This window comes from Adiantum capillus-veneris, chromosome 4 (genome assembly GCF_014529385.1).
Source record: "Adiantum capillus-veneris isolate H3 chromosome 4, ASM1452938v2, whole genome shotgun sequence".
NCBI lineage: Eukaryota > Viridiplantae > Streptophyta > Polypodiopsida > Polypodiales > Pteridaceae > Adiantum > Adiantum capillus-veneris.
The window spans coordinates 49,687,693-49,976,050 of NC_140934.1; the positions used below are offsets into that span (position 1 = coordinate 49,687,693).

At 42.2% G+C, this 288,358-nt stretch overlaps 2 protein-coding genes and 1 pseudogene across 5 annotated transcripts; 2 read left to right on the forward strand and 1 right to left on the reverse strand.

The window, feature by feature from the left end:
* The first annotated feature begins 53,874 nt into the window (after positions 1-53,874).
* On the forward strand, positions 53,875-160,913 carry ATMIN7 (HOPM interactor 7). Of its 3 annotated transcripts, XM_086510463.1 has the most exons (32): positions 53,876-54,180; positions 84,632-84,909; positions 85,017-85,138; positions 85,230-85,288; positions 89,197-89,254; positions 89,367-89,454; positions 90,200-90,403; positions 90,766-90,824; positions 90,906-90,975; positions 91,081-91,149; positions 91,233-91,355; positions 91,504-91,557; positions 91,651-91,739; positions 92,050-92,146; positions 92,234-92,332; positions 92,440-92,658; positions 92,848-92,958; positions 93,048-93,232; positions 93,340-93,966; positions 94,063-94,480; positions 94,559-94,798; positions 94,880-95,003; positions 95,405-95,553; positions 109,737-110,099; positions 110,250-110,416; positions 110,721-110,998; positions 111,083-111,219; positions 111,490-111,609; positions 140,263-140,399; positions 140,476-140,809; positions 141,070-141,165; positions 160,549-160,913. In XM_086510463.1, exons 1-32 carry the CDS (start codon positions 54,072-54,074, stop codon positions 160,627-160,629), a joined length of 5,364 nt encoding a protein of 1,787 aa, XP_086366589.1. In that variant the 5' UTR covers positions 53,876-54,071; the 3' UTR covers positions 160,630-160,913. The 3 variants fall into 3 exon arrangements, with proteins under 3 accessions (XP_086366590.1, XP_086366589.1, XP_086366588.1); XM_086510462.1 differs by having other exon boundaries at positions 91,504-91,739; XM_086510464.1 differs by lacking the exons at positions 141,070-141,165; positions 160,549-160,913 and having other exon boundaries at positions 53,875-54,180; positions 91,504-91,739; positions 140,333-140,399; positions 140,476-140,612.
* On the reverse strand, positions 54,196-58,357 carry LOC147459133 (uncharacterized; annotated as a pseudogene).
* Positions 160,914-238,020: 77,107 nt separating the features above from the next.
* On the forward strand, positions 238,021-252,310 carry LOC147459134 (transcription factor HHO2-like). 2 transcript variants are annotated; one of them, XM_086510465.1, is made up of 7 exons: positions 238,049-238,166; positions 247,442-247,632; positions 248,080-248,296; positions 248,496-248,746; positions 249,911-250,325; positions 250,726-250,802; positions 251,406-252,310. In XM_086510465.1, exons 2-7 carry the CDS (start codon positions 247,627-247,629, stop codon positions 251,676-251,678), a joined length of 1,239 nt encoding a protein of 412 aa, XP_086366591.1. In that variant the 5' UTR covers positions 238,049-238,166; positions 247,442-247,626; the 3' UTR covers positions 251,679-252,310. The 2 variants fall into 2 exon arrangements, with proteins under 2 accessions (XP_086366592.1, XP_086366591.1); XM_086510466.1 differs by lacking the exon at positions 247,442-247,632 and having other exon boundaries at positions 238,021-238,166.
* The last annotated feature ends 36,048 nt before the right edge of the window (positions 252,311-288,358 follow it).

Here is a 288,358-nt window from a genome sequence, read left to right on the forward strand (position 1 = left end):
TACTACTTCCCTCCAAGGCTCACTTTGGAGTTCCATTTGGTGGCCACAGATTCAAATACAATCTACCATAGTGAATGCCAACTTACTTGGACCAATGCAAAGCTACAATGGTGATGAGGAAGAGGATCGTGTGGATGCACAAGTGACAAATGAAATATCAATAGCAAGCTACAATGGCGATGAGGAAGAGGATAATGTGGATGCACAAGCTACAGATGCAATACCAATAACAAGCCCATAGTTTAAAACATCGATATGAGAATCTTGGAAAAAGCAGAGGGATATTTTAAAGGATGAAACAATGATGCACATTGTCAATGAGGGAACCATTTTATATGTATTTTCACATAAATATGTCAAATTCTAGGAACTTGGTCTTGATTGTGTGGGTGTGTCCATTGAAAGAGCAAATACAAGCAATGAGAATGTGGTTGAAGTGGGTAGCATTACGTTAGTGAAATGGCCTATCAAACAGACAACAATGCTGGATGGGAGCCCATTGCAACGCTTTGTTCCCATTGATGGAATGCATACTCGATGTGAAGATGTATTTGCCGATGAAGACAATGCTCAAATAAGTCATGAGGGTAATGCAATTCAATGTTCAAGGAAGAGACGATACACTTTCCCAATAGGATGCAAAAAGAAAAAGCATAACCAGCTTTTAGGCTCTATCTATCAATTGAATCAGTTCAAAGGGTTTCATGCATCGATTGTTGTGCAAAAAAATATTATCAGTATGCAGATCATGATATGGTGTTGAGGTTACGAAAAGAATTTTTGGGAGAATCTCAGAAGACACGAACAAACTATGTTTATGATGTTCTCTCCATATGCTACCAAAAAGATGAGAAGGTGCGGTACCAGTTCAAGAAAAAATATGACTATTGTTTGTTTTAGGGCATAGTATGAGCTATATGGAATACCAAAGACATCGTTTTATCGCTATAAGGAAAACTTTGAGAACGGTGTGCGTCAATATGTGCATGGAAACACATGTACATTGAGAAGAGGACTTCAACATAGTAGCTTAGCAAGAGCATTTCTCAATGAATTTGTGGATAACAACTGTGAGAAGATGCCACATAGAAGTAGAAAAATGTTGGATAGTTCAAGGGAGACTCAATTGGTAATTCCTTCAATATACAAACAAGTGGATATTTTATGTGAAATCAACACAACACTTGAACAAATGGGGTATGAGAAGAAGCTTTCCCAGTCTTCTTTTGGTAGAATTTGGAACAAAGAGTACCCACATGTCACCTTTACAAAGACAAGTGAGTTATCTAAGTGCAATATTTGTAGTTCAATCAAAGCAAGATTGGAAGCCAAACCTAACCTTGAAAAAAGAGCTCTCCTCTTGAGGGAGAGAGAAGTTCACATGGAACAACAGAAGAGTTGTAGAAGCCTATATTATGCATGGTGCACATTTTCAAAAACTCAACCAGATAAATATGTATGCATAATTCATGATAAGATGGATCAAAAGAAGATAGCAATTCCAAGACTATGCGTAGTTCCCACCCACAAGTGTGGGAAAATGTTGATGCAATTGTTTGGTCTTGGAGAGTCCACAAACAGCGGACATTTTCTAGAATTAAAATTCCTGAAAGGCATACTCTAAAAGCCAAACCAGGGCTAACCCATGCACATCAACCATCTTTGAATCAAAAGCTTAATATGGCATCAAATGATAGATGGGAGTTTATATTGACATTATACTACTCAATTTTATAAACAAGATTGGTGGTAGTATCTTTTTTCTTTAATTAATCCATGGTTTTCTTCTAGTTCCTTCCTATGTATTCTCTTAAGTTTTGGTGTTTATCAACACCACAATTTACAAGATTATCATCTATAGCTACCAACCATAGATGAATATACTTACCTCATTTTTTTCCCACTTTAAGTAAGAAATTCCCAAATTACATGAATATGCTTGATTTGAAGATTCCCATAATGCAAGATTTTTACTATAATACCTAGTATGGTCTTGAATGGTTTTGTTTATTCATAAATTGAGCTTTTGAGTAGCTCTACAACATTGCACCAATACATGTGGGATAATTCCACCTTTTTCCTCCTTGACTTGTACTCTAGTGCTCTAGGACAAAGCTCACACTTTACAGTCCTCCCTTGGAATTTGGACTAGGAAGAAATTGAAGAAACTGACATCTCTAGCACACTCCAATCTAGAAGCAAAAAACAAAAAGAACATCTCCAATCCAGGAGACAAACTATCTCCAATCCAAGAGATACTCAATACCTCCCCTTAAACAAACGTATAAAATTGAGACTGTGCTAGTCCAAGCTATCTCCAAACAAATACAATTGAAGGGGAAAGGCCAGAAGAAAAGCTAGAGAATGTCGTCGTAGACTAGAAGGCTACTGCCGCCTTCTTCTTCATCTTCATCTTTGTCTTCTTCTTCCAATAGACTTTGGCCTTGGATTTTTGTTGGTGCTGTCTCTGTCCTTTTTGAAACACTTGGAAGGAAGATGATCCTTCTTCCCGCAAATGCTGCAAGTTTTTGATGCTAGACATTCCTTTGCTATGTGCCCTTCTTTGCCACACTTGAAACAAGTTTTGTTACTAGAGCTAGCTACAAAAGCTCTCCCCCTAAAGTAGCATTCCTTCCTTTCTTCTTCTCCTCAGACATTAAAGAGTTGATTATATCTTGGACATCAGTTTTTGTTAGATCCTTCTCCTCAATAATGGTCATTATATGGTCAAAGCTAAGTGGTAAGGCTGCTATAAGAACTGCAATTTTGTCCTCCTCTGGTACTAAACTATTCACATAAGCTAGTTGTGTAGTCATGCTTTTGAGTCGATTGACCAAGCTTGCAATATCTTCATTATGTTCCATTTTTAACTTGTATAGATCCTTATTTAATCTCACTTTTCTCTTATTTTTCCTAGCTCCAAAGTTTTTTAGAGTAATTCCCATGTAGGTAACGAGGTTTCACAATCATCAGTAAAGTGTACATAATTGTCAGGTAGTGTAGTGATTATGATTCCTAATGTCTGCTCATCATTGGCTTGATTTTTTTACGCTCATAGCTCGTGTCTGTATGTATGCTCCATCAATGGATGACGGATCAGGGATCGTTGGCTTGACTACTCCCCACAACTGTTTTTTCATTAAGTAGCCTTTCAACTTGGTTTGCCAAGTATGAAAGCCCTCCCCGTTAAATTTCCTAAGCCCTTTCTCTTCCATTGCGCTAATAGAGGGGTCTTAGCTTAAGAGACTCTCCTATACAGTGTCTACCTCTTTACACAAGCACGATCAAAAAACATCCCCATAAATGTAGATTATGACATACGTTTGCAAAATGGTGCTTGGTTGCAAGAAATTTTAGAGTTAATTGAGATAGAGAGAGAGAGAGAGAGAGAGAGAGAGAGAGAGAGAGATCCTTTTATGAGGCACGTCCCCTTTTGCTTTGTATGCTTGTTGAAAAAGCTCAATCATTTTCCTTTGAATGACTTGGTGAAGAAGCCTTTGGAAGCTTTGAGGCTCGTGGGAATATCCTTGGAGCCTTTATAAATGCTTTGAAGATGCTTTTGATTTGACCTTTGTTCTATTGGCAAGTGAGACTAGGCCCCTAAATGGGTTGTAGTGTGCTTAATGAAGTGCCTTAGTGTTGCAAGATCAGGGGCTTTGAGAGTCGGGCAGCAGGGGCAACGGGCACCAAAGAGGGAAGAAAAAAAAATTCTTATCCGCGGGTGCTCCACCACTTGCAGACCCAACTAGGGAATTAGGTTTTGATTTTCCACGTGGTTGAAATCCACCCATGATTCCACAATGGGTGCTTGACCCCACAACCCTCAAGGGTCAAAGCTCTATAGTTGGTGAGCTAGCCAAGAGACCTTTGCAAGTACTCGAAAGAAAAATTGTCTTATGCTTACTTTTGTCAAGGAGAATTCATGCACACACCACTCCACAAACACCTTTGATAGGGGGGGGGGGGGGGGGGGGGGGGGGGGGGGGGGGGGGATAATTAGGTGCTAATGTCCTCCAAAATCAAGTGATCAATCATTCAATTAAGGGCTAAAAAATGGAGTACTTTGATTGCTTACTAGGATGGCCAAACGGGAGCTCTACAAAACGGCTTCAATGAGCACTTTGCACACACATAAATTGCACAAGCAATTGAATGATATGGCAAAAGTAACGTTAATGCAAAGTGAAAGATTGCACACAAGATCAATGCTAAATGTGAGTCCCCTTCATCGAATCACCAAAGGGTAGTGGAGCATGCTCTTGCCCAAGTGGTGATTAGGGATTGGGATTATTAATCTAATGCAAATAGAGTTAGGGAATCTAACACACAAAAGCGTAACAGCAAACCTAGCTAGCATAACCTAGAGCTCTGATACCACTTGTTGATAGGAATGGGATTATGCTAGCTAGGGTGGATGAAAGAGAAACATTGTGCACACTAAGGAGTGTGTGTAGGTTAGATTATCACTCAAGCGAATTAGGTTCCAAGATAGATTAACTTGGACTCATACACACAATCTTGAGTATTTTCTAACCCATCAAAATCTCACCATAAACAAGGGAGATGTAATGCAAACATGGAATGGTTTTGTTTATTCATGAAATGAGTTTTTAAGTAGCTCTATAGCCTTGCACGAATACATGTGTGATAATTCCACCTTTTCCCTCCTTGACTCATACTCTAGTACTCTAGGACAAAGCTCACACTTTACACTAAGTATTGAAATAAAACTAGAATGAAAAACAAACAAATGGTACAAAATAAAGTAAAAAAAAACGCTATAGTACTTTGAAAGTAACGATAAAATTAAATAATGAAATGATTTTGGCTATCTCACTCATAGCTCTCTTTACCTCTCGAGAATAGATATAGCAAGTCCCCAACTTTTAGACTTTATCAAGCACTAAACCTTGTGTCTAGCTACTTCACTGCTAAGGTGTAAATGGAATGGAAAGACATATCTTTGAAAAATAACACTCTAAATATGCACTAGATCACTCACTATCTAAGGATCATTCACTGCTAACAACGCCAATGTTAGCGAGTCTCCACACGACAGACCTATGTAGCATAGCTACCTAGCACTAACATAATTTCAATACTCATGGAAGTGACTTGGATGGGACACAAAGACTCTTTGAGGTTGTCAGTCCTCAATAAGTGAATTTAATAAGAAAACGCAACAACTCAACAAGAAAACCACCACTCAATGATCAAAAATTATGCATATGTCCTTTCTCACCACTCTAGGTCATCACACCATTTTGTCACTCAAACAAAGTCAAAATACAATGAAACTTTAGGAGGAGGTCTTGGACGTCTAGGGGCACTATCCTACCAAGTCTGGTTTCAATTCAAAAAGGTTTCAAAATCACAATCCATCATGAAAAAGGTCCAAAAAATTACAACATAACTATTCAAAAAGGTCGCCCTCCTATGGTTGAAACATCAAAAGATAGTGATTTAAGCACTCAAAACTGAAGATTAGGCTCACTAACACGTAATCACAAACCTCAAAAAAACTGACAATGTTTACACTTAATTGAAAGAGCAAAGAGAGAGGAACACAATGCTAGTTTCAAAATTGAAAACGGATTACCCAATCATTATTTGCGATGATTACAAGTTGGAGATTTGTGGTCACTTGAGCATACGTACAGTAGAAATTAATTCTTCTTCAAAAAAAATAAACCTCGTTTGCATTGAAGCTATTGAGTTTTATACCTAGGGCTTTATAAAGGGCTAGTGGCCGGCTCACATGGGCCTTATAACACATATCATGAAAGAATTACAACTCAAGAAATTCACCTGCTACTCTCGAATTAGGATTTACACACAATGTAGTTACAGTAGCTCAAAAAAACAATAGAGTACAAATGTGGTGTCTGGCTATGTGTCGGCCAGGTGGGTGCCCGTTTGTTCAATCTGCTAACATACTTCTTTAAGATCTTTGTAGGACCAAGAAAACACATCTCTATACTCTATAAGTTGTGCAATTAAGATTTTTTCTTCTTTATAAGTCTGGTCGATTGAGATGTATGCGAATCTAGGCCCTTCTCCTAGATCTATTAATCAATCATGTTGGCTTTTTCTAGCCCATCATATGAAGTCCCTAGTTCTTTGACCTGTTGTATGGATTTATGGATGACAATCCATTTATGGTGAATCGTGTACTTCTTGTAGTCAGATAGAACATTGATTTGACATTTCTGAGTGTCCTCATCACTTTCCATTTTTGCTGTCAAAACCACTTTTAGCATTTATTTTAGCTCTTGATATTTTGTTTTGCATTGTACCTTGGTCATTTTTTGATCAATTTTATTGGGTGGTTTTATTTTGGGTTGGTTTTCTTCGTCTTATTATTTTCAAGGTTCCCTTTTGCCAAGGAATTTTATATCACTTTGTGATCATTGTTTTTCACGTGGACCATTGTCCCTACAAGCATTAGGTGATGAGTTTTTCCTTTTACTCTTGGCATTGGTTTTTTCTTAGTTCTTTCTTTTTAGCTAGCTTGTTTTGCTTTGTATCATGCTTGGTGTTTGGGATTTTGGTTCAAAAAATCGTAGAATTTTCCTCATGTTCGCAAAACTATGCCTTTAGTCTCAAATACACTCGTGATCTCATCATTTGCATCTTCTTATAAAGGTGAATATTCACTTAGATTGTAGAAGGTCCCCTCTATTTTGGAGAGAACTCTTATGGATATTTCATCTCTTTTGCATAGGTAGTATGTTCCATTTTCTATTGGCTTACTCAAATTTTCTTGTACTATTTGAACCATTCATGAACGAAACTGTATCATACCCATCTTCATCACAAACCTTGGTAGAATGTTCCATTTCTATTGTCTTACTCAAAGTTTCTTGTACTATTTGAACCATTCATAAACAAAACTGTATGATACCCATCTTCATCAAAAACCTTGGTAGGAGTTACCTCGTTTACATATATGTCCAATGTGGCCAGTATCTAATCAAATCCAAAAAGTTCAAAGAGATGTTTGGGGAGGTTGAGACATACACTTTGTTCACAAGAAAGTAATGTTTAAACTTTTTGATGACATAGATCATCACTAGGCCTTCTCTTTCCATAGGGGTATAATTCTTCTCTGCATTGTTTAGCTACCTACTGGAGTAACAAATGAGAAAATCCATGTTTTTCTCTCTAGGTTGAGCTAATATGCATCCTATGGCATAGACTGATGCATCCACATGGACATGGAAGATCTTAATCCAATCAGGGGCTTGTAAAATTGGAGCGGAGATTAATCCTTGCTTCAATTTTTTAAAAGTATTCTTGCATTCTTTCATCCACTCAAACTTAGTGATAAGCGCATAAAGAAGTTAGCTATAATAGGATACATGTATATGAAACATATATAATACCCACAATGGCCCATAAATGCTTGTACCTCCTTTACTTTGGTTGGTCTTGGAAGTGCAGCAATCACCTGTATTTTCTCTTGATCAGTGGAAATCCCATTTTTGGACAGAATGTGTCCCAAGATTTTACATTGCCTTACTATGAATACACATTTCTTAGGGCTTAAGCAAATACGGTAAGATTTTCCTTTCTCAAAGACTTTCTCCAAGTATGTTAAGTGCTCATTTCACAATTGAGAATGTATGCACATATCATCCATGTATATTTCCAAAAATTGTCTGAGATGTTCCTTGAATGCATGACTCATTAGTCTCTAAAAGGTGGCACGGGCATTGATCAAGCCAAAAGGCATTACCCTATATACAAATATGCCCCGTTTTGTTGCAAAGGCCATCTTATGTTGATCCTCTGGTTTGATGGTCAGTTGGTTGTATCCTAAGAACCCATCCAAAAAACTATAAGCTCCTTTCCTTGCAACTCTCTTGATCACATGATCTACTATCGATAGGGGATAGTTGTCTTTGATGGTAGTAGCATTTACCTATTTGAGATCTACACAAACTTGTAATTTTCCATTTTTCTTGGGCACTACCACAATCAGAGACACCCAATCAGTGTGTTCAATCTCATAGATAAACTTCGCGTCCTTGAGTTTTTCTATCTCTTCCTTAATATTTCTGGCAAATGTCTCATTGTATGTATAGGCACGTTGTCTGCGAGGTTTGGAATCACTCTTAAGGGGTATCATTTGTTGAAAAATTTCTAGATCTATTCCATTAAGATCCTTGTATGACCATGCAAACACATCTCTATGTTGTCGGAGTGTTGCTATAAATAGATGTTCTTCTTCTTCCGTAAGGTTAGTTGCAATGTATGCCGGCTTTGGTTCCTCCCTTGGTTCCACAAGGTCTATTCACTTGGCTTTTTTTGGCCCATCGTATGAGGTGGTTCTTGGGGGTCTTGTTTTGGCTTTTGAACTATAATTTTTCTATCTTCTTGGATAGTGTATCTTTTGTAGTGGGAAGGTGCGTCAAACCTATCATTGTCAGATTCTTCCTCAGTGTCCAACTCCGTTGTCCAAACTTCTTCAAAGTTTGTTTCAATTCTTTGTATCTTTGTTTGTGCTCTATTTTTTATAGTTCCGTTCATTTTTCAGAAGTGTTCTTGAGTTTTAATTTTGGTTTGCTTCTCTTTTTTGGATTTCCTCTTTCTATTGAGATAGGTTTCATACACCTTCTTGAGATCTTGTCTTTAAGGCAATCAGTTGCTTCAACCAACCTTAAATACAACGTTTTGTTTTTTAAGAGAGGTATGGGTTTTTCTTTTCTTTGATCTCGTTTGTTCACACGTCTTTCCTGGTATCTACATTGTCTTTGTAGTTTTTGGTTGGGAAATTTGTAAAAAACAGCTTGTTGATCCTTGAGTTTGATGTCCTTATCGGAGCTACTAGAGCGCTCCTCCTCCGCATCGTCCTCTAAAGGTCTGTCCTAGGAGTCTTGGAATACTTCCTCATCATTTTTGCTAAGGTCTCTTATGGAGATCTCATCCACTATGCATTTGCAATCTGTAACTCCCTCCATGTCAGGGTCTTCTGATCGTGATTTTGAATTCAAGATAATTCTCGTCATCTTGAATGGAATTATATCATATCCGTTTCTCATCACAGAATTTGGTTAGTGTCACCTCATTTACACACATATCAAGGGTGGCTAGTATTTGTTGCCATCCAAATGGTTTGAACATCTCTTCCGAAAAAGGCTCTTGTACATACGCCTCATCCGATTACTGGTCATCTAGAATGCAATCTTCTTTTCTCAGACTTCCACACTCCAAAGCTCTGCACATCCAAATATGTGCTTTGCTTTGTAGCCATGCAGGTATCTCCCCTTCTTGTTTAGTTGTGGAGTTTAACTCTTCCCCAGGGGTTCACTCGACATCTCTATGACTATGATCTTTGACATTGATCTTCATAGTGACCTCCTTGTGTCTTAAGTAGATATAGTCATAGCCCCAGTCTTGTACCATTTTGAGCTGATGCATGCCCTGCAAGCTAAAGAACCAATGGGGAACAACAAACTGCACCACCAAAAATAGAGTTTGAAAGAGTAGACCTATCCCCCTTGGACATACAGAGCTTATTGACAGGGGGTGGGCTACATGATTTTGAAGAAGATGCGGAATAGATAGATGCAAGGGAGGAGCTAAAGAAATGGATTGAAGTTGTGCCAGATAACTCGCATAAAGAGTTTATGTTGTATGAGCTCAAGGTGTTGGATCTCGTAGCCCTCTTAATGATCAAACCAGATGAGGTGGTAGAGAATTTTGGCCACGATATGATCCCGTTACAAGTCATGAAGCAAGAAGCACTGTTGTGGAAAAAGAAGTTCTTGCCAGCATTAGAGCCAAATCAGAAGGGACACTATGATGATGTGCCAGTCACAGTAGATCAAGTGCTTCTAATACTAGAGAGCCAACCACTATGGAGAAAGAAGTGCATACAAAAGTGCTCCATAGCATCTCAAGATCGACCTGATATTTTGTCCAATTTCTTGACAACAATCCTGGGATAGCTACTACATCCGGAGAAGCCACAAACCCTCTGTCCTCAATTATTCAGTGCTTTCAAATCCCATGAACAATAACAAGCCAACAAAGTCTTACATGGTGCATACATTGACAACAGTGATCACTCAAATGCAAGATGTCGAAGATCTAACATTTCAAATCCTCAAAAAGATTGCAAAGATGATTATCACATGCATACATGCATTTGAGGACATTGAGGCTTCAAAACACCCATGGAAAGTGTCCTTAGAAGGCACCAAGGGAATAGCATGGAGGCTCAAAACAAGAGTCCCCAGCTACAATATTAGTATGGGAGTGTATGCCATGCTCATGTTTGTGCCCTTGCATTATATGCAAACATTTGAAGAGGCATTCATGACCGGATTCTTTGAAATGCATTCCACCATTTTCAACCTTCTCACCAAAGACCTACAAGCATGCCACATTGCCTATCAAAGTGCACTCCATTGATCATTGCTTGGGATGAAAAGTTAAAAAGAATCATGCAGACACTGAAAAAAAGACAATTCGACTACTGAAACCAAAGACAAAGCTTGCACGAGGGCATGAAACAATTAGGAATAGGGAAATGTTAGCAGAATTACCTACACGGCGCCCTCCTAGTTGGTGACACTACTACAAAGCCACGATTTTGATGTACTCCAATTATTTTTCCAAAAAAGCCTTGTATAAAAGAGGAGTCATAATTGTTGAGCCGCATTTTTGTACACTTTGAATTGTAATTCTTATGTCTTAAACTAAAAAGCTTTGTAATCTAACCAATGGCCAAATGAGAAGTCCTAGGTATAAGGTTCAAATTGTCTAGTTTGAACACAACATTGTATCATTACCTAATGTTTTTGAAGAGCTCTGTATGTATGACTAAGATCGGCTACTAAGTAGCATCTTGTAATCCATTTTTCTCAACTTGTGGTAATCAAAATTCAATTCCAAAAAGTGCATTGTACTCCTTGTCTCTTATTCTTTCATTTAAGTATAATCACTCAATTTTGATGTGGTTCACAACTACCTATCTATGAGCTTAATCTAAAGTTTTGAGTGCAAAAATGATTTTTTTTTTATGTTTTGACTTTAGGAGAGTGTTCCTATACCAAAGGACGATCTTTTTGGATAGTTTTGTTGCAATTTTCATGACCTAGACCATGATGGATTGGGATTTTGGTACCTTGTTGGATGACCTCTAGACTTTGTAGGATAGTGCCCCTAGGCCCATTATACCTCCTCCTAAAGCTTCGTTGCATTCTGAGTTTGATTGGTCGACAAAATGGCTTGACGACCTAGATCAATGAGACAAGACATAGGCAGATTTTCTAAACTAGAGAGTGATATATTTGCTAATCCTAATGATAGCTTAGTTTTGTAGGTTCACTTCTTGAGATTGACACCCTCAAAGAGTCTCCGTGCCACATCCAATTCGCTTCCCTGAGTATTGACATTATGTTAGTGCCAGATAGCTATGCTGTAGACGTTCAATTGTGGCGACCCGCTAACAAGATTCATCACTTTAAGAAAGGAATGGACTTATCTATGATTGCATTGACAAATCCAAAATCGTAAAGATAGATGGGGCAAGTGGCTCTAAAGAGAATGAGACCAGCACGAGTGCTAGAGGGGACAAAGGTAGGTACTAAGGGGTACTAGACGAGGCAGAGGCAGAGCTGACTTTGGTAGTTTAAATTGCTATACTTGCAAAAGATATGGCCATTTTGTAGCTTAATGCCCACATACTGCAGAATTAGAAGCGTTTGAATACAGAACACCTAAACTGGTGCTAGCTAGGGTAGTAACCAGAAGCAAAGGTGTAGTCAATGAGGAGATTTTAGAAGAACCTGAGACAAAGTAGGCTCTTGAGACAAGGAAATGGGAACAACAGAGAGCCACATGGAAGGAAAAAGGCAAAGGAGAAGTAGTTGATGAATGGTAGAAACAGCAAGAGCTAGAAACCAAGATTATAAAAAACTTGGCAAAGAAAATTCCAAAACAGCTAGAATGTTCAGATGTTAGGAGAATTTAGAAACTTCAACCTCATCCTTCAGGGACTCAAGAAGAGAAATAGCTCAAGGAATCAGGTGAAGAGAAAGAAACAATTGGACTGAATGAATCTATGATTACTACAATTGAGATCCTGGTCAAAGAGTTAAGGCAAGTCATATCAAACTTGACCCAGTTGTAACCTAGTGAAGGATCAATCAAATATTTTAGCACAGGATCAGCTAGCTACCAAACATAGGAAGTCAAGGATTGTTAAGACAACCAACTCGATGAAAGATCCTCCATTTAAGAGAATAGTTTTGGTAATGAATAGGATGAGATATATGTGAAGGTATATGAAATCTTTGGCCTTCTCCTTCTCCTTCTCCTTGATCAATTCACTATGTTGAAAATTGGGAAAAGGATAATCAAGCTAGATGTGCATGCACCAGAACAGTTAGATTAGAAGAAGTTTGATTTCATATCAACAGTAGAGCCCAGTCAAAATGAATGGGGAAAGTTCATGTCAAACTATTGATAGGCCACAAATGGAGCATGGACTTACAAGAGCTAGTTAGCTGATCCATTTGACAAATATGTGACAGGTATTCATATGAAAAGGAAGCAGAATCACTGGCCAAACAAAAAGGAGGAGGTCCAAGCTAGTTACTTCCAAATGATCAGGAGGTTGAAGAATGGAATCTCGGCACACATGAGAAACCCAAAATAGTGAACATTACCAAACATTTGAGGCCAAAAATCAAGGAGAAGGCCAAAGATTTCTTTGAAGAATACAAGGATGTATTTGCATGGAAATACATTGATTTGAAAGGAGTTCATCCAGAGGTAACATCCAAAACCATTGAAACCTCATGCCAGACTAGTGACACTGTAGAGGTATAGAATGAATCCCAACTATGCTAAGAAGGTCAACAAAAAGATCGATAATCTCTTGAATGCAAGGTTCATTACAGAGGTTGCAAGTAGTGACTCGCTATTCCCAATTGTCTTGGTTTTGAAGAAGAATGGGAAGTTAAGAGTTTGTGTAGATTATAGGAAGTTGAATGCTCAAACTGTCAAAGATCCCTCTCCACTCCCATTTAATGATATGCTACTAGACGAGATTGTCGGCCACAAGATGTATAGCTTTATTGATGCTTACAATGGTTACAATCAATTAAAGATCGCACCAAAAGACTATGCCAAAACGACGTATATCATTGAATGGGGAGCATTTATGTACCTTGGCATGCCATCTGAACTTTGTAATGCTCCATCCACTTTCCAAAGGTGTATGATGGAAATATTTAGTGAGTCCTTACACAAATTTTGGCAATATTTATGGATGATTTCATTGTCTTCTCTACTGAGGAAATGCATCTACTCTTTCTGGAGTTGGTTTTTGAGAGATGCAAGGAGAAGAGGATTTGCTTGAACCCATTTAAATCAGTATTCATGGTATGGAAAGGCCAGCTTCTGGGATATATTGTCTCTATGAATGGCATTGAGATGGCCAATGATAAGATTAAACGTGTTTAGCAAGCCCGAGTGCCAATAGATGTATCTAAATTGAGTTATGTCTTAATTATGTTAATTTCTATCATGAATCTATTCATATGTTTGCACCTAAGCCACTTCCTCTCTGTGAGTTGACTCAGAAGTGGAGAAGTTCATCTAGACCCAGGAATGTGAACAGAGTTTTTGGTGCTTAAAGGAGCCGATCAACAGGAAGCCACTTCTTTGCCAGCTAGACTGGGTTGTAATTTTCCATGTGCATGTGGATGCAGCTGGCATGGTGATGGGGGCTATATTGGTTTAGCCTATTGGGAAGATAGAGTATCTAGTCTACTTTGCCAGTCGTCATCATAGTTCAGTTGAAGAAGTGTATTCCACTACCATCATTGGGAATGATTTTCAGTGCCACAAAGTTCAGACACTACTTGTTGGGCAAACTATTTCACTTCTACATAGATCGCCAGGCACTCCTCTTTCTGATCAATAAAGTGATCATTCAGAGTAGATTGATCGGATGGATGATGTTTCTGATGAAATTTGAATTCAAGATCTTCCATAAGCCAGCAAAGATACATTGTGATACATATTTTCTTTCAAGAAGTAAAGAGGGCATCTTAGACATGTTATAGAGAGGGACTAATCAGTAGATGCTAAACTCTTTTAGAATGTAGCAATAGAAGGACCCGATCCAGAATGGCAAGATGTGTATGCCTTCCTTTAGTTTAAAGCATTCCAAGAAGATTGGTCCTAGGAAAACAAAAAGGCACTAATAATCAAGAGTTTGAAGTTCACGATCATTGGAGGAGCTCTATACAGACTAAGTGTTAATGAGCTACTTCAGAGACAAAAGCCTACGAAAGGGATAATGTAGGTTATCACAGAGGCTCGTAGTGGGGATGGAAGTGGGCACTTATCCATTGATATTACTTATAAGAAAATATTACAAGCAGTCCTCTGGTGGCAAAGGATGATGGCCAAAATCTTAACCCACCCTGGAATTGCTATCTGAAGAGACCAGCTCATTTCACATGCTCTGAGATTTAATAGGTGAACCTATCTTGAACCACATAAAAAGCTTGAAATTTTTGATATCAACCATTCCTTTGGCATGCACACCACGATACGATCCCATGCCATGATCAATACTCTACAACAAGCATCAACTTCACTATGGCATAACATTCTCCCAATAGCTCCAAATGACAATCCATAAAAACCAACTCGTAGAGCACATTAGAGGCTCCAAAAATACTAATAGGATTTTCACTTTATGTACTTAATAGATAGCTTTGAGGATGGCCATCCATTTTTAACAACCTCCTATATTGCTTCATCCAAGCAAAGAAGCACTGATGTATGTAAAACACATAAAGTATTTGTTCACCTCCATGCAGCTTCTGACATGCTACTTGCTACAAACATAGTATCATGTTGCATTCCATCATGTTCGATGCACATACCTGACCATCCCTCCCAACCATGTAGTGAGGAAGAGGGTTCTAAGTGAGAAGCCTCCTTAAGAAATACTAGTATCGATGCATAGCCCACTGCATGCTTCCTTTCAAAAGCATATCCAACAACCACAAATCATAGACTCTTCCACAAACATTAGTTTCTCACATGACTCTATATATGTAGCATCTTCGAGCATTGCATCTTCAAGACCTTCCATATACACTGAGTCACATGGATCAACCATCACATCTTGTAGGCCAACTTCATCTTTGTGGTCTTCAAGCACTTGTCCCATTGCCATTGCCTCTAATAAAGAAGAAAGAGTTTCATCCCATATAGTATTATCTAGAAGCATAGTATCTATAGCACATCCCTCCTTATAAAAGCATGTATACTCATTGTTCCCATCTGATTTACAATCCAACTCCACCAAGCATAAAGGTGGGTCCATTTCTCCACAACTACAAGGTAGACATATAACCACTGCTTCGCCTATCTTTTTTTCTTCTATAGTAGATGTGGACTTCTCCTCCTTGGAAAAGCTTTGCACCTGCTGCACAACCATAGTGCACTCCAATGCTACACTCACAAGCATAACCATCAACATGCTACAACATACCTCTTTTGCATTTGATATCATAAATAAACTCTACTTTTTTGAGCTTGTCTATCTCCTCTTTCATTTTTTTGTGAATGTTTCATTGTAAGTATAGGGACTTTGTCTATGGGGTTTGGCATCACTCTTGAGGGGTATTGTATGCTCGCAAATTCTAGGATCAAGTCCCTTAAGGTCCTTATAAGACCATGCAAACACATCTCTATACTGCTTGAGAGTAGCTATTAGAAGCTTCTCTTCCTCCTCAGTGAGGTATGTGGCTATATAAGCCGGCTTTGGTTCTTCCCCTGGTTTAGCTAAATCAATCCTTTTGGCATTCTCAAGTCCATCATAAGATGTTCTTGGCTCCTTGAGTTCTCTCATCGACTACAATTCATCTGTCTTATATGGTGTATTTCTTATAGTAAGAGGGTGCGTTGAATCTCTCTGTGTAGATTCCTTTCCACTTTCCATTCTTGTTGTCCAAACTTCTTTTAGGGTTTGTTTTAGCTTTTGATATTCACGTTTTCACCCAGTTTTGGACATTTTTGTTGATGTTTCAATTGTGTCTTTGGGTCTTTTTTTGCTTTGCTTCTTTGGATGCATGTTTTTAGAAGCTAGTTTCAATGGTTTCCTCGTAATCTTGTCCCTGATATATTCATCTACTCCAGTGAGCATAATACACTGTGTTTTGCTCAATAATCAAGGCATTGGTTTTTCTTATCTATTTTGTTGTTTTCTCAATCATTTTGTTCAAAATCGTTGTTGTCTTCTTGATTTCTGATTTGGGGAGTCATAGAAGAGTGCCTCATGATGTTTGGTTCTATCCTCACTTTAAGAGCTACTCGATAGCTCTTCTTCAACGTCATTCTCTAACTTGTCATCCCTTGAATCTTGAAATTCATCGTCACTTTTGTCGTTGATATCTCAAATGGAAACCTCTTCCACTATTCGTTTGCAATCAATCGTCTCTTGCATTCCTCATGATCTGAAATGGAATTATATCAAAACCTTCCTCATCACAAGATTTTGTGGGTGGAATGGCATTATATCAAAATCTTCCTTGTCACAAAATTTTGTGGGTGTTAGCTCTTTCATGCACACATCTAGAGTTGCCACTATTTAGTCCCATCCAAAGGGTTCAAAAAAGTCTTCAAGAAATGGCTCTCAAATATAGCTCTTAACCTCTATTGACTGCTCTAGGATGAAATCTTCCTTTCTCAAGCTTCCACATTCAAATGTTCCACACATCCAAACATATGTTTGGTTTGTCAACCATTGTTTGTTAGAATACGTAGTTACATCAAAGTCTTCCATCGGGGTTCAATTAACATCTCTGTAACTATGGTCTTTGATACTAACCCTCATTGTTATGCCCTTGTGTCTCAAGTAGAGGTGGTCATAGCCCCAATCTTGTACCATTTTGAGTTGATGCATAAATGATCACCCCAAAAAAACATCAAAGTTGTTGCTTTTACCAAAGTCCATTATGGCGAATGTATGCTCATATTCAATCCCACATGGGGATACAATTATATGCTCTAGCATACCCAAAGGCCTTTCTACAAATCCGTCTTCTAGTTGCAGTTTCATCCGTGTCTTCCTAAGGGCTAGTCTTCCTCACTTTTCCCAAATTTCTTTTGTAGCTACGGCTACTCCAACCCCGCTATCAAGTATGGCTATTGTTTTCACCCCCTTGTGCTCTAGTGGTATGGTGGTGTCTCAAGGAGTGTACCTTTAAGAAACTATTCATATAACGTGTCTTAAAAGGGTATTAAAAAAACCCCTTTACTTACATGCTTAAGTTAATAAAATGAATTCTTTTTCTTCAAAAACTTACGGGTTTTTCTCTAAAATAAATTTTAAAAACCCCTTCTCTTAATATAATCCTGTTAAAATTTTAAAATTTTGGCATTAAAAAAATCCATTCATTTGAACTCACGTGATAACTTACATATCTAAGAGGTGAACCCCCTGAGGGTGGTGTTCCCTTTCTCGCCTTCGTAGTAATCACCCACCGTATTCATTGGCACAAGTTTTGCTTTTGGTTTCTCCTGTTGAGTTTTATCCATGTTTTCATGCCAACAAATCTCTTGAGGAGAGATTTTTAGGCCCAGACTTTCCAAGTTTTTGTCCATTTAGCCCCATAAATGCGGTCTCATCTATAGGAGTTCTGAGAGAGTAATGGTACGTCTTATAGGAGATGACATCAATTCATGGAGGCTTATTGTATCCATAATCTGTGGAACTGGATTCCATTGAGATGGCACTACCTTAACCTCAAATTTTGTCTCATGTTCCCATATAAAAGAAGGTAAAGTCTTTAATGTTCCTGGTTTACTCTCTGCAGACACTTCTGTCCTTACATCCTTGTACAATGACCGTACGTCTCCAAGATAAATCCCATGATCCACTGACTTCTGGGATAGGTGTTGATTGTAAAGTAGCACTACCATCTTTGCAGTTTCTATGGTTTCCCACAAGGATTTTGGCCATGGTTCTTCCACTTTGAGAGTAGGCTGTATCTCTTGAGACTTGGCATCATCCGTTGTGTTTGCCACTACCCTTGTGTCCAATGGTGTTTCTTCTTCAAGTCTCACTAGTTCACTCAATTTGTTTTCTTTATGCTCACTTTTGTTCTCCTTTTGAGGTATCGGCACTTCTTGTTTGGGAATGTTTAGTGTTTCTGGTTGCATTAGAGCTTGAGCTAACTCTATGAGCCTTCTATACATTTCCAACCTTCTTGTCTCAATTTATGGGTACACATAAGTCAATGATGTGTGTTTGAGGGTCTAGTTATTCTTCAATCTATTTGAGGGTCTAGTTGTTCTTTAGTCACGCCTCATAAGCTTGCAATAGAGCATCTTATGGTTCCATTGCCTTTCTACCAATATTAATCCCCTAATAAGGTTTCTGACACTTTCACTCCCTCAACTTTTTTGTTGTTTTCTTATTCATGCTTGAGCTCATCCCTTGTTTTGTTGCAGCTCTATCTCCAAGACTATCTTTTCCCTTAGCCTTTTTGCTTTTATTTTGTCTCTTTTTGCTTTCCATTAAACTCTTTTTCTTGAGTCCTTACCGCCGTTAAACTCTCAAATTCAAAAGCTGTTCTGAAAGTTTTGGCTCATCCTCCACTGGCATTTTTCTTACAACTTCTTGAGCCCTTGCTCTAGTCACCACATTGACAGGAACTATTGTTTGGGTTGAGATCCACTCAAACAAGGCAAAACCCCAACACATTCACAGTTGCTTTTTTCTTGTTTTTTCAGTTCTTTGGTCAATGTGGTAACAAGTGATCTATTGCACAACCCTCACAAAGCCCAAAATATCATCATTCTCTCTCCCTTGTGTGGACAAACTCATGCCCAATGGTTACCTCCACATTCATAGCAAGGACCTTTTGGGTTAGCGGCTGGTGGCACCCCCATTGGGTGTCCCTGCAAACTCTCGTTGGAGTTGCTTGATATTTGGGAAATCTTTGTTATTCGATCGTTGAAACCAAGTCAATGTTGTTTCTTCCAAGGTCATCCCAAATCCCTCATATTGAGTGTGGAATCAGTGACTTGCTCATCTCTTAGTAATTGCTTAAAAGTGAAACATGTGAGTATAGAGCCCTTGACCCAGTGTACTTTTTAGCAGCACATTTTTCCACTTGAGATGGTCGCATCTGTCATATTTTATCCATTACTCTAGGCTCTCATCAAACAACACCTCTCACTTCATATCCACCATTAGGAACTCTGATGGGAGTCCTCTCAGTGGTTCTATCATTGGGTCGCAAATCCCTAGCTTTGGTCCAGGTATCTGGAACCCTCGTAATATGGATAGTGTTTTGAGCATCATTACCCCAACATGTGGTCATTGGAACCCTGGAATTCAAAGATTCCATTGATCTCGGTTTAGAATAGCATGGTCAACTGAATGAATCTTTCACAGTTCTAACAAGGCTCGCTCTTGCAGTTTCTGGTCTTGTTTCTAAAATAGTTGGTCTATAAGAGCTAGGAGTGACATAGTACTGATGAAGGGGTCCTCCAAAGTACGGTTATCTCTCAAGCTCCTTGCGATCTACAGCAAAGTACCTTCGTCCTCCATACTTATTAAGCATGCTCAATTGGGTATTTGTACCTTCTTCGTATGTAAAAACATACAAGCATTTCTACTCTAATAATTCTCCAATATTGAGCTCATCACATTTATACTAGACCATTTTCTCTCCATTGTCATACTTGTACAAACTCACATGTGTGTTATCTATGTTGATGTGAGTCGCCATATTCACTCGCCTAAGCTTTGCATTAGAGATGTCTAGCTTTGGCGGCTTGTCTTTAGGCTCGACATCAACCTTATCCTTGGTGCTTGCCTGTTAATCACCATTTGTCCACAAAATAGGGATTTCGCAAAACTTAATACATGGTACCCTCATCATCAAAGTATCGATTCCCATTGTAGTCCATAGGCACTATGTCCTTGAACTCGCTAGGTCTTTCTTCTAATTTTACACAGCAGCGATCTACACCATCTTTGTAAATTTTTGCACCTTTTTCATTTGCAAATTGATACTTTAAGTACAATAGTTTCATGGTTGGTGCGGGCTAGGATTGTCGTACCCCGATGGTTGCTCCGTCTTTGAAACTCACATTCTTGAACCTTCAGCCATGTAGGTGTAAGATCTCTCCAAAGAAGTATAGAAACGACTTTCTTTTAGAATGAGCTCTAAGGTCGACAAAGGTCCTTGATTAACACTCTCTTCACCATGTACACTTGCTCTCTTAGTATAGCTTAGTAATAGAATAGTAAAGATGGAGAAGAAGAAACTCTCATTGGCTTGGATTTGCATCCATAGGCAAGAGCTTGAGCATAGGGTCCATCCCTAGAGCTCCATGAGAGAGAGAGAGAGAGAGAGAGAGAGAGAGAGAGAAAGAGAGAGAGAGCTTGTTTTGCCAACCTTGGGCACTTGAGAGAGTGTGTGAGAGGAGCAAGAGCCTCAAAAATTCAACGAGCCCCCTCTTATATAGTTTATGCAATTGTGTATCTAGACTTGAACTAGAATGCTTCCGTCTTGACCAATGAGGTGGGAACACCTCCTAGTGCAACTCAAGCATGCCCAACACTTTTCCGGGACTTTTCCCCTCTTGCCTTGCATGCTAGAACTCCTCCTCACCCCCCCCCCCCCCCCCCCCCCCCCCCCCCCCCCTCTCCTCTTGGGACTCATCTTGGCAAGTGGAAACACCAAATACACTTGTTTAAGTTCACATAAAGCAAGCATGTGCTACGTTGGATGTGTGGCCTAGTCAAGCTTAGTAAGCAAAGACTAGACTCAACTTACTGAATGAGAAAGGTTGTTCTAACCTTAGTCTTTAGCTTTTCCCTTTCATTTAATAAAACCTATAAGCTTACCTTTTAATTAATTAGCTCAGGTGCAAGACCTGTGCACAAACCTTGGAGGCTTATGAATAAGCTGACCGGGGCTACAACCTACCTACTAATTTAGGACTTGCTTAATTAGGATAATATTTGGCAAAAATAAAACTCGCCCTTTAGACTTTAAAACTTTCACCTCCTGTGCAAAACCTTAGCACAATGCTTTGGAAGTGCCACCAAGCTGCTCCCAAAACCTGCTAAATTTAGATATTTTGTAGCAAGTTAGAATTTCAGCCTAAGGCTTTCCAAACTTCATACTTAGAGTCTAAAAAGTTATTATAATGACTTGAGCTTAACACGATCACTTTCTATTTTTAGACTCTTGTAATTGCTCTCGGTCATCTCCTTTGTCATGTACCTTTGATCAAGGCTGCCCGGGATACAATTATCCTTCCTTGACAAGTATCTATGACTGAGATAATTAATTAGCAATTACCCTTGCTCTTTTAAGGAATTTTCCATTTTGGTCCCAAGCCTTGACCGGTTGGTCCATTAGCACTTAATTAATATCACTTGTTCTCTTTTTATTTTCCAGGGACTTAAGTGGCCAATTTAAGTTGGAAAATACTTTTAGAAGGTTAAAAATTAATATTCATGACATTACCTCTCCCTTGAAATCATAGTCGTCCTTGACTATGAGGTAGGGAAAATAAATTCATAGCTAGTCCTGTTGCTTTGGGTAGAGGATCCCTTTTTACCCGTCGACATTCTTCTAGAGTGGTGACTAGCTCCACTTGGTACTTGGAAGGCTTAGTTGTCGCAAGAATGTCTTTACTTAGCCCTAAGCATCTTTCATAGTAGATTGGCAAGGTCTACTAGATGCTTGAGAGACAAAATTGCCTCAAGCTTGATTCATGGTATGCATACACTTAAAACTTATGAAGATTTAAAAGAAATCTTAGATTCAAAACAAGACAAAATTCTTTATAATATATACTTCATTCATACATGATTGTTACCTTTGATAACAGGAGTCATTCCCAAGGAGTTACCTCCCAAAAGGGGATAAGATAATCATTCTATATAACTTTTACCTAGTAGTTATTCTCCTAATAAGCCTCCTTATTGAGTCTCACGGGCTCAACAATATGAGGCAAGTGAATGAGCTTGTGGAAAAAGCAATGGTTAGGCCTAGTTCATATCCAATTTGTTCACCATTTCTACAAGTACAAAAGAAAGATGGTACTTATAGAACTATCGGATGCTTCATCGAATAACCATAAAGAATAGATTTCTTGTTCCCAGGATAGAAGACCTATTCCATAAGCTACAAATTTCTACTACTTTAGTAGAATAGATCTCAAAAGTGGATATCACTTGATAAGGATAGTACCTCAAGATATTCCTATGACAGCCTTTTGAACAACTTTTGTCCTATATGAATTCTTGGTACTCCCTTTTGGACTTACCAATGCACCGGCTACCTTTAATTAAATGATGGAAAGGCTCTTCAGCCCTCATCAAAGCTTCATGGGAGTGTTCTCCAATGACATTATCATGTACTTAAAGACTATCGAGGAAGATAAGCAGCATCTTCAGGTAATATTTCAAGTTTTGAGAGACAATAAGCTTTACATTAATCGAAAGAAAAGTAAGTTCTTCTTTGAAAGAGATTCAGTTTTTAGGTCATGTTATCTCTCAAGTAGGGATCCAAATTGACCTTGCAAAGTTGGAGGGATAAAATACTGGCCTATACAAATGAATCTACATGAAGTGAGAAGCTTTATAGGAATGTGTGCATACTATAGACGCTTCATAGAAAAATTAGCATTCATAGCAGGCCGATTGCAAAAGAGAATGAAGCTTTTAAAAATTTAAAGGCAAAGCTTATCTCTCAACCAGTGCTAATATTACCAGACCTTTCAAAACCTTTTGAGGTCCAAAGTGTGATGCTTGTGGATGATGCCTTGAAGCTATCTTGCTTCAATAAGGGTATGCCATAGCATACAAAAGTAGGAGATTGGATGACAGAATCTAGGTATATATATAAAAAAGAGCTTTTAGCTATCTTGCATGCCCTAGATGCTTGGAAGCATTATCTCCTATGCACTCCATTTTTTTTGCGCACAAACCATCAAAGTCTTAAATACTTTTTGATGCAAACTAAATTGAGTGATAAGTAAATGAGGTGGGAAAACACTCTCTCACAGTTTAATTTTCATATTGCTCACATACCTGGTAAGCACAACCAAGTGATCGATGCACTTTCACGAAGGCTAAGGGTGAATGTTGTATCAATAGCTACTCACAATGATCCATCCTCTATGATAGATGAGTATGCTACAAATCCAAAATTCAAAAAATGTAATGTCAGCTATTGCACTAGGGAAGAAAGAAGAACCATTCAATGTGCAAGATGGTTATCTTCTCTATGGCAATAGGCTATGATGCGTTACACATCATTAACGTGAAAAGATTATGTATGAATCTCATGTTCCACCTTATGCGGGACATAGAGGGATTCAAGGTACTATCAAAGGAGTAGAGATGTACTTCTATTGGCCAATAATGAAGGCAAACATACAGGACTATGTTGCCAAATGCGTTGTATGTCAAAAGAGAAAGTATGATAGAGGAAAACAGCCTGGCTTGCTTCAATCATTGCCTATACTTGATTCTTCATGGGAAAGTATATCCATGAATTTCATCTTTGGATTATCCAAGTCCACACATGGGAATATAGGAATATGGACAATAGTAGACCAATTTAGCAAGCAAGCGCATTTCATACCGGTCAAAAAGACTATTAAAGCACACCATATGGCAACCCTCTTTATCTCATAGGTACCATGGATTACCAACATCTATAGTATTTGCTAGAGATCCAAGAATGACCACAAGCGGATGACCAAAGTTGGGATAGCAAATTGTGACTATCTGGGTACCAATTTGAAATTTTCCTCTGTCTGTCACCACAAGCGGATGGCCAAAGTGATAGCGAATTGTGACTATCATTAATCTGCTTAAAGCCTATGTTACAAAAGTAGATCAAAGAGATCAATGGGAAAAGTATTTACCCTTAGCGGAGTATGCATACAATAACATTGTACATACTTCTACAGGAAAGGCACCCTTCAAAGTAATTGAAAGGACCCAAGCTCCCATTGATAGTGAAGACACTTGGAACATATTTGATGTGATCTTAAAGAATCTTTTTGAAAGATCAAAGAAGTTATATCCATCACACAACATAAGAAAAAGGCTGCTGTTGTTGAGATAAGCATAGACGATCCTTGACCGTCAAAGAAAATGAGTGGGTATTACTCAAGTTTCCAAAAGCATGCCCGAGTCACACTACATGCAAGGGAACACAAGGACGCCCAACGGGTCACTAGAAATATTATGCTAAGTTAGTGAAAAGATATTATGGCCCATTTCAAATTCTTAATGCTATCAAGTGAAACAGCTCACAAGTTAAGGCTACCAAATACTTGGCTCATTCATAATGTCTTTCATGTGAGCCTCTTGAAACCTTATAAGGGCGAGCCACCCAAAGAACTAGTAATTGAAAAACCACCTAAGTTTGAGGGTCAATAAAAGATCTTGCAGCCAGAGGGCATCCTATGCCATAAAGACAAGGTTTTAAGAATTGTAAGATTATCCAATGATATCTTGTGAAATTTAAAAATTATCCTTTTGAAGATGCAAGGTTAGGAACACATGTATCTTTCTTAGACTCTTTGACAAAAACCATGTAACAAGAAAGAGAGCTTTTCATTAGCTTGTCTAAAGTTTGAGTTTGTACAAAGAGATATAGTGTTGCCCGCACTATTAACATCCAGTGCAACATCCTTGCCTCGATAGGAAAAGAAAACTTTTTTCTCTGAAAACTTCATAGTGGCAGCCATGCATTCATGCTTGAGTGGAGAGATAAATAAATATTCTTTATCAACATAACTTTGCACATGGAGCCTTAGCTTTCCAATCAACGGAGTGACTCAGACGTCTTGCCCTTTGAAAGCTCTATCTGCTTGTACCACATCTCTATCTCAAAGTCATGAACTCCTAGCTTGGTCGCTAGCACAACAGAAATGAAGTTGTGGGTAGAGCCAGGGTCAAACAAAATGAAAGCATCATGCTCTCTTACTTTTCCCCAATCATAAGAGAGCAGTGCTCCTTTACAATGGCCTTCCTCTTTTAGAGCTTCCATCATGGTGGCTATAGGAGGGTCATTATGTTCATTTCTCTTAGGGCATGCCTGGGAAATGTGACCTTGATCTCCATACTTGAAACAGTTGTTATCTTTAAGATAGCGTTCAACCTCCTTAGGAGAAAGTTTATTTTTACCTTTGTAGCCCTTTTCTTTCACCTTTCCTTTGTTGTTGTTGTTAGACTTCGGAGAATTCTGTGTTGCAATGTTCTTCCCCTTTGGCTCAGTTGAATCTTTGGCTTTCGTTGGCTTTGAGCCCTTCTTGGTCCCTTGTTGGAAATGAATCCTTGAAGCACCCATAGTATGGTGTACGACCTCCGTAATAGTTTTAGGTCTGTGTGAGTTGACATACTTGCTCATCGCCTCAGATAGACCAGCACAAAATTGTTGCTTTTGCTCCACAAAGTCTATCCTTTTTGTAGATAGTGGCTTTGAGATGTAACTCCCAAAACTTTTCCACGTACTTTTGGGCAGACTCGTATGGGGCCATCTTCAAGCTTCGCCATTTTGGAGTCTAAAGAGTTGTTCTAATGACTTGAGATTAGCACTTCACTTTCTATTTTTAGACTCTTATAATTGCTCTACGTCGTCTCCTTTGTCCTATACCTTTGATCAAGGCTGCCCGAGATACAATTATCCTTCCTTGACCTGTATATATTACTGTAATAATTAATTAGCAATTACACTTGCTCTTTTATGCACTTTCCTCTTTTGGTCCCAAGCTTTGACCGGTTTGTCCATTAGCACTTAATTTATTTCACTTGTTCTTTTTGTATTTTCCTTGGACTTAAGTGGACAATTTAAGTTGGAAAATACTTTTAGAAGGTTAGAAATTAATACTCATGACAGAAACCTTCACCAACGCCACGATTGGCTACAACAAAACAACTCCCATGTGCAACATCAATGGGGAATCTGATAATCATGAAGACCTTGTGAAAGCTTCAATGTGTGGGGCAACCAAAAATATATAGAGTTTCTAGTCAGACCAAGGGCAATTGCATTTCAAAAGTGAGGTTCATTGTCCAATGGATTGCAAATGAGTCTCTAAACCAAGTAGATGAACTCCAACATTATATGATGGCACCATTGTTTTGAGCTTCTAGCTAAATATAGTAAAAAGAAACATATGGAAGGAATGGAATAAAAGTATGACGGTCATCTTTGGACCCCGATCGGCCTAATCAAACATGGCAATAGAGTGCACAGTGCAGTTGAGCTATTGTCTTGAAGACCTCCAATGCCTTAGGATAACATGTCCTTATTTCATCAATGAGAAAAGATATAATGACATCTTCTTCCAAGGGCACTTGGACAGGCATGTGAGCGAGGGGTATCTAGCAAGTGAGGGCAAGTCTAGAATTACTTGTCACTATTGTCAAAAATTTGTTACTTGCCCTTCCATTTGCACTTGAATAATTTATTACACCTTGCCACCTGAAAAGAGCATGACATGCTTGGTAAAACATGTTGGCCAACCCGATCAAAGTGTTCAATAGAGTAACATGAGAAAGTGTTGGGCCTTTTAAGCATGGTATTGAAGATTGAGAAAGGGGGTTGAAAAAATACATAAGTTGGTGGCATGGCATATGCTTTTCTAAACATTGACTAAAGAGGACAAAATGGTCGCTACTGACAAAGATCTTAATCACTTCTAGAGGAGGATTTTCCACTTGTTCGAAACAAAGGGTAAGTAACCTTGCTCAGTCTATTTTTTTGTTTTCCATTCAAGATGTAAAAAATCATGTGTTGTTGTCTAGCGATAGTTATGAACTCTACTTGCAAAGGAATTATCTCAAGGAGAGGTCAAAGGAGGGTCAAAGCAAGGTACTTTTGTAGGGGATGGTTACGGAAACATACTCCAATTGGAAAAGTGATGTGTGTTTCCATTCTTCCACAAGAACATATGTTCTCGTCAGGGAGGTGTTCATGGCAAATGCTACTTTTTAAGATGTCCACACCAAGGGTCCAACATTTGGGGTTGGCCTTGGTGCATTGCATGAGGCAAACAAGTACAAGTAATCTTCAAAGTGCATGACTGTACGTTGACCACACCTACCCAATAGATGGATGGGCAACTATGTCTTGCTCTATCTATGTTCCAAGGTGTGTAACCAAGATCTTTGATTAGACATTATTATATCGAATTACATTAGGTTACTTTATACTGATCCGTTCCACTTACAACATGCAAGCATTGCAAATGATTGCTATTTGTGAGGCTAAAGAAGAGGATCAAGAATCACAAATCTTCCTTTAGAGGAATCTCAATGCTGTCATGGAGAAGTGTGAGCATGAACCGTGATGGATTTATATCAGACAAAGGAAGAAGAAAATTGGCTAGCAAAAGGTTTGTGTGCAATGGGGGGTCTCACAATGTAATGGAAGGGAGGGAGACCACTCTTGTCTTTTTCATTAAGAGCGAAGAAATAGCTTGACATCAGGATTTTCTCACATATTCATCATACTGACAAGGTAGTTGGCTTACTACCTCATTGAGTATGGTGCCTCAAAAAGGACGAGCGCGCGCACACACACAACACTCACACACATACACACCTATTTTCATACATATATTTCACATTTGTGTAATAGCCATGTCAAAGTGACATGCACACACAAAAACACATGTAGAAATAATGTCATACATACTTGTATCATTTGACTTAACGCATTCTAAACTCAAAGGTTTTGGACCAAAGATCTAAGTTTTTCTTAGACAAGAATATGAGTGTTGTGGATTTTGACAATTGGGTTCTTACTCTTGCAATACATTTTTGTGGGTTTATATGACAAAAAAAGATGCAATGCAAAGAATACCTAGAAAAATGTTTGAACCTCAATATGCATCAATAGGGAGTCATTGCCTCTTGATGGCTTATCATAAATAAAGTAGGTTTTATACCTAAGAGTTCATATCACAAAAGATTTTTACTACTTAGAATAGTAGTTAATGTAGGTGGATAACAATGATAGGCTTTGTGCCACTTATTAAGCGTATTAAAATATAATCACTTGATCGTAATGTTTACATAGATGTAGGTGAGAGTTCTATGCTTTCTTAAGCGTGCTATTTGACATTGAAGATGACGACTAATGACACCTACTTTTGTAATTTTAAGTTGTTGATGTAGAAGAAAACTCGAATGCACCTCCACTTTAACCATGAACTACAAAATTTTGAAATACAAAAGAAGTTTTGTACTCACTGTCCTAAGGTCGGGAGTCATGTGTCTTTTGAACTAGTGAAGTCCTCCTTTGTACATGTAGTTGCTAAACTAAAAAAGAGAGCTTAAAGGGAGAATTGAATTCCACTTTGGTAAAAAAGTGACTACTTTATTGAAAATAGAGTTTGCATGGTTTAAGATATAGTTTGCATGGCTTAAGAGAGGTTTGCTATCAATTCTCACAAGTGGAATATCCAAGATAGATTAAAGATGAAAACTAAAATCATTACTCAATGCATTTTTTATGACATGTGTCTTGTTTTCAACCTATGTACAACCAATTTCCTACATGCTGCACATTATGAGCATGCATCATGTTTGCAAATGTTCAGATACGACCATACAAAATTTGTCAATTATACTCGTAGCTTGTAGGCTTATGCATTTATAAGAACAAGTTTGAAGAATGAAAACTTGTGATCTCCATAAAAACTCCTTCTAGGCAATCCATTCCACCATTGTCAATAATGAGCACAATAAAATAACGATTTAATTCCATGATGTTAGCGATTTGCCTTCAAATTTAGGGCTAATTCAATTGCACTAGTTTGCATTAGAACATGCATCTTCAAGAAGGTAGATAGGCTTGATGGAGAAGTATCCTAAAGAGGCTTAGATGTCAAAATCGACGATGTGGAAGCATAGAGCAATGAAGAGAATGCATGAGAGAGAGAGAGAGAGAGAGAGAGGATGGGAATCGAGAAAGCTTTTTGAGGGAGTTTTTTTTAAGATTTTTATTTGTAGTAGCAAAAATCCAAAAAATCTCAAAACAAGCTCCCTCAAAAAGCTCCCTCGTGGAGAGAGCTATAGGAGGGAGCTTTCTCCCCCCTCTCTCTCTCTCTCTCTCTCTCTCTCTCTCTCTCTATATATATATATATATATATATATATATATATATATATATATATATATATATATATATATATATATATCCCTCCCTGTTAACCCTCACGGCTCACAGACACCCTATCACCTATGAGACGGACGTTGTAACCTACGGTGGACATTGTATTATTTATTTGGTAGAGTCAGGTACCGGGCTTGTCGGTCCAATAGGAAAAGGGTAAGAGTGATCGCCGATGAGAGGCGCACTCTAACTGGGACATTCAAGGGATTAGTTGGCTAAGCATGGGCGCCCAAGTGTGAATGGGGTGAGCTCATATAAAAGCCAACTAAACCTAAAATTCACTCATTCTCTCATTTGTGCAATAGAAGAGTGCTCTTGCTCCATCTCCATCTCCGTCTTCTTCTTCTTCACCTCCTTGTGTGTGTGTGTGTGTGTATGTGTGTGAGAGAGAGAGAGAGAGAGAGAGAGAGAGAGAGAGAGAGAGAGAGAGAGAGTGTGTGTGGGCAATCGAGCATTACGACGGCACGGCGGCGGCGAAGCGGTTGAGCGCGGTGTAGTGGCGTCTCCTTCTTCTTCGAGCGAGGAATCCTCCACGGCAGGAGCATAGAGCAGTGAGTGACACACCATTGCCCTCTTTTGAGCTTACTAGTTAAGCTAGTTGTATGCTTGGAGCCGTCTGTGGCTCGCACACAGTGTTAGGCAAGTCCCTTGCTTCGACAGTGCGGCAAGGAGCGCACATTTTTGGCACCGCTGCCGGGGAATCGCCCTGCACTAAGCCCAAGAGGCACTTTGTGCTTCTTCTATGAGCTGTTTGTAGTAGGAAAGAAGAGGAAGAGGAAGAGGAATGAGTTATTTTTCTGCAAGTTGTTAATTTCTGTATTGTTTGCAAGTTCTGTGATTTCTGCATAATCTTGTGTTTTCTATTTGCACACAGTCTTTGCACAATTAGTAGTCGCTAGCTTGTTCGCAGTGAATGAGTAAGTAGGTAGACAGTTAGCAATTTCTGTTTGCACACAGTCTGTACACAGTTTTCTGTTAAGGTTTGCCTGCACACAGTCTTTGCACAGTAAGGTAGTGAGAGAGGAAGTAGGTGGACAGTTAGCTCACTGTCAGCAAGCAGTTAGCAGAGTGGTTAATAGATTAGTTAGTGGTTAGCAGCACTATTAGTAAGTAGATAAGGTAGTGAGCTGTGAGCTGTTGACAGAGAGGTTAGGTAGGTGTTGACAGTGTGTGTGGCCAAGAAAGGGCCACCTAAACCGTGCGCGGTCGTCGCCTTTTTTTTTTTTAAAATTAAAAATCCGAAAGTATTTAAGCGTGAGTGACTGGGGGGCTACACTAAAATTTTGATCGGGATCGGGATCATTTCCCCAAGCCCAAGCCCCAGCCTCAGTCCTCATTCTTGTGTTATATACTAGACTCACTCTTATATATATACCCTACCCCCTCAAGAGGGAATGAGAGCATGTGGGGCAAGTCCTCCACTCTCCTCCCTTCTCTTCCCACTTGCACCCTTAGACTTTCTAATTTGGGCCTAGTTCCCTACTAGAAATTGACGGTTTTGGAGATTCCGAGGGCATAAAGTGACCAAACGGAGGGCTGTAACGCACGGCACGTCCCTCTGACCAAGACGCTCGTTTTGAGCTATCATACGTTCTATTCTATAGCTCGGTCAGAAAAAAGGACAAAAAAATCAAAAAAATAAAAAAAATAAGAAAAGACTTGGGTTGCAAAACACCCAAAAATACTAGGTGAGCAGCCTTCACGGGCACTCACTGACACTTCTAGGGGATCAAAGTCATATGAACCTACGCTCTGGACGAGTGTTAGAGCACGAGCATATTGTTAGTGCCTCCATTTACGCTGGCACCCATTATTCCTCCACCCTAGGTTCTGGACCTTCGACCGGGACTCAAGGTAGCGCGACCCAAGATCCTCATATCGCGTCTAGTGATTCTTTCGCTGACTACGAAGTCATGGAGGGGTATCCTACACCAAACCCTGATAGTTCAAGTCAAGACATGCATGCCATGGGCCCACGGCCCGGGTCCAGCGTGTTTAGCCGCTTAAAAGAGACCCTTAGTAGAGCTACTCGCTCCGAACATGCAGTTAATGAAATAAATGAAGGGAGTGGGGAAGTAAATTCTTCATTCATGCCAAAAATAGACCCTATGCTTCTTGAGAGTGTGCATGTGAATGTTCCATCTACTACACCTCCTGATCCTTTAGGACTATCTCCCTCTGAGGTTTTACTACCCGATGGTAGGAGTCTTGCTGAAGTACAAGAGATCGAACGCTATATGCAAGCAACAAGAGAGAGGGAAATTGAGAACCTACGAAGACTAGAACAAAGTCGAGCCCTGAAAGCAAAGGCTCCTATGACAACAATCATGCCAGTCGAGCAACCGAGTGCTCCCAAGGTAGCAGTCACGGAGGGGCAAGCGATGGGGAGCATAATGCTTCCACTTCGAGGGAAACCTCTAGCACGCCAGGCCTAGATGGGATATTCCTAAACGAAAATTGGGAGTATGACCTACAAGCAAAAGCTTTAACTGATCGGTACACAGGACACACCTATCATGTGGGTTGGTTAGATGTTCTACAATCCACATCGGGTGCTACTAGCATAGATGAGCAACAACAGAAAGTCTGTGATGTCCTCCATAGGATTGTCGAGTTAGAAAGACAGAACACAGGGATCAATAAGCCTTCAACAGGCCTAATGAGATTCTTGGATACGGGAAAGGCCAACCAACCAACCCTATCACAAATGGAGACTCCCTCAGTGAGCCCCATTGATCCTCCATATGTTGTTTTGCCAGGAGCCTCAGTACAATTTGAGCCCACAAGTGGCAGCTTTACCTTCCCAGATCTAGCTCATCTTTCTCTTAATGACACTACGGCTACCATGCATATCCCAGTGGTGAGCATGACAAGAAGTACACCATGGAGTTCATTTGTTAATACTGCGCCGATGCCTAGTAGCACAGTGTCCCCAACTATACCTACATGTATGTATCAATCATGTGCACCTGTTGTACCTCAGCCTCATGTAGCTCCTACACCTCCGATTATTCCAAGAACTTACAATCCACAATGGCATTATCCAAGCTCTTATACAAGTGGAGCCATGCCATTTAATAATAACATGCCATATCAGGCACCCCCTATGCCTAAGGCCACGCCTGTAAACTTTGGACCACCGTCTGGCACACCACCATACGAAATATGGGACCCAAGAGCCGCGCGTATTCCAAGGCCAAGGCCAACTCCCATCTCACATGTGGTTCCAGGAGCACATACACCCATTATACCTGCTCAAATAGGAGATTTGGCAGCATTTTCTCAAACTATTGGTCTCTCTATTGTGGAAAACATGCGTAGTGCACCTGATAGAGAGCCTAGGAGCAAGGCAGTTCAAGTAGCTAAGCTCACACAGAAATTCAGTGGAGACGGAGATGCTAGAAAGCATATGGAAGTCTTTGAACATGTGTGCGATTCCTTGGAAGAGCACAATGAGCTACATAAGTGTAAGGCTTTGAGTTTGACCCTAAGCGGAAAGGCTGGAGATTGGTATAGAACCTTAAGAGTAGAAGAGAAAATGATCTACTCTACTCTTAGGAGATTGTTCTTGAAAGAGCACATACGAGAGGGAGTACTTTGGGGTGTAGCCTCTCAGCTCCAGAAAGCCCAACGAGAAGAAGGTGAATCCGTGAGAGACTTCATTAGTTGCCTAAAGAATTTGAATTCTCGATGCAATCCAAACGAGCGATTCAACAACAACCAATTGCTCGATAGATTCATTAGGGGACTACGACATGAAAGTATCTATAATGGCCTAGTCATTAGAGGTATCACTACTTGGGAAGCAGTCACCATGAATGCAATCCAATTGGAGGATAATTTAATGATTGCAGGAGAAAGAGTGTCTGCCGAGCCGAAGTCTAGTAGCTCGCAAGCGTCAGGGCATGAGCCAATGAAGATAAAGCCAATTGTGAAAGAGAAAACGATATCTGAGATGACTTTGGCAGATCTCACCAAGGCCATCCAAGAAAGCCTTAGGGGTAATCGTGCTCCACAAAACACTCATATGTATCCAAGAAGGGAGCAACAATGGTGCTCAATTTGCTGGGGCCCACATACTAGGAGTGAATGCCCTACTTTCCGAGTAAAGTTTAACGGGACTTGTAACGCGTGTGGTAGGTATGGCCATCAAGCGAAGGATTGCCTAATGCTTAAACGCATCATGGAAAATAGACCGCCTATAGCTTGGGCACACTCACCTCGAGTTCCTGCATTGATGCCTACCCCACCCATGGAGCAACAGTTGCCATTACAGCACATGGTCCCTAGAACCCAAAATGTGGTCCAAACCACACCGTTGCCACCTCCAGTGCTAGGACCGCAACCCCCTCATCCAAGAGTTACACCTGTGAACCAAATATGTTGCGAGTCATCTAGTACTTATATAGATTGCGAAGAGGACATAGACTCTAGTATCACCTATGGAGTCGACATGCTTGAGGAGTGTCCCATGTACTATATGGAAGGCCATTGGGGACAAATCAAACCGGTATATCAAGCTACTGCGCTAGCAGCAAGAGGCCAAAACATTAATAGTTTTGCCAGGAGACCACCTCTTCAGTGCTACGAATGTGGTGGACCACATCGAGTAGCTGAGTGCCCCATTAGAATGCAAAAGAATGCTGCACTAATGCAAACAAGTCAAGGGAGTGCATTGGCAATGCCAATACTCACTTGTAATCGTTGTGGCATAGATCATTTGATCGCACAGTGTCCTAACAATCCAAACGCACCGAAAATCACACCATTGAACTTAATAGAGATTGTTGATGGGACACCACCAACTATAAACATAGTACCAGTAAACGCACTCACACGATCGATGCTCCAAAAACAAAATTATATTCTTAAGGAAAGAGACACGACATCAATTGCCCAATCTCAGAAAAAGAAGAAAACACGAAGAAAGAGATCGCAAAAAGCAACGAAGTCAGACCCCAACTCAAAGACCAACATAGGGACTGGTGAGGACCCCATATTTATGAACGATGCTGAAGAAGATTCTGATTCAGGTGAAACCATGGAGACCAAAACGACCACTAACATAGAAACCAACAAGGAAGATCTTCATGAGCCACAATGGCCTGGATCCAAAAAGAAGATAGGAACTTACACAAACCCTACAGAGGAGATTGAGCGAGTCAAGCATTTAAGGAGTTTGGTAGAAGATACCCAAAGGGATCTAGAACCAGCACCTAGGAAGATCCAGATTACAGACAACGTGTTCCCTACACAACAACAACCTCACCAAGTCCATAGACCCTTGGACATACCTAGTGTCATCCAAGAAGAAAGTGACTTAAAGTCATGGGAAAGTGGGCGTACTCACTTCTTGATGGAAAGAATGTTTACAGAGGGACTACCTGATCCTATCGAAGAAATGGAGATCCCATCTTCCCCACGTCAAGGGACTCAAGGCCAAAAGGTGCCGTTAAACATTGCCAAATTGATGGATTTCATGTCTTCAGAAGTTAGAACCACCATCATGTCCAGACTATATAAAGACCCCGAGCTAGTCTCAGCTCTTCGAGCCTTCCTCAATGGAGAATTACAGGCCGGATTACCACAGTTTGCACATATGAACAAACCTGACTCGGTAATGAATGATGAGGAACATTTAGCACCACCATCTGACCTAGCGGGACATGAATATGTAATTGAAATACCCGTTAACAAGTTGGGGCAATACTTTGAAGGTGATGAATCTAATGCTACTCTACCAATCACTACTAAAGGATTAACTGTAAAGGGGGTCCTTGACGGTGGTGCAGGAGTCAGCATGGTGACAAAGAGTTGTTGGGAGTCTATGGGGAGACCTCACCTTGAAGCCACAAGCGTAGTGGTAAAAATGGCTAATGGATCTATTGTTACGCCTATTGGAATGCTAAAGGATCTCAGGATCAAGGTCTTGGGACACAAGGTAAGGCAGACTTTCATTGTTATGGATTTTTCCAAGCATCCTATGTCATTTGAGATGATCTTAGGGCTTCCATTCATGAGGGAAGCAAAAATGGTGCATGACTGGTCCAAAAACCACGTCTACTTACAGTTCCAAGACTGTGTCATTCGAGTTGATCTTTTAAGTGGTCGAATGCATCCTCTAAGAAATAAATTCATCATTGATAATCGATCAGACACAACAATTCACTCAGCTCCATTACAGTATTGTTACACGTGTAACGAAGACACGGATATTGGGGAGAACTCTCCTTATATGGATATCCTACCCGGAATGGCTGAGTCAGACAATGTCGATTGGGTACACCTAGCGACAACTATAGATACATGGGGAGCTAGAGGAACAACCTGGGTAACACCAGATGGGGAAGAGATACCACACATTGCACCAGTAAACATGTTAGGTGTAGCGCATGTAACATCCGATGATAAGAAAGAGGCACACCTACCTGAGAGTGAAACTGATGATTCCTCAAAGGCTTCAGGCCAATACACATCAGAAACGGAATCTCAGGGAGAAATGGATTCAGAACCTGAGGAAACATCGAGTGAACCAAGTATAGAAACTAAACACTCAAGGCCTAGTACGACCGTCTATGGTAATTTATATGAGAGTGAAGAAGATACAAGCGAAGACCTATCAGGCGAGTCGAGTTCAAACATTTACCAAAATCAAAACCTTAACAAGAAACAAAGGTCATATAAGAGACGACGATATCGAGCAAATGTGAGAGCTAGGATAAACAAGGAAAGATCTACTGCAGAATGGCTTAGCTATCTAGGGGCATCTGATGCTCATCGAAAGCTAGTAGACAATTGGGGTGAACATCTCCAGAGTGTCATGTGGTGCAGCCCGCGACCCATTGACCTCGCTCAATTGGAGGTTACAGAGCCGAAATTGAGTCAAACTATAAGAAGACGTCAAAACCGAGAGTTAGCACAACAACAAAAGGAGGCAGAACTAAAAGAAAGGTCTATGTCAGGACAAGAGCCTGCTGACTTACATACAGCTCCTGAACATTTTAAATCTTATACCACGGGGGAGCGAAAGGTTGTGTATGTCAAAGCCCAACGAATACCTACCAATGGAAGCAGTGGAGTCTATGATGGTCCAGCGGTAGTTAAAGAGATAGAATTAGCAGAACCAGGTGAGGAGTCTAAACCAGTCTTTATTGCTCAAGACCTTACCGAAACTGAAGAGGTTGTACTTAAGGAGCTCCTCAAGGAATACAAGGATATCTTTGCTTGGACATATCATGACATGAAGGGCGTTCCACCTTCGGTGGTGCAACGTACAATTCCCATGATCAACATTGCTAAATCCGTCCAACAACGACCCTATCCAATGAATCCTAAGTACGCCAAAATTGTACAAGAGGAGATTGAAAAACTTATCCAATGTGGATTCATATACCCAATTGAGCACTCAGAATGGGTTTCTCCAATAGTCATTGTGCCAAAAAAGAATGGGAAACTAAGAGTGTGCGTGGACCTCAAGAAAGTTAATGCAGCTACTAGGAAAGATCATTATCCCTTGCCATATTCAGAACATGTGCTTGAAAGAGTTGCGGGCAAGGAAGCTTTTAGCTTTTTAGATGGGTACTCTAGTTACAATCAAATCACAATTGCATTAGAGGACCAAGCTAAAACTGCTTTTATCACAGAGTTTGGAGTGTTTGCATTTCGTGTTATGGCTTTTGGCTTAACAAATGCCCCTGCTACATTCCAACGATTAATAAACACTGTGTTTAAAGAATTTCTAAGGGAGTTTTGTGAAGCTTTCCTAGACGACCTTTGTGTTTATTCTTCTTGGGAGAAGCATTTGTTATATCTACGAAAAATATTTGAAAGGTGCAGATTTTATCGCATCTCATTGAACCCTTTCAAATGCCAATTTTGGGTTAAGCATGGAGTCATTCTAGGGCATATAGTGTCCAAGAACGGGATATCCACAGATGAGAGTAAGATTAAAGCCATTGCCGATTTGCCACCACCTACGAACTATAAAGGAGTTCAAACATTTATGGGCCATGTTGGTTATTATCGAAGGTTTATTTTAAACTTTGCTGAGAAACCGCGTCCATTGTACAAGCTTCTTATCGAGTTTCACTGGACAAAAGAATGTCATCAATCTTATGAGTTATTAAAGAAGTCCCTAACAAGTGCTCCAATCCTGCGAACACCTGATTGGAATGTACCTTTTCATGTGCATATTGATGCATCAAACTTTGCTATTGGGTGTGTTCTAACTCAACCAGGAGAACATAAATTGGACTACCCTATTAGCTTTGCAAGTCGCCAATTAAATGATGCCAAGATGAACTACACTACTACAGAGCGAGAAGGTTTAGGAATGATTTATGCAGTGAAGAAATTTCGCTACAACCTTCTAGCCAACAAGTTTGTGTTCTATGTTGATCATCAAGCATTGCTATATTTGGTAAACAAGCCGTGTTCCACAGGTCGAATTACACGATGGTTGTTAATTCTTCTTGAGTTTGACTTCACTGTTGTTGTGAGGCCTGGGAGGAAACATGTCATGGCGGATCATTTATCTCGTATCCCTAATGGCGAAGCTCCTACGTGGGTTGATGATGAATTGCCTGATACTCCTTTGTTCATTGTTGAGACAATGCATGAATGGAGTGAAAAGATTGTTAACTTCTTAGTTAATGGTTTTCCACCCAAAGAGCTGTGAAAAGATATAGCTCGAAAATTAATCAAGGAATGCGAACCCTATTGCTTACTGGCTGGAACTCTCTATAAGAGAGGAAAAGATGATGTTCTTAGACGTTGTGCCCGCGAGGATGAGTATTTATATATTCTACAAGAGGCACACATGGGCGTAGCTGGTGGTCACTTTTCAGGAAAGTTGACTGCCCGAAAGATCTTACAGTCAGGCTATTGGTGGCACACTCTGTTTAAGGATGCATCACTTTTTGCAAAGGGATGTGATGAATGCCAACGCTTCAAGAAGCCACAAAGAAGGGATAGGATGCCTCTACATCCCATCAAGGTAACCCAACCATTTGAAAAGTGGGGCTTAGACTTTGTAGGACCGATTAGTCCGGCTGCACGTAACACGCAATCACGATATATCATTGTGGCTACCGACTATGTAACCAAATGGGCTGAAGCAAAAGCAACACGAAAGGCGGATGCAAAAACAACAGCTAAGTTCCTCTTTGAGAACATTATCACACGTTTTGGATTCCCCTTTGAACTTGTGAGTGACAATGGAACTCATTTTATAAATGAAGTAATAAAAGAACTCACATCAAACTTCATGATATCTCACCACAAGTCTACACCCTATTATCCCCAAGCAAATGGCCGAGCTAAGAGTACCAACAAAACTCTCATCTCCATTTTGACAAAGACAGTTGAGGCTCATCGCACTGATTGGGACCTAAAGCTTACATCAGCTTTATGGGCTTATCGTACTGCGTATAAAGTTGCTATTAATTGCACACCGTTTAAGATGGTGTATGGCCAAGAAGCAGTTATGCCATGGGAGTTTGTCATTCCTAGTCTTCGAGTAGCTTCTCAAGAAGGTTGGGATGGTAACCCCTTAGTTGAGCGATTATATATCCTGGAAAGGCTAGACGAAGAGAGGCAATTAGCTGTGCGAAATGCTCTAGTGGAGAAGGATAGGAGAAAGAAGTGGTTTGATAGCCATTTAAAGGATAAAGACATCAAGGTTGGTGATAAAGTTCTTATGTACGGGGTACGTAATGAAAAGAAGAAATTGAAATACGCTGGTAAGGGACCATATCGAGTGTGTGAAATTACCTCGCAAGGTACCATTCGTGTGGAGACTCTAGATGGAGTTGAAACCATTGGATTCCTTAATGGGAGTAAATTCAAAAGATATTATGATCCTCTAAGCTAGGAAGAGTTGCAAGCCATCCATCAAAAGAAGGCTGCCAAGGAACAAGCAGAGCTTAGAAAAATCCAAGCAAGAGTTGAGGCTCGAGAACGACAACAACGTCTTAGACGCCAACGAGAGGCTAATCTGGGAATCACACAAGCATTTTTCGAGGACACAGATGACGACTCATTAGAATCTGAGCCACCCCTACGATACCCAATTGAGCTAAATAGACCCTATGGGAAAGTACTATACAATGCCTTATTAGATACGGGAGCTAAACACAATTTGTTATCCTATGGAGTTTGGTGTCAATTAGGGAAACCGACCCTATCCCCGAGTACGATGCAAGTCAAGGGCATTAATAAAAAGAAAACTGCTATTCTTGGAGTCCTTCAGACCCCTATTGTCTATGACAATGGAAGCATAGCGCAGAGGTTTCTAGTCATGCCCGCGGGAGCTATGGAAGGCAACGTAAACCTGGGACGCACGTGGATGTTGGCAACCAAATGCACTATTGATTGGGATACTGGTAGTGTCACGACGCAACCACCGACTCTTACCCCTATCATTCAAGCAAAGTCACCTACGTTGCAAACTCTAGCAAAGTTGAAGGATAGCCAACATTCACAAGCCAAGGTGGTTAACTCGTCTTTGCCAGCTACCCATGAACCTAGCACTTCTACACTTGTAGTTGCAGCAAGCAGTAATATTACAAGTACTCAACCTACACGACCTAAGAGTACATATCAATGGGTCCCCAAGGCCTTACTTCCAACTACCTCAACCCTCCCATCCATTCCAAGAAAAAATTTCCCTGGAAAACCAAGAGCGCACCCTAGGAGAGTCAAGACCAAATCACAATGGATTCCAAAACGACTATTAGAAGCCCAAGGCTACTATGATGGAAATGAGCAAATTTGGGTACCTAAACGTAAAATGTGTCCTTCCCTATCGACAACAAACCCATATGAGTCAAACAGTGTAACGCTAAAGCCAATGGCAGACCGTCGGAAGGGAAAGATCACAGAATGCTACACACCTAGTCCATAGCTAGTTTGGACTCCAAGGCAAAACCAATTTATTCCACCTAGCTCAGGAAGGGGGGAGTTCCATGAAGCTTCTAGCTCCTCATGTAATACATCCATAGAGGTAAAAGCTTCTACACAGCCTCCACCTACAATAGTGGACCTCCATGAAGCTACAAAGGAATCCACACCTTCCAATGTTCAAGAATCACCTGATGAACCACTTCAAGTTCGATCCTGGGAGAGTACCTTACCACCCTTGCAACTCGACGAGGCACCTAAGGTAATAGAAAACTACTGGCAAAAATCTTCACCTATAACAACTTGGAACAACTGGTTTCAAAGGGTGACGACATCATTTCAAACGGTATGATCTACCCAAGGAAGGGGGGAGTGTTTGTGGACATCCATTATTCACTTGCTTCCCTCTCAACCTTTCTCCCTGACCTCTTAATCTCCAATCTTAGGGAATGTATATATATAGCCTTGTACTCACAAAAACAAGATAAAAAAGTAAAAGAGCAAGAGCCATAACACAAAATCATAAAAACAAATTATGCACAAGAACACGACCCTTGTAATATTTGCACTCTAACCATCATCTATTTGCATGTACAGATATGGCTAGTACGCTAGAGTCATTCACTCCTGCCTTGGGTGAGAGGTACCCTCGTTACTTTTCACAAATATTTCACATGGTCTTTCCAGTGCTTGCATGTGAATGGGATTTGATAGGTACGCTAGCATGTGAGAGGAATTTTGAGGAGTTAGAATGGCTGATACGTCTCTTGACCACGTCTGATCCATACTTAGTAGAGAGCGTTTCTCCCATTGCACAAGCCTACCCTTTTGACCAAGATGACTATAGGCGTCTAGTGACCTTCTTAGTAAACATGGGCACCTATGATGAAGAAGAAAATTTATAGGACTACACGGATGGCACATATGGTCTCATGGATGATGACTTTGTTTATCTCGACGACAAGGATAGGGGTTTATCCTTAGGGTTCCCCCCAACCTCTACAATATCCTATTCCCTTGACTCTCTAGGGGGAGTGCAAATAATTAGGTTAGGGTTCCTTATGTTTTTTGTTGTGTTCAATAAGTGTTGGTACCTTTTCCCACTAATGTGCCTCCTGGAGGTATTCCTTTTGTTTCCTAGTGTGTATAGAAGCGTGTTGCTATTGATAGGATTTGGACCTTCATGGAACCTTGCTCTCGTTCACACTTCAGATCAAGCGCGACCATCAACACAAACAAGTGTTTTTTGTCCATTAGCATTGCCCCTATCTATTTTGCATCCATGTTTGTCTGCTTTAATTGTGATTGGTAGCCTAATATTCACCGCATTTGCTTAGTATCAAACATTTAATTCAATGTAATTTTTTGTCATAATCACTTGTCTAGGTTTAAAAATCAAGCAGTCCGACTAAGCTAGTTTGACCAAGCTAGGTGTTAGAAATCTTCTCTTAATACCATGGGGAATGCCTTCCTAATAAGCAATGGTTACTTAGGTTCTTAATCCGATTTAGGCAGCATTGTGTGAAATGTACTAGGGCTTTCTAGTGGGGTTGACCCTATTGACCTTTAGCTTAAGTATTATAAAGGGAGTTTACTAGTGTGATGAGCCTGGGGAGGTGTATCAGAGTTATATGACCCCCCAAAGCTACAAAATTAAAACGATGAAAACAAACAACACAGAAAAATATCAAAGTGCCACAATGTAAAATTTTAAGCTGGAAGAGAAATCCCTGCTTAAATTGGTACTCCACTCACATGTATCGCCTATGGTACTAGAGCCCTAGAGGTTCCCAGTGTGGGCGCTTTTCCTTGAAAAGCAAAAAACCCAAGGCATACAAATAAGCACACACATCAAAATTGAATCACTGTGAAAAGACTTTGGGGGGTCAAAGCAAAGGTAATCAGTCAGGCGATGATTTCATGAGAAATTCCTTTTATCGTAGCTTAACTACAAGGTCCTCTAGGTATAGCCTCTAGTCAGCCCTCGAACATGAAATACTTGGCTCTCACGATTAAACAACTTAATTAACCAGAGAAAATTAAGAAGCTTACCCATGGTATTAATAGTCGATCTCTAGTGCCTTTCGACCGTTAAATTAGCGACCCCAGACTTGTTTAATTTTTTACCTTTACATCTGTTTATGCATTTGATTACATTGCAGTTTAATACTTATTGCTTACAAATTGTTTAAAATTCTGTTACCAATAAATTGTCTGCCTAAAGTTGCATATGCTTTTTAATCGCTTATGAGAATGCAATTACTATGCAATGTTGTTTGATTTTGCAGTGACTAAAGAAGGCTAAGGACATTCATCTCAAATGCTCTTCCACCTCTACCAACGAGCTTCAACTCAATAGCTTCCGAGGACGGAATCTACATCCGAAAGGGGGGCATGTTAACCCTCACGGCTCACGGACACCCTATCACCTACGAGACGGACGTTGTAACCTACGGTGGACATTGTATTATTTATTTGGTAGAGTCAGGTACCGGGCTTGTCGGTCCAATAGGAAAAGGGTAAGAGTGATCGCCGATGAGAGGCGCACTCTAACTGGGACATTCAAGGGATTAGTTGGCTAAGCATGGGCGCCCAAGTGTGAATGGGGTGAGCTCATATAAAAGCCAACTAAACCTAAAATTCACTCATTCTCTCATTTGTGCAATAGAAGAGTGCTCTTGCTCCATCTCCATCTCCATCTTCTTCTTCTTCACCTCCTTGTGTGTGTGTGTGTGTGTGTGTGTGTGTATGTGAGAGAGAGAGAGAGAGAGAGTGTGTGTGTGTGTGTGGGCGATCGAGCATTACAATGGCACGGCGGCGGCGAAGCGGTTGAGCGCGGCGTAGCGGCGTCTCCTTCTTCTTCGCGGTGAGGAATCCTCCACGGCAGGAGCATAGAGCGGTGAGTGACACACCATTGCCCTCTTTTGAGCTTACTAGTTAAGCTAGTTGTGTGCTTGGAGCCGTCTGTGGCTCGCACACAGTGTTAGGAAAGTCCCTTGCTTCGACAGTGCGGCAAGGAGCGCACCTCCCTCTCTCTCTCTCTCTCATATTTTATATATATATATGTGTGTGTGTGTGTGTGTGAATATAAATATAAATATGTGTGTGTGTGTGTGTGTGTGTGTGTATAGCTGTTTTAGTTTATATAATAAGACATAAATGAACTTTTACATTCAAAAGACAGCTTGCTTTAGAGAAAAGGTAAAAATTAGTACAAAAACAACTCAATCTTAAAATTATCTTTGTATATGGAATATGAGTATGAAGCCACATTTTAGTATACAATGATAGTGATCCAATAAAGAATTACTTCCCAAGTGGTAGGAGCAAGTTTACTATCTGACAGACAATAGCTTTAAGCCAAAAAAAAATACAAGAAAGGATAGAGTTCTCACCTACATCTATCCAAACAAGAAAACAAATACGTTAGTGTTGGATGTGTTTTACAAGTGTCAATGGACTATATCAGTTGTTATCCATGTCCAACTTACAACTTTTTATAAAAAAAGTGTTCATGTATTTCAGTCCTTTGTTTTTTGCAACCCCAAAGATTTTAAAGGAAGTACTTATAAGTATGGTTATATCCCCATTTAAAAAAAATAAATTAGACCTTAAATAGATATTAGCATATATATATATTATTTTGATCGAAAAGGCCACCATCCCTCCTGAACCAAGTGTCTTAATCCTCAGATCATTTCTTAGATCAGTTTTTCAATACCAGAATAACTTTGCTAGTTTTGTCAGGCTCCAATTTCACTAGCTTTTTAAGTACCATGAAGCCATAAAGTATCCAAAACACCAGCTACTACTGATACCTCTCAAAAAATATTCCAATTAAAAAAACTCGGCTTATGTTAACAAGCCAATTCAAATTTCTCATGCCCATTTGGGCTTACGGAATTCATTTTACCTGAGTTTGTAAGCTAAATAAGAAAAAACATACTAAATGAGCCAAAGCCATGAAGTTTAGTGAAAAGAACCTATTGATAGCTTGTCTATCAAAAAAGAAAAAAACCCATATATGTTAATGACTCTGTCAGCGTCATGCTATATAAGATAATAAGCGAGATCCATAGCAAGTATAACAATCCCAAAAATGGCATAAGGGAGGAAAAAACCCCATTACACCACGCAGTAGCATGCAGATTTTTCCATGCGTCAGATAAAGAGTAAAAAAGCCCCGACTTTAGGCTGTGTTTTATCAAGACAAACCAGATAAACGACAGTACCAAGTACCAAAAGATCCCCCATTTTTTACTATCCAAATACTGCCATATCAAGCACCATTACTCTGGTTATGCATGGGTTACCAAAAATCCTCATCCATAATGAGTTTACGGCGTTGTACAAGTTATAAAAAACCTTTTGTTTACAAGAAGCTAATCAACCTACCATAAAACCAAAAAAACCAACAGTAATCAACGTGATTAGTTCCAACTATCACCAAAAAATGGGTACTTCAAGCCATATTTTTTCACCATCCATCCTACAAACAATTAGTTCCTGCATAGTTATGCAATCGCAGCATAATATATTAAAAAAAACCACCAGGTAAAGCTAGTCGGTAATTGCGTGAATAGCAAAAAATAACATAACCTCCTCATAGTAACAGGAAGGTAAAAAGACATTATTGTATGTCATCAAGGTACTATTATAAAGGTGAGTACCGACCTGAGACGGTAGTTCAATAACCTCCATAGCTGTACAGTATCAAAACCCTCACACCTCTCTTTGAAATACACACGTAGAGAGAAAAATACCCACAGACTAAGTGAGGGGCCAAAGCACCCTCACCTTAAACAGCGCATCCGGCTTGCTCAAGGTGAGAAGACAGCCCACGATCGATTACTTAGTTCTACGGTCTCCCAAGCCGCCTCTATGGCCACTCCTGATTGCATACGGGGAGTTGAGAGGGAGAGAGAGCAAGTGTAGGAGTTAGCATAGGCTACTAAGTGTTGTAGTGTAGTAAAGGGGGACAGAGAGAGCCAACAGGCGTGAAGTCTAGGGTAATGAAAGCCACTACCTTTACAAAATCTTCTAATGGGAGGTATTAGAAGGAGGAGGGTTACCTCCCATTTTTTCCACACAAAAAAAAACACACCAACTAGTTTGATAGGTTAGGTTTTCAACTTAGGAATAATAAACAAGGTGAATAGGGATCCGTGTATGAAAGGAAAAATATGTTTTTTTGTTCTATTTATATAATCAAACTACTGTATAGGTATACATGTGTGTGTGTGTGTGTGTGTGTGTGTGTAGATAAATATATGTGTGTGTGTGTGTGTGTATATATATACACACATACATACATACACAACACACACACACACACACACACACACACACATATATATATATATATACCTCATCAAAATATTTATCTGTCAGACTACAAGGAAAGTTAGGAAAACATTCTATGTAGATTGGACCATTAGACAAACTTCCTTGCAAGACACTAATTGTTTGGTCAGGTAAGTTTCAATGCCTAGTATCAAGTAGGGCACCTACACAAGAAGCATTAAGGCCTTTTCAAAACAAAGGTATTATGCCCACAGCAATATAGCCTGTGTGCACAAACTGACATCCTTTGCTTAATGCCTTCTTCCTAAACTCGGAGAGTTCTTCGAACATATGGATTATTATGTGATTATCAGAATCACTATCTTTGATGGTTAGTTTACCATGAGTTTCATATACATACATACATACATATATATATATGTATATATATATATATATATATATATGTATATATATATACGTCTTCTTACCTAGTTTTTTAGATTCAAAGGAAGAATCTGAATTGCTTGAAGCATAGTCGTCTGATTGGAACTGTTGTTTTCCTTTGGAAAACCTTTTCCATTGTCGAAGGTTGAAGAGAATAGGCATGAAGTCTTCTGGGCTCATGACATTCATTGCAATAAGACAATCTTGAAAGCTTGAGTCGGAGTCGAAACTGCTTTCTTCTGTTGAAGGCACTTTGCTTTCAAGTTGAGCAATACCGAACTCAAAATCAGAGATATCAGAGGAGGATATCTCAGGGTAGCTATATCCATCTTCAAGAATAATATCCTTGAATGCTACTGACTTTTTCTTCTTTGGACATTTCTGAAGCCTAATGACCTTGTTTTCCACAGATAAAACATTTATTGTCATTCTATGAAGATGTGGACTTACATTTCTTGAAAAACCTGTGCTTGGGTTTCTTTCTATTATTTTTCTTCTTCTTTCCCTTCTTTGAATGCTTGCAAGAACATTTTGTCTTTTTGTCTGTGCATCCAAAATCTCTGGAGTAGTAATTCTGTTTGCAGAATTTCTTTGAAGGTTTGGAATCCCTCAATTCCTTTTGTGCCTGCTTCTGAATACAGAGTTCCTATATGACCACCTGTAGCGGTTGGATTATATCTCCAAGAGTTGTTGTTTGGAGATTTAGATTTTGGTTATCCAGCTTCTCAATAAGGAGCTTTGTAATTGCTTTAGGTAGCTTGTACACAAATTCTGCTGTGATTTCCCCATAATGGTATTTTCCTGCTTTGTATATTAGATTTCTGCAATAAATACAAAAATCCCATATAGAGGAGAAACTACAGATCTGAGCCTCATGAAAGGCTTGTAAGGCCAGCGTTGCTTGATCTTCTTGACGTCCAATGAATTCTTTGTAGATGCTCTCTATCAGTAGTAATAGAGGCGACGCATTACCAGCAGGTCGTAAGATAGAGTTTTTGATCTTTGGAGGTAACATTTCCCACCACCTTTTGAGGATATCTGTAAAACCATTAACTGCAGCTTCTACTGTAGTTTGTTGTCGCATTCGCCCAAATAACATTTGTTGATAGATCCAATTATGCATGTATTCTAGAACAAGAATGATGTCCTCTTGTTCTAATTATCAATGATATAAAAGGTAATGTCACCTACCTTTTTTATACCTTGCACAAATTGGGGATGCTTAAAATCTTGGGCTGCACTTGTAGAGGCTTCATCCATAGGTTTATCTTTTTCCATGTGTAATGGCACTAGAGGGATGTCGGCTTGTGAATCATCAATCTCTGACTCTTCCTGAGAAAAAGAATTATCAATTTCTATTGGAGGAGATGAAAGATTGTCAGGAATGATTTCTGCTTGAAGACCATTGTAAATTCTTTCATCATAGAAAGAATCGAACTGATCCCAATCACCATTGATAAATGCTGGACCATAATCTTTAATTCTAACTCTATGTTCTGCATTGGTCATATCCCATATTGGCTCGAGTTGGTCATCAGTCCATTGGTAGTCGATGGATTTTATGGTTACACCTTTTGGTTTTGTAGATGGAGGTTTACCTGCATTATCAATTAGTTTGTTGCAATTTTTGTGGCAACAAGCTAGAGTGTAAAGATCTCTATCATCTTCGTCTGTTAAGCCACTTCATGGCTGGTAATAAAGCTGCTCCACAGCTTTCCAGTCTTTCCACCCCAATTCAATGTCTAAAGAACTATCCCGTTCTTGGTCAACAGTCATGACATTAAAGGACAAATTTTTGCCAGAGTGACCAGACGAGTATGCATTGAGGGTTTATAAAATGAGAAGTAAGGTAACTCAAGGGAAGAGGGAACTATTAAATTTGTATGTACAGAGGAGGGAGAATTGTCAAGCTTTTGTTGTAATTGAATTTTCATATGAGCTAGTGTATGAGTTGACTCAATAACTAACTTATGCAAGTCATTCAATTTCTTTTCAAGGAAATGCAACTTGACAGTATGGTAATTGCTTTGAAGCAATTCCGTGCGAGGTTTTGCTTGATCAGAGACAATAAAATCTTTTCCTTCGATCATGCAAAAGTGGATAGTAAAAGCAGAGGAGGAAGAGTGTAATCTTCCTATGAGTCTTAAGCAATGCATGCAAAAGGTTTGATCTTTTTGGTCAAAGGTTTCCAAATGTTGGCAATCCTTTACTCGCATAGCTCTAAACTTTGTAGGGGCTTTATGCACAACAGCTAAAGAAATGGGCTTTTGTGAACTAATTAAATAATTAGAGGAATCTATATTATTACTTATTTGTACACAGCCAAGGTGATCAAAGTGATAACCCTTTTTTAGGGCTTCTGCTTTGTCATGTTGGAGGATCTCAGTAAGCTTAATAAAATGCATTAAATTATCTGAGGGAATAGATACTACTGACCTATTATCTAGATAGACAGTGGAGGCTCTAAGTTTAAATAAATTTTTATGTTTATATACTTGATCGGGTTTAAGTTCTAGGATTTGCCATTGAGCAGAAGGTTTGGCTTCTTCTACAGTTATAGAAAGGTGTGCAAAAGACTTGGTCACTTTTGACAAAGATCTGTTCAAGAATGCCATTGAATCTTTACCTGAAATTGAGTCGTGCGGTAGGAGTTTACTGTGGGAATTTACTGCGGGAGTTTACTCGAGGATTTTATGCGCGTTACACTCTTAGATGCCTGCGGCGACCGTCGGACCTGCGACCACACGACCTTGCCTCAGAACATGATTTGGGAAAACACCAATTGATTCTTTGGTAGACGTTGTTGAAAGAGAACAAACACTTCGCTAGCCTTCTTGGTAGTGTGAAAGATAACCTTTGCTTAAGGATGGCAAGAGATTAATTAGACACTAATTAATGATTGAATAATTATTCTGATTATGGCTCTGATACCAAAATATGCACTCTATAAGATTGCAAGCGGAAGGAGTATATTAAGATGATTTCGACATACAAAGTATGGGCAAGGTTTGCAGGGGATCGCTATAGAATTTACAAAGTAAGGTATTACAACATAAGGCTATGCCTCTCTTGAGATATCATATATTCACATGTAAGAGCTCTTGCGCTCACTATGAAGGATCTTAGACTTGAGATAATTTACAATGAAGGGGAGTCTCCCTTTTAGAGGAGATTGGGTGGCCTCCTTTACAAGCTTCATGTAGTGCGCATTCCACAAAGTGGACATGTGGTCTTCCACTAAAGAAAAAGTGGACATGTGTCTTCCACTAAGGTGGACATGTGTATTCCACTAAAGTAGAATCTTCTTATGTGTTCCATTATGCTTACGCTTTTTTCCAGTCACTATGTGTTGGCACAGCCGTAGCATCGTGGATGACATCAATGCTTGTGTCACTAGGAGAAATAATATTATTCCACTCGGCATGTGGGATGAGACGGCTTAGGATGTCAGCAAGGACGTTGCGGGTGCCTTTGATATGTTCATACTTGTAGTCCCATTGGGCAAACCAAGAGGCCCATCAGATGAGGCGTTTATCTTCGCTGGCATTTTTTGAAGTAAGAAATCCAGGGAAATTGTTGAGATCCATTCGGAGAATGAAAACTTGTCCCAAAAGAAATAGCCTGAATTTCTTGATGCTTAATTTTGCAACAAGAATCTCTCTTTGAGTAGAGGGATAAATTTGTTCTGCTTTTAGGAAGGATCCACTTGCAAATCTGCAGACCATCATTTCTTTATTATTAATTGCTTCACAGAGGACTGCTCCCCATGCTTCGAGAGAGGTATCTGTGTAGAGGATAAGTTGTCCCTCACTGGGTAGCTTTAATGGGGGAAGTTGCTGACAAATTAGCTTGATTAACTCGATGGTTTTGCTGTGTGAGACCTCCCATTGTTTGGAACTATTCTTTTGCAAAAGTAGCCTTATTTTCTTTGTAAGGGTGGCTAAGTAAGGGATATTCCAATTGATCCAATTTAGGCATCCAAGAAATTGTTGGAGCTCAGTGATAGTTTTAAGATGATTGGGAGTATTAGCGATTTTAGCTAATACGTGCTCCTGTAGTTTTATACATCCATTGCAGATGGTAATGCCTAAAAAGTCGACCTGTTCTCGAGAAAAGTTGCACTTAGTGTAAGATAGAACGAGACCTGTTTTTATCAGTAGCTCATAGACTTCCCTTACATGCTCTATGTGTTCTGCCATGTTTTTTGAGTATCTAAGGATGTCATCCAAATATACTAAACAATTTTTTTTGATAGGGCCGAATATCATTTCAACCCTAAGTTGGCACTCTGAAGGGGCATTTGCTAATCCCATGGGCATAGATATCCATTCATACATTCCTTGAGGTACTACAAAAGCTATTTTGTACCTATCTTTGGGATGCACCTTAAATTGCCAGAATTCGCTTTTCAGATCAAATTTGGAAAAGACTTTTCCGCCATTTATTCTTCTGATTAAGTCTTCCTGAAGAGGGATGGGAAATTTCTTCAGAACCAAAAATTTGTTCAGGGGTTTGTAATCAATTACTAACCTCTTTTTCCCTCGCTTCTATTCGCTGTGATTGTTGACGTAGAAGGCTCTGCAGGCCCAATTTGAGTTAGATGGTTGGATTATACCTTTCTGTAGTAGTTCTTCTATTTCTCTGCGGCAAAGCTCATTATCGGAAATTGACATTCCTGGGTGGGAAGCTTTGGTTGGATTAACTTCAGGGATAGTAGGGAGAGTGATCATGTATTTTTCTTCATCCCAGAAGGCTAAGGGGTTGTCGGAGGTTCTCTGCATGATCTTTTCTTTTATTTCTTCTATTTGGGTTTTGTATTTTGGTTTTTGTTTTTGGAACCACTCTCTAAATTTGCTATCACAATAGTTGATGGAAATTAAACAGTTATTGATAGCATAGCTAGCTCTCTGCTTAATTGGAGCAGTATATCTTTTACCCACATAAGAGAAATGAAAGCTTGTTTCTGTGAATGTGCTGGGGGCTAGCTTTGATATTAGATCAAATCCAATTACTAGATCATAGCACATATTTGAACTGTGTAAGGATAGTCTAATAGGTAATCTAGCACTACCTAGCTCTATCCATGTATAGACATATTCTCTGATTGTTGCCTTCGAGCCGTTACCATATTTTACGTGTCTGACTTATGGATATTGCTTGATCATTATTGACGGGAATAAAGCTTTTTTTGCAAAGCTTCCTCCTGCACCTGTATCGATTAAAGCATCCAGAGCAATTGCTTGAAAACCTTTTGGTTTGATTAGCAATCCTACAATAGGGATGGCCACATTATTTTCATTGATGATTTGTGTTTCGTTGGCCATATTCATTTCTGTGGACTCCCTAGTTTCTTCGAGCTAAGGCTTGGGTTGCTTGAACAGGTTATCAACTCTTTCAGATTTTTAATATCTTCTTCAGATAGTTGATTACCTTTTGAAGTTGGCTCAGCTGGCTGTTCTTTTGGAAGTAAGATATCCCATGGAATTGGAGCAGGTGGAGTTGGGGTATTTGGAAAGAACTGAGAAGTCTGAGAAGTCTGAGAAGTCTCACCCTCCCGTGTATATATATATATATATATGTGTGTGTGTGTGTGTGTGTGTGTGTGTGTGTGTGTGTATCTCTATCCTCTCCCCCCCTCTCCCTCTTTCTACCCTCTCCCCCCCTCTCCTCTCTCTCTCTCTCTCTCTCTCTCTCTCTCTCTCTCCCCCCCTCCATCATGCTCATGATGAGGTGAGCACAAATATATATATGTGTGTGTGTGTGTGTGTGTGTGTGTGTGTGCGCATACATATAGATATATGTATATATGAGAGAGAGAGAGAGAGAGAGAGAGAGAGAGAGAGAGAGAGAAGGGAGAATGCTGCCTCCAAAAGCTCTCTCTTCTTAGACCTTTCTAAGGGAGTTTTTTTAAATTTTTGCTACTGCAAGTAAAAATCAGGAAAAAAGCTTCCTAAAAAAGCTCCCTCAAAAAGCTCTCTCCAATCCTCTACTTAGAGAGAGAGAGAGAGAGAGAGAGAGAGAGAGAGAGAGAGAGAGATTAGTTTGTCGCTGGCATTTGAGCATGGGGCGCCATCTTGCCGGTGCAAGCCTCAACGAATCTCAAAAGACCTTGTCCCACCCCTCGTCGAACGTAGGGGCTCCCACCACTTGAGGATACACCGTAGTGTTTTAAAAGGCTGCACAATCCACAAACTTGGGGGTACCTTGCCTACTTAGCAAACCTTGGCATCTCAAAACGTTGAGCTATGCACTACCCTTTGTAGCCTTTGTAAGGATTCTGCGTTTCAAAATGCATGCGGGAGCGCACAATGGAGTTGGGCCTGTCTAAGGGATGCTGTCTCAAATTGTAGGGCAAGTGCATGTGATTCATACTTTTGCCAACAACGTTTTGAAATGCTGGGTCTAATGGTGCTCCTCGATAGCAATGAAATTTCAAAATGCTATGCCAAGCCATATTCACTAGCATTTTGAAACGCTACGCCAAAACGCCACCGATCCACTTTTGCTTTTCTAGCTGATTGATACTCTCCACGATCAACACCTAGAGCTTCTCCCCTTCAATGTGTGTGGTTCCCAACATGATCAATGACCTCTTTGCTCTCATACCATGTCAAATTTGACGATGCGAAAGTGCACAATGGAGAGAATGCATGAGAGAGAGAAAGAGAGAGTTGTTGAACCAACCAATTATAGAAATGAATTAATGATTTACAATGAGAGCTTGGGTGGCTTATATACTACCCAACATAAATTGCCTAGAATCATGTCAAATAAGTAACATAAATACCTAAAAGACAAATCATTAACTAGGATCACTTTGGAACTCACTTGAGATACATAAACTCTCACATTAGAAAAGCTCAAAGAGTGATGGTCCCCCCCCCCCCCCCCCCCCCCACCATGTCCCCTCTCTTGCGCACATACTTACACACAAAGACCTTTACAAATGCATGCACAAAGGCCCTTAAAAATTCCATACACTAGTGAATTTTATATTGTAGTAATATTTACATCATACCTAAGATTACATGAACATACACGATAGCTATGACATAATGCATTACTTAAACGTTAATATTCATACATATACACACATTGTCAGGGCCCGTGATAATGAGTATTTAACTGTACCCATTGAATTTGTTGTTGAAGAAGGTACTCTTCATCTCAAACCTGCTGAAATTGGGTAGCGGATTGAAGATCTGCTTGAGACAGAAGAAGAAGAGAAGAGACTCTTCAACATCATAGGAAACTATCCCAAGAGACCTTAAAGATGCAGAGATGCAAATGCATGGACAAAGGCCCTCAAAAATTCCATATACTGACAATAATATCGTAGTAACATTAACATAATACTTAAAAATTTATGAACATTCACAAGAGCCAAGACATAATTCTACTAACCCTCATCACGTGAATTGGCTAATCCCATGAAACAAGGCGTTTAGAGACAGACGTTGGCATTGCCTTTCAATTGGACTGGAGAAAGAGAGAGAGAGAGAGAGAAGGAGAGGGCGCTCGAGAGAGAAGGAAACAAAGAAGAAACGAGACTATAGATTAAAAAGGAGAAAAATAAAACATACCTTTCAAAAATTGGAAGGGTACTCTGTTGTACACAGGCTGAAATTCCCTCGGATTTACCCTCTCTTTCTTCTGAAAGGCAGTGCCAACAAATTTTTTAAATTGCACACAATGAGGGTTAGTTGAGGCTAAATTTAAGAAAAAATGCCAACATGGAAACGCATGGGCTACGACAACGACAATCAGAGCTGGAAGGATGCCTGTCTCGGCGGCACTTGGGGAAGAGAGAGAGAGAGAGAGAGAATAAGCAATTTCTAGAGGGAGAGACAAAATAAGCAGTTTCTATTTTATAACAGAAACTTTTTTAACAAATATGTTAAAATAAAAACTGAAAACCCTTCACTTTTGCAAACTAAAGAAAATGAATCCTTTCAGATTCCTGATTCCTGTAAAAAAGCTACTACTTAAACAGGAGGCATTACTGCTCTTATGAAGTACATTATTAGGGCCCGTGCTAATGATTATTTAACTGTAGCGAACGAATTAATTGTTGAAGAGAAGGTACTCTTCGTCTCAAACCCGGTAGCTGATTGAAGATCCGCTCGAGCTCGAGAGAGGAGATACACGAGAGAGAGAGAGAGAGAGAGAGAGAGAGAGAGTCTTTACCCTCGGCAGATCTGCATATCGAATTCGTCCTGCTTCTCCGCATTGATGGCGGAGGCAGCAGGATCTTTCGTTACCAGGTCATTTGAGCGCCTGCTCAAAGATTCCTCCGGCAAGAAGAACGCTAACCTGCAGAAGGCTCTCAAAGCTTATTTGGGTACGTGCTCGGATTTCCTTTCTTTTAGCATTTTGATTTCAGCGCTTCAGTTGTAGATCTGTATTTCTAGATCACCTAATCTCGGAGATTTCTTTTTGTATTGGATGCCGGGTTAGCAACCTGATCCCTCTTACACTGCCACTCCGCACGTGGCACACACACGTGCCAGTTCTCACACTGGACACAAAGGAAATGCATAAACTCTTTGTGGTGTAAATGGTGCATTGCGCAGGCAATGCCCACTTTCTGAGGAGCAATACAACAACCATTCATATATCCAGTTCACTGGCTTAATCACTGAGCCCTTTTTGAAGGTCACATTGCTCCTTAGTTTATCTCTCTTATTGCCATTGCGTTTGATATGTGCATGGCTTTGTCTCTACCCCATTTTCATTCTCACATTTTGTCACAGGGCACTCAAATATCCAAGCAGAGTAGTGGGTAACCTCTTATAGTAGCTTGTCCCAAGGCTCAATTTATCTGGATTGCCTTCCATGCATAAGCGGTTTGAGCTTGTGCTTGTTGATGCCTTTTTTAAGATGCATTTGTGGACGAGCAGCTCCTTGAGCTCCTTGTGAGGCAATTCAGTTGTGACCTGTCCCTTTATCTTTTGCAAAGAGGGATTTTTAGCCATATTTTTCAAGAGCTAGATGTTACCATGATATGATAGTATGCGTGTGAACACGCTTAGGACCATCGGGGCACTTTTGCCTCACTAGAAGGTTTCTTTCCCCTGGCCTTGTGTATATGCCCATCCTTCTATCAAAGTGCATTGGAAGGTGTGGTGATGTAGGAGCAGAGAGAGAGAGAGAGAGAGAGAGAGAGAGAGAGAGAGAGAGAGAGAGAGGTGTGGAAAGCTGTGTTGCACGAAACGTTTCCAAACTTGAAACGTCGCCCTGTTGAAATGAACAGAAACGACATTCTATAGAACCAGGAAACGGCGGGGGTACACCCATTTGAGAGTAGAGATAAAAATTCAAACATATATCGACACCTACATTGAAGCAAACATTTTAAAAAGATCTGCATCAACACATGAATGAAACAATAACTAGATTCATAATCTACATAAATCAAAAGCAAAAAACTTGACACATAAAGTCTCTTGGCAACCAGATTTCATTAAGCATCAATGCAAATGTTCAATACATCATACATAGAGCAGTTACATAGCTTCGGCACCACCAACTTCAACATCCATTTTCACTTCGTTATGGCCTTCTGTTGTCAAGTCCTCTTCCACATCCCAAAAGCAACATGGCCCTGAAACATAAGAGGCTTCTTTCCTGGGTTGTAGCCTTAAATTGCTATGTACATATGCCAAGTCATCAGCCATTTCATGCTTCAAACGGTTGCGCTTGATGGAATGTATAAAACCATATGTCGACCAATTTCTCTCACATGTGGAAGCACTACATACTTGGGACAAAATTTTTATAGCCAATCTTTGAAGAAGGGGGGTATCTTCCCCATAGTTTTCCCACCAAGAAACTATTGAGAGCTTCTGCATGTCATCCAAAGCTTCAGGATCCCCAAAGCTCCCTTGCAATCCAATGTACATAGACAGTTGTGCTTTTAGCTGTGTCTTTTCCATAGCACTCCTCCCACTCAGTTGAGTGTGGCCTTCCATCCTTTCATTACCTCACCATCCTTGTTAGGTGACTTTGAAAACCACTTTGGATTTAAGAGGAAAGTTGTTGCATGAAGAGGAGTATGCATCATCAACCACTGTGCCTGTATGAATTCATTCATTTGCTGAAACATCTCTTCGCCATCCACCTCCTCTGCCAAAATCTCCTTGATCGTTTCTACCATCTGATCCATGCCTTCAAAAATTACACCCATGCATGCTTCATCCATGTCAACCATACGCAACATTGCCATGATTGGCCAACACACCTTGACATACAACTCAATGTCCTTCCAAAAGCTAGAAGACAAAATGCTTCTCTCTATCACTTTTGCATCTTCATTCTGACACTTCCAGGCATCCCAATCCTCGCATGTCACCAAGTGCTTAAAAGCAGTCTTAACCCTCAACAATCTATGCAATATCATGAAATGTGAAGCAAAACGGGTATCTCCCGGTCTAATTAGCTTGAGATTGGAGTGTTTACCAAACATGGCTCGTGTTGCATCATGATTTGTGATGAACTATGAACTTTCTTTCCCTTTGTTATAGGCTGCTCCAACCACTTGATTGCCATCAAATCCTTCAAAAGCAAGTTCAGACAATGCGTTGCACAAGGAGTCCAAAAGATATGCTTGTACTCTCCCTCCACAATCTGTCCTGCAAGCTTGCAATTTGCCGCATTATCAGTGATAACCTGCACAACGTGATCAACACCAACCTCTTTGATAACTTTCTTAAGTGCATCTGCTATAAACTCCCCAGTCTTAGAACTGCCACTAGTATCAATGGAGCCCTTGATTACTATTCCTCTTGGAGTGGACACCACAAAATTAATCAATGGTCTTTTGGCTATATCTGTCCACCCATCGGAAATAAGAGAGCAACCATAATGTTGCCAAGAACACTCTACAGGTAAGAGACTTCTCTGTAATCTTGCCTTTTCTTGGTGTAGTAGTGTTGTACGCAACTTTTCGTAGTTGGGAGGCTTATATCCTTTACCAAAAGTTGCAATTGCAGAGACCATATCTGAAAATTATGGAGAACGAGCAAGCGAGAAAGACAATCCGCATGCATAAAAACATCTAGCCACTGCCTTGTCCACATCTTCTCTACATGAGGCATTGAACATACCTTCCAAAGATGGTTGATCCTGAGCCTTTCTCTTTGTATGCAAAGGATTGGTACTGGCAATCTTTTGCTTCTTGTTGGCATTATCGTGATCCTCCCGTGTCATGGAGGCTTTTTGAGCCATGGTAACCTTCTTACAGATGCCCATACCTTGCTTCTTACCAAGCAAGTGGGCACGCACTCGTGAGTATGACCCTGAGTAGCCTTCCCGGCAAATAGAGCAAGTCCATTTCTTGCTACCACTTGCATTGAAGCAACCTGTTTCAGTTACATACTTCCAAAGAGGTTCTTGTTCGGACGGCGCTTTCTGTGTAAATGGCGTAACCAAGAATGGTTTCTTGGAGCTGGATGCGGGTGTTGCGGTCGGAGAAGGCTTGGAGCTAGCGACAGCTGACACGAACATGTTGGCTTTTATCTATGAAAGATTGGTGCTCTTCGCTCTCGTTTTTGTTGAGCCAAATAAGAGTGTGGCTCTTTGTATTTCGGACAAGCCCACTCCGGTGACAAAACAACTTTGATACACTTGCACTTCAAGGCCCTTTTTCTGATCGCATCATCCAAACCAAAAGAAAATTTCAGCTTGAGAGGACACTTACACGGCTCAAAAATGAGTGCTCGCGGGACGCAATTGAAACAAAAACAAGTGCTTGTGGCCGTAGGGTCTTCCTCTTTCATTAATGCGTATGCATGGAAGCTTTCCTTGCTTGCACTCGCGCCGGGAGGAGTCTTCTGTGAAGCTTTGGAGCTCTCTGAGTGTTGTGCAGAGAAATGATTTCAGTCTCTGGAATGAAAACGTTTTGTGTTTCTCAGGCGACAGTGGATAAGAGGGCTCGTTTATTTTTTAAAGAGGACTCGTTTTTTGATCAAAGGAGCGGAGTTCGAACACGCTGAAAGAGACGGGCTCGCATTTTAATTATTTTACCTTATGTTTTTTTTTAAACATAAGTCAGCCGTCTCAGCACGTTTCGAGGCAACTGGAAAAGCAGTTTCTGGCCAGAAACGGAGAAACGCGTTTCCAAGAATTCTGTAGCCGTTTCCTGCAACACAGGTGGAAAGGTACGTTAGGTACAATATGATATCCAAACCCAAGGGACGTACTTCTGTATGATTACTTTTTTAGGTACGTAATTAGTATGTACCGTTTATAAACAACCCTATACTTATTCAATTTTTCATGGACCTCTAACCAGTGACCTGCTAGACTTATAAAGAATACATTGTACAATGCTGAAAACGTAAAGTGAAAACTCAAAGCAGCAAGCTAGACACTTAGTTTAAGTTACAACATAACATGAAAAGACAGACAAACTCATCTTCTGCATCAATGATAAAACAAACTACAAAGTTCAAACCATGTCATGGCATATGCCATAAGTACATACAAAACAAAACAAGAAACACTACATCCAAAATAGATGTCCATGGCGTATGCCATAAGTACATACAAACAAAACAAGAAACACTACATCCAATGTCCATCATGGCCCCCCAAAAAAAAGGGTCACGTATGGATCGATACGGTACGTATGGATCTGTACAGTACTGTGTGGATGCGAGAGAGAGAGAGAGAGAGGGAGAGAGAGAGAGCTCAAAGCCTTGGGGAAAACTTTCCCCAACAAGAGAGTACATGGGTATTGTTGCTAATTGGACTATTTTCTTATTTTTAATGATTAAATCTCTTTTTTAGGATATTTTATTATGTGCACTAAGAACTGTTAAAAAGATTGTAGCTACAGGAACTGCCATCGGGAACGGACAACTCTGATGTGTCATTTGATGGGTGACGGTAAACATCGCGAAGGAGTTTCCGTAAGTTCGGTGGAAAGGGCCGGGTTACGAGTGCCCCTGATGCGTCACATGATGGGTGACGGGTGCATCAGTAAGGGGGCATCCCGTAGGCTGAGGAGGAAATCCGAACTGAGTAAGAAAATACGCGTAAGAACGCAAGCACAAGAATAAAGATGGGTTCAATGAAGCTTTTTACGAAAAGCAGGAACAATCGCGGGAAGGCAGACTCTTTCCCGCGAGGAATCTATGTTTGCATTGCATTCGTGCATGTGGTTGCATCCAGGGACGCCTGGGAAGTGTTGTTAAATGCATTGGTTTTAACTTATAAGGTTTTATTGAGTTTTTGGGCAGGTTCAGACCAATTTTAAAATATGCCGGCCGCCCACTTAATAAGTGGGCAGCCACTTAGAAGATAAAGCAACAAAACCAGCCAGCGAATTCTCTCTCCCTATTTCGGGTAGAACAACGGAAAAAAAAAAAAAAAAAAAAACAGCCGCGATCTCTACGCGAGTAGTTATTCGTGTCGTGGCCAGGGAGCTATAAAAGCACCACATGCCCTCACTCACGGGAGGTACCAACATCAGCAAGAGAAGACTCTGCCGCAAGAGATCGCGAGACTACGAAGCACGGAGGTCGCTTTTCCGAGCAAGGAGCGACAGGTATAAGGTGTTGATACGCATTGAGAACTGTTGCTTTGTGTGGTTTGTTTTGCAGGAATCTCCCGTCTTACGGGAAGGCCCTTAATGGGAAGTACGGCTTCGCGCCTAAGTCCCCTACGGGAAAGTACGGCTTCACGTCTAAGTCCCTTACGGGAAAGTATGGCTTCACGCATAAGCCCCTTACGAGAAAGTACGGCTTCGCGCCCAAGTCCCTTACGGGAAGGAACGGCCTTGTGTCCAAGCCCTTTACGGGAAAGCACGACCTTCGGGTCTAAGATTACCGAACGGAGGGGTTTCCTCGGGTTCTGGTGCTTGTATAAGAATTCTCCTTGAATAAAGAATACTCTTAACGGGGGGGGGGGGACCAGCCCATCTTCTGGTCCCCAATACTGTGTCGATCTTCTCCCTTCTCTCCCTTTTGCAAAGTATTTTATTTTTCAAATTTCTAAGTGCTCGTGTACTCTCCCATTTTGTGACAGGTATCTGCACAATCTGCCTAAAATTGGGGCGCTCCCTTTCCTTTGTAGGGTGCTTGAAATCTGCCCACTTCTCATTCAAATACCCCACAACCCATAAATGTGGAATTATGAAGTCACATGTATAAAAATAGGGCGCCCATAAGAAAAGGTCCACAAGTGCAAAATCGGACATAACTAGAAAATTCCCCATGATGCCTAGACTTTGGAAAAGCCTTACAGCGTCAGGCATAGCCACAAAGAACACCTCTCTCCCTCGCCCTCTATCTAGACGAGAAACCTTAGAGGACATCCCCTTTGAGATCTTGTAGCACAACAAGACTAAGGATCTCAGGCCTCCAAGAGTGAAGAAGGAATCTGACACGCACAGTCTACCACACCACGATCTTTCTACAGAGCACGTAGGCTCAAGAAAAGACAACCCTATCCACCAACGGGAGGGTCCTCAACTGCCCTTAGTGTTTGCCAGTTGTAGAGGCTAGAGCTGTGATGATTTGGTGACTTTCGCATAATACAAGCAGTCTTGATACAAATGTGAAGAATTCTCAGCCAGGGAGACTACTCTCATCAAATGGTTACACTCTTCACCAAAGGATGCACTTCTTCAATGAATAGTTATTCTTTGATAGTCGCTATGTTCTTTTGCTATTTAGTGATGGCTCTTCATTAATTGATTGCAGCTATTCATCTATAAGGGATGTCTCTTTTTGTCTAAAGACATACCTAGTCATTGTCTCTACATGAGGGGACATAACTATTCACATGTGTCTCTTCATCAAGGAGAGCCCTTGGTATCTCAATTTTAAGCAATCAAACATTCAATCTTGTCTTTTGAGTGCAAGTCCGAGGCTTAACTATTAAGTTAAAGTGTTAAATCTAGGATTAGCAACACTAATTCGCATAGTGGTATCATAACATTTTTTTTCCGGGACTGGAAGGTTGTGAGCCCTCATCCTCGCCGCTAGTCTCTTCACCCTCGCCTCGGGTTGTGTGGAAGCTGAAGATTTGTTAGAGGCTCGAACACTTCAAGTGAGAAATCAATAGCAACACACGAACAGAAACTGGAAATTCACTGAACTTGAAGAGAGACGACACGGTACGACGGAGTTGTGAGCCAAGTTGCTTTGACCCCAAAGACTTGCGCCCCTTTTCCGTATTTCTTTATTATTGCTTCGCAAAGATACAACCCCCTGAGGGTCCTACTCTCACGTGCACATCTAGCCCTATGTGCATGTGGATAAGCTAACTCCTATTTCTAGGGTTTAGGACAGCCTAAGAAGTTCTGAGGCATCCTTGTGAGCTTGTACATAGGACGTGCATGTCCAACACTTTAAAGTAGTTGCATACCCTCTGATTGCACATGAGCACAACCAGTGCCTGCTAGGTGTAGGCACTGGGGATTGTTCCCATATAGTTGCTTTAGTACCCAGCCTAGGTATTTATGTGCATGTGAAACACCTCTTATAAGTGAGTTTATTAATTGTTTAATAAGTGACAATTTCAAAAATCGTAGGTTTGTTATTGGCATTGCCCGACCCTATTTTATTTCCATATATAAGTGACCCTAGGGATCACTTCTCAAGCTAAAGTCAGTACCTTTAGTACCAGTACCAAGTACCCGTAGCACCTCAGTATCTTTGGTGTTTTTTCACCAGATCACCTCATCAGCTCCAATGTTTCCAGTTTTCAGCCATAACCTTGTTGTACTGTCACCAATCCTGCCATTAGCACCAACTTTTTCAGTTTTTAGCTCAAGACAGCAGATGTGTCACGTGCACATCTAACCCTATGTGTATGTCGACAAGCTAATTTATAACAAGGGTTCAGTCAGCCTAGCTTAGGAAGTGTTCTGGCACTTTTGTGAGTGTTCGCAGACCGTGCATGCCCAGGTTACTTAGAGTAGATGCATATCCTCTGGTTACACACATCATGATCATTAGATTACCATCAGAACCCATCAGGAGCATTTTTACAGTGCATAGACCTATTTTCCCTATTTTAGCCATTTTTCACTTATTAACAATAAGTGACTTTGTTGGGAAACTGGGTAGGGCAAATTGCCTAAGCAGATATATAAGAAACCCTAGCGCTAGCACTTTCTGGTAGAAGAGGCAGCAGAGACCCAGCGTCTGATGGACACCTTCTCAGCAAGACCCCAACAAGACTACCTAGCGTTTTTGCAGTAGATGGCCCTAGCGTTTTCTGCAGCAACATAGCTAGCGTTTTTCATCAAGATTCAGCCTTGGCGTTTTGCAATTGCAGATCAGCCCTGGCGACAACAGATCTTTGTAGACTCCCTAGCCTTTTTGCATCAAGAAGCAGATCAGCCCAGTGTTTTTGCATTGCAGATTTACTTCAGCGTTTTGCAGAATCCCTGCGACAGATTCAGCCCTAGCAGTAGCGTTTTCAGTTTTCAGCAGTCAGCATCCGCAGAATAGCCCCCGAACCTCACAGATCTCACCTTCCCGCAACAGATCCTCGCCGCACGGTTAGATCAGCCGACGTTTGCAGATTCAGCCCGTAAAATGCAGATTTCAGCATCTGCGTTTTCAACGTGTTGTCATCGCATCGCCTTCGTCATCGACATAGAGTCGGAATTCAGCAGATACAAGATTTGCAGATTTTAGCCATTAGCGTTTTTAGATTTCAGCCGTCTAGTCGTGGTCCTCATCGTCGGCAAGTCCATCGCATTGTAGAGATTTGTGCAATCAATAGTAGACTGCTCTCGTCATAGAGAGTGGGGCCTTTAGAGGAGGGTTTGACAACATTATGGTGTCGAATTGTTCTCTCTCTATCTCTCAGTCTCAGCGCCTTCATTCACAGTGTTTGTGATCATTTGCACTCTCTCACTAAAGGAACGGAAAGCTCTCCCTTCCGTAAGTAAAAGGAACCCTTGAGCACAGTTCGGAGCACTCATTGTCACGAGGACGTGGCAACTGCCAACCTTAGTTGTTGGTTTCTTTCCAATGATTTTTGTTTAATTTTTGAGACCCTCTTTTTGAAGTTGCAAATGGTCGGACATTATATGGCCAATGTGAACAGTAGTTTCACCCGCAAACGGGAAGTGGTCGGCACTGGAATTCGTATAGTAAGAGGATGTCTACGCTCAGAGCAAGATCATATAGGTTCCCCCGTCGCACTTAGCAAGTTGGTGGATACTAGGAAGTGAAGTCAATAAAGGCATAAAGTCAAGGTGGGATCACCAATAGAAAGTATCCGACAGTTGGGCCACATTGCACTGTTGGATGCGGTCCCAATGAGGATAGATGGTCAGATGACCAGTGGGAGCCCAACGGAAGCATCTCCTAAAAATTAGGGAACTGCTATTTTGGGCCGTGAAACGTGTTCGCGTCATTACCTTCTATATGACCAGGGGAACATTTTATTACTCTGTTGCAAAGTCAAGTGATGCATCAGTTGAGAGATTTTTAAGCAGGAAGCCCAATGCGGAAAAATTGCATGTATGAGTGCCAAGTAGCACTTTTTGGTCAATTTACCAAGTCTGGGAGAAGAGAACTCGTAATTGACTGTTTGGAGCAGTTTTGGAGGCTGATAACTCTGATTTTCAGCCATTTCTCTCCATTTTTGAGCTTCCCATGACTTTACCTAGGACCAAGGAGCTCATTTTCAGCATTGGAAGGCATCAGATGCGTGTTTACAGGGCTGTTTTGCTGCGTTTTCAGTGATATGCAGGTTTTGGCAGCCATGGAAATCTTCCCCTTTTTCCATCTATTTGTTCACAGATGCATTATAGGTCAAGGGCAACAGAGGGGATGCTCGATTTATGCTTGGGGGATGCTTCATTGAGAACCTGTCACAGGTTAAGAGCTATGGAGTGCTTGCTTTCCTCTCTATGTACAGTGTGGTGCTAGGAGTGATGACCTGCACACTACACACTGCTCTCTCTCTCCCCTACATGCAGTTATGTGATGCCCCACAAGAGGGCTCTTCATTTGATTGATGTACAATTGTGTGGGTTCATGCTTTTGTGCTGAGGCAAGAGCCTCCTTGAGCAGGAACAGGGGTAGCTAGCTGCTACTCCAAAGCAGGCACCGGTGAGGGTCATAACCTCACCGTACAGGTGCGTTTTCAGCGCTATGTATGCACTGTAAATTGACTGTTTTTCAGCCACACGGATGCCAGAACGATTGGGAATAGTGCCCCAGTGGTAGAGGATAGTTAGGGGACTATTTGGGGCTGAAAACAGGGCAAAAACCAGTAAATACAGCGTGCTGAATTTACTGTTTTTTGGCAGGAATCAGAGAGTTTATGCCAGTGGAAGTGAGATCCAGCAAGGGAATTGGTTTCGCGCAAGTTTTGGGGTTGTTATGCTGCCGAAATTTGGCCAAATCAGGTAATTCACCCTCTTAAAGAATAAAGAAATACCGAAAGGGGCGCCAATTTTGGGGCCTACAGGTTGTCGGCGTCTGCTCGGAGCATTCTAGCTTCCGAGCCGTGTGTGTACTTAAGTGTTCTCTGTGTGTGTCTAAAGTAAAGAATTTCGGGTGAAAGCCAACGCCTACCGCCCCACCACGGGCCAGTTTCACTCATCTTGAGCAAAGTTCATCATTCACATTCGCTGCACCTTACATTGGTATCAGAGCTTTGGTAGTGTTCTGTATCACTCAAGGAAAGAACCACATATTTTTTTTTGCTTGTTGCGGTTGCACGTAACCCAAGTCCACTTGGGCGTTTCGATTCCTAATCGTGTTTTTGAAGAGTGACAGGAAACCAAAGAAGGAAGGGCTTGTACAGCCTCCCCTTGTTCCTCTTTTCACTCATTGAGAGCGGACCGTGCACTTAGCGGCCGGCCAATTGACGTGAAGTGGGAAAAAGCAACCTTGGTGTCAACGCAAAGCCGCCAAGGGGGGCGCCCACGGGAAAGAGAAGAGCTCGGGTAAGAGAAGATCCTTCTCTGACACAGATTGCAAGCGAAAGAAGACCCTCAAGAACCTCAAGACTCAAGATCCTCAAGAACCTTAAGAACCAAGAACCACAAGAACACAAGTTCCTCGTGAACTTGAGAATCCAAGAGTTTAGTGTATGGTCATTATCCAAAGCGGAATGGATACTTCGAATGAATACTTCGATTCCTAATTGTGTTTTTGAAGAGTGACAGGAAACCAAAGAAGGAAGGGCTTGTACAGCCTCCCCTTGTTCCTCTTTTCACTCATTGAGAGTGGACCGTGCACTTAGTGGCCGGCCAATTGACGTGAAGTGGGAAAAAGCAACCTTGGTGTCAACGCAAGGCCGCCAAGGGAGGCGCCCACGGGAAAGAGAAGAGCTCGAGTAAGAGAAGATCCTTCTCTGACACAGATTGCAAGCGAAAGAAGACCCTCAAGAACCTCAAGACTCTCAAGACTCAAGATCCTCAAGAACCTTAAGAACCAAGAACCACAAGAACCCAAGTTCCTCGTGAACTTAAGAATCCAAGACTTCAGTGTATGGTCATTACCCGAAGCGGAATGGATACTTCGCATGGAGGTGATGAGCATGAAAGTGGCGAAGAAGAATTTTCCCCATCAGGAGGTTTTTCCGACCCTCTTCCCTCCCCATCTAGGCCAAGGATTGTACCAAATCCTATGGAGACTTTGGTCAAGACGATGATGGACATGATGTTACAACAAGAAGCGCAACGCGTTACCGTGGAGCGCGAGCGCCAAGAGAGACAGGCATCCTTGGATCGCGAGCGTGAACAAGCGCGCTCGGCGGCCGAGGAACGAAAAGCAAAATTGGATTGCGAGCGCGAAGAAAGAAAAGCAGAAAGAAAGGCCGACTTGGAGCGTGAGCGCGAGCAAGCGCGCTTGGCGGTCGAGAAGCAAAGGGCAGCCTTGGAGAGTGAGGGCGAGCTAGAGCGCTTGGCAGTCGACAAGAAAATGGTAGCCTTGGAGCGTGAGCGTGAGCAAGCGCGCTTGGCGGCGGCCGAAGAAAGAAAGACAGCTATCGAGCAAGAGTAGCGGCCGAACATAGACGAGCGGCCTTGAAGTTAGAGCGTGACGCACATAGAGACCAACGCATGCAAGAGTTGGTCCAACATGTTCTCACCTCGAAACCCGAGCCGACCAAAGATTGTTGGTGGTTCATCAAGTGGCGCAAGCCGAGATTCGGACTTCAACAACCCCGTCACCGAGAAGTTGACATTTAGAAAGTATGACGGTAAGATGAATGCTAGTGTTATTCATTCTTGGTTGCATCAATTTAATGCTTATTTTGCGACAACTAAGAAGACAGGGAATAGCAAGGTTCTAACGGCAGCCATGTACCTTGCCGGTGATGCCATTAATTCGTACCACGCATGACAAGAGGCACAATTGGCCGTACACCTAGAGGCAGCCGACGAAGACCCGCCCCTTTCCTTCAATTGGGCCGACTTCCAAGACAAGCTCAAGGCGCGGTTTATGCCTCCACAGTACCTAGCGCGGTTGAAAGAAGATTGGCGCAACGTCAAGCAGAATGGTATGCAAGTCATGTCCTCTTTTAACCGTGTTTTGCAGCTCGGCACCCAATTACGCAAATCGGATGATGAGCGCAAAGAGGCTTTCCTTTTTGGGTTGGACGAATATTCAAGTTGATGTAGAAGTCTTTGATCCCGCGGATCTCAACAAGGCGGTAGCAATTGCTCTCTCCCAAAAGATGAAGCACAACAAGGGAAAGCCTAAGGAGAACAAGATTTCTCAAAGTACCTCTTGGAATTCTCAGAACAGTAAGAATGGTAAGAGCGGTAACTCTTCTAACCAATCTTCCTCTAGTCTCTCAGAAAAGAACACTCAAAATGAACCTAAGGGTAAAGCTAATATAATTGCTAAACCTAAGCTTACTCCAGATGAAAAGGCAGAAAAAGGAATTTTAGGAGGATACATTACGTTGGAAGAACAACGCATTTATTCTAAGGAAGGTCGATGTTACATTGTCACATCAAGGGTCACATAAAACAAACCATGTTCTAAGCTTGACTCTAAGAACCCACATAACCCACTTCCTCTGTCAATGCAATAAATGAGAACACGAATGTAACCTAAGTCTCTCATGATCCTCTCGTTGATGAGTCTCTCATTAAGTGTTATGGTCATGTGAAGGATCAACATTTTGTCATATTGTTTGATCCAGGCATATGCATGATGTGATTAATGACTCTTGTCGAAAGAACCCGCTTGGAGGTTAGCAAGACATCTCCTTTCGAGGTGTCAGGCTTCGCTCCCGGTATGGACTCTCTCATCACGCAAGAGTGCCTTGATGTTTTTTCCACTGTTCAACAAGCGTCCTTCCGCATAAAATTTTTGTAGTCTCTCCTCTATTAGGATGTGATATGCTTTTAGGCATTTGATGGTTTCGTCAGCATAACTCTCTCATTGATTGGGCAGCTAATACTTTCACTTTCAATGCCAAGAGTGACTCTCCCATTGTCATTCGTGGGGAGCAAGTTATTCATTCTTCATCTCTCATTTCTAATGTGCAGGCGAAGTTTGAAAAGAATCAGGAGGAGACTCTCTCAGTCTTGTCTTCTCCAAAGCACGACACACATGGTTTGCATGATAATGATAAGCATGATGATTTGCATGATCAAGATGTGTGTCACATGACACATCCAACCCTATGTGTCTGGACAAGCTACAACATAACAGGGTTCCGTCGATCCAGTCAGTTTAGATTAGAAGTGATACGGCACTTTTGTGAGTCTATTCGTAGACTGTGCATGTCCAGTCACTTAGTATAGATGCATATCCTCTGGTTGCACACAACATGATCATAAGCATTCCCATCAGAATCCATTAGAATCAGTTAGGGGATTTTTCCAGTGCATTTAGCTTATTTTACCTATTTTTGACATTTTTCACTTATTAATTTAAGTGACTTTTGTTGGAGAGTAGGTAGGGCAAATTGGGTAAGAAAATATATAAGCAAACCAAGGTTAGTCCTAAATGGTAGATGAGCAAGGAGAACAGCAGCCATTGGCGACAGTTTCCCCCCTCTCTCAGCAAGACTCTCCAAGATCCCTTGGCGATTTCAGCCCACCTTTGCCCTAGCGTTTTTTGCAACATCGCCATCCCCTTGCCTTGGCGTTTTCAGCAGATACCATACTGTACTCCCCTTTTGCATCATCGCCAACAGCCCCCTTGCCTTGGCGTTTTTCAGCATACATAGGATAGCATCCTAACCTTTGCATCTAGCGTTTTCGCCATCATCAGCAGGGCTGTTTCCTCAGCGTTTTTCAGCCTTGACCCGCAGCAGATAAGCCTGCGTTTTCAGCATTGAATCGCAGCAGGACAGCATCGTTTTCAGCCCTAAAACACAGCAGCATCTCAGCGTTTTCATCAGGCCAATTCAGCGTTTTTCAGCAGCACCAAAACAGCCCCGAAAATCAGCACTTCATTCGTAGCAGATTTCAGCATTGAGCGTTTTTGGACAGCAGTTAGAACCATTCAGTTTTCAACCCTATTATCGTCATCACCATCCCGGTTGTCATCGTCGACATAGCCTAGATCTGCATCAGTTTCATGCATCATTATTGTATTCGTTTGTGCAATCAATCGTAGACCACTCTCGCCAACGAGAGTGGGGCCTTCGGAGGAGGGTTTTACGTCTTTGGTGTCGTATCTCTCTTCTCTCTATCTCTCAGTCTCATACACTTGCACGCACAGTGTCCACTCACTTTGTTCGTGATCATAGCACTCTCCATTAAGAACGGAAGGCTCTCCCTTCCATAAGAACTAAAAGGAACCTTGAGCAAATTATGGAACACTCATCTTGAGAAAGGACAACATTCATTCCGTTGCACCTTACATTGGTATCAGAGCTTTGGCAGTGTTCTATATCACTCAAGGAAAGAACCACAAGAAAACAATAATTTTTTTTTGCTTGTTGCGGTCGCACGAACCCAAGTTCGCTTGGGCGTGTCGATTCCTAATCGTGTTTTTGAAGAGTGACAGGAATCCCAAGAAAGAAGGGCTTGTCCAGCCTCCCCTTGTGTCCCTTTTCACTCATTGAGAGCGGACCGTGCACTTAGCGGCCGGCCAATTGAGTGAGGTGGGAAAAAGCAACCTTGGTGTGAGCGCAAGGCCGCCAAGGGGTGCGCCCGTGGAAAGGAGTAGAACTCGGGTGAAAAGCTGGCAACAGCTAGTTGCGTAAGACGCGGAAATCCGTACAGCTTGCAACATCATCACAGCAACGCAAAACATGAAATACAACCTGCCATGTCAGCATGTGAACGCAAATTGCGGAACCGACAGCCAGAGTTCAAGCTTTTGATAAATTGAGTTTAGGCTCCTCGGTCGATGCTCCATAAGTTCTTTATGTTGTAGGGGGTTAGGTTTTAAAACCTAACCGCTTAGGCCCCATCGGCCATCTTTGGGGTTCAATTTCTCTTCTCCTTTCGGCCATTCCTTTCCAATTGGGCATGCCACGTTATCACTTTGTGACATCCCCCCCTCTTGAAAGAACTGTAATCGCCCTCGACTACGCTTGCAACAACAGCCAAAGGACAAAAACTTTCTTCAGTAGACATTGACTCTATGTACTCATGCACAAGACTCCACCAATCCAACACTTCTACAAAGATATCAGTCACCGATCAATCACATTTTTGTCGAGGGTCTCAGATACAAATCATGATCATTGTTACCTATTTAGCAATCAGATCCAAACCGCACTGATCTTTTCACTGATGTCTTGATCTTCTAAATTTTGTTACTATCAGATTCATATCCTTTCTTTTCACATTTCAATCAAGCAAACCATGCCCATGACCATCCCCACCAGACAGTACATCCACATAGCATGCAGTCCACAAAATCACACACTTAGTTCACACTGAACATCATGTTTCAATCATTCAATCTAGCCATCTCATATTGTCCAGAATTCTTGATGCACCTAAATCACTGTGCAACTATCTCATCGTTATGAAACTCTTGATGTACTCTCAACAGTATCCAATCATCTCATCTAGATAGACATCTTGATGCACTAGAATCTCATTCAATTCACATTCAGTTCTTATTCACTTAGCCATCATCTCTAACATATGTCAAATCATTCAACATACAAAATGCTGCAAACATTTCATCTTTCTCTACATGTCTCTCAACAATACACACATGAAAGAGCACATGTCTTCAAATCAATCTAAAAAATTTCCAATTCAATGTACATATGTTCATAAAGTCATTCCGACAATACTGTGAGCCTCTCAGTATCCCTAAAATCTCAAAGAGAAATTTAGACTTTATTCAATTTAAGCAATCTGTGACAAAGGAGTGGAGTGGCTCCCCTCTTGTGCCGTCTGCATCGCACCAGATTCAACGTGCTGATTCATCTGTAACTTTTGGCATAGACACTGCTAATATTCCAAAATCTGCAAGGTACAACTCTCTTTGAAGAGAATTTGCGATGTTCTTCTCCTCCATCCACTTTTTTGTGTGGATATTTTTGAGCGACGCAAATCTCAGCTTTTGCTCTCATTGAGAGAGAGAGAGAGAATTTGCTTTTGCTTTCAGAAGCTCTCTGTGAGAGAGGAAAAAGAGCTTTTGCTTTCAGGTTTTTGCTTTCAAGCTTTTGGGGCTCTGCTTTTGGCATCCCTTGTAAACCTTTAAATAAGTGGCTTGGGCCCTCACTTCTCAGAGCATCTGGACGCAGAGTCTCAGAGTGAACCCCGAGTCACTCTCTTGTACTTTGAATTGATTAATACAAAGAGAAATACCGAAAGGGGCGCCAGTCTTTGGGGCCAATATCTCTAGGCACGTAACTCCGCCGGGCCAATGCAAATCTATTGTGATCTGTGAATTGTTTTGAAGTGGTTATTTGGTGTTGTCGCAATTGATTCTTGACTTGGAGTGTCCAAGTCTGTTACAGTGGTATCAGAGCACGACCGATTTCTCTTCTACGGGAAATCCGATCAAAAGGAACCTTGAGCACAGTTCGGAGCACTCATCTTGAGCAATGCGCAAACAATCATTCTGCTGCACCTAACATTGGTATCAGAGCTTTGGCAGTGTTTTGTATCACTCAAGGAAAGAACCACAAGCATCACAAGAATTTTTTTTGCTTGTTGAGGTCGCACGAACCCAGGTTCGCTTGGGCGTGCCGATTTCTAATTGTGTTTTTGAAGAGTGACAGAAATCCCAAGAAAGAAGGGCTTGTCCAACCTCGGCCAATCGACGTGAGGTGGGAATAACCTTGGTGTGAGCGCAAGGCCGCCAAGGGGTGCGCTCACGGAAAGGAGTAGAACTCGCGTGAAGAGAAGATCCTTCTCAAACGCGGTTTGCAAGCGAAAGAAAACCTCAAGAACCTCAAGACCCTCAAGACTCAAGAACCCAAGAACCCAAGTTCCTCGTGAACTTAAGAACCCACAAGAACCCACGACTTCAGAATGGTCATCACTCGAAGCGGAATGTATACTTCGCTTGGAGGCGATGAGCATGAGAGAGACGAAGAAGAATTTTCCCCACCAGGAGGTTTTTCCGACCCTCCCCCTTCCCCATCTACGCCACGGATTGCACCAACTCCTATGGAAGCTTTGGTCAAGTCGATGATGGACATGATGGTACGACAAGGTAGACAACGAGAAGTGTGGCACGAAGAAAGAATGGCATCCATAGAGCGTGAGTGCGAGCAAGCATGCTTGGCGGCCACAGAAAGAAACGCAGCATTGGATCGCGAGTCCACAGAAAGACTAGCTGAATTGGCTTGCGAGCGCAAAGAAAGATGGTTAGAGCGTGAAGTGCAGATAGATCAACGCATGCAAGAGTTTGTCCTACTATTTTCTAATGTGCAGGCGCCGATTGAAGAGAATCAAGAGAAGGAGACTCTCTCAGTCTCTTCTTCTCGAAAGCAAGACACACATGATTTGCATGATGATTTGAATTACAATAATTTGCATGATGATTTGGATGACAATGATAAGCATGATGATTTGGATGACAATGATGAGCATGATGATTTGCATGATCAAGAAGTGATTTCTCACAAGCATGATGATTTGCATGATCGAGATGTGATTTCTCACAAGCATGATGAGTTGCATGAAGATGATGTGATTGTTCACAAGGATGATGTGTTAGTGGATGCTTTTTCTAGCGAAGCTAACCTCGTTGTAGATTCGATCAATCACGAAGAACCGATCTTGGCTTTCGAGTCGAGGTCCAAAGAACCCCCTCAGGAAGAATCGATCTTGGCTCTCGAGCCTAGGTCCAAAGAACCCTCACAGGAAGTATTATGTGTTCGCATGATTCATACGCACGTATTGTACGAGTGTTTCATTCGTGATCATTTCCTGTATTTTAGTCAGCGTCTCTATGTTATCCCTTTTCTTAGGCATGACATATTGTACGTTGAGCACGTTTCACTCATGAATGATCACGAATGTATGCGGATTGCTCATGAAAAGCTGAAAAGTATGCATTCAAGGAAGTCACATTCCATGTCTCTTCCTTGGCACGATACAATTATAGAAAGAGCACATGAAAGTATGAGCACCAAGCATGGGCATTTCCGTTGTGAATTGCCACAGTTGATTGCTCTAGATCCTAAGAGAAAGATTCGATCTCATTGTTTGCGTGTGTGTGGTGAACGGTTTGGCACTCCGTCTCTATGTTCATCTACATTGCATACACAGTCTTTAGAGAAGACAATATTTTTTCCACTCACTTTACATGGAATGGGTATGTTCATGTTTTTGTGTTGGAAGTGGTTTCAGGAATTTTCAGCCATGGAGATTCTTGAAGAAGAAAGAAGTATGACTCTCGACGAAGTTGAAGCATTGAAGGAGCCACAGAAGACTGTCGCTTTCGGCGCGGCCAAAGAAGCAAGCATTGCAGACTTTTCTCAAGTTCAAGTACCGTACGACCCACACATCAAAGTGGGCCGGCGAAGAGTCTCTTCTTGGATTCAGGATGCTATTGGCAATCTCCCTCGACGCTAAACAGTTCGGTACCAGTACCTCATTTTGAAAAGGAGGGGATGTCACGTGACACATCCAGCCCTATGTGTCCGTGGACAAGCTACAGCATGATCAGGGTTCAGTTCAGTCAAGTCAGTCTAGATTAGAAGTGATCTGGCACTTTTGTGAGTCTATTCGTAGACTGTGCATGCCCAGTCACTTAGTGTAGATGCATATCCTCTGGTTGCACACAACATGATCATCAGTATTGCCATTAGAATCCATCAGAATCCTTCAGGGGAATTTTCCAGTGCATTTAGCCTATTTTACCTATTTTTGACATTTTTCACTTATTATTTTTAAGTGACTTTTGTTGGAAAGTAGGTAGGGCAAATTGAGTAAGTTTGTATATAAGCAAACCAAAGCTAGCACTAAATGGCAGAAGAGGCAACAAGAGCCAAGCTCAACAGGCAACTTCTCAGCAAGACCAAGTCTTGGTGGATTCCCTCCAAGCAGCAGATTCCCCCCATCCTAGCGTTTTTTCATCAACTATAGCCTGGCGTTTTTGCATCAGCAAGTCCTCGCCAGAAGATCCCAGCAGATAGCGTTTTTGCATCAGCATCCTCGCCAGCAGAAAACCTCAGCCTAGCGTTTTTGGGAACTTCAGCCTCTAGCGTTTTTGGTCCCAATTTCAGCCCTTTGCAGATTCAGCAGGCAGTGTTTTTCATCATTAAAGACCGTCAAGATCAGCCTTTAAAGGTAGCAGATTCAGCCCGGAAAGACCTCAGTTTTCAGCCCTTAAGAATCCCTGTTTTCAGCCCTAAATCTGCAGATTTTCAGCGACAAAGACCCACAGAAACAGCCCCCCAAGTCAACGTTTTTGGACTGTAGCAGATTTCAGTCCATAGCGTTTTTGGACAGCAGATACAAGACTGCAGATTTCAGCCCTAGTGTCGGCCTCGTCATCCCTGTCGTCGTCGTCAACATAGCCTAGACTTGCATCAGTCTCATGCATTCCATTTGTAGATTGTGCAATCATAAGTAGACCACTCTCGCCGACGAGAGTGGGGCCTTCGGAGGAGGGTTTTACAACGTCTCTGGTGTCGTATCTCTCTTCTCTCTCTATCTCTCAGTCTCATGCACTTGCATGCACAGTGTCCATTCACTTTGTTTGTGATCATAACATTCTCTCATTAAGAACGGAAGGCTCTCTCCTCCATAAGAACAAAAGGAACCTTGAGCACAGTTCGGAGCACTCATCTTGAGCAAAGCGCAAACAATCATTCCGCTGCACCTTACACAACTTCATACTGCCTGATGAAAGATAGTGCCTTAAAGATGTCTCTCCGTCCTGTGTAGTTGTCAAACTTGACATCCTTGTCACCGGATTTGACAACCCGCATCTTGCGGTGACGCCTGCGGTTACCCTTCTTGAACTTGGCCTTTTCTTTAGTATTACATAGGGAAGTAGTAGGAGCTTTCTTTTTTGGAGAAAATTTAGATACTGTGTGAGAAGTAGATGTAGTAGTATAATCGGGAAAGTATGATGGTGTCACGTGACACATCCCAACCCTATGTGTTCGTGGACAAGCTACACCACAGCAGGGTTCAGTCAGTCCAGTCAAGTCTAGATTAGCAGTGATCTGGCACTTTTGTGAGTCTATTCGTAGACCGTGCATGCCAGTCACTTAGCATAGATGCATATCCTCCGGTTGCACACAGCATGATCATCGGAATTTCCATCAGAATCCATTAGCATCAGTTAGGGGAATTTTCCAGTGCATTTAGCCTATTTTCCTATTTTTGGTTATTTTCACTTATTATTTTTAAGTGACTTTCCAACAAAAGTAGGTAGGGCAATTTTGCTAAGTTAATATATAAGCAAACCCAAGTTAGCACTTTCTGGCAGAAGAGGCAGCAGGAGCTTCCGGTTCAATAGGCAACTTCTCAGCAGTACCCTCCGGCACCCCCAGCGTTTGGATTCCATCCTCGCCGGGCTAGTTCCCACCATTGGCGTTTTCAGCTTTGCAGACATCGCCATAGATCCAGATCCCTCATCCCTTGCAGGATCGCCCCCCTAGCATCATTCAGCCCTGGCGTTTTTCCCTCAGCAAACCATATCAGCCAGCGTTTTTCCCACAAAAACGCGAGCCTACCAGATGCAGATCTCAGCGTTTTGACTTGCAGAATCTCAGCTTTCCAGCGTTTTTCAGCATGAACCAAAACGCAGATTTCAGCCCCTTTAAAAACGCAGGTTTTCAGCAGTTAGAATCGTAGCAGATTTCCCCCATTCAGTTGCAGATGATCCCCAAAGTTTAGCCCAAGAAAACGCAGCCAAAACAGTCATTTTCAGCCACCGAAACAGTCCCCGAATTCAGCGATTAGAAGATCCCAGATTTCAGCCATCAAGTCGCCGTCGTCATCACCGTCGTTGTCATCGGCATAGTCCCATTGCATCAGTCCATTGCATTCGCATTGTACACCTTTGTGCAATCAAAGTAGACCACTCTCGCCGACGAGAGTGGGGCCTTCGGAGGAGGGTTTTACAACCTCTCGGGTGTCGTATCTCTTCTCTCTCCTTCTCTCAGTCTCATTCACTTGCATGCACAATATCCACTCACTTTGTTCGTGATCATAGCACTCTCCATAAGAAGGAAAGCTCTCTCTTTCCCTAAGAACTAAAAGGAACCTTGAGCAATAAAGATCACTAATCTTGAGAAAATACAACATTCATTCCGCTGCACTTTACATTGGTATCAGAGCTTTGGAAGTGTTCTGCATTACTCAAGGAAAGAACCACAAGAATTTTTTTGCTTGTTGCGGTCGCACGAACCCAAGTTTACTTGGGCGTGGCGATTCCTAATCGTGTTTTATTGAAGAGTGACAGGAATCCCAAGAAAGAAGGGCTTGTCCAGCCTCCCCTTGTGTCTCTTTTCACTCATTGAGAGCGGACCGTGCACTTAGTGGCCGGCCAATCGACGTGAGGTGGGAAAAAGCAACCTTGGTGTGAGCGCAAGGCCGCCAAGGGGTGCGCCCGCAGAAAAGGGTAGAACTCGGGTGAAGAGAAGATTCTTCTCCAACGCGATTTGCAAGCGAAAGAAAACCTCAAGAACCTCAAGAACCCAAGACCCCCAAGAACCCAAGTTCCTTGTGAACTTAAGAACCCAAACCACAAGAACCCACGACTTCAGAATGATCATCACTCGAAGCGGAATGGATACTTCGCTTGGAGGTGATGAGCATGAGAGAGGCGAAGAAGGATTTTCCCCACCAGGAGGTTTTTCTGACCCTTCCCCATCTACGACATTGATTGCACTAACTCGAATGGAGGAGTTGGAGGTGTTGTTTATGGAACAGAATTTACAACGCAAAGCAACAAATGCCGCAAGAATGGCAGCCATAGCGCGTGAGCATGAGCAAGCACGCTTGGAAGCCAAAGAACGACAAGCCACATTGGATCGTGAATTCAAAGAAAGAAAAGCAGAAATGGAACGCAGACAAGCAAAGAACCAAGCAAGACAAGCAGAATTTTATCGCGAGAACAAAGCACGACTGCAAGAGATGTTGCGACTCTTTTCTCAAGTGCAGGCACCGATGCAAGAGATTCGGGAAACGGAGACTCTCTCAGTCTTTGCTTCTCCATCGCTTGATACACAGGATTTGCATGATTGTATGAAGCATGATGATGTTTTGAACGACAATGATAAGCACAATGATTTGCATGATGATGAGAAGCATGATGATTTGGACGCCAATGATTTGCATAATGATTTGGATGACAATGACAAGCATGATGATTTGCATGATCAAGATGTGATTTCTCACAAGCATGATGATGACGTGATTGTTCACAAGGATGATGTGTTAGTGGATGCTTTTCCTAGCAAAACTAACCTCGTTGTAGATTTGATCAATCACGAAGATTCGATCTTGGCTTTCGAGTCAAGGTCCAAAGAACCCCCACATCAGAACGAACCGTTCTTGGCTCTTGAGCCTTGGTCAAAAGCACCCTCACAGGAAGTATCGTGTGTTCGCATGATTGATACGCACGCATTGTTCGAGTGTTTCATTCGTGACGGTTTCCTGTATTTTAGTCAGCATCATTATGTGATCCCTTTTACTAGGCATGACATATTGTATGTTGAGCACGTTTCTCTCATGGATGAGCAGGAATGTATGCGGATTGTTCATGAAAAGTTGAAAAGTTTGTATGTAAGGAAGTCACATTCCATGTCGCTTCCTTGGCATGACACAGTTTCCGAAAGAGCACATGATAGTATGAGCACCAAGCATGGGCATTTCCATTGTGATTTGCCACAGTTGATTGGTTTCGATCAAACAGAAAAGATTCGACCGCATTGTTTGCATGTGTTTGATGAACGGGTTGTCACTTCGTCTCTATGTTCATCTACATTGCATACACAGTCTTTAGAGAAGACAAGATTTTTTTCCTTCACTTTACATGGAATGGGTATGTTCATGGTTTTGTGTTGGAGATGGTTTCAGTAATTTTCAGCCATGGAGATTCTTGAAGACGGAAGAAGCAGGACTCTAGACGCAGTTGACGCAAGGAAGGAGATTCAGAAGACTTTGTGTCGCTTTCGGCGCGGCCCAAAGAAGCAAGCGTTGTAGACCTTTATGAAGTTCAAGTACCGCACGACCCACACATCAGAGTCGGCCGGCGAACAGTCCCTTCCAGGATTCCGGATGCTGTTGGCGATCTCCCTCGACGCCATACAGTTCGGTACCAGTACCTCACTTTGAAAAGGAGGGGATGTCACGTGACACATCCCAACCCTATGTGTCCGTGGACAAGCTACACCACAACAGGGTTCAGTCAGTCCAGTCAAGTCTAGATTAGCGGTGATCTGGCACTTTTGTGAGTCTATTCGTAGACCGTGCATGCCAGTCACTTAGCATAGATGCATATCCTCCGGTTGCACATAGCATGATCATCGGAATTTCCATCAGAATCCATTAGCATCAGTTAGGGGAATTTTCCAGTGCATTTAGCCTATTTTCCTATTTTTGGTTATTTTCACTTATTATTTTTAAGTGACTTTCCAACAAAAGTAGGTAAGGCAATTTTGCTAAGTTAATATATAAGCAAACCCAAGTTAGCACTTTCTGGCAGAAGAGGCAGCAGGAGCTTCCCGCTCAACAGGCAACTTCTCAGCAGTACCCCCTAGCACCCCCAGCGTTTGAATTCCATCCTCGCCGGGCCAATTCCCACCATTGGCGTTTTCAGCTTTGCAGACATCGCCATAGATCCAGATCCCTCATCCCTTGCAGGATCGCCCCCCTAGCATCATTCAGCCCTGGCGTTTTTCCCTCAGCAAACCATATCAGCCAGCGTTTTTCCCACAAAAACGCGAGCCTACCAGATGCAGATCTCAGCGTTTTGACTTGCAGAATCTCAGCTTTCCAGCGTTTTTCAGCATGAACCAAAACGCAGATTTCAGCCCCTTTAAAAACGCAGGTTTTCAGCAGTTAGAATCGTAGCAGATTTCCCCCATTCAGTTGCAGATGATCCCCAAAGTTTAGCCCAAGAAAACGCAGCCAAAACAGTCATTTTCAGCCACCGAAACAGTCCCCGAATTCAGCGATTAGAAGATCCCAGATTTCAGCCATCAAGTCGCCGTCGTCATCACCGTCGTTGTCATCGGCATAGTCCCATTGCATTCGCATTGTACACCTTTGTGCAATCAAAGTAGACCACTCTCGCCGACGAGAGTGGGGCCTTTGGAGGAGGGTTTTACAACCTCTCGGGTGTCGTATCTCTTCTCTCTCCTTCTCTCAGTCTCATTCACTTGCATGCACAATATCCACTCACTTTGTTCGTGATCATAGCACTCTCCATAAGAAGGAAAGCTCTCTCTTTCCCTAAGAACTAAAAGGACCCTTGAGCAATAAAGATCACTAATCTTGAGAAAATACAACATTCATTCCGCTGCACCTTACAAATGGTGAAGAGATAGAGACATCCTTGCTTCCGCGAAGTAGAGAAAGTTCTTTTTCTTGGCCCTTGCTCTTGGAAGGTCATTTGTCTCGATCCAGAGATCTTTGTGCGCTTCGGCATCTCTTTCCGCATCTTCCTCCTGCGGATTGCTACCACAAGCAAGATTTTCTTGACGCCCATCGACATGTGTTCCTTGCGGCTTCTTGATTCCGTCCAAAACCTTTTAGACAGCCGGCTACGAATTAAGTTGCTGCAATTCTGTGAGTCGCACTTGTACTTGTTAAAGTTCGTCTTCCTCAGTTCTTTCGTGGCTCGTCATTGTTCTTCTCTTTCCTTTCCGGAATCGTTCTCCTTCGCAGAGAAAGAAAGGAATCCGAGCTCTGATACCACTGTCACAAACGGGAGTAATCAACAAGCTGAAAATAAATAAACCTTCACCTCAAAAGAAACGAGGAAGAAGATCGACACAATATTTGGGACCATAAGATAGCCCCCTCCCCCCCCCTCTTAAAGAGAATCTTTTTACAGGCACAAGAACCAGTGACCCCTCCGTTTTGAATGATCAGACTTGATGGTCAATACCTTCCTGTGCGGGAAATTCCTGAGAGACGAGCTCGCAATTATGTTTTCGTCAAGGGCCAAAAAGTACCTTTGACCAAATTATTCGGTGGACCTAGCTTACCTTTCTACTCTTTTCTTGTGTTGTGTGACCTGTTGGTAGCCCTGCTAACCTCCCATGTCCTTGGGACCTCAATATGGATCCTTGGAATTCTTTGATCTACCAAATTTAATCTCGGAATCCTATGATGCACTATCATCGATTTCCTTTCTTCTCCAAAGTCCAACTTTTGGCATTCACACTGCTAATATTCCAAAATCTTCAAGGTACAACTCTCTCTGAAGAGAATTTGCGATGTTCTCCTCCTCCATCCACTTTGCGTCAAGGGCCAAAAAAGTACCCTTGACCAAATTATTCGGTGGACCTAGCTTACCTTTCTGTTCTTTTCTTGTGTCATGTGATCTGTTGGTAGCCCTGCTAGCCTCCCATGTCCTTGTGACCTCAATATGGATCTTTGGAATTCTTTGATCTACCACCTCATTCCCTTTATGTTTTTTTCTTATGCCCGGGTACCTGTTGGTGGTTGCATTGGCCTCCCATGTCCACTGGCACTTCAAATTCAATCTTGGAATCCTTTGATGCACTATCATCTGATTTCCTTTCTTCTCCAAAATCCTCTGATGAACTTGCATTTGGTTCTTTTAGTTCATCGCGGAACACTTGAATGCGCTACCATCTGATTCCTTTACTTCTCTGGAACCCTTTGATGAACTTTCATTCGGTTCCCGTGGTTCATTTTCGCACTAGCAGACTCTTGCCCTGTTGAGGTGAACACTAGCCTGTTTGTAGGATAAGTCAATGAGCCGATATGCATTCCAAAACCTTGCTTTGCATGTCCCATAAATCTCTGAACAGAATCAGACTTTTGTTGTAGACAATATTGTCGAATCTCTTTTGGTAAACCACAACAAAACTGCTTAATCTGATCTCTTAAAGTGACCGTCCGAAACGAGGAAAGTGGTAGTAGTCATCCAACGTGTCTTTCTCAAATGATGCCAAGCCTTGATGCCATCCTCTTCATGTCTTTTGATATTCAAGTTGGAGTGAAAATTCTCTTGAATTTTACCCACTTCGTAAGTGCTTCTCTACACAAGTACAGAGTAGACCACCATGTTTGTGCATTTCCTTTCAAGTAAGATGCCGTCCTTCGCACCTTGCAGCGTTTCGAGAACCGACCTCTCGAGAAGGCGACGTCAAGCTGCTGTATGAACTCAAGAGCTCGATGGGTGACTTGGTAGCTCGAAAACGTGTCAAATTTGATTGCTTGACCCCCATCCTTGAACCAATTCTTCGGTCTTCTTGTCCATTTGTTCACTGTCAAAAGAGGACAAGCTTTCCTCCTCTAAACTGCTAGATGGCCTCCATGCCTTGAGGACTTTTTCAAAAATGTTCCTTTCTTGCTTTTTCTCCGCTTCTTCCGTCTTTTCTCATCCTCTGTGGGACTAGAGGATGACGTACTGTTGGAACTCTCTGAAGACGAAGAAAAATGTGAGTCATCCTCGAAATGAATATGCTTCTTAGGTCTGCTTACCACCTCGAAAGTCGATTTTCAGCTCAAATAATGGGGGAAATCTACGGATTTCTCCTTCTTCGGAGAGTGCTTTAAGCCTTTTCTTAATTGGTTCATCTTCTTTTCAAGAGCTTTGTCAAACTCTTTCTGCAAGTATGGTTTCTGCTTTTCTGCACTCGGCTTTTCTTTCAGCTTCCTTCCCGCTTTGAGATGAGAATCAACGGCCTCTCCCCATTTTCAAATGAATCTCATCAATCGGGTAATTCTTTAGATGCTTCACATATTTCGGGTTTCTGAAGAACTCGATCAATCTTTTTACACGTGTCAACCTGCAGTTGACGTTTGTACTCCGCTCTGGCAAAATTCCTTGCCGAAAATTCACCTAAATCTCCGTTGATTTTTTCACTTCTCGTGATGGGTTTCAACTTTACTTCGTCTCCCCACAGAGGGTTGTCGTTTTTGTCAGATTCTTTGTGAGAGCTCATGTGTGTTGTAGAAGGGATCAGATCCTCTGTAGAAGAATCTTTTTGAGCTTGCTACCATTGTTACAAGCTTGAACACTCCAAGCTAGAAAGCAATAGCAACACATGAATAGAAACTGCAAAATCAATGAATTGAACTTCAATAGAGATAGAGAGGAGAGTCGACACGGCACGGCGGAGTTCCGAGCCAAGAGGCACTGGCCCCAAAGATTGGTGCCCCTTCCGGTATGTCTTTATCATTGTGCTCGCCGAGACTCCGCTTCCAGATGCTCCCCAAAGAGGGATCCAAGGGCACTTATAAACAGTACAAGGGATGCCCAAGAGTAGAGCCCCAAAAGTATAATATCAAAAAGCACAACCCCCAAGAGAATCTGTTGCTAAAAGCTCTTGCGAAAGCTTGCCAACATCCAGTAGCGTAAAACACGGAAATTCGTACTGCATGCCACGTGATCACAACAACGTAAAACGCAGAATTCCATATATCTTGCCACATCAGCATGTGAGGGCAATATACGGAACCAATAGCTAGAGTTCAAGCAGCGCAAAACGTGGAATTCCGTATATCGTGCCACGTCAGCATTTGAGTGCAAATTACGAAAGCAATAGCTAGAGTTCAAGCTTTTGGGTTTAGGCCCCTCGGTCGGTGCTCCATAAGTTGTAGGGGGTTAGGTTTTTAAAACCCTAACCCCTTAGGCCCCATTGTCCATCTTTTGGGTTCAGTTTCTCTTGTCCTCTCGGCCATTCCTTTCCAGTTGGGCATGCCACATCATCACTTTGTGACAACATCCTCGGCCGTAGCCTGAGGGACAAGAGTTGGGTTCATCAAGAGGAAAATCATAATCTGGGTCTCCAAGTATCGGTAAATCTGGGGTCATTGTGGAACTCAGGAGCGGAAGTCTCCTCTGAAGGAAGAAACTCGTCGAAGACGACATCACGGCTTAGAACAACATCCTTCTTGACTGGATCATAAAGTCGATATCCTTCGGAGAGAGTATCGTGCTTGAAAAAAAACTCTCTCTTGGGCTTGGGGTCAAACTTCCCTTTTGCTCCTTCAGTACATGGACGTATGCATCGTTCCCAATTGTCCGATAATGAGAGACATCGAGCTTTCTACCAAAGTAAGCCTTGGAATGGGGACTTGCCTGGAACATAAGAGGTTGGAGATCGGTTTTTGGTATGAACTGCGGTCGCAACTGCCTCCACCCATAGAGATTTTAACAGGTCGCAATGCCCAAGCATAGTCCGTGCCATCCCAACCACTCTCCTATTCTATTGCTCCACAACTCCATTCTCTGAAGGCGATTCGATATTTGCAAGCTCTCACTTGATGCCATTGTACGCACAAAACTGAATGAATGCTTTGGAGGTAAACTCCCCGCCTCTGTTTGATGAAATAGCTTTCAACACTTTATTGCTCTCCTTCTTCACAAGAGTGCGTTGGTTGGCACGTGGTGCCACTAGTGAGCACTTTAATCTTCTGCAATGTGCACTCTACAAGATCACAACCGTCGTGCACTGAACGCGAGAAAGCTAACCCTCCTCCTATACTGCGATAAAAAACTATCTCCCTCATTTGTGCAAGTCTGATGGCAGTTAGAGAGTTGCGTAAAAGCTCCCAGCCTCACTAGGGCTGCAGCTCATGTGCTAGGCAGCTGAGAGCCTCAACTGTACTTTTTGTCCAATAGTCAAGCCCCCTCATATGAGGCTCATTCTGTCTGGCTGCACCTCCTCAAGCACGCTGCAAAAATTCATCCATGCTTCATAACTCTGAGTCGGACGAACGGCCATGGGACCCCAAGCTACATGTACCTAATAAATGTCCATGCTCTTTGGAAAGCATTGGGTTCTAGATCAAAGGTTGTTGAAGACACTCCTCCATACTAGGCTCAAGCCAACCAACTTTGACTCGGGTATTAGGGCAACATCTCCTAGGCCTTGAGCAGACACAATGGTGAATCTGTCCTTCCATCGTCGGCTCAATCTGCATGTGTGCATCTTTGTGAAAATCCATTGAGTCTCCGGGCGCCATGGGTCACCTGCTAAGGGAACTGAAGTCTGAATCTTAGCGAGGAGAAGCTCCTAGCACCTGGGAGGAGTCCACGAACAGTGAGGTTCCCTACTAGGGCCCTACTTGAAATGGGAGGGGCACCACGTGCCAACGGGAAATCACTTCAAAACAACTGAACTGAAAGAGATGCACGGCACACGAGGCAGGGAGTGGCAAAGTTCCACCCCAAGAGAGCACTGGCCCCAAACCATGGCGCCCCTTTCAATATTTCTTTATATTACTTCAACTAAGTACAACAGTGGCAACACGTCTCTGCATCTTCACGTGGAAGCATGCGAGAAAGTGAGCCCTTGGCCACATATTTAAAGGCCCATTGGCCATGAAAAGCAATTTACATGAAAAGCTTCAAACTTAAAAGCATCTGGTCTTCAAAAGCTGCCAGCGTGTTTTCAAGAATTCCCGTACAATTGCCATGTCAGCAGGCAGCGCAATTACCAGCAGTCCGTACAGTGCCACGTCAGCCTCAGTGGAATCCCGGGCCATCTGTATAGTGCCACGTCTGCATGTCAGCGTGATCTGCGGAATGTCCGTACAGTCCTGCAACGTCTCAGCCAATTTTTTTTGGCTGAGACTGCTACCTCTTGAAAAACATAGACATCTCCACCCCCAATGACTCCCAGAGATCTTAACCAATCTTTAGCTATGGAGATTGACTTCCCAACAATGATGTGGCGCGGTGGGAGCAGAAGCATGGATGAAAAGCAACAAGAAGGTCCAAAAAAGCAGATCACTAGGAAAAGCAATCATGATCGCTGGGGAAAGCAGTCATGAACTGGTGAGGCTGATTTTATTCCAGCAGACACACTCATCGATTGCTGCCCCTCGTTTTTGGGTGTTTAGAGAGTAGAGTACTCCGTTGATGGCTTGGCTGGCCTAAAAGCGAGATTATCTCTCTTACACCACACCTCCTCTATTATCTCACCAAGGCCCCCCCCCCCCCAAATAGGCTCCCCTAGATGGCCACCAAAAATAGTCTAAAACTGCTCTTGTTTTTTGTGGCCATATCGGCGGGACCAATTTTGACCATTCTGGGGACACTCTTCTTGTATGCTTTGTTTAAGAGCTGACTGAAGAGCCAATGCTTGTTCTTAGATATTCTGGAAGCCAACTTATCATTAAAAGTATTATTTTCATTTATGGTTGTGCAAGGTAATAGGTCATAGAGGCAGTGGCTCTGTTGAAATGAGCTGTGTGCGGCAGTAGACTCTTTGTTGCATATTTTGGGCTAAAAACTCAAGCCTGTGTTGATTTGTAGAAAGATCGAAGAATCTTGAGCAACCCTCTTCGCCTGTATCATCGGTCGAGAACAAGGAGAAGACTGAATCCACCCCAGCTAGCCCAACATCATCAGCAACTGCAACGGAAACGGATTCAGTCTCTGTCTCAAGTACGAGTCTCTCAGCAGCCACCACTCTTGCAACAGCAGGGCATACATTGGAAAGTTCTGAAGCAGAGCTTGTGCTGCTGCCATTGCGTATTGCCTTTGAGACAAAGCAACCGAAGCTTGTGGAGTCGGCCTTGGACTGTTTACATGTAAGGATGGTGTTTCATGCAGCAGCAGGTTTTTGGTTGTCTTTTGATCTTAACAACCAAGGGCTCTATGAATATATATTTTCATATAAGATTGTTATGTATTGCAGAAATTAATATCATATGAACATTTAGAGGGAGATGCTGGAGTAGAAGGGGGTAAGAATAGCTCTATGATTACTGACATGTTCAACATGGTGTGTGCTTCTGCTGACAACAATGCCCCTGATAGGTCAGTTGTACTTGGTGTGCTTTGGTGAATTTTGATTGTTTCAAAATGTTTTTTAAGCTTTTCATGTCTCTCATTTAGGTATTGTGTGCAGTACTATTCTGCAGGTGTTGAAGGTTCTTCTGATGGCTGCTGCCTCTACTAAATTTAGAGGTCAGTTCTGTGCTCTGTTTGTACTGTTTAAAAGAAAACCTCAAACTCAGTAAGCGAGATGTTGTTGCATACCTCCACATGAGTGTCATTAAGTACAAACAAAGATGATACACCTGCTGATATAAGGCGGATGTACGGTCACAAAGTGGAGGTAAGTGCTCAGTAGGTCTAGGACTACTGCTGTATGCTAGGGGGAGGTACCCTTTGTTGCCGTCTTTTCTTCGGGCAAAGGAGTGGAGGTTCCGTTAGCCATAGTTCTGTTGATTGCTTCCAAGGGTGGGTCTTCTTGAGATTTCATATAGTTTCCGGAGGTTTTCTGTCAGAGGTTGTGGTATGGTGTTCGTTTAGTTGGCCTTGTCCGTAGAAAGCTAAAGGCTTATACCCTTGTTCTCTGCTTTGCAACTCGAAGGACACTTTTCCCTAATTTCCAGTGATGCCTATTGCTCTACGTTGGTAACTCAATTCTTTATAATCATGCATCACTGAGGTTTTCCCCCTCAGTTTGCAAATATTTGGGATCTTAGGAGAGAGATAGCAAGAAAGAAAAAAAAGAAAGAGAGATAATTTTGATTCATGTGAAAGGCCATATGACAAAACCATTTATAAGTGGGTTTCTTTGGACCCTTACTTCCGAGTTGATAATGGTTTCCCCACGAGTGACAACTTGCGGGTCTTGTAGACAGAACGTTTTGGATGGATTGCTTTGTGGGGGACGAGCAGATCCTTGTGGGCGGATCCTCCAATGATGGAACAACACATAATATAGATGGGTGTGGACATCCTAGAGAGTTCATTGAGGGACTCATGTCTTGCTCTTGAGCAACTTAGAGGATTCTGCTCGGGGACGATAGCACATTCCACATATTCGGTAGATGGCATGGTCATCTTCAAGATTCGCTTCGTTGCTTCCATCGTGAATTTGAAGGAAATGTTAGTTGGCAGTGCAACTGTGGGATGAGCCTATGTGTATGGTTGTTTGTGTAAGCGTACACTTATGACCTCTTTGAGACTTGGTGTACAATTGACCATCCACCTTGGAGGATACCCTGCCTTATTTGGGCTATGACCCTTGGGGTCCTTAGCTTATAAGCAACCTCCCTTCCTATTCTCATGGTGCTAGTTTTGTGGGCTGTGGGGGCTACACTACTACTCCATTAGGTGGCTACCTCCCCTTCTCCATTATGATTGGCTTGTAGTTGAATTTTGGACGGGCGTTCTAGTCTTCTTTCCCCTCTCTTTGTCATAAACTGCTGACGTGTCAAGTCAGTGAAGAATAGAGCCAACCTTCAGATCACGGCCGAGGGCCTAAGCCCTAAGAAGAACAAGTAACAACAGAAGAAGAAGTCCTACCAACTTATGGGACCCTGTCCGATGGGGCCCCAGTGACATAAAGGCATTAAAATACAGAAAGCCCACACACACACACACATGCTCGAAGGAATGAACTGGCAGCTGTACGGATTCTTGGAATTCACGCTGACAGGCTGTACGGATAACCCGGATTTTGTGCTGGATTGTTGACGTGGTAAACTATATGGATTTCCGTGTTTTGCGTTGATTGTTGACGTGGCAGCTGTACGGATTTCCGTGATTTATGGTGGCAGCTTTTGGGCATCGCTTTTGGACCAGATGCTTTTGAGTTTGAAGGCTTTTCATGTAAATTGCTTTTGGGCCCGAGGCCTTTATATGAGGCCATGGGCTCATTCTTTGGCATGCTTTTGGACGAAGGTGCAGAGGATGGAGTACCGGCTTGTACTTTGATGATGCAATATAAAGAAATACCGAAAGGGGTGCCAAGGTTTGGGGCCAATACTCTCTGGGGTGGAATTCCGCCACTTTGTGTCGCGTGTTGTCTCTCGCTTTCAGTTAGTTGTTGTTGAAGTGCTAAAAGTTTGTTCAGTTTGTTCTTTTCTATTGGCACGTGGTGCCTGTCTTGGGACACTCTCTCTATGACGGTGTTTAGGGTTAGGGTTTCCATCTCCATGTTAATGCCATTGCTTATGGCTCCCGCCCTAGATCATGCCCAAATTGGCTGTGCAAATTAGCCACAGATATCCCTTATGGTGGCAAACAGCAGCCCATATCGAATTGCATTGGTTGGCTACACCAAATCAGCCAGGCACGGTTCACTTGGAGAGTTGCCTTAGCATTCTTTTGTGCAACAAGTTACAACCAGAATTCCATTGCTATTGCCAAGAAACCAGTGTTTCAAGCTCAGATGAAGCATAAATAGGTTCACTATCACTATGTTTGGGAGGCGGATTTTGGCAGGAGATCTGTCATTGGAGTATTCTCCTACATCAGACAATGCAACAGACATCTTCATGAAGGTTGTTTCTTAGAGGATTTTGTCATCATACCTTCAACTTTTATCTGTCGTTTCAATAGCAAGTGCTGAGAAGGGGTGTTAAGAGTTTTATCCCCCATTGCTTCATGGTTTTTGGCATTTTTGTATGGCTGGTGTTTTTCCCAGGTTGGCCACCCACTGCATTGCATGTATGATGTATGACCAGGCACTTTTAGTTTGGGCCGGTCGGACATTTTGGGCGCTTTTTAGGTTTTTCCCAACATTTTTATTTTTTGTTGATTGCCCTAGATTCACTTGTGGTTTGAGTCGCAGACTTTGCTCATATTTTCTCTGTAGCATTTTTCTCTCATTCGCTCTCCTCACGCTTTTGCATTCGCACTCTCATAACAAAGTGAGGATGTGGAATGACCCAACTGGACTTGATAGAGACAACCCAGAGCCCCCGATCGGAAGAGCCAGCTGAGATGGCACAAAACGGGGCGTGACTCGGGGTGGACATCACGGGGCTCCTAGTTGGAGAGCTTTTCTGCCAAGTTATGAAAGCAGTTGACTTTCAGGTCTTTTTGGGAGTCAGATTTCAAAAGCAGGAGCTTTTGAGGGCTATATAAAGCAATGCCTTGGGGCCTTTAAATATCAGCCCTTGGGGAGCTGTACTCGCGTTTGTGTAGTTGCAGAGTTGGGTCTCCCGGCAGTCGTAAAGTATGAGAGTTCAATAAAAAAGAAGTATTTCAGTTCAGTTCGTGGAGGTGTTGTCTGGCTTACTGCCTTGTCAGGTGACTTGCCGGGTTACATACTTTGTCCTTGACATTTTCCCAAATGCCAAGGGCATCGACAGTTGTCTCATAGGTTGATATCGGCCCCTAGTGGATGTTGATTAGCTCTATTTCTTCTCAGTCATATCTGGACAGGCTTTGTGTCATGCATGATGATGATTTCTTGCCCAAGATTTTAAACATATCGGTTGAAACTGGATCCTTTGCTGCTTACATTGTAAATGTATGACCATCAATTACATATATATCAACAATCGTTGCAACCCAAATCTGGTACTGTTATTTTGGAGCTTCGAATGTTTCAAGATTATATGTCACGCTTGTTCATTACTCCATCATCGCTGACATTTTAAATGTATGTCCATCCATAACATATATATCCACAATTGTTGCAACCCAAATCTGATACTGTATTTTTGGAGCCCAAATGTTTCAAGATTGTATGTCGCACTTCTACATTACTCCACCGTTAAGCTACCAAAGGATGTTTCCTGTGCTTGGGACTATGTTGCTTTATATGTTCAGATATGCACTAGGTAACTTCAGTTAAAAATTCCAAATACAACAGAATATACTCAACAGAATAGGTAGTCTTTAAAACTCAATGGTGTCTGGACTGTGCTAGCACACTGCGTATACTCGGTATCATTCCGATTTGTGAAGATACTACTATTGTGTAAAACTTGACGTTAAGTCTAGGAAAGTAGTTTGAGCCAGTGGTTTGGAGCTCAATGTATCGTGTCAACAGTAACCATCTCTTGGGAGTCTAAGTTGTCTCTGTATGCTCCTTGTAAATGCTGAATTCATTTGTTTTAACCATTGTGTAGTTCATGGGGAGTGCCTATTGAGCTCCATCCGTACCTGCTATCATATTGTGCTCACTAGGTATGTCATGTACTGCAGGAACACCTTATACTTTGGATTGATTCAGAAATTTATTAAGGGTTCGACTCCATTTGTGTTCCTCTCCTTACAGTACTACTTTTTCTGTGTGTAGCAAAAATTCCATCAACCAAGCCACTGCAAAGGCGACGTTAACGCAGATGATAAGCATTGTTTTCAGACGCATGGAGCTGGAGTCACAGGTGAGTGGCTCACCAGGCACAGTTCTTGAGGTTATGAAATAATGTACTACAAAAACAATGACTTGTCTAAAATTCCCTGATTCTGGTCTATATGATGTTATCAGAGTGAAAGGTTCTGGTTGCACATGAATTTTGGACCTCCATTCTCTGTAATAAGGTGTATCATCACCCAAAGGGGAATGCATCTCTCTTCTTTTTTTGCTTCCCCTTTTGAAAAGCAAATATGAAAAGAACATTGCTACAATCATCACCACTGGCCACTCACACAGTTAGGAACACCGACCTCTCTTTCACGCATCCTTATCACAAAAGAAGAAGAAAGTACCCCCCCCCCCCCCCCCCCCCCTGCGCGCGAAAAGGAAAAAAAAAAGAACACACATGCATGTTTGTTGAGGTGGATGAACTTCAAGGCAATGTCAAGAATACTAAAAATGTATTGAATAAACATCAAGCTAATGATCATCAATCTCTGAGAATCATACATACATTAACTGAAAGAAACACAAAATTAAGCAAAAGGTTCAACAGATAGGCTGCCAAAACAGATGTGCACGCATGCTTCTACATACATGCTCGCGCATTTGCATGAGCATGGAGATGTGCCTTGATCTCATACATATGCAAAGAAAGAAAGAAATGTGTACTGCACACATACACACTTGCAGTATTCTCCTATAGTGAGGTAACATCTCGGCGCACTCCGGACTAAGTTTTCTTTTTTTCTTTTTGTTTCTGTGCTGAGCAGGAACAAGGGCAAGCGCCAAGCTTGGAGGTCAAAGATATCGCTGATGCTTGTGATTCAGCAACTACTGTGTCAAATGTCAGTGAAATAGTGGTAGCGACTGATGTTCCAGATTCTGGCAAGCCTGCAGATGCCCAAGAGGCTTTAGATGCAGCTCCCATTTCGGTCGAGGAGCTCCAGCATCTTGCTGGTGACGCTGATATTAAGGTATGCCTAGTACTAAGCAAGTGATAATCTTTTTTGACCTTTCGATTCTTGGGCTTCCTTTACTTATCTCGATAGTTGAGCATCAGAAGTAAGTTTCATTTCAGAGGAATGGAGTGTGCTGGTACAGTTATTGTGATGTTTTGCGATCCTCTCAAGTATTCACATGGCTTCTTGTGTTTGAGTCCTTTGCACATTGTCATTTGGGATCAGCTGGAAGATGAACTGCAGGAGTTTATTATAGTGTGTTTGCACTTTTTTGCCCACATGGGCATTGTGTAATTGAGAAAGATTTGCTAGGCTTCACCCATATGCCTTCTTTTTAATGTCTTAGCTTCCATGTGAGCTGTGTTCCTATTTCACAGGGGCTTGAAGCGGCTCTGGTCAAAGCTGTACATCCTGAAGGAGGAAAACAAGTCCCAGAGTAAGTTTGTGTTTTTGGAAAGAGGTAGGTTTTGGGAGATGGATTGGAACTTTTTTTATTCTTCAGTTGTGTGATTTGAAGGGGCTTGGACCTGGACAATATGACACTGGCTCAACAAGATGGCCTGAAGGTCTTCCGAACTCTTTGCAAGGTACAAAGTCTGATACTTGACCCTTTTTTCTTTTTTGGTTGTGAGCAACTCCTGTGGTTTTATCTCTCTACCTGTGGATGTAATTTACTGCGTGAAAACTGGCAGATGTCCATGAAAGAGGAGAAAGATGATTTGGTTACCAAAACAAGGGTGCTGTCCTTGGAGCTACTGCAGGTTACCCATTGTTCTCTTCTCTGGCCTGGTCTATTTGTATTGTCCTGATTTAGGTATCTCATAGTACATCATTGGTGGTCCAGGGTCTGTTGGAGAATGTGAGTCATTCCTTTACAGTGGACTTCAGGTTTATTGACTCTGTGAAAGCTTACCTATGCTATGCCTTGCTCCGAGCATGTGTTTCATCTGTTGCAACCATCTTTCAGGTTTGAATCTTTTGAGTGTTGCCTTCCATGTAGACACTTAAATCAAGCTGCCATTATAATTGATTTGCATTTATTTGTACTTTTTATAGGCTTATATTTTCATTGTCACAATGTATTCTTGCTTATTGTTATTAATGTTAACTCACAGCTAGCCACAAGCATTTTCAGTGTGCTGCTTTTAAGATTCAGGGAAAGTCTTAAGGTATATTATTCAGCCATAAGCTCAGCTTTAACACCATTTGGTCACAGCAGAATGCATTTTAATCAACGCTCTTGCTTACAAGTGTTGTCACAGGCTGAGATTGGAGTGTTTTTTCCCTTGATTGTGTTACGGGCTCTGGATAACTATGAGAGCCCTGTGAGTAATAGGACAGCTGTTCTAAGGTACCTTATTTCTATTCATGTTAACAAAAGCTGTTTTTGAATGCATATATTTGCATGGAGGAGGGCAAGTAGAACTACATTAAGGTAGGCTGTCGTGCATATCCATCCTCTCTATCAGATTTTGAAAAGAAAAAAATTAGCATTTTTGAGTTGACTTTCACAGCCTGCCAAGTTTTTATTGAGTAACATTATAAAGTTAAGATCTAATTGTTGTGTAATGCTCATATGGACAGTGTAAGAGCTCATTATGAGAGCAAGCATTGTTCATTTGTATCAGTAACTCGTCCTTCTATTTCTTGAATGTAAGCAGGATGCTGCAGAATGTCTGCAAAGATTCTCAAATGTTAGCAGATATCTTTGTCAATTATGACTGTGATCTTGAAGCTACAAACTTGTTTGAACGTATGGTGAGCTGACATTTAGCTTTAGTGCTTGTTATGTTTCATACAGTGTATAAAATGTTTCTTTTATCTCACTAGTTTTTTTGACCTTAGGTCAGAGCTCTTTCTCGCATGGCACAAGGATCACCAAATTCAGATCCAAACAATATAGCACTGGCTCAAAATGCATCCGTGAAGGCCTTATCTTTGCAGGTATCTTAGCTTGCCAAACACGAGCCTTCTATAGAGTGTTTATATAAAAGCTTTGTGATATGTACTTGGCTAACTGAAATGATCTAATAGCCTTTTTAACATTGCAGTGCCTTGTTAGTGTCCTTGACTCTTTAGTACAGTGGACTAGGACGCATCAAAACTCAAGGCAGTTGATGGAAAGCTCTGTCTCTTATAGTGACAAAGGTTCAAAACAACGCGGTTCTCATGAAGACTCTGTCGGAGGTGAAGAGACACAGGAATCACAGCCAGATCATTTTGGAAAAGCAAAGGCTCACAAATCGACATTACAAGCGGCCATAGCAGAGGTGATTTGGTGATGTTACATAGGTCGTTGTGGGTTCATTATTTTAACTGAGTAGATGATTTTAGGACACGAGTTTTGTTCACTATCATAGTCACTATTTTGTTTGGTGGTGCATTCACAGAAATTGCAAATTTGCATATTCAAATATTTCTCAGTGAGTTTGGCTTATCATTATTTGATGTTCTGTCAGTTCAACCGAAAACCTGATAAGGGTGTTAGTTTCCTTGTCACAAACAATCTAGTGGAGAACACACCCACCGCTGTTGCAAATTTTTTACTTTCGACACAAGGTTTAAACAAGGTACATATTCTGTATATGTTGCTATGTAGTGGCAGGCAGTTTATCAGTTGGCTTGCTTGTTTTTACCTGTTCCATTTTGAAATGCACAGAGCATGATAGGGGAGTATCTTGGTCAGCATGAAGAGTTCCCTCTTGCAGTGATGCATGCTTATGTTGATGCCATGAGCTTTAAGGCCATGAAGTTTGATCTTGCCATCCGAGAGTTTTTAAAAGGATTTCGCCTTCCAGGAGAGGCTCAGAAAATTGATCGCATAATGGAAAAGTTTGCCGAGAGGTGAGTTGGTCTTGCTGCTTATGGATAAGTAATTTTCTTCATTTTCTGCTACATGCATTCTTTCAGATTGCTCTGCATCATGCTGAAACTGCGTTATACTGAATCAGGTATTGCTGTGATAATCCAAGCCTTTTTGAAAGTGCAGATGCTGCTTATGTTTTGGCATATGCAGTTATTATGCTCAATACTGATGCCCATAATCCAATGGTGTGGCCAAAAATGTCAAAGGCAGACTTCTTGCGCATGGCCTCAGGCAGTGAGCTACAAAATAATGCTCCAAAAGAAATGCTAGAGGAAATTTATGATTCCATTGTCAAGGATGAAATAAAGCTGAAAGATGACAGCCCACCTTTGGGGAAAGGGCCATGGCAAAAGGCAGATTCAGATGAAAGGTTTTGGATCATCAATGTACTCAATTTGGGTTTGCCTCGCAGTAAAGCATCTTTAGATGCCAAGAAGGAGAGCGAAGACATTGTAAAGCAAACACAAGCCCTGTTCAAGAAGGGAGTAGTGAAAAGGGGTGTTTTCTGTAAGGCCAAGGAGATGGAGCTTGTGAAGCCGATGCTGGAAGCAATGGGGTGGCCTCTTCTTGTGGCTTTTTCTGTCACAATTGAAGATACTGATAACAAGTCTCAAGTCCTCTTATGCATGCAAGGATTTAGAGCGGGAATTCATTTGACAAAAATCCTTGGCATGGATACAATGCGATATGCATTTCTAACGTCGTTGGTGAGGTATGGTGGAGCACTGGGGCCTGTCTTTGTTCTTTTTTGTAGGCTGCATGTCAATTGCCTCATTTTATGTAACTCAGTCAGTTGAACATTTTTCAGGTTCACTTTCCTACATTGTCCGAAGGAGATGAGGGGGAAAAATGTTGAGGCTCTGCGAACCTTACTTGCTCTGAGTGAGGCTGAGCCTGATGCATTGCAAGATACTTGGAATGCAGTTCTCGAGTGCGTCTCTAGATTAGAACACATCACATCGACACCTGCCATCCTCAACACAGTGATGATAGGGTCCAATCAAATTTCTAAGGATGCATTAGCTAATTCTCTTACAGAGTTAGCGGGGAAGCCACTTGAACAAATTTTTGTTAACAGTGTGAAGCTGCCAAGTGATGCCATTGTTGAGTTTTTTACTGCTCTCTGTGGAGTATCTGCAGAGGAGTTAAAACAAACACCACCTCGTCATTTCAGTTTACAGAAGCTTGTTGAGATCAGTTTTTACAACATGGCACGCATTCGGATGGTAGGTTTGTATGACCCATGTGATCTGGTGAATGTTTTGTGACCCTGTCAATTTTATAGGAGTCCTTGGGGATTGCAGGTTTGGGCGAGGATCTGGTTGGTTTTGTCTCAGCAATTTATCTCTGCAGGAAGTCATGAAGATGAGAAGATTGCTATGTATGCTATTGATTCCCTGAGACAATTGGGAATCAAGTATCTAGAGCGGGCAGAACTTACAAACTTTACCTTCCAGAATGATATCCTGAAGCCCTTTGTGGTTTTGATACGAAATAGTAGAAGTTCAACCATTCGATCTTTGATTGTTGACTGTATTGTGCAGGTAAGCCTCAAAATTCTCATAGATTTGAATGCAGCAGGATCTAGCCCGTGACTTACTTTGCCAGCTTTGTGCCACATTCAGATGATCAAATCAAAAGTGGGAAGCATCAAGTCTGGTTGGCGCAGCGTTTTTATGGTCTTTAATGCTGCAGCGTCTGATGATACGGAGTTGATAGCAGAGATAGCTTTTGAAAATATGGAACAAGGTAATTCTTTTACATGAACAAGGACCTTATCATATAACTTAAGGACAATGGTCCCTCAGTGAACTGTGGGAAACTAAGATGATTTATATTTAGCGGCAAAGAGGATGCATGGATGTCTTTTTTCTATGTTTTATAACAAATGCTATGTGCATCTCAAAAAGAATTTTTAAAAATAATTTTCAGGACCTTTTATGCACTAATCATAAAACTGCATGTGACTGTTTTGAAAAAATACGCACCATATGCTTAGAAAGAAAGTACTAAGGCCTATGAATAAGTTGTTACTTCACAAGAGCTGTACTGTTTTGTAGATGCCAGTGATGACTCTTTATCTTTAAAAGCCATTGTTCTTTAAAAATGGTATTGTTTATTGTGCTAATCCACCTGTTTGTCCTATGCAGTGGTTCTAGAGCACTTTGATCAGGTAGTGGGAGACTGCTTTATGGATTGTGTCAATTGTCTCATTGCCTTCGCCAATAATAAAAGCTCTCCACGAATAAGTCTAAAATCTGTGGCCCTCCTCCGCATTTGTGAGGATCGACTTGCTGAGGTATACGAATCACATGCAAATCTGTCCCCCTTTTTTACTAGTCTAATTTATGATGATAGCATGGATGTTTGGAAAGTTGTCACACACGCGAATGCGTGCGCACACACAAGAAAAAGAAGAAGAAGAAAAAGAAGAGAATTTTAACGTCGTAGGAAACTATCCCAAGAGACCTTAAAGATCTATTTGACGAGGAGAGTTGAACTCAAGACTTGTATTCAAGAGGGAAATGGCACGCACACCCCCACACACACAGAGTTATTCAAGAGGGGAATGGTGCCCCCCCCCCCCCCCCCCCCCCCCCCCCCCCCCCCGCCCCCAAACACACCCCCACCCCCCACACACAGAGCGCGCGCGCGCGCACACACACACACACACACAGAAATGAAATGAAATAAAATGTTATATTAACGTCTTCAAGAGGCCAAAATGACCTATGAGACCAAAAAGTTACAATTGGTGAATCTGATACCATGTCTGAGTACGGAAATTACAAAGTTACAAAGAACTAACACTAATACTAAGACACTAAAACCCTTTTTGGGAGGGGGAGGGGGGGGGGGGGTTCAGATAAAATCTCTCATCGGTCGTTGTCGGATCTCATCAACCTCCTCCATGGTCGGTACTCTGGTTGGGCGTCTTGCATGTCGAGCTAGAGTGATTTGTATCTTTTGTTGCAGCCTTTGTCGGTAGAGAGAGAGAGAAATGAAATGAAATGAAATGTTATATTAACGTCTTCTAAAGGCCATAGTGACCTATGAGACCAGAAAGTTACAAGGTGGTGGATCTGATACAAAGTCAGAGTAACAAAATAACCTAACAACAGTACAAAACAAAGATATATACTATGGGATCCTAGATTGGTCGATGTGAACTAAGCAAAAAACTAAGCAAAAATGGGCGGCTTGCAAGGATAGCTGAATCACAAGAGATCTAGCATCGGTCGTTGGCGGATCTCATCAATCTCCTCCATGGTTAGTAGTCTGACCGGGCGTCGTGCATGCCTGGTCAGCGTGCTCCGAATCTTCTGACGTAGCCTCCGTCGATGCTGTGTAGTCCTTTGTAGTCGTGGGCGCCTGGATTTCCCCAGTTCAATTGCTCGGTCGATCAGTGTGCCTCTGGTGTGAGACGAGAGGGAGCTCTGCTGTGGGAGTGGCTCTTGCGGCTATGCCGTGTCTGCTCTGAAGAAGTCTGTGGTCCGTCTTTGAGACTGGCTAGCCTCGCCATTCATTAGGCTATCTCTGTGTCTGCGCAGCTCGAGCAAGAACAAACCCAGGCATCTCTGATCTTCGTATCCCATGACTCTTGAGAGTGGTCCAAAACTCTCTCTGAACAAGCAATGGAAGCGGCCTCGTATCTCGTAGTAGACGGGGCAGCGGCATGTATAATGCAACTCTGTCTCAGGCTCCATGTCACACAAGGGGCATGTCCTGTCCTCTGCTGGTACTCCGCTGTATCTCCCAGTCTTCAATCCGCAGCTGGTGAGAAGATGTGCGTAACTGGCCAATAGCACATCGTATCCCATGAGACAAGTGGGTATCCATGTATCTGGGTCTCGTCACAAAACCATCTTCCGTAAGCTGGAGAAGGTGGTCTCTATAGAAAGCCATCTTCCTGCCCAATTCCTGCGCTGGTTGTATCCATGTCCTCCTGGTGTCTAGCTGGGTCAGGTCTTGGCGGATGAGCTTGGTGATCTCTGACTATGTAGGAGTGAGAGATGGTGCATCCAATGAGTAATGAAATGGTGGTAGCCTATCTATGCTGAACCCATGCGCATGAAACCATGATGCCATCTCCCCATACCAGCATGTTGTATCTCCTTGTATGGCTAACTGTCGAGAGGACTCAAGTTCTATGCGAGCATATCTGGCTCTACGAAGTTCCCATGTGCGGTTTATGAAGGAGACTGGGGGTCGATAGCTCTGCTCGGATAATGGCCCGTGGTACTGATGCCTTGGCTCTAATGAGCTGCGAGAGCATAGAGATGAGAGGTTTCTCCATGTTCCCCCATCCATCTGTGCGACCTGGCCTCCCGCGGTGATCCAATGAAGGTCCCCATATCTCAGCTCCATAGAGCAATGCTGAAGCCACCAAGGTGTCAAAGAGCTAGAGCTTCGTTCGGGGCTCCTGAAACTGAACCTGCGAACACATCTTCTCTAATCTACCCAGTGCTGCGTGGGCTCTAGTCAGTCTGGTCTCTGCTGCTCTTCTGAGTGAGAATGCAGGTCCGCTAAAAACCACTCCAAGGTAAGTGTAAGCATCTGTGTACTCCACAGTCTCCTGGCCGTATGTGAATGTAGGTGCTGACCTCCTGATCCACTGTGGGGTGGTATTAAACACCATAACCTTGGTTTTACCAAGGTTGACAGACAAACCACTTTCGTGGGCAAACCTATGCAAAGCATTTAGTTGAGAGAGAGAAATGAAATGAAATGAAATGTTATATTAACGTCTTCAAAAGGCCATACTGACCTATGAGACCAGAAAGTTACAAGGTGGTGGATCTGATACAAAGTCAGAGTAACAAAATAACCTAATCAACAGTACAAAACAAAGATATATATTATGGGATTCTAGATAGGTCGATATGAGCTAAGCCGAAAAACTAAGCAAAAATGGGCGGCTAGTTGGGATAGCTGAATCACAAAAGATCTAGCATCGGTTGTTGGCGAATCTCATCAATTTCCTCCATGGTTAGTAGTCTGGCCGAGCGTCGTGCATGCCTGGCCAGCGTGCTCTGAATCTTTTGACGTAGCCTCCGTCGATGCTGTGTAGTCCTGCGCAGTCGTGGGCGCCTGGATTTCCCCAGTTCAATCGCTCGGTCAATCAATGTGCCTCTGGTGTGAGACGGGGGGGAGCTCTGCTGTGGGAGTGGCTCTTGCGGCTGTCCCGTGTCTGCTCTGAAGAAGTCTGCAATCTGTCTTTGAGACTGGTTAGCCTCGCCATTCATCAGGCTCTCTCTGTGTCCGCGCAGCTCGAGCAAGAACAAATCTAGGCATCTTTGATCTTCGTATCTCATTACTCTTGAGAGTGGTCCAAAACCCTCTCTGAACAAGCAATGGAAGCGGCCTCGTATCTCGTAGTAGATGGGGCAACGGCATGTATAATGCAGCTCTGTCTCAGGTTCCATGTCACACAAGGGGCATGTCCTGGCCTCTGCTGGTACTCCGCTATATCTCCTGGTTTCAATCCGCAGCTGGTGAGACGATGTGCGTAACTGGCCAATAGCACACCGTATCCCATGAGACTGGTGGGTATCCATGTATCTGGGTCTCATCACAAAACCATCTTCCGTAAGCTGGAGAAGGTGGTCTCTGTAGAAAGCCATCTTCGTGCCCAGTTCTTGTGCTGGTTGTATCCATGTCCTCCTGGTGTCTAGCTAGGTCAGGTCTTGGCGGATGAGCTTGGTGATCTCCGATTGTGTAAGAATGAGAGAGAGAGAGAGAGAGAGAGAGAGAGAGAGAGAGAGAGAGAGAGAGAGAGAGAGAGAGAGAGAGAGAGAGAGAGAGAGAGAGAGAGAAATGAAATGAAATGATATATTAACGTCTTGAAAAGGCCAAAATGACCTATGAGACCATCAGATACAAAGTGGTGAATCTAATACAATGTCTGAAGTACAAGTACAAAAAGTACTGAAAGTAAAAATGAAAACTGAAATGAAGTGTGAAATGTGAGATGTGAAAATGTGGAATAGGCCCTCAATGACAATCTCGGTGTCGTGCTAGAATGCCTCTGATCCTCTGCTGAAGTCTCCATCGATGTAGTGTGCTCCTGTGTCTTGGTCGTGGTCGTCTCGATCTCCCGAGCTCAATCGCCCTGTCAACGAGGGTGCCTCTGGTATGAATGCGGGTACAACCCTGTACTGGTGGTTGGTCTCTTGGCTCCCTCGATCGAAAGAAATCTGTGATCTGTCTCTGCGATTGTCGTACTCCATGTCTCCCCAATAGACTGTCTCTATGTCGGTGTAGCTCAAGTAGATATAAGCCAAGGCATCTCTGGTCCTGATACCTCATGACTCTATCTAGGGGTCCAAAACCCTCCCTGAATAAGCAATGGAAGCGCCCTCGTATCTCATGATACACATTGCAGTGGTATATGTAGTGTAGCTCTGTCTCTGGCTCTCTACCGTATAGTTGACATATCCTAGCCTCTGGTGGTATCCCTGTGAATCTACCCGTCTCAATCTCCAGCTGGTGTGAGGATGTGCGAATCTGACCAATAGCACATCGCAGACCATGAGATAAATGAGTGTCCATGTAGTTCGGATGAGCCACAAACCCATCCCCTGAAAGTTGGAGAAGGTGCTCTTTGTAGAAAGCCATCTTCGTGCCCAACTCCTGTATCGGCTCTACCCATGTCCTCCTGGTGTCCAATTGTATAAGATCCTGACGAATGAGTCTAGTGATCTCCGTCCGTGTGACTGGCAGGGAGGGTGCATCTAGGGAATACTGAAAGGGAGGCAATCTATCCATGCTGAGACCATGCCTCTGAAACCATGAGGTCATCTGTGCATACCAACATGATGCATCTCCCTGCATCGCTAATCGTCTAGAGGACTCGAGCCAGTCTAGTATATCTGCCTCTATGTGTATCCCATAGACCGTGCATAAAGGACACTGATCTGGTAAGAGCCTCAATCTCTATAGGAGGGGCGGCTACCTCTGCTCGAATAATCGCATGTGGTACCGAGGCCTTGGCTCTAATCATCCGGGATATCAAAAATACCAAGGGTCTCTCCATGTTCCTCCAACTGTCATGATTCAGAGATGGTCCCAAACTTGGACCCCATAAAGCATAGCTGAAGCAACCAAAGTATCAAAGAGCCATAGTTTTGTTCGTGGTTCTTGAAATTGAACCTGCGAACACATCCTCTCTAGCCCTCCTAATGTCGCATAGGCTCTGGATAGTCTAGTCTATGCTGCTCTCCTCAGGGTAAACCTCGGTCCCGTGAATACCACCCCCAGATATGTATATTCATGTGTGTACTCCACAGTGTCCTCGCCATATACGAGTGTAGGTGCCGATCTCTTGACCCACTGTGGTGTGGTGTTAAACACCATAACCTTGGTTTTACCAAGGTTCATAGACAGTCCACTATCCTCTGCAAAGTTGCGCAATGCATCCAAATGTCTTTGCATGCCCTCTGGCGACTCTGACATTAACACAATATCATCAGCATATAATAATAAAGGGATCCATGTCGCTGCCAGCTGAGCGCCTCTGTCACCCTCTCTGTCAATGTAGTCAGAGACCTCATCTACATACATACCAAAAAGTGTAGGGGACAAAGGACACCCTTGTTTCACTCCAATAGTGGAATGAACAATAGTTCTCTCACCACATGGGAGAACTTGGAGTTACAGATTTGCTGCAGACTTTGTGGCCACTGGCCAAGTTTGCGGTGACACCCCCAGACTCAGCAGGATGTAGGCACATTGTGGTGTACTTTTTTGCTGATACCCAGTGTTTGCCTTGCTATGTATACATTCATGAGGACTCCTGGACAGAGGAGGTTGCTTTACGCACGGCTTGCTCTGCATGGGCTTGGGCCAGGCACTCACTACAGGCTCGCCTATCTAGAGGACGCTCGGATGCGGATTACTCCCCATTCAAGCCTGCCTCGAAGATAGCCCGTCTTGCTGCTACGGCAGCATCTGTTCTCTCTCGCTCCCCATGAGGATCGTCTCGTGGAACGTGCAGGGATTAGGTGGGCCCCGGTTTCAGCGACAGCGGGGCCGATTGCGTCAGGAGCTTCAGCGTTGCCTTGTGGGAGGAGAGATTGATCTCCTTATGCTTCAGGAGCACCATTTGTCTGAGAGCCGCATTCGGCGATGTGGTCAGATTCTGCGGGGACGTTATGATACCTTTTGGTCAGCTGCTTTTGGACCTGGAGGCATCCAGGGTGGGGTATGTATGACTATTGCGGACTCATTGCAGCAGGCCATTGTGGGCAGAGGGATTATTGTGCCAGGCAGGGCTCAGTGGATTACTTTGCAGGTTCAGGGTGGCCTTGTGGGCTTCCTGAACATCTATGCGCCCAATGTGGCAAGTGCTCGTGCAGAGTTTTGGTCACAGATTGTTGAGTCTCTGCCACAGGTTGACCATTGGTGTGTAGGAGGGGACTTCAACATGTTGGAGGACCCCTCTGACAGGATCGGAGGTAGCCATGCTACTGTACATGGAGTCGAGTTAGCAGCTTGGGAGAGGTTTTGTATGACTTTGAGGGTCTCGGTCGGATACATGGCAGCACTCTGGCTTTGTGAGGCCTCCAGAGAGTCTTGCCGTCTCTAGGTCGGACCGCAGAGTGGGAGGAGTGAATCTATCGCGGATAGATCGCTTCTACACTAGTGACCACTTCAGTGACTTGGGGGGATCAGTGGGCATCTTGGCAGGGACATCCTTCTCGGACCATGCACCAGTGATCCTCACAGTGGCAGACAGGCAGAGGAGTGGGAGCACGTTGCTTCGCATCCCAGAGCGGGTCTTGTTGGACTCAGCACTCAGAGAGAGGGTAGAGGCTCTCTGGACACAGGGCATGGACAGCTAGGCATGGACAGAGTGGCCTTAGGCCTAGCTCAGCTTAGCCACTTTTTTCTCCAGGAATCTTTGGCTCGACGGGCTGCAGCGAGAGAGGAGGAGCAGCGTCTCAGACGAGGCATTGCTTCACTACAGAGGATGCAGGAGCAGCATCCAGACTGTCCATGGTTGGAGGAGCAGTTACAGGAGGCTCGACAAGAGCTTGCTTGCAGAGAGGAGAGGCGCCATGAATTTGCCTTTCACCGACAGGCATCTCAGTGGACTCAGGTGGGTGACAGAGTGACAGGTGCTTTTTTTGAGACAGTGGGACCTCGGCACTTGCATGCCAAGGTCAATCAGCTGAGGAGACCCGATGGGTCAGTTGTTTGTGAGCCTAAGGATATGCGTGCAGTTGCTACTGACTTTTACCGTGAGCTACTGTCGACTGAGCCCCAGTCAGAGAGACAGGATGCATGCAGAGAGCAGGTTTGGGCGCAGATGCCTTGTCTTGTGACTGAGGAGATGCGCCAGAGGCTAGAGCTACCTCTTCAGCTTGAGGAGCTGTACACGGCTCTTAGGGCCCTCCCTCGTGGTAGCTGTCCAGGTGAGGATGGGTTGACTCCCAGCTTCTTCTTGGAGTACTGGGACCTGCTTGGCCCAGATCTTTGTAGTGCCTTTCAGTACATTCTGCACACAGGAGTGATGCCGGATAGCATGAGTGAGGGCCTGATTTACCTCATTCCGAAGGAGGGTGGCTCCTTGGATGAGATTCGATAGTGGCGCCCCATCACCATCCTCAACTTAGCTTACAAAATTCTTGCCAAGGCTCTGAGTTTGAGGATTCAGCCACTTTTAGAGAGCCTTATACATGGGACTCAGACAGGTTTTGTCAAGGAACGCAGTATCCTTGACAACATCTTCACTTTCTGGGAGGTTCTACCCTGGCACGTCTCCGTGGGGAGGACCTTGTGATTCTTGTTCTCCATTTTGAGAAGGCATACGACAGAGTTGACTGGGACTTTCTAGAGGGTACGCTTCGCAGGATGGGCTTCTCAGATGCTTGGATCAGAGGGGTGTCAGCTTTGTACAGGCAGGCTCACTGTCAGGTGCTTTTGGCATGAGGTAGAGGTGAGCGCTTCATGCTCACACGATCGGTCAGACAGGGTTGTCCTCTTGCCCCCTTTCTCTTTCTGTTCTATGCGGAGGCGATGAGCAGATTTTTGGTGTCACAGCAGGTAGGTTTGAGGGGCTTAGCACTCCCTATACGGGGAGATGAGCTTCTGGACGCTGAGTTTGCCGACGACTCAGCCTTGTACTTAGAGGGCCAGGAGGCCAATTTACACAGATGTGGGCAGGCTTTGGAGACCTTCTGCTGTGCATCGGGCGCATTGATCAATTGGAGAAAGACAGTGGCTTTCTTGCTTGGTAGTGCTCCTGTGCCAGTTTGGATGCCAGGAGAGGGTTTCAGGTGGATTCCTCCAGGGACTGCAGTTCGGTACTTGGGTTGTCAGGTTGGTTTGGATTTGTCCCCCGAGCAGCAGATTGCTCCTCTCCTCCTGTCCATCAGGAGAAAGCTGTTACATTGGAGCTCAGCACAACTTTCGCTGGCTGGTAGAGTAGTTGCCAACCAGGTGTTGTTGGCGACTATGTGGTACATCACTTCTTGCTGGATCTTCTCGAGTTCTTGCATCAGCCAGGTAGAGAGACTGATCAGGAACTTCCTTTGGTCAGGTCGCGACACTCAGATTGCTTGAGCCAAGGTGGCTTGGTCGGTCATCACACTTCCTTGTTCTCAGGGAGGGCTTGGGATCATTGATCCAGCACAGCAGAGCAGAGCCCTTCTTGGGAAGTTCGTCGTCAGAGGACTTCTTCCAGGCGAGGAGCCCTGGAAGGAGTTCTTGCTGCAGAGGCTTCGTGCCAGGGTGCCTCAGTCAGGAGGCCCTTGGCAACCTTCGACCAGATGGATCTTTACAGAGTTGCGCCGAGTTGGTTTGAGCAGGAGACTGGAGGACCGATTCGCTGTGAGTTTGCTTCGTTCTTGGGAGCTATTACGGCGTGGCCTAGAGCAAAGACAGCCGACGTGCACGGAGGAGCGCCTACTGCAGCCCCTCGTCTGGAACCCCATGGTTAGCACTCAGAGAGGCCACTTGGTTGGGAGGAGGCCTCATGTTTCTTGGGGTCCCATGGCAGCAGGTCCAGCGCGCTCTCTAGGTGACTGGCTAGAGTTCACAGGTTTGTCAGAGGAGGTGCAGGCTGTCCAGCTACAAGGCATGAGAGGGGTTCAGAGCATGTGTCAGGACATCTCTGAGTCAGTTCCAGCAGAGTGGCTCACGCTTGTCGAGCCAGTAGCACCCTGGTGGATGGGAGCCTTCACACGACTGGAGGTTCTCATTTCAGTCAAGGCTTGCTCAGAGACTGTCCCAGCCTTGTTCTTCGAGCTTCAGGGTAGGGGACGATAACAGCGAGTTGCAGTCGAGGCCCCGCAGGTAGTAGAGTGCTGTTTCCAGAGGATCCGAGTTGTGGGCATCTGTGGGAGGACTTGCGTCATAGACCCTGACCCAGCAGCTCTTGAGACAGGACACTGGAGGCTATGGGCTTGGGAGTGCTGTCCACTGGCACGAGTACAGTGGGATCCTGGTGAGTGGCTATGGAGGGACCCTCTCTCTTCTGCAGACCGCCCAAGAGTCCCTTTCTTTCAGTACACTGTTCGGCTTGGACGTCATATACTTGCAGCACAGAGAGAGGCCCGCCCAGCCGCAACACGTCATTGGCAGGAGGAGGGCCTCACAGTTGAGTTCTTGGCAGCTTTTTGACAGAGGCTGTGGGACTCCAGACAGCCGAGGTGCGTCACTTTGTTCCAGTGGTTGGTTGCACACAGAGCCACATCAGTAAGGAGCTGGCTTGTGCATAGTGGTCTCTCGGCCGCATGTACAGCCTGTGACCAGTTGGTGGAGAGACAGCGACACTGTCTTTGGGACTGTCCCTCGGCCCAGCAGGTGTGGCTACGAGTTCTTCGGCTGATGCCTGCCCTCTCCACGGCTCGACAGTATACTTGGGGGACAGCGGCTTGGACCACCCTCACGGGCCCGGCACTTCAGTTTGAGCTATCTTCCACCAGCAGGATGATAGTGATACATGGGGGGCGACCTACACTCCAGCCTGCTACAGACCTTACTCCACAGGAGTGGTGCAGTGAGAGAGAGGAGTGTTGGGAGCTCATCAGCGGCCTAGCTCTCTGGTTCATCTGGCGGGCCCGTTGTTTCCGCATCTTTGAGGCTCGCCTTGTGCCACCAGCGGAGACTGTTCGTGACTTTTGGCTAGAGCTGATCCATACTCTCAGAGGACAGCTTGAGGGACTACAGGGCAGCTCCGACCGCATGCGGGAGCGCCGCGAGGCTTTCCTTCGACTCTGGCGCCCTGGGCCTTTCTACACCATGGTCCAGGGGGTGCTCAGATGGCACTACTGTCCACCTGTGTGGCTTTTCCCTCCTCCCATCTCTTGATTTAGCCCCATTGTATATATGCTGTTTTTTCATTGGGAGAGTCTCCCCATCATGCTTGTTGTAGCCCTCTCTTGCAGAGGTGGATGTAGCCCTATGGGCAGTTTTCATTAACTAATAGAAGGATCTTTTTCTCAGAAAAAAAAAACAATGTTAGAAATCCCCTCAGGAGTGCGTACCTTGCCAGTCACTGAGCCGTATAAAGCCATGATCCCCCATATGATCTCTGTGGGTACTCCCAACTTCAGTAGCCTGTGCATCAATCTGGCCCTCGGCACTGTGTCAAATGCCTTGTTGAAGTCTACAAAGCCACAATACATCCGTCCCCCATGTGCCCGACCCTCCTCAATAATGGCTCTGAGTGTAAGAATATGGTCCAAAGTGGAGAAACCCCTCCTGAATCCAGCCTGTCCTGCTGCTTGTATGCCCTCATTTTCTGCCCATTTAATCAGTTGCTGTTCAAGAATGGATGCATACAACCGTGCCAATGTGTAGCCTATCATAATAGTACGGTAGTTCCCTGGTACCGTGGGGTCCCCTGCCTTGAAAAGAGGTACAATAGTAGATAATCTCCAGGACTCGGGTAGTCCCTCACACATGACACGGTTAAACAACCGCGCAAGAACCTCTGACAGTAAATCTCTAGCATGTATCAAGTGCTCTGCCACCAAACCATCATGATCATATGCTCTCCTAGTCCTCATCCTGTCAATGGCGTTCTTCACCATCTCAGTGGTAAAGAAGGTACTAGTGGCTGGACATGGCTCTAGAGGGTCTGGTAATGGTGGTTGCCCAGGTACTGTATATAATGATGCTGCATATTGACCCCAAATCTCGGGAGAGGTAATCACTGGAGGAGGTGAGTGCTCATGGAAGAGACGCCGGGCCTCACCTGAATCTCGGCTCAAAAAGAGCTGATACAAATCACGTTCCATCTGGGCTAAAAAGGCCCGCTTCTTCCGTCGCACTAAACGCCGAAGGGCAATCCGAGACTGTCTATATGTAATGACTCCAAGTATAAGCTCGCTCTGAATCTGAACTCTCATCTCTCTGCACTCCTCATCATACCAACTATTCTGAGGCATGTTCCCAGAACGTCTTCTCTGATCTGGTTGAGTGTGTGGGTATGCCTCTGCTGCTGCCCCATGCAAGATCTCTGTCAATAAAGTGGTGATCTCCTCCACTGTATATACAGGCTCGGCTGCCCCGATCCGTCTGTAAATCTCTTCCACATAGATTGAATCCGTCTCTGGTGTAAAAGTATACCGTGTGTGTGCAATCCTCCGTGGTGTCTGAGAGACACTATATTGGAAAGAGACTGAAAAAGTCAGGAGAGCATGGTCCACTGCTACTCCAACAGGCCTAGGGCCCACACTGAGATCTTGAATATGAGAGATGAAGCTCGGTGAAGTCATGACATAGTCCACTGTACTGGCCCCATGTCTGTGTGGAAAGCATGTGAATCCCCCAGACGAAGGAAAAATCTCTAGACCATTAAGTATGGCCAGACCATGCGTAGTTGTCATCTCCATGAGATATCTCCCATACTCTGTGTGCTCTTTATCCTGTGAGTGTCTGTCAAGTCCCATCTCCGATATATCCATCTCTCTAAGCATCTCCTCCGAGGTATCGTAAAATACCGTTTGGGAGTTGGCCGTCCTGGCATTAAAGTCTCCCAAGAGAATGATATCTCCATCTCTAGAGAACTCCCATATGCCAGCATCAAGTATAGAGAAAGGGGATTGCCCTCTAGGTGAGGTATAGACTGATGTGCTAGGGGGAAAGTAACATATAGCAATGTATAAGAATCTGCCTGTCTTAGCTCTCAGTCTCACCCACATGTATCTCGCCTGGTCATCTCTCCGGACAATCTGTAATAGTGGCTGCAACTCTTCCTTGAATAAGACTGCTACCCCTCCTGAACCTCGACTTCCATGCTGGGATCTAGTGTCTGGCCGACAAGCTCTCTCCCATACATAGCCAGTCACACTTGGCATCAACTGTCCAAATTTTTGATGTGTCTCCGAGTAAAAGACAATGTCTCTATTTCTGAAGCTATCTTCAAAGGCACCCACATCCAGCCTATATGATCCATTACAATTTCATGCCGCCATCCGGAGTGTGGTCCCATATGTCTCGCACTGTCATGCTGTGCGTTTTTCCAAAACCACTACTTTCCCTCCTCTGTAAAAGGCAATTTTTCCCTTCTCCCTTGCTGCCTTGATCTCTGGCATCAACTCTTGCATATGTGCTATTTGTGCTAAAGTAAGGTCATCCCCCATAAATATTCCAGTTTTCTTAAGTGCTGGTCTCTTCTTCAGAAATTCCTTCCTTGTTTCCAAAGTCGGGAAATGCAAAATAAGTGCTTTCTCTTTGACGTTTCCCTTCTCATCCACTCCCTTCTTTCCTACTCTCCAAGCACCTGTGTGCATAGGTTCCGGGATGCCCATGCGCTGCAAGAGTTCCTTCACTTCGTCTTCTACATTTTCGGTGTCTTTGATACCAGTAATACGCACATGGAGGGCTCTAGTCCTCCTCTTCTGTTCCTCCTCAATGGTCATATTGATTATGGTAGAAGTTTGTGCGGCTTCTGGCATCCGGGCCTTTCCTTTCTTTGCACCTTCAATCCATTTTTCTGCTTCGTCAACTTTATCCTGGGTTTTAGAAAGGCGCTCCGCCCATGAGGAAGCCTCTTTCGAGTTTAGTTCTTGCCCTTCGCGTAGAGTTTTCACCTGCTCCTTAATATCTTCGAGCTCCTTTAACATCGAGGGCTGATTTCCCCCTTCCGTTTTGGGCATAATTTTGCACGTTGCAAGTTCCCCTTTAAGCTCTTCAATCACTGCATCTTTTTCCTTCATGCACTTTTCGACATTGGTTTTCGAAGATTCAAAGCTTGCAATTGCCTCATCCAACTTTTTCTGCATAATACATTCCATTACATTCACTTCTGCCCGCATTAGAGCCTGCATCTCCCCTTTCACAGATAGATACATCTCATCATGCTTACCAAGCATCGCTTTATCGAATTCTTTCCTCATATGTGCATACATAGAATTCTTATAACTCTCTGTGTTTGTGTACATCTCTTTCCTGATGTCATCTCTCATAAAGCCGAGCTCAGATTTAATCATCACTTGAACCCTCTCCATCATTAAATCATCTTGGATTCTGACGGTTTTCCCTGCCCGCAATGAGCTTGGCGAGAGTATGCTTGGCGAGAGTATGCTATCTCTGTTCCTCCGCTTGAAAGTCGCTTTCATTTTTTGTGGCGTGGTGAAGCCACTTGCATCACCATCCTCGACTGGTTGGTCCATCCGAGAGAGAAGAACAAAGCGAGCACTGAGTCAAAGTCCTCACTAGCTGAGGTCTGGCCTCCGCCCTGGTTGGCCTTGCCCTCGTCACCAAGTCCTCGCCCTCGTCCTGGCTGACTTACTGCTCTCGTCCTCGCCCTGGCACTGGTCTCGTCTGGTCGCCCTTGGTTCTTATAGCCCTCTCCCTTGGTAGGCAGCTAGTTCTCGCCCTTGGCACAGCTCGCCCTCGTCCTTCAGAGGTTAGGGCCCTCGTCCAGCAAGTTGGCAGCGCGAGAGGGTCCTTCGCCTCAGTCTCCTCCCCTCAGGCCTGCTCGTCCTCGTCAGCCTGCTCGCCACATAATGCTCGCCCTACTCAGGCTGCTCGCCATGGTCCAGTTGCTCGCCCCAGGCTACTCGCCCTCGTCCAGCTGCTCGCCTCGGGCTGCTCGCCCTGGTCCAGCTGCTCGCCCTCGTCCAGCTGCTCGCCTCAGGTTGCTCGCCCTCGCCTCGGCTGCTCGCCCTAGTCCAGTTGCTCGCCCTCGTCCAGCAGGTGCAACTCGTCCAGCTGCTTGGACGAGTTGTACAAAGGCTAGAGCCAATATTGGGCTCTAGCCTTTGTACATAGTTGTTTGATGGGTTGTTTGACCATGTACAGGTAATCAGTATGATTACATGTTCTGGGAAAAAAATGTCATATGTGGGGGCCAAACTTGACCTATAGGACCATCCGATACATCCAGGTTTACAATCCACTTTGTGTATCATGTAAAGAGAGAGAGGGAGGGAGGGAGAGAGTTGAAATGTACTAGTAGAAGTCGAATGCTAAACTGATCTAGGAGATGAAGACTCACAATCATCAGAATTGATATATATGTTCCAGGGACTCATACCAGGAGGTGCTTCAAAGCCAGTGGAAGTGGATGTTGCAGAGGAGGGCTTGGATGTTGCTGAGCACTATTGGTTCCCTATGCTGGTGGGCCTGTCAGAGTTAACATCTGATCCCCGCACAGAAGTCAGGAATTGTGCGTTGGAGGTTTTATTTGATGTTTTGCAGGAAAGAGGTCATAAATTTTCGGCTTCGTTCTGGGAGAATGTTTTTAATGATGTGCTCTTTCCAATCTTTGATACTGTGAAAAATGTGGAGAATGATGTCCAAAAATCAGCCGCAGCAGAAGCTTGGCTTCGTGAGACATGCATACACTCTCTCCAGCTGCTTTGCAACCTTTTTAGCACCTTCTACAAGGCATGTAAAATTAGTCTTGCAGACGATGTGTATTTTGGTTTGTACCAGTTAATACATGAATACGTGTACTTTGCTGTGTATTAACTGCTGCATCATCAAGAACCTTGACTATGGGGAATCCTGAGCCAGTTATTTTGTTTTTAATTTCAGGAGGTTTCATTCGTGTTGCCTTCCCTCCTGAGTTTGCTACTTGAGTGTGCAAAAAGTGCAGATCAGACAGTTGCCCATATCTCTGTCAATGCACTTACACATCTTATGCAAGTTGGGGGTCATCAATTCGATCAGAAGGATTGGGCTAAAATTTTGGAATGCTTAAGGTCAATTTCTGAGAGGCATTAGTTCCTGTGTTATAATTCTCGCAATCAGGAGTAGTTCTTTAAGAAGGTTTTATGGCTGGGAGTGGGCTTAACAGAAATGCACATATACTCTTTTTACTTGCAATGAACAGGGGCTAGTCCTGAGGAGGTTTGTGGGCTGGGATTGTTGTATAATGTTTTGCACTTCACATAGGAGGCTTATGCTTCTATTAGGCCCTACTCCCAGCCCTAAAGGCTACTCTATGTGAAGGTTGTGTTGTCCTGGAAATGCTTGCTGCTGAAATGAAGGAATGCCTGCCTGCAGAAATGCTTGCTATACAACGCAACCAGTGGAGCTTCTCAGCTTAGCAAGTAATGCAAATTACAACTATAATAAGATCTCTCCTTACACCTTACGAGATGGTCAATTGGCTTCAGAGCGAACCTTAAGACAGAGGTTATCTGAAGAAGAAGGCCTAGACAATCATGAAAATTTGTACTATAGTGACGGGATGGCTGGTAGCTTTGCGAATGGCCATTCTTTTAAACATAGCAAAAGTGCGAACGTAGAGTTTGAAGAAAAGCAGACATCTGTTGAAGAAGGTGCCAGTCTTCTTTTTTCATTCAATTGTATCTCCGTGTTATTCCAGAAGGTTATTAAAATTTATGGTTGTTTCCTGGTGCTAGATGGAAAGGAGTCAACAGGAGGGTTTTTTAGAAATCAGACACTCGGGCGGACACTTATGGACACCATTTTAATGAAGAACCTAACATTCAAGGGGAAGAGCCAAGCTGCTGATAGTCTGGCTCCTTCATTTGAGCAGGTTCTTATGTTCTGCTCTTTTGGGAGTAAAGGAATTGTCTATTGTGTACAGATGATTGTGTGTGTGGGAAACTGTATTTGCAGATGGTTTCTCTGTCACTGTACTTAATTACATTGTGTATGTCACATGTAAAACTGTATGAGAAGCTTTGCGTGAGTATGGTTGCCCTTTCAAACATGCATGTATGCTTCATAATTTTTGGTGCTTGTGCTCTTATTATTTGTTCATAAGCAGTTTGTATGTTTGTAACATGAATCATTTTTTGTGCAGAATGATGATCTTGGATATCGGGACTTGTCAGATAGAGAGGAACAGTCAGATATTCCTTTAAGTGTGAGGAGTAAATGCATGACACAACTCTTGTTTCTGGGTGCTGTTGACAGTCTTCAGGTAGTCTCTACTTTTCACTTAAAAACTATTGTTTCATTGGTGCTTTTCTTTTAGTGTGCTTTCAAATCTCATGTGTATTGAAGAGATCATAGAAGTGTTTGATGTTACATATACTAGATCATGTAACTTTAAAGGGGCTTCTGGTTTTGCTCTTTTCTTTCGCTATAATGTCTTGAAAATCATACTGTCAAGTAAGAACAAACTGAGACGAAGTTGAAAGGCTTCATATTGCAAAGCACAGAAAATAACCCTTTTATCACTACTATGGTCATAGCAGGAGGGTCTCAAGACAAAACCATTTACAAAGTAATAGTGGCATCATTGTGTCATAGTACATACAATAAAAGCAACCTCCCAATTGCAAACTTGTTGCAAGAACTCGTCGAACCGTCGCAGCAGAATCTCCATGTGCAATCTCACAGCAGGGGTGCCTAGCAAAAGTGAGGCTAGATGGAGAGGGCAGGGCTGCTTTTATAGAGTTTTGTGGCCGGCAGGAATAGGGGGACTAATTTGGGGGCGCCCAGCTTTTGTGGCAACTGAAAATGGAGATCACTTGCTTAATGCAGTTAAAAAGAGAGAGGGGGTTCGATTTCTCATGTAGAAATAGCAGCAAACAGGGGCGCTATTTGGCCAGTTTTTATTTGGCCAGTTTTTTATAAAGTGGCCGCCCACTTATGAGTTGGGTGGTCGGTCACTTTTAAAAATGGTATGAACCTGCAAAACTCAATAAAAACTCATAAGCTGAAAATTAGGTTCACACTTACACAACCCATTAATCTCTGGATGCAGTCTCATGCACAGATGCAATGTCGACATAGAATCCTTTACGGGAAAGCAACTGCTTTTCTGAAAAGCATTGACGACAAGCTTTAGTCTCCTGTTCTAATGAGTGTGACTCACTGCTGTGTTGTGTTATAGCGCGTTGATGGGATGTCATTTAGGTAGAGCGAAAAAACTTTGTAAGCCTATAAGTAATTCTAAGGGACACGACACCTGGGACCAGTCTGCAGAAGACGGGCTGGTTCGCCCCCTTCAGGAGATTTTTCTTTTAGTTTTATCACTTATTCTTACAAACACATGAACCGGAGCAGCTTGCACTGTTCTTCGTCCTGGAATTATTTTGATGCAAGAAAACGCACGTCAATCATTAGCCCAATGGCTGAAATTTTATGTACCTCTACCTAGAAATGGCTGTCTGCCTTGTTTTGTGTTCCTTTATGCGGGAGCGATCACTTATGTTATCTGCTTGCTTACAGAGTATCCAAGCGAGATCGCTTTTGCTGAATTCAGCGTTAGGAACTCGCTAGAGTGCTGAAAAAAACTGTCCAGATTGCCCATGAAGCGCTTGTCTGAGTGCAGCTATCCGCAAAGGATGCACACAAGCTGCTATTGGCTTCCCTCCACCTCCGAGTGTGCCCTCTAATCATTCCACGGCCTTCCAAAGAGCAAAACCATGAAATTGTGGGAAGGAGGGAGAGAGAGGGCTAAGAATCGAGAGCTCCAATGGAAACTGTGTGCGTGTGCATGTGAGTGTGTGTCTTTGTGTGTAATCTGCTGGCAACGCTACTCTTCTTATGCCCCAGCGTGAGGGAATCGTTGCGAATTGGCACTGCATGAGGGAGAGAGGACTCGTGAAATCCTCCACGTTGGTCTCTTTCAAAGCTCCACTCTACAAGCTGGTTGTTTAGTGTTATTTTAAAAAAATTTGACCTCTCTCAGGTTGGCTCCACCACTCATTTTTTAAGGTTTTAAACCTTAAGCTTAAAAACAAGTGTTAAAGTGCGGCTTTTTGGCCAATCTGAAGCATTATTGACTCTTCTATTTCTATGCCTCTTGAGATTAAGTCTGCTGAATCCTGCAGAGACATATTTACATTGTGTCCGGCCAACCATTCTTAGGTGGCCACAATAAAATATTGAATCGTTACTTTTTGAACAAATTGGGGACACCATCTTATTCACGTGTTTGTCGCGACGCGTTCTACAGTGAGTCCGGCTATTGTTCACTTAGGACACGATAAATTTCTAGATGGCCATTGCACCGAAAAACTCACCTATCTGTTAAATTATTTATTGGTACCCATAAATTCAATAACTAGTTTTGTGTGCACAAAAATCATTTTTATTCATTTTTAGTCTTAGCTAAAAAAAGTACATCCCTCTAGCCTCTAAAAAGTTGTCTTCAACTATAGAGATTAGATTCATGATAATTATGCAAGATCTGAACAATCGTTCAATTTTGATTTTGTCATCCACTGAGCATCTAGAGAGGAGTAATCCTTGACTTTTACTAAGTACTTACGATGAGTCATTCTAGACTTTGATTGTCACTTTTAATGGTGTATAATCTGTTTTGGAAGAAGTATCTCTTCAATTTCGTCTACTTTGGGGGGTTCTTCAACAACTGGTTCTGTAGGATGTTCGCCAACGGAAGGTCATAGAAGACTCATGTGAAGCATTATGGATTTTCCATGTCTGTGGAATATCCAGTCGAAATGTGATCTGATTAATCTGATCTGTAATCTTAAATTGGCCATAATATCTGTTGAAAAGTTTTACCACTTTCCCTTTCTGAGTGTCACAAGGCGGGCACCACGTGCCAGTAGAAAGGAACAGACTGAACAAACTTTTAACACTTCAATAACAACTGAACTAGAATAGAGAGACGATATGCGATAGAGAGTGACGGAGTTTCACCCCAGAGAGTATTGGCCCCAAACCTTGGCGCCTCTTTCGGTATTTCTTTATATTGCATCAACACAGTACAAGCTGGTACCCCAGACTTTGCACCTTCTCCAGGAAGCATGCCAGAGAATGAGCCCTAACCTCATATTTAAAGGCCCCTGGCCTATAAAAGCAATTACAGTGAAAAACCTTCAAACTCAAAAGCATTTGGTCCAAAAGCAATGCCAAAAAGCTGCCAGCGTAAATCACGGAAATCCATACAGCCTGCCACGTCATTAGCCAGCGCAAAATGCGAAAATCCGTACAGCTTGCCATGTCATCATGTCAGCGTAATTTTCGAAAATCTGCCACGTCATCAGTTTTTGTGTGTGCGCGGTTCTTGCTTTATTTTAATCCTTTATGTCACTTGGGGCCCCATCGGACGGGGTCCCCATAAGTTGGTAGGACTTCTTCTTCTGTTACTTGTTCTTCTTAGGGTTTAGGCCCCTCGGCCCACATCTGTAAGTTGGCTCCATTCTTTAGGCTTTGACACGTCAGCAGTTTGTTACACTGAGTGGCCTGTTTCTTAAGTTCGGCTTTGTCAAACTTTAGAAGAACAAATTGTCCTTTAACTTGTCTGAGGTCACGATGATGTTTATCTACTGCTTTCTTATGCTTCTCTTGAGATCTAATGATAACATGTTTAACCTGAGTGTGAGCGGTATCAATATCTTGTACAAATTCATCAGCTGAAAATATTTTATCCTTGGTGAGAAGGATTGGGGGAAGATGTGGTTTGCCATAAATAACCTCAAAAGGAGCTTTTTTCATAGAGGAATGTACAGTGTTATTAGATGCAAATTTTGCTAGAGGTAAATACTTCTCCCATTCTCATTTATTATTTGAAACATAGCACGTTAAGATGTCTAGGATTGTAGAGTTAGTGATTTTGCTTTGTCCATCGGTTTGAGGATGATAAGCTGAGGAAAAATTCAGCTTAGTTCCTAGATTTGTAAGAAGTGCTCTCCAAAAATTACTAGTCATTCGCAGATAGCGATCACATATAATCTTTTAAAAATCTGTGCCACAAAGATCATGGCCATGTGATCAGCTTTGATGGTTTTTCTTATTGGAATGAAATGAGCTTGCTTATTGAATCTGTTTATAACAATCTAGATTGCATCATTTTCATCTGGAGTTCGTGGCAAATCCATTATAATATCCATGGCAATACTTTTCTAGGGTACTTGAGGTACCAATAGGGGATGTAGTAAGCCAATAGTTTTATGGCGATCACTCTTAGCCTTTTGGCATGCTACAGGGGCTCTGACATATTTATCTATGTCAGCTTGTAGTGTTGGCCAATAGAAATATCTTTCTAAGGCTCGTGGTGTGGACATTATACTTGTATGTCCCGCGTAGGAGAAGCATGTGCTTCATCCACCACTTTTTTTCTAAGTGGATGTGCCACAGAAAGAGGCTGATGAAAATAAAGATACCATTTTTGATAGAAAAAGGAAAGATTTCATTACGAGTTTGTAGTTGTTGCAAGGTTTCGCCAAAGTTGGAGTTGTCAAGATACAACGAGTAGAGATTAATATTCTTGATGGTGTATGCTCGTTATAGCATTTACTTAAGGCCGTCGAGAAAGAGCATTTGTAACTACATTTTTACTTCTAGAAGTGTGTATAATTTGGAAGTGAAACATAGAGAGAAAATTGGCCCATCCCATCTGTTTCTCAGTCGCCTTGCGTTGGGAGAGAAAATATTGAAAACTTTGATGATTGGTTTTAATTATAAAATCTGCTCCAAAAAGGTAATGCTTCCAAACTGAGAGAGCATGTATGACTTCCTTGAGTTCCTTCCCATGAATGGAAGCATGAAGTTTTGCATCACGAAGTCGCCTACTTTCATAAGCTATTTCATGGCCTTCTTGATTAAGAATTGAACCAAATTCCAATAAGCATCACACTCTACTTTGAATGCTTTTCGAAGATCAGGTACAATGATGATTGGTCCATGGATAAGAAGGTGCTTAAGATTTTCAAAAGCTTCCTTCTGTTTAATACCCCATGTAAAGGTTATCTTTTTCTTTGTGAGGTTATGGAGAGGTGTAGGACCTAGGTACATGAGAAATGGCAAATAAAACGTCTGTAGTAGTCCAAGAAAAATTCGAAAATCATGAAGAGAAGCAGGTTGCGGCCATTTTGAAATAGCTTGAATCTTTGTGCAGTCCATGTATACTTGATTATGAGAGACTATGTCCCAAATAGTGAACTTTGGTCAAGAAAAATTCACTTTTCTTAGCATCAACTTGAAGTTTATGCTTTTGCAATTCTTCAAAGACAATCTGTAAATGTTGGTTATGTTCTTACTTTGTGCGAGAGAAGACCTAGATATCGTAAAAAACGATTCTTGTGAATTGTCGATGAGGACAAAAGATTCGATCCATCATTTGATTGAATGTTGTTGGAGCATTAGTAAGGCCTAAAGGCATTACTAAAAATTCGTACAATCCAAAGGTTGTACAAAATGCAATCTTATGTATATCTTCGGGAGCAATATGGATTTGATGATAGCCGCTCTTGAGATCTATGCGGTTGAAAATTCGTAGCCCTTGTAGCTTATCTAAAATATCATCAATTCTAGGAATTGGAAATCTATTCTTGATTGTAAGCTTGTTTAGAGAACGATAATGAATGCACATTTGAAAATGCCATCTTTCTTGTGAACAAGCAAAACCAGTGAACAATATGGAGAAGTACTAGGTTCAACAAGACCCTTTTGCAAAAGCTCATTTACTTGTTTCAAGATTTCTTCTTGTTGTAATAAACTAACTTTGTGAGGTGGTTTGTTTGGAGGTGAGCTGGCCGGACTCAGATCTATACGGTGATTTTCCGGTCTTTTGGGAGGTATTTCATCGGGGAGAGTGTTAGTATAGAAATCCTAGTACGGATTACAAAAAGTTAAGCGATCTTAATCCAAATTTGACAAGACATTTTCATCACTCATCTCTCTCACTTTGAAAAAAATCAAGTAAGCAGAAAGACACTTCTTTATATCTTTTTTAACAGTGATGTGATTGACCATGGGTATGGACCAATCACTTGCACTAGCATCTACATCATAGTGCCCTATAAAACAGAAGGACAATTTCTTGCTTGCTTAGTGTGGGATATGATGAGTTTTGTAATGCGGAGGCATTCCTAAAATTACATCACATCCTTGGATTGGAGTAACTAGGAAGACTCTCGATCAGAGTTCTCGTTGATTTTCAAATTCATATATCCTTGAACAGGAGTAGAGTTCGTGGTCAACCGTGAAGACTGAACCGGAGGTGATCGGGGTTCCCAACCTTTTTGGAGTAAGACCAAGAGACACTAGGGCGTCTAATGAGATAAAATTGTCTGTCGAGCTTGGGTTAAATGGAATCAGAACTCTTTGTCCATTAAGAGTGTCCTATCCCTTTGAAAGTTGTCGTTTACCTTTCTTCTTCCTTGTGTTGGCTTATACTTGAGGGACTGAGTTTTAAGCAGGAGGTAGAGAATCTTTCTTGAGATGTGGGCAATTTGGTTTCTTGCGGCTTTTTTCACCACAAAAGAAACAATTGCCCTCTTCCATGTAAGCCTTCAGGTGCTAGGGAGTAAGATATCTACTTTTCTTAGCCCCCTTTGGCTTCTTTTCTTGATCTTTGGGCTGATCCGAAGGTCGCTTTTGGGGGCAGCTATTTGTCTGAGTAGAGAGAGTCTTTTGCTTTGCATGAAAGGTATTAAACTCCTGTTTGTGAGGAGTTTCGAATGCAAAGAATGCTTCGTATTAAACTCCTGTTTGTGAGGAGTTTTTCTTTGTGAGGAGTTTCGAATCTCGTGGGTGATCAACGGGCTCATCTGGATCGAGCTGTAAATCTTTGTTAGGGATTATGTTGTCCAAGTTCTTCATGAAAGAGTAGTTTGGAGAGTAGCTAGGCAAGGAGGTCAGATCTTCTCCTTGTGGAGCCCAGTCTGAGGTTTATCCTGACCTGGCTGTCGGGTATTCTAAGGTGGTTCTACCACCATGTTCGCTTTCCTTTTTTCAAGAGTCTTAAGTACCTTTTGCACTTCTGGCTGAGTGAGAGTAGCTTGTAATTTTTCCATCTGTCTTTTGAGGCGTTTAAGCTCTTCCTCTCGTCTTGCCATGACAAGTATGTTTTTGCCAAGAGCCGTCTTGCTTATAGAAAAGGAACAGAGAGGATCTTCCTCTGATACCATTGTCAAAAATACGGAAGCCAGCACTTAAACACTTTCGAAATTATATCGTTGAAAAATCCACACAAAATAACACTTTAAAGTAATTAACAAGGACACGACAGTGGGACCAGAAGATGGGCTGGTCCCCCCCTCCCCCCTTCAAGATACTTTTCTGTTAGTTTATCATTGATTCTTACAAACACATGGACCGGAGTAGCTTGGATTGTTCTCCATCCCGAAATTATTCTGATGCAAGAAAATGCTTGTCAATCATTAGCCCAATAGCTGAAATTTTATGTATCTGTAGCCGGAAACAGCTATGTTTGTCTTATTCGGTGTTCCTTTACTTGGGACTTATCACTTCTGATAGTTGCTTGCTCACGGAATGCCCAAGCGAGATCACCTTTGTTGAAATTTAGCATTAGGAACTCGTTAGAGGGCTGAAAAAAACTGTCCTGACAACTGTTGAAGCGCTTGTTTGAGTGTGGCTATCCCCAAATGGACGCACACAAGCCTCTGTTGGCTGCCCTTCACCTCCCAGTGTGCTCCCTAACTGCTGCACGGCTTGCGAAAGAGTAGAAGCATGAAGTTGTGGGAAGGGGAGAAAGAGAGAGGGCTGAGAATTGAGAGCTCCAAGGGGAACTCTTTCTGTGTATGTAATCTGTGAGCAGCGCCCCATACAAGTAGCGCTACCCTTCTTATGCCCTAGCGTGAGGAAATCGTTGCCAACTGGCGTTGCATGAGAGAGAGAGAGAGAGAGAGAGAGAGAGAGAGAGAGAGAGAGAGAGAGAGAGAGTAAAATCCTCCACGCTAGTCTCTTTCTAAACTCTACGTTGCAGGCTGTGGCTTTTTATTGTCGACTACGTTGGTATAAACTTCGCCATTTTTGTGAGTCTATTGACCAAAACCCAAATAGCGTCATTGCCCCGACTAGTATTTGGCAAACCAACGATGAAGTCCATGGAAATACTTTGCCACTTGGCATCTGGGATTTCCAATGGGTGTAGCAGGCCAGCTTTTCCAAGGCGCTCTGCCTTATTGACCTGACACTGAGCGCATCTCTTCACATAGCTCTCTATGTAAGAGCGCATCCTTGGCCAATAGAAATATCGCTTGACCAAAGCCAAAGGTCCGTGGATGCGCTGGGTGCCCAGCGCTAGGAACATCGTGGCATTTGCACAAAATCCTTTGTCGAATCTCATCGATTTTTGGCACGCAGACTTTACCATTTCTGAACAATAGTCCACCTCTAATGGAATATTGTCGCTATCTCGTCTCCCGAGCACGACTCACTTGGGACTCCGGACCACCCAAGCCTGTATGCGAGTCATGTCCCGCTTCGATCTCGTTCCATATCTTGCCAAAATGGCCATCGGAACGACATAGGCCTCGGAGAGAGAGATAGAAATCCGTCGAGATTTCAGCCATAGACAAGGCATTGAGCTCAGGAATCCTGCTGAGCGCATCGGCAACTCGATTGCTGGATCCTTTTCTATAACGGATCTCAAAGTCAAACTCTTGCATAAGCTCAACCCATCTAGCCTTCCGGCCTCTCAGATCACCCTGATTACAGATATAGCGCAAGGAGTGATGATCTGTCTATGCAACAAACGTAGAGCCATACAAGTAGTGCCACCATTTCCTCAGGGCGTGGTCTACAGCATAAAGCTCCTTCTCGTACGTTGGATAACGCATTTCAGCGTTGGAAAGCTTCTTACTTTCAAACGCAACAGGACGTCCATCTTGGTATAACGCCGCACCAATAGCATAATCACTAGCATCCATTTCAACCACAAACGGTTTGCTAGGATCCACAATGTGCAATATTGACGCAGTAGTCACCAAGTGCTTTAGTGTCCGAAAGCTCTCGTCGAAACGCTCACTCCAAACAACAGGGGGATCACCTTTACGATGAGGACCCGAAGTCTTTGGCCCTTCGCCCCTCCTTTTAATAGTTGCGTAAGCGGAGCAGCAACTTTAGAGTAATCCTTGATAAATTTACGAAAGAATCCAGTAAAGCCTAAAAAGGACTTTACTTGGCGTACATTCTTTAGAATGGGCCAATTTCGCACTTTATCCAATTTTTCAAGGTCGACGCGAATTCCATCGCGAGTAATGATGTGACCCAAGTATAGAAGCTCTTTCTTAAGGAATTCACACTTAGAAGCCTTAGCATCAAGCTTCTCAGTTCTCAGTACTTCGAGAACAGCGCGTATATGCCTAAGTGCTCATACAAACTTCGGCTGTAAATCAAGATGTCATTGAGAAATGCAACAACGAAATTGCCTAGAAACTGTCTCAGCAGATCATTCATCATCTGCTGAAACGTAGCTGGAGCATTGGTCAAACCAAAAGGCAAGACCAAGAACTCATAGTGACCATAACGCGTATGGAAGCTTGTCTTAGGAATATCTTCCAGTTTGATCCGTATCTGATGATAGCCTGATTGCAGGTCTATCTTCGTAAAATACAACGCTCCATGGAGCCGATCTATCAGATCGTCCATGCGCGGGAGCGGATACTTGTTCTTGACAGTGAGCTTATTCAACCCCTTGTAATCCACGCAGAAGCGCATAGTGTTATCCTTCTTTCTAGAAAGTAACACTGGCGCTCTCCACGGGGACTTACTTGGTCGAACGAAACCCCTGTCGAGATAATCTTTTAGCTGCTGCTGAATCTCGTCCTCTTCGGTTTTACTAAACCGATAAAGTTGCTTTGAGAAGGGCTGACTACCAGCCACCAATTCAATGCCATGATCAACTCCTCTCGAAGGTGGAACCCAGGAGGTAGATCATCAAGAAAAACATCCTTGAAATCAGTCATGATTTCTCGGATAAGGTTGGATTCGTCGGAATTCCCAAGTTGAACAGAATACATGAAACATTTTTACGAAATTCAGTGACAGAAGTACCAAGCACTAATGAATCAAACCAAGCAGATGGTACACATTGATAAAAGTCAACGTCAGAAGACTTTATTTCTTTATACATTTCCAAAGCAGTAACAACTGGTATTGCAAAACCATTATTTACAGACTTTTGATTACAAAGCGACACAGATACTTGAGGCATCTTCTGCTTAACAAAAACAAGAGAGCGATGTACATAGTCTATATACAATGAGTCTTGCTTATCATAAAACCATGGAATTCCTAAAATAACATCTGCTCTGTCCAGGTGCATGATGTGGAAATCCAGGTTCTCTTTGTAATAATCAGCCAGCTCGAGTGACAAATCTGGAACCATCCGATTCCATACATCTGTATCCTCGCCACGAGCCATCTTACGCGATACTCATGGTCACTTTCCCGCGTCCGCAGGCTCAGTTTCTGCACCAATTTTGTATCCACAAAATTGTGTGAGCTTCCATTATCAAGGAGTACGGTTACGTCGTGACCATTGATCTTCCCGGGGAAACGGAGAAGATCGTGCTTATCAAACACTCTGGTGCTAAAAGTACAGTTAGTGCATGAATTGTGCACTAAATGATGGATTTCAACTTGAACAATATCAGAGTTACCTGAGATCTCGTGAATCTGAACTGAAGGATGACCTTGCGGTTTCTGTGTCTTCTTCTTCTTGGGGAAATCCTTGATTTGGTGACTCGTCTGGCCACATCCGAAGCAAGCCCCCTTCTTCACTGCATCCGCAACTGAAGCATTTTTGGCTTTCTTCTTCTCTTGAGAAGATCTAGACGGTGATTTGGACTTATGCTCGAATCGGGGTCGCTTCCTCGAAGCGCCCTCACCGGATTGATGGTCTGCAGTTCTTTTCTTCTCATAGTTTACTCCATTTATCAAATGAAACGTCCTGGCCTTTGCCACTGCATTCTCGACATCAGTCGGGGCTTTGTCCTTGATTAAGGCCCAACGGTAATCCTCATGCAATCCCAGCAGGTACATGTGCAGAGCGTGTGTAGAATCCACCTTGCAGAAGGTGAGCGCCTCCTTGAAAGCTGTCGTATACTTATCAAAAGACAGAGTTTTCATCGAAAGACTCTGCAGTTTTGCATAGGCTTTCAAAGGATCCATTTTGGTGAGATTCCTCTTGAATTTCACACAAAAGTTAGCCCACGTCGTAGGCTTCTCTGTCATGTCACGCCACCAGGTAAGCGCCTTATTGCGCAGATAGAGAGGAATCGTCTGAATCCTCTGTTCATCATGCTCCCCATGGAGATCAAAGTATGTGGTCCATTGGTGCAGCCAGTTATTTACGGCCGGTTCCGTACATTCCTTCTCTTCTCCTGAGAAATTTGTAGTTTTGTACGGAATCGTGGTAGTCGGACCACCTTGTGAACGCCCAAAAGCAGCAATCTGCATCGGCAATTGTTGGAGATGGGTTTCGCCCTTGGAAATACGCGCAGTCGTCGACTGAGCCATATTTTCGAGAGTAGAGAGTCGGGAACTGAGCCCTTGCACAACCCCTTCGAGAGAGGCCAAGCGAATGTTCGTCTGAATGTTCGCGTTTTCGAGAGTAGTAACACGGTGGTCGAAACTCTGGAAAGTACTTGTAATCCATATGTAGAGAGCATGCGTGAATGGAATTTGGATATTACTTGGCGTGTCGTCACGTTGCACATTTGAGTTGGAGGAATCCATGGAAAAGTGCGTGAAAAATTGGAAATTTCAAGCAAAACTGGGTCTTTTCTGACTTTTCGTTCGCGAAAAGTTGAAGTTCGAGGAGCTCTACGCGTTGGCGTGAGGGTCTGAAGGCGAGGAGGTGATGGCGGGAGCGCGGGAGCACGAGCAGGTGAGAGAGAGCAGGCTCGGACAGAAGCAGGAGAGCCTAAAAACTCAATTCTTTGCAACTTACAAGTCTCTGTAAGTGAGTTTTAATAAAACTCAGGTTTCATACTTATTGAAAAAAAAACAAAGTGTCCTGGCCACTTTAAATTAAAAGGCCCACCTTAAATAAAAGTCACTTAATAAAATGTAAGAAGAGAGAGGGTAGCGTAAAAAACAGTCCACCGCTGGGAAAAATCAGCCGTAGGCTATGGACGCGTGGAGAGGAATCGGGCCCGTGCACCCAGCGTGTGCGCGTGTGTCCACCACGCTCATGAGCGCCAATTTGGAGCCAGCTTATCACGCTTCTTTTTTGCAGACTTAGCGCTCACAGAGGAGGAGAGGACCACTCACAGTCGAGAAGGTGACTATCTCTCTCTCTCTCTCTCTCTCTCTCTCTCTTTCTATGCTTCGCACAGAGGGACTTACAGAGAGAGATTCGAAAGGATACAACATGGTGAATTTTAATCTAAAACCAGCAATTCAATAAGTAATCCTCCGATTTAACAAGTAATACACTAAAAAATTCCATTTTTCAGCACTTTCGCCCGTCAATTTGCTGATTTTTGTCAAAAATCAGTAACCAAACATTATTTTCTTATCTGCAAACATGCTTTCGAGAAGAAAAGTAAGTAATTTCAGCAAATTAATCACTAACAATTACTTGAAGTTGAGGTTCCCCGACTCAAACGGATCTGCAGATGTGCACACGGTCCATTCCGTAGCCAAGCTGGCTCTGATACCATGAAACAAACAAGGAGATGGATCTCCTGGCTACACAGACCGCCTACAGATGCGCGTCGGACGAACCACCCGACCATAGCCACCATCCGGAAGCTCCCCCGTGCTGGGGCTAGCGTCCGAGGACGTAGACGTGCACTTGTAAGACCGAGCGTCCCATACCACCCGGCCTCACCTCCTCGAGGTGACCTCGCGCACTCCTAGCCTCGCGGGCTAACCACTGGCTCTTTGCCAATGGGGGTCGATAACTTCAAATGAGGCCTTGGCCTCCCTTTTATAAAAATGGCCGGTCACACTGGCTGTGTTCACACTACGTCCGCCCGGGCACTAGACACCCATCCCGACGGCATCTGGGCTAGATCCCCTCTCATGTGAGCGGGACATAACACCTTCTTAAGCACGAGAGATAAGATTTGTGAAGCCAATGAGTACACGCGCAACTTGGACACGGTTTTTGCCAAGGTCCACGAGGCTTTGCAAAAATCTGAGGAAAGATAGAAAAAAGGCAGCAGATCGCCATCGTCGCGATTTGAAATTGAAGGAGGATGATTGGGTGCTCTTACGTTTGGAGAGGGCACGCCTGAGAAAGAAGAGGGAAAGGAGAGGCTTTTTCCAAAGCTTAGTATGCGATACTACGGACCTTTCCAGATCTCCGAAAAGATCAATGATGTCTCCTTCCGACTGAAACTGCCCGACACTTGGGACTTACTTTAAGCGCCATATCCAAAATGTACGGAGGATTCACAATTCATTTCATGTGAGTCTCTTGAAACCTTTTAAAGGTGATGTTCTCGAAGATGGGAGCCCGATGAGCAACCCAAAGTGGAAGAAAACGAGGAGATCCTTGTTCCCGAACAAATTTTGGCACATAAGGACAGAAAGAATAAGGGTAAAGTCAGAAGGCGGTTCTTGGTTCAATTCAAGAACTATCATGGATTGGATGCGAAGTGGATGGAGGAGGAGGAACTGGCAGATACTCCTCAGATTGTGAAACTTTACCTTGAAGCTTTTGGTTTAGCATAGTCTGTTCCAAATGGAACCCAGAATTCAACTTGGCCGGAGATATGGTGCAGTGGGTTTGCACAAGAGGGAAGTAACTCTGCTCGTTTGTCAACAAATGCCTCGATTTTTAGATTACTAGAGTCATTGATGTCTCTTTGAGCTTCAAGGATACTGAGAGCTGACAGTATTCTGCTGTATGACAGAATTTCGGAATATGAAATTGATTTGTTCTTGACTTGTTTTAAAGTGCAGGAGCTGAAAGACGAAATGATTGCAACATTTTGGTCTGAATGATCTCGAATAGACATGGTTGCAATTGGGGTTAGTCAATGGTATCTATGAGGTCCTTAGTGGATCTAGATGCGATTGCTAACTGCATTGCCGATAAATCATGGTCTAAGATCCGAATGAATGCTGAATGTAATTTGTCATGTGATGTCGGATGTCCTGTGATGTCAAGTGATGTCCTGTGATGTCGTGTGATGTGACTGTCGATTGGTACATGTGCTAGATGTGTGTTCCTAGTGCGTAGGTACTAAGAGTCAGTTTCTGCTAAGGCAGTTTATGGCTTCTGTCTGTTTGCAGGCGTAATCGAGGGCGATTACAATGCTTTGAAGTGGGGGGTATGTCACAAATTGGTGACGTGGCTGCTCAATACACACACAGACACCTCTGGCAAGGACCCCTTGGCGGGTTGAAACGATGACGTGGCATTGCCATACAATTGACACCAGGAAAATGCGACGCCATTTGGGGACAGCTGTACGGACGGCCACGAGGCAGGGTGACTTCTATCCATTTCTCGGCCTCATCCGCGTTCTTCTGTGTCTTCGTGATTACATCCACCCACGAAGACGTCTTTGCCCCATTCTGTTTCTCTTCCTCTTTGATCATCCTTACCTGTTCCTTGATGACCTTGATTTCCTCGATCACCGAGGGCTTGAATTCACCTTCCTCTAGTCCGTTGCTTGCTCTATCAGCAAGCTCTCGCTTGAGGGCTGAGACCTCTTCTATGAGTGCTTGTGAACCCGCCTTAAGTGCTTGTATTTCTACGTGTAGGTCCTCTGAGAGAGAGAGAGAGAGAGAGAGAGAGAGAGAGAGAGAGAGAGAGAGAGAGAGAGAGAGAGAGAGAGAGAGAGAGAGAGAGAGAGAGAGAGAGAGAGAGAGAAATGAAATGAAATGTTATATTAACGTCTTTAAAAGGCCAAAGTGACCTATGAGACCAGAAAGTTACAATGTGGTGGATCTGATACAAAGTCAGAGTAACAAGATGAAAAAATGACAGAATGACAAAATAAAATACTATGGAATCCTAAACTGCTAGGTGTGGACTAAGCAGCTAAACAACTAGCTAGGATGGGTAAATCACAGGAGATCCAGCATCGGTCGCTGGCGGATCTCATCAATCTCCTCCATGGTCAGTAGTCTGACCGGGCGTCGTGCATGTCGAGCCAAAGTGATCCGAATCCTCTGATGCAGCCTCCGTCGATGTGAGAGAGAGAGAGAGAGAGAGAGAGAGAGAGAGAGAGAGAGAGAGAGAGAGAGAGAGAGAGAGAGAGTATAACCGGCCTGTACAACGTAGAGGGCGGTACTATTTCAATTACCTGTTAACTTTACACAGAGCACTGAGAAGGGAAGAGAACACAATTGCGTCCAGCGACTAGAATGTCACTGCGCACACGAGACCGACACCCTGTAGGCCCCAAAGACTGGCGCCCCTTTCGGTATTTCTTTATTCAAATTAAAGTAGACGATCCGACCACTTCGCACAAGCTTTCACAAAGCTGTCCAAACCTGGCGAGGGCTGAAAACTTGCGTTTTCGACCGGATTTCGACAGCATAACGGCACAAAAACCCCTGTAGGTCAAAAACACCTGACTAGGACGGATTCCCTCGATATCTGGAAGCTTTCTGGTGAGCTGTCACAGAAATTCAGCGAGCTGTAATTCTCTGTTTTTCACTGCCGGGAGCCCAAAAGCCTGTACACGCATCCCAAGACTCTCACGAGGCTCCCCCGATGTTCCCTTGCAGTTTAGGTGCGAAACCCTAAACCTGCAGAAAAACACAGCAGGCTGTAATTCCCTGTTTCGGATCGTTTTTTAGCGGAGCGAACACGCCTACGTGTGTCCCAAGGGCTCCTGCACGCAATGGGACAGTTCCCCTGTGAATTGGACGAGTTTTCACGCGAGAAAACTCTCCAAACTCGCAATCTTTCGTGATGGAGCTGTGCGTACTTGTGGGGGATTAGCAATTAGCTAATCCGGTTCCTGTTCAGAAGGCTCTTGCCTTGGCAAACGCGCATAAACCCCCAGAACTGTACATAGGTCAAATGAGAAGCCCACTAGTGGGGCATAACATACTGTACGTAGGGGAGAAAGAGAGCAATATGTAGCGTGCGGGGCATCACTCCCGTCACCATACTGTGCATAGATGGCAAGGTAAGCATTCCATAGCTTCTGTACCTGCTACAATCCACCTGAGGCTGAAAATGGTGCCCCCTTTGTTGATATGCAGCTCGTTTTTGCCTCCCAGAGTGGCAGAATCGCTCACAGGCTGACACGTCGCCTAGTTTCCGAGTTTGGGCTTTCCCTGCTAAAAATATCTCAACTGGTGCGTCAGTTGACTTGGCAGCAGAGCAATAAAATGTTCCCCTTGTCATTCCAGAGCTAATGACGCGAACACATTTTCCAATCAAAAATAGCAGTTCCCTAAATTTTAGGAGATGTTTCCATGGCGTCCCTATCGGTCTCCTGACCATCATTGAAGACTACCATTTGACCAACATCTACAATATGGGTTAATTTACTGGCCCCTTTCAACTTATAACGTTGCAGTGACTTGACGAGTGGCCCAAATTCCAGTTTGGCGCACACGAGCTTCCATACTCATCAGAATTCAGTGCTAACTGGCCCGGGCAGTCCCTGTCTGACTGACCTAGAACCCCGATGTGAGAAACCCATTTGGCTGCAGCCGTTTCACACTGGCCATGCAATGTCCACTTGCACCTTTTCAAGGGTTTTGGGACAAATAAGTAAAAATAAAATAAATATATCTAATACTTATTTACGGAAGGCAACATGAAAAATACACCTCCTAGAGAGAGAGAGAGAGAGAGAGAGAGAGAGAGAGAGAGAGAGAGAGAGAGAGAGAGATGAGATGAAATGTTATATTAACGTCTTCAAAAGGCCAAAATGACCTATGAGACCAAAAAGTTACAATTGGTGAATCTGATACCATGTCTGAGTATGGAAATTACAAAGTTACAATGAACTAACACTAAGACGCTAAGGAGAAAGGAAAGGGGGGGGGGGTGGTTTGTGGATTCATATGAAATTTCTCATCGGTCGCTGTTGGATCTGATCGACCTCCTCCATGGTCAATACTGTGGTTGGGCATCTTGCATGTCGAGCTAGAGTGATCTGTATCTTCTGTTGCAGCCTTTGTCGGTAGTGGGAGACCCCCCCAGGTCGTGGATGTCTGGATTTGCCAAGTTCCGTGGCTCGATCAGGCAGTGTACCTCTAGTATGAGTAGGCTCTGAGATTTGTTGTAATGATTGCTCTGTTGGCTCTCCTCTGGCTGGTGTAAAGAAATGTGTGATTTGTCTCTGAGACTATCTTTCCTCTTATGTTCTCAGCAAGCTCTCCCTAAGTTTGTGCAGCTCTAGCAGGAGCAATCCGAGACACCTCTGATCCTTGTATCTCATGACTCTAGAAAAAGGTCTGAACCCTTCTTTGAATAGGCAGTGGAAGCGGCCGCGTATCTCATAGTATGCCGGGCAGTGACATGTGTAGTGCAACTCTGTCTCTGGCTCTAAGTTGCATAGGTGACATATCCTAGCTCTTGCCGGCACCCCTCGAAATCGGCGAGTCTCGATTTGGAGCTGATGTGAGGATGTGCGTATCTGTCCAATAGCGCATCTTATCCCATGAGATAAGTGTGTGTCCATGTATGCAGGCCTAGTCACAAAGCCGTCCTCCGTGAGTTGGAGAAGATGCTCTCTGTAGAAGGCCATCTTCGTGCCCAACTCCTGTGTCGGCTATATCCATGTGCTCCTGGTATTTAGCTTTATCAGATCCTGACGTATGAGTATGGTGATCTCTGTCCGTGTGAGAGACAGGGAGGGTGCATCCAAGAGTATTGAAGCGGAGGTAATCTATCCATCTTGAGACCATGTGACTGAAACCGTGTTGTCATCTGTCCATACCAACATGATGTATCGCCTTGTAGAGCTAGTTGTTGAGATGACTCCAAGGGAAGCCGAGCGCAAGGTGGAAAGGTACGGAGTGTACGGTACGTAATCAGTACGTAAGGTACGTACTTCTGTACGGATCGGCCTTTAAGGTACGTGACCAGTACGTAACATTTGTAACAACAAAAAGAATAGTGACTTTAGTCTTTTTCAGCCCATACATACTAGGAACTACATAGAGTCTAGACATAGATACTACTTCAAACATCCATTAGATATTGCTTCAATGTCCATTAGATACTGCTTCAAATGTTATCCGTACTTAACTCTTAGAAAAATACAGAAAAATGTTATCCGTTTTTTTACTTCGAATGTTATCTGCAAAAAGATTTATCTGCTTCAAATGTTATGCGTACTTAACTCTACCATCAAAAAGACAGAAAAATGGGAATACACTATATGATACAATAAACTTTAGTCCATTGCCCAATGGCAAAATGCCCCTAAAAAAACAAAAAAACAAAAAAAAAAATTGTGAAAGAGGGAAAAAAAGAAACGCGTACACTACCTATCTGTACGTACGGAACCGTACCGTACTGTATGGATCAGTACGTATGTACGAATGCAACCTTGGCCGAGCGTATCTGTCCCTGGGGAGATCCCATATACCGTGCATAAAAGAAACAGATCTCGTCAACGCCTCCACCACGGGGGGGGGGGGGGGGGGGGGGGGGGGGCTAGCTCGGCTCGGATAATCTAATGTGGTACTAAGGCCTTAGTCCGAATCATCCGATCGATCATAGAGACCAGAGGCCTCTCCATACATCTCCATCCATCTGTGTTGCAAGATCTCCCATGGTGGTCTACTGAGGGTCCCCATACCTGAACTCCATAGAGCATAGCTGGAGTCACTAGAGTGTCAAAAGGCCAAAGCTTTGTTCGCGGTTCCTGAAACTGAACCTGCGAACACATCCTCTCCAGTCCTCCCAACACTTCCTATGCTCTCGTCAGTCTAGTCTCTGATGCTCTCCTTAGTGTAAACACGGGTCCACCGAAGACTACCCCAAGATAAGTATATGCATCTGTGTACTCCACAGTCTCCTGGCCATACATAAATGTGGGTACCGACCTTCTGACCCACTGTGGTGTGGTGTTGAACACCATAACCTTGGTTTTCCCCAGATTGACAGACAATCCATTGTCACGAGCAAATGTATGCAGAGCATCCAAGTGACGCTGCATTCCCTCTGGAGAGTCAGAAATCAGCACAATATCATCAGCATATAGTAACAGCGGAATCCATGTCCCTACTAGCTGAGCCCCCCTGTCCCCCTGACGCTCTACATAGTCCGAAAACTCATCCACATACATCCCAAAAAGAGTCGGGGATAGGGGGCATCCCTGCTTTACTCCAATATTGGAGAGGACCATGTCCAACATTCCCTCAGTGGTGCGTACCCGCCCCATCACTGTCTTGTATAGAGCCAGAATCCCCCAAATCAGCTCTGTAGGCACACCCATGTCCTGTAATCTGCGTATAAGTCTGGCCCTCGGCACTGTGTTGAAAGCTTTGCGGAAATCCACAAAGCTACAATAGATCCTCTTGCCATGGTGTCTACCCTCCTCAATAATAGCTGTGAGTGTTAGAATCTGGTCAAGAGTGGAGAAACCTCTCCTGAAACCTGCTTGCTCCGGTGCTCTTATGCCCTCTCGCTCTGCCCATCTACTCAGCTCTTGTTCAAGAATGGATGCATACAGCCTAGCTAATGTGTGACCAACCATGATGGTGCGATAATTCCCGGGAATCATGGGATCTCCTGACTTGAAAATAGGCACAATCGTGGACATACTCCAAGTCTTAGGGAAGCTTTCATACATGGCTCGATTAAACATCATAGCCAGGAGCTCTGCGAGCATATCCCTGGCATGGATGAAGTGCTCTGCTACCAGACCATCATGATCATGTGCTCTCCTTGTCTTCATCCTGTCAATAGCTTTCCTTACCCCCTCGGCAATAAAGAAAGAACATGTCTCCGGGCATGTCTCTAGTGGGTCCGGTAGAGGTGGTTGTCTTGATGCTGTGTAGAGAGATGTGGCATATTCCCCCCATGTCTTAGTGGAGGTGACCGCTGGTGGTAGTAAATGTTTGTGGAATAGCCTCCATGCTTCGCCTGAGTCCCGACTTATAAATAACTAATACAGATCTTGCTCTAGCTGGAATAAATAAGCCCTTTTCTTTATGTGTGGTAATACCCATGAGCACTTCCCTCTGTAACTTGATCCTCATCTCTCTACACTCCTCATCATACCAACTGTTCTGGGGCATTTTTCCAGATCGTCTCCGTGTAGGCTGGTTGTGGGGGTATGCTTCTGATGCTGCATCATGGAGCGTCTCTGTCAGTATCTGAGTGAGTTCATCTAGTGGCCGTCCTGGCTTCTGGGTGCATAGCTTCCTGTATATCTCATACATATACACATAGTCTGTCTCCCTCATGAAGGTATCCCGGATGTGTGTAGGGACTTCCCCTAATGGAGTTGTGCTGAACTGAAACGTCAGGGTGAAGGACAAGATAGCATGATCAACTGCTACTCCAACTGGCCTAGTACCCACCATGAAATCTTGAAAGAATGGAATTAGACCTGGTTGGGCCATAACATAATCCACTGTGCTGGCACCATGCCGGTGTGGAAAGCAAGTAAAACCTCCAGCTGTCGAAAATCTTTGTAGTCCATTCAAAATGGCCAATCTATGTGCGGTTCCCATATCTATCAAGTATCTGCCATATTCCGTGTATTCCTCATCTTGTGATAATCTGGATAGACACATCTCTGTATCGTCCAGCTCCCTAAGTATTTCCTTGGAAGTATCATAAAATATTGTCTGGTGGTCGGCAGTCCTAGCATTGAAATCCCCTAGTATGATAATGTCACCATCCTTAGAAAATTCCCATATGTCATTATCCAAAATAGCAAAGGGGGATTGTCCCCTAGGTGATGCATATACTGACGTACTAGGAGGAAAGTAACAGATAGCAATGTAGAGGTATGTGCCCGTCTCTACCCTGAGCCTCACCCACATGTACCTAGCATGCTCATCCTTGCGCGCTATATATATCAATGGCTGCACTCCTCCCTAAATAGAATTGCCACTCCCCCTGAGCCTCGTCCTCGATGCTCCGATCTGGTCTCTTGTCTGCAGGCTGTCTCCGATCTATCTCCGCTCACCTGTGGCATGGATTGCCCAGGGGCTTGATGCGTCTTAGAGTAGAAGATGATGTCTCTCCCTGTGAAGCTATCCTCAAAGGCCCCTACATCAAGACGAAGTGAACCGTTACAATTCCAGGTTTGCCATCTTAAGTGTGGTCCCATAGGTCTCGCACCGTCATGCGGGACGTCGCTCCAATATCACCACCTTTCCATGTCTGTAAAAAGAAATCTTCCCCTTTTCCCTTGCTGCTCTAATTTCCGGCATTACTTCTTGCATATGAGCAATCTGCGAGAGGGTGAGGTCATCTCCAAGAAAGATGCTAGTCTTCTTTAGAGTCGGTCTCTTCTTCAGGAAAATCCCTCTCCCTCTCCTGTGGCGGCCTTCCGACCATGAGGAAGCAGCATGGAAAAATTGACCCGGTGGAGGATGCCATCCAAAAATGCAAAGAAGAACTGAGCGAGTCCATCAGCATGATCAACCGCCACCTCCTAGGTACTATCAACATACTCGACGCACGCGTGGCAGCACACGAAAGCTATATTAACGTCTTCAAGAGAGGGAGAGATGAAATGAAATGCTATATTAAAGTCTTCGAAAGGCCAAAATGAACTATGAGATCAAAAAGTTACAATTGGTGAACTTGATACCATGTATGAGTACGGAAAGTAGAAAGAACTAAGACTTAAAAACACTAAAACACTAAGGAAACGAATCTGAAGCTGATCCGGGTCTGAAACAAGATAGAGGGGGGGGGGGGGGGGGGGGGGGGGGGGGGGGTCCATATGAAATCTCTCATTGGTTGCTGTTCAATCTCATCAACATCCTCCATGGTCAGTACTTTGGTTGGGTGTCTTGCATGTCGAGCTAGAGTGATCTGGATCTTCTGCTGCAACCTTCATCGATGGTGGGAGACCCCTTGAGGTCGTGGGTGTCTAGATCTGTCTAGCTCTATGGCTCGATCAATCAACGTATCTCTAGTGGGGGTGGGCTCGGAGATTTGTTGTGATAACTGCTCCTCTTGCTCTCCCCTGGCTGGTGTAAAGAAATTTGTGATTTGTCTCTGAGACTCTCTCTCCCCTGATGTCCTCAGCAAGCTCTCCCTAAGTCTGCGCAACTCTAGTAGGGATAGTTTGAGACATCTGTGATCCTCGTATCTCATGACTCTAGAGAATGGTCCAAAACCCTCTCTTAACAGACAGTGGAAGAGGTCTCGTATCTCATAGTACGCCGGGCAATGACGTGTATTGCAGCTTTGTCTCTGGTCCTAAGCGACATAGGTGACATATCTTGTCCCCTGCTGGTACCCCTCAAAATCAGCCGGTCTCGATATGGAGCTGATGTGAGGATGTGCGTATTTGCCCAATAGCGCATCGTATCCCATGAGATAAGTGCATATCCATGTATGCGGGCCTAGTCACAAAACCGTCCTCTGTGATTTGGAGAAGATGCTTTTTGTAGAAGCCACTTCTATGAGAGAGAGAGAGAGAGAGAGAGAGAGAGAGAGAGAGAGAGAGAGAGAGAGAGAGAGAGAGAGAGAGAGTGAAATGTTATATTAACGTCTTCAAAAGGCCAAAATGACCTATGAGACCAAACTGTTACAAAATTGTGAATCTGATACAATGTATAAGTACAAAAAGAATGTTATATTAACATCTTCAAAAGGCCATAGTGACCTATGAGACCAGAAAGTTACAAGGTGGTGGATCTAATACAAAGTCAGAGTAACAAAATAACCTAATCAACAATACAAAACAAAGATTTATATTATGGGATTCTAGATAGGTCGATGTGAGCTAAGCCGAAAAACTAAGCAAAAATGGGCGGCTAGTTGGGATAGCTGAATCACAAAAGATCTAGCATCGGTCGTTGGCGAATCTCATCAATTTCCTCCATGGTTAGTAGTCTGACCGGGCGTCGTGCATGCCTGGCCAGCGTGCTCTGAATCTTTTGACGTAGCCTCAGTCGATGCTGTGTAGTCCTGTGTGGTGGGCGCCTGGATTTCCCCAGTTCAATCGCTCGGTCAATGAATGTGCCTCTGGTGTGAGACGGGGGGGGAGCTCTGCTGTGGGAGTGGCTCTTGCAGCTGTCCCGTGTCTGCTCTGAAGAAGTCTGTAATCCGTCTTTGAGACTGGTTAGCCTCGCCATTCATCAGGCTCTCTCTGTGCTGTGTAACTCGAGCAAGAACAAACCTAGGCATCTTTGATCTTCGTATCTCATTACTCTTGAGAGTGGTCCAAAACCCTCTCTGAACAAGCAATGGAAGCGGCCTCGTATCTCGTAGTAGACGGGGCAGCGGCATGTATAATGCAGCTCTGTCTCAGGTTCCATGTCACACAAGGGGCATGTCATGGCCTCTGCTGGTACTCCGCTATATCTCCCGGTTTCAATCCGCAGCTGGTGAGACGATGTGCGTAACTGGCCAATAGCACACCGTATCCCATGAGACAGGTGGGTATCCATGTATCTAGGTCTCATCACAAAACCATCTTCCGTAAGCTGGAGAAGGTGGTCTCTGTAGAAAGCCATCTTCGTGCCCAGTTCTTGTGCTGGTTGTATCCATGTCCTCCTGGTGTCTAGCTGGGTCAGGTCTTGGCGGATGAGCTTGGTGATCTCCGACTGTGTAAGAATGAGAGATGGTGCGTCCAATGAGTACTGGAATGGTGGCAGCCTGTCTATGCTGAACCCATGCGCCTCAAACCATGATGTCATCTCCCCATACCAGCATGTTGTATCTCCTTGTATGGCTAACTGTTGGGAGGACTCAAGTGCAATGCGAGCGTATTTGTCTCTGGGAAGTTCCCATGTGCGGTTTATGAACGAGACTGATTTGGTGAGCGCCTCTACCACTAGTGGGGAGGCCGCCAGCTCTGCTCGGATAATGGCCCATGGTACTGATGCCTTGGCTCTAATGAGCCGCGAGATCATAGAGACGAGAGGTTTCTCCATGTTCCCCCATCCGTCTGTGCGACCCGGCCTCCCGTGGTGATCTAGTGAAGGTCCCCATATCTCGGTTCCATAGAGAAATGCTGAAGCCACCAAGGTGTCAAAGAGGCAGAGCTTCGTCCGGGGCTCTTGAAACTGAACCTGCGAACACATCCTCTCCAATCTACCCAATGCTGCGTGGGTTCTAGTAAGTCTGGTCTCTGCTGCTCTTCTGAGTGAGAATGCAGGTCCGCTTAAAACCACTCCAAGGTAAGTGTAAGCGTCTCTGTACTCCACAGTCTCCTGGCCGTATGTGAATGTAGGTGCTGACCTCCTGATCTAGTGTGGGGTGGTATTAAACACCATAACTTTGGTTTTACCCAGGTTGACAGACAAACCACTTTCGTGGGCAAACGTATGTAAAGCATCCAATTGACGTTGCATTCCCTCTGGGGATTCGGAGATCAACACTATATCATCAGCATATAACAAAAGTGGAATCCATGTCCCTGCCAACTGAGCACCTTTATCCCGATCGCTGTCAATGTAGTCAGAAACCTCATCCACATACATACAGAAAAGAGTAGGAGAAAGCGGGCAGCCCTGCTTCACCCCAATAGTGGAGTGAACCGGTGTAGAAAGTCCCTCCGGGGTGCGTACATGCCCTATTACTGATCTGTACAATGCCATGGTCCCCCAAATGAGTTATGTGGGTACTCCCATTTCCTGTAATCTGCGCATCAGTCTAGCTCTGGGTACTGTGTCAAAAGCTTTGCGGAAGTCCACAAAGCTACAATAGATCCTTCTCCCGTCAGATCTGCCTTCCTCGATGATGGCCCTGAGTGTCAAGATATGGTCAAGAGTAGAGAAGCCTCTCCTGAATCCTGCCTGCCCAGTTGCACGTATTCCCTCCCTCTTTGCCCATCTACTCAGCTGTTGCTCAAGAATGGATGCATACAACCGTGCCAGTGTGTGCCCAATCATAATAGTGCGATAATTCCCAGGCTCCATGAGGTCTCCTGATTTGAAGATAGGTACGATCGTAGATAGGCTCCAAGTGTCCGGTAGGCCCTCACACATGGCACGGTAAAACATAACTGCTAGAAGCTCTGCTAGTAGGTCTTTGGCATGCATGAAATGCTCAACGACTAGGCCATCATGATCATATGCTCTCCCAGTCTTCATCCTGTCAATAGCTTTCTTCACCATCTTAGCGGTGAAAAAGACACATGCGTGTGGGCATGGGTCGGGGGGGTTGGGGAGGGGCGGCTGTCCAGGTATTGTGTACAAAGATGATGCGTACTGACCCTTGGTCTTTGCGAAGGAAATAGCAGGGGGGGCGGGGGGGGGGGACTGCTCATGAAAGAGACGCCACGCCTCACGCGAGTTCTGGCTCAAGAATAGCTGATATAGATCCTGCTCGAGTCGAGCCAAAAAAGCCCTCTTCTTCCGCCGCACCAGGCGTCGGAAGTCAATCTGTGAGTGACGTCCCCCAACAGCTCCTCCCTCTGAAGTCTGGCTCTAGTCTGGCGGCACTCCTCATCGTACCAGCTGTTCTGAGGCATGCTCCCTGATCGGCGGCTCTGCTCAGGCTCGGTGTGTGGGTATGCTTCTGCTGCTGCCTCATGTAATGTCTGTGTCAGTATAGTAGTTAGCTCCTCCAGAGGTCGCCCCGGGTCCTCAGTGCATAGGCGTCTGTAGATTCCGTCCATGTATACAGAGTTCGTCTCCCTTGTGAATGTGTAGCGAGTAGGGGCTGCTACTCGTGGCCTGTGTGCTACACTGAATTGGAAAGAGATAGTCATGGACACGAGAGCATGATCCACTGCCACCCCGACCGGTCTTGGCCCAACTGTGAGATCCTGGATACTAGAGATGAGATTCGGTTGTGCGATGACATAGTCCACCGTGCTGGCTCCATGTCTGTGTGGGAAGCATGTGAAACCTCCCGCAGCAGGAAATCTCTGTAGGCCGTTCAAGATGGCCAATCCATGTGCAGTGCCCATGTCTATCAGGTGTCGCGCATACTCAGTATATTCCATATCGTGTGATAGTCTGGAAAGGCCTGTATCTGCCACATCTATGTCTCTTAGTATCTCCTCTGAAGTAACATAGAACACTGCTTGGTGATGGGCAGTCCTAGGATTGAAGTCCTTGAGGATGATAATGTCACCGTCCCTAGAGAACTCCCATATGTCATCATCCAAAATAGAGAGAGGGGATTGTCCCCTAGGTGGTGCATAAACTGATGTACTCGGGGGGAAGTAACAAATAGCTAGATAGAGGTATCTGCCTGTCTCTGCTTTCAGTCTCACCCACATGTACCTGGCCTGCTCGTCCCTCCGGGCTATATGTATCAGTGGCTGCAGATCCTCTCTAAATAACACTGCCACTCCTCCCGAGCCCCGCCCTCTGTGATGTGAGCGTGTCTCTTGTCTGTAGGCTGTCTCCCACCTATATCCACTGATGTGAGGCATGGATCGCCCCGGGGCCTGGTGTGTCTCAGAGTAGAAGATGATGTCTCTTCCAGTAAAGCTATCCTCAAAAGCACCCACATCAAGACGCATAGATCCATTGCAATTCCAGGCAGCTACTTTGAGTGTGGTCCCATAAGTCTCGCACTGTCATGTGGAGCGTCGCTCCAGTATTACTACTTTTCCGTCTCGGTAGAAAGTGATCTTGCCTTTCGCCCTTGGCGCTCTAATCTCCGACATTTCTTCCTGCATATGGGCGATCTGCGAGAGGGTGAGATCATCTCCGAGAAAGATGCCAGTCTCCTTAAGAGTTGGTCTTTTCTTCAAGAAAGACTTCTTTGCTTCCATGGAGGGAAAACGGAGGATGAGTGCTCTCTCTTTTGAGGTTTCTCCACTGCCTCCATTTTTCTTTATGTTGCCCACCCTCCATCCCCTTGTGTGTGTCGGCTCATGAATCCCCATCAAGGCTGTGAGTTCTTTTACTTCTTCGTCCACGTTGCCTTTGTCTTTAAGACGGCAAATTCTCACATGTAAAGCGTGCACCCTTCTCCTCTGCTCCTCCTCTAGTGTCTGGTTAATGATGTTGTTGAGTGTGGACGTGGGCGTTATCTCCTTGTCTTTCCCTTTCTTGGCCACCTTGATCCATTTCTCGGCTTCGTCCGCCTTCTCTTGGGTTTTGGTAAGAACATCCACCCAAGAAGTGGTCATTTCTTTGTGCTGTTCTTCTCCCTCTTTGATGGCCCGTACTTGTTCCTTGATCGTGTTGATTTCTTCAATTATTGAGGGTTGCAGTTCGCCCTCTTCCAGTGTGTTTCTTGATCGGGCAGGGCGGCGGGAATGGGTATGGTAGATATACGGCCCGGGGGTGAAAACGGTAGTTATGAGAGAGAGAGAGAGAGAGAGAGAGAGAGAGAGAGAGAGAGAGAGAGAGGGGGGGGGGGGGGTTGGGAATAAGTATGAGTGGGGGAAACGGGGGCGGAAAAATAAATAAATAAAAAATAAATTTTTTTTGACGTCCTACGCGTAGAGGATGGACGTCCCACGCGTGAAAGAAAAATGGGGGGAGGTGTGGGGGGGGGGGGGGGAAAGACATGCTACGCGTAGGAAAGGGGGGGGGGGAGACATTCTACGCGTAGAGGTTGGGGGGCTAGGGCAGCGCGCGAGCAGGGCAGGGCGGCGGGGGTGCAGGACAACGGGCGCGCGGGGGTAGAGGCGGGGGTACAGGCGGCGGGCACGAGGGCAGAGGCGGGGGGGGCAGGCAGCAGCGTGCGAGCAGCACAGAGAGAGGCTCAGCAGCGCGCGGGGCTGCAGTCGGGCACAGTGGCGCGCGGGCAGGGGCAGGGGCAGCTGCGGGGGGCAGCGAGCAGGGCAGGGCAGAGAGAGAGAGAGAGAGAGAGAGAGAGAGAGAGAGAGAGAGAGAGAGAGAGAGAGAGAGATGAAATGTTATATTAACGTCTTCAAAAGGCCAAAATGACCTATGAGACCAAACTGTCACAAAATTGTGAATCTGATACAATGTTTGGGTACAAAAAGATAGAACAAAAATACTACTACTACTAGAATCCATCCTCATCTGCACTCTGGATGTTGAAAGAGTATGGCTTGAATCGTTTGCTGTAAGTAAGTAAGAGAGAGAGAGAGAGAGAGAGAGAGAGAGAGAGAGAGAGAGAGAGAGAGAGAGAGAGAGAGAGAGAGAGAGAGAGAGAGAGAACTCTACTCTCCTCTCCTTGGCCTCTGTCTATGATGCCCTAGGAAAGGGTGGCCCTAATGGGGAATCCGGATCTGCTGCCCATTGCCCCCAGGAAAGGAGCACCTGCATGTGCTGCCCACCATTGCAATCATGGCTCATCCTGTGTGATCTTCATAAACGCCGGTGCTACGAGTTCTCTCCGCTGTTTTCAGTACTTGTGGTGCATCCATTAGGTGGCCATGGTGATGCCTATGCATGGCTCTTGCCTGTTGGTACTCGGCCCTTGCCTGACCATGTTTCATGGCTAAGATTTGGAAGGGATAAGCACCTCCTCCTCTGGGCCCTTTGCTGTGTTGTAAAAGAAAAAATTTGGACATCAGGTGGGAGGTGGTCAATCACAGCCAACTATTTTTATGGCAAGAGTTAAAGCTTCGCCAAAATATGGGTCATCTAGTGACACATTATGGTTTGGGCGAACTTGCAGGACCTTCTGCAAGATCCCTTTATTGATCTTACAAATTTGTCTTTGTGACTGGCCAAATGCACACAATGATCAGTTTCGTCTATGAGCTCGATGCAAAGGAATCTCTTTTTTGTTGTGCTTTGTTTGTTAGGTTGCAAATTTACTTGTTGAAAGTAAACAAAAAGAAAGACTTCTTTGTTAGCACATTTTAGGTCAGAAACATGATTTCGCTTATTAAGGCTGTATTTTTGGCTGCAAAATGAGATGTCGTATAAAGAGTTACTTTGCATGCAGAAACAACATTGGACACGTCTGCATCCTACTCACAAAATCCTTATTATGGATGTGCTTTTATCCATGGTAGATTTTGCGGCATCATACAACAGCTACAAGAACTTGCAATCTCGCATTCAACAAGTAATTGGCGACAGGTATACTATGAACTGTGATTTAGAGCAATAAAAAAGGCACTCAAGTACTGGATTATGTATGACTTCATGTTTCCAGGCCCCCGCCAAATCTGTTGAGGCAGGAGATTGAAGGGACTAGAATCTACCTAACAGTTTTGAATAGAGCAATAACAGAAGGTGAAGTGCATACTATACATATTTCACAAGGAGAAAGCAATGGATCAATACCTCATAAAAGTGAGGATGTTTGCGGCGCCAAAGAAATTTTGAAAAGTGATCAACTGCTTGCTCGAGAGGCTGCTGAAGAAAGAATGGTTGCTTTCTGTGCTCAAGTCCTGAAAGAGGCATCTGTCTCACAGCCTACCATTGGTGACGTGCTGGAACCTGATGCATTTTTAGCTGCTTCCTTGCGTTCTCCTATTGTTGTCCAGGTAATTTGTAACCATTGCAAATTCTGAGTGACGAGTTTTAATCAATGATATGCATAAGTATACCTACATCTGTCATTTTGCATACAAGGCTTTTATGTCTTCTGTATACGACCTTTCCTGATTGGTCATTATTATGATTTTGTGAGCATGTAGCAACTAGTTTATGGTAGAGATTCTGTTGTTTCAAGCTTCAAGGAATGATTATGGGTCAAATTAATCTGCTAGTTCTTTATTGCGACTTTTATGTATATCATCTTCAGGTGCTAAATGGATTGTCAAAGATGGAAGCGGATGTCTTCACAAAACATCTTGGACAGTTTTATCCCTGTTTTACAAAACTCATCTGCAGCGAACAGGTACAAAATTTGCTTTAAGATGAATAATCTGGATTCATCCAAAGACATGGCAGCCTTCTTTGCTCTCAAAGCTACAATTAATGATATATATGTCCTCTACGAGTATTCGTGTATGGGGATATTGAAATGATATATTGACATCTTTAAAAGGCCAAAATGACCTATTAGACCAATGTGTTACAAATTGGTGAATCTAGTACCATGTCTGAGTACAAAATAAGAGATATTAAAATGAATCTAGAAGTGCTACTAGCTCGAAGTGTGTGGGGTACATGTGCACGATGATCACTGATACAATGGGTGCCCAATACAAGAGAGAGAGACAATGGGTGATGAATCCATCCTCATATTTACTCTGGATGTCCTGATAATATGGCTCGAATCCTCTGTTGTGGTCTTTGTCAATGCTGTGAATCAAGCGCGGGCGTCTTGATCTCTCTAGCTCCAATGCGTGGTCAATGAGAGTACCGTGTGGTGGTTGGGGGGGGGGGGGGGGGGGGGAGAGAAGAAAGAAAGAAAGCTTTATTAACGTCTTCTAGAGGCCGAACTCGGCCTAATGAGACAAAACCATATATATGTGTGTATCCTCTAGGTATCCAAAAAAGGATAGAAGTGGTAAAATAGAACGAAACTAAAGTGATAGAAGATTGCTAGAGGTAAGGTGGTACAAGGGTGCAATAATTTGATAAGAGGTGGAGTAATACATGTGCCAGTATGATGAGGGGATAGAGCTCTATTTCTAATAGATGTGAAACTATATGCTCAGGAGGTACAATCATGAGATGCAAACTAGCTCCATCCGATAGAAAATTGGGAATCTAGGATATCATGCATAGGGGGTTAAGGTGTGAAGATTCTCTGTAGTATATCAACCGGGTCGGAGAAGACTCGTTGGTCTGCTCATGGTGTGTCCGAATCTAGTAGATCTCCCTCTTGTGTGCCCGTCGAGCACGGTATCCCACTGCTATGGTTCGTCTCCTGGCTTGAATCGCATCGGCTAGGTGGAGAGTGACCCCTTTCTGTGTGGTGGTAACAAGTGATGGGAGGGTCGTACAGTGAAAGAAACCTGTAAGTTGGGATTGTCTACTCCCACTGGAGGACTCTAGTATTAGGTCTCTATGTCTTTGAATCTCGAGTAGAAAACGCCAAAGCTGTTTCTGGTCTCTGGACTCCATGAGCTCTTTGATTGTAGGTTGCTATGAGAACAAGGCAGGTAGCGATTGCGGATATCATGGTAAGCTCGGCATCTACAAACATAATGCTGCTCGCTCTCCACCTCTGTTGTACATACCCTACATATCCTCTGGTCTTTGGGGGTATAGGATGCTCGGCCTGTCTCAATCTCCAATTTGTGTGATGAGACCTAAGTTGTGCGATACCTACTCTGGCACTGTGAAACATGTAAACTTCCATGTATCTAGGCCTTTGGATGAAGCCGTCCTGTAAAATAGTCATGAATTAATCCCTGTAGTATATCATTTTCGGTGGAAGAGGCTGTCGCGGTGTGACCCATGTCTCTCTGATATACAGCCGCCAAAGATCCTAACTGAGGACCCAATTCCTCTCCGCATGAGAGAGGCCAATGAAAGGTGAGTCGGGTCGTACTCAAAGGATGGTAGCTGCTCGATATCCAGGCTATGTGTGCTAAACCATTGTGTCATCTGTGCATACCATGATCCACTCTCTCTAGTCTTCTTCGGATAGTTTCCTATGACGTTAAAACTCTCTTCTTTTTCTTCTTCTTCTAGTCTCAACTAGGTGGCAGGATGCCTCAAATGTTGTGTACGATAATTTGTTTGGTGAAAGTTGTTGCACTCTCTAGATGAAGCATATTGTTTGAAAGAGAGCCTCTACCAACATAGGTGGTGTGGCTAGCTCTGCTCTGATGACTCTGGGGCACTGAGGGTTTCTCGCATATCAAACGAGATAGCATGATAATCTGTGGCCTCTCGACCTGTGTCCACCAAGATCTTGTAAGACTCGGTGCCCAAGCTGGTGCTGCATACATGAGAGTTTGGGTGACTAATGTGTCGAAGAGCCACCCCTTGGTGCGGGGCTCCTGGGAAAATGCCTTATGGCATCGGTGCTCTAGCATCGCTAATGTCGCATATCCTCATGTGATCCTATCTCTGTTTGCACTCGCCATGGAGAACCGTCCTATATTAGCAGTAAAAGTGATCCCCAAGTATACATATGAGTCAATGAACTCAACTCGCGCTCCTGCTAGTGTAAAGGTGGCTCTGCTCTTGACTTGTATGGAGGTATGGAAGATAAGGACCTTGGTTTTTCCAAGGTTCACAGTAAGACCTCTCCGTGTGCAAAAGTCATCCAGAATCTGGAGTTGTCGCTATAGTCCCACTTTTGACTTAGATACCAAAACAATATCATCAACATATAACATGATGTGAACAAGTGTACCTGCTAAATCCACGCCCTTGCCCCCATCTCGAAGGACATGCTCTGATAGCTCGTCGATGTATAGCCGAAACAGTGTTGGTGAGAGAGGGCAGCCTTGCTTTTCACCAATGGTGCTAGCAAGAGATGGTGAGGTGCCTCCTAGACAGCGTACTCTGGCTAAAACGTGCTCGTAGAGAGCGAAAATCCCCCATATCTTCTTTGGAGGGACTCCTAGTATTTGAAGGCACTGGAAGAGTTTGTTGCGGGGAGTGTGCCAAAAGCTTTGCGGAAATCCACAAACAAGCAGTGTAGTCGTCTCTTCCGCGCCTTGCTTGATCAATCAGACAGTGCAGAGTGAAGATGTGGTCTATGGTGGAGAAAGCTCCTCTGAAGCCAACTTGACATGGTGCTCGTAAACCCTCGCGCACAGCATATGAGCTCAGCTCTGCCTCTATTACTGCTCCATAAAGCTTGGCCAACGTGTGGCCAATCATGATAGTCGTGTAAGTTGCGTGAGTCTAGTGGGTCCCCGGACTTGTGGATAGGCATGATGGTGTGAATAGTCCACTCTGAATGCAGTCCCTCTGCTAATGCCCTATTGAAGAGCATTGCAATAAAAGGGACAACTGTATCTGCAACATATATGATGTGCTCACTCTGCATACCTGTGTGGTCCATGGAGCACCCATGCTGCAGGCGGCGTATGGCCCTCTTTACCATGCTTGTTGTAAAGAAAGTAAATGTGGTCGAGCGTGGTCCTGGGGGCTCTGGTATGGGTGGCTGCCCTGGAATCTTATAAAGCCTCTGAGCATAATCATACCATCTCTGAGATTCCTAAATCGGGGTGGATGGGCGGGGTTCCCGTATTCGACGCTAGGCTACTATTGAATCTTGGTTCATGAGTAGGTGGTAAAGCTCTAGCTCTTGTGCCTCCTCGAACTCCCTCTTTTTACGGCGGGTGAGGTTCTCATCTGTCTGGGAGCCTCCCCCTCTGTGATCTTGCCCGTGGCCCAATGTATGCATAGGCGCTTGTATAGCTCTCTGCACTCGTCATCATACCATCTGTTCTTAGGCACGGCCTCAGATCGAGGGGTGCTACCAGTGTGTGTAATGTGAGAAGTTGGTGAGTGCTGGGTCATGTAGGACAGATGAGAGTTGTGCAGTAAGTGTGTCGAGGGTGCAGACGAATCAAGCTATCCAGTGAGAGTGAGATGTATCAATGGGGGTATGGGTGGGATGGTAAGAGATGTGATCAAGTGTGTGGCCTCTCTAGATCTAATGACATAGTCCATTGTACTCCCTCTCTGTGGTGTTGATGAAGGGATGCATGTGAGGCCTCCCGAGTCCGACCACTGGGTTATCCCGTTGTAGATAAGGAGACAATGTTGTGAGCCTAGTTTGAGTAGATATCACAAAATGATGACGCAGCATGACCAGATGGATAAAATGACTAATTTATAAATTGTTTCCAAGTCCTGCCCGATGGGGCCCAGGGGACACATAGGCAAAAGGAAAAGAGAGAAGAAGAAAAATCGCATGGGATTGCTGACGTGGCTGGCTATATGGATGCCACAAAACGTGTTGATTGGCTCACGTGGCAGGTTGTACGAAAACCGGCGATTTGCGCTGGCTGCTTTTGGCGGCGAGCTTTTGGACTGGATGCTTTTGGGGATGAAGCGTTTCATGTAACAGCTTTTGGGAAGGCCTAGGGCCTATAAATATGTATTCAGGGGCTCTCCTTCCTCAGATTTTTTGACGAGCACTGAGTAGAGAAGCCCCTCTGTCTTTTTACTTTGCTCAAGTCTTAATATAAAAATAAATACCGAAAGGGGCGCTAGACTTTGGGGCCAATACCTCTGGGCACGGAACTACACCGGCTCGTGTCATGCTTATTGAATTTTGATTTAAGTATTAAGTAATTCTCTCACGTGTCATGCCAGATTCCGGACTTGGGCTTTCCAAGTTTGTTAAAGTAGATGTCTCCCATAGGGTGTGAGAACTATTGTGTCTGCTGATGTCCTCTCCAATCCTACCTGATCTAGTGGATGTAGAAGCTCGGGGTCCTCAAAGTCGGAGGTCTTGCACTGTCTGCTCTGTGTCCATTTGTTGAAGTCTCCCATGAGAAAGACTTCGCCAAGGCTGGAGTACTCTATGATCCCCTCTATGAGGCATGCATAAGGCGAGAGTGTCTCTCCTCTGCCTCTCCGTCCGGCTCTCTGTCCCCTCTGTGAGGCATGCATAAGGCGGAAACGGAGGGGGGGGGGCTTCCATGACCTGTCATGACACGGGTATATGAATGTGTATATGGGTCAGTCTAACACAACGTAGAGACTGCCACGCATGCTATACAAGCAACAACTTATCGCACGTCCTATTCACACCTCGTAGGGCAGCGCAAGAAAGTCCACAAAATGATGACGTGGAATACCCAACTGGAAGAGAAATGGCCGAGTGGACAAGAGAAACTGAACCAACCAACTTAAAGAACTTCTTAGCACCGGCCGAGGGGCCTAATCCTAAAAATCCCGAAGCTATAACTCTAAGGATGACTTTCGTAAAATGCGTTGACATACTGGCATGGCAATTGCTATACGGAATTTTCGCGTTTTGCGCTGCTGATGCCACGTGGCAGGTTGTACGAATTTCCGCAAAAAGTTTGGCACTAGGTTTTGGGAGCATATGCTTTTGGGTACTGCGCTTTTGGCCATCCCTTGTACTGTTTATAAGGAGCCGTTGAGGCCTCACTCTGCACAGCATTGGGACGTAGAGTCTGAGAGCAGAGGACCCTTGGGAGTTGTACTGCTGTAAGTATAATAATAAAGAAATATCGAAAGGGGTGTCAGTCTTTTGATCGAGTGCTTCTTGGCATGGAACTCTGCCTCTCTCTCTCTCTCTCCCCCCCCCCCCTTTCCTCTCTAGTAAAGTTCAGTGATTTCGCAGTTTTTGTTCGTGTGTTGCTATTGATTTCTCGCTTTGAGTGTCTAAGCACGCACGCGTGTGTGTGTGTGTGTGTGTGTGTGTGTGAGAGAGAGAGAGAGAGAGAGAGAGAGAGAGAGAGAGAGAGAGAGAGAGAGAGAGAGAGAAATGTTATATTAACGTCTTCTAAAGGCCATATTGACCTATGAGACTAGAGAATTACATCATGGTGAAAGAAACTGACGAAACAAAAACACTATTAGAGTTGTAAAAGGTGGCTGCAACCTTGGCAATGGATAACTAAATGTGTAATACAATGGAGGCAAGGGGTTGCATATATACCAACCTCAGTGAATTGCCCTACCCAGACTTTGACAAATAATCAAAATAAGTACCTAAAAGCCAAAATAAATAGTGAGACCACATTGGGCTGTTTACTTAAGATGCCAAAACTCTTAACAGCTTTTGAATTCATCATATAGGTCACCTTGATGTTTACATAGCCTACACATTGTGAGTCTACTTTTGTACTTCCTCTGGGTGATAGGCCATTGAGCATCTCCAAAGGTCTCTTATGTACATATATTACAACCCCTTTTCTTTCATGAGAGAGAGAGAGAGAGAGAGAGAGAGAGAGAGAGAGAGAGAGAGAGAGAGAGAGAGAGAGAGAGAGAGAGAGAGAGAGAGAGAGAGTCACGTGTTCACCTTGTTTTCACTACTGACGAGGCACCACTTTGGAGACTGTGGATTTGGCAAGGAAAGCCACTTGTTCAGTTGGATTGGGATACGGGTGAGTGGCAGTGGCCTTCATTTGAACGATGAAGGAGTCCCTTTCTCCTACTTTGAGTACTCTGAGGAGTCTTCTTTTGCAGACTCGGCACCTCCTCACCATCCACGCCAATCCGAGGTATGGTAGGATCAACGCATCCTACCCGCTTTCTAGAGATAATTTTGGTCATGCATTTGGACCCTCTTGATCAGTCGATGATAGCCCATGTAGATTGCTTGTTCGTAACTTAGTCGGCAATCAGTGCTCACGATCTGTAAGGTGCAACGGAAGTGAATGTTGAACTTTGCTCAAGATGAGTGCTCCGAACTGTGCTCAAGGGTTCCTTTTACTTATGGAAGGGAGAGCTTTCCGTTCCTTTAGTGAGAGAGTGCAATGGACACAAACAAAGTGGATGAAGACTGTGAATGAAGGTGCTGAGACTCAGAGATAGAGAGAGAAGAATACGACACCAGAATGTTGTCAAACCCTCCTCCGAATGCCCCACTCTCTATGGCGAGAGCGGTCTACTATTGATTGTACAAATCTCTACAATGCTTGGACTTGTTGACGACAATGAGGACGACGGGCTGAAATCTGAAAACGCTAATGGCTGAAATCTGCAAATCTTTATCTGCTGAATTGTGACTCTATGTCGGTGACGATGTCGATGAGGACGGCACGACGACGACGCGCTGAAAATGCAGATGCTGAAATCTGCGTTTTCAGGGCTGAATGTGAAAACTTCGGTGGATCTAACCGTGCGGCGAGGATCTGTTGCGGGAAGGTGAGATTTGCGAGGTTTGGAGGTTCTACTGTGGAGTCTTGATGCTGAAAACTGAAAACGTTGATGCTATTGGTGATCTTGTCGCTATGAATCTACAAATTGCCGAGGCTGATCTGCAAACCAAAAACGCTAGGGCTGATCTAGGGTGTTCTGCTAACGCTAGGGCTGATTTGTTGTTCTACTGTCGTCGTGAATCTGCGAGTGCAAAAACACTGGGTGATCTGATGCAAAAACGCTAGGCCTTCTTCAATGCTGAAAACGCTAGAGTTGTTGCCGGGGTTGGTCTTGCTGAGAAGTTTCCTGTTGAGCAAGGTGCTTGTGCTGCCTCTTTTGCCAGAAAGTGCTAGCGCTAGGTTTCTATATATACAAATTTAGCATAATTGCCCTACCTAGTTTCCAACAAAAGTCACTTGAAAATAATAAGTGAAAAATGTCAAAAATAGGGAAAATAGGTCTATGCACTGTAAAAATGCTTTTGATGGGTTTGATAGAAATCTGATGGTCATGGTGGGTGCAACCAGAGGATATGCATCTATTCTAAGTGTCTGGGCCTGCACGGTCTACGAACAGACTCACAAAAGTGCCAGATCACTTCCTATTCTAGACTGACTGACTTGACTGAACTGAACCCTGGTCATGCTGTAGCTTGTCCACGGACACATAGGGTTGGATGTGTCACGTGACACGATCCGACTTGTCAGAGATGTACTTTAGAGCTTGAGTTTTTGAGGCATTGTTCTGGGTTTGTCCTTTTGCACAACCAATGTTGAAAGGCAAATTGTTGTTTGTTAATTAGAGTGGGCATCCATGATGGGTTCGTGTTGTGGGGGGCAGTTGCATGGCTTTTGCAATTTCCGAGGTCACACACTTTTCTACGGCTTGCCGACAAATCCAGTCTTCCTGCTTATTCCCTTGGGTTATAGATTGGGCACTCTAGAGAAGATCCCAGATCCAGTTCACCAGTTGAATTTATGGCGAGTGAGGCACAATTTTCACCATGATATGTGGAAGGTTTGAGGTTCCCACATTTTGGGCTCATAATCCTCCCCTACATCCACCATTTTCACAACCATCTGGACAAAGCCGTTGTTGCTAAATGGACTATTTTCTTATTTATTTGAGTAATTCCTATTTATTGAAATTGGGATATTTAGTTAGTTCGGTGGGAGATCTCGGGAAGTGGATATTTTTGATGCGTCACATGATGGGTGACGAGAACGTCGGAAAGGGGATATTCCATTTGTCTGGCAAGAAAATCCGAACTGAAAAAAGGAATACGCTTAAGACGTAGGCATAAGAATAAAGATGCGCTCTGCTAAGCTTTTTCTAAAAAAGCGGAATATTTTGGAGTGTTTTCGGGGAGGAGCAGTGTCACAAAGTGATGATGTGGCATGTCCGCCTGGACAACTGTCACAAGACGAACACCACGTGCCAATAGAAAAGAACAGTTCGAACAGACTTTTAGGACTTCAATAAGAAATGAACTAAAAGAGAGAGACAACACGTGACACGGAGTGGCGGAATTCCACCCCAAAGAGTATTGTCCCCAAACCTTGGCACCCCTTTTGGTATTTCTTTATATTGCATCGACACAGTACAAGCCAGTACTCCAGACTCTGCACCTTCTCCAGGAAGCATGCCAGAGAATGAGCCCTAACCTCATATTTAAAGGCCCTTGGCTTGAAAAGCAGTTATAGTGAAAAGCCTTCAAAACTCAAAAGCTTATGGTCGAAAAGCAATGCCAAAAAGCTACCGGCGCGTTTTGCGGAATTCCGTACAACTGCCACGTCGGCAGTCGACGCAAAATACGGAGCGTCCGTACAACTGCCACGTCAACAGTCAACGCAAAATGCGGAGCGTCCGTACAATTGCCACGTCATTAGTTTTTTTTTTTTTTTTTTTTTGGTGCACGCGCATGTGTGTGTCCTGCTTGATTTTAATCCTTTATCACTTGGGGGCCCATGGGATGGGGTCTCCATAAGTTGGTAGGTCTTCTGCTTTTGTTACTTGTTCTTCTTAGGGTTTAGGCCCCTCGGCCGACATCTGTAGGTTGGCTCCATTCTTTAGGGCTTTGACACGTCAGCAGTTTGTGACAACCACCCTAGAGAAAACTGACAAGATATTCTAAGTGTTTGAAACTGGCCCGTGGGGCGGTTGGCTTTGGCTTTCACCTACTCTAAACTCTACGACACATCCCAAGGCCTTTCCGAGGCTTCCCTAGCGATTCCCTGCAGTTTAGGTGCGAAACCCTAAACGTGCAGAAAAACACAGCAGGCTGTAATTTTCTGTTTTGGATTGTTTCGAGCGGAGCAAGCACACCTACGCGTGTCTCAGGTGCTCCCGCAAGCAATGTGACAGTTCCCTTGTAAATCGGACGAGTTTTCACGCGAGAAAACTCTCCGTTCTTGCATTCCTTCGTGATGGAACGCGAGAAGGCTCTTGCCTTGGCAAATGCGCATAAAACCCCCCATAACTGTATATGGTCACTTGAGAAGCCCAACTAGAGGGGCAGTACCATATGTGCAAAGGGGGGAGAGATGCACGAGAGCAAATCGTCCCGCTACATAGAGCAAGGGAGAAGGCTAGCTTTCCATTAAAGCTGTGAGCACCTACACCCACTACTCGCAGTGCGCACACACTGTAGCACGTACTTATGGGCTGAATTCAGCCCCCTTTCTTGAAATGTGGTAGTAGCTCCTCCGGGTGTCGAGTGTCTGCTCTAAAAAAGTGTGTCATGTGTCTCTGAGACTAGCTAGCCTCTCCTCTAATCAGGCTCTCTTTGTCTGCGTAGCTCGAGCAGAAACAAACCCAAACATCTCTGATCCTCGTACCTCATGACTATGGAGAGTGGTCCAAAGCCCTCTCTGAACAAGCAGTGGAAGCGGCCCCGTATTTCGTAGTAGACGGGGCAGTGGCATGTGTAGTGCAACTCTGTCTCAGGCTCCATGTCACACAGGGGGCTGTCCTTGAAGGAAGAGAGGGGCTGGCGACGTATGTAAACAAGCCCACGAGCACACACAGAGAGAGAGAGAGAGAGAGAGAGAGAGAGAGAGAGAGAGAGAGAGAGAGAGAGAGAGAGAGAGAGAGAGAGAGAGAGAGAGAGAGAGAGAGCTATTGTATGTTGGTTTCGTGTGTTTGATAAGGTGACACTCAAAAGCCTTGGGTTTTATTACGTGGGTACATTTTGAGGGTCACTTAAGTGACCCTAGGGGTGGTTCACACCCAAGGTATAAAAGAATGAAGAAATACATATGAGAGGTGTCCAAAAGGGCCTTTAGACCCAACAACCTCCCACTTAAAGGCCCGATGTGGTACCTTTAAGCAATTCCCACTAAGTGTAAGCAATGCTGATGTTGTGTCTGAGCAAGACACTTAGTGAGAACATCTGCAGGGTTATCAAGCGTTTTGACCTTTGTCAGTGTGACAAGGCCATCATCCAATACCTGTCCTATAAAATGGCACCGGACATCAATGTGTTTGGTACGAGCATGGAACATGGCATTCTTAGCCAGGCATACATCACTCTGACTATCATAACCAAGCACTGGAGCATATGCACAAAGACCAAAGTCTCTGACCAACCTGCAAAGCCAAATAGCTTCCTTAGAAGCCTTTGCGGCTGAAATATATTCATCCTTTGTAGTGCTCAGTGCCACGATCTTCTGTAACCTTGAACACCATGAAATAGCACCTCCAGCAAGTGTGAATACATACCCACTTGTAGACTTTCTAGTGTCAAGATCACTTGCCATGTCCGAATCATAGTATCCCGACAATGATAGTGTACCCTTGCCATAAGATATACATGTGTCCTGTGTACCTTCTAAGTACCTGAAAATGCTCTTCACTGCCTCCCAATGTGGTTTGCGAGGATTAAACATAAACCTACCAACAACTCCCACTGCATAAGCAATGTCTGGTCGTGTAGCAATCATGGCATACATCAATGAACCACAAGCTGAAGCATAAGGAATGCTTTTCATAGCATGGCCAGTGTATCATCTTTTGGACAATCAAGCTTGCTAAGCTTTGTGTGCGGTGGTGAAGGCACACCAAGAGGCTTAGCGTCAGCCATATTAAATCTTTCAAGCACTTTCTTTGTGTACTTGTCTTGAGAAAGGAATGAAAGATGCTTATTTCTATCCCTCGTGATACGCATACCCAAAATATGTTCAGCTGCACCCAAATCTTTCATCAAGAAACCTGAATTCAGCTTCTTTTTCAAAGCATCTGCTTGTGCTTGCCAGCAATCAACAGGTCATCCACATATAGGACTAGCATAAAAAGACTACCATCAGGAGCCTTTTTAGTGTAAAGACAGTGTTCCGCTTGACTGCGGTTAAAACCATGATTGAGCATAAAAGTATCAAACTTCTTGTACCACTGTCTAGGGGCTTGTTTCAGCCCATACAAGCTGCGTTTTAGTTTGCATACCAAATGCTCTTTCCCTGGAATGAGAAAGCCCTCAGGCTGTAGCATATACAGCTCCTCATCCAAGTCACCATGTAAAAAAGCAGCAATCACATCCATTCGACCAGCTCCAAATCTAAGATAGCCCATAGATCAAACAACACACGGAGAGTAGATATCTTCACTACAGGTGAAAAGATCTCTTGGAAGTCTATGCCTTCCTTCTGTGCATAACCCTTAGCAACTAAACGTGCTTTGTATTTGGGTTTGCTATCAGCACATTTGATCTTGTAAACCCACTTGTTAGGAATAGCTTTCCTACCTTTGGGCAAGTGCACAAGCTCCCATGTATTATTTGCATACAGTGATTGCATCTCAAATTTCATAACTAGCTCCCACTTACTTTCGTCTTCACAAAACTGGGCCTCGTTGTATGTAAGAGGCTCTCCCTCTCTCATCAGTCAACAAGATACAATCCAAAGATGGCTGAACCCTCTTTGGTTGACGTCTCTGTCGCTTAGACCTCCTCACCAATGATCTACATTAGCAGGCAAAGGATCTACATCCTCGGGAACAATTCCGTTATTGTTTAGCTGCTGATTTTCAGCATTAATACTCTGCTGTACATCATTTTCAGCCTGCTGGTCATTGTGCTCTACCCCATTTTGTGCATCAATTTGCTGTCCATTCTCTTCTGGCTGTTGCACAAATGTTTGCTGCTCATTTTTAACATCAATAGGCACCATATTTTCAGCCAAAGATGGGGTTGGCTGGTCATTATGAAATTTGATTCTCTTTTTGTCATGGTCTACATGTGTAGCATTTTGTAGCAATCTATCCTCATTAAATACTACATCTCGGCTGCGTACTACTTTCCTGTAATGAGGTAGCCATACCCTATAACCCATCTCACCCTCATCTCCATGACCCATGAAGATGCCTCTGATGGATTTCATGTCTAGCTTAGTCCTCTGACCTACAGGCACATGCACAAATGCGTCGCAGCCAAAAACACGCAAATGGTCATCTGAAGCAGGTTTGCTAGACCAAAACTCTTCAGGGTGGCCATTGTCCAAAGCATGATTTGGAGAATGGTTGCATACATGAACTACAGTTTTCAAAGCCTCCCCCCAAAATTCTAGTGGAAGATTAGTTGTGGACAACATTCAACGTATCCTCTCACAAATTGTGCGATTATACCTCTCAGCCACGCCATTAGATGATGGATTATAAGGGGCTGTTAATTTCCTTTTAATACCATGCATCTCACAAAAAAACATTAAACTCACGTGATACATACTCTCTCCCATTATCTGTTCTTATGGCCTTTAACTTAAGACCTTTCTGTGTGGTCACCAAAGCATGAAGTCTTTTAAAAGCATCAAGAACATCACTCTTGTTTTTAAGTACATACACCCAAGTCTTTCTACTGAAATCATCAATGAAAGATACAAAATAACGTGTACCCCCATGTGAACTCACAGGCATAGTGCAAACATCTGAGTGTACTAAATCAAGAGCATGCAACTTATTAGAGACACCAGACGAATAAGAGAACTTCACTTGTTTACCATAGATACAATCTTTACAAAATTCAAGGCCAGGACCTTTTTACATCAAATCTCCCAAGAGAGGAGAGAACCTGTAGTCCTTTCTCACTCATATGGCCAAGTCTCTTATGCCAAAGTTCCATTGGACAATGAACTTCAGCCATAGCAACAAACTTGCGAGATAGGGCCTTGCAATTCAAATAGTATAAAGCTCCCCTTTTACTGCCCTTCACAATCAGCATAGAACCTTTTTGTATTTTTCAAAAACCACCACCAAAAGTAGTGAAGGAGCCCTTTACATCCAGCTACCCAATTGATAGTAAACTCTTCTTAATGCCAGGCATACCTAACATCATGCAAAACAAGTTCTTGGCCATTTTCCAAAGCCAAGTGAATGGTGCCAACACCCTCAATGTCACATGCATAGTTATTACCCAAGTGAACTTTACCTAGGCTACCTGCAGTGTATGTGGCAAAAGACTCCAAATAAGGAGTAACATGAAATGAGGCACCACTATCTACTATCGAGGACTGGGACAACCCATCATGTGCTGAAAGCAAAGCGTCAATAAGATTTGGCTTTGTGATGTACATATCACTTGCCATAGCCACAACATCATCAAAAGCACTCGAAGCTACGACAAGTGTTTCATCAACCATTTCCTCTATGACCACACTGGAGGCCACATTGGCCTTGCCTACATCCTTAGAAGAAGAAGAGGTGTCATCATCACCTTTAGCATCTTTTGTATCCTTCTTCTTCTTACCTTGCTGCTGCTTCTTCCTCAAGCTCTTGCTTGTAAAACGTGCAATCGGGCTGTTTATGCCCTTAACATCCACATTGATAGCAAGTTATGTCTTGAGATTTTCCCTTGCTCTTACTCCTGCTCTTACCACCATTGGCCACATTGTTCCTTTTATCTGATGTGTCCCTTACATGATAAGCTGTGCCACTGCCTTCACCATTGGCTTTCCTCCTAATCTCCTCATTGAGAATGGAGCCTCTTACACCATCATAGGTTAATTGTTTGACAACGACACAACAAGCGCTTCCCAACTTTCAGGCAAAGTCATCAAAAGAAAAATATCTTTCAAGTTGTCATCAAATGGCTGCAGCCGTGAATCCTGAAGCCGACTCAAAACACCTGTAAAAGTATTCAAATGCTCAGATAACAGGCTTTGCCTCATCTAATTCCATGTTTACAAGTTTCTGCATGAGATGAACTTGATTCACAAGAGTTTTATTCTCATACAAACTAGTTAACTTCTCCCAGATAGCATGTGCAGTGTCAAGACGCTTAATGTCAGTAAGCACATCATCTGACACAACCATTTTAATATAAGCAAAAGCCTTTTTGTTGAGCTTTGCCCAATTTGCATCTGACAAGTTTTCAGGTTTTGCTGTGAGCAATGCATCTTCGCAATCTTTAAGGAATAGAATGCCTTGCATTCTTTCCTTCCACAAATCAAAACCTGTGCGATCAAATCTTTTGATTTCCATCAAAGATTTTGACTCATTGCTGTAATTTTATAACAATAGGCTGCAAGTTGTAATTTTAGCCTCTTACAGGCTCTGAAAACACTGTAATTTCTATTTCGGTGCAAAATAGACCAAAAATTCATTGCTGTAATTTTATAACAGCAGGCTGCAAGTTGTAATTTTAGCCTCTTACAGGCTCATAAAACATTGTAAAACTGTAAGGGAACGTAACAATACGTTACAAACACTTTATCCAAAGTATACAGCAGTAAAAGAGGTAAATTTCAGTAATAAATACTGAAATTTCCGCACACACATAAAGCATACATTTTGTGCATGAATGTTTCCACTTCAGTAGTAAAACCAAATGCATTAACCTCAAGCCTGCAATTGAGGTAAAAGCTGTTGCAAAATGTATTTTCAGCAATACATAGACTCAATGGGAAGCATCTGCAGGTAAATACATGTATTTATTGTCACATAAACCTTGTGTATATGTGAAAGAAGTCTTAAACTTTGCTCAATTGGACCATACATTGTAATACATGCTACAAATTGTCCAGAATTGCGTCACATTTGCAAAAGCCCCAAAAGTTACTGCGCAATTTTCTGAAATTTCTGAAAAATCAGCAAAAAACCCTAAATCTCTCAACTCGAGTCCCCGAAATTTCTCTTGTAATTGCTTCTGTAAGGCATAAACTTGAATAATCTTGCACAAATGTGCAAAACCCCCAAGTTTAAAGTGACAATTTACTGAAATTTCAGCAAATAGGGCAAAACCCCAATTCTACGGGTGAATTGGTGTTGCCCAAAGTATCCCAAATGTACCTGTACCACCTGTGCTTGCTGTAATTAACAGAAAAAACCTGTTTTTGAAGAAAAAACAGTCCCAAATGACCTGCTTTCAACCTGTTTTCAGCATATAAGCACCTGTAGGTTGAGGTATTGTCGTCCTCGAGTGCGAGGAGTAGAGAGAAAATACTTGCTCTGTTGTTTTTAGAGAGAGAAAACTGTGCAGGAGAGAGAAAATGAAGACTTCTCGTGAGGGAATGCGCGTAGGAGTAGGGAACTTTGCTCTGATACCAGTTTGAAGGAATAGAGGGGCTGGCGATGGATGCAAACAAGCCCACAAGCAGAGAGAGAGAGAGAGAGAGAGAGAGAGAGAGAGAGAGAGAGAGAGAGAGAGAGAGAGAGAGAGAGAGAGAGAGAGAGAGAGAGAGAGAGAGAGAGAGAGAGAGAGAGAGAGAGAGAGAGAGAGCTATTGTACGTTGGTTTTGTGTGTTTGATAAGGCACGCATTCAAAAGCCTTGGGTTTTATAATGTGGGTACATTTTGAGGGTCACTTAAGTGACCCTAGGGGTGGTTCACACCCAAGGTATAAAAGAATGAAGAAATACATATGAGAGGTGTCCAAAAGGGCCTTTAGACCCAACAGTCCTCGCCTCTGTTGGTACTTTGCTGTATCTCCTAGTCTCGATCCGCAATTGGTGTGAAGATGTGCGCATTTCCGGCCAATAGCACACCGTATCCCATGAGACAAGTGGGTGTCCATGTATCTTGGCCTCGTCACAAAGTCGTCCTTCGTAAGCTGGAGAAGATGCTCTCTGTAGAAAGCCCTCTTTGTGCCCAGCTCTTGTGCTGGCTGTATCCATGTCCTCCTGGTGTCTAGCTGAGTCAGGTCTTGGCAGATGAGCCTGGTGATCTCGGACTCTGGAAGAGTCAGAGAGGGTGCATCCAGTGAGTAGTGGAAGGGGGGCAATCTATCTATGCTGAACCCATGCGCCTAAAACCATGATGTCATCTCCCCATACCAACATGCTGTATCTTCCTGCATGGTTAACTGTCGAGAGGACTCGAGTGCAAGGCGGGCGTATCCTTCTTTGGGAAGTTTCCACATGCGGTGTATGAAGGAGACAAATCTGGTGAGCGTCTCAATCACTAGTGGGGGGGCAACTAGCTTTGCTCGGATAATGGCACGTGGTACAGAAGCCTTGGCTCTAATGAGCTGCGAGATCATAGAGACTAGAGGATTCTCCATGCCCCCCCATCCATCAGTGCGACTTGTCCTCCCGTGATGATCCAATGAAGGCCCCCATATCTGAGCTCCATAGAGCAATGCAGAAGCCACCCAAGTGTCAAAGGGCCAGAGCTTCGTCCCAGGCTCCTGAAACTGAACCTGTGAACACATCCTCTCCAATCTACCCAATGCCCAATGGGCTGTGGTCAATCTAGTCTTTGTTGCTCTCCTCAAGGCAAGTGTAAGCATCTGTATACTCCAATGTCTCCTGGTCGTATGTGAATGCGGGCGCTGACCTCCTGCTCCATTGTGGGGTGGTATTGAATACCATGACCTTGGTTTTACCAAGGTTGACAGACAAACTACTTTTGTGGGCAAACCTATGCAAAGCATCCAAGTGACATTGCATCCCCTCCGGAGAGTGGGAGATCAACACGATATCATCTGCATATAACAATAGCGGAGGGAAAGAGCCGCAATGCCTCACGTGAGTCCCGATTCAAGAATAGCTAGTATAGATCCTGCTCTAGTCGAGCCAACAATGCCCTCTTTTTCCGCCGCATTAGGCGTCGGAAGTCAATCTGCGACTGTCTGTGAGTGATGTCCCCCAAAAGCACTTCCCTCTGAAGTATAGCTCGCGGCATTCCTCATCATACCAACTGTTCTGAGGCATGCTCCCAGAACGGCATCTCTGCTCAGGCTGGGTGTGAGGATATGCCTCTGTTACTACATCATGTAGTGTCTGTGTCAGTATAGTAGTAAGGTCCTCCAAAGGCCGCCTTGGCTCCTCTGTGCAAAGGCGTCTGTAGATCCCGTCTATGTATACAAAATCGGTCTCCCGCATGAAATTGTAGCGAGTAGGGGCTGCTACCCGTGGCTTGTGTTCTACACTGAACTGGAAAGAGATGGTCAACGGCACAAGAGCATGATCTACTGTCACCCCAACAGGTCTAGGCCCAACTGTGAGATCCTGGATACTAGAGATGAGGCTCGGCTGTGCCATGACATAATCTACTGTGCTCGCTCCATATCTGTGTGGAAAGCATGTGAAACCTCCCGCAACAGGAAATCCCAGTAGGCCATTCAAGATGGCCAATCCATGTGCAGTCCCCATGTCTATCAAGTGCCGTCCATACTCAGTATGTTCCCCATCCTGTGATAGTCTGGATAGGCCCGTCTCTGCAACATCCAACTCTTCAGCATCTCCTCTGAAGTATCATAAAATACTGTCTGATGATGGGCTGTCCTAGCATTGAAGTCCCCTACAATGATAATGTCACCGTCTCTAGAGAACTCCGATATGTCATCATCCAAAATAGAGAAGGGGGACTGTCCTCTGAGTGGTGCATATACTGACATTCTCGGGGGAAAGGAGCAAATAGCAATGTAAAGATATCTGCCAGCCTCTGCTCTCAATCTCACCCACATGTACGTAACTTGCTCATCCCTGCGGGCTATATGTATCAATGGATGCAACTCCTCCCTGAATAACACTGCCACTCCTCGTGAGCCTTGCCCTCTGTGCTCTGATCGTGTCTTCTGTCTACAAGCTGTCTCCCATCCGTATCCACTAATGTGAGGCATAGACTGCCGAGGGGCCTGATGTGTCTCAGAGTAAAGATGATCTCTCTCCCGATAAAACTCTCCTCAAAAGCACCCACATCAAGGCCCATAGATCCATTACAATTCCAGGTAGCAACTTTGAGTGTGGTCCCATAGGCTTCACACTGTCATGTGGGGCGTGGCTCCAATATGAGCACTCTTCCATCTCAGTAAAATGCAATCTCATCTTTTTTCCTTGCCGCTCTAATCTCTGGCATTACCTCTTGCATATGGGCGACCTGTGAGAGGGTAAGGTCATCCTCGAGAAAGATACCCGTGTTCTTAAGAGTTAGTCTCTTCTTCAAAAAGTCGTTCTTCGCTTCCACGGAGGGAAAACGAAGAATGAGTGCCCTTTCTTTCGAGGTTTCCCCCTTGCTCACATTTTTCTTGTTGCACACTCTCCAAGCTCTTGAGTGCATCAGCTCATGAACCCCCATCAAAGCCATGAGTTCTTTTACCTCTTCGTCTACATTATCTTTGTCTCTAAGGCCACAAATTCTTACATGTAGAGAGCGTACACATCTTCTCTGCTCCTCTTCTAGTGTGAGGTTGATAATGGTGGGTGTGTATGTTGTTTCCTTGCTTTTCCCTTTCTTGGCAACCTCGATCCATTTCTCAGCTCATCTGCTTTTGGTTGAGTCTTTGTAATAACGTCCATCCAAGAAGTCGTCATTTTCTTTATGTTGCTCTTCCCTCTCTTTGATGGCTCGCACTGGCTCTTTGATTTTGTGAGTTCTTATATTACAGAGGGTTGCAATTTTCCTTCCCTCTTCAAGCGTGTTTCTTGATTGTGCCTCAGCGAGCTCCTTCTTGAGTGACGCAATCTCTTCGTCTTGGGCCGTCACACGATCTCCCAGTGCAGTGATCTTGCTTTCCTCGGCCAAAACGCGATCTTCGAGCATCTTTATTGTCCCTAATAGGTTGTCTTGTTAATGGTTTCGGTCATTTCTTCTTTGCACTCTTAGACTGCATCTGCTATGGGGTCGAGCTTATCATTCTGCTTCCTCATGTTTGGTCGTTGCCAAAAACGAGAGGAGTTTTGCGGCGGAAGCAGACCGCACTACATGCACAAGTGCTTCCACATTATGCATACATGTTCTCCCACATTAAGCATACATGGTGTGCATTTTCTGCAATTTCTGCAAATCACAACAAATGCCCGCTTTCTGCAAATTCTGCAATTGCAAATTCTGAGAAAAAAAAAACTGAATTTCGAATTTCTGCAATTTTTTGATAACTGTCTTCTGCTGTACCTGCGGCCGGGGGTGGGGGGGGTACCTGTGGGGCCGAGAGGGGGGGGGGGGGGGGGGGGGAAGGGGGGGGCTACAGGGAGAGCACAAGGGGGACGGGGCTGGGCAGGAGAGTTGAACTCAAGACCTGTTATGAGAGAGAGAGAGAGAGAGAGAGAGAGAGAGAGAGAGAGAGAGGTTTTTAATCTTTTTTCTTTGGATCTTGTAGATCGATGTTCGCAGAGCTCTCGGGGATCTTTTCAAGGAACAATTTATTTCAAGTCTTTCAATGTCTTGTGGAAGCTGCTGATACTCCTCAGGGTAATGTTTTGCAAGTTTAGGCTCTAGTACGGAAGGCTTTGTATTGTAGTGAGTTAAATTTCAAGCTTACTGTGTGCGGTTCATTTTTCGGGCCACGGTCAGGAATTTGGAGTGGCCCCCCTTGTAATATCATATAGGTTGCTTTATCAAAGGTGTAATTATACAACTGACAGAAGAAATTGCGGTGCATGTCAGCATCATGAGAGCTTGTAATCAGAGGTTCGTGCAATGAAACGCCCCCCTCTTTGTTATGAGGGGTGGATGTTTGTGTAATGAAGCAAAAGTCTCTCTTTCCGTTTTCTTACAAGTGAACACTGCGATAGCTAGATTTTTTTCGAGTAGATCCAGTGTTAGATGAACTACTTAGCTTGTTATCCAATGCAGTCAATTTTGGCAGCCCCCTCTGCAATGTGCTTGGTAGATGACCTGGACAGTCTTTATACATGATTTTCACTGGTGGTTTGTAAGAAGAAATTATTATCCTCCTTTTTTTCTTTCAACATTCATGACACATGGACGGGCCCATGCCTGGGGGTGCCCTCGTATGTCCATGCAAGCATCCAAATGAGCGCGTTGGCACGTCGGTATGCCTCTGCACTCTTGTGGGGATGTGCACCGGCCTTAAATGGCTCCGGAGTTGCTAGAAGGTACTTTTCCCTTGAAGCAAACGATAGTCAAGGGTGTATGACTTTTATCTCTTCATACTTAGGATGAAGATTTGCAGGCAGACCTTAACACGTGAGCCTCATTCACACATGATGTATGTGGGGACTTACCTTGACGACCCTACTAGAGACATGGAGTGTTCATCGCCTTCAAGCCACCTTTCGCCTATCACTTGCTATGATGCTTTGATTGAAACCCCTCCCCTTGAAGTTTCATTTCTTTCTACAGCTCCTTTCTTTAAGGCTAGGTGTTGGTTATAATCTTTCATAATTATCACAATTTGCATTTAATTCTGGAGTAACACTTCAAACAGAGCTGCAATATTTTCCTCCTGATCAATAAGGGGTTGGCCCTCAAGGCTATTTTGCATGGGCATGCCCAAATGGGATCAAGGATGAAGGCAAAATTCGCTCTGTGCATAGATCATGGGCGATCGAGTATTCTGAATCTACAAAAGTGCTTGGAATTTACAAATGGGCCTGCATCTACCATGTAATACACCCAAATGCCAGATATTTCAATTGCGGTTGGAGCACATGGTTTGCTAGGGTGAGTTGTATGTTCAAGACCATGGGACATGAGATGACCCAAATTTACCTGAATTTAGTCTTTGTGCTGAATTTACAAGTGTGGATTGGACGGTCCATATGCTCCGCTCCCGAGCATGCCCGTGTAAGATAGTGTGGAGAGGGCTTGGCTCTAGACCAGTTGGCGAGACTAGCCAACCTTCCTTACCCCATTGCATCACGACACCAAAACATTAGATCGTGAGATACATGTTTTCTTTTTAAATCATTATACCAAACCTCTTCAATTTAGACCAATTTTGATGCAAATATTATTTGTGCACCCATACTAGTCACCGTTTCCATCAAGCCCTATTCTTAAAGTTATCACATACGTTTGCGAACAGTCAAGGTCGGGGTCATTGGTTAGAGGATCTCAGCCCTCCTTTACTTGCCCCTTATTTTGTGGAATTTGGGATGCAGCCGGTGGATGGAGCCCACCTCAGCGACAGTAATGTCAGAGGCTCCCTTGGGTGATGATGTGGAAATGTCCTAGACACAAGGGTGGTGATGATGGATCTACTCGCAAACAATGGACTACCTCTTGGGTCAACAATGCTCTTGTTGGTTGCGTAGATATTGTTTCAAGCAATAGTTGTTTCTACTTCAGCCAATGAAGGGCATACATGTCGGCACCTGGAATTCAGTTGGCTATTGACAACTCAACAATCGGAATGATGCCTACCTCAGCGGTTGGAATTTTCATTAGGAGCTGCGAGGTTAGTGCACGAACTATTAGAATTCGAGCTCTTTATACTATTCGGTCGTGTACTGCTCAGCGCAGCTTTGAACAAATCCTTGCGTTTGCACTGTTGACGCGGAGGTTCATAAGTGGTCCCTTGTCCGGGAAAGGACTTGCAATGGCTTTCCCCTCAATGCAACTCCCCATGGTTCCCGGCCTCCATCGGTCACCAATGGGTCACTTGCAATATGGGGAAAGGACACAACAGGTCCTTTCCCTACCCCTTAGAAATCTACTACAATAGTGAGGTTAGGTAAAAATTCAACCAAATTTTTGGAAAAAATAAAGTAAGAGTTTCTTGAGCTAAATTAAGAGACGACATTTTTGGTGTCACAAATCCAGAGCAACACTTTCTTCTCATTTGTCAAGAGTTGAAGGCACCATGTCTTGTTAGCTGAATAAGGGGACGCCAACAGTTAGGACGGATTAATTTTAACTTCTTGTCCTTTAAGAAATTAGAGAGAGAAACTTTGAAGCTCCTTGAAGTTCTTTGTTCGAATGCGAAGCTTGTAGCTAGTACTTGTAGTTAGGAACACTCATGGCCAACAACACTAATATGGGTACTTGTATTTAGCTATTGTGTAAGCTGCCCGCACGAGCATGAGCATGCATGCACGCACGCGCGCACACACACACACACACACACACACACACACACACACACAAAGATTTGAAAAGAAGACAAGGTATTAGTGTTATTGAAAGCTATCCCAATGGAGCACAACCAGATTGTTAGTCTTGAAGGGGAAGATTTAATCAAGTATCTTAAAGTCACGAGCTTGGGTGATGGTTCAAGTCCAATGGGGAGGTGTTGTCAAAGTGAGCTCTATGGGTACACATTCCTACCTATACATGAGTTAAATGCATGTGTTTGTATGGCATAGATAGTCATGGGAAAGTTGATCTTAGCTATCGTTACCACTTGATGAGGAAATGGATTCTGAGACATTTCCCATTAAAAATCTAAAAATATTGATAACATAGACTCAATTTTAGACTTTTGGGTATGAGCTAAAAACGCTAGTTAATAGAAGATCCATATCACTTACTAATCTACTGGAGTAAGGGGTAGGTGATGGTCAATGCAAGGAAATTGGATAAATTTGTGAAAAGGGAGGCCACAAAACTGGTGAGTAGAATAAGTAAGATAAATTGATATAATTTCATTACCCACAATTGTGATATATACTAAACAATCATTAAGTACTAGTGAGTATAGCATTTATAACTAATCCATGCTTAATCAAGAGAAAGATATAGAGTATTTAGCTTGCATAGAAAAATAATGAGCTTTCCAAATGATACATGTGTGTTCTTTTTTTTTGGGAGGTGGATCTCCTAATGTAGTGTGATGGCGTGCTACACTCACTAGACCAACAAAAGAAAAATCTCAATCTAGTGAGCTCAAATACTAGCTAGGGCATATAGGCACCATACAATGAGCATAGGAGATCACAAATACACACACATATGATGCTAAAACTTAAAATTCATCAAATCAAGCAAGAAAACAGACATACCTAGCAAAACACATAGTTTATCTTAATTTATAATCACATCATTCAAGAGATCATGCAATTACACTCATCATTAGATATAGGGTGCGTATAAGTGCGTGCGTACGTGTGCACGCCCGCACACGCTTGCGCACACACACAACTGGAGAGATCCTCTCTTTGAATGCAAACAAGCACACGCACATACGATCGCACATGCACATAGACATACATTTAGAAACAAAGAGAAATAGATGATAGAATCAATGGAAAGCAAAGAGAGTATGAAGTCATATCCGGCCATAGCACAAGTATGCTCAAGCATAGAAGACACAAAAATATTGGCGTGTGAAAGCTTACAGACTTGAGAGCTCTAGTTTGAAGGTAGGGTGAAGGGACCGTGCCCACCTTAGAAATAACATGTTATTATTTCTAAAGTTTTTGTTAAAAAAATTACCATGTGATATCCTAGTTGTATCACTTTTTCTTATTTGGACATCACATTCTTGGATACATAAGAGGCTATGACAAATTTTAACTTTGATTCCATGAACATATGAAACTTCCTTTGTTGCAGTCTAGAGGAATATATGTAAGAAGGTTGTTAACCCGCTGCTCTACTAACTCCTCATTGGATTAAGTGTCATTCATCATAAGCAACAGGATAGAAAACATATCATTAGCTTGGTCACCTTGGCCATTATGCACTTGAATTATTTGCAAGGGCACAATATCATGGCCGTCATCATCACAAAATCAACTCGTAGATGGTAGAGTACAGATTTCTATAGTAGCTAGAACATGCATCCAATCTGGAGGTTCAATCTCATTAGTGGAAAAGAGTAATAGCCATCATAATGAGTGAATTGCCACTTACTCTACCTTGAGGACTACAAGGGGCCATTTCAACCACTTCAAACATCGAAAAGTTATGTTCCCTTCCATAAAATTCCTGTGAATCCTCATATCCTACAATTCAAATTGAGCAACTAGTAGTTTGCCTATATTTTGGTACTGGTGTGTTCTTAGGTTGACTTGAGTGGTTGCATTGTCATGTCGTGGATAGATGTTGCTGATAGATGCAATCATACTCCAAATCTTTCACAACCAAATTTAGTTGATACATGGAAGGACGTCCTAACATGACTTTTGCATTTCGATCTTGTCCAAACTCTTTTTGTTAGTGCTGTTTTCTACATAACAGGTCCCTTATAGTCTTCTACGGGTTGTGCTATATAGCACCTGTTGGTCAAACTTTGTTTCTTCTCTTTTTGGGCAGTTTCCACATCAGGTGCAGGCATTTTCCATGGCTGACAACAACACAGATGTGTTCAAGATGTTTGCTACTGAGGATAGATTAGATGGGGACAATTACCCTATGATGTGGGCTTATATGATGCAACATGTTCTTGTGTCAAAGGGATTTTGGAATACTATCCCTTTGACACACTGTTCAGGGTATTGATGTACATCCTGGTTCTGTGGATACATGTGATGTTGAGGATGTTGCAGGTTTTGGTGACAAGATTGCTGTTGCTAGAACTGTTTTGCCTACAGCTAAGCAGGCTATTGGGATGTAATAGGCCCATGCATTGATTGCATTATTTGTGAAGTGAACTATCACTCCTAACATTCATTCAGGTAAATCTACAAAACAGGCTTGGGATATTCTGACTGATCTTTGTGCAAGTCGCAATGAGGCTAAAATTGCATTGTTGCGTAAAGGGATGGATTTAAACATTATGCATGAGGAAGATGAAATGAACACTTTACTTGATGATATCAAGGATATTAATGAGAAACTTATTTCTGCAGGCGAAGTCATTTCTTACAGTTTCCTTGTGCAGATTGTTCTTGATGCTTTGCCAGATTCTTATCAAACTTTTGCTAGTACTTGGAGACTTATGACCCAAGGAAACCTTGAACATGTCAAGTTTGATGCATTATGCACATTGTTGTTGCAAGAGTCACTTTTTAAGAAAAAATAAAACTAAAGAACATGCAGTTGAACATGCCTTTATTGCTGCTCAAAGAAGAAGTGGTAACAGTAATGCAACCACTTCTCATGGTTCTTCTACAAGTGGAAAGGCACCTGTTCCTAATGATTTTGCTGGCAACACATGGTCTGGAAATTCTGTTGAAAAGGGCAAAAAGAAGATGTGTTGCCATTATTGTAAAGCTAATAATCACTTGATCAAGCAGAGTCCAAAATTGAAGGCAAAAGAGGCTGGTTCCATTACAAGTGTAGCTATTGTTGAGTCTTCTGTGAAAGGAGATTGTGATAATGATGTAGATACAGAATGGCATACACTTGTTCTCCCACAAGCTTGCATCCTCTTTGCATGCACGACACCCAAAGACAACCTCCCTTAAATACGAGAGAAAATTGACACATATTTGAAAATATAGTTGAAAGTTATTATGGCAAGACTGTTTCAAAAAAAATGAGTGTATATTGATGGATATTCATTCTCTAATTTGGTGTGGCGATTTTCCATGATGAGTTGCCTTCATCGTGCCCTATGTCCTTCTTTTCTAGCCTTGGCAGCTCTTTTGCTTCTATGTAAACTGATGTTGAAGAGAAACCCGTATTCTTTGTGCTATCTCTATCTCTCACTTCATGAGCTCTCCTTTTTATGCTATGGGATCTCCCTCTCTTGGTGGTGACTCCTCCTCCTCTCTTCATGCCGCTTCCAATCCTGCACTCACGCATGCTCCTCTAGTAGTGCTCCTTATGCCCTTGTCTTTGGCCTGCTCTATAATGCTCCCCTCCTTTTAATATAGCGCTGCCCCTTTTTTCTCTTATGCAGCGTTCATGATTTCTTATATCGCTCAACTCCCTTGCTCACTCCATCCTTTCCCAGTGAATAACACTCTTTCTTCTATGTGCTACCTTGTTTTTCATCATCTATCGACCCCTATTATGGGGGAGTTGGGTTTTCTTGGTTACCTCGTTTGACCACAATTCATACATTTCAAAATTGAGATTATCACCAAACCTTCTCTCTCTCTCTCTCTCTCTCTCTCTCTCTCTCTCTCTCTCTCTCTCACTCAGTGTGTGTGTGTGTGTGTGTGTGTGTGTGTGTGTGTGTGTGTGTGTGGAAAGCCATGCCACTATAAGAAATCCCTCTTAATTCCTAGGGTGATTGTGGATTATGTTTGAGCTAGCATTGGAAGGGTGGAGTGAAACTAGGATGATGTGGCATGTATGCATTCCATGGAACATGCTTCAATATTATAATGTATATAATTTGCCCCAAAAACCATGGAGCATATCTGCGTTAGAGGCCATGTACTCCAATTAATTATCCTTCTCGTCACACTTGTCATGTTTCATCAATTGTAACTAGCCAAACATGCTAAAAGTTCATCTTGATCATGTAAAGTAGTGTGCTCAATTTCTCAAGCATAGCTACACAATAGTTTCATTGCATTACAGAATCATAGGACATCATTTTTGAAAGCTACGGGGACAAAGATGCAGCAGGGAAAATGCAGGCACCCATGAAAAATAATTGTGTGACAAGTGCTCCAAGTGTATTCTCAGTTTGGAAAATGTTGGTAATGTCTAGGATGCCATCTTTCAAATGTGTCGATGTCTCTTGCAAAGAAAATGGTCATACACCTATCAAGGTCATAGTGGGGGATGCCCATCTAATCACTTCTTTAAAAGATAATGTTAGAAGCTAAAGCTTGCCTAATTAGATACACAATACCAACCTTGTGTCATGGTTAGATTAAGGGAGATGCCATGTTGAGATAAAGGTGCACTGAGCAAGTTATTACCATGTAGGATGTTTTACTTATATGAATTTCTATCGATCCACTGTTGTGTGTGTGTGTGTGTGTGTGTGGATGGTTTGGGTAAGCAACTAGACAAGTGACTAGTGCTTGGTAGAGACTGGAGTTGAGGGCTAACCAGTTCTACTCTTTAAGAGCAAGGAGAGCTATGAGTGAGATACAAAAGGCATTTCATTCTTTCTATGCTTGGAAAGAACTGCTTCTCCATCCATTACATTGTTATTTTTGCATTGTTTTATTCATTTCCATCCATAGATTCATTTCAGTTCATAGGAGTAGGTTAAATAACAACTTCAACCATCAAATGGGGCTAAAAGAATCAGGGTAAAAACTGTCCAAAACCATGTTTTGGTAACAAAAGACCATAACTCTGAAAAATTGAAAATTTGATGGTCAGAGCATCAAAGCTGATTCAAACACAAAAACACCCAGCAAAAAGGGATAAACAATCTTGCAGGAGACAAACTAAACAATATCTTTCCAGTTTTGCCGTTGAGGAACATGAATCACGATCCGTGTACCTCTATGACCAATTGACTAGAAATTGTCACCCATTGTTTAAGCTTGCTCCCAGATACGAGAATTTTGAGTGTGACCATAAATAGATTGCTTAAGTACATCCAAAATCAGGAAATTGGACAAATCTACAAAAAACCTTGGAAATCTAAAATTTGGGGAGATTGAACTTTTAGTGTTCCAAATTCAAAAAGGGGTGAGATTTGGCTTCTACGAGGAATAGGAAACTAGCAGAACAAAAATTCATGACAAAGTCCTTCCCAACATGGATCATGATCCATGTACCTGGTTGACATATGGGATTAATATTTGACCAGTACATCCTTGATAACTTGTGGAACAACTTTTCCAAAAGAGACCACAACAAAAAAGTGCAAAAAGTTGATCAAAACACCAAAATTCTGCTAGATAGCCAAAAACCACAAAGTAGACACAAAATTTTTCTTTTGGTTAAGCAAAAGTGATTCAAATTCAAAAAGATTTGGGGGAGAGTGTCACATAACCAAGACTATAAGTTGACCAAATCTCATGTCAAAATGAGGTCAAACATGGATCGCGATCCATGTACCTCATCATGATTTTGGGCTGAAAATTGACAAGTGTGTAATTGATACAATTTGAAACACATTTCCCAAAAGAACCATTGGCAAAAAAGTTTACAAAAGGTGAAAAAGGCAAAAATTAGTAGATATTCGGAAACCGCCAGAACAGACTTGAGAATTCAATTTTGGCTACAAAAACTAGTTCAAATCCAAAAGCTTTGATGCCAGAGCATCTAGTAAACATGTTGATCCTAATGGTACCAAGAAAAGGAAATTTGGCTTCCCAACGTGGATAGTGATCCATGTATCTTTCTTGAAATCTTAAACAAAAATTGGATGAGTGAGGATCTTAAACCATTTTGAACAAAAGTTCCCAAAGCAAAGAAGTGAAAACAAATCTAGAAGGGGGTAAAAAGTGGCAAAATCAGTTTTAATAAAAAAGGACCAAAACAAAGCTAGGATTTGACTTTTGTCCACCCTAAACATACCCAAATTTTACAAAAAGTATATACTTGAGATCATTAGACCAAGGGCTAGGTGTGGGATCAAAACCATCCAATTTTTCCACTAAGGTACATGGATCACGATCCATGTTCCTCTAAGACACACTGAAACTAGAATTGCACCACAGCCAGAGATAGTCTCCAGGACCCTAGTGGTCTTTTCAAAATTAAAATTGGACTTAAGTTGTGGGTGCTACAAGTAAAATTGTGAAATTGGTGAAATTGAGGGATAAAATTTTGTCGACTGTAAGCTTGGACTAGTAGAGCGACTGTAAACTCATAGCCATCGAGCATTTTTTACACGGTGCAAGAGCTAGAGGGTGCAGCTCAACAAGTAAGTCAAACCGGAGAGAACACAAGGCAGCCAATGAGGTAACAAGATTGGGGTTTTGTAAAGTCATTTTTTCATGTACTTGCAATGAGGAAGGTTATACCAAAATACAAACCCTAGCCTAAGAGACCAAGTGAGCAACATTTCAACTGAAGAGAGTGTGAATCAAAAACCTCTGCATCCGCTAGAGACCATTATAGAGGAAGGTCTATCTCATACATCATCGAAAAGATCATACACCATAATGGCCGAGGGATTCAACACGGTGAGCTTTAAGGAAGGAACTTCCATAGGGGCAGGTCCTTTAAGGCCAACATTGGATGTCAAGCTATTGTAGGTCATTTAAGGCCAACATTGGATGTCAAGCTATTGTATCTAAAATTGCAAGTTCAAGGACCTTGTGGATGTGGATTATAACGGAGATAAATACTTTGACCGGGAAGGAATGATGTATCTAGTCGTGCATAACCCCTTCATTGTGGACAAATGGGGGTTGAATGGTACCAAGGACAAAGTAGATGAGGAATCAATGGATGAACCACCCGAGTTGGACAAAACGTTGTGCTCATGCACGTTAATGAGACGGAGCTGATCAATACGGACAACACCTATGTGGGGCTATATAAATTCAATAATGGAGAACAAGCACTCTATTATAGATGTGATGAACCCCGCATTGAGGAGCTGACCGACCACAAGAGACTGTATGTTTTTACATACACAGAGGGGCAAAATATCCAAGTGATCATGATGGATAAGCATGGTCATAAATATTCTCCTATAGACTGTAAGGAGTTAGAATGGTATACATACTTTGGTGGACCACTCCATCAATATTATGTAACCCACGAACAAGTTAGACCCACGACGATCCAAACAAGACCATAAAATGGATATGTAAGTCCAGTAAGAACGAGAGTGGAAGATTCAAACAATTCTCGAATGTAGGACCCATGGGATCATTGGGATCTAGAGCTTTTTTGAACACACACAGGGACAGTGAAGCACCTGATTTGACTTACGCAACTAGAGCCCCTCCAATTTTTACATGAGATCGAACATAATGATTGGATGAAAGAGTAGCGGAGAGGAAACCAATTGTAATACCAAGGGGAAAATACAAAGCTAGAGAGACCCTATCAGGAGGAGCAGGAGTGGTTAGAATGGTTGCCAAAACTAGATGCATGTGACCATCTCAAGTGGCCAAGTGTGTACCCAAAGAGTATAGTGGGTCAGGTCCGTATGCACATGTTTCAATCTTCAAACAAGTGTTGAGGGCTGAGTATGTGACGAATTTCCATACTCAGTATGAAGGATTTGGATTGACCTTAGAAAGAACGGCCTTGGCCTGGTTCCAACCATTAAACAACCAAGATTTTTCCAACATAGAATTTTTTTTAACAAGAATTTGCAGAGGAATTCTCAAAGAGAGGGATTAAGCATAATACAATCTCCCAAATCTATGCAATTAGACAAAAGGAGAAAGAAAAGGTGAAGTAAGCTTCGCTTCAATTCAAGCAGTACATGGAAAGATGTCCCATGAGAGAGTTACCTCAGGGTGAGAGACTATCAATTCTTTTCATAGAGGGATTGTGGAATGAGACTCTAAAAAAGGACCTGCACTTGAAGGCATGTGTTACCTTCGAGCAAGTCACTAGAGAGGCACTTTATCTAGTAGACAATTGTAAAGTGTATGGGGACATGACTAAGGATACTGACCAAGGGATAAGTAGTGCCTCTTTTACCACTAGTGAATCCACATTGAAACTGGGAGGGCAAAACCTGACTATGCCGGACGTTGATCAAATGATTGAGGAAGTGATAAGAAGGATGAACGAAGGTAACATGACAAACCCAAACACACAACAATATCCCACACAAAAATGTGACACTTGTGGAGGAGACCATCAGACTTAGTGGTGCAAACATGCAGCTGAGACTAGGAGCAAATGTATAGTGTGTATTGAAGTGGTGTGCTATCGAGAAAAAATGGACAAACCATGAGACCCACGAATGTTTCTACAATAGAAACTATGTTAGGGAAAGACCATACGGACCACTTGGAGTGCAACATTTGTCACCACCTCCAAGATACCAAATATGACAAAACAATGCAGTTTAAGGGGGAAAAAACCTCAACATGTGTTGGGACGACAACCTCCTTTACCCCAAGAAAATAGAGCCATGGTGAGAATTTCACAACCTGTAGAAGCACCTGCGGATCAAAGAATGATGCTGGTAGTTTCATACTTTGAAGATTGAAACATCATTTATGAGAGAGGGTGCTTATGCTCCTGAAGGATAGATTACATGGATAGGTTTTGATGGGATGACAGAACCATCGTACATAACACAACCAACAGAAAACCACTACTTGATCGATGAAAATAGGCTCATGTTCATGGAAAATTAGAACTACAAACCTGTACAACCACCAGTAGGACCATGCTATGAATGTGGAGGTGATCATTGGGCAAGTATTTTTCCACACAAAGAAGAGCACATCAAAATCTTTGGGTACTATGAGGGATGTACAAGTGACCATCTAACTCCACACAATCCACAAAATCTTGATAACAAAGGGAAAGCTACCATAAACAAAATTGGAGTTGTATCAAGCTCAAGTGGATAAAAAATGGAACAAATGATTCCAATGAATGCTGTAACGATAGCACAAGCCCAGGAAGCTACAAGGAATATACTTATGAGAGACAAAATCTTCCCACCCAGTCAAACTGAAATAGAGAGTTTGTTGGTTAGGACCCTTAGAAAATCTTGGAAAGAAAAAAGGAACAAGATAAAAGCCAAAAGGATAAAATAAGATTCGGCATTAGAAACCAAATTGCAGAAAACCAAAGAACAATTGAGATTGGAACGGGATCGTAAGGAGAAAGTTGTTATAGTAAAACCATCAGACATACCATTGAGAGGTTTGGTCTTGGTGGAAAAAGTCTTTGAGCCTTTAGATGCAATTTTGAAGGCTTATGAAGCTATACTAAAGCACAATCAAACCCAAGAGCATAGATGGTTAACATATCCTCATCCAGGGTATGAGAAAAAGAGGTTGCAGATGTACAAGGAGCTCACCCAAGCGGCCCAAGGTCTTATGGAACCACATGTTCTAGATGCTCCAAAAATGGAGGTACTAAATCGCAAAAGAATCCATGAAATGGGGAACCAAGGCCTTGCAAACAGAGAGCAAGAAGAGCTGGGAGTTGAGACACCTTTAGATACGAGAAAAGTAGCCAATACCACAGCCGGGTGGGCTCAAAAATAGTGACGCCTATTCCGGAAGTAGAAGAACCATGGCCACAGGGTCTGTGGAAGGATATTGGAAATAGAAAGCAAGGAAGTGCAACCCTTGAGTCAACCCCTATCACTGAGATCAATCTAGACCATGAGTTCTACCTCGGCGATATCCGATCACTATACGGTGATGCAACGACAGAGATGTTGGAAGACAACAAACCTCAAACTTTAAAAACTTTACCTTCATTCATTGGCGACCATGAAACAAGATAAAAATTTAGGAAAGTACCATCTCAAATAAAATCTCATCCTAAGATATGGACACTAAGACTCTTCATGAGTTGATGCCGTCTCCTATCCATTGTATGCTAACTTATCCGATTTACTGTAGATTAGACCTCATCTTTGGGAAGAAGTGGGACTTTTAAAAGCAAAAAATAGGGTTGATGCCTCCGCAACAAATCATTCCTTCAAAGACATCAAACAATCAATCACCAGACTAGACTAAAGCAAAACCTGTACCCGTAAATAAGGTGGGAGACTACTACGAGGGAGAAGAAGGAAACACTACCTTACCTGTGGTATAAAAAGGAGTAAAGGTGGTTGCAATATTAGATAGTGGGGTTGGAATTTCCATAGCAACCAAAGGGATGTAGAAGAAAAAGGGGAAAGCCTAAGGAAAAGCTGAATGAAACTGCAATTAGCGGATGGATACATGGAGAGACCAATAGGAATATTAGCACAAATCATTGTATCCTCTTGTGGCATTGCTTATGAACACACCTTTGCTATAATGAATTTTGACAAGAGCAGCAATTTTGATATCATATCGGGCAGACCATTCATGCATCAGCTCAAAATGGTACAAGACTGGGGCTATGACTATATCTACTTAAGACACAAGGAGGTCACTATGAAGATCAATGTCAAAGATCATAGTCATAGAGATGTCTAGTGAACCCCTGGGGAAGAGTTAAACTCCACAACTAAATAAGAAGGGGAGATACCTGCATGGCTACAAAGCAAAGCACATATTTGGATGTGCAGAGCTTTGGAGTGTGGAAGCTTGAGAAAAGAAGATTGCATTCTCGACGACCAGTAATCGGATGAGGCGTATGTACAAGAGCCTTTTCCGGAAGAGATGTTCAAACCATTTGGATGGCAGCAAATACTAGCCACCCTTGATATGTGTGTAAATGAGGTGACACTAACCAAATTCTGTGATGAGAAAGGGATATGATATAATTCCATTCAAGATGACGAGAATTATCTTGAATTCAAAATCAGGATCAGAAGACCCTGACGTGGAGGGAGTTACAGATTGCAAATGCATAGTGGATGAGATCTCCATAAGAGACCTTAGCAAAAATGATGAGGAAGTATTCCAAGACTCCTAGGACAGACCTTTAGAGGACGATGCGGAGGAGGAGCGCTCTAGTAGCTCCGATAAAGACATCAAACTCAAGGATCAACAAGCTGTTTTTTAAAAATTTCCCAACCAAAAACTACAAAGACAATGTAGATACCAGGAAAGACGTGTGAACAAACGAGATCAAAGAAAAGAAAAACCCATACCTCTCTTAAAAAACAAAACGTTGTATTTAAGGCTGGTTGAAGCAACTGATTGCCTTAAAGACAAGATCTCAAGAAGGTGTATGAAACCTATCTCAATAGACAGAGGAAATCCAAAAAAGAGAAGAAAACCAAAATTAAAACTCAAGAACACTTCTGAAAAATCAACGGAACTGTAAAAAATAGAGCACAAACAAAGATACAAAGAATTGAAACAAACTTTGAAGAAGTTTGGACAACGGAGTTGGACACTGAGGAAGAATCTGACAATGATAGGTTTGACGCACCTTCCCACTACAAAAGATACACTATCCAAGAAGATAGAAAAATTATAGTTCAAAAGCCAAAACAAGACCCCAAAGAACCACCTCATACGATGGGCCAAAAAAAGCCAAGTGAATAGACCTTGTGGAACCAAGGGAGGAACCAAAGCCGGCATACATTGCAACTAACCTTACGGAAGAAGAAGAACATCTATTTATAGCAACACTCCGACAACATAGAGATGTGTTTGCATGGTCATACAAGGATCTTAATGGAATAGATCTAGAAATTTGTCAACAAATGATACCCCTTAAGAGTGATTCCAAACCTCGCAGACAACATGCCTATACATACAATGAGACGTTTGCCAAAAATATTAAGGAAGAGATAGAAAAACTCAAGGACGCGAAGTTTATCTATGAGATTGAACACACTGATTGGGTGTCTCTGATTGTGGTAGTGCCCAAGAAAAATGGAAAATTACAAGTCTGTGTAGATTCAAACAGGTAAATGCTGCTACCATCAAAGACAACTATCCCCTATTGATAGTAGATCATGTGATCAAGAGAGTTGCAAGGAAAGGAGCTTATAGTTTTTTGGATGGGTTCTTAGGATACAACCAACTGACCATCAAACCAGAGGATCAACAAAACGGGACATATTTGTATATAGGGTAATGCATTTTGGCTTGGTCAATGCCTGTGCCACCTTTTAGAGACTAATGAGTCATGCATTCAAGGAACATCTCAGACAATTTTTGGAAATATACATGGATGATATGTGCATACATTCTCAATTGTGAAATGAGCACTTAACATACTTGGAGAAAGTCTTTGAGAAAGGAAAATCTTACCGTATTTGCTTAAGCCCTAAGAAATGTGCATTCATAGTAAGGCAATGTAAAATCTTGGGACACATTCTGTCCAAAAATGGGATTTCCACTGATCAAGAGAAAATACAGGTGATTGCTGCACTTCCAAGACCAACCAAAGTAAAGGAGGTACAAGCATTTATGGGCCATTGTGGGTATTATATATGTTTCATATACATGTATCCTATTATAGCTAACTTCTTTATGCGCTTATCACTAAGTTTGAGTGGAGGAAAGAATGCGAGAATACTTTTAAAAAATTGAAGCAAGGATTAATCTCCGCTCCAATTTTACAAGCCCCTGATTGGATTAAGATCTTCCATGTCCATGTGGATGCATCAGTCTATGCCATAGGATACATATTAGCTCAACCTGAAGAGAAAAACATGGATTTTCTCATTTGTTACTCCAGTAGGTAGCTAAACAATGCAGAGAAGAATTATACCCCTATGGAAAGAGAAGGCCTAGTGATGATCTATGTCATCAAAAAGTTTAAACATTACTTTCTTGTGAAAAAGTTTGTTTTTTTCGTTGACCACCAAGCATTACAAGCCCCTGATTGGATTAAGATCTTCCATGTCCATGTGGATGCATCAGTCTATGCCATAGGATACATATTAGCTCATCCTGGAGAGAAAAACATGGATTTTCTCATTTGTTACTCCAGTAGGTAGCTAAACAATGCAGAGAAGAATTATACCCCTATGGAAAGAGAAGGCCTAGTGATGATCTATGTCATCAAAAAGTTTAAACATTACTTTCTTGTGAAAAAGTTTGTTTTTTTCGTTGACCACCAAGCATTATGTACCTGGTAAACAAACCTTGCAATATGGGAAGGATTGTTTGATGGTTGATCATATTGCTTGAGTTTGATTTCATCGTGGTTGTCAAGAAAGGTACAACGCACCAAAGAGCAGACCATCTTTTGAGATTGTTCCATGGAGAAGCTCCCAAAGGCATTGATGATGACCTTCTAGATTCTTATCTGTTCAACATTGAAATGGTTCCAAGGTGGAGTGAAGAAGTTATTACTCTACTCGCCATGGGATCATTACAGGTAGAAAGACAACCATCGATCATTAATCATACAAAATATCTCCAGCTTTTAGCCGGATGGTTATACAAGAAAGATAATGACAATATCTTGAGACTATGTGTAGAGCCAAACGAGCATGAGCACTACCTTGAGCCTTGCCCATATACAACACACGTGGTTTCATAATGGGAAAATGCAAACATTCCAAAGACTGATGAGACTTGGTGTGTACTGGATAAACATGGATAAAGCGTCCATGAATACATAAATCATGTGAAGCCTATAAGGGACAACCACCAGTGGAACACGTCACACTCTTTAGAGTAATAGTAGCACCCAAATGGAGTACTTACATTATTAAGTACTTAAACACCAAGATCTTCCCGGAGGGACTGAGTAAGGCATGAATGAGAACTATCAAAGAGGAAGCAAAAAAACTATGTGCTGATCTTGAATCAACTGTACTGACAGGGATAAGACAACCAATTGAGATTGTGTGCTACCGAGGGTGAAGATTTCTCCATCCTAGAAGAAGCACACACAGGCAAGTCACGTGGACATTTTTTGGCTGACAAAACAACAAAGATGATACTTCTTGCAATAATATGGTGGCCAATCCTGTTCACAAATGCAAAAACATATGTAAAAATGGTGTACCTACCAACTGACAATGGTAGCTACCTTGCCACCTACAGGACTTTCATGGAAGAATGGTAACTCATGGTAGAATAGCATCTCTCACTATTACGCTGATAGCTACCTTGTTGATGGTGGTAACTACCTTGCTACCAATAGGACTTCCATGGGAGTGGTATCTAATGGCAGAATGGAGTTACCACTACCATACTAGTAGCTACCACTTCTAAACTGGTAGCTACCTTTACAAGTAATAGCATGGCAGGTACCACCACCATGAGGCTGGTTGCTACTAGTATGGTAGCTACCACTACCATGCTGGTAGCTACCTTTACTAGTAATAGCATGGCAACTACTACTCTGAAGTTAGTAGCTACCAGTCCCATACTAGTGTCTAGTAGTCTAGGCAATGGACAATCTAACCACTACTAGCTACCAATGTGATCCTTGTAGGTATTAGTCTCCTAATGGTAGCTACATTGTCTACCAAAAAAAGATACCACCCTAACAGTGGTAGCCACCACTTTGTGCCGAGAATGGTACTGGAAACTACCAAGTTGAAAGTGGTACTACCTTGATGCCACATTTACTCATATCTTCAAAAAATCACCGATTTTTCAATTACTCTACCAAAGATTTGCTTTACTTTTGGTGCATTAGATATTTAGAATAAAGTAGTATGAGGTATGTATGCTCTCTTCTTGCATTGGAAGCATTTGTCTATATGAGCATGAGCATACCCTTGCATGGTTAGCCAGTAAACCCCCAACCATGTAAGTATTCTCAAAGTTTGGTCTTCTAATAAATGGATTCCCACTACTATCATATGAGCCTAATTTAGGTAGTTAGCCTACTCCTTAGGGCTTATGCGCAAGAGTAGGATCCCATCCTGGTTTTTTGGTACAAAATTATTACTCACAAGTAACATATAGCCGATTGCTCAATTATCTTCGGTGTTATAGGAAGTGAAATTTGTGAGTCTACTTGTGCAGTGAGTAGGCCTCTAACACCTTGCAATCATCTCTATGAAGAACAAATATGCATCTAGTAAATCATCATCAACTCCTTCGGAAGGTTCTCTCTAGGTGATACTTGATAAGTGATCATCTCTTTGATGAGTAGTGTCCTTCTTAACAACCATTGTAAAATCAAAATCTAGTAAGATTCTAAACCATCTCACTATTCTCCCTATACTACATGGTTTGTTGATTAGGTAGAGTAGTGCCTGGTGATCTATAAAAAACACAAACTTATTTGCCAATAAGTAATGTCTAAAACTTTTGATCGCATAAATCATTCTAAAACCTTCTTTTTCTATCATGATGTACTTATTCTTGGCCATGTTTCATTGCCTACCAGCATAAGAGATAGAAAAATCCACGGTCCCTTCACTTGGTTATGCTAATATACTATCAATAGAAAATTAGAAGCATCGACATGCACATGAAAAATTTTATTCCAATTGGGAGTTTTCAAAATTGGAGTTGAAGATAGAGTTTACTTAAGTTGTGAAAAGAGTCTTTGCATTCCTCAGTCCAAACAAAAAGTTGTAGCCCCTACAAAACATCACAAATATCACTCCTATGAGAGTGGGCACAAGAACACCAATCTATGTCCAAAATTGTCAAAGTGAGAGTTAAACTTAATCACTATCAAAATGGGAGTGAATCTTGACCACTAAAGGATCAGAAAGTAAGTTGCAAATACATAGAAATCATGGAAAGAATTTGGGGAAAAACATATAGAGTTCTCCCTAAAATTAAAGCAAAATCTCAAAAAATCTCACAAAATTTGCATAGGCCATAAACATACACTTCATGTCTCAATAGAAAATTCACATATGGTATACATAAACTACCAAAATCCTAGCAATCTAGCTCACTCTTATATACAAGCCAGTCTATAGAAAATTGTACTTGATTAGAATCCCTCTAAGCCTAGGAATATTCCACCTATGAGCTATATCTAGCTCACTCGATATCTACATATACATACATAGCAAAAACTGCATAAAATTGTGTTAAAATTAATCTTTGAAGTAACCCACACTATCATACACAAGCACAATACCCATGTCATATAATCTACGTTGGAAAAAGCACAAGTTGTGAGCAAAAAACCTTGGCCAAAAAGTGATTCTAAGTCAAAACTCCAATGCTCTCCACCTATGCTATTGATGCAGAAGACTTTGCCTCTCAACAAGTGTGTGCATAGAAGACTGTATCTTTTAAGAGACCATTGTGAGGGTGTATAAATGGCCCAATGCTCGTGTCTAAGAGCACAACAGATAGTGGTGTTGATTTGGATCTTAGATTGTCGATGTTGTGCCTCTACCGTCAGACAAATGTGTTGTCATAGATCCAGTTCAAATGCTACAATCTACCAAATCTATCCGATTTTTCTTTACCTAAATTTACCAAAAGACCTCAAACCTCAAGCTCTTAAAAGCTTAAACTGCATCTTCAACCTCAAAATTTATGTACCCAACTTTGAGTACCTATTGTGCTTTCAAAAGTGCATCATACTTCCACACTGTATAAAATAAAGAACCTAAAATTTCTTGTATACATTGAATCTGATTAGAATATCAACAATTTGTAAATTGTCTCTTTTTCAAAGTTGTAGAAATAGGCACTAGCTAAGATGCTGAAAATTAGACTTGCAAAACAAAAATTCTGTGTCGATAAACAAAGTAGGTGAATGTTGCAAAGAAGAGGAAGGAAACATCACCATGTCAATAGAATACAAGAATAGAAAAATGAAATTTATATTAGATATTAGAGAAGGAATAGCCATAATTACAAAAGAAATATGGGAGAAGTGGAAAAAAATAGTACTAAAAGAAACGTGTATGAGAAGCATCAGCCAACAAATGGCTACATCAAAAGAGCCATAGGAATATTAGAGCAAGTGGTAGTCATCTCATACAAACTACAATATGAGCATACATTTTCCATATTAGATTTTACGAAAGACAAAAAATTTGGCATCATCTTGGGCCATCTATTCATACAAAAACTTAAAATGGTTCAAAATTGGGGTTATGACCAAATCTACTTAAGGCATGACAAAATCACCACTAGGGTAAATCCAATAGACCACTCCTATGCCTCGAGATTTCACAAAAAAACACTTGTTGAGTAATTTGATTTGAGTACCAAGGGTAAACACAAAACTCTCACGTGGCTACAATTAAAAAAATTCATTTAGAGGTGTAGTGCATCTAAGCGTGAAGATCTAGAGAGGGAAGATTGTTTATTGGAGAGGGCAATAATGAACAAAGTGTATGTCTCAAAACCTTTCCCCAAACATCTCTTTGAACTTTTTGGATTTGATTAGATATTGGCCACACTGGACATATATGTAAACGAGGTAACTCCTACCAAGGTTTTTGATGAAGATGGGTATGATACAGTTTTGTTTATGAATGGTTCAAATAGTACAAGAAACTTTGAGTAAGCCAATAGAAATGGAACATTCTACCAAGGTTTGTGATGAAGATGGGTATGATACAGTTTCGTTCATGAATGGTTCAAATAGTACAAGAAAATTTGAGTAAGCCAATAGAAAATGGAACATACTACCTATGCAAAAGAGATGAAATATCCATAAGAGTTCTCTCCAAAATAGAGGGGACCTTCTACAATCTAAGTGAATAGTCACCTTTATAAGAAGATGCAAATGATGAGATCACGAGTGTATTTGAGACTAAAGGCATAGTTTTGAGAACATGAGGAAAATTCTATGATTTTTTGAACCAAAATCCCAAACACCAAGCATGATACAAAGAAAAACAAGCTAGCTAAAAAGAAAGAACTAAGAAAAAACCAATGCCAAGAGTAAAAGGAAAAACTCATCACCTAATGCTTGTAGGGACAATGGTCCACGTGAAAAACAATGATCACAAAGTGATATAAAATTCCTTGGCAAAAGGGAACCTTGAAAATAATAAGACGAAGAAAACCAACCCAAAATAAAACCACCCAATAAAATTGATCAAAAAATGACCAAGGTACAATGCAAAACAAAATATCAAGAGCTAAAATAAATGCTAAAAGTGGTTTTGACAGCAAAAATGGAAAGTGATGAGGACACTCAGAAATGTCAAATCAATGTTCTATCTGACTACAAGAAGTACACGATTCACCATAAATGGATTGTCATCCAGAAATCCATACAACAGGTCAAAGAACTAGGGACTTCATAAGATGGGCTAGAAAAAGCCAACATGATTGATTAATAGATCTAGGAGAAGGGCCTAGATTGGCATACATCTCAATCGATTAGACCTATAAAGAAGAAAAAATCTTAATTGCACAACTTATAGAGTATAGAGATGTATTTTCTTGGTCCTACAAAGATCTTAAAGAAGTATGTTAGCAGATTGAACAAACGGGCACCCACCTTGCCGGACACATAGCCAAACACCACATTTGTACTCTATTGTTTTTTTGAGCTATTGTAACTACATTGTGTGTAAATCCTAATTCGAGAGTAGCAGGTCAATTTCTTGAGTTGTAATTCTTTCATGATATGTGTTATAAGTGTTACATATACATGTGGTAGTGATGTGTGTGAACACACTAGGACCGTCGGGGCATTTTTTCCCTCTTTAGGAGGTTTTTTCCCCCGTGCATTATATATACGCCCATCACTCTAGGGCTATCAATTTTTCCATTGCACACTAAGTAATACACTCTCTATTGTGTGCCTTGAGCTTCCTTCGTCTTCTCCAAGCTGTGTGTGTTTCTCTGCAACCCTAATTCCAACAATTGGTATCAGAGCAGGTCACGTCCTCCCGGGCTTAGTCGCCAGCTGCTCCAGCACACGCCTGCTCACTTTCTCCGATTTCAGTGAGCTTTGGCAAGCGTTCGTAGGTCGACAAATATTTTGGGAAAGCTTGAAGAGCTTGGTCTGCTCAGAATTTTGATTTGGGTTCATTTCGGCCTCCGTTTCCACTACAAGCAGTACTGCACAGGCTATTTCGTTATTTTGTGCAGAATTTCTGTCAGTGCCTTTTTTTGCATAACAGGTGCCTATATAGCACAGGTTGTTCCCGCTCCGTTTCTCCTATTTTCGGGTAGTTTTCACATCAGGTGCAGCATTTACCATGGCTGACAACAACAACACAGATGTGTTCAAGATGTTTGCTGCTGAGGACAGGTTGGATGGGGACAACTACCCTATGCGGGCTTATATGATGCAACATGTTCTTGTGTCAAAGGGTGTCTGGAACATTGTGCAGGGCATTGATGTACGTCCTGGTTCTGAGGATGTAGGCGATGTTGAGGATGTTGCAGGTCTTGCTGCAAGGAGTGCAGCTGTTAGAGTTGTTTTGCCTACCGCAGAACAAGCTCATTGGGATGTTAAGGATGCGCAGGCTCATGCATTGATTGCGTTGTCTGTGAAGCGCACCATTTTTCCTCACATCCATTCAACAAAATTTGCAAATCAGGCTTGGGATATTTTAGCAGGTCTTTATGCAAGCCGCAATGAGGCTAAAATTGCTTTGCTACGTAAAGAGCTGGAGTCGAAGATTATGCTAGTGTCAAGGATATCAATGAGCAGCTTATTTCTGCAGGTGAAGTCATTTCAGACAGTTCCCTTGTGCAGACTGTTCTTGATGCCTTACGAGATTCTTACCAGACTTTTGCTAGTACTTGGAGACTTATGATCCAAGGAAATCCAGAAGTTGTCAAGTTTGATGCATTATGCACATTGCTGTTGCAAGAGTCACTTTCCAAAAAAAACAGGACTAGATAGCGTGCAGTTGAACAAGCTTTTATTACTTCTCAAAGAAAGGGTGGTAACAGCAATGCAGCCACTTCTTATGGTTCTGCTGCGAGTGGCAAAAATAATGTTCCTAATGCTTCTACTGGAAGCAATTTGTCTGGAAACTCTGGTGATAAGGGCAAAAAGAAGATGCGTTGCCATTATTGTAAAGCTAATTATCACTTGATCAAGTTGTGTCCTGAGTTGAAGGCCAAAGAGGCTAAGAAGAAAGAGGGTGGTTCCACTGCAAATGCTGGTTCCACTACAAATGCAGCCATTGTTGAGTCTTCTATGAAAGGAGACTGTGTTGCTGATGTTGATGCAGAATGGGCTTTTAGTGCAGAGTGCACTTACAATCCTGTTGTCCATGATGCATGCTTGTCAGTTGCTGCAGATTCACATGTGTGGTATTTCGACAGTGGTGCTACAAAGCACATTACCTCACATCGTGAATTGTTCACCTCTCTCGAGTTTGTCCCTCATGGGAATTCAGTCACTTGTGCCAACTGTAACATTCTAATGGCCTAAAATCTTATTTGTAGCGGAAATTAGCATGAACATAGTGGGCATTTCATTAGAATAGATTCCTAATGATAATTACAAGAGTGCTTGGGTGGAGAGAGCAACAAAAAGCATAACACCTAGTTAGATAGCATCGACAATACTTTCAAAAGAGAGAGCAATTAAACTATTGACAACAGTTGAGGACCGGATTTGCATGGAGCCGGTCCCCCCTCCAAAAGGCTTTGTATTATGGTTTCTCCCATCAAGAGAGACATTGTACAATACAATTCTTTGTGTTCCTTCAAGACTAGCTAGTGCAATGAAGATGGAAGCTTCATACACCAAGCAAAACACTTAATCAAACACAACTTGAATTATCCCCGTTCTCAGACCCAAGACCTCACACACCTTCGAAGATGGTGAGAGCTAGCAGGGTATGAGAGTAGATTGAGAGGAAAAAGAAGTATCTTACGAGAAAGAAGTACATCTCCTCACATAATCACTCATATTAGCATAGCTTAGCTTAGTAATTAGCTTGGTAGAGAAGATGAGCATGCATTGAAGCTTGGCTCTTGGTTGGATTTGCATCCACATGCCAAGAGAGTGTTGATGTAGGCTTCTATCTCACAAGCTTGGAGTAGGTGATGAGCTCTCCATTAAAGCTTGGGAGGAGATAGAGTGTTTTTCCTTCACACATGGTCAAGTGTCAGAGTGTGTGTGTCAATGCCAAGCAAAAATCAGCCCCCTCTCTCTCTTGGGCGAGCCCTAGCTGCTAAGTTAGGCTGGCTTTTGCCTCATTGGACCTCCCCAGGTCAAGCCAATAGGGATTAAGCAGCATAAGTGATAGCCTTCTGACATGTGTCCCCCTTTCCCCTTTTGTGAGAGCTTTAGGTAATTAAATAATTAAACTAAACTCTCATTGGACCCCTTTGCCTCCTGGCCAATAGGAATCAGGCAAGCCATGGGGCTCCTGAATGCTCATTGGACCCCTTGGGAGACTGCCCAATAGTCTTCTAGGACACTTAATTCTTATTGGTTTCTTTTATTAAATGTTTTTAAATTAATTAAACTAGATTTACTCTAGCTTAATTCTCATTGGTCCACTTCAAGGGTCTTCCAATAGGAATTGGGCACACCTTGTGGGCATCTGGCCTAGGGAGCTGACATGTGTCCCTCATTCCCTTTTTGTAAAGGGAGCCTGTGTGTGTGTGTGTGGTTTTCTCTCTCATCCCCTAGCTTTGGGGCTCGCCCCCTCCCATGTAGGGATGCAGAAAGACTTTTTGGGCACACACACTAAGCATCCAATTTTCCCTAAGGTTGACCTTTGGACACAACCTTTGAATTTTGGAACCTTAGCATTTTGGAAGTCTTAATGGGCTGAACCTTAGGGTCTTTTTAGCCCGTTGTTTCACATGGCTCTTTTGCAGATGGCCCCCCCTTTGGATCCCTATTTTCCCTCCTTTGGATCCCTACTGTGGCCGGTCTGCTAACTTAACCAATATTCTAGCTTTTTCTCCCTTGGCACTTCCCCACATTAAATGATCAGTTTAATATGAGAAAATCATTTAGGAGAATTAGATATTGATTATTATGACATTACCTCTCTCTTGAAATCATAGTCGTCCTCGACTATGGTATAGAGAAGATAAAGCATATGCATGAGTCCTTTTCTTAGCGGGTAGAGGATCCCTATGTTACCCTACGACATCATTCCATAATGGATGACTAGTCCATTTGGCGCTTGAGAGCCTGAGGCTGCCGCAAGCATGTCTGCACATTAGTCCTATCAGTCTTCCATAGTAGAGTGACAAGCTCTACTTGGTGTTTGGGAGACGTCGTCCCCACAAACTTGATCTAAGCATGCATACTACTTCATTTTTGTGCACAAATCAAGAAAAAGAGAGTCTTATAAGACAAAAATTTTTTGTTCATTTTTAACATTTTGTACATTTGCTTACTCTTGGGAAGCATTGTAAGCATTGACAAGGTTTAGGTTATCCTTTAATTGTATGCCTTGCATCCATCTAGCATCTTCAAAAGGATAATTCTTAAACTTAATAAGATATCGTCTGATAGTCTTACCGCCTCTTAATACCTTGTCTTCATGTCGGAGAATGGACTCGGGCTGCAGCACCTCCTCGTGGTCCTCGATCTCCGGTGGGTCTTCAATAGTTGGTTCTTGAGGTGGCTCTCCTTTGTAAGGCTTTAAAAGGCTCACATGAAAAGCATTGTGTATGAGCCAATGATTGGGCAACTTAAGTTGATAGGCCATCTCATTGATTGGCCTAAGAATCTGGAAGGGACCATAGTACCTTTTTGCTAGTTTAGCATAGTACTTTTGGTGGCCCGTAGGATTCTTGCCCGTCGTGTGCCTTAATCGAGCCTTGGGAAACTTTAACAAGACCCAATCGTTTTCTTTAAAGGCTTGGGCTCTTCTGTGCTTGTCAGCAGCAGCCTTTTGCCTTTGCTGTGAGATAGAGATAGCATCCTTAATCTTTTGGAAAGATTCTTGTAGGTCTCGTCTATACTCATCTGCAGCGAAGATCTTCCCATGTACCTTAAGTAGCAAGGGACTTTTTGATCTTCCCTCAATTACCTCGAAAGGTGCTTTTCCTGTAGAAGTATGTACAGTGTTATTGTAAGCATACTCTACTAAGGGTAAGTACTTCTCCCATTGGGATCTTTGATCTACTTCCGTTACATAGGCTTTTAGTAGATCGAGAATAGTTAGGTTAGCTATTTCACTTTGGCCATCAGTTTGTGGATGATAGGCCGAAGAGAAGTTTAGCCTTGTTCCTAAATTCTCAAAGAGACCCTTCCAGAAATTACTGGTCATTCTAGGATCTCTATCCGACACTATGGACATTGGCAAGCCATGGTACTTAAAAATTTGTGAAATGAAGATGGTTGCCATTTGATGGGCTTTGATAGTCTTTTTGACAGGTATAAAATGAGCTTGTTTACTAAACCTGTCTACTATCGTCCATATTCCCGTATTCCCATGGATAGACTTAGGCAATCCAAAGATAAAATCCATGGATATGCTCTCCCACGGTGAATTAGGGATTGGCAAGGGTTGAAGCAATCCAAGTTGCTTCCCTCTATCAAATTTTGTCTTTTGACATACCACACATTTGGAAACATACTCATGTATGTTCACTTTCATGGTAGGCCAATAGAAATATGTTTCAATTCCCTTTAGGGTAGACTGAATCCCTCTATGCCCCGCATATGGGGGAGCATGAGATTCATACATTACTTTCTCACGTAGTGAGTTAGTAACGCATAGTCTATTGCCATAGAGAAGATAACCATCTTGTAAAGTAAATGGTTCTTCTTTCTTCCCTAATGCAAGGGCTGAAATCACATCTCTAAAATCGGGATCAATAGCATACTCATCTATCATTGAAGATAGATCATTGTGAGTTGCTATGGAAACCGCATTCACTCTCGGTCGTCTTGAGAGTGCATTGGCTACTTGATTATGCTTGCCAGCAATGTGAGCAATATGAAAATGAAATTGCGAAAGGAAATTTGCCCACCTCATTTGTTTGTCGGAGAGCTTGGTCTGCGTCATGAAGTACTTAAGACTTTGGTGATCCGTTCGCAGAATGAAAGGAGTCCCCAATAAATAGTGCTTCCATGAGTCTAAGGCATGTAGAACTGCAAGGAGTTCTTTTTCGTATATGCCTAGAGCTTGCTCAACAGGATCGAGCCTTCGACTCTCATAGCCTATGGCGTGCCCTTCTTGGAGCAAAACAGCCCCAAGGCAATCACCACAAGCATCACATTGGACCTCAAATGGTTTTGAGAGATCCGGTAGTGTAAGCACAGGTTGAGAGATAAAATTTTCTTTAAGCTTTTCGAAAGCATTGTTCTCCTTAGCAGACCACGTATACCTAACATTTTTCTTTGTTAGGTCATGTAATGGTCCCGCAATTTGTGAGAACTTTTCTATGAAGCGTCTATAGTATGCACACATACCTATAAAGCTTCTTAGTTCATGAAGATTCCTTGGTTTAGGCCATCCTTTTATTACCTCTAACTTGGATGGATCCATTTGGATTCTATCTTGAGAGATAATGTGACCTAAATATTGAATCTCTTGCAAGAAAAATTCACTTTTCTTTCGATTAACATAAAGTTTATTCTCTCTTAAAACTTGAAATATTACCTGGAGGTGTTGCTTGTGTTCCTCTAATGAATTAGAGTAGATGATAATATCATCAAAGAACACTCCAGTGAAGGTTCGATGAGGTCTGAACAGCTTCTCCATCAAGCGGTTAAATGTGGCTGGTGCATTAGTCAAGCCAAAAGGCATGACAATGTATTCGTAAAGACCAAATGTAGTACGAAATGCGGTCTTTACAATGTCTTGATCAACTATCCTTATTTGATGATAGCCACTTTTTAGGTCAATCCTACTGAAGTAGGTCGATCCTTGTAGCTTATCAAATAGGTCTTCTACCCGTGGAACGGGAAACCTATTCTTGATAGTGATCCTATTTAGTGCTCTATAGTCGACACACATACGATATGTGCCGTCTTTCTTTTGCACTAATAGCACAGGTGAGCAAAATGGAGATGAGCTAGGCCTAACCATGCCCTTCTCAATTAACTCATGCACTTGCCGCATAATCTCCTCTTGTTGAGCTTGAGAAACTCTATAAGGAGGTTTGTTAGGCGGTGAACTTCCTGGAAGAAGTTCAATTGCATGGTCGTCATTACCTCGTTTAGGAGGTAGCTCACAAGGGATGTCGTCAATAAAGACATCTTGAAACCCCTTGAGAAAATTGGATAACTCTAATTCCTTTTGGTTGCTTTTATTTTCTTTTGCTAAAGCATTAGGTTCATTTTGAGAATCTTTAACAAAAATCATGTACACGGAAATAGAGCTCTTTATTGACTTGTTGAAAGCTGGTGTATGTACAATGGGGATGGTGTTACCCATCTCCCTAGCATCTATATACATGTCCTTTTCCCTGAACTTAAAGGAGATTCTCCTTTCAGGAAATTTAACATGGGCAGCCAGACGGTCAAACCATGGTGCCCCTAGGATTACATCCTCATGCTTGAGAGGAGAGATAAAGAAATCCTCTTTGTCCACATAGCCTTGGACATGAAGCCTCAATTTCCCGATTAAGGGAGTGACTGAAGCTTCTTGCCCCTTGAAGGCACTGTCTGCGGGTAGGATATCTCCCATCTCGTAGGATTGTATGCCTAGCTTGGTGGCTAACTCCATAGATATGAAATTGTGAGTAGAACCAGGGTCAAAGAGAATAAAAGCATCATGTTCTCTTACCTTTCCCCAAGCATGGCATAGAGGAGATCCTTTGTGGTGAGTTTGATGAATCTCCTCCTCTTGGATTTCAACCAAAGAAGCTCTAGGAGGATCTTGGCGGTTGTTCTTTTGGGGACAAGCGCGGTACGCATGCCCTTGTTCGCCGCACTTGAAACACCGGTTATCTTTACGATAACGCTCAAGCTCTTCAGGAGAGAGTTTATTCTTTCCTTTGTAAACTCCCTTCTCTTTGGCTTTGTTGGAATTGCCCTTAGGAGACTTTTGGACATTGTCCTTCCCCTTAGGCTCATTGGAACCCTTGTTTTCCGGGGGCTTATTATTTCTTTTACCCCCCGTTTGGAAATTGATTCGCGAGGCCACCATAGTATGATGTATTACCGCCGATATGGTACGTGGCCTTTGGGAGTTGACATACTCCGCCATTTCTTCGGTTAAGCCCGCACAAAATTGTTGCTTTTGCTCTCCAAAATCCAACCTTTTGAAGACAGTGGCTTTGAGTTGTAAGTCCCAAAACTTGTCTACATATTTGTGGATGGATTCATTGGGAGAGAGCTTTAAGCTTCGCCATTCGGTGAGTACTTTGTCTTTGGCATCGGTGGCCAAAAACTGCTTCATAATGGAAGCTCTTAAAGCCTTCCATGTTCGTGGAGCTTCACCGTTGGCTCGTAGGCTAGACCACCATTGTCTGGCGGACTTTTGAAAGTGCATAGCTACATGGCGTAGCTTAGAGGACTCCGTGAAGCCCTCATCTCCAAACGCCGCATCGAATTGCTGGATAAAGGCCAAAACTTTGTCTGTAGCACCAAAGGTACCATCATAGGTAAGGAAAGAGATGCTCTTCCCTCCCTCTTTGAATTTCTTCAGCTTGGACGACCTCTTCCATGCGGCATAGGATTTCCTATGGCCTCTTCTTTTTGATGGTTCAAAAGTTGCACCATCACTTTCTTCAGAAGATGAAGAATTTGAAGAAGGTGGAGAAGAGGGTGACCTCTTTCTCGCCTTTTTCTTGTCTTGATCTTTGTCGTCTTCACCATAGCTTTCATAAGAGGAAGAGGATAAAGAAGATGGAGAAGAGGGTGTCCTCTTTCTCGCCTTTTTCTTCTCTTGCTTTTTATCATCCCTCTTTGAATTATGGCGTGGAGAAGAGTGTGATGGTCTTCTCCGCTTTGGTGGTGATGGAGAGCGTTTAGCCCGCCGTCTTCGTGGAGCCATCTCCGCCGAGGTGGCGGGAGACTCGCTTCTTTCTCGTTCCTTCGGTGGAGGCTCTTGAGTTCTCCTTTGGGAAGGAGATGCATCATCAAGAAGTAAGTTCTTGAGCCCTTCATATGGATTCTCTTCTTCTTCCCGAATCGGAGAGAGACCTCTTTTGGTAGTTTCACAAGGAGGCTTCCTAGGTGTTCTCTCGTCATGGTGATGAGCTTGGAGAATCCCGTGAGCACGGAGCTGCCGTTGCACTTCACTTTGGAGAGATGGATTGCCCATGGCTTGTTGAAGCCTAGAAACAAGATAATTAACAAGCATTGAAGCATCATTAGTAGCTTGCTCATGAGCAAAATCAAAGTTATCAACATTAACTTCACTCTCTTTAATATTGTCAGCCATTCTAACAATTTTTAGGTGTAAACTTTTTAGGTGTACTTTGGCACTTCAAGCCCTAGTTGCTACTCCTCTTTACCCCTTTAGAAAAAGCACTCAAGCTACTGTACCCGCGGCTCGAATACCATTAATTGCAAGGAATAGAAGAGAGGGTCTTTCGACACCAAAACAGCACCGGCTCCTGTCAAGCTTCTAATAGCTCAATAGTGGTTAAGCCGTAGGCAAGCCCCGTAGGACTCCACTATTAAGACCATAGCTCTCGACGGTGATGCCCCGTTAACTGCACAAAGGCAGGCGCACTGCAAGGCTGAAAAATCCCTATTCTACTTACTCACAGGCAATTAATAATACCAACCATTTGTAGCTAGCTTGAGGACCTCCCTTCTTGAGCAAGAAAAGAGAAATCTTGAGCTCTGATACCAATGTAACATTCTAATGGCCTAAAATCTTATTTGTAGCGGAAATTAGCATGAACATAGTGGGCATTTCATTAGAATAGATTCCTAATGATAATTACAAGAGTGCTTGGGTGGAGAGAGCAACAAAAAGCATAACACCTAGTTAGATAGCATCGACAATACTTTCAAAAGAGAGAGCAATTAAACTATTGACAACAGTTGAGGACCGGATTTGCATGGAGCCGGTCCCCCCTCCAAAAGGCTTTGTATTATGGTTTCTCCCATCAAGAGAGACATTGTACAATACAATTCTTTGTGTTCCTTCAAGACTAGCTAGTGCAATGAAGATGGAAGCTTCATACACCAAGCAAAACACTTAATCAAACACAACTTGAATTATCCCCGTTCTCAGACCCAAGACCTCACACACCTTCGAAGATGGTGAGAGCTAGCAGGGTATGAGAGTAGATTGAGAGGAAAAAGAAGTATCTTACGAGAAAGAAGTACATCTCCTCACATAATCACTCATATTAGCATAGCTTAGCTTAGTAATTAGCTTGGTAGAGAAGATGAGCATGCATTGAAGCTTGGCTCTTGGTTGGATTTGCATCCACATGCCAAGAGAGTGTTGATGTAGGCTTCTATCTCACAAGCTTGGAGTAGGTGATGAGCTCTCCATTAAAGCTTGGGAGGAGATAGAGTGTTTTTCCTTCACACATGGTCAAGTGTCAGAGTGTGTGTGTCAATGCCAAGCAAAAATCAGCCCCCTCTCTCTCTTGGGCGAGCCCTAGCTGCTAAGTTAGGCTGGCTTTTGCCTCATTGGACCTCCCCAGGTCAAGCCAATAGGGATTAAGCAGCATAAGTGATAGCCTTCTGACATGTGTCCCCCTTTCCCCTTTTGTGAGAGCTTTAGGTAATTAAATAATTAAACTAAACTCTCATTGGACCCCTTTGCCTCCTGGCCAATAGGAATCAGGCAAGCCATGGGGCTCCTGAATGCTCATTGGACCCCTTGGGAGACTGCCCAATAGTCTTCTAGGACACTTAATTCTTATTGGTTTCTTTTATTAAATGTTTTTAAATTAATTAAACTAGATTTACTCTAGCTTAATTCTCATTGGTCCACTTCAAGGGTCTTCCAATAGGAATTGGGCACACCTTGTGGGCATCTGGCCTAGGGAGCTGACATGTGTCCCTCATTCCCTTTGTGTAAAGGGAGCCTGTGTGTGTGTGTGTGGTTTTCTCTCTCATCCCCTAGCTTTGGGGCTCGCCCCCTCCCATGTAGGGATGCAGAAAGACTTTTTGGGCACACACACTAAGCATCCAATTTTCCCTAAGGTTGACCTTTGGACACAACCTTTGAATTTTGGAACCTTAGCATTTTGGAAGTCTTAATGGGCTGAACCTTAGGGTCTTTTTAGCCCGTTGTTTCACATGGCTCTTTTGCAGATGGCCCCCCCTTTGGATCCCTATTTTCCCTCCTTTGGATCCCTACTGTGGCCGGTCTGCTAACTTAACCAATATTCTAGATTTTTCTCCCTTGGCACTTCCCCACATTAAATGATCAGTTTAATATGAGAAAATCATTTAGGAGAATTAGATATTGATTATTATGACACCAACAATGTCTCTTATCCGTTTCAGAGAGTTGGAAAGATTGTGCTTACTGTTGCAAATGGCAATTCCTTCACACTTGTTGATGCACTTTATGTACCTGGGATCAAGAAGAATCTCTTGTCTGTATCCGCACTTGCTAGACTTGGACTTGTAGTCAAATTTGTGGATGACAGATGTACAGTTCATGATCTCAGTTTTGGTGATGAAATTGTTGCATCTGGCCTTTTGTGCCGTGGGCTGTATAAGCTCACTTTGTATGACAAGTGTGGACAGAATTTTGCAAATGTTGTTGCAGATTCAAGGGCTATTTCAGATGCAAAACTTTGGCATGCACGTTTTGGTCCTCTGAATTTTGCCAGTTTGCTACGTTTGCAGAAATTTGATATGGTTGCTTCTTTGCTACCTCTTGAAGCACCTGTCAAACATGTTTGTGAAGGCTGTATTTTGGGGTAAGATGCAGCGTTTGAAGTTTCCAGAGGATGGTTTAGTTCGGGCCACGTACAGATTGCAACTTGTACATAGTGACGTTTGTGGGCCCATGCAAACTCCGTCCTTGGGCAATTACCTGTACTTTGTGACTTTCATTGATGATTACTCTAGGCATGCATGGGTATTTCGGCTTAAAGAGAAGTCCGAGGTTTTTATGTGCTTCAAACAATTTCTGGCTATGGCTGAAAATTTCTTGAAATGTACTATGGGCACCCTCCGTTCCGATCGAGGGGGGGAGTATATGTCTCATGAATTTAATGCATTTCTAGCTAGTCATGGGATAAAACACCAATGTACAGTGCCTTATACACCTCAGCAAAATGGTGTTGCTAAGAGGAAAAACAGGTCACTGACGGAAATGGCACGATGTATGGTCAAAAGTCAAGCTTTGCCACATTCTTTTAACAGGTGTCCTATGAAAGCTTTGCAGTCTATTACTCCATATGAAGCATGGCATGATAGAAAGCCTTCTATTGAGCACATGCGCGTTTTTGGCTGTTTGGCATATGCTTTGGTGCCACAAGTGCAGCGCAGAAAATTGGATGATAAGGCTGTCAATTGTATTTTTGTTGGTTATAGTGTTGAAAGCAAAGGTTACAGGTTGTATCATCCGCAAACAAAACGTATTCTGGTTTCTCGGGATGTAGTGTTTGTGGAAGATTCTGTTCAGCCCTTGCTGTCATGTACTAGAGACAGTAATGTAAGCTCACATGACATTTATGACACTTTGTTGCCTCTTTTCAGTGGTGGAAATACGAATTTAAGTTCCAATGAGGCAAATGTATAGCCTATGGGGGTTTCTGAAAATGTTTTAGATCATCCTATTACTGATGCAGATGTACATGATGTACTTGATAAGGAAAGGGCTGAAAATGAGCAGGCTAGAGGTATGCCAAAATGGCTGGTGCACACTTTGCGTGACAATAAATTGGATGCACCTTTGTCTAGTCGTACTCATTCAGGCTCTCGCCATGCATCTTATGCATCAGATTGTTATGCTTTGGCTGTGTCTAGCTTACATGATGTTGAGGAGCCTCTGACTTTTGATGAAGCACAAAATTCAGAAAATTGGATGGCTGCCATGCAATCAGAATATGATGCACTTATAGAAAATGACACATGGACTTTATGTGATTTGCCTCCTGGAAAAAAGGCCATTGGTACGAAGTGGGTTTACAAGTTGAAACACAAGCCGGATGGTGAGATCGATCGCCATAAGGCTCGACTTGTTGCAAAGGGTTATGCACAGCAAAAAGGCATAGATTATGAAGAGAGTTTTGCTCCCACTTGTCGTATGACTACTATACGTTTTCTATGTTCATTGGCAGCTCATTTTGGTTGGGATGTACATCAATCAGACATTGTTACTACTTTCTTGAATGTTGACATATTTGAGGATGTTTATGTAATGCAGCCTCGCGGTTTTGTCATAAAAGGACAAGAGGACAAAGTGTGCAAATGTAACAAGGCTTTGTATGGGTTGAATCAATCTCCTCGTGCTTGGTATGAGAAAGCTGACACTCATTTGGTCAAACAAGGCTTTCGTAACAGTCCAACAGAAAGCACATTGTATGTAAAGCGTGAGGGTGATGTACTTCTCATTGTAGTTCTTTATGTTGATGATTTGCTGATCACTAGACCAAATGAGAGACATATTGCTGAATTTAAGGCTGATTTGAATGCTACTTTCAAGATGAAAGATTTGCGACTGTTGCATCATTACTTGGGTATATAGTTTAAGCAGTGTGATGGTGGTATTGCCTTGTGTCAGAAAAGTTACATAGAGACATTGCTATGTAAGTTTGGACTTGAGGATTGCAAACATATTGCCACTCCCATGGAAACAGGTTTGAAGTTGAGTCTACATGATGCTGGCAATCCTGCTGATGTCACTCTTTACCAAACTGCTGTTGGCTGCCTCATTTATGTATGCAACACGAGGCCAGATATTCAGTTTGCAGTCTTACAGGTCAGCAGATTTATGCATAGCCCAGGGTTTAAGCATTGGCAGGCTGTCAAGAGGATTTTCCGCTACCTTAGTGGCACTTTACATCTTGGCTTGTTTTATCCCAAGGGGGGATCATTGCCGCCAGACTTACATGCTTTTTCGGACTCAGATTGGGACTCAGATTGGGCTGGTTTTTTTGACACGCGAGTGTCCACAAGTGGTTTTTGTTTCATGCTTGGCAGTTCATGTATATCATGGTTGAGCAAGAAGCAACCTACTGTGGCCACTTTGAGTTGTGAGGCTGAGTACAGGGCAGTCTTCATAGCTACGGTTGAGTGTGTATGGCTCAGACGCCTTATGGCTGATTTGGGTGTTGGACAAGACACTGCCAACACTATCTACACTGATAGTCAGAGCGCATTGGTAGTTGCGAGGAACCCAATTTTTCATGCTCGCACAAAGCACATTGAGGTGCATTACCACTATGTCAGGGAGAGGCTCTCAGCAGGAGAGATCAGCTTGGCTTATGTGCCAACACAGGACAACCTTGCAGATCTACTCACAAAGGCATTGTCTCATGAGAAGCTTGAAGCTTTCCGCAAAGCTTTGGGCTTACTCCCCTTTGTGGACTGATCCTATCCTCAGGGCATGGCACTTCCGTTTACTCATGTGCCAGCTCTCGTTCACCGCATCACTCCAGGGGGGATTTGTTACCATATACATGTGGTAGTGATGTGTGTGAACACACTAGGACCGCCGGGGCATTTTTTCCCTCTTTAGGAGGTTTTTTCCCCCATGCATTATATATACGCCCATCACTCTAGGGCTATCAATTTTTCCATTGCACACTAAGTAACACACTCTCTATTGTGTGCCTTGAGCTTCCTTCGTCTTCTCCAAGCTGTGTGTGTTTCTCTGCAACCCTAATTCCAACAATAAGGCCCATGTGAGCCGACCACTGGCCCTTTATAAAGCCCTAGGTATAAAACTCAATAACTTCAATGCAAAAGAGGTTGAAGAAGAATTAATTTCTACTATATGTACGCTCAAGCGACCACAAATCTCCAACTTGTAATCATCGCAAATAATGATTGGGCAATCCGTTTTCAATTTTGAAACTAGCATTGTGTTCCTCTCTCTTTGCTCTTTCAATTAAGTGTAAACATTGTCAGTTTTTTTGAGGTTTGTGATTACGTGTTAGTGAGCCTAATCTTCAGTTTTGAGTGCTTAAATCACTATCTTTTGATGTTTCAACCATAGGAGAGCGACCTTTTTGAATAGTTATGTTGTAATTTTTAGGACCTTTTTCACAATGGATTGTGATTTTGAAACCTTTTTGAATTACAACGAGACTTGGTAGGATAGTGCCCCTAGGCGTCCAAGACCTCCTCCTAAAGTTTCATTGCATTTTGACTTTGTTTGAGTGACAAAATGGTGTGATGACCTAGAGTGGTGAGAAAGGACATATGCATAATTTTTTATCAATGAGTGGTGGTTTGCTTGTTGAGTTGTTGCGTTTTCTTATTAAATTCACTTATTGAGGACTGACAACCTCAAAGAGTCTTTGTTTCCCATCCAAGTCACTTCCATGAGTATTGAAATTAAGTGCTAGATAGCTATGCTACATACGTTGCTACATACGTCTATTGTGTGGAGACTCGCTAACATTGGCGTTGTCAGCAGGGAATGATCCTTAGATAGTGAGTGATCTAGTGCATATTTAGTGTGTTATTTTTCAAAGATATGTCTTTCCATTCCATTTACACCTTAGCAGTGAAGTAGCTAGACACAAGGTTTAGTGCTTGATAAAGTCTAAAAGTTGGGGACTTGCTATATCTATTCTCGAGAGGTAAAGAGAGCTATGAGTGAGATAGCCAAAATCATTTCATTATTTAATTTTATTGTTACTTTCAAAGTATAATAGCATTTTTTTTTACTTTATTTTGTACCGTTTGTTTGTTTTTCATTCTAGTTTTATTTCAATACTTAGTGTAAAGTGTGAGCTTTGTCCTAGAGTACTAGAGTATGAGTCAAGGAGGGAAAAGGTGGAATTATCACACATGTATTCGTGCAAGGCTATATAGCTACTTAAAAACTCATTTCATGAATAAACAAAACCATTCCATGTTTGCATTACATCTCCCTTGTTTATGGTGAGCTTTTGATGGGTTAGAAAATACTCAAGATTGTGTGTATGAGTCCAAGCTAATCTATCTTGGAACCTTAGTGTGCACAATGTTTCTCTTTCATCCACCCTAGCTAGCACAATCCCATTCCTATCAACAAGTGGTATCAGAGATCTAGGTTATGCTAGCTAGGTTTGCTGTTACGCTTTTGTGTGTTAGATTCCCTAACTCTATTTGCATTAGATTAATAATCCCAATCCCTAATCACCACTTGGGCAAGAGCATGCTCCACTACCCTTTAGTGATTCGATGAAGGGGACTCACATTTAGCATTGATCTTGTGTGCAATCTTTCAATTTGTGTGCATCCTCTTGTGTTCACTTTCAACCCACTTTGCATTGATCTTGTGTGTAATCTTTCAATTTGTGTGCATCCTCTTGTGTTCACTTTCAACCCCCTAATCACCACTTGGGCAAGAGAATGCTCCACTACCCTTTGGTGATTTGATGAAGGGGACTCACATTTAGCATTGATCTTGTGTGCAATATTTCAATTTGTGTGCATCCTCTTGTGTTCACTTTCAACCCACTTTGCATTAACGTTACTTTTGCCATATCATTCAATTGCTTGTGCAATTTATGTGTGTGCAAAGTGCTCATTGAAGCCGTTTTGTAGAGCTCCCGTTTGGCCGTCTTAGTAAGCAATCAAAGTACTCCATTTTTTAGCCCTTAATTGAATGATTGATCACTTGATTTTGGAGGACATTAGCACCTAATTATCCCCCCCCCCCCCCCATCAAAGGTGTTTGTGGAGTGGTGTGTGCATGAATTCTCTTTGACAAAATTAAGCATAAGACAATTTTTCTTTCGAGTACTCGCAAGCAAAGCCGTAAGGTCTCTTGGCTAGCTCACCAACTATAGAGATTTGACCCTTGAGGGTTGTGGGGTCAAGCACCCATCGTGGAATCATGGGTGGATTTCAACCATGTGGAAAATCAAAACCTAATTCTCTAGTTGGGTCTGCAAGTGGTGGAGCACCCGCAGATAAGAATTTTTTTTCCTTCCCTCTTTGGTGCCCGCTGCCCCTGCTGCCCGACTCTCAAAGCCCCTGATCTTGCAACACAAAGGCACTTCATTAAGCACACTACAACCCATTTAGGGGCCTATTCTCACTTGCCAATAGAAACAAAGGTCAAATCAAAAGCATCTTCAAAGCATTTATAAAGGCTCCAACGATATTCCCGCGAGCCTCAAAGATTCCAAAGGCTTCTTCACCAAGGCATTCAAAGGAAAATGATTGAGCTTTTTCAACAAGCATACAAAGCAAAAGGGGAGGAGCTTCATAAAAGGATCTCTCTCTCTCTCTCTCTCTCTCTCTCTCTCTCTCTCTCTCTCTCAATTAACTCTAAAATTTCTTGCAACCAAGCACCATTTTGCAAACGTATGTCATAATCTACATTTATGGGGATGTTTTTTTATCGTGCTTTTGTAAAGAGGTAGACACTGGCTAGGAGAGTCTCTTAAGCTAAGACCCCTCTATTAGCGCAATGGAAGAGAAAGGGCTTAGGAAATTTAACGGGGAGGGCTTTCATACTTGGCAAACCAAGTTGAAAGGCTACTTAATGAAAAAACAGTTGTGGGGAGTAGTCAAGCCAACGATCCCTGATCCGTCATCCATTGATGGAGCATACATACAGACACGAGCTATGAGCGTAAAAAAATCAAGCCAATGATGAGCAGGCATTAGGAATCATAATCACTACACTACATTACAATGATGTACACTTTACTGATGATTGTGAAACCTCGTTAGCTACATGGGAATTACTCTAAAAAACTTTGGAGCTAGGAAAAAGAAGAGAAAAGTGAGCTTAAATAAGGATCTATACAAGTTAAAAATGGAACATAATGAAGATATTGCGAGCTTGGTCAATCGACTCAAAAGCATGACTACACAACTAGATTATGTGAATAGTTTAGTACCAGAGGAGGACAAAATTGCAGTTCTTATAGCAGCCTTACCACCTAGCTTTGACCATATAATGACCATTATTGAGGAGAAGGATCTAACAACTGATTTCCAAGATATAATCAACTCTTTAATGTCTGAGGAGAAGAAGAAAGGAAGGAATGCTACTTCAGGGGGAGAGCTTTTGTAGCTAGCTCTAGTAACAAAACTTGTTTCAAGTGTGGCAAAGAAGGGCACATAGCAAAGGAATGTCTAGCATCAAAAACTTGCAGCATTTGCGGGAAGAAGGATCATCTTCCTTCCAAGTGTTTCAAAAAGGACAGAGACAACACCAACAAAAATCCAAGGCCAAAGTCTATTGGAAGAAGAAGACAAAGATGAAGATGAAGAAGAAGGCGGCAGTAGCCTTCTAGTCTACGACTACATTCTCTAGCTTTTTTTCTGGCCTTTCCCCTTCAATTGTATTTTTTTGGAGATAGCTTGGACTAGCACAGTCTCAATCTTATACGTTTGTTTAAGGGGAGGTATTGAGTATCTCTTGGATTGGAGATAGTTTGTCTCCTGGATTGGAGATGTTCTTTTTGTTTTTTGCTTCTAGATTGGAGTGTGCCAGAGATGTCAGTTTCTTCAATTTCTTCCTAGTCCAAACTCCAAGGGAGGACTGTAAAGTGTGATCTTTGTCCTAGAGCACTAGAGTACGAGTCAAGGAGGGAAAAGGTGGAATTATCCCACATGTATTGGTGCAATGTTGTAAAGCTACTCAAAAGCTCAATTTATGAATAAAAAAAACCATTCAAGACCATACTAGGTATTATAGTAAAAATCTTGCATTATGGGAATCTTCAAATCAAGCATATTCATGTAATTTGGGAATTTCTTACTTAAAGTGGGAAAAAAATGAGGTAACTATATTCATCTATGGTTGGTAGCTATAGATGATAATCTTGTAAATTGTGGTGTTGATAAACACCAAAACTTAAGAGAATACATAGGAAGAAACTAGAAGAAAACCATGGATTAATTAAAGCAAAAAGATACTACCACCAATCTTGTTTATAAAATTGAGTAGTATAATGTCAATATAAACTCCCATCTATCATTTGATGCCATATTAATCTTTTGATTCAAAGATGGTTGATGTTCGTGGGTTAGCCCTGGTTTGGCTTTTAGAGTATGCCTTTCAGGAATTTTAATTCTAGAAAATGTCCGCTATTTGTGGACTCTCCAAGACCAAACAATTGCATCAACATTTTCCCACACTTGTGGGTGAGAACTACGCATAGTCTTGGAATTGCTATCTTCTTTTGATCCATCTTATCATGAATTATGCATACATATTTATCTAGTTGAGTTTTTGAAAATGTGCACCATGCATAATATAGGCTTCTACAACTCTTCTGTTGTTCCATGTGAACTTCTCTCTCCCTCAAGAGGAGAGCTCTTTTTTCAAGGTTAGGTTTGGCTTCCAATATTGCTTTGATTGAACTACAAATATTGCACTTAGATAACTCACTTGTCGATACATTTCCTTGGCCTATCTTTATACCACGACAAGTGGAATCTTCATCAGTTCTACATATAGGGGTTTTATCAAAGTTGTCCGCTCGTAGGTGGCGTCCCATTTTGTATATACATTGAATCCCCCGGGACGGCTTCGAATTTTTCTTCTACTGATGAAAGTAGAGGCTAAGTCTTGGTACAATGCTTTGCCCCAAGCTACCAAAAATGCATGGGATGTGTTACGTGCTGCCTTTGTGAAGAGGTTTGGTGGAGGCACAAACTCGGAGAAGCTATGGCAGTTACTGACAGAATTGAAGCAGGGAAGTCTGCTAGAGTATGCCACCTACGAGTCCAAGTTTGTGGACTTGTGGGAGAGATGGATTGCCTCACTGGAGGAAGGTGAAAGAGCACCTAATTTCTCGAAGAAGGACCAACACCAACAACTTTATTGTCAAATATTGTGTGTACTTTCTCCCAAGATTGAAAGTCCAAATTGCAAATGAAAAGATTCAATTGTTAACTGCAAAATCAAGTAGAAATTATGTCAAAATTACATACAAAAGAATGTTAAAAAAGTCAAATCTAAAACCACAATTTACGTATTACAATGCACTATAGGTTAGACAAGTGGCGGCGATTGCACCCAAATAATCCATGATACTTTAGGTTGGAGAAAAGGTGTGGTTGGGCAAATAATCGATGATACTTATGGTTGGGAATATAATGGAGCTTGAGAGCAATGAATGATTGATTTTAAAATGATATATTGGAGATATGATGGACATACAATGTATCTATCTCTATTTGTATGCTTGAATATAGTTTAGTTTGGACAAGTGGTGGACCTTATGGCTCTTATGCTTCAATGGAGAATAACTTGTACAAGTAGTGGGTGACAAACTTTATGACCCTCTATGCTTCAATGGAGCTTAGCTTGGACAAGTGGTTGACCTTGTGATTGTCTATGCTTAAATAGAGTTCATCTTCAACAAGTGGTGGACCTTATGGGTATGTATGCTTGAATGGAGCATAGCTTGGACAAGTGGTGGACCTTATGGGCCTCTATGCTTCAATAGAGCATAGTTTGGACAAGTGGTGGACCTTGTGGACTTGTATGTTTGAATGTAGCATAGCTTGGAATATTGGTAGACCTTATGGATCGCTATCCTTAAAATGAGTATACATTGGACAAGTGGAGGACCTTGTGGCTATCGGTGCTTTAATGGATGCAAGTGGTGGATGTTACGGCTCTCTATGACTCAATAAATCATAGATTGAACAAGTCGTGGACCTTATGGGCTTGAATGGAGCATAGATTGGACAAGCGGTGGATCTTATGGTTCTCTATGCTTGAATGGGGCATAGATTGGACAAGCGATGGACCTTATGGTTCTCTATGGAGCATAGATTAGACAAGCGGTGGACCTTATGGTTTCTGTGCTTGAATGGAGCATAGATGGACAAGTGGTGGGTGCTATAGCTCTCTATGCTTCAACAAAGCATAGATTAGACAAGTGGTGGACCTTGTGGCTCTCTATACTGGAATGGAACTTAGCTTGGAAAATTGAAGGACCTTTTGGCTCTCTATGCTTGAATGGAGCATAGCTTGGTGGACATTATGGATCCCTATGATTCAATAGAGCATAGATTGAACAAGTGGCAGACCCTATGGTCCTCTATGGTTGAATGGAGCATAGCTTGGATGATTAGTGGACCTTATGGTCCTATATCCTTGAATCAAACATATCTTGGACACGTGGTGGACTTGATGACTCTCTATGTTTTGATCGAGTATACATTGGACTAATGGTCGGCCTTACGGCCCTCTATGATTCAAAAGAGCTTAGCTTAGACAAGTGGTGGACGTTGTGGCTCTTTACACTGTAATTAAGTTATGCTTGGACAAGTGGTAGACCTTATGGTGCTCTATGCTTGAATGGATCACATCTTGGACAAATGGTTCACCTTATGGCTCTATATGCTCTAATAGAGCATATATTGGACTAGTGGTGGACCTTGTGATCCTACATGATTCAAAAAAGCTTAACTTAGACAAGTGGTGTATGTTGCTTCAACAATGGACCTTGTTGCTTTCTCTACTTCATTTGAGCTTAGCCTTTTGACCTTTCATCAATTGTCCATGCATAGCTTAAACGTGGGACCTTGTGGCATGGACTACATGTTGGGCATATGAAAGATCTTGAGAGCATTGAATCCATGATAGAAGAGATGGTAGATTGGGGATAAGATAGGATTTTGTGGCCATAAAGTGTTTTTAACTTTGTTTCATTAACTCACTATGACTAGCTTGCAAAAATAGTGGACCTTGCATCTTTCTATGTTTCATATTGAAAGCTATCCTAGGATATTTCTTATCTCTAGGATTCAATTGAATTTTTATTGCGCATGTGGCCAAGTGGTGCATCTTGAAACCTAACTGTGACTTAGCTTCAACATAGTAGCACCCATCCTACAACTTATCATAGATCGAACACTTCAACTCTCCATGTTTACCACCCCCAATGATGGGCCTGATGGGAATTCAGGCATAACATCTTCGATCAGGGTCTTAAGACAATGTCCTTGACGGGCTCCAAGGAACGCCTGGTCAAAACGTCCAACTTATGATCCTTTTGTCCATGATGCATGTATGTTAGTTGCTGCATATGCTCATGTGTGTTACTTTGACAGTGGTGCTACAAAGCTTTTACATCTCATCGTGACTTGTTTGCATCTCTTGAGGATGCCCCTCATGGGAATACGATCACTTGTGCCAACAATGCCTCTTATTTGGTTAAGGGAGTTGGAAAGATTGTGTTGGCTACTGCAAATGGCAATTCTTTCACACTCGTTGATGCATTGTATGTATATGATATCAAGAAGAATCTTTTGTCTGTATGTGCACTAACTAGACTTGATCTTGTAGTCAAACTTGTGTATGAAAGATGTATAGTACACGATCTCAATTTTGGTGATGAAATTATTGCATCTGGCATTTTTTATTGTAGGCTATATAAGCTCACTTAGTATGACAAGTGTGCGAAAATTATTGCCAATGCAGTTGTGAATACAAAGGCTATTTCACATGCAAAACTTTGGCATGCACGTTTTGGGCATCTACATTTTGCTAGCTTGCTACGTTTTCAGAAATATGATATGGTTGCTTCTTTGCCACCTCTTGAAGCACCTGTCAAACATGTTTGTGAAGGATTTATTTTGGGTAAGATGCAGTGTTTGAAGTTTTCAAAGGATGGTTCAATTAGGGCTACATGCAGGTTGCAGCTTGTGCATAGTGATGTTTGTGGACCCATGCAAACCCCGTCCTTGGACAATTAACTATACTTCGCGACTTTTATTGATGATTACTCTAGGCATGCATGGGTGTATCCGCCTAAAGAGAAGTTTGAACTGTTTATGTATTTCAAACAATTTCTAGCTATGGCTGAAAATGTCTCGAAATGTATTGTGGACATCCTCCGTTCAGATTGAGGGGGGGAGTATATGTCTCATGGATTTAATGGATGTTCCATATACACCTCAGCAAAATGGTGCTGCTGAGAGGAAAAACAGATCACTTACGAAAATGTCACGATGTATGGTCAAAAGTTAAGCTTTGCCACATTCATTTTGACTTGAGACTATCATGTTGTGCCACTTATCTACAAGACAAATTTCCTACGAAATCTTATGAAGCATGGCATGATAGAAATCCAAACAATGATCGCATGAATCATGGCATATCTATTGACTCCATATGAAGCATGGCATGATAGGAAACCATCTATTGATCACATGTCCATTTTGGTTGTTGTCTTAAGCTTTGGTGCCACAAACACACCACAAAAAATTGGATGATAAGGTTGTCAAGTGCATTTTTGTTGGTTATAGTGCTAAAATCAAAGGTTACAGGTTGTACCATCTGCAAAAAATGCATACCTTCATTTCATGGGATGTTGTGTTTGTGGAAGATTCTCCTGGTTTTACGAGATGTAGTGTTTGTGGAAGATTCTGTTCAGCCATTGCTGTCATGTACTAGAGACAGTAATGTAAGCTCACATGACATTTATGACACTGTTGCCTCTTTTCAGTGGTGGAAATACGAATTTAAGTTCCAATGAGGCAAATGTACATCCTATGGGTGTTTCTGAAAATGTTATAGATCAGCCTATTACTGATGCAAATGTATATGATGTACTTGATGAGGAAAGGGCTAAAAATGAGCAGGCTACAGGTATGCCAAAATGGCTGGTGCATACATTGCGTGACAGTAAATTGGATGCACCTTTGTCTAGTCATACTCATTCAAGCTCTCGCCATGCATCTTATGCATCAGATTGTTATGCTTTGGCTGTGTCTAGCTTACATGATGTTGAGGAGCCTCTGTCTTTTGATGAAGCACAGAATTCAAAAAATAGGATGGCTGCCATGCAATCAGAATACGATGCACTTATAGAAAATGACACATCAACTTTATGTGATTCGCCTCCTGGAAAAAAGGCCATTGGTACGAAGTGGGTTTACAAGTTGAACCGCAAGCCGGATGGTGAAATCGATTGCCATAGCTGTGCATTTTCTATGTGCATTGGCAGCTCATTTTGGTTGGGATGTACATCAATCATACATTGTTACTGCTTTCTTGAATGGTGACATATTTCAAGAAGTTTATGTAACGCAGCCTCGCGGTTTTGTCAAGAAAGGACAAGAGGACAAAGTGTGCAAATGTAACAAGGCTTTGTATGGGTTGACGCAATCTCCTCGTGCTTGGTATGAGAAAGCTGACACTCATTAGGTCAAACATGGCTTTCATAACAGTCCAACAAAAAGCACATTGTATGTAAAGCTGAGGGTGATGTACTTCTCATTGTGATCCTTTATCTAGATGATTTGCTGATCACTGGACTAAATGAGAGACATATTGCTGAATTTAAGGCTGATTTGAATGCTAATTTCAAGATGAAATATTTGGGGCTGTTGCATCATTACTTGGGTATACAGTTTAAGCAGTGTAATGGTGGTATTGCCTTATGTCATAAAAGTTACATAGAGACATTGCTATGTAGATTTGGACTTGAGGATTTACAAACCTATTTCCACTCCCATGGAAACAGGTTTGAAATTGAGTCTACATGATGCTCGATCATGCTAATGTCACTCTTTACCAAATTGTTGTTGGCTGCCTCATTTATGTATGCAACACAAGGCCAGATATTCAGTTTGCAGTCTCACAGGTCAGCAGATTTATGCATAGCCCAGGGTCTAAGCATTGGCAGGTTGTCAAGTGGATTTTCCGCTACCTTAGTGGCACTTTACATCTTGGCTTGTTTTATCCCAAGGGGGGATCATTGCCGCCAGACTTACATGCTTTTTCGGACTCAGATTGGGCTGGTTGCTTTGACATGTGAGTGTCCACAAGTGGTTTTTGTTTCATGCTTGGTAGTTCATGTATATCATGGTTGATCAAGAAGCAATCTACTGTGGCCACTTCGAGTTGTGAGGCTGAGTACAGGGTAGTGTTCGCAGCTACGATTGAGTGTGTATGGCTCAAACGCCTTATGGCTAGTTTGGGTATTGAATAGGACACTGCCAACATTATCTACACTGACAATCAGAGCACATTGGCAGTTGCAAGGAACCCAGTTTTTCATGCTCGCACAAAGCACATTGAGGTGCATTACCACTATGTCAGGGAGAGGCACTCAGCAGGAGAGATCATCTTGGCTTATGTGCCGATGGAGGACAACCTTGCAGACCTTTTCTTAAAGGCATTGTCTCGTGAGAAGCTCGAAGCTTTCCGCAAATCTTTGGGCTTACTCCCCTTTGTGGACTGATCATGTCCTCAGGACATGGCACTTCCCTTTACTCATGCGCCAGCTCTTGTTCACCGCATCACTCCAGGGGGGATTTGTTACCATAAACATGTGGTAGTGATGTGTGTGAGCACACTAGGAACGCCGGGGCATTTTTCCCTCTTTAGGAGGTTTTTTTTCCCCATGCATTGTATATACGCCCATCACTCTAGGGCTATCTATCTTTCCGTTGCACACTAAGTAACACACTCTCTACTGTGTTCCTTGAGCTTCCTTCGTCTTCTGCAACCCTAATTCCAAAAAAATGAAGAATTGGGACATAAAACACCTAGCATTGAACAAAAAGCCAATGAAATACATGGAAAGCTAGAAAAGTATGCGCAGAAGTGAGGAAAGAAAGAGAACAAAATGTCATAATGAAAGAATTACACTGAATCAAAGACAGACTAGAAAATTTTGAAAGAAGAGCACTTCAAAAACTAGAAACACCAATAGATATAGAGCTTGAGAAGAAAGGGAAATCAGAAAGTGCGGGATCGGGTGGATCTGTGCTAGTAGAGAAAGTAAAAAACATCTAGACGCACTCTTGAAAGCATACGACTCAAGGCTTAAAATCGACCAAACTTAGGAACAAAAATGGAAGACATATCCCTATGATGAGTTAGAAAAACAAAGACCAAAAAAGTGTGAAAAGATGATCCAAACCGTGCAAACCTTACTAGAACCAACTTCAAAGAAACAAGTAGAGGAGGTAGAACTTCTAGTACTAATACTGAGGAACCCTCCAACAAACGGATCAAAACGATTAACTGTTAGTCCAAAAATTAAATTAGAACTTGAACATTCAATTGAAAAATCAGGGATAGTGTTGAACACAGCAGACTTGACATCCAAAGGTTTCCAACGTATCACACCTGAATTGTAAAAAAGTGACGAGGGGTTGAATGAACTTTGGAGGCAAAGAAGGGAAGCAAATGAGGAAAATGAACTAAGCCAAAGGGTTAACAAAACCAGTATGGGAGAAGATGACTTTCTTCCTCCTATTGAAGAATTTGAGGCAAGACCTTAAGCAGATTTTTAGATGCACTCTTATTGGGGAGACAAGGGATCTGTGAAATCTTGGGATAGCCAACCTGTATCTTTGAAAACTTTACCCTCCTATATGAGAGAGTATGAAGCAAAGTCGGATGTGAAAGTTGTGCCATCACAAAAAATCTCTACAAGGAAGGGTATGGACTCCCAAGGGTTGATAACCCTCTTATAAACTCCAGTGACTTGTACCATTACTCTCACCAAGCTTCTCAGAATAAGACCTAATATATGGAATATGGTAGGAAAATGTCTCAAAAAGTTTGTAGTAAGGGATCCAAATTCACAAATGCAGGAAGGAATCAAGGAATTAGAGAAACCTCAAGTAAACATGAAACCAATACCCTTAAACAAGGTAGGCAAATACTGTGAAGGGGAAGGTGGCAATACCACGCTCCCAGTTGAATTAGAAGGTGTGACCACCATGGCAATTCTAGAAAGTGGAGCTGGTGTAGCCATCCCGACAAAGGATGTACAGAAGAAATGGGGAAAACCAGCTTTGAAAACCACCAGGATGAGGCTAAACTGGCTGATGGTTATATGGAGAGGACCATAGGACTTTTGGAAAAAATAGTTGTTACGTCTTGCAAAATCGAGTACGAGCATACCTTTGCAATCGTGGATTTTGGTAAGAAAAATAACTATGACATTATACTTGGACGACCCTTCATGTGACAATTAAAGATGGTCCAAGATTGGGGCTACAATCACATACCTCAAACACTGGAGACTACTACAAGAATAAACCTTAAAGACCATAGCTACAAAGATGTCGACAGAACCCCAGTAGAGGAGTCTGATTCTGCTACGAAGCAGGGTCAGAACTCCGAGACTGGCTAGGTAAACCAAAGGAGTTATGGATGTGTGGGGCACCCAGTTGTGGAAGCCTAAAACGAGAAGAATGTATTCTAAACAGAGGTATTGAGGATACAGAATACATTCCGGAACCTTTTCCATAAGAGTCCTTAGAACCTTTAGAATGGACACATATTCTAGCAACTTTAGATGTGTGTGCTATTTCCGAGGGACGGAAGACTAAGTTTTGTGACTAGGAGGGTTATGATGTGGTTCCATACAACATGGTTGAGTTAATAGAAGGTGATGATTACCAAATCTCAAGTCAATCAAGAAAAAATGAAAATAAGTAAGAAATAGATGAGGAGCTCTTCCAAGATTCTACAGATCATCTTAAATGAGATGATGATGTAGATAATAGATGTTTTGACAACCCTAGTGAGGTGGAGAAAGCAATACCTAGTGTAAGGTTTTACGATTTTCCAAATAAAAACCCTAGACGTCAAGCACATTACAGAAAGAAGAAGGGGGCGCACAAGGCAAGAGATAACTTAATTCCCAACATGAAAAACAAAACGGAATTTTTATCTCTGGTGAAGGCCGAAGATTGCATTAAAAACAAAACATCAGACCAGTTCTCTCAAGATCGAGACCCTAGGACAAAAGACAGTCCTAGGGATGTAAAAAAACGAACTCAAAGTTGAAAGGTGAAAACTAAATCCAAAAGAATGAAAACAGAATCGAAAAAATTAGAAGAACCAAAATTGATGAAACTTGAACATAAGAAAAGGTACCAAGAGCTCAAGAAGACTCTGAGGGAAGTATGGACAATCAAAACTGACAACATAGAGGATGAGAAAGACAATAGTGAAAACCATATGAGTATATCATCCCATTACAGAAAGTTCACTATTCAAGACCAAAAGATAGTGCTGACACAGCCCAGAAGAGAACGACGGGAGAAAGAGTCTTATGATGGGCCGGAAGATGCAAAAAAAGTAGACCTAGCGGACCTAGAGAGAAACCGCAACCTATCTATATAGCCACCAACCTGAGCCGAGAAGAGGAAGAGGAGCTTCTCAGCCTTCTTCAGGAATGTAAGGGTGTGTTTGCATGGTCATACAAGGATTCAAAGGGAGTGGATCCGACAATATGTCAGTATACTATCCCTTTAAAACTTGATGCAAAACCTAGCAGACAAAGTTCATACACATACAATGATACCTTTGCTAAGCATATCAAGGAGATTGATAAACTGAAAGAAGCAGAGTTTATCTATGAGATAGAACACACTGATTGGGTATCTCCAATCGCTATTGTAACCAAAAAGAATGGTAAACTCCAAGTGTGTGTCAACCTCAAAAAAGTCAATGCAGTCACAATAAGGGATAACTCTTACCAATTACGGACCATGTCCTTGAACGAGTGGTAGGAAAGCGTTCATATTCCTTCTTGGACGGGTTCTCTGGTTAGACGCTAGTTTCTTGTTGAATGGCAAGGCATACAAGTGGTGGATGAGCTTGAATACTTGTCCTACCAATTGGTCCAAAACAATGTTTTGAAAGGATTTCTTGCTAGAAAACAAAGAAGAGAGAAACTAGGAGCTATACGAAATACAAAATGATAACTAGATTAACTTGATAATGCTTGATAAAGTGGAAATACAAAGCCTTGATGGAGAACAAGTCCCTTACTCAGTATATCTTGGACTATAGAGAGATAGTCCTCAAGTTGAAAGGGATTGATACATTCCAAATTATGTGAGGCTTCAAGAGAGGCCTTACAAATGTTTATCTTGAGTACATTGAGCCTCTTTAGCCAAAAGACTTATCCAAGACAATCAAATATGCATAAATTTATGATGACATCAAGCACCATGGTGTGCAAGATGGGGCAAGTAGGGCTAGGGATAAAGTGAAAAAGGGGTCAAGGTTTTTAAAAAAAGAATTCTATAATGAGAGATAAGGGGAGACGATGGCCTAGGGGAATCTCAGTGCCACGACCATTCAAAAAGAAAGGAGAGAGAAAAAGGAGATTTATGTTAAAGCACAAAAGGACAAATGTAGATTTAGCTAGAATGAGGTAGGGCACACCAAGGCCGAATGCCCAAAGCTCAAAGATAGCACTAATGTCAATGACACCAAGAGAGATGGTAAATCCTCTAGGTAGTTGTTGTTGAAATATTAGGGTTGCCGAGAAACGCACACAGCTTGGAGAAGACGAAGGAAGCTGAAGGCACACAATAGAGAGTGTGTTACTTAGTGTGCAATGGACAGACAGATAGCCCTAGAGTGATGGGCGTATATGCAATGCTCGGGGGAAAAAACCTCCTAAAGAGGAAAAAATGCCCAGGCGGTCCTAGTGTGTTCACATACATCACTACCACATGTATATGGTAACAAATCCCCCCTTGAGTGATGCGATGAACGAGAGATGGCACATGAGTAAAGGGAAGTTCAATGCCCTGAGGACATGATCAGTCCACAAAGGGGAGTAAGCCCAAAGCTTTGCGGAAAGCTTCAAGCTTCTCACGAGACAATGCCTTTGTGAAAAGGTCTGCAAGGTTGTCCTCCATCGGCACATAAGCCAAGCTCATCTCTCCAGCTGAGAGTCTCTCCCTGACATAGTGGTAATGCACCTCAATGTGCTTTGTGAAAGCATGAAAAACTGGGTTCTTCGCAACTACCAATGCGCTCTGACCGTCAGTGTAGATAGTGTTGGTAGTGTCATGTCCAACACCCAAATCAGCCATAAGGCATCTGAGCCATACACACTCAATCGTAGCTGTGAAGACTTCCCTGTACTCAGCCTCACAACTCCAAGTGGCCACGGTAGGTTGCTTCTTGCTCAACCATGATATACATGAACTGCCAAGCATGAAACAAAAACCACTTGTGGACACTCGCCTGTCAAAACAACCAGCCCAATCTGACTCTGAAAAAGCATGTAATTCTGGCGGCAATGATCCCCCCTTGGGATAAAACAAGCCAAGATGTAAAGTGCCACTAAGGTAGCGGAAAATCCCCTTGACAGCTTGCCAATGCTTAGACCCTGGGCTATACATAAATCTGCTGACCTATGAGACTGCAAACTGAATATCGGGCCTCGTGTTGCATACATAAATGAGGCAGCCAATAGCAGTTTGGTAAAGAGTGACATCAGCAGGATTGCCAGCATCATGTAGACTCAACTTCAAACCTGTTTCCATGGGAGTGGCAATAGGTTTGCAATCCTCAAGTCCAAACTTACATAGCAATGTCTCTATGTAACTTTTCTGACACAAGGCAATATCACCATCACATTGCTTAAGCTGTATACCCAAGTAATGATGCAACAGCCCAGTGATTCTCATTTGGTCTAGTGATCCACAAATCATCAACATAAAGAACCACAATGAGAAGTACAGCACCCTCATGTTTTACATACAATGTGCTTTCTATTGGACTGTTACAAAAGCCTTGTTTGACCAAATGAGTGTCAGCTTTCTCATACCAAGCACGAGGAGATTGCTTCAACCCATACGAAGCCTTGTTACATTTGGACACTTTGTCCCCTTGTCCTTTTATGACAAAACGGCGAGGCTGCGTTACATAAACTTCTTCAAATATGTCACCATTTTAGAAGGCAGTAACAATTTCTGATTGATGTACATCCCAACCAAAATGAGCTGCCAATGCACATAGAAAACGTACAGTAGTCATACGCCAAGTGGGAGGAAAAGTCTCCTCATAATCTATGCCTTTTTGTTGTGCATAACCGTTTGCAACAAGTCGAGCCTTATGGTGATCGATCTCACCATCTGGCTTGCATTTCAACTTGTAAACCCACTTCATACCAATGGCCTTTTTGCCAGGAGGCAAATCACATAAAGTCCATGTGTCATTTTCTATAAGTGCATCGTATTTTGATTGCATGGCAGTCATCCAATTTTTTGGATTTTGTGCTTCATCAAAAGACAGAGGCTCCTCATCATCATGCAAGCTAGACACAGCCCAAGCATAACAATCTAATGCATAAGATGCATGGCGAGAGCCTAAACGAGTACAACTAGACAAAGGTGCATCCAATTTACTGTCACGCAAAGTGTGCCCTTTCCTCATCAAGTACATCATGTACATCTCCATCAGTAATAGGCTGATCTATAACATTTTCAGAAACCCCATAGGCTGTACATTTGCCTCATTGGAGCTTACATTCGTATTTCCACCACTGAAAAGAGGCAACAAAGTGTCATAATGTCCTGTGAGCTTACATTACTGTCTCTAGTACATAACAGCAAGGGCTGAACAGAATGTCTAGTGAGCTTACATTACTGTCTCTAGTACATGACAGTAAGGGCTGAACAGAATCTTCCACAAACACTACATCCTGTGAAACCAGAATACGTTGTGTTTGCGGATGATACAACCTATAACCTTTGCTTTCAGCACTATAACAAACAAAAATACATTTGACAGCCTTATCATCCAATTTTCTGCGCTGTGTTTGTGGCACCAAAGCATATGCCAAACATCCAAAAACACACATGTGCTCAATAGAAGACTTTCTATCATGCCATGCTTCATATGGAGTAATAGACAGCAAAGCTTTTGTAGGACACTTGTTTAGTACATAAGTGGCACACATGATGGCCTCAAGCCAAAAAGAATGCGGCAAAGCTTGACTTTTGACCATACATCGTGCCATTTCCGTAAGTGACCTGTTTTTCCTCTGAGCAATACCATTTTGGTTAGGTGTATAAGGCACTGTACATTGGTGTTTTATCCCATGACTAGCCAGAAATGCATTGAATTCATGAGACATATACTCCCCCCCTCGATCGGAATGGAGGGTGCCCATAGTACATTTCGAGACATTTTCAGCCATAGCCAAAACTATTTGAAGCACATAAAAACTTCGGACTTCGCTTTAAGCAGAAATACCCATGCATGCCTGGAGTAATCATCAATGAAAGTCACAAAGTACAGGTAATTGCCCAAGGACGGAGTTTGCATGGGCCCACAAACGTCACTATGTACAAGTTGCAATCTGCACGTGGCCCGAACTGAACCATCCTTTGGAAACTTCAAACGCTGCATCTTACCCCAAAATACAGCCTTCACAAACATGTTTGACAGGTGCTTCAAGAGGTAGCAAAGAAGAAACCATATCAAATTTCTGCAAACGTAGCAAACTGGCAAAATTCAGAGGACCAAAACGTGCATGCCAAAGTTTTGCATCTGAAATATCCCTTGAATTTGCAACAACATTTGCAAAATTCTGTCCACACTTGTCATACAAAGTGAGCTTATACAGCCCACGACACAAAAGGCCAGATGCAACAATTTCATCACCAAAACTGAGATCATGAACTGTACATCTATCATCCACAAATTTGACTACAAGTCCAAGTCTAGCAAGTGCGGATACAGACAAGAGATTCTTCTTGATCCCAAGTACATAAAGTGCATCAACAAGTGTGAAGGAATTGCCATTTGCAACAGTAAGCACAATCTTTCCAACTCTCTGAACCCGATAAGAGACATTGTTGGCACAAGTGACTGAATTCCCATGAGGGACAAACTCGAGAGAGGTGAACAATTCACGATGTGAGGTAATGTGCTTTGTAGCACAACTGTCGAAATACCACACGTGTGAATCTGCAGTAAAGCATGCATCATGGACAGCAGGATTGTAAGTGCACTCTGCACTAAAAGCCCATTCTGCATCAACATCAGCAACACAGTCTCCTTTCACAGAATACTCAACAATGGCTGCATTTGTAGTGGAACCAGCATTTGGAGTGGAACCACCCTCTTTCTTCTTAGCCTCTTTGGCCTTCAACTTAGGACACAACTTGATCAAGTGATCATTAGCTTTACAATAATGGCAACGCATCTTCTTTTTGCCCTTATCACCAGAGTTTCCAGACAAATTGCTGCAAGCAGAAGCATTAGGAACATTATTTTTGCCACTCGCAGCAGAACCATAAGAAGTGGCTGCATTGTTGTTACCACCCTTTCTTTGAGAAGTAATAAAAGCATGTTCAACCGCACGCTGTCTAGTCCTGTTTTTTCTGGAAAGTGACTCTTGCAACAACAATGTGCATAATGCATCAAACTTGACAACTTATGGATTTCCTTGGGTCATAAGTCTCCAAGTACTAGCAAAAGTCTAGTAAGAATCTCGTAAGGCATCAAGAACAGTGTGCACAAGTGAACTGTTTGAAATGACTTCACCTGCAGAAATAAGCTGCTCATTGATATCCTTGACACTAGCAAGGAAAGTGTCCATATCATCTTCCTCATGCATAATCTTTGACTCCAGCTCTTTACGCAGCAAAACAATTTTAGCCTCATTGCGGCTTGCATAAAGACCTGTTAGAATATCCCAAGCCTGTTTTGCAGATTTTGCTGAATGGATGTGAGAAACAATGGCCGCTTCACAGGCAATGAAATTAATGCATGAGCCTGCGCATCCTTTACATCCCAACGAGCTTGTTCTGCCATAGGAAAAACAACTCTAATAGCAGCAATCCTTGCAGCAAGACCTGCAACATCCTCAACATTGCCTACATCCTCAGAACCAGGATGTACATCAATGCCCTGCACAATGTTCTAGATGCCCTTTGACACAAGAACGTGTTGCATCGTATAAGCCCACATAGGGTACTTGTCCCCATCCAACCTATCCTCAGCAGCAAACATCTTGAAGACATCTGTGTTGTTGTCAGCCATGGTAAATGTTGCACCTGATGTGAAAACTACCCAAAAATAGGAGAAACGGAGCGAGAACAACACGTGCGATATAGCACAAACCGTAGAAGACTGTAAGGCACTTGTTATGCAGAAATCGGCACTGGTAGAAATTCTACACAAAATGAAAAAATTGCATGTGCAGACCTGCCTGTAGTGGAAACGGAGGCCGAAATGAGCTCAAATCAAAAATCTGAGCAGACTACGCTCTACGAGCGCTCCCAAAATATTTGTCGACCTGCGAACTCTTGCCAAACCTCACCGTAATCGAAGAAAGTGAGCAGGCATGTGCTGGAGCAGCTGGCAACTAAGCCCAGGAGGACGTAACCTGCTCTGATACCAATTGTTGAAACTAGGGTTTCAGATAAACGCACACAGCTTGGAGAAGATGAAGAAAGCTCAAGGCACACAATAGAGAGTGTGTTACTTAGTGTGCAATGGAAAGATAAATAGCCCTACAGTGATGGGCATATATGCAGTGCTCGGGGGGGAAAACCTCCTAAAGAGGGAAAAAATGCTCCTGCGGTCCTAGTGTGTTCTCACACATCACTACCACATGTATATGCTAATAGTTGCATATGATGCAGAGGATTTTTCTCAATTTTGGAGAGTTTAGGGAGGTGATTGTATCCCGTTGTGATGAGCATCATGCTTGTTTAGTGACACTAGATATGTGGTAGCTATTAGGATATATGGAGGGTGCAAGAGTGTGGCATTCATGGTCTCTGTGTTTGTGTGTGTGTATAATGAAAAAGAGAGCAAGACTCTATGTAAACTCAAAATGATAACTAGATTGTGGCCACCACCTATATAGTAGTCTCTACAAATCCATTCGATAGTAGTTGACCTTCTTAAATTCTTGCAACTCTCCATCACTAATTTTTTACTCTAAAGAAACATGAATTTACAAGCCTCTACTATGATCTCTCCATAGTAGAGCTCTAATGTAGGTACCGGAGGAATTGTGATTTAATTGGCACATCCACATAGTCAAGAAATAGTGTCTTAACACCATCAAGCACTCCCTATATAGCACCCCATCTCTTTAATTTACTATTACAATTAAGTGATATAAATTAGAACAATAAAAATACAAAAAGTAGCACCTAATTTAGATAGAAATCCAAACTCTTGTTACCTACGTATGAAATCTATGGTCACCTTGAGAAAATCCCCAAGCCACTCGTGTAGATGTTCTAAGCTCCAACAAAGATAACCATAAGATCTTATTTTTCATCTTTGCATCATGAACGGAAATTGGATTAAGCTTTTCTAGAGCCTAGCTCTCTTGGCCCCATTTCAAACTCATAACCTTATCAAACCACTCCTTCCCATGTCGAGGATCAATAATATTCAAAATATGCCACATAGCTTTCATACAAAAAAAAGTGCAAAAAGATATGCAATAAACCCTAACCAAAAGAACTAGATCTTTCCAACACAATCCCCATATTTATTGTACAATTCTCCAATTATATGTTTCTCTTCTTGTTTTAGATCTTGTGGAGAGAGAGTATATTTCTTGTTTTGGAGATCCTTTGACATTTGAACCTTGCAATAAATATTACATAAAACAATAAAATTACAAACCATTTATACTCAAATCGAAGAATGTAGAGCATCAAATAATAGTCAAGCAAGATATCTCCATGTAAGAGGATGCCAAGGCTCTTCCCCTTTTGTCCCTCTTATTGAAGAGTATCAATGAGTTTTTTATCAGCATTTGGTAGTGCCCCAATATAATCTTCATGATCGGCCACACAAATATTTGAGTGGTTGGCAAGCTCATCTCTCAAGTGAGCAGTAACCAAAGCATGTGTGTTCATGCTATAGAAATGCATAAAAAATGATTTAACATATGCAAAAAAAGAAGATACAAGCTCATCTCTCAAGTGTCAAGTCACTTACATCTAGCCTTAAACCACATACTCTGGCATGTCGTATAAGTCTAAAGTGGTACAGAAGGACATTCAAAGAAACTAAAACTCTTGTATTACTTAGAATAACCTCTCTGTGATCCATGTGCAATGTGCTATCATCTTCATCTGCAACACTTGGATGTATTTCAGGTCTCATTCTAAATGGAACTATCAACATGGAAACTTCAGTTGTAGCTATCTCTTGGTCTACATCATGCATAGAGCCCAAACCAATATCATGACTATTGCTCTTATATGACAACTCTGTTTTGGCCACATATCTTACTTGATCACTACAAAGAGGTTTTGAAGTTGTGGCACTCTTGCTGCATCTTCTAGGACCTCCACCAGAAGAAGAGGGATTACATTTTTTAAAAATCAATAGTTTTAAAAATAATACCCAACAAAATTTCAATTATATATACCTAAATTATCAAATTATAATCAAGGTTGCTATGGTTGATACTCGTAATTTTTTGTAATCTTAGCCTAATAAAATGAGTTTAGTGCTAAACTCTCTCTCATCATAATCATAGACTGCTCTCGAATTAATCTCTACTCTTATTATTATTATTTCTCTCAATCGTTCTCTCTATTTGAAAGCTACAAACGGCTATCAAATTCATCTTAATTGTACACAAAAGCGCTCTTCAAGATAGGTCTCATATCCTGGGATCATGGTAAAACTTCCCTAATGCCACTCTAACAATATCCATTAAGACTATATTCATTATGTTTTTAGCCATCACTATCTCTTCTTAAAGCCTTAACTGGGTCTCAATTCATTCTCTAAACTACATTAAAACAAGGGCAATCATTTAGCCTTGTTCTCTGTCTAATTTTAAAGTTGCTAAAATAGTTTCAATTAAGAATGCTGCTTGAAATCAACACTAATTACGATCCTTTTAATCACTTTCTATTGGTGTATACTCTTCCATGCTAGATAAGAAATAATAAAAATTAAATAAAAGAATAGGAAAAGGACTTAGCTCTAACTCTTAGAGCTTTCCATAGATTTATTTGCTTCTGTAAGAACGTAGACAAATCTCTGATACCACTTCTACATATGAAAGCGTAGCGGCCCTGCAAAATACCCAAAATAGCACACTGCAAGAACAGATTTGCATACTTGATTAATTGCACAATGCATAATCCATGATATATGTGAACCGAGAGAGACAGAGAGCAAGAGAGAGTTGAAGAGCATGTGCAAATCCACCTCTTAGAGTGATGTGCTACATTGGCATGGCGAGAGAGAAGAGAATATAGGAGAAGAGTAGACAGAGGCGCTGGGTGCAATCTCCCCCTGTGCAAGAGTGAGAATTTTCCTCTTGCGCGTATTTATTTATAGATTCTTCAATGCTAAAAAGTAAATACACATTGGCCGACCGAGCATAAATGTCCATAGCTTGTAATGAGAACTTGAGTAATAAATGTACATATCCCTTATCCATAACATGCTCGGATACCACTGCTATATATACGGGAGCATAGCGGCCCTGCAATACCCAAAATAGCACACTTCAAGCCATAAAACAATATATTTTCATATCTGACAAATTGCACAACGCATAATCCATGCTATATGTGGAGAGAGAGAGAGAGAGAGAGAGAGAGAGAGAGAGAGAGAGAGAGAGAGAGAGAGAGTAGAAGAGCACGTTTACATGCACCTCCTAGAGCAAAATGCTACACCGGGATGGCGAGAGAGAAGAGAAGATAGTAAAAGAATAGACACAGGTTGATGGGTGCAATCTCCCACTATGTCAGAGTGAGCATTTTCCTCTTGCACGTTTTATTTATAGATTCTTCAATGCTAAAAAATGAATACACATTGGCCAAATGGGCATAAATGGCCATATGTTGTAATGAGCACTTGAGTAATAAATGTGCATATCCCTTATCCATAACAAGATATACATACAAGGGAAGAACCTAGAGCCACATCTAGAATGACAACCTTTCCTTATGAGGAAGCTTTCACAAGAGCTCCTAGAATGATGAGATATGTCACTAAGCCAAGGCCCATGCAACCATCCCAAGTTGCAAAATGCATTGCTTTGAATAAAATGGACCAAAGGATACCCATGCTCATTTTTCATCTTTCAGGCAAGTATTAAGAGCTGAATACGTCACAAATTTCCACATGTAGTTTGAATGTTTTGGATTAACCTTGGAAGGCACATCCCTCACTTGGTTCGCGCAGACTCATTCCTTCACGCAGAAAGAGAGTGAGAAAGTTTGAGAAGCTGCTTTGCAATTCAATTCAAGCAATACATTGAGAGGTTTTCACCACATGAGAAAGCTCAGGAAGATCATCAGATAGTATTTCTCATAGAAGGGCTCAAGAACAAACACCTTAAGAATAACTTCCCTTGAAAAAGTGTATGACTCTGGATGAGGTTACAAAGGAATTTGTCTACTTAGTGAAAAACTACCATATGTATGGAGAAGTGTCAAGAGATGTGGATGCAGGTTCAATAGATTCTTGATATGTAGCCAGTGGATCGAGCACTACAAAAAAAACCATCGTAATAACAAATATCCATGAACACTGAAGAACTACCTGAAGAACTTATGAGGAGAATGGGGCAAAAGTTGGGGATTCAAAACCAAAGAATCCCACCTTTAAGGCAATGCTTACCATGTGGAGGAGATCATCTGGCATCATAATGCACTATGTTGCCTCATCCATATGCTAAATAGAAGTGGTATCCTATTGAAAACAAGTGGACAAATCGTGCTACTGAGGAATGCTACTATAATCAAGGACAAGTTAGGGAAAGGCCTTATCCACCTAGCCCTCAATATCATCAAAACATGCCATCAAACCCTCAATATCCACCCAATAGATTACCACCACCACCATCGAGATATACCTCAAGACGAGTGAACCCGCAACCAAGGAAAATAAAAAAACCTGGCAGGTGAATTATGTAAAGTAAACCTCGTGCTTATTGTGGTGCTTTGACTACAAAAATGCATGGGGAGTGTATCCGAGTGTGGGTACAATCATCTCCTTGTGAATTGACCTAAGGTTACAGAGTCACAGGTCCTTTTTTTGGGCCGAACGTGATTCTTAATTCGGTAACCACTTCTAAAAATATTTAAATCCTTCACCAAACATAAAGGTACGAAACCAAAACAATTGACAATTTGGAGAGTCGTGCTCATTGTGACAAAGCCATTGGTCCATATGAGGGCTGCAATTGGTTTTAGAAGATGAGCATATGCAAATGACGAGTCAATAGTCAAGGGTCGGATGTCCAGGGCTAGTGTACTGGGCATATAAAGATCCTTGAAGTTTTGCATTTTTCACCACCATCATTGATTTGAGTTTATATACATTGTCACTGCACAATATAAGAGCTATAATGCTTAATTGGGTGAAAATAGCTTTTATATATTGAATTGGATGCATAAGGGGACTACAATCTTTGACTGGGTACGACTAGTCCTCAATTGTGTGATTGTATTGAAAATTTATGTGTGTTATTTCATGCGTTGGTTTATATAGAGAGTGCACTATGTATTATGAAAGATTATTAGTGCATGACATAACCACTCATAGATATTATTGCTTTCATGTGTTTTTGCAAATAATTGACATCGTTTCAGTGTAGAAGTTGATTATTCTTTGTAGCATTTGAAATTAGATGTGTCTTATTGTTTGCAAATCGAAGAGGATGTATAAATAATCACCATAATAATAATTGCATTGAGAAATTCATAGCATTGTTGTATTTATAATGCCTTGCAGAGAGTGCATTGCAATGTGTATGTTTGGTCACAACATAGGTGATTGAAATGCAGATTGACTAGAGTGCATTGCAAATCTCATATTGTGCAGATTTGATTACTTTCTTAGTGATTGATTTTTTAATACATATTGAAAAGAAGAAAAATGTTTTAAAAACTAAACATCTAGTTCTTATGTCTTCAGTTTTAAATTACAAGCAATGGAGCAAAGTGTCGGCCAAGTGGTACGGAGAAGCCAAAGAATAAAAAAGATCCTCGCAAAGAGTGGGATTATGCTCACAACATATGCGGTCGAAAGATGGAGTGACAATGTAAATTTTGCTTCACAACAAAATCAGGTGGTGCACCACGTATTAGGGACCGTTTTTTGGATAGCATTAAATAAAGTTGTAAGAAATGTGAACATCCTCAAGCACCTACAATTGCAAAGTGTTTGAGAGAAGAGCTCGCCAAAAAGGGTGGCAAGAGACAACAGATGTTTAGCTCTGTTATGGATGCAAGTCAAGAGCAGTTAGAGCCAAATATTAACTCTACTAATCCTATGGTGACACCAACTAACCTTGGAGAACAGCCTGCACAGGGAGAGGAAATGTCAAGAAGTGTTCCTTTTAAGCGTCACAATGAAGGTTGACTTTGTCAAATGCGTCAAAAATCATTGCATCAAAGTTTTCGGATGCAGTCTCTAGGAGAAGCACAAATTGGACTCGCCAAAGAAATTTTCTTCACTAGAAGTGCTCTGGTCATGGTAGATAGCAATCATTGGCTGCTTAGAAGAAAATCAATGAGTTTGGCTCAAGATTTTCAGCTCCTTCTTATCACACGATACAAAATGTCCTCTTTGTTACATCGAAGTCAAAGAGCGTGTTGCCAAAATAATACTTGGGAATATTTTGCTTTGAGGAAGCACAATTGTTAGTGATGGTTGGTTAAATGTTCAAAGAAGACCAATGATCAATGTAATGTTGGTTTGTCCAAGGGGAGAAACGTTCATAAAGGTGATTGACAGTTCTGGTGCAATTAAAAGTGGCAAATATATTTTTGAGGTCTTGATTAATGTAATTAAAGAAATCGGAGCTGAACATGTCATTCAAGTAGTTATGGAGAATGAAAAAACCTGTAAAAACGCTAGCAAATTAATAAAGAAATGCTTTCCACACATTTTTGCCTCGGTGGTTGTAATACGCACAACTTAAACTTGGTGTTGAAGGATTGATAGTGAAGAAACCACATGGTTTGCCAAAATAATTGACACACCATGCCAAGTTGTGAAATTTATCTTGAATAATTTTCTTTTGATCTGACGTCATTTTAGCACTGGACAATTTATAAAAAAACATATCAAATACAATTTCATGGGTGCACACTACACTAACACTCTCACACTAGTTTAGACAAACCATAACCATGACATGAAGACTTTAAGAAATGTACACGATTATATTGATACACATTGGAAACAATTCTCACTATAAAATGCAACATTTACTCGTGTAAAATTTAGAGCAAACAAGTAGTTTTAAAGAAATTTATCATATCAAACAATATAGGTTAAAAACCTAAAACATTTCAGCATATTGTGAACTTATTACTTATATTTTTCATGGTGCACTCTCACACTAGTTCAAACAAAGCATACACTGACTTAAATTCTTCATAAAATTATGCAAGATTATGTCACTTCAAGTTGATAATCATTTTGACTTTAAAATGGTATGTTTACTCGTGTAAAATGCAATAAAAATAAGCAACTCCTAATAAAATTGTCCAGATCTAACAAAACATGTTAAAAGCCCAAAACAATTCAAAATTTTCCGATAGAAAATAAGACCTGAGTTTATATTTTGCACGTTATCACGATTCATTTTAAACAAATGTCTCCTAGAAGATACATGCATCGTGATGTACATATTGTCAATTTTATTTTAGCTTATTTTAAAACATTAAAATTATACAAACCAATCATAAATTGCAAAGGATGTCTTGCTCTTTGAAAAAATGAAAATGAATTAACATGCAGATTGTGTGCATATACTTTTTTACATAGAATTTATGTAAATATAGCATTTAAAGTAGTGATGATGATTGATGAATAAATCATTCTTTTGAAAATGATTAGTTAGTACATATTTTCATAAGAACACTTAAAAACAACAATATCGAACAATTCAAACATTTATATCTGAAATACTCTTCACGGCCACATTACCGACCAAGTATTTCATATACTTAATACTTTATAAAAAAGAACTTCACATGCACATACAAGTTATATGGCGTTTGTACGGCCGGGGGTTAACGACCTAAACACCACATTTATGCAAAAACGTATGCTTCTAACAAACGATACTCAATAAGCTGCATTATCGATCGAGTATCGTCCGAATCTAAAGAGAAATAATGGCTTGCATACGAGCATCATATAGCAGCGTTACCGACCGATTCCCATATGTTTTTTTGGAAGGGGCAAGAAAAGTTTTCTTTGAGAAGCGATAAAAGCTTGTTCAACTGCACGCTGTCTAGTCCTGTTTTTTTTGGAAAGTGACTCTTGCAACAGCAATGTGCATAATGCATCAAACTTGACAACTTCTGGATTTCCTTGGATCATAAGTCTCCAAGTACTAGCAAAAGTCTAGTAAGAATTTCGTAAGGCATCAAGAACAGTCTGCACAAGTGAACTGTCTGAAATGACTTCACCTGCAGAAATAAGGTGCTCATTGATATCCTTGACACTAGCAAGGAAAGTGTCCATATCATCTTCCTCATGCATAATCTTCGACTCCATCTCTTTACGCAGCAAAGCAATTTTAGCCTCATTGCGGCTTGCATAAAGACCAACCAAAATATCCCAACTCTGTTTTGCAGATTTTGTTGAACGAATGTGAGGAACAATGGTGCACTTCACAAACAACGGAATTAATGCATGAGCTTGCGCATCCTTTACATCCCAACGAGCTTGTTGTGCCATAGGCAAAACAACTCTAACAGCAGCAAGACCTGCAACATCCTCAACAGCGCCTACATCCTCAGAACCAGGACGTACATCAATGCCCTGCACAATATTCCAGACGCACTTTGACACAAGAACGTGTTGCATCATATAAGTCCACATAGGGTAATTGTCCCCATCCAACCTGTCCTCATCAGCAAACATCTTGAACACATCTATGTTGTTGTTGTTAGCCATGGTAAATGCTGCACCTGATGTGAAAATTGCCCGAAAATAGGATAAACGGAATGGGAACAACACGTGCTATATAGCACAAACCGTAGAAGACTATAAGGAACCTGTTATGCAAAAAACGGCACTGGCAAAAATTCTGCACAAAATGACAAAATAGCCTATGTAGTACTGCCTGTAGTGGAAACGGAGGCCGAAATGAGCCCGAATCAGAAATCTGAGCAGACTAAGCTCTTCGAGCTCTCCCGAATTATTTTTCGACCTCGAACACTCGCCAAAGCTCACTGAAATCGGAGAAAGTGAGCAAGCGTGTACTGGAGCAGCTAGTGACTAAGCCCAGGAGGACGTAACCTGCTCTGATACCAATTGTTGGAATTAGGGTTGTAGAGAAACGCACACAGCTTGGAGAACATGAAGGAAGCTCAAGGCACACAATAGAGAGTGTGTTACTTAGTGTGCAATGGAAAGATAGATAGCCCTAGAGTGATGGGTGTATATACAATGCTGAGGGAAAAAAACCTCCTAAAGAGGGAAAAAATGCCCCGGCGGTCCTAGTGTGTTCACACACATCACTACCACATGTATATGGTAACAGTGGGCCCATTAATCTTGCAACAATGTATGGACAAGAAATGCCAAATTGGATAAGTGGATGTAGATTGAAGAAATACCACTTGTCGTTGACACAAGAAATGCTCAAAAGAGCACATGCAGGTAAGAAGTAAAAATAGCACCTCAAGATTCAATAGGCACAACAATAAGCAAAAGAGCGAGCAACAAAATGGAAACACAAAATTAATTAGATTACCAACATTGAGGAGAATGACACAAATGTGGATCCATACATTGCAATGAGGCTAGGACTTGGAGTGTTCCCTTTTCATGCGTTGATCGACTCCAGTGCCAAGATGAATACAATCATTTGGAATCTTTACCAGTAGATACCAGAATCGATCATACACACTTTGCAAAGGACATTTACATGATTCAACGAAACCATCAATACTACAATAGGTTTTGTGGAGCTCAAAGTACACGTCAATGGATATGAATGTCTTTTATGATTCCACTAGATGCTTTGACTAATCAACTAATACTAGGCACACCATGGCAATACAAATACAACATGTATATCTAATTAACCAACAACCAAGTTCATGTCAGAGTAGGGATCCGCGTTGAGTATGTTGATTTTTCTTTCAAGTCAGATACTAACAAAGATAGGAATGAAGCCAATGGGGTAACCAAAAACAAGAAACAAAAACCAATACTGCCCACTCTAGCTATGGAAACCATGGATAAATTTGAAGCTCTAGTTGCCAGTCATCCACTTCCTTCAGCACAAGTGGCAAAGAAGTAACCACATGCAGAGAGAACCTCATAAGCTATCCACTCATGGCCAAACCATAAAACAAAGCAAACCTGGAAACCTAAATGGCCAGCTAAACAAGTAAAGATAGTGCCAAAAAAAACACAAACTATAAAGCAAGTTTAGATACCATAGGGAATTCCACGAGCTCAAGGAAATTTGGTCTAGATTCCAAAAGTCCTACTACAGTTTACAAAAAAGTGGACACAATCTGCTCTAGTAACCACAACAAATCAGACTATCAAGAGGACTAATACACTTCCAAAGTTGTAGCTACATCAAAACAAACCCTCGAGGGGGGGTTGGGGGGGGGGGGGGGGGGGGGGGGGGGGGGGGGGGGGGGGGGTGACACTATATGTAAATTGTGTATATCACGTGCGTTCAAGGACTATTTTTAAAAGTCCTTATCTATGAATTTTTAGCAAAGAAAATACACCCTTTTTCTATTCATTTGTAAATTTTTTTCCCAATTCCATTTCACGGTACCCTTTTGTATGTGAAAATGTGATAAAAAATTAAAATTTAATAATCCCCTCTTCTGCACTCACATGATAGTCATACAGTTATAAAGTGACCCCCCCCTCGAACAAACCCAAGCGGATCCCAAAGCCCACAGAAGTGTAGCAACCGCCAACATCAAAATGGATTTCAAAGAACAAAGGATTGCCAACAACATCCAACCCAAGAGTGTCACAATCACTCCAACATTCTTCCAAAGTCACAACCAAAAAATGGCAGTCGATACTTCAATCACAAGCTCCAAAATTCAACCGATAACAACCTTCAATGATTCATCAATGAGCTATTGAGTTGCAATGCTTACTACATGGTACGCGCTCCTTGACACCCACACAGGTGAATCTCGCCATTGAATGCCCTTAAACACTTTGTTTAAGACCCGCCTCTTGCACAACATCAATTTTTTCATGCATTGACTCAGTATGCATACGTAGGGCCTCTTACACGGTCTTGCATAAGGCACCTCAATGACACACTGACTCAAGAAAAAGGGAGAAATGTTAAAGATGAGTCCCTTAGGTGTGTAAATACGCAAATAATAAAGTAAAACAATCCCTTGAAAATTTTCAAATAAGGACTTTTCATCAAATGTGAACTTCATTTGTTTATCTAGCTAGTTATTAGATTTTTTGGGTCAATTTAGCTATTTTTTATTCTAATGAAGCTTGGTTTGACTTGACCAGCTTAAAGTCAGTCTCGGTCACTTGAGTCTCTTTGGTGCGATAAAGTGCATTTGGAAGTAGTTATGCATGAAAGAAGTGTACCAATGTGATGTAGGCTTTGTGAAGGGTAAGGAAATCATGCCAATGTGAAAATGTGTGCAAAAAATGCTTCTAACCTAGCAGATTATCTTTGGCGTGCCTAAAATAAAATTTACAATTTTTTGTAACGTAGCCCCTAATCTTGCCCCATCTAGCTTCTACTAGGTTAATTATGAATGTTGAAGCCCTTGGTTATGTTTATTGCACTTGGTGTTGTCTCCGATAAGTTTCACAGTCCTTTTTGAGCCGAGCTTGTCTTGGAGTCATTTACCACTAGTTGTATGCCCACTGAAGGTTAGTAAAGGTCCAATGTATTGTATAGAGTGCCCCCTTTGCGTTTGGAGTCAAATGGATCAATATTTTGCATTGTGGTGCAAAATGTCATTTTGCGGTAAGAATATGGTCATTTTTCCCTACACTAATGATTGGGCCTTGAATGCACCCCGATGGCATTAATAGTAGTGGGTTGGAGGAGCTGCAGATTGATTGAGTGGAGGAGACGATCTCCCACTCCATGGACTTTTTCCATCGCTCTTCCTTACTCTTCTTTGTTGAGTTTTTCTACTTCCTGGAACATCTTGTGTTGCATGTTGCTTTTCTTTATCCCAATCTTTACTTGTTGTGGGGTGAGTGGCTTGGGATGCTGACACTTGTTGTTGGGTTTTTTGAGATCTCTACTCGAGGTCTCCCTCTTTCTGTGTGTCAGCTTGCTGACCTTGGTTGTCATCTCCATGTTCTCATGTATCAGGGAAATCTTGCTACATGCACTCTACCTTTGCCAGTATGGTGGCCACTTGTGCTTTCAAATCTTCATTTTCCTTTCGAAGGGAAGCATTCTCTGTTTGAAGTGCTTCTTCTCGAGTCAAGGCAGCGGTTGTGGGTCTTGTCTCATCCTCTTCTGCACCCTAACTACTCTCTCTTGCTCAAAAGTTCTTGATCTTGCATCTGATGGTGCTTTACTTGTCTCTACCAGCCTTGTCAACCATGGATTTGCCTTGATTTTTTTACGATGCGACTATGGGCCATAAGCTCCTCTTTTGCATTGATTAGTTGTATCTCCACAATTGCTAGCTGGTTTTCCAATGTATATACTTGGTTGTAAACTTTTGTAATATTGTTTGCAGATCACTAATTATTTATTTGTGGACGACAATAGCTCTTTTTTTGGAAGCTATTTTTTCTTGAGATTGAGCTAACTTCTTTTTTTGTGGGAGCATTTAGTTTTTTTATTCTTCTGCTTCTTGTTGGGCTATCTGAGCCTCTATTACTAGCTCCTCTTGTTCATTTTTGAGAGTATGGAGTTTAGCATATACTTCTATCAATTCACTTTGTAGTGTCAGGATAGCATTCTAGTCTTGCATGTGATCTTGAATAGCCACATTGTACACATTTTCTGCCACTCATTGCAAGGCTTGGTAGTAGGGGGTGTTGGGTATTGACACTGATTATCATACTTCTTTTGTTACTTCATGCGGGTTTGGTGGCTTCGGATAGCTGTCCTAATTTTTGGTTTCTCCTTGGATGTCTTGAGCTTGTGAGTTCTTTGGTTGAGAGATGTCCCCTTGTGTCATCTCATTTTGCAATATTCATAAAAAGCTGCTCTGAGTGAGATTGGAAACTCTTTGTTGAGTTGTCAAAGTCACGTCTTTCCTCCGCTTTCTTTGAATCCTCTGTAGGCTTTTGTGTAACTTGCTCCATCTTTACTCACATTTCCTCTAACTATTTTGTAATGATAAGGGGAACTGATGGGTTTTTGGTCCTAGCTCGGCATGGCACCTATTTCTCTACAAATTCACCGTAATCAACTCTTTTCTTTTGGACTCTCTGGCTAACTCTCCTCTCTTGCATGCTTCTGAGATTTCTCTTCTTTCCCCTATTTTGGCATCAGTATGGCCTTCTTACCCTTTCATCTTCTTACTCATCTTTAAAGGAATGTGATTCTTGTACTTTCCTTTTGGAGCATGTTCTATCAGTAGTATGAGTTGATCCCAATCTAGCCATCTCCTGCTCGCTCTCTTCCTCTTGAAGCTGAATCGAGTCATTTTGTGTTAGAGTTTTTGGAAGGTCCTGAGCGGCTCCGATAGCCTGATATGCTATTCTTGTCAAGACCTCTAGAGTTGATAGATAGGTGAGCTTGGAATGTTTCTTTTTTTTCATAAGTAGCTCAAGCAAGTGTTGGGCTTGGTCAATGGTAACCGGTGTGTTTTGTTGGTAACCCCAGGTGTAAGTTGTTACCTTCCTTTGTCGTTTGTCGTCTATGTGGAAGAATTGCATGAACATGCAGGTGGGTAGCTCCACTTCCCATCATGTCATATCAGCAAATGTGGTTGCAGCTCCCTTTTTCATGAACACTTCCACCCCCATCTCCTTTCCCTTCATAATTGCTCTTTTGTTGAACATACCTAGGGCTTTAGCAATGAGCTCAGAAATGATCTTGATCTAGACTCTATCATTGTCAAGGGTGGATATTTCATTTGTTTTCTCCTCTGTGGTGATGCTCGTGTATATCTCATGGGCTCTTTGGATGTCGAATCCACATGGGGGAATTTGGAAATATTTGAGCAATTCTCTCTTTTCCAAGGCTTCTTCAATCAAAAGCTTCCTCGCCAAATTATATGCTTCTTGAGGGATTGTGGGGATGATAACCACGTTATGATATGTATCCCTATATGCTGTTGTGTAAATTGTTGCCCCTTATGGATCGAGTCTTTGTTTCTCTATGTAAGTGGATGCCTCCTTGAGAGAGTCTTTGAACAAAGTGAATGGTGGAATCTTCTTAAGCTTCTACTTGCAACTCCATCTCTTCTTTCTCTCTTTAGCTTTGGATTTCACAGCTCCTGTGGATAGTTGTCGTAGTTCAAAGATTAGTCAGAGACTGAAGTGATGCCTTCTTATTTGTCATGTAGCTGAATAGCTAGTTAATGTGCCACTTTATTCAAAACTCATGTATCAATGACGGAAAATCTCAAAAGTTGAAAAAAAATCATTTTTCATGCAAACAGAGAAAACAATCGCGTTTTTTCTCAAACCTATACCCCTGTGTGTTTTTTGAAGTGCTGACTACGTGGACTTGATGCTCACTAACCATACACGCTCCAGGTTAAATTTGGTGTGCTTTGGATATGAAGTTTGATCGTATTCAAGGTTTCATTCATTTGCTCCAAGCGTTTGGCACCATAGTTGATGAAGATGTGGGTTTTTTCCACTTTGACTTTATAGGAATGTTCCATATGCCGCCATGAATCTGTATTTGAGATTAATTCCTTTTTGAACTTGTTGATAACATTTTACTAGAGAAAATTGCAATTTTTTCCACTTTTTTCACAACAGACCTCTGTTAGCCACCATCTAGGACATAGATATATTTACAAAAGTCAAATGTAGCACCTTGACAAGTATCATCAAGTCTGGCATAACATAACTCTATCAGTCTCACCAAAAGCTCAGAAAGCGATAAAGCGGACACAAATTTGTTCACAAATCTCACCACATCCAAAAGCTATCAAACTTTTTGCATATCACCAACAACTCATACACTTCCTATGCATTCAATTTGACACCAATTTGCATGTACTTGCATCCATATGTATCTTAGGCACGCCTAAGATATAGTTTACCAGGATTGTGCTTTTTAGAGCTCTTTTTTTCCTTATCAGCTTTTCTACTTGGCTAGGACTTGCTAGAATTGGTTTGACCAATAAATTGGATGATGCTTTGACACGTTCGAATTTTAGAAACATGAGAGAGAGAGAGAGAGAGAGAGAGAGAGAGAGAGAGAGAGAGAGAGAGAGAGAGAGAGAGAGAGAGAGAGAGAGAGAGAGAGAGAGAGAGAGAGAGAGAATGCTATGTGTGTAGAAGCACAAGAAAGGGAAAGAGACGTGTAGTCATCTCAAGTGAACCCTTTTAGCCCTCCCAATTGCAACATCCCAATATTGAATGTCAGAGAGTACATTGCTTTTCCACCCTCGAAATCCATGGTTTCCTTAATAAAAGTGATCCACCATGCCCATTTGTTCGGACTCAACTTATCTCGAGTGGTACTCTCATCTCCCATCACCCCTAAGATATCCCTTGATTTTCCATGGTCCATGCCTTAGTGTGCTTGACGTTCACTACCATTCTGCTAGTTGTTCAAACCACATCCTTCAAATTTCCTTCTTTTTTCACACCATGAAAATTAATAAGTCCCACTCTAGTCATGAGGCTGGTGATGTTAAAAAAATTTCCCTTCAATATAATTGCATACTTTTCTATGGATCATTTAGCTCATGGTTCTTAAAAATTAAAATCATGTATCTGCATCTACACTACCCTTCTACTATCCCATGGCATGAGTTTATTCCCAGCACGATTGATTTGGGTTGGACTTCCGTCATATGCAAATTGAAGTATGGGAGAGAGAAATGAAAAGAAAGAGTGAGAAGGAGGCCACCATACATAGTGCTAAGACAATTGAGCTTGTCAGTAGACAAGTGCATACCTAAAATAATTTAGAGTCTAGGCGTGTTGACATCCTTAGCCTGCTTGTCAATTTGTGTTTTCATATATACAAAAATCTCCTTGTCTACCTTGTCCACTCACACAAGGATCAGATTTTCCTCTTGTTTCATAACAACACCACTGAAATTTGCAAAGTTGGCACTTATAGGCAACATTCTGGCCACGTCTATAGTTCCATTGAAGCATGCATCATAGGGGGAAAATGATTGATAAGAAAACAAAGTTTATAAATGATATTTTCATACAAGTAAATAGCGGGGGTCATTTTAAGAGAAAAATAGGTCATACTATAAATTTCTCAAAAAAGTCATTTTTGGGTCCCCTTGATCCACGAGCTCATGATGTGGCATAATGAGTAGTTATCATCCATGGCCCATATTTCCACTTAGGCCTAGGTCTAGTTGTTTTAAGGGAGAGGGATAGACATATGCTAAGAAAGTAGGCATACTCATTATCATTGTCCCCTTTGATGAGACAACCCATTCGCCCTTAGCCCGAAGAATCTTTAGCAATGACCATGCAAGGTCCAAAAATTTCCTAATGTTAGGGCCAAGATCATGAGACATATGGTTAGTGTGCAAAAGCCACTACATATAGGAAGATGAGAATATGCATATTAGAGCCAACTATTGGAAAAAGAATCCAAAGGAAGAGGCAAGGCAACACAAATGGCACCAAGGAAAACCCACAAAAAGGGAAAAAGGGGACAAAGAGAATAAGAAGGAGCATGTGACCCCCAATGTAGAGAAGAAGTTCGAAGCAGCATGCTACCCCTAGAAAGAGTCCAAGAAGAATAAAAGAACAGGTGAAGAAGGAGCCAAAGGCTAAGGGGATAAGGAGGAGAGAAAGTCTAAGGAGGAGGAGGAGAAGGATCCAAAAGGCTAAGGAGGAGAAGAAGAAAGAGACTAAGGCCAATACTTAACATTTCATGAAGAATTTACATTATCCCTTTTGAAAATTGACATTTTGTATAGTTATAAATCTCGTGTAAAAGTAAACATTTTGATTATAAACCAAGAAATAGAGGAAGCACAAGTAAATTAAGCCAAATGCTTCCACTCTTATAGTTTCATTATAATTCTACCTCTCATGTAACTCCCAATATATACATTCTTTTGGTTTCACCCACAATTGTAGTAGCCCTTGGGTCTTTGCATGTTTAGTCATATCTAAATGTATTGAAAGTAGAATGGAAACACCCAAAGCATAACCCAAGACATCTTCTAGCCCTATACTTGAAGGACCTAAACAATTTGCCAACCATGGAGTTGTTTAAGGTAAGTTGAGATGATGAGAATTGGCTATGATTCTAGCTCTACCTCTTCTCACTTCTCTACTTCTTCCTCTTTCTTCTCCCTTCTATGGTTTTCTACTCACTCGTGACCTTTTTAGTCCTTTTATCTTTCTTAGAGGATGTTCTACCGCAAGGTAGAGAGATAGAGGCTTAGATTAGAAAGAGATTAGGTGTAGAGAGAGAGGTAGATAGATCTATCTCCCTCTCTACACCCTCTCTATCTACCTTAGGTGGAGATATAGAGGTGTGCAGATTAGATAGAGATGAAAGGTGTAGAGAAAGAGGTAGATACATGGGTAAAAATCTGTCTATTTATCTCTACACCCTCTCTCTCTCTCTCTCTCTCTCTCTCTCTCTCTCTCTCTCTCTCTCTATATATATATATATATATATATATATATATATATATATATATATATATATCTGCCTCTAGTAACCTCTCTCTATGTCCTCTTCAGCCTCAGATTAGGTGTGCATTAGGTGTAGAGGATAGAGATCGACGTCTCCATCTACCGTAGGTAGATAGATAGAGGTGGATAGATTAGATAGAGACTAGGTATAGAGGATAGGGAAGTGGTGTAGATTAGGTGTAGATAGATAGAGAGAAAGATGGTGTAGATTAGGTGTAAAAAAGCGATGATACCGAGGATATATAAGTGGTGTAGACCAGGTGTAGATAGATAGAGGTGTCTAGATTTGGTAGAGAATGGGTGTAGACAATAGAGAAGAGGTGTAGATAGATAGATAGAGAGAGAGAGAGAGAATGAGAGATTAGCTCGATAATTACAAATCAATCTTTGTAGATGTCCCACCTGCTAGGGAGTAGTCCCCGTCTTCTTCCTTTGGTTAATTCATGTCATAGAGCTAGGCCCCCACTGGGGTGGTAGTTGCCTCTAATGGATTCAACTCTTGAGGAGCAAGTCCAAGAAATAGATTTAGGTTTATATGTGGTTAGTTTAAAGTTGAAGGCGGGCTTGAGTGTAGCGATCTTTTTGTTATTTGCAAGTATAGCCCTCTTACGGCGGTTAGGTTAGGGTAGGGTTGGTCCATCTACATTGGTTCCTCAGTTAATGATGGATTTGGACCTGCTGTATGCATTCTCTTTGCGAGAGGCCTGGGCGTCCACTACAAAATATGTAAGATAGCATGTGTGAACAAAATAAGGGATTTATAATCAGGTACATTCACATAAAAATGTACTTACATAAATGGTTTTTTAATTGAGAAAGTGAAAATTTTCATACATAAGGGCTAGTTCAAAAATGCATACATAAGGGGTAAATAGAATACTTAAAAATATACTAGTAAAGGATTATTTAAATACCTCTTATTTGCATGTGCTATATGCATTTTTTACATAATGGAATCCCGGAGGCGAGAGAAGTACTTACGTTTCACAGAAAGTTTGTTTGGCCACTACATTCCATAGCAGCTAGTGTCCTATGGTCTTTCATATAAAACCGCACCGTGGGGGAGTTAAGGAGGAACTCAATACATCCGAAGCCCCTCATCGACATCACCTCCTTCTATCATGCCTTACTAACACACCCCCTTCCATCGTAGGGACCCAAGCCATTCCATTCTACTCCTGCTTTGCTTGAGCCTCGTCCGGGTGGTCAACAAACTCTTCTAGTTGTGCACGTAGGCGTTCCTCTCAGGGTAGTGAGCAGCGTGGTAGGCGGAGCAATGGGGGCTCATATTGGGATCACCTCTTTTGGAGCATGCCACTCCAATTCAGAAGATGAGGACTATGACGCGCTCGTGCCAAATACACATGGGCGCTACTATAGGGTCACGTACGGTGGTGAGGTCAATTTTGGTACTACATGAGGCAAGGAATTTTGGGGCCTCTTGCAAATTCTTATGCACTCAAACATATAAGAAATGTTTATTAAGTTCAAAGACCAACTTCCCAATCATGCACGCTATGTCGAGGAAGTGTTGCATGCTTGCACTGCTTCAATGAGCAATTCTGCATGCAATGGTTAGAGAGATATATCAAGAAATTTTTTAAAAACACATTAGGAAAAATATGAACCTTAAAAGGGCCTTGTAAGAGCAACCAATCATATTTCAATCAACAATAGGACATAAAATGGGAGGCATGGATAGCCCATATTTATGTACCTCAAAAACTATATCATGTAACATATCTATGGAAAGAGTTCGGCAATGCGATCCAAATGCACTATTGTCTGACAAATTTGAAGTAAAATGCTCAAGTTATGGCCATTCAAAAAAATGCAAAATTGGCGGCACTATGGCCACACGTCCATTCTCAATGGTGTAGAGAGTATATTCCAAAAGCATATTTGACCATAAAGGGATCTTTTAGGATTCATATTTTCCCTAATTTGAAGCAATCAAGTGAATGGCACGCCACGGCCAAGTAGGTTACAAATCTAGGGCGGAGCTATCGTGGTGGCGGCAACATGGCTAAGACAAAGTGGGAGTGGGTCATGCAGCAAGGAAAAAGGGAGGAAGGGGCAACCAACAGACCCATCCCACATACAACAACACGAAGCTCGGTGAACCAAACAAAATCCCATGCACTATGGTTTGGGACTTGAAGCAATCTGGAAAGATAAACATGTCATTTTTAATTGTGTATAGGAGATGCTTTAGCTTATGAAATTTTTTGTTATTTTTCACTTAGAAAATATACCATCATATCTCTTATGTGTAATTTTACTCAACAATTAGATCTCTACAAGCAATAAGTATAATTAGTGAATATTTTCATAATCATTTTCAGTTATTGATTTATCTAATTTGATTTTGGTTGTTATAGAGTCAGAGCAATCAAACTTTGTACCCCTGGATGAAGAGGAGGAGGACAAGGAAGACGAGGACTTAGACTGATACTTTTTTTGTAGTCCTCTTTACTAGTGTAAATATGGCACAACAAACCATCGTTTGAACATAAAAGTCATTTGGAACTCTAGCTTTATTTGTAATTCAATTCCAGTATTGTTCTTTTGTGCTTCAATTATGGTGTGACATGTAATTTAAAGTATGTTGTTAATTTCAAAGTTTATTTATTATTATTTTGTACACTTTTCAAAATGCAATTGATATTTGATATGTTTTATGCACGGGTCAAAAATAAAGATGCTCATTTGGACCATCCAAAATTGGATGGCCCAAATGAGCATCTTTATTTTTTGAAAAGTCTTGTAGCGACAATATACGCGGTAATGTGAGCGATAACATATGCAATAATAGATGCAAAAATATGTATGTGTCTATGACCGCATATATTGCTATTGGACCACTAATGTGTCCTTTGTCATCGCTATTGCTGCTCATGTAATTTTTTCTCTTTCTATTTTCCTCTATTAATCTATGGCAATAATGGCGGTTCTAGACTTTTACTCTTATAGTGATCCTTACAAAACTTAAAATAATGTGCTAAGCCTCACACACATGTTTCAATGGTGATACAAGCTAGGGAAAAAGCAACCATATCATTTTTTTGTAAATGCAAAAATTGAAAACATTCAAATCACTTAAATGTGCATACCAAAGTTTTGAGTCTGAAATAACCTTTATGTCAAAAATTGTACATGTTGAATCTTTCACATGTTTCTTGTAAGCATTGAGCTTATGCAATTAATGAAACAAAGTGCCATGTGCCACAATAATATCACAAAAATTGCAATCATGCACAGTATATTTATCATGCACAAACATGACTATAAGAATGAGTCTTGCAAGTACACATAGAGTGAAGTAGATGGGAAAGAACGACGGGAGAACGACGACCTACAATAGTAAACACACAATTTCCAACTCCCTTCACTAGATAAGAGGCATTGTTAGGACATGTAAAAATATTCCAAGAAAATGGAACAAATCACAATGAGATTATTGTGCATGGTTGCACTGCTATTAAATTATCACACATAATCTATTGATTTTGTAATACAAAAAATATGAACAGACTCTGGGTTATTTGACATTGTGCACTAAAAGCTCATTCTACATCCTACAAAACACTTACCAAATCTACATTTGAAGAAGCATCTACTATGGTTGAATTTGTCTCTTTAGCCTTCAGCTTAGGAGATTGCTTGAGGAGTAATGGTAGGTCATCTTCTACTTGTCTTTTTCACTAGAACTCTTAGACCTATTGTTTGACGAAGCAACAGCTCTCAAGGTAGGCCTACTATGTAAAGAGGCATTTGGAGTTGGAATCAAGGGTGTTCTTCTTTTTCTATACATCCATAAATGTATGTTCAATAGCATAGTAATTAGGCCTATTTTTCCTAGATTGGGCCTCTTACAACAATACAAGCTCATGATAGTTAAGCTTTACATAATCAAGTTTATGATCTATCACAAGTTTCTACATAGAGGTAAATGTCTGATAAGAATCTCAATCTCACAAAGTTTCAAGAGCTTCATGGACAATAGGATTGATAAGATGACCTCAACAATGGAAATTTTATTCTCACTTGAATCTTTAATCTCTGTAAGAATTACATCTACATCATCCTCTTCGTGCATAATCTTTGACTCTAACATTACGCAAGGTAACAGTTTTTGCCAAATTAGACAAAGAAGCTAGTTTATCCTATGCCTTTTTCAATGTTTGTGTAGAGTGAGGAGTAATGGATGATGAATGCACCTGATGGAATGGCTAATGTCATCATCCATGGTGGATGATTGCACTTAATGCAAAGTTGCATGTGTAGGGGGTAAAATGCACAAAACTAACATGTACCATTTAGCACAAAGCACAATGTGGCATAGCAACAATTGCATACGGCCACACCACCAAAAAACGGTTTGCTTGTGATTGGGTTCCTTGTTGCTGCAAATGAGAGCGAAGATTGGCATGCTTTTAAATGTTGGCTGAAGTACCAATTTAAAAATTGTGGAGCAAATTTTTGTAAAGGAGGTTTTGGAGATTGTAGGGGTTGTATGGCCTCTAGAAAATTTGACACAATGGGCTTAAGATGGGATCGACGACCAAAGTTCTCCAAAGAATCAGGGCCGTTTGTTGGCACTACCTGCTTGTAGGGAAGGATATAGGAGTGGTGCCTATGATATGTTGTACACAACTTTTAGGCTTTTTGAAGCTATTTTAAGATGCTATTTTTCAACGTTGCTTTGGAGCCATGCTTGCAATAAAAATAGTGCACACTTTAAAAAGCCGACAGCAACAAACTTTAACAGAAGAGACGAGAGCAAGGAGTGTAGTGTGTAAGGTATGTTGCTCGCTCTCTCTCTCTCTCTCTCTCTCTCTCTCTCTCTCTCTCTCTCTCCGTGTCGGCCTGATCAAGCAGTGTGACGGCCTTGTTTGAATTTGAAAGGGAACAAAAGAATCCAAGGCATACGTTTGAATGTGAAAAGGCAGTTTTTGAGAGGTGTCATTGTGTGTTTTTGTGGTGGGCGGGAGGGGAAAATTAAATAGAGTGTAAAGGTATACACTAGCCGCCATGAGAGTGTCGACATGATGGCACATAATGCGTACACATGTTTATAAGACAAACTACAAGGGCAGAGTTTCAAAGGTGTGAGGACACGAAAGCGGTAAGAAATGCACAATTGCAGAATCTACACAAGATTCCGGATTCGATTTCTAAGATTTGAAAGCTTCTTATTGTTTGGGTTTTTCCATAAGGTACATCTGAACCCGAAGAGGCAACTGCAAATTTGGGTCCAGATACAATGCTCTCAAGAATCCTGGGATGAGCAGCTGCTTATTATACTGGCAAATGGTGAGCTTCAATGGTAGCTGCGCGCCTACTCCCCATTGTTGCAGAATGCAGCTGTATTGTACAATCTTGTAAGAGCTCTCTCTCTCCCTCTCTCTCTCTCTCTCACACACACACACACACACACACACACACAGAGAGAGACGCACTCCATGTACACTCTGATTGCTAGCACAGCTCTCTCTCTCTCTCTCTCTCTCTCTCTCTCTCTCTCCCTCCCCCGCCCCCCGGCCCCCTTCCTTTCTTCAGCTTCAACTTGCCTCAATTTCACACGTACTGCGTATTTCCTTGGCATAGCTTTGTATTCAAAGGCGGTAATTTTCTCATGTAGGAAACCGTAGTCTTTTATAGTGTCTTTCATACAATGCATAATATCATGAGCTTCTGCTCGAGAGACACAGCATACTTAGCTAGGTACGATCGGGGGCAAGTCCCCCCCCCCCCCAACCGGGCCGACGGTCCCGTGTCCCCAATCGTACCTAGGTAGGTACGCGGTGCCTCTCTTAGAGAACCTCATGATGTTGAAGTAAGTCACAATGTGGGAATTATTGTGAAAACTTGTCCAAAACTTCTTGTGAGTGTGTTAATACGGTTAAAAGAGTTAGTTAGCATCATTTTCACATATGAGTATTGGATGAGAGAGAGTGTCTCCTCTATGAACATTAATCCCAAGAGACCTCAAAGACCTGTCTAACGAGTCTTGAACGCAAGACACGTGTGTGTGTGTGTGTGTGTGTGTGTGTGTGTGTGTGTGTGTGAGAGAGAGAGAGAGAGAGAGAGAGAGAGAGAGACCATTACTGTCCTCTATGATCAAATATGACCTATGGAACCAAGCGCAACATGTCACATGCTCTATCAATGACTCTTGACGCTTAAAAGAATCTTGTGGAGAGAAACTTTAACATTGTGGAAAGATGAGATTGGCATTTTAGAGTTTGAGAGGGAGAGGTCTTGTGGCTAAAAAATTGAGGATGCAAAGCTCAAACTTGATCAAAAGTTGGAACCTCATCAGGATATGATGCTCAAACTCTCGAATTTGCAAGGGGCATAATGTGCGTAATTGGAAGGACTCTTTCCAATGCACCAATACCATATTTTATACTTAGCGGGAGCTAAGCTAGATTGCTGCTATGTTATTAAACCAATAACTATATAAGGTAGGTCAACTAATATACTATGTGTGTTGATGAATGGTGGTGCCAAGAGGCTTAGGCATTGGGCACTTCACCAGACCAATTTAAAGCAACAAAGCTTAATAGAAGCTCAAGAGCTTGTGAGTGCACTAGCTTGAGGGGTGCAATATTGCAAAATCTTTTTTACAATATTGAGGCTGGGTTCAAAGAGTTTTATGTTTTAGCCACAAGTCCAAAACACGATTGGAGCTAGAGACTTGAATCGACATAGTAACTAATGCCCTGATAATGACGAGAAGTGTCTTATGTCGCAATACTGTCACGTATTTTGCGTTAAGAAACCTTTCTCTCAACATGTTTTGCTTTTCCTATTATGTATTAAAACCATTAATTTCCTTTCAATTCTCTAGTAAAATAATTTTATTGATTTATCCTAACACTAGTTCGATACTCCGACACTCAAATATCTATGGACATTATAATGTCTTAAAACTTGGAAAAAATCATAAGTCATTTCTATGCTCGAAACAATGTCAAATGAATTTGTGGAAAAGATATCGATGGAGAAAAACTTAAATATGCAAGAAAAATCTATTTGTAATAATTTTTAATTTATTTTACAATGTAAATGGACACTTCCATGTTTTTTGCTTGTTTTTTGTCCAACTTACTTATATTGAATGATTTTTTCCTATGTCAAATGAATTTTGTTTGTCACAATAATGTCATTCTATATATTTACAAACATCACATATTCATGTTGTATACTTTGTGTCACTCTATATATTATATTCATGTTGCAAGTCAAAGCCAATGGATTCTTTTTAACATGATTTATGAATCACATACTAGAGTCCACACTTTCACTTTTGTAGACAGTATTAAAGAACCTGTGGTAGATACTAATATACTGGTAGGTTCTCTATTATATTCATTTAGTGGGCTAGATTTCTCCCAACTCAATAACGACACCCTCATCCTCGCACCCTCAATTATTGCGTCCAACAAAAGGTTTTGCATTGGTTTCGAACCTCCACCCTGCAGAGATTAACTCTTGCTTCCCTCAAGCACACCAACTGAGACTCATCATTTGGTTGCTCATGGGGGGCGCTAAAGTTTAATTTTTTTTAAAAAAATCATGTTTGCTTTCCCCTCGTCCACCTCCCCGCACCCTGGTCTGCCGCCTCGCACATCTACTGCTTCATCCCCGTCCTTGTCCCTGCCTCCACCTCGTGCTTTGTCCCTCCCTTCCTGCTTCGCGCAATGATGCATCTAGAAAGATACGCCTGTTTGTCTTTTTTCGAAATCATTAGTGAAGGAGTACGAGCGGAAGTGCGACGCGAGAGAGAGTGCGAGAAGAAGAGCACGACGATATGGTGAACTCGCTCTACTGTAATGTGTAGAGCATAGTGAGTTCTTATTAGGTTTTTTACAAAAGAATATGTGTACATACCTGGCGGCCCGCCCACTTACCTGGGCGACCACATTGGGCTTTATACCCCAACAACCTCCCACTTAAAGTCCAATGTGGTACTTTAAGTGTGAGAGAAGCTACTATACAAGCTAATATACAAGAGATGTAGAGAAGTGATGTACTACCCTACACCTAACTGCTTGCGAAAATGCGCAAAGCTCTCTGAGGGAAGTCCTTTTGTAAGTAGATCAGCAGGATTTTCTGTGGTGTGAACTTTGACAAGCTGAAGTTGCTTATCCTCGAGCATTTCCCTGATGAAATGATACTTCACATCCACATGTTTTGTCTTTGAGTGATAAACTGGATTGCGAGCCAATTGTATAGCACTTTGACTATCACAATATAACACAGGCATCTCTTCTTTGATTCCCAAATTTGTTACTAGTCGATTGAGCCAAATTGATTCTTTGCATGCCTCTGATGCTGCAACATATTCAGCCTCTGTAGTAGACTGAGTAACACAATCTTGTAATCTAGAACGCCATGATACTGCTCCACCAGCCAATGTAAAGACATACCCTGACGTAGACCTTCGGTTGTCTAAGTCACCTGCATAATCTGAGTCTGTAAAACCCTTTACACTTAGCTCCTGACTCCCATAGCATATACGCATACTCTTTGTAGCTTTCAGGTATCTCAATATTCCTTTCACTGCCTCCCAATGTTTCTTGCCTAGGTTTGACATGTATCGACTTACTACTCCCACTGCAACTGCAATGTCTGGGCGAGTAGCAATCATTGCATACATCAAACTACCCACTGCAGACGCATATGGAATCTTATCCATTTCAGCCTGTTCTTCCTCAGACACGGGACAATCTTGTTTGCTAAGTTTCACATATGGTGGCAATGGAACACTCAGTGCCTTTCCCTTCTCCATATTGAAACGTTGCAAAACCTTGTCAATATACTCTGTTTGAGATAACCAAATCAACTTCTTTGATCTGTCTTTCTCAATGCGCATACCAAGTATATGACTTGCCTCACCCATGTCTTTCATGTCAAACGATTTGGCCATCTTTGACTTCAAAGCTGAAATTTCTTCCAAGTGCTTGCCAGCAATCAACATGTCATCCACATACAAAATAAGGATCAGCCAACTACCATCCTTAGCCTTCTTTGTATATAGACAGTGATCGAACTCACTACGCTTGTAGCCTTGAGAAAGCATAAACTTGTGGAATTTATGGTACCATGCCCTCGGTGATTGTTTTAAGCCATAAAGACTCTTTAACAACTGGCATACCCAATCTTCCTTGCCTTTCTCAACAAACCCTTCTGGCTGCTGCATGTAAATTTCCACATCTAAATCACCATGCAAGAACGCTGTCTTGACATCCATTTGGTGCAACACCAAATCTAATATGGCAGCCAATGCAAGAAAGCATCTCAATGTAGTCATCTTGACCACCGGAGAGAAGACTTCATCAAAGTCAATGCCTTGTTCTTGCTTAAAACCCTTGGCAACAAGCCTTGCTTTGTACTTTGGCTGACTATCATGAGCGGTGATCTTATACCTATAAACCCATTTACAAGGTAGAGCCTTTTTGCCCTGTGGTAATTTAACTAGCTTCCATGTCTTGTTTTTATGCAGAGCTGTCATCTCTGACTGCATGGCCAATTGCCAATTCCCGGAGTCCTTCATTTGCACTGCTTCCTTGTAACATGAAGGCTCATTGCAATCAGCCAACATGACATAGTTCATAGATGGAACAAACCTATCAGGAGGTCGCGTGACATGTCCAGATCTACGCACAATAGGTGGCTCAGGCTCAGCCACAACCTGTGGTTCCAATCTACATGTCCTTGCTCCTCTTGAGCCCTGACATTTTGTCTTGCACGTACAGGTCCATCTTCTTGGAAGACAACTCTTCTAATCTCATCAACCCTCTCTGGTTTAGAATGATATTTGGATTCATTAAAGTGAACATCATTGCTGCGGACAACCTTTCTGGATTCGGGATCCCAAAGTCTGTACCCCATCTCACCAGAATTACCATAGCCTAAAAAGATGCACTTTCTACTCTTTGGCTCAAGTTTGTTCCTAAATTCCTTTGGAACGTGAGTATATGCCTCACAGCCAAATTAAGACTTTGAGATGCTTGTATGAGGGCATTTTTCCTGACCATACCATCTCTGGCACTGAATCCTTCTGCAAAACCTTGCTAGGAGATATATTTACAAGATGAACAGCTGTTGATACAGCTTCAGCCCAAAACCCATTTGGTAGCTGTGCATTAGACAACATACTTCTGACCTTCTCTTGTATGGTCCTATTCATCCTCTCAGCAACACCATTTTGAGGAGGATTGTAAGGAGCAATAAGTTCACGTTTTATACCTTTTGACTCACAAAAGTCCTAAAAGGCCTTTGAAACATACTCTCCACCATTGTCAGTGCGTAAGCATTTAAGCTTCTTGCCACTCTCATTCTCCGCAAGTATCACAAACGTTTTGAAAACACTAAACGCTTCATCCTTGTGCTTGAGAAAGTAAACCCATACTTTCCTCGAGTAGTCATCTATAAATGTCATAAAGTAAGAAGCTCCCCCTAGAGATAGGTTAGGCATAGGTCCACATAAATCACTATGAACAAGTGCCAACTGTGTATCTCTTCTACTGCTTCTATGCTTATGTGGCTGTTGTGTTTGCTTACCATACAGACAATGTTCATAGAATTCAAAATCATTAAATGAAAAGCTAGGCAAATAACCAGAACGAGACAAGATTTTCATTCCCTTCTTGGACATATGTCCTAACCGGCTATGCCACAAAGAAATGTCGGCTGCTCGGTTACATTGATAACATTTTTAGAGACATTTGATACATAAATCATGTAAAGTCCTCCAGACTTTACTCCATGTGCTACTGTCATAGAACCCTTGGATATCTTCCACATGTTTTGTCCAAAAGTGGTGACGTGTATCATCAAGTAAACCTGTGTTGATCAAGCTCTTTGTAATTACGGGAACATGTCTCACATTCTTCAGCGTGAAAGAAGAGCCATTCTGAAACTTCAATTGAACATCTCCAACACCTAAGATCTCACATTTCTGCCCATTGCCTAGCCGAACATGATCTTTAGTGGTCACATAAGAAGTAAACCACTCCTTGTTTGGAGACACATGAAGTGATGCCCCTGAGTCTATAATCCAGTCACTCAGTGCATTTCCATCAGATGCTGTAAGAAGAGCTGAGTCCATTGTATTCTTCAAGAAGTAGATGTCTCCTGACACTAGACTGTCATCCTCTGCAACAGTGTTCGTCACATTTATTTCTTGAATCTTCACTGAGGACTTGTTCTTCTCACCATGGTTTTCAGCTTTCTCTTTGCCTTTTTCTGCTTTCCATTCTCTGCAGTCTCTTTTCATGTGACCCTTCTTGCCACAATGGTAGCATTTTATGTCACTCTTGCCTTTAGCACTGCGGGACTTGCTACGAGACTGATTCCTCTTTCCACCTTTGTACTTTTCTTTGGTCCTTCCCCTGACAACTAAGGCTGTTCCTTTGCCTTTGTCTATTGTCTTTCTATTGGTTTCTTCAGTAAGCAGACTTCCTTCTACACCTGCTATGTTCAAACCATCTGGAGGTGCAGAATTACTCAAAGCTGTGCGAAAAGTGTCCCAACTTTTCGGCAATGTGATCAACAGGAACATAGCTCTAACAGGTTCATCAAACTTGACACCTTGAGCTGACAACTGACTATAGATTGTGTTGCATTCATTCAGATGATTGGACATAGGTGTCCCTTCTTTCATCTTCAAGTCAACAAGCTTCTTAAGCCAGTATACCTGTGAAGCTGCACTCTGCTTCTCATAAAAATCACTCAGCTTTAACCATACTTGATAAGCCGACATCTCGTCTGCTACATTGAAGTAAACGCTTTCTGCCAAAGTCAGCATAATGGTAGAAAGTGCCAATTCATCCATTTCGCTCCATTCATCTTCGTCCATATCTTCTGGTTTTATCCCCTTGAGCTTTATAGGTTTTATCTGCTTCTTTTGTACCAACACGTGCCAAATCTGCTTCTTCCACAATGGGAAATTGGTTCCATCCAGCTTCTTGATATTGTAAAGAGCAGTGTCCTATGATCCAGCCATAGCTACGCTTCACAGTGGTTTACTTTCCTGGGAAAAATTCGGCAGAGTTTCCCCTGTAAACTGACCTCTGAACCAATATCAACCTGTCAAATGAACCAAGAAAGCTTCAGATTCTGCATAAATTTTGGTAGAGTCTCCTTTGTAAAATGGCTCTGGTATACTCAAAAAACAGACCAAAAAACAGCTCAAAAAACACTGTCTCTCTGACACTGTAAGCTGCGGGTAAACCTGTCCTGCACCTGTACTGTCTCTCACTGTCCTGTAAGCATAGACTGTGACAATGCCTCAACGGCAGTAAAGCAAAGATGCAATCCCAACTGTCTAACTCACAGTCAATACATCCTAGCTGCCTATCTAAGGGTGCTCGAGGGATCGCTTCAAGACCTGTATCACCGAAAGGATCTCAACATTCGAGAATCCCCCAGCTCAATAAAACCTCACTCGACCCTCAACAAAGGCTGCAGTAAATCTAACAGTACATAGACTTCCCACAAAGTCATACATCCACAAATTTCCCACTATATGTTGTAACCGCTGCGGCGGTTGTTTGCTGCGTGACTCACAGCCAGCAAACCCTCAACAAACATACATCATCTCTGACAATACATCCCATGTGGAAGTACCTGCAATGTCAGGATGAAATCTGGAATATCAAGCAACAAACACAAGCTACCTGATGAACTAGTGGATGTCGCCTACAGTCTGTGTGTAGATGCGTCCGTGTCGTATGTGACACGCCTCCAAGAACTGTGAGCCGTCCTTCGATGTGTAGACAGCCACAAATCAACACTCTGGGAGTGTCGATATCCTCAACACCTGCAGTCGTAGGCCGAAAACCCTAAATTTGCAGAGTCGGATCTGCACCCGCCGAGACCACGTAGTCGAAAATGGCCTGCGCAGACCTTTGTCGAAGCCGAACGGTGACCGAGATGACCTCAGAATGAAATTCTGAGAACACTAAGCCCTTCGAGTTAGCCCACGAGATTTGGGGCTGTGTCTTCGTCTGTCGAATTTCACTCCAATCTGAGTTGGTGACTCTAGCCTCGTGCAGTGCTGCCCCGAGCCTCGATCTGAGCTCTGATACCAGTTGAAGGAGTACGAGCGAAAGTGCGACGCGAGAGAGAGTGCGAGAAGAAGAGCACGACGATATGGTGAACTCGCTCTACTGTAATGTGTAGAGCATAGTGAGTTCTTATTAGGTTTTTTACAAAAGAATATGTGTACATACCTAGCGGCCCGCCCACTTACCTGGGCGACCACATTGGGCTTTATACCCCAACAATTAGGACATACTAAAAGTCCACACTTTCACTTTTGTAGACAGTATTAAAGAATCTTTTCTTATGTTTCTCAAAATAACTTTGTAATGTTTTTCTTATGTAGTATACCCATGGGACAAGTCATACACTATGTAAGTTGTTAAAAAGTATTTATGATTTTGCCTTGGTATTTTTTACAAAGTGATCCAAAAAAGACATTGTAATGTCCGGTTGTGGTACCAAACTAGTGTTAAATCATTTAAATTAAAATACTCCTCTTGTTGAATTCACGAGGTGAGAGAAGCCGAGGACTCATTATGTTTATCATCAAGCTCTTGTATTGTCCTTAGTGTATAAGCAGATATTGTAGTTCATCCATACACAAGTAAGATGGTGGAATGTATGTAAAGAGAACACTACACAAAATTTTCTTTGATGGATATTACTATAAACCAACATCGAAGGCAATAGTGGGACAGATTGGACGATAGGCCGGTATGGACCACTAAACACGATAGAAAAGTACGTCCACCAAGTGCTCTAAAATAGAGAAATTGAAAAGCTAAGAACTAGAAAATGAACTAACTACCATATGACTTCGATGATATCATATAAGTTCTTTGTCCATAGAATCCCAACAGGGATAAGTTATGCATATTCCCTTGGCAACCTTTGAAGGAGTTGAGGTGGCCAGCATTACCCATACCCAAAGATTAAGAGAGAGAGAGAGAGAGAGAGAGGTAATCAGAGGGCTTTTGAAAAAAGAAATAGGGAGAAGCACCTCCCTTGCATGCTCCAAGGGTTTATTCAGCATCATTCCTCACTCTAGTGCTGTTGTCTTGGTAGAATATTCCCCACTTTATTCCCCCCCTCTCGAACAAATTTTGATTCTTACCAGTTGGGGATGCCACTCCACAATACACACACTCTCTCTCTAGAGACAACACTCTCTCTCTCTCTCTCTCTCTCTCTCTCTCTCTCTCTCTCGATGTAGACATTCATGTACACATCTGAGGCTACTACGTTCCAATAGAACGCACACGTGCTTTTGTATTCTGCATGCATATTGACAATCTAGCGAGAGAGAGAGAGAGAGAGAGAGAGGGGGGGGGGGGGGGGGGGATCTGTGCTGCCTCCATTCTGCCGGCCATGCCGAGACTCGACAGTGCATTAGAGCAGCCTTTATAAGAAGCTTCTTTGACGCTTTCCCGTCTGAGAGTCTGAGAGAGTTGCCTTCAGACACTGCGCCTTTCGTGGAATCTGAGGTTGGTACTCTCTCTCTCTCTCTCTCTCTCTCTCTCTCTCTCTCTCTAAACACACATTATTCGGTACTCATGAGTAGTCTCTCCGTCTCTCTCTGGAAATGGAAATGGAAATGCAGGGTGGCGACCAAAAGAGCATGAGGGAGCAATCATTTGCTTGAACGCAAAGTAGCGCAGCACTGTTGATTTTCGTTTGTAGAGGTTGGCGCAGAATCGGATTCCCGAGCTTCATCACATTCACAAAATATCATAACCAAAACGTATACAACTGATCTTCTGATTGTCATTCCGCTCCCATCGACTCATGACGGTGCGCATCTTCAGCTCTTTCCTTCCCATCATCCCACCTGCGCGCACACACAGAAACAGACATGGTCTCTCTCTCTCTCTCTCTCTCTCTCTCTCTCTCTCTCACACACGCACGCACGCCATTCCCGCATGTTTGCTTGCCTTTATTCCCTGCAGATATACTCAGCCCACAATGTAACAATATATCCTCATGAAATTCCTCTCCATACTCGATACAACACAAAGTGAAAGAGACTCTCACGTTGTGGTTTCAACTACTACTCATGAAAAGCTTGTGAGTGTGTGTGTGTGTGTGTGTGTGTGAGAAAGAGAGAGAGAGTTCCACTCATGAACCTCCTCTCTCTAGAAAATAACACCTAATCATCATGATATCAACAGAAGGCTATCATGAGAGCCACATTGGGGAAGGGAACTTGAATGCTGATAAGTGATAGGTATAAATGGGCAGGTAAAGTCTTGGACAATGTGGAGTGAGCACAGGGCGATGATGGAATTGACCTTAGGAAGGCCTGCTAGCTCCCATGAGCCCACCTCTCCTCCTGCCACAAATGAAGATAATAATGCAAGCAAAATTGAAGCATACCTGCGACTACTGGAGGAAGAGCGCCGCAAAATCGAGGCTTTCAAGCGGGAGTTGCCCATTTGTATGGGCCTTCTAAGCAGTGGTGAGAATCTCTTAACAACGATTTAAGGTCGCCAATTGACGTCTAGTCCATGCATGCTCTCGAAAGGTTGCACTCATTTGTAGAACTTAATGAGACATAAGCATGGTGGTATCAGAATGACATGCTCTGCAATATTCTTTTGAAACCTTTTAACAACTCACTATGATACCCACATCGATCCTTGCTGCATCGTCTGCAGAGATTGAAGCTTCGAGGACACAACTTTGCGATTGCAAACGGGATGATTATTGCTGTGAAGTAGATAAGTCAGCTTCTGCTGAGTCGATAACAACCTCATCATTCCCATTATGCAAGGCAGACTTCATTGTCTCAGACATATTGAATTCAATTCGTGAAGAACCCAACCAGTGTGAAAGCATGAGTGGAGATGAAGCACAGCCACACTCCTACTGGTCAAGAGGAGGAAAGAATACTACTGTCTGTCAAGAGGTATAGCAATCTTCTTCAGAAGCTATGTAGAACTATAGACAATGCAATACATAATTGCTATCATCAAACTCTGTCTTTCTTTCCATGCATACATTGTGATAAATGGGAAAAAATAGAGTCCCCCGCATGCAAGATTAATATACTTCCTACCGGCTGCTAATACATAACAACCAAAAGCCAGGACTTCCAAGTTCCCATCCAAACCCAAAATCTGTAACTGACCACCAGGGGGCTCCAAAAAAATCTGGGCACATGGTTGCCAAAAGCATACACAAGCTGTACTATGGTTCATGTGCCTAAAACTCGTGTCTGTGGCCTAATAAGACAAGGAAACTTTTATTTTACAATAACCTTGACATGTGCAAAACCACTTGCCTTATAGAGTTGTACATGTCAGATATGTAACATGACTGCAGGTTGCATGCATCCAGACCCAACAAACACTTCATGCCCACATACTGCATCTGTATTGGCTATTGGTGTCATACCAATCGAATGTTGAGTGCGACGTTACATTTGATACGCTCAAGACAGCACTGATTAGTGCACCCATTCTGAAGGCACCTGAATGGTGCAACTTGCAAGATCTTTCAGCTCCATATTCATGCAGGTGCCTACACAAATCGGTGCAAGTGACAGCTGTGTAGCAGCATGCCCAGTCCCAAAAGCGTCAGGTGGTTTTGCTCTGAATAAAATATTTCATATTGAGCTAAACAATATGGTCTGTATTGAGGCTTTGCCCTGAAAAAGGAAAAACTCTCGAGAGCTGCATGCACATGAAATGTAACCTGCTATTGCCAGTTATTACATTATTATTATTAACAGGGTTGATTTTTGACGGGCATTTTACCTGTTTTTTGGTATTTACCGCTATTTTACTGATAAAAATGTGCCCTGCAGAAAATACACTAAATTAGCCAAAAATCTTGGGAATTTTAAGGGCAAGAGTTCCCGCCTTCACTACATAGACCACATGAGCTCATGGTGTCCACCATTGACATAGGCGTGACCTTTAACTTTCAAATGAACAGAAAATGTCAGGCTCTCAATCAGATTCTCTCTTTGCTAAAGTTTTTGGATGGTGCATTAATTTGATGTCAAACATGAGATACTTATGCATATGAGGTGTGAATTTGCTAACAATTGGTTTTGCTATTATTTCAGGAAGTGTTGCAGATGGCAAATAGCCTCTACAAGACTAGGGCAACAGGCAGTTGTGAGGAGGATTCACATGCGTACAGTAAGACTTTGGGAACAAGGCCGGGAGGTGCTTTTGTGCCATTTCTTAGAGATAAAAAGAGAAGGCTAACGGATGAGGCTGCCGAAACCACCTCCCCTCCTCCCCAGACGGATCATGAAGATACATGTCATAATCCAAACATGTCCACCAGCACAGGTTTCACGGGCATTGAAGGCGCTTCGTATCAACACTTTGACGAACCCTTCCCTTCGGCATCAACTCTAGCAAACAATGGAACTTCCAACCAAACATCGCCTCATCGAAAGCCTAGAAGATGCTGGTCAGCTGAGCTTCATCGCAAGTTTGTGAATGCTCTCAAGCAGCTGGGTGGATCAGAAGGTATATTTTGAGCCCTCTACTTATTCATGTGAGATGGCCAAGCTTCACTTGCTCGACGTTCAAGTTTTGAGCTAATAAGGTTCATTGTAGACACAAGGTGTGGTGACCTTTTCATGTTTGTCTTAATATCTTAGCTTACTTGTTGTAAGAGTACCATACAAGATCAGTTCACGGACAAGGGTGTCATGTGTCATATTCAAATGATTTGACTGTGATGTGTGCATGTGTGTGTGCACACATTGACAAGAAAATTGCGGTCTAGTCAAGAAGGTGCAAAACCTCTAGTTGTGAGAGTTCTTGATGAAAGTCACAAACACGTTTTCACAACATCAAAAAGCATAAAAAGTGATGCAGGCGTCTGTGTGTTTGTGGACATCTAAAGTACTTCTGGTCCTTGCAGTTGCTACTCCTAAGCAAATCCGAGAAGTAATGCAGGTGGACGGCTTGACAAATGATGAGGTCAAAAGCCATTTGCAGGTGAGATGATAAACCCTTCATTTCTAGTTTGCAGATCATGAGCCATTGGCGTTCCTTCAAAGACTCACTTTCACCTTGATTACGTAGATGAACAAAAACATAATCTTGAATTGCATTCTGTTTATGATTCCACACAACATATCTTGGGACTGCAAAATGACTTGGTGCTTCAAACACATCCACAGCCAGTTTCGCACTAGTTCCTAAACGAGTAATAGGGCTAAACTTCAAGTCCTGATAATTATATACATCCTAGAGACCCCTATATTTATCAGGACAAGGGTCATCCCTAAAGGGAGCTGGCAGGCAATGGACTGTATGGGGAACCCTATATATAGGACAGTTGGGTGGTGATTCGCCAGTCTCTAGCCTACTGGGTTTAGGACAAGGGCTCAAAAGAGCTGCTCGGATGTCATGGCTATGGCATGGCGGCAGTCCTCGCAATATTTGTTATCCCTGGCATGCATGATGGAATTGTGTTGTATAGGAGAGCATGTTAAGCTTGTCTACACTTTACATGTGTTCGGTATTTCTTCTTGTTTTTAATCAAAATTGCTAGATGCTGGGAGCACTCACATTCGAGAGCCTTTGGGCATCTTGCAGAAATACCGGCTTCACACGAAAAGGCCGAATCCCATGAGTACCATGCACATCTCTTCGGCCACGACACAAACACCATCAGGAGGAGCTGCTCCGCAACTGGTTGTATTGGGTGGGATTTGGGTACCTCAAGACTTTCAACTGAAGCCAACACTCTACATGAACAATGTGCCGCAGACTATAGACCAAGCATTGTCAAAGCAAGCAGGGCGAGCTTTTGTGGAGCAAAATCTCATGAGTGTACAAGCCGAGCTCAATATTGCAAGCACCCAATGACATGTACGTTCACGAACAGAAAGCAAGAAGCAACTACAAGAAGACGAAGGAGAGCAACTCAAGATGCTTGTGCTCTTACGCTGCGACAGGAAGGAGCTCGCGAAGATTCCAGAAGCTCGCGCCTGCATTTACCGGAGAGGGGGGTACCCATAGTATGAGTGTGGCCAGGAGTTCTTGAGAACTACCTTCTCGCCTTTGGAGGGAAATTTAAAGCCCAAGCCATTTTCATCTCCCCACTTCTTACTTGGATCTAATTTATCTTCTCACCTTATTGGCCTCTACAATATGCCTTATAGGAGAAAGGCAAAAGAGGGTGGACCTATTTTCGGTTCGCATTGTGCTTATGGGGCTCGTGAATTGTGCACGGTTGGATTACGCTTGTTGATTGGTGCTCCATGGCAAAGTTGAGGATCACATGGGGTGCCACCCATTCTCTCTTATCATCTTGTGGAGGCCAAGATGTGTCTTATTCACCTTGTTTGATATTTTTTGGTATTTGAAGCTTTGAGATATATATATCAACAACGAGAGAAGGTGGTTAATTTTTTGTAAAAGCTAATAGCAATTTCTTCACACAAACCAGCATGAGTCTTAACATTTAGTTCTACCATATGAGACTAGTAGTCAATTTTTTCAAGGAGTCAGTGTTCTCTTGTTATTTATTGTGAGACAAAAGTGAAAGGAAAATTGTCATTGGTGTTTCACTACTAGGATCATTGAGTTGGAGAGAAGAATGAGAGAGAAAGACGCTACCGATGTATTTTTTATTTTTATTACTTCAAATACAAACTCTTCAGAACTTGTAACCCTACCATGTAGCCCTTGGAACCTTGGGATATGACTAATTTTCCTTTGACAATCACCAAAACTTGAATTGTATCTAATTTTTGATAAAGTTGAGAAAAAAGAGTTTGAATTATGAGTGTTCAACGATTTTTGAATTGTACATGCTTATCGTTTTTTAACGCCTCTTAAAAGCCTTTCCGTCTCTCTCTCAAAACTTATGAGCTTTAGTCTTTTTGTGTTGCGGGAAAGATCTCCTTGGACGTAATGGCCAACCAAGGGCCTTTTATTAATCCCTAAAAAAGAATTCCAAGTGTGTACATAAACTGGATATGGCTTGAATAGATAGTGACAGTGCACGAGAGAGAGGAACGCATAGCAATGGTTCTACTGCTCAAATGAGTGCCTCCAAGAAACGAATTTTCCTCTACTCACCGAGGGTCCCCTATTTGGAGTTGGCCCTGGTGGATTCTAAGCAGGTCTCCCCTCCCATCTTGTGTATGTAGTCCTCTATCATGCATGGTTCATAGCTTAGACACACCCGCCATAGATTCTTGAGAGAAAGAGAGAGAGTGCATGCCCATGCGACTCATACAAAACTCGTGCCACCCCTCCATGCCCCTCTCCTCCCTGAGACCAATAGTTTCATGTGCCCTTATACCACTGAGACAATAGGAAACCAAGCATGCTGTTCTCCAGCCCGTATCCTATTATAGGCATCATAACCCACCTCTAGGAATTTGTGAACCATGCTTAGTCAGTCGTGCCAAGGGGTTGTATCCCCCCTTCGTCATACCCTTGGGGGGAGAGAGAGAGAGAGAGAGAGAGAGAGAGAGAGTAACAAATGGTTGATACACTAGCAAGAACTTGCAACTGGTCTTGCAAAAGCACCATTCAACGGTAATCTTTTTTCCTAGTACCTAGGGTAGCCATGCCTTTTATTTAGGCCCTTATTGTGATTTTAACCATGTTAAGCTTCATATATATATTTTTCTAGTAATTCAATGCTAGGCCAACTACAATGCATGCTAAATACTGCTTGATTTGGATTGATGCACTTTGTAAATCTGCTACTGAAAGAGTACAATAACTAATTCTCAAGTAAGAATCTTGATATACATCTTAGGATTTTCTATGGGGTGGGCCTAGATGTACCTGTATCCTTAATTCGTTAGTGCATAAGTCAAAGCAGATAGAACGTAGAGCTACACTAGGGTGTAGAAACACCAAAATCTGGGTTACAAAATGTCGAGTCTTCTTGTAAGGGGTATTTTCTCATCAATGGAAAAAATTGGTCAAAAGACTTATGCACTTGAAGACTAGCCTACCACTGGAAGTTGTCATAGGTAATGATTACACAAGGCATAGTTACAAGTAGCTTTTTGAATAACTATGCTTCAATCATTGTTGTGCAATGGAGAATCGAGAGGCGTAATACTACCCATGCACACATCTTTGCTACAATGTTGATTTTGGCATAGTAAAACTATGCAGTATCTTTACAACTATGCCAATTTTTTCATACTTGTGTTTGTAGTCGGTGCAAGTAGCTATTATGCAACCACATTGTAGAACTTTTTTTTTTAATGAAGTTTATGTCAATAGCCTGCAATTTTAAAAAAATGCAATGTGGATGCGTAGCAACTATAGCACTTGTGTTGTGCAAAGTGTGGGGCTTGATAATCACGACTTTCACGCTCTCACCCAGTGACTCTCTCATTAGGAGAAGTTTGAGGTCATTTTTTTGGCTTATAAGAAATGGTAAGAGAGAGAAAATGCTTTACATTTTTATAAATATGAACAAGAAATTTAAATACTCAAACTTGGGGGAAAAATTCACCTTTTTACTAAGTGTATGGGATGTCATTTTTTGGGGGCCTACATGTAGTGCCATTTTCAAATCTCTTGGGAATGTGTCTTTTTCCCAAAAATTCTCCCTTCCAAAGCACCTTTTTTTTCTTTTGGTCCAAATTTTAAATCTCTTCCTAGTCATTCTATCCTTTCTCTACACCTTGCTTTGCATCATATCCAACCCATCATCTTTCCTATATCCAGCTTTGACCATGAATCCTGCTAAAAGATGTATCTATCATCTCCATGTTGAGTTGGAAAATGAATATTGCCCTCCAAAAAAGAAATAGGCTTTGTGAAACTCCTTCTTCTACCATTGAAGCAATGAGATCAGAGAGAAAGAAGCACATTGACATGTGGATGAACGGTAGATTGTATCTCATAGACCCCATCACCAAATGCACCCCACCATTTTTCAACTACTCTTCATTGATGAGATTTGTAGGAGATGGTATGAAAGGGCTATTAAGACATACACAAAACCTTGGAGTAAGAGAGTGATATTCTTAAACTGGAGAACCATTTGCTACTACAACTCAAGGATTCTCTTAATCATCGACTTCAAGAAAGCAAGGAGAAGGTAAAGAACTTACAATCATTGTTGAATGCACTCAAAAGAAAGAGGATAGAACTTGGGCTTAGACAAAGACAAAGGATGTTGAAGAATATTGAGGGTCTCAAGTGAGGAGGTGGAGACTTCATCAGAAGAATCAAAGCAGTGAAATAAAATTGATTATTTTTTAACAATATCTTTGTTTTTCAAGTTAGTATCTTTGGATGGTATAGTCTTTGCTTGTGTTTACCTCACGTTCTTAGTTCAGCTAGCAGAATGTTTACAAGGAAACATAAGAAGTGCATCACATCATTTTGTGCAGTGATTCCACTTGTCCTTGTTTGCAACATATTGGATAAAAGAAGGTTTAAGAAGGTTAGAAAGAAATGCATCAATAGATTTTTAGAGAGTTCTACCTTGGACAAGAATGAAGTTCAAAGCACTATGGACAAAGTTGGAATCAGTAGAGAAAGTCACCAAAAGCCGTTCAAAATCATAAATAAAAATCTAGAAAGTAATCAAGAGTGAGAGACCCCTTGCTACCAAAGCCATAAGTTGTTAGGCTCAAAATTAATTCTAGGGTCATGGAGATGCTTTGAAAGCCTTTCCACATCAATGGTATATAGCATGGTGGTAAGAAGAAATATCTCAAGTTTAACTCTTTCAACAATCTATTTTTTGACTTAAGAACTTTGCAGAGGGCAATGATAACATTCTGTGATCTTCAACATGTTGAGGTGAATGGGAAAGCCATTTTTGTGATCAAACTGGATTAAAGTGAAATTGTGAAGGGTAGAAAACTTGAGAGAGTATTAATAACACTTATGAATAGAGCTCTTAATACCATATTAGGAAAAAAAAGACCTTAAAATTTCTAGTTTGCAATCAAAGAAGAACATTTGGTTTGGTGGTTGGGTACTTTTGAGGTTGATAGTGAGTATTTTAATGTGTTAAATTGGGTGTTCCACCAAACTTGTATCCCTGTAGTAATCAAATCCCAACATGTTGGGGAGAAGTTCAATGTTGAGGGTTTTGGTAGGTACAAGGTGGAACGGAACATAGGGGGAGACCTAAAGACGCTAAAGTGTATGTACAATGTGTCAAAAGGGTGCCAATGTCAAAAGCCCTCGTATCCACTGCATGGGTGCAACAAAGGAGCCGAACCTTGCTAATTGGAACAAATTCTCAGATAGACACTCTAAAGATCCAAACTTTCAAGTTTTTTAGATATTCCACTTTCAAATGTCTCCTATGTACATTGCATGCAGTTGAGAATATTGTGCACCTTTACATAGGGTTTGCATGGAAACTACAAATCTTTATTAGCCAGAGAAACTACCATAAAAATATTAAAAGGGTATTGTATGATATTAGATTCAAACTTTCAAGTTGTTTTAGATATTCCCTTTGAAATGTCCACTTGTGTACATTGCATGCACTATGTAGAATCATTGAGTAGATTGTTTTCCTTTACATAGGTTACAAACCTTTCATTAGCTAGAGAAGCTCTCATAAAAAGTATTAAGAGGGTATTGTCTGATATTAGAATTCTGGGAAAAATGTGATGATTGAGTCAGACCCCAAGAGGTCATCTAGTGAAAATAATGTTTCGAGGAAAGCTTCTTTTGGTGAGGTGAAAGCAAAAACCTTCTTAGGATTCATGGAGAAGTGGGTAGGGGTGCATCTAAAGTCTAGTACAGTCAATGAAAGACTCCATACAATGTTGTAAAGGACCATGGAGTTGATGATAGAGAAAGAAACAAGAAGGCAAAATTGTGGGAAGCCTTGGATGCGGTCTTCTCTTACTGTGATAAAAGTCATGGGGAAAATAATGACCTCTCCAACTTAAGAAAGAGCTCAAAAGACTCAAAAAAGCTATGACAAATGCTTGGAGCTCAAAGCACTTCATTCACTACCATGGTAATAATTATGAATTTTGATTCTGCTTATTTGCTCCAATACTTGTATAAGTGGCTAAAGAAATTCTCTTAATTATGTAGCATATTATCTACAATCACACTCCTTAGTTTTCGAAGAAATATGAAAGCTTGTCAATCTGGTCTACTCAAGGCATGGAGAAGAAGCAAGAACCAAGTTTCTTAAACGCACTAGACATTGTGTAGGAGCTCAAAAAGCTAATAGCTTGCTTGAAGTACTCCAATGGTTTTATAGACAAGTGTGGAACAAAACAAGATCACAAGAAGCTACAAAAATTTGGATATCTATACAACCATACAGAGGAGTATACAAAAAGGAAAAGATGCATATAGTAGACAATCTTGGAGTCTAAAAACTTTAATGACTTCTTGCTTTTCAAGAGAGATGATTTTTTTCCACTCCATGTTGTATTGGATATGAACCACCACCCTTGATAAAGCCAGTACTACAATTATGGGGAGAGCGGGTGATTGAGAAAGATTCCTATGGTAGATAGGTAGCTATTATCTCCTTATTGAGCTTCCCAATGTAATGGCCCAAACTATGTTCCCTCTTCGGATTCAAGGGACTGGATCCTTCCCTTTCCCTAGAAACTTTTCAGGGTCCACAATATCAATCTGTGAAAAAAGCCCTCAAATTATGTCATAATAATCAATATCTAATTCTCCTAAATAATTTTCTCATATTAAACTGATCATTTAATGTGGGGAAGTGCCAGGGGAGAAAAAGCTAGAATATTGGTTAAGCTAGCAGACCGGCCACAGCAGGGATCCAAAGGAGGGAAAATAGGGATCCAAAGGGGGGGCCATCTGCAAAAGAGCCATGTGCAACAATGGGCTAAAAATACCCTAATGTTCAGCCCATTAAGACTTCCAAAATGCTAAGGTTCCAAAATTCAAAGGTTGTGTCCAAAGGTCAACCCTAGGGGAAATTGGATGCTTTGTGTGTAACTAAAAAGTCTTTGCATATCCCTACATGGGAGGGGGCGAGCCCTTCTTCTAGGGGATGAGAGAGAAATTCACACACACACACACACACACACACACACACACACACACACACACACACACATAGAGGCTCCCTTTACACAAAGGGAATTAGGGACACATGTCAGCTCCCTAGCCCAGATGCCCACAAGGTGTGCCCAATTCCTATTGGATGGCCTTGGAGGTGGACCAATGAGAATTAGGCTAGAGTAAATCTAGTTTAATTAATTTAAAAACACTTGATAAAAGAACCAATGAGAATTAAGTCTCCTAGAAGACTATTGGAAAGTCTCCCAAGGGGTCCAATGAGCATTCAGGAGCCCAATGGCTTGCCTGATTCCTATTGGCCAGGAGGCAAAGGGGTCCAATGAGAGTTTAGTTTAATTATTAAATTACCTAAAGCTCTCACAAAAGGGGAAAGGGGGACACATGTCAGAAGGCTATCACTTATGCTGCTTAATAGCCATTGGCTTGACTTGGGGAGGTCCAATGGGGAGCCTGCAAGAGCAAATAGCAAGAGGGCTCGCCCAAGAGAGAGAGGGGGCTGATTTTTGCAAGGCATTATCACACACACACTCACACAATCTCATGTGTGAAGAAAGAGAAGACTATCTCTTCCCAAGCTTTAATGGAGAGCTCATCACCTACTCCAAGCTTGTGAGATAGAAGCCTACATCAACACACTCTTGGCTTGTGGATGCAAATCCAACCAAGAGCCAAGCTTCAATGCATGCTCATCTCCTCTACCAAGCTAATTACTATGCTAAAGCTATGCTAATATGAGTGATTATGTAAGGAGATGTACATCTTTCTCGTAAGATACTCCTTCTTCCTCTCAATCTACTCTCATACCCTGCTAGCTCTCACCATCTTGGAAGGTGTGTGAGGTCTTGGGTCTGAGAACGGGGATAATTAAAGTTGTGTTTACTAAGTGTTTTGCTTAGTGCATGAATCTTTCATCTTCATTGCACTAGCTAGTCTTGAAGGAACACAAAGAATTGTATTGTACAATGTCTCTCTTGATGGGAGAAACCATAATACAAAGCCTTTTGGAGGGGGGACCGGCTCCATGCAAATCCGGTCCTCAAATGTTGTCAATAGCTTAATTTCTCTCTCTTTTGAAAGTATTGTTGATGCTATCTAACTAGGTGTTATGCTTTTTGTTGCTCTCTCCACCCAAGCACTCTTGTAATTCTCATTAGGAATCTATTCTAATGAAATGCCCACTATGTTCATGCTAATTTCCGCTACACATAAGTTTTTAGACCATAAAATGTTACAAATTAGTTAAAGAAAACAAAGTTTTATTGGCTGAAGTTTGTGCTTGCAAAACAATTGTTTTACCTTAGGATTTTCATCATTTTTAAAAAGATCCTCTTGCTCTTTCTTGGAACATCTTTGCCCATGTGCTCTATCTTTAATATTTTTTGAATTTGCTAGAAATCCTCCTCTATGGAAAGCCCTTGCTCTTCATACCTTTGAACAACATTTAGTGCATTCTCTCCATCATGAAATTGATCAAAAAACATGGACATAGTGTGTTGTAGTCCACAAAGCCTTTAGCATGATAGATATCCACTCTTCCAGCAAGGTGGTAGAACTCTCTTAGATCAAAGAGATTTTACACATCATGTAATAGAAAATACTACTTAGTGTTTATATTGTAAGTGTGCATGGTTGCTATGCACACTAAGGGATTGAGCTCTTCCTTTGGAATATAAACGGACTCCTCTACCTTGGTGATATTTCTTGCCTTAAACTCTGCCACATCCAAGATCTCTTTGCTTTGGAGATTCTCCATTTCTTCTCTCAAGTCTTCAATTGTTTCTTCAACATCTATGTCATTCACAATTGTTGTGATTTGCAGGGGCTTGGACTCTCCTTTCTCTATTAGAAAATAAGACTTAAAAAGAGCAAAAATTCAATGTCTTCAACAACAAGTTGTCAGTCATACTTTCCATGCCACTCACAAGGGTTGTGAATCTTCTTCCACTCGTCTTGGAGTAAATCCAACTTCTTGGCCTCTGTGTACTCCTTTAAAAATCTTGCTTTGAAAATATCATAAAAGTGTACAAATTTTCCAACCTTGTGTTCATTTGTAAGACTAGTAAAGACCTTTTGATAGTCTAAAATTTCATTTTTGAAATTTTCAAGAAAGTTCTCCAATTGGAAGGAAACATTACATATTTCCCTAACACGGGTAAACTTAATCACTGCTTGACTTGGTAGAGTATAGGGTCCAGCAACCTATCATCACCTGTCCCCTTAACATCTTCAATGTCCATACATTCCAAACTCTTCGTGGTAGATGCGTTTTCTGAAAAAGAAAAGTAGTAAACCATATACATCACACCATATTCCATAAATCTATACAGATGGAAGGTGTTCACCTTAAGCAATTATGTATTTAATACATGCATGTTTTACATATGTGTCCTCTCTACACAAAAATGCAATGCATAGAGAGCCATCCATATACACATATTTTGCGCAATGAGGACACATGTTGAAAAAACTTGATCAAATGTTTATACCCCAATATGTGTCCTCCCTACATGATTTTAGACAAGCAAGCATCCGACTACAAAGAGTTTGCATAGGAAGGACAAGCTTAATTGAGAAATGTGTCTTCCCTACATAAAAATGCAATGTAAAGAGAGCCATTTGTATACACACATTTTCAACAAGGAGGAACATGTTCAAAATACTTGATAAAAAGCTTACACTTTAACATGTCCCCTCCCTACATGATTTATATGTAGTCAAACGCTTGTCCGCGCCTTCTAAAATCTCGTAGGGAGGACACATGTTGGAGTGTAAACTTTTGTTCACGTAAGGAGGACACACACTCTAACTCTAGCTTGGTCATATCTATAAAGGTAGTTGACGGTCCTGGTTTTGCGAATGTCTCCATTGCATTCCTTTCCCTTGTTTTGACTTCATGTCCTATGGATGGTAGTTTTAGAGCTTGTGCCACCAATTCTTTTGTGATATGCACTTCTATGGTCTTTGAGTTAGCATATGAAGGGTTGCAGGACCATCTTCCTTAATTGTAGATAAAATCTCAGTAGCTCTTCTAATATCCACTCCACATGGTGGCAGCTCAAAGTATGTTTTCTTTACTTCCTTCTTCTTTGGTAAATCTCCACATTCTTTGGGCATGAGTTGTATCTCTGCTAAGGTACCATGGGAGTCCTTTCTCTTCCTAAAAATATTGTTTCTAAATGCATCCTCAAGTAGTTTTTATCAAGCCAACATGTGACAACTTTCTTGATTGATTACACCTTTAGCTGGTATGGATGCATGTCAAATGCATATCTTCTAACATGTCTCTCAGAGTCTTCTTTCTAAGTTTTGTCTTCTTGCTAGCCATGCTTCTTGAAAGTACCAAGTGTAAATGTCCCAAATTTCAAAGTTAGTCTTTTTCTGTAGTGTACACATTTTAGCAAGCATCGTAGAGTAGTGAAATCAATTTAAAATTTTAGTTCTTGATGCAAAACATTTCTAAATACATATAGCAATGCATGAGATTTGAAAAACTAAAAATTTGGTACTCTTATTTAGTATCATAACAGTAGAAAGTTATACATAGTTGGAACTTTTTTCACGTAGCTTGTATATCAAATTGTCCCCGTTATGGTATAAGCAATCCCAAGTGATCTGGATCACTATAAGTTGATATGAGACCCAAAAACAATCTGGCAGACTCTACAATTGGTAGTTCTTTTGTTTAGTGATGATTCATGTGGCCAAATGAGTTCCAACTTGATAGATGGACTTGGCAAATATTAGCTAATCCACTCCTAATGGAAAACGCCCCAAGTATGAAGCATAGTTTAGTATTGTAATACTAAAATTTACACTAAACTTGACCTTTTGTCATTGGTAATTGGTTATACACATGATAGTAAGATCTATGAGAAATTTTGGATGGATTGGGATTGATAGATGATGAGTTAGGCCTAGTTTTGGCTTGACGACTTTGAAAATGGCCATTCTCTTGGGTTGCATGTGATTTTGTGATCCATCTTAAGCCAAATTTTCTCATCATGATGGGGATGACTTGTACGAAAGACCGGTGAAGTGCACCCCGTCTATTGTGAGTAAATGCTAGATATTGCAATAATAAACATTGTGTAAAAATTCATCCAATCTTCCCCACACACTTTCAATGTACTATAAAGCACATTTACACACAAAAAAGAAAACTAAAAGTGCCCCTTAGTAGCATTTTTGGATAGAAAGTTGCTAACTTGCTTGTAAAGGATTGTTTATGGTGTCCATGAGTCCAAATTTTTTATGGTGTCCATGAGTCCAAATTGACCCAAAGTGTTGTCATTGATAATATTCCAGCTTGTATAAACTTGTGCTGATGTAGAAAATCCACATTTTGACCTAATTTTTTTGGAATCGTGATACTGAACACTCATCAAAAACTTACTTGTTTGCTTTGTCTTTATTCCTTGATGTGTTTGAAGCCTAATGACGTCTTCCTGGAGAAATTTGGATTTGTAAACCCCCTATACGGAGTTTACACTACCTGAGTGTTTTGTAACTCTTTGCTTCGGTTTGGGCACGATGGTCCAAACTAAACCATGAATATTTGTATGGCTTTATATTAGCTGGGTGTAGTTGTTGAGTCAAGAATTCCTCACTTTAGCGCTTTGGTTGCCCCTATTTGCGCTAAAATGTTTCTTTTATGCTATTTGTTGGTCTATTGTCCCTATAGGCCCCCAATCTATTATTTGACGTGATACCATGTTTCCTAATGGTAATGAAACCTACCTGGGAAATTTTGGTAGAGTTTGGTCTAGTTTTTTGATATCGTGTTGCAAAACAACACTTTGTAGGCCACCCAAAGGATCAACCATGGAAAACATACCATACCATGTATGTGAAAGGAAGGATTTTTTTTTTTTTGAAAGCCTACATAAGCGTATAAGTTACGGGTAGGCCCCAAATAACTAGGACCATAATCTTAAAAATAAGGGATGGGGTAGGTATACTTAGAGGGCGAGGGAGAGCAAAGCAAGGGAACTATTGTGTCTCATACCAATGGTTACCCTAATGAGCAGCATCCCTATCCTCCAGCTTGTGAAACAATAATTACATAGATACAATAGGTACCAATACCTCTTTGTATCAAGTCCAAGTTGTTTCTTTGAAAGTCTAGTACATGATTTTTAAATAATTTCTCGTTTCTTCTTGGAAACCATGCCATTGTGAAAAATGGTCAAATATTGTTTAGTACAAAAGGATTTCTCTTTAAATTTTCTTGTTACATAAGGTCATTTGAGACCAAATCTTAGATAATAAATCGTGGGTATAATACTTTTTAAAATTGAAACCCGTCTAAGTGTACAAAGGGGGGGTGGTATTTACCTTATACCAGTTGTAAAGAGGGTTTTTGCCTCAGATTGTTTGTTTGTATGTGGCATTTCTTTTTTTATATATAGAGTGAATCCTATCCCACCAAATCTAATGATGGGATGCTCTTACCAAACCCACATTTGTGGTTTGAATACATACATTTGTTATCCCAAGCATCTTGGAGCGATTCAATTTTGAGCACATAAGAATTAGGGAACTTGTCATGATGGCCAACATTGCACCTTGACTGAAATTACTTTTGTCATCACCTCAAGGGCTACTCTAAGTAAGAATGGTTGTCTTTGGGGTGCACAAGTGTAGAAGGCAACATCATGGAGTTGTGTGTGTGTGTGTGTGTGTGTGTGTGTGTGTGTGTGTGTGTGTGTGTGTGTGTGTGTGTGTGTGTGTGTGTGTGTGTGTGAGAGAGAGAGAGAGAGAGAGAGAGAGAGAGAGAGAGAGAGAGAGAGAGAGATTAATGAGGTCACAAAACAAAAATGAGCTAGGAATAGGGTTATTAGGCTATATGAGCTATGGCTTTCCCAACCTCAAATTGCTTGAGCCTACCCAATAGTTGTATCAGGTCATGCTATATATAATTAGATCATAAATTTCTTGATTTAGACATAAATAGACATGTTTACTCTAATTCTACAAAAGTCGCTTCAGTGACCGATTAGGCTTTTCATCAAACACCCTTCCACCATCCACCTCTTATAGGCACCATGGCATAGCATTCTTGCCTTAAAAACCACATAAAGGATACATATTCGTTGCCCCTTCCCTGCTCTTGATCTCCACAACTGCTCCTTGCCTACTCTTGATCTCCACAAGTGCTCAATCACTTTGGCATTGTTACCATATACATGTGGTAGTGATGTGTGTGAACACACTAGGACCGCCGGGGCATTTTTTCCCTCTTTAGGAGGTTTTTTCCCTGTGCATTGGATATACGCCCATCACTCTAGGGCTATCTATCTTTCCATTGCACACTAAGTAACACACTCTCTATTGTGTGCCTTGAGCTTCCTTCATCTTCTCCAACCTGTGTGTGTTTCTCTGCAACCCTAATTCCAACAATTGGTATCAGAGCAGGTCACGTCCTCCCGGGCTTAGTCGCCAGCTGCTCCAGCACACGCCTGCTCACTTTCTCCGATTTCAGTGAGCTTTGGCAAGCGTTCGCAGGTCGACAAATATTTTGGGAATTTTGATTTGGGCTCATTTTGGCCTCCGTTTCCACTACAGGCTATTTCGTCATGTTGTGCAGAATTTTTGTCAGTGCCGTTTTTTGCATAACAGGTGCCTTATAGTCTTCTACGGTTTGTGCTATATAGCACAGGTTATTCCCGCTCCGTTTCTCCTATTTTCGGGCAGTTTTCACATCAGGTGCAGCATTTACCATGGCTGACAACAACAACACAGATGTGTTCAAGATGTTTGTTGCTGAGGACAGGTTGGATGGGGACAACTACCCTATGTGGGCTTATATGATACAACATGTTCTTGTGTCAAAGGGTGTTTGGAACATTGTGCAGGGCATTGATGTACGTCCTGGTTCTGAGGATGTAGGCGATGTTGAGGATGTTGCAGGTCTTGTTGCAAGGATTGCAGCTGTTAGAGTTGTTTTGCCTACGGTAGAACAAACTCGTTGGGATGTTAAGGATGCGCAGGCTCATGCATTGATTGCGTTGTCTCCGAAGCGCACCATTGTTCCTCACATCCGTTCAGCAAAATCTGCAAAACAGGCTTGGGATATTCTAGCAAGTCTTTATGCAAGCCGCGATGAGGCTAAAATTGCTTTGCTGCGTAAAGAGTTGGAGTTGAAGATTATGCATGAGGAAGATGATATGGACACTTTCCTTGCTAGTGTCAAGGATATCAATGAGCAACTTATTTCTGCAGGTGAAGTTATTTCAGACAGTTCCCTTGTGCAGACTGTTCTTGATGCCTTACCACATTCTTACCAGACTTTTGCTAGTACTTGGAGACTTATGACCCAAGGAAATCCAGAAGTTGTCAAGTTTGATGCATTATGCACATTGTTGTTGCAAGAGTCACTTTCCAGAAAAAACAGGACTAGACAGTGTGCAGTTGAACAGGCTTTTATTGCTTCTCAAAGAAAGGGTGGTAACAGCAATGCAGCCACTTCTTATGGTTCTACTGCGAGTGGCAAAAATTATGTTCCTAATGCTTCTGCTGACAACAATTCGTCTAGAAATTCTGGTGATAAGGGCAAAAAGAAGATGCGTTGCCATTATTGTAAAGCCAATGATCACTTGATCAAGTCGTGTCCTAAGTTGAAGGCCAAAGAGGCTAAGAAGAAAGAGGGTGGTTCCACTGCAAATGCTGGTTCCACTACAAATGCAGCCATTGTTGAGTCTTCTGTGAAACGAGACTGTGTTGCTGATGTTGATGCAGAATGGCTTTTAGCGCAGAATGCACTTACAATCCTGCTTTCCATGATGCATGCTTGTCAGTTTTGCTACAGATTCACATGTGTGGTATTTCGACAGTGGTGCTACAAAGCACATTACCTCACATCATGAATTGTTTACCTCTCTCGAGTCTGTCCCTCATGGGAATTCAGTCACTTGTGCCAACAACGCCTCTTATCTAGTTCAGGTAGTTGGAAAGATTGTGCTCACTACTGCTAATGGCAGTTCCTTCACACTTGTTGATGCACTTTATGTACTTTATGTACTTGTACTTGTCTGTATCCGCACTTGCTAGACTTGGACTTGTAGTCAAATTTGTGGATGACGGATGTACAGTTCATGATCTCAGTTTTGGTGATGAAATTGTTGCATCTGGTCTTTTGTGCCGTGGGCTGTATAAGCTCACTTTGTATGACAAGTGTGGACAAAATTTTGCAAATGATGTTGCAGATTCAAGGGCTATTTCAGATGCAAAACTTTGGCATGCACGTTTTGGTCATATGAATTTTGCCAGTTTGCTGCGTTTGTAGAAATCTAATATGGTTGCTTCTTTGCCGCCTCTTGAAGCACCTATCAAATATGTTTGTGAAGGCTGTATTTTGGGTAAGATGCAGTGTTCTAAATTTCCAAAGGATGGTTCAGTTCGGGCCACATGCAGGTTGCAGCTTGTGCATAGTGATGTTCGTGGGCCCATGCAAACTCCGTCCTTGGGCAATTACCTGTACTTTGTGACTTTCATTGATGATTACTCCAGGCATACATGGGTATTTCCGCTTAAAGCAAATTCCGAAGTATTTATGTGCTTCAAACAATTTCTGGCTATTGCTGAAAATGTCTCGAAATGTACTATGGGCACCCTCCGTTCCGATCGAGGGGGGGAGTATATGTCTCATGAATTTAATGCATTTCTAGCTAGTCGTGGGATAAAACACCAACGTACAGTGCCTTATACACCTTAGCAAAATGGTGTTGCTGAGAGGAAAAACAGGTCACTGACGAAAATGGCACAATGTATGGTCAAAAGTCAAGCTTTGCCGCATTCTTTTTGGCTTGAGGCCATCATGTGCGCCACTTATGTACTTAACAGGTGTCCTACGAAAGCTTTGCAGTCTATTACTCCATATGAAGCATGGCATGATAGAAAGCCTTCTATTGAGCACATGCGTGTTTTTGGATGTTTGGCATATGCTTTGGTGCCACAAGTGCAGCGTAGAAAATTGGATGATAAGGCTGTCAAATGTATTTTTGTTGGTTATAGTGCTGAAAGCAAAGGTTACAGGTTGTATCATCCGCAAACAAAACATATTCTGGTTTCGCGAGATTTAGTGTTTGTGGAAGATTCTGTTCAACCCTTGCTATCATGTACTAGAGACAGTAATGTAAGCTCACAGGACATTTATGACACTTTGTTGCCTCTTTTCAGTGGTGGAAAAACGAATGTAAGTTCCAATGAGGCAAATGTACATGTAGCCTATGGGGGTTTCGGAAAATGTTTTAGATCACCTATTACTGATGCAGATGTACATGATGTACTTGATGAGGAAAGCACTGAAAATGAGCAGGCTAGAGGTATGCCAAAATGGCTGGTGCACACTTTGCGTGACAGTAAATTGGATGCACCTTTGTCTAGTCGTACTCGTTCAGGCTCTCGCCATGCATCTTATGCATCAGATCGTTATGCTTTGGCTGTGTCTAGTTTACATGATGTTGAGGAGCCTCTGTCTTTTGATGAAGCACAGAATTCAAAAAATTGGATGGCTGCCATGCAATCAGAATATGATGCACTTATAGAAAATGACACATGGACTTTATGTGATTTGCCTCCTGGAAAAAAGTCCATTGGTACCAAGTGGGTTTACAAGTTGAAACACAAACCGGATGGTGAGATCGATCGCCATCGACTTGTTGCAAAGGGTTATGCACAGCAAAAAGGCATAGATTATGAAGAGACTTTTGCTCCCACTTGTCGTATGACTACTGCGTGTTTTCTATGTGCATTGGCAGCTCATTTTGGTTGGGATGTACATCAATCAGACATTGTTACTGCTTTCTTGATTGGTGACATATTTGAGGAAGTTTATGTAACGCAGCCTCGTGGTTTTGTCATAAACGGACAAGAGGACAAAGTGTGCAGATGTAAGAAGGCTTTGTATGGGTTGAAGCAATCTCCTCGTGCTTGGTATGAGAAAGCTGACACTCATTTGGTAAAACGAGGCTTTGGTAACAGTCCAACAGAAAGCACATTGTATGTAAAGCGTGAGGATGATGTATTTCTCATTGTGGTTCTTTATGTCGATCATTTGCTGATCACTGGACCAAATGAGAGACATATTGCTGAATTTAAGGCTGATTTGAATGCTACTTTCAAGATGAAAGATTTGGGACTGATGCATCATTACTTGGGTATACAGTTTAAGCAGTGTGATGGTGGTATTGCCTTGTGTCAGGAAAGTTACATAGAGACATTGCTATGTAAGTTTGGACTTGAGGATTGCAAACCTATTGCCACTCCCATGGAAACAGGTTTGAAGTTGAGTCTACATGATGGTGGCGATCCTGCTGATGTCACTCTTTACCAAACTGCTGTTGGCTGCCTCATTTATGTATGCAACACGAGGTCAGATATTCAATTTGCAGTCTCACATGTCAACAGATTTATGCATAGCCCAGGGTCTAAGCATTGGCAGGCTGTCAAGAGGATTTTCCGCTACCTTAGTGGCACTTTACATCTTGGCTTGTTTTATCCCAAGGGGGGATCATTGCCGCCAGACTTACATGCTTTTTCGGACTCAGATTGGGCTGGTTGTTTTGACACGCGAGTGTCCACAAGTGGTTTTTGTTTCATGTTTGGCAGTTCATGTATATCATGGTTGAGCAAGAAGCAACCTACTGTGGCCACTTCGAGTTGTGAGGCTGAGTACATGGCATTCTTCACAGCTACGGTTGAGTGTGTATGGCTCAAACGCCTTATGGCTGATTTGGGTGTTGGACAAGACAGTGCCAACACTATCTACACTGACAGTCAGAGCGCATTGGCAGTTGCGAGGAACCCAGTTTTTCATGCTCGCACAAAGCACATTGAGGTGCATTACAACTATGTCAGGGAGAGGCTCTCAGTAGGAGAGATCAACTTGGCTTATGTGCCAACATAGGACAACCTTGCAGATCTTTTCACAAAGGCATTGTCTCGTGAGAAGCTTGAAGCTTTCCGCAAAGCTTTGGGCTTACTCCCCTTTGTGGAGTGATCCTGTCCTCGGGGCATGGCACTTCCCTTTACTCATTTGCCAGGTCTCGTTCATCGCATCACTCCAAGGGGGATTTGTTACCATATACATGTGGTAGTGATGTGTGTGAACACACTAGGACCGCCGGGGCATTTTTTCCCTCTTAAGGAGGTTTTTTCCCCCGTGCATTGTATATATGCCCATCACTCTAGGGCTATCTATCTTTCCATTGCACACTAAGTAACACACTCTCTGTTGTGTGCCTTGACCTTCCTTCGTCTTCTCCAAGCTGTGTGTGTTTCTCTGCAACCCTAATTCCAGCAGGCATGCCCTTGAGAGCCCACACAACCCTGTATTGCACTCTTCATAGCATCGACCAGCTTAAGCTATACCAATGTTGTGGTTCCTTGTTGGCTTGTAGTGGAGGTTCTTTAAACTACCACTAACATGGGAAGTCACTCGGACAAAAAGGTACTATGCTCGATGGGTTCTATGGTCAATGAATTATTGTCCCAATATAGTACAATTTTAATATAGATTGTGACCCAAGGTGTATCTAGTCTTATTTTTTCTCCAAACTTTGTATCTAGCAACGCATTAAATAAGTTTCAAAGAGAAACTTCATCTACTTGGGTCTGGGTTGCATTTATTTGCTTGAAGAAAAATAAAGACGTTTTATTCACTATTATACATGTACTTTCAAATAATACTAAAAAAAATTTAATATTAATTATATCGATCGATTAAATTGTCGGTCAATAACAATTTCAATCCATAAACTTTACCATTGATAGCACTATCAATCTATAGAATATTAATATATAGATGCACAAAATGTAATTTGATATTGCTCTAGATCTCTCTCTTTCTTTCTCTAGCGACACACACACATCCTCTCTCTACCTACACTCAGGTGATCAGCAAATATTGTAGACCTTCAAATAGTTGGATTATTGAAAATATTTTCAAGTTATGAATATCTAAATAGGTCATTGATGTGCCTTTGGTGTGTTCTATTTGCATATGGGGGTGTAGAGCATATAGACACTACGTGCAAGGCTTGATTCACCATCTGGTGTGTCCTACCATAGTGGTAGTCTAGTGGGTTGGGATTTAGATAGTACTGTGGGTTGTTCTAACTGGATATAGTCCCTTACTCCCATGGTAATCTAGAAAAAAGTTTAGACAGCACACTTCATGTTTTAGTCACCCAACAGAATTGTTCCACGTATTGATCATTTGAGTTTGCTTGGTTGCATTTGAGTTTGCTTGATTGATTTGTGTTTACCTAGTTGCATTGTTTTACCATGTGAGTTTGCTTGATTGTGTGAGGCATATGTTGTATGGTCATAATGTATTGCATATCAACTAATAAATTGTTGTCACATGAATGAAATTATTCTCTTAAATATCTTGCTTACTTTTTCCTAGAGTTATGACTTTGTGATTGGTATACATATGATGTAGGTACTCCATACAGCATGGCCGGTAAGATCACAAAACTAGAGCGTTGGTTTATAGAGGAGTTTCTATGCTTGCAACTTCATTTTTCTCAATAGGAGAACCTCCAAAGATCGCTTGAGGCTAGTGCATATAAGCCCTTTATTGACAACATATGTCATGATGCATACAGTGCTTTATTTCAAAAATTTGGCTAGGCACACTTAACCCAACAATGAAAACTTGACTAGGCTTCATGGATCACAATTAGATAACTAAATCCCTACACAACACCATGAAGAGGAAGGACAAGTTCCCACACATTGATGTCACTAGAGAGGTCTAAGTAGCAGTTGTGGCAATGCTTATCACCACAATGGTGCAAAATATGGGCACCCTTGTGTTTATACCAACTGCCAATGTTGGTGAGGGTAGTTTTAGCATCATGGTCAAAGTCAAGGTCCTCAAAGATGGTTTTCAGCCCAATTTTTTGTAGCAAAGATTATGAAAGGGGACCAAGTCCGAGGAGTGGAGTTGATGGCACTGCATGAGGATACAATTGTGGCTATCATACAGGCAAGTATTATTTTTGTAATAGGGCTTATCACACACTCCCCACATCTGCCTATGTTAGTATTTTTCTTCTTGAATGGAGGCTCAATTGGCAATTGGTTGGAGCGATTTCACAAGCAAGGAAAGAACCTCCAATATAGCAAGAGCTTTAAAGATGTCCATAGAAGCCTTGAGGCCTTTATGGCCAATAGTTGGAACATTATTCATGGATTTCTATGCACCATGCATGCAAAATAATGTTACTCACAATCATATCCATGGCCGTAACATTCTGCTCCATTTTGGATGGCATGGCATCTACGTGTGTGCTATGATTGGGGGCAAGCTACTCTCTATCACAACACAAAAACATTTCCTACTTTGTGAGACCTATTGGTGGGTGGCATACCACTATTTATGCAATGCCCTAGTCAAGCATATACTAGAGATGTTGAAGTACTTTCCCCAAGAAGACGACACCAATTACCTCACTTGTGTGTCAAAGTATAAGCTTTCTTTGACGCTACACATGGAAAATGCTATTCTCAAATGCACATACACATATGCACTTTTGTCAAGATTAGATGGCCTAAAATAGTTAGACCATGCATTATCATTGGCAGCATGCTTATGGTGAAATGATGATTGATTTTTGATATAATCACTGCATCATAAAAGCCATTTGTAACCTTTTGAAATGATTCATGGTTATAGATCCCTTGTGCATTTTAAAATTGCACTGTCAATCAATATCTTGGAGAATATCTTTGTGATAAATGGTTTGTGATCAAAAGTAAGAGTAAAAATTCAAAAGACCAAGAGACCCTAGAGACACATTTCTACATCAGCATGGAGGTAGCAACCAAATCTCAAGCACAACCAAGTAGTATCTAAATTCATCACCGAAGTTCTCTTCCCTAAGAGTTCATTGGCTAAAACAAACCTAGTGAATCCTAAAGAAAACTACCATTTATGTTCACTTTAGAGAGAAGAGCGTTGGCCTAAAAATAGGTAAGCAAGGGCTAAGCAAACCCTGCTATATAACTTAACTACTGTGCGCTCCTTGCCGCACTGTCGAAGCAAGGGACTTGCCTAACACTGTGTGCGAGCCACAGACAGCTCCAAGCACACAACTAGCTTAACTAGTAAGCTCAAAAGAGGGCAAAGGTGTGTCACTCACCGCTCTATGCTCCTGCTGTGGAGGATTCCTCGCCACGAAGAAGAAGGAGACTCCGCTACGTCGCGCTCAACCGCTTCACCGCCGTCGTGCCGCCGCAATGCTCGATCGCACTCTCTCTCTCTCTCTCTCTCTCTCTCTCTCTCTCTCTCTCTCTCTCTCTCTCTCTCTCTCTCTCTCTCTCTCTCTCTCTCACACACACACACACACACACACACATACACACACACACAAGGAGGTGAAGAAGAAGAAGATGGAGATGGAGATGGAGCAAGAGCACTCTTCTATTGCACAAATGAGAGAATGAGTGAATTTTAGGTTTAGTTGGCTTTTATATGAGCTCACCCCATTCACACTTGGGCGCCCATGCTTAGCCAACTAATCCCTTGAATGTCCCAGTTAGAGTGCGCCTCTCATCGGCGATCACTCTTACCCTTTTCCTATTGGACTGACAAGCCCGGTACCTAACTCTACCAAATAAATAATACAATGTCCACCGTAGGTTACAACGTCCGTCTCGTAGGTGATAGGGTGTCCGTGAGCCGTGAGGGTTAACATGCCCCCCTTCCTGATGTAGATTCCGTCCTCGGAAGCTATTGAGTTGAAGCTCATTCGTCGAGGTGGAAGAGCATTTGAGATGAATGTCCTTAGCCTTCTTCAGTCACTGCAAAATCAACCAACATTGGCACAGTAATTGCATTCTCATAAGCGATTAAAAAGCATATGCAGTTTTAGGCAGACAAATTGATTGGTAACAGAAATTTAAACAATTTGTCAGCAAATAAACATTAAATTGCAATATAATTAAATGCATAAACAGATGTAAAGGTAAAAAATTAAACAAGTCTGGGGTCGCTAATTTAACGGTCGAAAGGCACTAGAGATCGACTATTAATACCATGGGTAAGCTTCTTAATTTTCTCTGGTTAATTAAGTTGTTTAATCGCGAGAGCCAAGTATTTCATGTTGGAGGGCTGACTAGAGGCTACACCTAGAGGACCTTGTAGTTAAGCTACGATAAAAAGAATTTCTCATGAAATCATCGCCTTACTGATTACCTTTGCTTTGACCCCCCAAAGTCTTTTTACAATGATTCAATTTTGATGTGTGTGCTTATTTTGTATGCCTTGGGTTTTTTGCTTTTCAAGGAAAAGCGCCCACACTGGGAACCTCTAGGGCTCTAGTACCATAGGCGATACATGTGAGTGAAGTACCCAATCAAGCTGAGATTTCTCTTCCAGCTTAAAATTTTACATTGTGGCACTTTGATATTTTTTTGTGTTGTTTGTTTTCATCATTTTAATTTTGTAGCTTTGGGGGTCATATAACTCTGATACACCTCCCCAGGCTCATCACACTAGTAAACTCCCTTTATAATACTTAAGCTAAAGGTCAATAGGGTGAAGCCCACTAGAAAGCCCTAGTACATTTCACACAATGCTGCCTAAATCGGATTAAGAACCTAAGTAACCATTGCTTATTAGGAAGGCATTCCCCATGGTATTAAGAGAAGATTTCTAACACCTAGCTTGGTCAAACTAGCTTAGTCGGACTGCTTGATTTTTAAACCTAGACAAGTGATTATGACAAAAAATTACATTGAATTAAATGTTTGATACTAAGCAAATGCGGTGAATATTAGGCTACCAATCACAGTTAAAGCAGACAAACATGGATGCAAAATAGATAGGGGCAATGCTAATGGACAAAAAACACATGTTTGTGTTGATGGTCACGCTTGATCTGAAGTGTGAACGAGAGAAAGATTCCATGAAGGTCCAAATCCTATCAATAGCAACACGCTCCTGTACACACTAGGAAACAAAAGGAATACCTTCAGGAGGCACATTAGTGGGAAAAGGTACCAACACTTATTGAACACAACAAAAAACATAAGGAACCCTAACCTAATTAGTTGCACTCCCCCTAGAGAGTCAAGGGAATAGGATATTGTAGAGGCTGGGGGGAAACCCTAAGGCTAAACCCCTATCCTCGTCATCGAGATAAACAAAGTCATCATCCATGAGACCATATGTGCCATCCGTGTTGTCCTGTAAATTTTCTTCTTCATCATAGGTGCCCATGTTTACTAAGAAGGTCACTAGACGCCTATAGTCATCTTGGTCAAAAGGGTAGTCTTATGCAATGGGAAAAACGCTCTCTACTAAGTATGGATCGGACGTGGTCAAGAGATGTATCACCCATTCTAACTCCTCAAAATTCTTCTCACATGCTAGCGTACCTATCAAATCCCATTCACATGCAAGCATTGGAAAGACCATGTGAAATATTTGTGAAAAGTAACGAGGGTACCTCTCACCCAAGGCAGGAGTGGATGACTCTAGCGTACTAGCCATATCTATACACGCAAATAGATGATGGCTAGAGTGCAAATAGTACAAGGGTCGTGTTCTTGTGCATAATTTGTTTTTATGATTTTGTGTTATGGCTCTTGCTCTTTTACTTTTTTATCTTGTTTTTGTGAGTATAAGGCTTTATATATACATTCCCTAAGATTGGAGATTAAGAGGTCAGGGAGAAAGGTTGAGAGGGAAGCAAGTGAATAATGGATGTCCACAAACACTCCCCCCTTCCTTGGGTAGATCATACCGTTTGAACTGATGTCGTCACCCTTTGAAACCAGTTGTTCCAAGTTGTTATAGGTGAAGATTTTTGCCAGTAGTTTTCTATTACCTTAGGTGCCTCGTCGAGTTGCAAGGGTGGTAAGGTACTCTCCCAGGATCAAACTTGAAGTGGTTCATCAGGTGATTCTTGAACACTGGAAGGTGTGGATTCCTTTGTAGCTTTATGGAGGTCCACTATTGTAGGTGGAGACTGTGTAGAAGCTTTTACCTCTATGGATGTATTACATGAGGAGCTAGAAGCTTCATGGAACTCCCCCCTTCCTGAGCTAGGTGGAATAAATTGGTTTTGCCTTGGAGCCCAAACTAGCTCTGGACTAGGTGTGTAGCATTCTGTGATCTTTCCCTTCCCACGGTCTGCCATTGGCTTTAGCGTTACACTGTTTGACTCATATGGGCTTGTTGTCGATAGGGAAGGACACATTTTACGTTTAGGTACCCAAATTTGCTCATTTCCATCATAGTAGCCTTGGGCTTCTAATAGTCATTTTGGAATCTATCGGGATTTGGTCTTGACTCTCCTAGGGCGCGCTCTTAGTTTTCCAGGGAAATTTTTTCTTGGAATGGATGAAGGGGTTGAGGTTGTTGGAAGTAAGGCCTTGGGGACCCATTGATATGTACTCTTAGGTCGTGCAGGTTGAGTACTTGCAATATTACTGCTTGCTGCAACTACAAGTGTTGAAGTGCTAGGTTCATGGGTAGCCGGCAAAGACGAGTTAACCACCTTGGCTTGTGAATGTTGGCTATCCTTCAACTTTGCTAGAGTTTGCAATGTAGGTGACTTTGCTTGAATGTAGGGGTAAGAGTCGGTGGTCGCGTCGTGACACTACCAGTATCCCAATCAATAGTGCATTTGGTTGCCAACATCCACGTGCGTCCCAGGTTTACGTTGCCTTCCATAGCTCCCGCGGGCATGACTAGAAACCTCTGCACTATGCTTCCATTTTCATAGACAACAGGGGTCTGAAGGACTCCAAGAATAGCAGTTTTCTTTTTATTAATGCCCTTGACTTGCATCATACTCGGGGATAGGGTCGGTTTCCCTAATTGACACCAAACTCCATAAGATAACAAATTGTGTTTAGCTCCCGTATCTAATAAGGCATTGTATAGTACTTTCCCATAGGGGCTATTTAGCTCAATTGGGTATCGTAGGGGTGGCTCGGATTCTAATGAGTCGTCATCTGTGTCCTCGAAAAATGCTTGCGTGATTCCCAGATTAGCCTCTCGTTGGCGTCTAAGATGTTGTTGTCGCTCTCGAGCCTCAACTCTTGCTTGGATTTTCTAAGCTCTGCTTGTTCCTTGGCAGCCTTCTTTTGATGGATGGCTTGCAACTCTTCCTGGCTTAGAGGATCATAATATGTTTTGAATTTACTCCCATTAAGGAATCCAATGGTTTCAACTCCATCTAGAGTCTCCACACGAATGGTACCTTGCGGGGTAATTTCACACACTCGATATGGTCCCTTACCAGTGTATTTCAATTTCTTCTTTTCATTACGTACCCCGTACATAAGAACTTTATCACCAACCTTGATGTCTTTATCCTTTAAATGGCTATCAAACCACTTCTTTCTCCTATCCTTCTCCACTAGAGCATTTCGCACAGCTAATTGCCTCTCTTCATCTAGCCTTTCCAGGATATATAATCGCTCAACTAAGGGGTTACCATCCCAACCTTCTTGAGAAGCTACTCGAAGACTAGGAATGACAAACTCCCATGGCATAACTGCTTCTTGGCCATACACCATCTTAAACGGTGTGCAATTAACAGCAACTTTATACGCAGTACGATAAGCCCATAAAGCTGATGTAAGCTTTAGGTCCCAATCACTGCGATGAGCCTCAATTGTCTTTGTCAAAATGGAGATGAGAGTTTTGTTGGTACTCTCAGCTTGGCCATTTGCTTGGGGATAATAGGGTGTAGACTTGTGGTGAGATATCATGAAGTTTGATGTGAGTTCTTTTATTACTTCATTTATAAAATGAGTTCCATTGTCACTCACAAGTTCAAAGGGGCATCCAAAACGTGTGATAATGTTCTCAAAGAGGAACTTAGCTGTTGTTTTTGCATCCGCCTTTCGTGTTGCTTTTGCTTCAGCCCATTTGGTTACATAGTCGGTAGCCACAATGATATATCGTGATTGCGTGTTACGTGCAGCCGGACTAATCGGTCCTACAAAGTCTAAGCCCCACTTTTCAAATGGTTGGGTTACCTTGATGGGATGTAGAGGCATCCTATCCCTTCTTTGTGGCTTCTTGAAGCGTTGGCATTCATCACATCCCTTTGCAAAAAGTGATGCATCCTTAAACAGAGTGGGCCACCAATAGCCTGACTGTAAGATCTTTCGGGCAGTCAACTTTCCTGAAAAGTGACCACCAGCTACGCCCATGTGTGCCTCTTGTAGAATATATAAATACTCATCCTCGCGGGCACAGCGTCTAAGAAAATCATCTTTTCCTCTCTTATAGAGAGTTCCAGCCAGTAAGCAATAGGGTTCGCATTCCTTGATTAATTTTCGAGCTATATCTTTTCGCAGCTCTTTGGGTGGAAAACCATTAACTAAGAAGTTAACGATCTTTTCACTCCATTCAGGCATTGTCTCAACAATGAGCAAAGGAGTATCAGGCAATTCATTATCAACCCCCGTAGGAGCTTCGCCATTAGGGATACGAGATAAATGATCCACCATGACATGTTTCCTCCCAGGCCTCACAACAACGGTGAAGTCAAACTCAAGAAGAATTAACAACCATCGTGTAATTCAACCTGTGGAACACGGCTTGTTTACCAAATATAGCAATGCTTGATGATCAACATAAAACACAAACTTGGTAGCAAGAAGGTAATAGCGAAATTTCTTTACTGCGTAAATCATAGCTAGACCTTCACGCTCTGTAGTAGTGTAGTTCATCTCGGCATCATTTAATTGGCGACTTGCAAAGCTAATAGGGTGGTCCAATTTATGTTCTCCTGGTTGAGTTAGAACACACCCAATAGCAAAGTTTGATGCATCAATATGCACATGAAAAGGTACATTCCAATCAGGTGTTCGCAGGATTGGAGCACTTGTTAGGGCCTTCTTTAATAACTCATAAGATTGATGATATTCTTTTGTCCAATGAAACTCGATAAGAAGCTTGTACAATGGACGCGCTATCTCGGTAAAGTTTAAAATAAACCTTCGATAATAACCAACATGGCCCATAAATCTTTGAACTCCTTTATAGTTCGTAGGTGGTGGCAAATCGGCAATGGCTTTAATCTTACTCTCATCTATGGATATCCCGTTCTTGGACACTATATGCCCTAGAATGACTCCATGCTTAACCCAAAATTGGCATTTGAAAGGGTTCAATGAGATGAGTTAAAATCTGCACCTTTCAAATATTTTTCGTAGATATAACAAATGCTTCTCCCAAGAAGAATAAACACAAAGGTCGTCTAGGAAAGCTTCACAAAACTCCCTTAGAAATTCTTTAAACGCAGTGTTTATTAATCGTTGGAATGTAGCAGGGGCATTTGTTAAGCCAAAAGCCATAACACGAAATGCAAACACTCCAAACTCTGTGATAAAAGCAGTTTTAGCTTGGTCCTCTAATGCAATTGTGATTTGATTGTAACCAGAGTACCCATCTAAAAAGCTATAAGCTTCCTTGCCTGCAACTCTTTCAAGCACATGTTCTGAATATGGCAAGGGATAATGATCTCTCCTAGTAGCTGCATTAACTTTCTTGAGGTCCACGCACACTCTTAGTTTCCCATTCTTTTTTGGCACAATGACTATTGGAGAAACCCATTTTGAGTGCTCAATAGGGTATATGAATCCACATTGGATAAGTTTTTCAATCTCCTCTTGTACAATTTTAGCGTACTTAGGATTCATTGGATAAAGTCGTTGCTGGACGGGTTTAGCAATGTTGATCATGGGAATTGTATGTTGCACCATAGAAGGTGGAACGTGTTGGGGTATAAAGCCCAATGTGGTCGCCCAGGTAAGTGCGGGCCGCCAGGTATGTACACATATTCTTTTGTAAAAACCTAATAAGAACTCACTATGCTCTACACATTATAGTAGAGCGAGTTCACCATATCGTCGTGCTCTTCTTCTCGCACTCTCTCTCTCTCCGGTCGCACTTCCGCTCGTACTCCTTCAACTAGTATCAGAGCTCAGATCGACGCTCGGGGCAGCATTGCAGGAGGCTAGAGTCACCAACTCAGATTGGAGTGAAATTCGACAGGCGAAGACACGGCCCCAAATCTCGTGGGCGAGCCCGAAGGGCTCGGTGTTGTCAGAATTTCATTCTGAGGTCATCTTGGCCACCGTTCGGCTTCGACAAAGGTCTGCGCAGGCCATTTTTGACTACGTGGTCTCGACGGGTGCAGATCCGACTCTGCAAATTTGGGGTTTTCGGCCTACGACTGCAAGTGCTGAGGATATCGACACTCCCAGAGTGTTGATTTGTGGTTGTCTACACATCGAAGGGCAGCTCACAGTTCTTGGAGGCGTATCACATACAACACGGGCGCATCTACACACAGACTCTAGGCGACATCCACTAGTTCATCAGGTAGATTGTGTTTGCTGCTTGATATTCCAGATTTCATCCTGACATTGCAGGTACTTCCACATGGGATTTATTGTCAGAGATGATGTATGTCTGTTGAGGGTTTGTTGGCTGTGAGTCACGCAGCAAACAACCGCCGCAGCGGTTACAGCATACAGTGGGAAATTTGTGGATGTATGACTTTGTGGGAAGTCTATGTACTGTCAGATTTACTGCAGCCTTTATTGAGGGTCGAGTGAGGTTTTATTGAGCTGGGGGATTCTCAAATGTTGAGATCCTTTCGGTGATACAGGTCTTGGAGCGATCCCTCGAGCACCCTAAGATAGGTAGCTAGGATGTATTGACTGTGAGTTAGACAGTTGGGATTGCATATTTTCTTTACTGCCGTTGAGGAATTGTCACAGTCTATGCTTACAGGATAGTGACAGGACAGTCAGAGACAGTACAGGTGCAGGACAGGTTTAGCCACAGCTTACAGTGTCAGAGAGACAGTGTTTTTGAGCTGTTTTTCGGTCTGTTTTTTGAGTACACCAGAGCCATTTTACAAAGGAGACTCTGCCGAAATTTATGCAGAATCTGAAGCTTTCTTGGTTCGTTTGACAGGTTGATATTGGTTCAGAGGTCAGTTTACAGGGGAAACTCTGCCGAATTTTTCCCAAGAAAGTAAACTATTGTGAAGCGTAGCTATGGCTCGATCACAGGACACTGCTCTTTACAATATCAAGAAGCTGGATGGAACCAATTTCCCATTGTGGAAGCAGCGGATTTGGCACGTGTTGGTACAAAAGAAGCAGATAAAACCTATAAAGCTCAAGGGGATAAAACCAGAAGATATGGGCGAAGATAAATGAAGCGAAATGGATGAATTGGCACTTTCTACCATTATGCTGACTTTGGCAGAAAGCGTTTACTTCAATGTAGCAGACGAGATGTCGGCTTATCAAGCATGGTTAAAGCTGAGTGATCTTTATGAGAAGCAGAGTGCAGCTTCACAGGTATACTAGCTTAAGAAGCTTGCTGACTTGAAGATGAAAGAAGGGACACCTATGTCCAATCATCTGAATGAATTCAACACAATCTATAGTCAGTTGTCAGCTCAAGGTGTCAAGTTTGATGAACCTGTTAGATCTATGTTCCTGTTGATCACATTGCCAGAAAGTTGGGACACTTTTCGCACAGCTTTGAGTAATTCTGCACCTCCAGATGGTTTGAACATAGCAGGTGTAGAAGGAAGTCTGCTTACTGAAGAAACCAATAGAAAGACAATGGACAAAGGCAAAGGAACAGCCTTAGTTTTCAGGGGAAGGACCAAAGAAAAGTACAAAGGTGGAAAGAGGAATCAGTCTCGTAGCAAGTCCCGCAATGCTAAAGGCAAGAGTGACATAGAATGCTACCATTGTGGCAAGAAGGGTCACATGAAAAGAGACTGCAGAGAATGGAAAGCAGAAAAAGGCAAAGAGAAAGCTGAAGACCATGGTGAGAAGAACAAGTCCTCAGTGAAGATTCAAGAAATAAATGTGACAAACACTGTTGCAGAGGATGACAGCCAAGTGTCAGGAGACATCTACTTCTTGAAGAATACAATGGACTCAGCTCTTCTTAGAGCATCTGATGGAAATGCACTGAGTGACTGGATTATAGACTCAGGAGCATCACTTCATGTGTCTCCAAACAAGGAGTGGTTTACTTCTTATGTGACCACTAAAGATCATGTTCGGCTAGGCAATGGGCAGACATGTGAGATCTTAGGTGTTGGAGATGTTCAATTTAAGTTTCAGAATGGCTCTTCTTTCACGCTGAAGAATGTGAGACATGTTCCCGCAATTACAAAGAGCTTGATCAGCACAGGTTTACTTGATGATGCTGGCTACGTCACCACTTTTGGACAGAACATGTGGAAGATATCCAAGGGTTCTATGACAGTAGCACATGGAGTAAATTCTGGAGGACTTTACATGATTTGTGTATCAAATGTCTCTAAAAATGTAATCAATGTAACCGAGCAGCCGAACCTTTCTTTGTGGCATAGCCGGTTAGGACATATGTCCAAGAAGGGAATGGAAATCTTGTCTCGTTCTGGTTATTTGCCTAGCTTTTCATTTAATGATTTTGAATTCTGTGAACATTGTTTGTATGGTAAGCAAACACAGCAGCCACATAAGCATAGAAGCAGTAGAAGAGATACACAGTTGGCACTTGTTCATAGTGATTTGTGTGGACCTATGCCTAACCTATCTCTAGGGGGAGCTTCTTACTTTATGACATTTATAGATGATTACTCGAGGAAAGTATGGGTTTACTTTCTCAAGCACAAGGATGAAGCGTTTAGTGCTTTTAAAACGTTTGTGACACTTGTGGAGAATCAGAGTGGCAAGAAGCTTAAATGCTTACGCACTGACAATGGTGGAGAGTATGTTTCAAAGGCGTTTCAGGACTTTTGTGAGTCAAAAGGTATAAAACGTGAACTAACTGCTCCTTACAATCCTCCTCAAAATGGTGTTGCTGAGAGGATGAATAGGACCATACAAGAGAAGGTCAGAAGTATGTTGTCTAATGCACAGCTGCCAAATGGGTTTTGGGCTGAAGCTGTATCAACAGCTGTTCATCTTGTAAATAGATCTCCTAGCAAGGTTTTGCAGAAGGATTCAGTGCCAGAGATGGTATGGTCAGGCAAAATTCCCTCATACAAGCATCTCAGAGTCTTTGGCTGTGAGGCATATACTCACGTTCCAAAGGAATTTAGGAACAAACTTGAGCCAAAGAGTAGAAAGTGCATCTTTCGAGGCTATGGTAATTCTGGTGAGATGGGGTACAGACTTTACGATCCCGAATCCAGAAAGGTTGTCCGCAGCAATGATGTTCACTTTAATGAATCCAAATATCATTCTAAACCAGAGAGGGTTGAGGAGATTAGAAGAGTTGTCTTCCAAGAAGATGAACCTGCACATGCAAGACAAAATGGCAGAGCTCAAGAGGAGCAAGGACAGGATAGAGTGGAACCACAGGTTGTGGATGAGCCTGAGCCACCTATTGTGCGTAGATCTCGATGTGTCACGCGACCTCCTGATAGGTTTGTTCCATCTATGAACTATGTCATGTTGATTGATTGCAATGAGCCTTCATGTTACAAGGAAGCAATGCAAATCAAGGACTCCGGGAATTGGAAATTGGCCATGCAGTCAGAGATGACAGCTCTGCATAAAAACAAGACATGGAAGCTAGTTAAATTACCACAGGGCAAAAAGGCTCTACCTTGTAAATGGGTTTACAGGTATAAGATCACCACTCATGATAGTCAGCCAAAGTACAAAGCAAGGCTTGTTGCCAAGGGCTTTAAGCAAGAACAAGGCATTGACTTTGATGAAGTCTTCTCTCCGGTGGTCAAGATGACTACATTGAGATGCTTTCTTGCATTGGTTGCCATATTAGATTTGGTGTTGCACCAAATGGATGTCAAGACAGCGTTCTTGCATGGTGATTTAGATGTGGAAATTTACATGCAGCAGCCAGAAGGGTTTGTTGAGAAAGGCAAGGAAGATTGGGTATGCCAGTTGTTAAAGAGTCTTTATGGCTTAAAACAATCACCGAGGGCATGGTACCATAAATTCCACAAGTTTATGCTTTCTCAAGGCTACAAACGTAGTGAGTTCGATCACTGTCTATATACAAAGAAGGCTAAGGATGGTAGTTGGCTGATCCTTATTTTGTATGTGGATGACATGTTGATTGCTGGCAAGCACTTGGAAGAAATTTCAGCTTTGAAGTCAAAGATGGCAAAATCGTTTGACATGAAAGACATGGGTGAGGCAAGTCATATCCTTGGTATGCGCATTGAGAGAGACAGATCAAAGAAGTTGATTTGGTTATCTCAAACAGAGTATATTGACAAGGTTTTGCAACGTTTCAATATGGAGAAGGGAAAGGCATTGAGTGTTCCATTGCCACCATATGTGAAACTTAGCAAACAAGATTTTCATGTGTCTGAGGAAGAACAGGCTGAAATGGATAAGATTCCATATGCGTCTGCAGTGGGTAGTTTGATGTATGCATTTGCATTTGCAGTGGGAGTAGTAAGTCGATACATGTCAAACCCAGGCAAGAAACATTGGGAGGCAGTGAAAGGAATATTGAGATACCTGAAAGCTACAAAGAGTATGCGTATATGCTATGGGAGTCAGGAGCTAAGTGTAAAGGGTTTTACAGACTCACATTATGCAGGTGACTTAGACAACCGAAGGTCTACGTCAGGGTATGTCTTTACATTGGCTGGTGGAGCAGTATCATGGCATTCTAGATTACAAGATTGTGTTACTCAGTCTACTACAGAGGCTGAATATGTTGCAGCATCAGAGGCATGCAAAGAATCAAAGAAGAGATGCCTGTGTTATATTGTGATAGTCAAAGTGCTATACAATTGGCTCGCAATCCATTTTATCACTCAAAGACAAAGCATGTGGATGTGAAGTATCATTTCATCAGGGAAATGCTCGAGGATAAGAAACTTTAGCTTGTCAAAGTTCACACCACAGAAAATCATGTTGATCCACTTACAAAAGGACTTCCCTCAGAGAGCTTTGCGCATTTTCGCAAGCAGTTAGGTGTAGGGTAGTACATCACTTCTCTACATCTCTTGTATATTAGCTTTTATAGTAGCTTCTCTCACACTTAAAGTACCACATTGGACTTTAAGTGGGAGGTTGTTGGGGTATAAAGCCCAATGTGGTCGCCCAGGTAAGTGGGTGGGCCGCCAGGTATGTACACATATTCTTTTGTAAAAACCTAATAAGAACTCACTATGCTCTACACATTACAGTAGAGCGAGTTCACCATATCATCGTGCTCTTCTTCTCGCACTCTCTCTCGCGTCGCACTTCCGCTCGTACTCCTTCAGAACGCCCTTCATGTCATGATATGTCCAAGCAAAGATATCCTTGTATTCCTTGAGGAGCTCCTTAAGTATAGTCTCTTCAATTTCGGTAAGGTCTTGAGCAATAAAGACTGATTTAAACTCCTCACCTAGTTCTGCTAATTCTATCTCTTTAACTACCACTGGACCATCATAGACTCCACTGCTTCCATTGGTAGGTATTCGTTGGGCTTTGGCATACACAACCTTTCGCTCCCCCGTGGTATAAGATTTAAAATGTTCAGGAGCCGTATGTAAGTCAGCAAGCTCTTGTCCTAACAGAGACCTTTCTTTTAATTCTGCCTCCTTTTGTTGTTGTGCTAACTCTCGGTTTTGACATCTTCTTATAGTTCGACTCAATTTCGGCTCTGTAACCTCCAATTGAGCGAGGTCAATGGGTCGCGGGCTGCACCACATGACACTCTGGAGATGTTCACCCCAATTGTCTACTAGCTTTCGATGAGCATCACATGCCCCTAGATAGCTAAGCCATTCTGCAGTAGATCTTTCCTTGTTTATCCTAGCTCTCACATTTGCTCGATATCATCGTCTCTTATATGACCTTTATTTCTTGTTAAGGTTTTGATTTTGGTAAATGTTTGAACTCGACTCGCCTGATAGGTCTTCGCTTGTATCTTCTTCACTCTCATATAAATTACCATAGATGGTCGTACTAGGCCTTGAGTGTTTAGTTTCTATACTTGGTTCACTCGATGTTTCCTCAGGTTCTAAATCCATTTCTCCCTGAGATTCCGTTTCTGATGTGTATTGGCCTGAAGCCTTTGAGGAATCATCGGTTTCACTCTCAGGTAGGTGTGCCTCTTTCTTATCATCGGATGTTACATGTGCTACACCTAACATGTTTATTGGTGCAATGTGTGGTATCTCTTCCCCATCTGGTGTTACCCAGGTTGTTCCTCTAGCTCCCCATGTATCTATAGTTGCCGCTAGGTGTACCCAATCGACATTGTCTGACTCAGCCATTCCGGGTAGGATATCCATATAAGGAGAGTTCTCTCCAATATCCGTGTCTTCGTTACACGTGTAACAATACTGTAATGGAGCTGAGTGAATTGTTGTGTCTGATCGATTATCAATGATGAATTTATTTCCTAGAGGATGCGTTCGACCACTTAAAAGATCAACTCGAATGACGGAGTCTTGGAACTGTAAGTAGACGTGGTTTTTGGACCAGTCATGCACCATTTTTGCTTCCCTCATGAATGGACGCCCTAAGATCATCTCAAATGACATAGGATGCTTGGAAAAATCCATAACAATGAAAGTCTACCTTACCTTGAGATCCTTTAGCATTCCAATAGGCGTAACAATAGATCCATTAGCCATTTTTACCACTATGCTTGTGTCTTCAAGGTGAGGTCTCCCCATAGACTCCCAACAACTCTTTGTCACCAATGTGCTGACTCCTGCACCACCGTCAAGGACCCCCTTTATAGTTAATCCTTTAGTAGTGATTGGTAGAGTAGCATTAGATTCATCACCTTCAAAGTATTGCCCCAACTTGTTAACGGGTATTTCAATTACAGATTCATGTCCCGCTAGGTCAGATGGTGGTGCTAAATGTTCATCATCATTCATTACCGAGTCAGGTTTGTTCATATGTGCAAACCGTGGTAATCCAGCCTGTAATTCTCCATTGAGGAAGGCTCGAAGAGCTGAGACTAGCTCGGGGTCTTTATATAGTTTTGACATGATGGTGGTTCTAACTTCTGAAGACATGAAATCCATCAATTTGGCAAAGTTTAACGGCACCTTTTGGCCTTGAGTCCCTTGACGTGGGGAAGATGGGATCTCCATTTCTTCGATAGGATCAGGTAGTCCCTCTGTAAACATTCTTTCCATCAAGAAGTGAGTACGCCCACTTTCCCATGACTTTAAGTCACTTTCTTCTTGGATGACACTAGGTATGTCCAAGGGTCTATGGACTTGGTGAGGTTGTTGTTGTGTAGGGAACACGGTGTCTGTAATCTGGATCTTCCTAGGTGCTGGTTCTAGATCCCTTTGGGTATCTTCTACCAAACTCCTTAAATGCTTGACTCGCTCAATATACTCTGTAGGGTTTGGGTAAGTTCCTATCTTCTTTTTGGATCCTGGCCATTGTGGCTCATAAAGATCTTCCTTGTTGGTTTCTATGTTAGTGGTCGTTTTGGTCTCCATGGTTTCACCTCAATCAGAATCTTCTTCAGTGTCGTTCATATATATGGGGTCATCACCAGTCCCTATGTTGGTCTTTGAGTCGGGGTCTGACTTCGCTGCTTTTTGCGATCTCTTTCTTCGTGTTTTCTTCTTTTTCTGATATTGGGCAATTGATGCCGTGTCTCTTTCCTCAAGAATATAATTTGTTTTTTGGAGCATCGATCGTGTGAGTGCGTTTACTGGTACTATGTTTATAGTTGATGGTGTCCCATCAACAATCTCTATTAAGTTCAATGGTGTGATTTTCGGTGTGTTTGGATTGTTAGGACACTATGCGATCAAATGATCTATGCCACAACGATTACAAGTGAGTATTGGCATTGCCAATGCACTCCCTTGACTTGTTTGCATTAGTGCAGCATTCTTTTGCATTCTAATGGGGCACTCAGCTACTCGATGTGGTCCACCACATTCGTAGCACTGAAGAGGTGGTCTCCTGGAAAAACTATTAATGTTTTGGCCTCTTGCTGCTAGCGCAGTAGCTTGATATACCGGTTTGATTTGTCCCCAATGGTCTTCCATATAGTACATGGGACACTCCTCAAGCATGTCGACTCCATAGGTGATACTAGAGTCTATGTCCTCTTCGCAATCTACATAAGTACTAGATGACTCGCAACCTATTTGGTTCATAGGTGTAGCTCTTGGATGAGGGGGTTGCGGTCCTAGCACTAGAGGTGGCAACGGTGTGGTTTGGACCACATTTTGGGTTCTAGGGACCATGTGCTGTAATGGCAACTGTTGCTCCATGGGTGGGGTAGGCATCAATGCAGGAACTCAAGGTGAGTCTGCCCAAGCTATAGGCGGTCTATTTTCCATGATGCGTTTAAGCATTAGGCAATCCTTCGCTTGATGGCCATACCTACCACACGCGTTACAAGTCCCGTTAAACTTTACTATGAAAGTAGGGCATTCACTCGTAGTATGTGGGCCCAAGCAAATTGAGCACCATTGTTGCTCCCTTCTTGGATACATATGAGTGTTTTGTGGAGCACGATTACCCCTAAGGCTTTCTTGGATATCCTTGGTGAGATCTTCCAAAGTCATCTCAGATATCGTTTGCTCTTTCACGATTGGCTTTATCTTCATTGGCTCATGCCCTGACACTTGCGAGCTACTAGACTTCGGCTCGGCAGACACTCTTTCTCCTGCAATCATTAAATTATCCTCCAATTGGATTGCATTCATGGTGACTGCTTCCCAAGTAGTGATACCTCTAATGACTAGGCCATTATAGATACTTTCATGTCGTAGTCCCCTAATGAATCTATCGAGCAATTGGTTGTTGTTGAATCGCTCGTTTGGATTGCATTGAGAATTCAAATTCTTTAGGCGACTAATGAAGTCTCTCACGGATTCACCTTCTTCTCGTTGGGCTTTCTGGAGCTGAGAGGCTACACCCCAAAGTACTCCCTCTCGTATGTGCTCTTTCAAGCACAATCTCCTAAGAGTAGAGTAGATCGTTTTCTCTTCTACTCTTAAGGTTCTATACCAATCTCCAGCCTTTCCGCTTAGGGTCAAACTCAAAGCCTGACACTTATGTAGCTCATTGTGCTCTTCCAAGGAATCGCACACATGTTCAAAGACTTCCATATGCTTTCTAGCATCTCCGTCTCCACTGAATTTCTGTGTGAGCTTAGCTACTTGAACTGCCTTGCTCCTAGGCTCTCTATCATGTGCACTACGCATGTTTTCCTCAATAGAGCGACCGATAGTTTGAGCAAATGCTGCCAAATCTCCTATTTGAGCAGGTATAATGGGTGTATGTGCTCCTGGAACCACATGTGAGATGGGAGTTGGCCTTGGCCTTGGCATACGTGCGGCTCTTGGGTCCCATATTTCGTATGGTGGTGTACCAGACGGTGGTCCAAAGTTTACAGGCGTGACCCTAGGCATAGGGGGTGCCTGATATGGCATGTTATTATTAAATGGCATGGCTCTAGTTGTATAAGAGCTTGGATAATTCCATTGTGGATTGTAAGCTCTTGGAATAATCGGAGGTGTAGGAACTACATGAGGCTGAGGTACGACAGGTGCACA

What these genes read in the sequence shown, in the direction of transcription:
- LOC147459134 (XM_086510465.1), top strand. An exon ending in ATACTACTGTCTGTCAAGAG is followed by an intron (nt 248,747 to 249,910) that starts GTATAGCAATCT and finishes CTATTATTTCAG; the next exon opens with GAAGTGTTGCAGATGGCAAA. An exon ending in GCAGCTGGGTGGATCAGAAG is followed by an intron (nt 250,326 to 250,725) that starts GTATATTTTGAG and finishes TGGTCCTTGCAG; the next exon opens with TTGCTACTCCTAAGCAAATC.
- ATMIN7 (XM_086510462.1), top strand. Translation starts at nt 54,072, where the DNA reads ATGGCGGAGGCAGCAGGATCTTTCGTTACCAGGTCATTTGAGCGCCTG. An exon ending in CAAACTTGTTTGAACGTATG is followed by an intron (nt 92,147 to 92,233) that starts GTGAGCTGACAT and finishes TTTTGACCTTAG; the next exon opens with GTCAGAGCTCTTTCTCGCAT. An exon ending in ATGGAAAAGTTTGCCGAGAG is followed by an intron (nt 93,233 to 93,339) that starts GTGAGTTGGTCT and finishes ATACTGAATCAG; the next exon opens with GTATTGCTGTGATAATCCAA.